A 288358-nucleotide genomic window follows, 5' to 3' on the forward strand; every position below is an offset into this window, starting at 1 on the left:
TTTCCAGTAAACCATTATCATATAAGAATATTTACAAATTAATGGTTTAAATTTCGTATATTTTGGTTTTTAGTAGAAGATTTGTACACTTTTTCCACAGAAAATATCATTACCATAATTAATTTTTTAAAAAAATTTCTCCGAGAAGAAATGCGATCAAATTTTTTTTACAGAAAACTCAATTGATATAATTTAAAATATGTTTTTTTGTTTATTTTTGTTTCGACATTAAAATATTTAATTAAATTAGTTTAAGCAATATATTTTGAAAACGTAAGATTCATCAACAAAAACGTACATGACTGAACAGGAGAAAATACTGTGCAACTCTGGTATGTAAGAATACTTTAGGCTCAGAGAAAATGGGTTTATTGACAGAATAATAAATGATTCTAGGCATTTGATTATTCTTAAATAGAGTTTCAAGTATAATTATACAAGATTTGTGTGAATTTATATAAGAAACTCTCTTGGAAGTATTATTTTTTATTAAAAAACAAAGGCTCTGGATGTTGTCAAAATCATGCGCATTTAAGTCTGTTAATATATTATCCATTATTTATAAAAACCACCAATGTCTCCAGGCTCTAATCTTATTGAGGAAGTATACGACGATTTTTTTGATTAAAAGAGAAAGAAAAATTCACCTTTAACAAGTAAAGTTTTCTCAGAAATAAAACTTTCACATTTGACGATTCAGCATTCTTTGAGCTTTATTTCATTAATTTTGTGATCATTAAGTCATTTAGTCATGAAATTATGTGATTTGTGACGAAATGTGAATTCTCAAATGTATGTTGAAAATGTTTCATCAACTCGAAACTTCATGGCAGTGCATCGTGGGTGATCGTTAACTAGAAAGAAAAAATTAGAATGAAGACTAGACGATTGAAATCAGAATGATGAAATTTTTTTTGACGAAATTCGTTTCTTCGAAGTAATGACGATAGTTAATTCGTCTTTTAGACGAAATGTTAGCTCAGGGCACATACCGGGAAATGGTTTCATCAAAAACGAAGAAAGTTTCGTGAAATTTGAGGATCCGTTTTTTGCAGTGTGTTGTCCCTTAGGAAAATTTGCCATAGGTTTGCCATAAAAAAATGCCATAGGATATTCCTATGAGGTTTTGCCTATGGCTACCATACACTTATGGCATTACCATAGGCATAGATTACCATAGGCTTCTCTATGGCAAATTTTCCTAAGGGGTCGCCATAGTGACCCTTAGGAAAATTTGCCATAGAGAAGCCTATGGTAATCTATGGCAACCTATGGCTACCATAGAAATTTGTATGGCAAGATACCATACGCCTATGGTTACCATAGAGATTTGTATGGCACAACACCATAAGCCTATGGCTACCATAGAGATTTGTATGGCACAACCCCATAAGCCTATGGCTACCATAGAAATTTATATGGCAAGATACCATACGCCTATGGTTATCATAGAGATTTGTATGGCAAAACCCCAAAAGCCTATGGCTACCATAAAGATTTGTATGGCAGTATACCATAGACTAATGGTAACCATAAGGATTTGTATGGCACGTCACCATTGGCCTATGGCAACCACAGAAATTTGTATGGCAGTATACCATAGGCCAATTGTAACCTTAAAGAATTGTATGGCAGTATACCATAGAGAAAAGCTGATCTAGATCTCCACCAACGAAACAACAACTTCTATGGAGTCCTCAAAAACATCTTCTAAAATAAATAAATATCCATTATTTCACCCTGAAGTTAATTAAATTCAACATGTAAACCCACAAGGCATTCCTGGTGAGTCTTTTCCGGCCTCCGGGTGGCCAATTTTTCCATTTTTGAGTGTTTAAAATCCGATGTTCCATTGATTTAGGCTTAGTGTATCAGACCGCCATATTAACGTGTCATCCACTACAAGTGGAATCATTCGCTAACTTTGGCTACTTATTTTAATATTTTTTCGATCTCATTCTTGGTCAAAAACATTTTATTGCAAACGCCTATGCAATTATCTATCTGAATTTATTAAGTTTTTTAATTTCCGGCTGTCTGGTACTTTTATCAGTGTTAACATTCTCATTAGTTTTTTATTTTAATTCCACTTAGGTTCTTGCAATGCTTTTTTACATTATCTTACATATGTTAGGGCTTTATATTTATATTTTGTGTTTAATTTTTGCTTGCCATTAAATTGTTTTTTTATCATGTCTTTGTGTTTTACTATTTTACAACTAATATTTCTTAAGTATCCACATATATTTGTACAATGTTCTGTTACATGTTTATACATAGCTTAGGGTCATCACTTAACTAGATTTGCTGGATTACTGGTTGACAATTGTTTTGCTTCAATATCATCAACTGGACAGTCCCTGGCCATATCATCTGCTGCTGTAACCAAAAATGCTTTTAATAATTTAATCTTTCCTTAAGTTTACAACTTTTTCGTCATAGTGATTCCCTATACCCAATTAATTTTTATTTACTATCCCTGACCAAGTGTAAATTTGTCAATAACAATTATTAATTTTACCAATTTTAATCATGTCTTAAACATGTTTTGTATTTACCAATGTTTCTATATTGTGTTCTCTTTTCTAAATGTGCTTATCACAACTCAACATAAGTTTTCTGAGTTTTTTTATCCCTCATTAGTAAGGGATCAATTAATTTAGCCTTTTTTCTATTCTTAGCTTTTCATAGTCTAATACCATCTTTTTTATAGATAAAATTTTGTTCACATGCCACCACTGGTTGCACCGTTACATATTCAGCTTTTGTCCCGTTTGATCTATTTTAAACTAATTTCGCTTCGACCACCGGCCCCACTCTTTATCTTTTGAGTTTTAATAGTATTTTATTGTTTTAGTAGTCTGCTTAATTTTTAGTTTAGTATCACTTATCGAAATTTAAAGAATTTTCATACTCGCTACGACCATCGGACCGTTATTTTGCTTCGCGTTCTTTTAGGTTCCTCTAATATCTGACGCTTATCTAACTAATTATGATACCAATCAATCAAATTAATGTTTTTTGTACTCGCTCCGACCTCCGGACCCACTTTCTATTTTCTTGTTTTTACAGCTTTAACAAATATTAGTTGCCTGTACTCAATATATTTTGTTCCTAATCAATATAACCACTATTTTCCCCACTCGCTCCGACCACCGGACCCATTTTCTAGCAGTTAGTACTAACTGTTTGAAATTTATTTGAATAAGAACCGCATACAAAAAGGATTCTGCAAGTAAAACAGGAGAAGTTTATCAAAGAAATTTAAAAAAAAGCTTTCTGGATATATATTTATTCCACAATTATTAAGTTTTGCATTTTTAATACTATCCATTGCGAAAGATTCTTGTAAGTAATTATTTTTTGACGTATGGTAAAATATCAACGAGAAATGTTGTCATAGCTGCATGGCAAAGGTGTACCATAACCTATGGAAAAATATTTCTTCATAAACTGTAGCACATCTTAGTTTTATGGCAAAAATCTGCCATATAAAAAAATGCCATAGGATATTCCTATGGGGTTTTGCCTATGGCAAAATTTTGCCATACACTTTTGCCATACACTTATGGCAAAACTTTGCCATACAAAAAAAATGCCATAGGATATTCCAATGGGGTTTTGCCTATGGCAAAATTTTGCCATTCAAAAAAATGCCATAGAATATTCCTTTGGGGTTTTGCCTATGGCAAAAATTTGCCATGCATGTATGGCAAAATTCTGCCATACGTATATGGCAAAATTTTTGCCATAGGCAAAACCCCATAGGAATATCCTATGGCATTTTTTTATGGCAAACCTATGGCAAATTTTCCTAAGGGGAATGAAATTAGTCCTATTATAGAGCAAATCAATTATACATCAACTTAAATAGATTTAAAGAAATCTTTAATAATAAAAGTTCTTCATAAAATTATTTATTTAAAAATAATACAATTGTTCTAAAACGAAAGTGTTATTAATGTACGAATAATTTTGTTCCACTAAAATGTGCAGCAAAAATATTAAAAGTTCCCATACACGATATTTTTTTCAAAACAAATTCAAATTTTTGCTTTTAGAATTGAACTTAGTTTAAAGCAAAAAGACATTCGGAGACGTAAAAAAACTTAATTTTTTGCAAAGATAAAAATTGCAATTTAATAAAATTTTAAGAGCAAAAATTCAAATATTAATTTTGATGAAAATATATTTAATATAATTCTAATGGCAAAAGCTTCATTCACTTCTGCAGCTTAATAACTTAAATTCTAATTTCTTTTTAAATCTAAAAATAATTAATTGTAACAAATTACAAAAAAAAAAAACAATAATTGGTAAAAAGAGATATGTAATCACTGTTACGCATTTGTAGTCTTAGTAAAGAAAAAAAAAAAAGTCATTAAGGGTATTCGCAAAGGTCATCAAGAGACTTTCTTAACTATTCCATTCGATCTTCGGAAATAATTAAAGGAAATAGTTTTGAAAACACCCTTTTAAAAGATTTAATTCCGATACGTATCTCCAAAAGTTAGTTTTAATTAAAGATAATAGTATCTGAGCTTTTGAACTTGAGTGCTTTTAGGTAAAATGGCGGAAGTAATTAAATGACTTCACTTTTTTTTACGCAATATTCAGTTTATTTTCAGTATAATATTGCAATTTAAAAATTTACGGAGCACTTATGAAAGAAAAAAAAAGCTTTTCGAAATTTCATAAACAAGTTTACTGTTTTATTTAAAACAAAGGCAACGACACAACGAATATTAAAAAAAATTTTTAAATCAGTTTCTTAAAAGTTTTTTCGTAAATGGCAGGCTTAACTTTTAAAAAGTACTGTAATAATAATGGAATATGTTGATTCAGGTTTCTATAAGCATGATGCAAAAATGATAGTTAACATTTGGAAACTTTTGTTACTAAAGTATTTCTTGATTAAAACATGCCGTATTTTCTGAATAATATTCTATATAAATTATTAATGTTTGGTAATGAAATTCTATGTGTGATCATTTTTTTTTCCTAAATCTAAAATGACCCTTTAATACAAGGACGTAATTAAAAATTTAAATACTTTGGAAAATTCTATCAAAAAGAAGTAATTGCAGTCTTATATTTTTAAAAATGCATTTCAGCCAAATAAAAGTATTAAACTAACAATTTCCTTTTTTATTTTTTATTTTTTTGTAAAAAAGAAAGAAATGTAATAAAATTTTCATTCGTTTGCAAAACATTCTAAGACAACAATCGTTGAAAATTATAAGACATTCGATTATCAATCTGAAGTTTACAAAATTTTAACAATGGTAATGATCATCTCAAATCTTATTTAATTTATCTAAATAATAAAATGAAGAGTTTGTTTGCGTTCGTGTTTGTCTCTCTTTGGCGGGTGAGGAGGCAAGCGGTAATAAAGAAGCATATATATGTCGCGAATTCCTACACTTTTGCGTTAGCATGAGCAGAGGTGATCTGCGCATGCTCATGGCAAAATATGGGAATCTGCATTTTGTTTGTCTCTTAGTTGCCTCTTGCCTCCTCGGTATGTGGGCTGCATTATGACCAAAGAACCGTTTGTGCTGGCGTTCGAAAATTTGGATAATGGGTAAAATGGGCACATTTAGCCCCCCAAATCATTAAATCCTTTCAATCAAATCGTTCGGGAGAAACGTTTGAAATTTAGAATTTTCTCATTGACTTATAACTTTTCATTGTTTAAAGCTGTAGATGATTCTGTTTGATCAAATATTAGATAATATCAGTGACGTTTGCTAGATTATAGCTCTCATTAATCAACAAGGCGATTTGTAGCATGTTTTTAAATATTTCATCATATTTTATCCGTTATTTATGATAAACTCAATGATCAACATAAACGTGAAGAGCATTGGGGAACTATGTCACCAAATTAGTATTTATATAGTTATCCGAATCCACATTTTTATTTTGTTTACTATTTATTAACAACGTGTTTCTATAAAATTAATTAATCAAAATTCAGAGGTAAATGTAATTTATTTAATAACCGTCGTTGAACAGTCGAACAAATTTTTTTCACGAGTGCCTACGTTCAATTCCGTCATTTGCGTTACATGGAACGGAAAACCACAAAAACCTCCACGGCTAGCCTCACGACAAAGGGACTCTAACCCACAATCCGTTTACCACTGAGGATATTTTACGTCAGCACTGTGGTTGGTGCGTGATGGTTACGGAATTCGAATCGACCAGCCATCGCTGGGATTCGAACCCGGTTCACCTCATTGAAAGGCTAGCTCTCTATCTCCCGAGCTACCACGGCTCATTTAGAGGTAATTGAAATGAAGAAAAAGTTATGTTCAGAAAAGCAAAATTTATTGAGTAATAGTACTAATCTTCTTAGGAGAAGCTTAAAAAATCGTCCATTCTTATTGACTTCAATAATTAATGATCAATAATTAATGATTAATAATGATTAATAATTAATGATTAATTTTCGTAATAGACATTGCTGTAATTGGTGCAGTTTTAATTAGAATCAAGTATGCTAATATAGGTGTAATGTGATGTATTAGTATATACAGTACTTATTAAAAGTGCACTTATACTGCTTAATTAATATAGAAACTGTGGAATAAGGTTTCTTACATTCCCTCAAAAGGGATTTTGCTTATCTTAAGTTGATCTACAGCATTGGTTCTCAACGGGGGCGATACCGCCCCCTTGGGGGCGGTGGGAGTATGCTGAGGGGCGGTGAACTTGTTTTGGGCGGTAGGGGGGCGTTGGGTATGTTTTGGGCGGTAAGGGGGCGATGAGCATATTTGTCATTCAAATTTAATTTTAAAACTTACAAATAAAATTATTAAATTAAGATTTATTTTATAAATAAAATTAATCTAAGATTAATATTAAAGAAAAAAAAAGATTAAATTAATATAATAAATAAAGATTATCCGATACACCATTTGTACCAGCAATAAAACTAACTTATACGACACCTATTCTTCGATCCGAACTAACACAGCTTAGTGCATGTGTCCGTAGTTTTTGTCTCTGACTCATTCAAGCCATTTGATGGAAATTGAAGTACACGCGCTTTCAGTATGAATGTTGGACCCAGTTGATTGGACCCGTGTTTCTTATAATGGTTTCGTTAACTTCCTTTCGGTTTTTTCCCCAGTTTCGATTAGATTTCATAATTAATTTGGCCAGGTACGTGCGCGAATTGGTTCTTTATACTAATTTTGAGAAATATTTGATTTTCTTTCATCGTTTGTATTTTGCTGACACCAACAATGTCGGTTGACAAAAAGAAGTGTCATCAATACAGTGCCACGTACGTGAAGTTGGGATTTGTTCACTCACTGTTAAATTCTCCATTACCCAAGTGTTTTCTTTGTAATAAAGGTAATGAAATCTTACCGTTAGCAGGAACATTTGCAAAAAACTCCTCCTGACAAACAAAATATAGATTGTCATTTTTCACGAACATCTTTTTTCACGTTTCTGAAGGTACCTTCGGTCTCAGGGTTACTAGCAACCTCATCACAAAAATGCGACGATGGTTTAATATTTTCTTATAACACATCAAGATTTATTGCTAAATATGGGAAAGCTCATACCATCGGAGTAGAGTTGATACTGCCGGTTGTCAAGAAAGTGAAACAGTTATACACGATCCAGCAGCATCCAATGCAATAAAAAAATATTCCATAAGCAACGATTCAGTGCGCGACGAAATGATGAGATGGCTGAAGACGTTAAAATTTCTTTATGCAAACTTCTGATATCCAACGAATTTTCCCTTCAATTTGATGAATCAACCTTGCCAGGTAATGTAAACTTTACTGTAGGCATATGTCCGGTTTATAAAGGTAGGAAAATTATTCAAGAGATGCTTTTTGCAAGAAGCTTGATTGTAGATATCAGAGGTTAAATCTATTTTTAATACTGTCAAAGGTTATTTTAAAGAGAAAAACATTCCTCTTGCTAATATTTTGTCCATTGCCACTGATAGGCTCCTGCAATGGTGGGTTTATCACCCTTATGTTAAGGGTGGTACCAGATATTTTAGCTGTTCACTGCGTGATTCACAGACAGCATTTAGTAGGAAAAAATCTCAGTGACCATTTGCATCAATCATTGCAATATGTCTCATCTGCTGTGAACAAAATTCACAGTAATGCTCTCAACGATTGATTATTCAGACAACTGTGTAAGAAAAACAATGAGGAATTCAATCGCTTGCTACTATACACCGAGATTCACTGGCTTTCCAAAAGCTTCTGTCTCAATAGGTATTGGAATCTTTTTGACTCTGTGCTTGAGTTCCTTGAAAACAGAAATGTAGCCAGAGCCGGATTAAGCGTGCGCGGGGCCTAGGCCATTCAAATTTTTGGGGCCCTTAGATTAAATTTTTTTTTTCTCGTATATTTTTTACTTATTCAAATATAAAAGTATTTATATATCTTTTCATTTAAGAAAGCACATTTAAAATAAAAATGAATAATAAATTAAATTTAATAAAATAAATTAAGTAATAAATAAATATCATTAACATTAAGTAAAAAAATTACCGCATTTTATTAATATATATTTGAAAGTGATTTTTTTTTAAAGAAAATCATTGTTTTTCTTAATTTTTTAAAATTTATTTTCAAAAAATCCATTTTAAGGGGCCCCTAATCATTGGGGGTCCTGGTATAGTCTGGCCTAATGGGCAATCCGGCTCTGAATGTAGGTCTGAGAGACAGATTGCTAGAATTTACGAAAGACTTTGGCTGATTTATCTGTAAAATCTAATGGAGTTAATTTACAACTTCAAGGCGACGAGCTCAATTTGATTCCTACAAAATCAGTTATTTTCTGCCTTTCTAAAAAAAACTCATTTTGTGGAGCAGAATTTTGGTTGGAATGAGTTCAGCCAAAAAGACAAAATTCTCTCTGATGATGCACGAAAATATTTTCAACACCTTGACTCTTTGCACATGTACTTTTCTGACCATTTTAAAGACGTTTTGCTCCTTGGAAATCCCTCAATGGGTTTATGGTTTATGAACCCTTTTGTGAACATTGAAACAGCAGATTTACGAGGAATCGGTCGAACTTTCAACTAATGAAACTTTGAAATGGTGATCGTCTCACAGAATATTTGCTATAAGGTAACATGAGTCATCTCTATCCTGGACGACTGTAGACTATCATAAATTTTTTTTTAATTGCCTTACCTGCCTCCTACCGTGTCGAACGTGGATTCAGTGCGGTTACGATCTTGTCACAAATGGGAGAAATCGACTCGAAATTGTGCAACGAGGGTATTTGAGTCTTAATCTCACTAAAAGTATTGAATCGAGCGTTAAGGAATTGCTGTCTGAACCATTAAGTATAATCATCTCATTAACATAGTTACTTGAATGTTTCATTGATACTACTTTTTAGTGTAAGAAAAATTATTTTAGGTGCTTTTTTAATTATATAATTAAGAATAAATTATTCTTTTTAAGAAGAGGTTTCTTTGTTATATTTTTTTTTCATTAAACGTATTTGTTTTTATCATAAAAAATAGACTGCGATTACTTGCCGTGAGAAAATTATCGAGTTAATTTATTCTTTTTCAAAAAACCAAACAAATTTAAAGAGTAAAAAAAATTTCTTAAAAATCTTGACTCCTCTAATTCAGCACACGTCCCTCCGTCCCCATACTCTAAATAACAAAGGGGGCGTTGAAATGTTTTTTGCTCCTCAAGGGGGCGGCAACGTTAAAAAGGTTGAGAACCTATGATCTACAGCAACGGCATCATGCAAAATGATACTGAATACATTTAATCATTATCTTGATTAAATAAACTATTCAAAACGCGTTTCGCTTAATCTATTAACGTGCAATCACGAAGAGCAAAGAATAATGGCAAATAAAAAAAATTATTATAGCTTAATTAATTTTGTTGGTATATGCTTTTTAGTTTTGTGCTTGATTTCATACCGTTTTTCAGTTCTGATTATTTTTTTACCTTCTCCCCCAGCTAGTTTAATGTAGGTATTAAAGAAAGATTACTCAAATAAATAATGGAGAAGATATTGTGATCCAATTAATGAATGCACCAAAAAAACTTGTTTAAAAATTTTAATGAATGGCATAATTAGTAACAAATTTTGATACAAGTAAGGAATGAAGAATTTACAAGTTGAAAGAAGAATTATATACCGATAATTAAAAGTTACCAAAAATAATGCTTAATTGAAAAAAAGAGTTTTCTAGCTAATAAGGAAAAATGATACAAATAAACAAGGAGGAATATAAAATTATATATCAATATCTGTAAAAAAATATTTATTCAAAACCTAAAAATGTATTATAAGTAACACTGAATGTTGATACAAATAAGTAATGAAGCACTTATTAGGTTTCTCCAAAGATAATGCTTTTCAAGAACTTAAATATGTTGTTATATTAAAATAATTTAATTTTAGTGAGCTTTTTATTACAAATAAAATTTATGAAACTTTTTGAAATCTATACGTTTTTTTTTGAACAAAAAAAATATGTCCACTCCAATATATGTTTTTTTTAACCTGAATGATTAAACGAACACAAATAGAACAAATTTATTCAGTGAGATGAGAAAAAAATATTAGAGAAATATTTCATATTAAAAAAAATAATTAAAAAAAGTCGCTATCAAAACTAAGAAAAGAAAATAAGAGTCAAAACGATTAAGAAAAGGAAATATGAGAGGATGCTTATTACTCGATCGTAACACACGTGGTATTTGACGCCGGAGCACGCAACCAATCAGAAGTGAGCGGAGCCAAACCATGTGCTCTTCGAAATAATTTCGGGAGTCACTGCCAGATCTTAGCTCCGTTTGTGAGAAGCGGTTTGCGCGGTGACAGGCAGCTCGTGATCATCTTTTTCTCCGGCGATCAATGTTGAATTCTAATCTGAACCGATTTTTTCAACCCTTCTATTTTTGTTGATTTTTTCTGTACATTAATTGCCTCTGTTCATAGTTGCAAACTGTTCGAAATTATCGTATGCTTAAAAAAAATGCTTCAGACGACATCTTGTAATTGTTTATTTTGAATCAGTTTGGATAATACACCATGGAAAATTGAACTTATTATAAACATGGAACTGAAAAACTGAAGTTAGCGAAATAGATTCATATTTTAAGGAAAATATTTAATTGCCAGGTATTTTTTTGCTATTAGATATTTCGGAAAAAAATTCTATATTTTTCAGTATAACAATTCTATTTAAGAAAAGTATATATATCAAAAGAATGAGTAAGAAACGTTAAAAATGTGATACCCTATAATTATTGCAAATGAATATGAAGCTTTGATCAAGGTGTTTGAAATATATGAATACGTTTCACGAGTTTTAAGCTCACCACCAGGTATCTTGAATTTTTTAAAGTTAATGCTCTAAAAATTCTATGCAAGTTATATTTCATGGAAATGCAATATGTTTTCCAAAATTTTTAATTTAACTTTTGTTATCAATCAAAATGGAATTTTTCGTCTAACTTGGAAATATCACAGATGATTCCAAATAAAATTTAAAAATTCTTTCATTTACAATATTGCAATATTATGTGCACATTAAATTTTCCCTCGGAAGAAAGAATATTTAATAAATATATGTTTATTTCAAGATTATAAAAGATTTTATCTTCGACTTGTGATAATTAGAACAAAATAAGGAGACAGAATACTGAAAATTGGACTATCAGTTTCAGTTGGATATTTCAAAATCTACTTTATGTTGAATTCTTAAAGTACATTAGAATTTTTAATTTGGCGTAGAATTCTTTATTCGATTTAGAATTTGTACTTTCGAGTAGATTTTTTTAAATTCAGTAGTTTAGAGTTTTTGTTTTCATTTGTAATTTATTGCACCTGTTAGTGAATTTTATGATGGGGCCGATACCAGAATCCCGTGTGAAAAAGAATGACGCGATTAGTGAATCGAATGACATACTCTGGTTGAGCCAAATCATGGAAAACTTATCTCTAGACAGTGGTGTAGTGGATTGCGAATCACCTGATTCCACTGGTTGCTTGCAGACGAATTTCAGTGTAACGTCGAATGACACAGAACTATTCGAAGATTGGAGAGACTACATGGGTGATAAACAAGATCCCCATGCCCTTCCCATGACTGTAGTGTACACCATCATTTTTCTGACTGGAATCATCGGCAACGTGTGCACTTGCATCGTCATTTCGCGGAATCGATATATGCACACTGCTACAAACTATTACCTTTTCAGCTTAGCAATAAGTGACTTATTACTTTTGCTGCTAGGGTTACCACAAGACATAAGTCAACTATGGTCAAAATACCCATACATGTTAGGGGAAATTTTCTGCATTGTGCGTGGTTGGACTTCAGAGGCATCAACAAATGCCTCTATTTTGACTATAACAGCTTTTACTGTTGAGAGATATTTAGCTATCTGTCATCCATTAAAAGCCCATACAATGTCCCGTCTTTCCAGAGCTATCAAATTTATAATAGCTATCTGGATACTCGCTGCTCTGTCTGCCATTGGAATCGGATATCAGCTTGGAATCATCTACGAAAGAGAGTATGATGGAAGCATAGCTCTGGAATCGGCTATGTGCAGTGTTAAAGACGAAAAGAAGCTTCAGCATTCCTTTGAGGTTACCACTCTCTTATTCTTCTTTTTTCCTGGTACTGTATTGATTATACTTTATGTCCTCATTGGTTTGCAATTGAAAAGATCCTCCGATATGGGAAGGAAACATGAAATAAGATCAAATGCAACCAACTTGAATGGTTCTTCTAAACTGCAGGGAAGAGTTTTGAACAATCAAGGAAAATCAGTTTGCCGGAAGACGTCCACGGCTTCTCGAAAGGATGTCATCAAGATGCTCTGTAAGTGTTACTTATTTTTAACTTTTCATGACTGAAATTTTATCATAATTGTTTAAAAATGAATGCAAAGTTTTTTAACATTTATTATGTTTCAATATATTCCATATTTGATAATTTTATACTAGCGACAAATTAATTTCAATTTCATTTTATATAAAGTGAAATATATAGGAAATCAATTTCACTTTGGTTTTCTGCAAAGTCAGTTTTAACGGGTTTGTATAGAAATGCAGTTTCAATTCTGCACTCAGAAATAAAAGCATGATCAAAACTTACCGAATATTGTAAAGTTTACAGTTTTTCTGGCTCTATGGGAACACCAGAAAGGTTGATAACTTTTACCGAAGCGTTGTAGTCACGATTTTGGTAAAAATAGTAACAAAATGAGGTTTTATATTATGTGATAAATTTGGTAAATGTTTCACTAAATATGTGGTAATTAGAAATACAATTTTGAAAACCAGATTTCCAGTAAACCTTTACTATTTGAACGGAAAAATTTCTAAATGAATTTTTCAAATGCCTTATATTTTGATTTTATTAATCAGAATTAAGTTTTTTTTTTAACCGGAAATGTCAATACCATACTGAACAGTTATTGTACCAGAATTTTTTCTCCGTGTGCTATAGACGCAATCAATTGCAATTCAAGGCAGTCAATTTCAATTTCACTATAGTGAAATTGATAGATTGATATAGCGAAATATGTGTACATATTTAAAATAGGTTGCTATCTATTATGTGAACAAATTAAACTTTGAGAACTTATTACCTTACTGCCTTTTTTGTTCACTCAAACTGGTCTTCGTTTTTATAATTTTTATAATATTGTTTATTTTATCTACTTATTACCCGATTTTTTTTATCGATACATATTAAGCAAATTTTAAAGCTGCACATTATCGTATGGTTTCAGAAAAATCTACTCCAAATTCAATTTATTTAGATTAATAATGATTTTAGCTAAATAGACAACTTAAGGATAATCTTGATGAAAGCATGAATAATAAAGATTCCATTTTCATTTGAGGGTAACCTATTAGCGTCACAGTTGCTACCTGCTATGCTACTTCAATTTTTCTTGAGAACGTGTAATTAGGGATCATTTACGATAAGAAAGTGTAAAATATTTATAATTTGAAGGTAAATTCAGGAACAAATAAAAGAAGAAATAAAAAAAGTAAATTTACTTTTTAACGATGACAACGATGCATTTATTTCATCTTATCAATCCCAATGGGGAAAGATTATTATATCTTGAATCAAAATTTTTATATTTTTAAATGTTTCAATATAAATGTTAAGATGTTATACATGGTGGTATCTGAATTATTTCTCGTATTCTTTTTGTCATTTTCCAAATAAATTCGATCAAGAGTACCGAGAGATTTAGATAATTTTCCGATGTAATGGTTGAACGGTATTTATTTTATGTAAAATCAGTAAGAAAAATTCGAAAAAAAACTGGAATTGGCATTCTAAGATAATAATAATAATAGTAATTTATAAATGATTTATAATCATTTATAATTCAGTAAAAATTCATGTGGGACTCCACCAAATAAACAAAATGTCGCAAGAAATATTAAAGTCCTTCCAACTTTAATTAAAAAAAACTAGTCTCTTGTTTATTTTAATTTGTTATAAAATGTTTATAATTTATAAATTAATAAAGAAGTAGTAGTATTTAATTTTATAGTTTTATAAGATTAAAGGTTATTTTAACAGAAGTTTAATCATTTAAAATGCATAAACGAGTACTATGAATCATTACATAATATAAGTATCTCGTTATATTTCAAATTAAATAGTAATAGGAGCCGAATTTTATTTAAATATTTAATTATGTTCAATACATAATACATATATTTTGTGCGTACATGTTTTTTGAGTTAATTTTAATTCTGCACAAAAAAATTAAATTATAGTTCTTCTGTTCAATAAAATATTAATTCAAAATTAAAGTTATTCAATATTATTTTATAGCAATTCAATTTTTTTTATTTAACCGTATGTCTTAACAGAAAGAAAACCAAGTATCTTTTAGTAATTTATTTGTCAGAAATAAAGTGTAACGAAGTTATAGCTTCTTTTCGATTCAATTGTTGACATTTTTTAATAAAGACAATTTAATTGCAGTGAGTGCTTTCGTGACTTCAAGCGCTAACCGTCATTTTTTATTCATGACTTTTAGCTTTTTAGAGCAGAAGAACAATTTACAGATCATATTTTAAGTAGGAAAGAATTGTTATTAATTATCTCACTATAATCTGTATTCTGTTCACGATCTTTCCTAATATTTCATGAAAAAAGGTGGTTTAAAAATATTATTTGACGAAAATTAAATTCTTCCAAATTATAATGCCTTCAACAGATATAATAATTTCAGTTTCAATGTTATAAATATTCTTTTCCACAATTACATGTTAGAATATGAGAAATGATAAGTGATAAAAGAAGAATTATATGAACAAAAAGTTTTGCTATGTAAATGATTTATGATTATGATGTTTGGGAAATGAATATTTTTTAGAAAATTGTGTGTGCTCCACATTTTGTTACGTTTTTAAATAAATCAATCTAATAAATCAATCTAATCACAATTGAGCAAACTTTTTTCGATTATTCATAAATTTAGATAAAGAAACTTTTTTGAACTATATGTCTTTCTGGAAAATCCATTAGCTATTGTCATAATAAACACGAACATTATTTATCGTGCTTCATTTAAACAATTTTCTATTAATTGTTGAAAATTTTGGGATCACCTTGTAAATCTTTATAGATATATATATTTTCAATGATATATATATTTCAATTACTTTTTTATATAAATCATATTAAAGAGTCTTAAAAAAGTCTAAAAAACCTATAAAACTGACAATAATTGTGTATATACTATTTCTCTACACTATAATGGTATACCATTCCTAAAAGAACTTTTTTTTTAAAAAAAATTGAAAAACTTGACAATTTGTTATTACAATATAAAAAAATTAAACTGTTTAATGTTAATAAATTATTAGTAAAAAACTTTTTTAAATTAAAATACTATAAAATTTGGTAAATAAATTTATTTTTATTTCAACTTTTAAACTGAGGTCTTTTATATAAAATGCTGCGAAAACAGGCATTTAAAATTATTTAAATAAAAATTTTTTTTTTACCTAATGTATAAAATTAAAAATGATTAGATTATTGAAGCAAATTTAATTCAATATGATAAGGTTAAAAAATTTTTTAATTTTCAAGCTTATTACGTTTGTAAATAAAATTTCTGTTTAGATTCTATTTTTTCTAACGAAGAAATTTATGAAAAGTAGACATGACCTGGTACTTAATAAAATCAATAAAATTTTTCTGAGCATTGCTCCATATCCCAATATTTATTACATGAAACAATTTTTTTGTTGTTGCTATAAAGTAATTTTTTGAACAACGAAATTGATAACAGAGAATTCAATGAAATTATGTTCACCAATTTAGTTTTATGATCACCAATCTTTACTGGAATATAAGGAGACATTAAAAAAAATGGATAACTAAGCATTAATTTACAGTTGAGTTTAGTAAATTGACAAAAATATTATGATCAAAAATTAGCTTTTCAACCTAGTCACAGCATGAAATACCCTGAATTCTTTTAATTTTCCAGAAGATGCGTGGTCAGGGGTTAGTTTATGCGTGGCGGCAGTGGTAGTTATTTTCGTGTAATGTTACAAAAATGTTAATTTTCAGGAAGAGTGTAAATATTAAAATCACACCGTAATTAACATGATATTAATAATTACGAAGCAAAATGACAAAGAAACAATGTAAACATCAAACAAAGTAACAATGTATTATTACCAAATTTTAATGAAATGATTTTTAAATAAAATAAATGAAATTGTCTAATTTTAGAGTGAGCTATAGACATTCACGATATTAAAGAGCAGAAAATAACAAGGAAGTAAAAAATAAATTAATAAAATGCATGTAGGGATAGAATAAACTTATAATTATTTCATTTTAGAATTGTAATAAGAGCGCATGTGTTAAAAAGTGCTACAAACATATGCCTTTTTAACAAAATTAACTAAAATAAACTCCAGATGATGGCTAAATGTAGATTAAGGAAAAGTGGATAGAAATAGCCAAAGACCGATCCCGTAACTAAAAGTTAGAATTATTCGTAAAAGAAATTTTCAAATGATGCAACCGCCATTGGTATTAAAAATACCGTCAGCAGAATTAAAACGTTTAACTCGAGTGTATTTCCCGCTTCTTTCATAATATTAATGCATATTTGGTGCCACCTATATTTTAAGAAAAAAACAAATAAATAAAAAAAGAAAACGATAACGAGTAATGACAAATTAAACGATAATTTATTTGCAAGGTCAAACAATTTACTCTCAAAACTTACTGATCTAGTTTGTCTTAAGATACATCTATTAAAAGGGAGTTTTTCACATTGGAATAATAGCCCTTTCAGCTTAGTGATAAGAAAACAGTTTTGTGTTTGTGTTTTGGAGTTGCCGCTGTGACTGAAAAAAGATTCTTCATAAGATTCTTCTTCTATCTTCCGCTTGGTCTTCAGTGCCAGACATAACTCCCTTATCTCGTTACTAGTTTCCTAGAAAAATAAGAACTGTACATATTTACACGCCAAAACTCTTTGGGTGGGTTACATCATAGAATTAGGACTTGTCATCTCTTCATTAACAGGAAATAAGCATTTGAACTTTCGTATTGGTATTGTAGTAACTTTATGACTCAAAGTAAATAAATATTTTTTTTCAATTCCGTTTACTATTATAGCTATTACGTTAAATTAATAAATGAAAATAATTCGAAAATTTTTTCAGCGTTGATTAATGTTATTTTACCAGTTAGAAATAATAATAAAATAGTACTATACTGTGAAACACTCTGTATCAATTTACGGTAAGAAGTACCGACAGTCAGGGTAGCATTACATTTTTATGTAAAATTTTAAGAAATGAAAATTCTAATATACTGTAGTTTTTACAGTACAGTTCGCTTTAAATCCACTGAATTCCTGTAATTAAGTAAATATTACTATACAAATTAAGGCATAAAATTTTACGGTAATGATAATAACAGAATACTCAGGCTGCCAGTACTTTATATAATTTATAATTAGATCCGGAATTTCTTACAGTGTTGCTAATAAAGTTACTTTTCAAGTATACATTGTATACAAGCTGCAGTAGAAATTAGATAAAATAATGCGTTAAGCAATCTTTTTGAAATATTTTTCTTTCTAGTTGTTTATTTATCCTTTAATAAATAAAAAAATAAAAAGTGAGAAAAAGAAATGTAATAATAATATAATTAGCAGATACAATAAACATGGGCAACGCGCAAAAGAATAGAAAAAAAATTTTTTTTTAGTTTTTTGTTGGCTACATATAATAGTTTAGTTAACGGCAGTGATCGTTAAACTTATGACATGTCTGTTCTACCTCCTCCGTGCTTTAAAATCAGATTGTAAGCCTCAACTAAAAAACTATCTTTTTTAATTTTACAAAAAAGTACAAGTATAATTTATCTGCTTAGTGCAGTTAAGATCAGCGGTTCCTAGATTGCGTTCGTTGGAACTCTAGAGTTACGCGAAACAATTAAAAGGGTACTGAGAGTTAGGATTTTTTTTTAACGATTTTTAAACTTACAATTATATTTAGGTCTAATCAATAATTTATTATCTATATTCGAGTTGCCATTTTGAAATTATTTAAAATAAAATGCCAATAAAAGAGAACTAATTTTTAAAAAAAAAATATATAATTCTTCGAATAAAATATGTTAAATAAATTGTGATAAGAACATGTTTTTACAAAAAAAAAATCCATGAATATTCTCCATCGCTCTTTTAAAATCGCGCAGCTGTTTTGTTTGATTTTTTAATTTAATTAGATATAATTAAGGGGTTTCATTTTCATTATGAGCATAAATATCATATTCAGTAAGTTGAAGTGGAAGAAATTATTAATTATTAATTTCTCGCCACACATTTATTAAATAGTTTTTTCCCCTTTCGGAGCTTGTAACTACTTCTAATTTAGTACAGTGGTCCGAAAACTATTACACTTAACTATTTTAATATTCAGGTCTATTCAATGTAATAGTAATGTACTTGATGATTAAAAACGTAAACGTTTCTTTTCAACTCAATTAGTCATCAGTAAGCACAGGTAACTGTATTTAGTATTCATTAATACATTAAAAAAATACTTCTTTTATTCAAATTTATGGTATATGAACTCAAAAGAGTTCAGGTGGGGTGTCTTACAAATTTCTGTCTGACAAACAGAGTGCGCTGTAATCACTCACATATAATTCTGCATGTAATCACTTGTGTGGCAAGCAACGAATCGGTATGGAAATCTTATTGGAAAGTCCTAAAAATACTGCACCATCATATTGTTTGTTTTTATTATTTTACGAATATTAAATTTGTCTGTTATCCAATGTGGCCTCTTTATTCGATGCACCCATTCACCACTGAATCATTCTGCAACATACACTTAAGATTTTTGTCAGAAAGCAGCTGATAAAGCGATTACTTCCTATAAATAATTTATTTCCGTTTTATTTGCTTTGTTATTTGACGCATTTCACATAAACACTTTGGCAACCTAAATTTTTATTAAAAATATCGATTGAATTGAACATTGAATTCTTTTCACACATTGAGAATTATATCTTTCTTTTGATCGAACAATTCTGTAGTTTGTAATATTTCTTTTCACGCATTAGGATTTCTATCTTTCTGTTCGGTAGCTCCAAGGTATTTTCCATCCCACATTGAGATTTATATCTTTCTTGCGATCCAATAATTATGCAGTTTTAATACATTTCGCTTCATACATTGAGCTTTATATCTCTCTTCCAATCTAATAATTCTCTAGTTTCTGAAACTTACAGAAATTTTGGTAATTTTTCACAATTTTAAGAGTTTTACCACCAGAAAGTTGGAACAAAGGGACTTTTCATATAAACTCGTGAATCATTTAAAAGTAGTGGCGAGGAAAATATACTTAAGTCAAATTTACAAAACATAAACTTAGCTATCACAGAAAGAAATTTTTCCCAAAGAGGGAAGAAATTTTCAGGATTTGTTTTAGTTAATTTCCCTTCTCATATAGAAGTAGAATTCAAAAAAATTGTATAGCTTTTATTAATTCTTCAATATTCATTCATGTCTCATACCGTAATTTGATTAAAACCGTGTTACTTGATTTCGATTCAATATTAAGCTTTCTCGTTTGTTTACGGAAATAATAACAATTGTAGAATCTTTTATACATATATTTATTGAATAAATTTGTTGTTTTTTTTTTATATTTAAATTCTCAAATAATTTTCGATTAATCTCTGGAGAACTAAAAATAATGAAGATAATAAGAGTTTCATCTAGAATTGAAACTACGGTGAATTGAATAAAAAAAATAATTCTAAAAGAATATTTGAATATTCCTCAAGTGAATTTTTCATTTTATTATCCCGAACTTACGCCTAATCCCATATAATTTTCTCTCTGTTTTACATATTTAAATTCCCTCTTTGCAACATCCCTTTTTTTCTTAAGACATATTTTTCAAACTGAAATTGAAAATAAACGTAATAGAGGTAAAAATATATCCTTTAGAAATTTGCAAATTACATCATCGAGCTTTGATAATTTAGTTGAGTTTTATATAAATGACAAAAACTAAAAGCTTTTAGATTTTTCCCGAATGTTTTAAACAAACATTAAGTATACGTATTTTATATTTAAAAAAATTGAAAATAAAATAAAATTTAGATTGATTATTTAGTCGAAAATTCGAAAATTGATATAGAAAATGGATAATTATATTCGAAAATTCAATATATACTGGAATAATGGTTATAAATATGTATATACATATAATAACTCCAGTAAGTCTTGAAAGCTGCAAAGAACTGCACGGGAAAAAAATTCTTTGGTATAAGATGCTCGCATGCTGTAAGAAAGTAATAGGCTATTAAGAAATATGCATGTTCAAGATGATTAAGTTTTTATTTCTGTAAAAAGAATGCGCAGCTGTTTTTTTAAAGGAACGTAAACTTTATTTTTTTAACTAAAATTTTAAACTCTATTTTTATAGAAAAACTTGAGTAAGAGAATTGAAAAATGGCTGCAATAAAATTTATCAACAGCATTTATTAGATAATAACAATTAATAACAGCATTAATTCCACTGCACTGCTGAACTATTGGGACCCCATTTTCTAAATTGTGGCTAACTTCCATAACTCTAGGGTCAAAAACTTAAATCAGCCGGAAAAATAAATATGCGTTCCTGTAGAGAAAGTACGTTTTGTGTCTGATTTCGTATCTTGAAATATCGTATACTATAATTCATTAGCATATTTAGTGTTAGGCCCTCAAACCATTAAGATTGAGTCTGAGTACGTGAAATTCGATCATAAGTTATTCAGTGTCCTAGCTTTTTTATTTTGTGCACTGAAATTGAAATGCTAATATCACTGATGTAACACGTCACTGTTGCTGTGACGAGCGATGATGGAAACAGTTATTGAACAAATTATTATTGAACACGAACCTGGATTATCGATATTGAGTAACCAAATGATGAATAACCAAACTGATGGGTTACCAAAGATGGGTTACCATTGACTATTTGTAATATAGACCAAGTATTTTATTATTGTATTTATCTTTCCTAGTATTCTCCACTCTGTTAGAAAGTTTTCAGAAAAAATTATTAAATAACAACTTATTTAAGTGTTATTTTACCATATTCTAAGAAAACAGTCGATTAACACAAATAACATGGTATTCAAACTGTTAGCCGAGAAAAACCGTTTATCTGCATTCACCTAATATAATTAATCAACCAGAATTTTATCACACCACTAGGACCATTCAGGAAACCATTTAATTCCTTGCAGATGTTTACAAATTATAACTGAGATGACAAATATGTCATTCTCATGACCGACAGAACGGGGTTCGAGTCTCAGCGTTGACACCACAATATTGCCTCCTTTCCCTGCAACACGTGAAGAGTTTCCAGTATCCTGCCCTCCCAACTCCAAGGCCAATGATCTAAAAAAAGCCCATTACCTATCATTAATGTCTACTTGAACTTCTTTTTTATTGTTTTGAAACCATGCTAGTAGTAAATAGTCGAAAATAAGCGTATAGTTTTGCATTTATGTTTTTTTTAACCATAATGGTTGTAAACGGTTTAAAAACCGGAAAGGTAAAAATGATATTTACCTTAAACTTTACGTTTAGTTGGATGGACTGACTGCTGCCGGTTATTTAACCATAATTTTAGAATAAAAATTCTAACAGTGTGTAAACTTATCGCGCAAACTTGTAAATGAAAATTGTCCTTTGAAACTGGATGAATTATTATTTAGGACAACCTTGTATTTTATTAATTAATTCGTTGTAATTTGTAGCTAGAAAGAATTGGGAAATATTAAAAATAGCGTAGTTTCTGTAAAATATAAACACTATAAAAAAGTACGTCATCACTTAAAGATAATGCTCAAATTTAAACATATTTTTTTTCTGTGTACTTGTATCAAAAGAAATTTTGAAATTACTTGCTGAATATCTACTTATAGATTTAATAAGACTTTTCAATTCATTTTGGAGCTTTTTTAAATCATATGCTTAAAAGCTTTCATTTCAAGTTAATTATCCACTAAAAGAATTTTTTTTATTCGAACTACACATCATATGCTATTCTTATTAACAAAGCCACTCAAAATGATAATTTCTACTCTCAATAACATGCTAATTCAAAATGTTTGTTGCTCGCAGTCAACAAATATATATTACTTAATTTGAATTATGATAATCGTCTGTAAAGCTATATTGCTTCATCACAATAAGAACTACACTTTACATGATTCATTTAAATCGTAACTGTTCGATTATTTTCGTTAACGTAAAGCTATTAACAAGAGATGAACGAAACAGTTATTAGATTTTCTATAAATTATGCCTGCTACTCAGACTTCATATAAACGTCAGTCTCTGGGTGACAAGAGACGGCGAAAATTAAGTTTCTTGTCGAGCACTAGAAGTAGCTTTATAATTCAAGTTCCCCAGTTGAGTTGAGTTGAGTTGTCCCTGAATTCAATGCGAGCAATTTTAGAAAAGTTATCTGTTTAAACTACGCAAATACCTTTGATGGAAGTATCATGCTTCTTTTTGAAGTTTATTGCTTTTAAATTCAAATGACATCGAAGTACACGGAACTTGAATTTCTTTTAAGTTAAATGACAGTCAAAAAAATTAAATAAGTTTCTGAACTTATTTGAGGAAAAAGAAATGTGAGGTGATTTAGAGTACTAAATAAATTCAAATATTCAAATTCCTTTTCTTTTTAGTTTAAGCAGCTAAAGTTCAGTAGTACGGGCAATATTTGCTTTGAAATTTTTGTTATTGATTAAAATAGTTTCCATTTTGAATGCTTAAAAAATGCAAATCTAAAGTAGATGTAAATAAAAAAAAACATCAAAGAAAAAATCTGCAAATAACTAGGGTAAACACAAAGTTTTGGATAAAATTCTTCTATCCTTATAGAACAAGGTTTTTATTCAATAGTAAGTACCCAGTATCTTAAAAATAATTTAAAACTTAAAAGTCAAGGAAATGAATAAATAAAAATGGAAGGAGATTAGATAACCGTGTGCATCTTTATAAGTCTTCCTTAGGAAATGAGATGTATTTTCTCAACGATTCGAAATTAACTGCTAAGTTTGCTAGCAGATGGTGCTGCAGACTGGAAAAAACTTCTACATCAAACTGTTCTGCTGTTTGACAGCCCATTTCAATTGAAAACATTTGCAAGAGCTTCTGTTTATTTGCGCCGGAGACTACGTACATTGTTTCCAGATTGAAAATGTTTCAAGTTTATCCGATTCCGATTAGATGGCAACATAGAACACTGATTTACCTTATTTCGCAATGAAACTTCTTATCGTGCTGTTTTTCACCAAAATCCTCTAAAAAGCATCCTAATGGGTAGTTTCAAACTGCAGGGTATTAGTTTATCTCTTTTAAGCCCAACGAGTTAATTTATTTTATGTAAAACATTAATATATCTGTAACTCATGCACTAAACGCTTTCTTCAAAAGTTATCGGTGTAAAACTTTACAAGTCTCTTAAGTTTTGCGAAAAACACCGGTGATGAAGTCGGGCATTCGTTGATCGTGAAATATAGTTGCATTATAAGCAAACAGAAAGGTATAAATAACTCTACATCATTTTACTTTTACAAATTATCCCCTTTAAAAGCTATTTTTAATGTGTTATAGGTAATTAAATTTTCATTTTTTCTCATCATATATTCCTTACATAGAAAGGTTTTTCTTAAACACAAAAATACTTTAAATTTCTTTCAGAATAAAATTGGAAGTAAGAAAATTTATTCAATTGTCTTTCAAAAAATGTAATACAATGAGAACTTGAAAAGAATACCATAAAGCTACAAATTTCAAAATCCCCAAATATCTGTGTCTGATCCATTAAGGCTAACAGTATTGTCATAAGGACCCCACTTACAATGGACCTACTTAATTTTTATCTGAGTTCAGAAAATTTCACCCCCATTCGAAGAATTTGAAATTCCACTTTTTTTAAAATACAGTCGGACTTCTGTTTAAGGAATTTCCATTTTGCTAATTTCGCTATTTTACGATATTTTTTCGAGGAACCAAGAACATTTTGGAAATTTTTTCGTAAAATAACTTCCAAATAGCGAAGTGAATTTTCGATTTAACGAACTTTTCTTTGTTATCCTCTTTCTCTATTTCCCAAAATATTTCAGAGCATTTCTAACTTGTTAACTCATTTTATGGGAGAAATGACCTTGAATTGATTTTCGAAGTTACTATTTAAGAAAGAGTTAAATCCCTTTCTCTTTTTGTTTGCATTTCAAACGAACAAAATTAGTGGATTTTATCAGTAGCAATTAAACTTAAAAACGCACGTGGTATGAAAGTATGTTTAAAATTACTTTTATAATAAATGCAGCTATAATTATATACACATATTTAGCATTTTTTAGCTGGAAATGTATGTAGCATGATAGTGTAACGCTGGATAATGTTTTGCTCTATTTTTGCTTTCCATTCAGATTTCTTTTATGGTTATGATTTATAAAATAAATATTAGATACTAGGTTACAAGATAAAGGCGTATCAATTGCTATTTTAATTATGTCTAGTGTTTATAAATTTAAAACCTGTTTTGTGTTGTTTAAATATTTCAAGCGATGATTTTCTATTTAACGAATTTTCCATATGAGGAACTTATTATCGAGATTTAGCGACTTCGTTAAATAGAGGTCCGACTGTATCTTACAAAAACATTTGAATCCACATTTCTAGTGATTACTTTTGCCACGCATCTAGGATCATTTGACTCATGGCGTGAATTGTAATAATAATCGACATAAGAGAAAATTGTATCGAAATTAGAAATAGGGGTAGAGTTATACACTGAAATATACATAATATGGATACATTTTATTTCTTCATTCAAATTATTAAAAACCCCAACATTAATTACATTGTTTTTCATTATAATAAGCATCAAGCAACATTGTTGCGATCCGTTAAAGCTTTGTAGTTTTCAATATTGATTATTTAAATGACTTTCTTAAAATAAGGGAGTTATGAGTAAAATCTTGGTACAAGATATACATCTAAAAGCGGCATTAAAGCGTTTCTCCTTTTGGGTGAAAAATTAATATTCACAAAGAGTTTCTTTGAAATTATGTGACTAGTAAATCTGAAAATTTACTACTCATATTACAAAGAGTTTCTTTGAAGATTAAGTAAATCTGAAAAAAGAACAGAACAATTGTTTATAAAAACTAATTAATTTAATTTTTCTCCTATCGTAAATTTTGAGAACTGAATCCAAATATTGAAAAATTTAATCCAAATATTGCCAAAAATGCTACAGACTTTTGTTAGTCATTTCGTCGATTTATAACAAATGTTACTTAAAATACAATATGTTAATCATTAATTCCTCAGTTTTATTGTTCTATATTAAGACTACTGACAATAGACTAATCTCTGTAATTTTGGAGAAAGAGTAGGTTATAATATATAGAAAAACTAAAGAGGCACGTTAATGTAGAATTGAGTAATATTTCTCATATGAGTGATAATTTCACAAAATGTCAGAAGCCAGAGCCGATTAAGTATAAAATGGAATAATAAACACTATCAGCATTCTAAGTTACTGCTTAAATGTTACTGTATTTAAAATGGCAACATTGTTTTTAAAGTTTGCGGGACAAAGTTGTTACCAAGGTTTACATGTTTCTTACTGTGTTAATATTACAACAAACAATTGAAATTTTTCAACTTAAATCGTTTTTGACAATTTCTTTCGAAATTAAAGTTATATTTATTGAAGGCAAATAAATAATTTAAACAATTGAAATAACTAATTATTTATATTTTTTGAAAAAATATTTTCTTTTATTTCACTTAAAAGTAAAAAATTACGTATACATTCTTTTCAAACCAATTTATAAAATGTAAGCTTGTGGGACAATTAAAGTTATCTTTTTTTCCTGAAAATTGCAAAAAATAGAAACAGAATCTCTAATCGACCAGCAACATTTGCTTATAGATCATTAAGAAACATCACATAAAATGTGTAACACAATTATTATTTTATGTTCTTTCAAATTGAATAATAATACAGAACTGAAGGAGAACATTTTTAGGTCTCAAAATAAGAGATCGATGTTGAAATTATCGATTCAAAAGTTTTATTTTACTATATTAACACACTGTTGAAAAATGTCTAAATTAAGCGATTTTCAATTGTTTTTCCGATAAAGTAAATCTCATTATAAGGAATATTTTACAATATTTTAATCGATGTATAATATTTTATATTTGAATATTTTATATTCTTTAAACATTTTAACTTAATTAAGGACTTAATTTTTTGCAGTTAATTTATGTAAATGATTTCATTTTTATTGATGCTTATTCGTAGGAATGTAATAATTATTTAAAGAATCTTTATAAACCTTAAGATATCAAGTGTAAAATAAATAGTTTTCGCCTCATAAATGAAACCCAAATGTGTTTTTCTTTGCTCTTTTATAGCATTTTTTGCAATTTCAAGGTATATTTTTTTATTCAATCGTATTTTTTTAAATTAGTTTATTTTTTAAGATCTTTGACAATATTAGGTCTAAAATTGAAGATTATAAATTTTAAAAATTATTAAAGTAAATAAACACAAGCTGTTTGTGAATTTTTTTAAACTTTCTTCCTCAAGTATTTTAGAAATACTAACAATTTTAAGAAATTCACTGCTTAATTTCTTTTAATATACATTTTTTAATGTAGGTGTACCAAAATTTTGGAAAGAAATGATGTCTCAGATTGAACTTCTGGTTTAGATAACTTTTCTGTTAATTTAAGGGAATTTTTTTATGTATTAAGGAGATTTTTTGCTGTTTTAAAAGGACTTTTAATTTATCAAAATCTGGGCACCAGTCATAAACAATTGATATAATTATTGTCCAAATTGTCTTATTTCAAAATGTGTTATTTTAATTAAAAATATACTGAGAAAAAAGTATGGTTAAAACTACTAGAATATGGGGAAATTTACCATGCTTCAGACTATGCGAACATGAAAACCCTCAGTAATTTTTACCGAATTGCTTTGGTAATGATTTCGGGAAATAAAAATGAAATATAATTTCACAATCTGTGATAAAATTTAGTACTTTTATCATGACACCTTAGATTAACCATTTTTTGGCTAAGTTTACTGTTTAGTTTTGTATTCTTTTACTTAGTGTATGGTAATAAGAACTATAATTTTGAAAATCAGAATTTCTGGTAAACGGTCATCATATGAATAAAACATTACCAAATAAATGGTTTAAATACCATATATTTTGGGAACCAGAACTAAAGTTTTTTTTTTACCAGAAATGTTATTATCTTAGAATACTTTTATTAAATTATTTTCTCTGTGTAAAATAAATTAATAAAAACCGTTAGCAGAATTAAACATTTAGAAATATTTTAAATCGCATTATTTTTTATCGATGCATTAAGCACGAAAGGTTGCGAAATATATTTGCATACATATTTAAAAGAATTAGAAGAAAGAACTGGATCAATGCGCATTCAATAAAGTAATCGAATTAGCAAATTTAAATTCCTTGTTCGTGTTCATATCAGTTATCTCATCTCATTACAAATGATGTTTGGCTCCACGCCAAATCTGTTCTCAGTCTTCTAATTACGCCAAATTGCTGATGACATTTTTAGTTTTGTTTTCACGACAATTCATAAAATAACGCCGGCGTAATTATTACCTATTAATTAAATCTCGCTGTTTTTCAATTATGAATATTAAGTTTATAAATATCACAAAAAATGTGTTTTGTCTAATCAATTTTCTTCAGTATGTAAAAAAAGGAAAGATTCTTTCTTTTTAGCAAAATTCTTTATCAATTTGATGGTACAGTTACTGATTAGAATCAATTCATATTATAATATGGTAGATATAATTTTGAGATTACAATAATGTATTGCTTAAAATATAAAAATAAATAGAAATAAATTCTCATAATTCATTCCGAATAAAAAAATAATTCTGATTCTAAAATAGAAATAAATTCCGATTTCTGTTATTTTTATATTAAAACGATTGAATATAGCGAGAATTTCCTCCAAAATTTGATTGAGAATCATATTATGCACTAGTTACGAACTTTTATGTTGCACTGATAACTTCTATTTGGAAATATAACTTTATAAAATATAAATTGATCAGCGTTTGTGTTTCTAGTGTAAACAAAGTACAAAACAAAATAAATAACACTTATTATTTTATTTATTTGTATTTTTTTCATATCAATTTTCATTATACTACTTAATAACAGTTTTAGAAACTTCTAAGAACAGTTTTAAACTAAAATATATTTTTGGAAAAGAGCTTCTATTTATTTTCAAAGATTTCGAAGATTATTTTCTTAAATTTACTAAATGGCAATCAGTTTTATCTGAAAAGCAATGCCTTGTTTGGGATAAGTGTATATCTACATCAACTGCATGGTTAAGAGCTATTTTTACCGTTTAAAAAATCTATTCAGCATTTAACCATAATATCGGTGTTTTGAAACATTACGGTGAACTTTTATAAGATATTAAAATGAATCAATTTTCATTTCAATTGATTCATATTATAGTATATTAAAAATTAACAAATGTTGATGACTCATGGAGGGAGGATGAAAATTGATTTTTGGGACAAAACTAGGAAAAATGAATTTATTTCTATAGTTAATTTTAACTTATTTTATTATTTTTTTGTAGTTAAATGTCCACGAAATACGGTAGCGAACTTTATTTTGCTATTAAATAAGTAATAAGTTCAATAAAGAGCAATAAATTGAACCTAGAGAAATGTTGGAATAAAGAGCTATGTGATATTTATATCAAAACTAAACAATTAAATATAAATGTTTTACTAATGACTTCGCATGCACAAATAAAAAAGATTTTGTAATAAATTTTATTACTATGTAACCATTTGAATGTTTAAATTTCAAGCATTAACTTTTAAAAAGACTACAATAAAAAAAACAGTTCTACATTACCACGGTTGAATGAAAGTAATTTACTTATCCTCGACGTTTGTAGAAAATAGAAAAATCAGCTGATAATACCGATTTTAAAAATTTATACCATTTTTTAAATTTTTTTTAATACTCACAAGATGTTGCAATTCTTTTTTAATCATCCGTTTTACTTTTTGTTACTTTAATAAAATTAGATTATAATATTACATATGCCTAAAATAATTTCAGCCTTTGTTTTATTCAATTATTAGTTCATTTTACTCAAGTAAGCATTACTAGATTTTCCAATATCTTTATTTGAATTTTATTACATTTATTATTTATTTAATTGCAAAATAAAGCTCACTAGTATTTCTAAAAACATTTTACTACTATTAGCACAACGATAGCACTAAAAAATGTTAAAAGTAACTTATGAAATACTGCATTTTCCCCATTTTTCACTGCAAAAATTGATTTTCGTCCATTTGTGCCTCCGGTCAAATTCGTGTAATGCCATTGGCGTCAACTTTTTCGCCCACTCATTACTTACCTCGTTTTGGATTATAAGGTGAATCAGTTCCTTTTTGGTTTGCATGGTGAATCAGCTTACTGTGGTTTAACGTTAATATTAACTTCGTTAGATGGTGATAAGTTTACTTTTATGATGACGTTTTAGGGTTCCAGGTAACCACAAAGAATATATATTATATCTTCTCATAATGTAACTTATTTCCTTAATGTTAATAAAATGACTGTCATTTGTTATTAATTTTCCTTGCTTGTCGACATTAATATTATAATTGTAAATCGTATCATATTCTGAGGCATAAAATCGTAAAAGTGTGATAATATTTCTCGAATTCACAACAAACTTAGATTGGCTAAATACTCTCCTAATTTTGCAAATGTTTACGTTTTGGATTCTATAGTGAATCAGTTCTTTTTCGGTTTGCATGGTGAATAAATTCATTGTGGTTTATCGTTATCATTAATTTCGTCTGATGGGGATACATTTTCTTCTTTGGGGACGTTACCGGGTTTATGGTAACCATATTTGTTGATATGTATTACCTCCACCCATGACATAACTTGCAATTTCCTTAATGTTAACGAAATAAACAGTTACTTGTTACTAATTATCGTTCTTTTTCGACATCAACATTTTGATTGCAAATTACATTTTATTTCGATACATGAAATCAAACAAGTTCGATAATATGCTTCCACTTCACAACATAATACGATTGTGGCAAATTTGAGCAATATTACGGTTTCACACTCCTAAATATTTCAACATCACATGCTTAAATGAATAATAATTTTTAAAATTAACTATGTTTTCTAATTCGAAAGAGCGAGTTTTATCGTTTGCTTTTATGAAAACGAAAATATCGTGCAGTTTATTTAAATATGTATCTTTTTCCATCCTCGTGCGTGTCAGTGAAAACTGACTTTAAGCTAGTGAATCTGAGTCGAAAATCAATAATTGTTCCATTTCGTTTTCAGATGAGATTTTTTTTTCTCGCCAAATACTTTCTAAGCTTGCTTCTATTTGTAAGAATAGTATGCCATTTATTTGATCTAGACGTGGTACCCTCAGAAACCCATCAATTCTCAGTTCACAAAGCACCACTGAAAGATTTAGGAGCATGATCGAAATGAATTGAAATTGAACTTGGCTCACACGCATTTCGGGAGGCGTTCTCACGTCTTCATTCTATTTAGAATGCATTTTAAGAGAAATAATAAAAATAGAACCTTATGCATCGTTTTATGCTTACGCTATAAATTGAATTTAAGTATATATACACAACAAGGAAATATTTAAATGCTAACTTATTTGTAAGGATTCGGAAAATATATTAAAGTCGTTCTTCGAAGGTTCCATGGCTTTTACACGAATAATAAGTACTGTTTTTTTATTGTTTAAAACTGAAAGTTATAATTTTTGATGGATGAAATCGTAAAATACAAACATTTTGAATTAAATGTTTATAAATCAAAATTTTCACAGGTTGCAAAGATTGCATATTTGTGAAATTTTATTTCAAAAATAGTACCATCACACGCAATAGCAAATAGCCTGTGATAAAGTTGCAAAACTAGACTAAAACAGACACTTCTAAAATGGATGCTCAAGTTTCACGAAACTTTCTTCGTTTTTGAGGAAACCGTTTTCTTCTTTGGATAAAACGGGATAGTCGGACAAAACGGGATACGTCGCCTAGGGACCAGACTATTGCAACTCTCTAGTGTACAACGACAGAAACGTGTTATTCGACCGTGATTATATCATTCTCGGTGCGTCCCGCCTCGAGATCACTATTTGATAGAAAGTTGTTGGTTTCAAAATTTTTTTATTCTATTTTCTTGCCATTTTCTACATTTAAGTGCGTTGCTTTTTACATTGTACTGCCTACATATATGGGAATAAAATTCCGGTGAGTATTAAATTTAACCATTTATTTACCAATATTTTTATTTGCAGTTTATCTAATTTTCTTTTCACATTTACGCAGCAACCATGTTTGTTTCAAAAAGTGACGGAGTCGGACAAAACGGGACACTTGTGAGTTGGATAAAACGGGATAGAGTTTTTCATGTCCCGTTTTATCCACCTAATTATTTATTGGATTATTACATTTTAAAATAGCCGTATATTAATGTAGGCCTAGGCTTTTTAAACAACTTATTTATATTAACTATATATATTTTTTGAATAATTTAGTCTCTTTATATAGTAATGCAAAATTTGTTTATTAACGTTCATTATTAAGCATTTTATTTTCGACTCTAGGATTTCACATCTTTCTTTAGAACTAATTGTAATGTATTTCTCTGATGAAGACTTTTTTATACATAAACAATTATTATACATAAACAATTATTAATATATTTGCATTATTTATTATTTTATCTTTATATATATGCAAAAATTAAACATTGTAAACCCTATCCCGTTTTATCCAACCCAGGTATGCTAAAACGGGATATGTAAGAGTTTGGAAATGAATTTTTTTTTCTATTTCTCTGTCATTAAAATTAGTTGAAAATATGTTTTTTGTGTGCTTCAATAAATGTTGTAGCTACAAAAAAATAATGTATTGTTTTCCTAAACAGATATTCCGTAGTAAATAAAAGCAATAATGGTATCCCGTTTTATCCAACTCTCCCCTATATGCTCCGAGCAAACAATTAGCTATCGTCATTTTTTAAAGGAAAAGAATTTCGTCAAAATTAAAGTTGCTTAATTAATAATTTATCGAAAATGAAAACCTCCTAGAATTATCATCTTATCGTGAGCACCATACAGGTGGAACATTGTCTCCCAAAAAACACAAGAAGACAGAAATTACACGCGTGCCAGAAGCGGAATTCGAACCTGGGATCTGCCTGGTATGAAGCCAACTCCATAGCTGATAGGCTTGTTTCGTCCTTTTATTTTCGATAGTCATTCTAGTTTCGTCATTCTAGGTAACAATCTCTCACATTGCATTGCGATGAGTTCCCAAATTGAGGAAACCTTTTTGTCATATATTTGAGGTTCGCATTTAGTCACAAATGTCGTGATTTCGTCGCGATTTCAATTTCACTTGTTTTAATTAATAACATATTTCAATTGTTTTAATAAATCTCAAAATTAGCAAAATGCAGCTCAAGAATTGCTGAATCATCAAAAGTGAGGTTTTATTTCTGAGATGCTCACGGAAATATATAATTTACGAGCGAAGTGTTTTATAATTATAATTATGCAACTTATTAACTTGATTAAATTTTAACTTGATATTATTTAACTTGAACTCTGCATACATTTTAAGTAGTTGATGTACAAATTATATACGTACGTAACTTTAAGTAAGCATTTATGCTCATAGCGGTATGCAATCATAATTATAAAGTATTAGATAAACTTTTAAACACATAGCAAACAAATGATTCTTTCATAGTATTATTTGCGGAGGAGCGTTCAAATAATGCATAGCTTAATATCAGCATTTAAATGTATAGCTTAAGGTAAGCGTTTCAAAACAGATCATAGACTTATAGAATTTCAGCTGTCACTGCTTCTGACGAGTTAAAAACATATTTATCTAGCTGTTGATAAGTTGATTGATCAACAACGCACTTATCAACAACTTCTATTTACAACAGAAAATACCTTATGCGAATGGAAAATATATGGAAATATATTTTTTGAGCTAAATATGCAGTTTTAGGTTTTAAAGTAAACAGCATATAGAAATTTGGCCTCAATATTTGAACGAAAAATAAGTTTTTTTTTGAAGCGTTCTTTTCTTGTCACTCAATGAAGAAAATGAAATATTTTTTTCCCTAGGAAAATAAAATAAATCCTTTTTAAAATTCCAAATAAAGAGTACTAAAGATATGAGCATGTTACCGTCCTCATAAATAAACTGTTTTGTACTTCTTGTCAAAAACTTTATAGAGGTGCATTGGAAGATATTTATAGATAACTGTTAAATAATATTTGCTTTGATGAATTTACCAAGATTAATCGAGACCAATATCTGGTATCATAGTTTATTTCTATATTTAATAAAAACAATAGAAGAATTTTCAGATTAAAAAAAACTTTCATTTTGACCAATCACAGAGCCTAGAGCAGTATTTCGTTGTTGTTGGAAAGTATATTATCACAAAATTAAAAAAAAAAAAAGAAACATAACGTCACTCAAAATTGCTTCCTCTTTTTTGAGTAATATAAGTGCATATTTGTAGTTTGGCATTCATTTGTCTTAATTTAAAAGTGTGCACCGTAAACAGGATTTGCGCATTCGCATAGCAAACAGATTTCTCTAGTTCATTTTTTTGTTACTTCTTTTACTTTACGTTGTATTTCCTTACAAATTATGAAAACGAAATATGTTAATTACGATGCACGGATTATATTTTAAGTAACAAAATCAGACACAAAAAATACTTTCTTTGGACAAATTTACCTTCTGTTTCGACAGATTCGAATTCGCTACCATGGAAATCTGATAGGTAATCGCAGTCTAGAAAAATACTAATAGTGTATACAAAATAGAGGTTCTAAGATTGGGCCCCTTCATTTTATTTTCACTTATTGTGCATTTATTAATTTCAAAGAAGTAATAGTTATTCTGGACATAAATTAATTTGCATATTTGAGGTCAGCCCCTTGAACCATAAAGATCAAGTCCTAGTACGTGAAAATGTGATAAGTTCATAAAAAGCTGCTTTTTGGATTGGGGGCACTGTATATTTAGACAAATGATTATAAGAAAATTCTTATCTGTAAACACATTACGGCATCCTTCAAAGCACAGAAAGTAACTATGGGAGTCCATTTGTATCAGTAAGCAATTGATTATCATGTAACAAATAATCCATGTATTAAACAGCTATATATTTCCTTTTTCAATAACATAGTATGGTGGAATGTGAGTATAGAGCATTATTTTGCTTCGTCAAGTCTTCTAACTAAAGCAGATATATATTTTGTAAACAGCAACATGTTTATTGCGCTTTGTGCTCCCATGGCACAGTCGGTTAAGTGGCCGTTCACACTGCTGGTGCAGATAGAAAGCTGCGATCGCGAGCTTGATTCTGGCAGCTGACAAAACAACACAACTCGTGCACATTCAATCTGTCATAACTGAACAACCTATCGTTGGTTGGGGTAAGAAGGTTAGGAGAGAGGGCGACCAGGTCAGGCGCTGTCCATGTCCCCAGCCTAGGGTTAAAATTGCTCAATGTTGCAGTTAGGATCAGTAAAAGATAGAGTGGGTGCTATGGCGATGTGGTTACTGTTAACCAGTGCTGAGCGATGTTAAAATTTTTTTATATATAAACAATCGTATCGGTATTTCTCAATGTATGGCAATATACTTCCTCAAAGATAGAAGAAAAAACTGAAGTCAAGCATCACTGGCTGCAGTCAATGAGCGGGTGGGTGTCTATTTTGATCAGCCTGCGAGGAGATTGAGGGTTAACGGTATCGTGGAATGTGAGTATAAGTTGTGTAAATTCAATAAACTGTTCTTCCGTAAATTACTTGATTTCACACGTCCTTCTTTGAACTACCAAATCGGGGGAGTCATCCCCTCGGCAGAGGATCAAAACTATGCTGCCATGCCTTCGGATCACCCTTAGGGAGTCTAAACCTCTAAACATTGCATATCTCTAATGCGACGTAAATAAAGTACTACCACTACAAAGATATGATATTATCACAAAGAGATGAATGTGGGAGAGCATTTAGTAAATGTTGAAGGAAGAGTGAAAACAGGTACAATATTCGAATACATTCCAATTTGATTCTCATTTGCGCGATACATCATTTAATATGGATCAGGACTCGAAGAATACAAAATATTTTGGACTCTCTGCCGAATATGATAGTCTACAAAATACATACCCGGAAGAAATTTCTTCATGCTTGAATATCTTTTTCGATTGCAAACTAATGGAAACATGTGAATTAACATATGGGTATTTTCTGGGAAAATTGGTTTTAACAGCAACAGCATATCTACATGAATAGTTTTATTTTAAGCAAAAATCAGAAGCGTTAACTACTATTACGAAATCATTATGCATTTGATTTATTTTTAACATTTAATCTTTATTATTTAACATTATTTAAGCTCGGAAGATGAGCCTTAAAAGAGTAACAGGTGAGCATTGTTATTTACGAAGAAGTGATATTATCCGAATAACTAAGAACTAGCAGCTAATATATGTTGATCAACATTTTTCTTGTTAAAATAATGTTTTAAACTCACTTAGTATTTATATTTTCTAATACTCAGCTATTAGTGTAAACTTTTTTTAATAATAATAACCATGACTAAATTAACAAAAACTGAGCTAAATTTGTTTACTTAATTAATAATATTTAGAAAAAAAATTAACTAATTAATAATATTTGCATCTTTAAAATATAATTCTTTCTTCTCTTTTCCTTGTCCAATTTGGCAGTTTCCAATCTAAAATACATGCCCTATCAGAATGTTACGAACATACCCGGCTATATAAATTTTGAGCCCAGATATGGTTATACCATATGCATAATTTACTTGAGGATCATAAATAAAAACCAAAACCTGAAAATATACATTTCATCATGTTCATACTAATAAAGCAAATTCAGTCATTCCGAAAAAAGATTGCATGGGAAAAAATAGTATTTCCGTAAAATAACACGCTGTGAGTTTCTACAGCTTCTGTTACGTGTTAAGACTTAACATATTTTCTTAGGAGCACTTAAAGGAACTTACTAACAAAGAGCATTATTTAATTACTTTCTTTACCATGTCTTATTGTATGCTTCATTTGAAGTGCCCCAAAACAAAGATATCACTTGTTTTATATGAAAAAAGGGAGCAACGAACATAAATGCTGATTGTTTCAGGTCTTACGCGTGGCGAGTAAATCAGGATAATAATCAAATAAGGATTTTTCTCACTATCCGTTTGCCGTCTGTTTGGCGTCTCTTGGCGGACAATAAACGAAATTCTCGCAGATTATTTTCATGGCTTTTTAATTCTCTCTTTCTTTTGAAAGGGATTAATTTAGATAACAGTTTTCTTTAGAAACTCTGAAATTCAAATGAAATTTAATATATCAGAGGGAAAATATTATTTTTCTTTTTCTTTGTTTCATCAGACATTTTTTTTAAAGAGGCTTAATTGAGATAAATAAGTGAAACGTTCTTTTTTTTCTTTTTGCAAAATGTTTTTTCAATGTTAATGATTTTTATATGCGTTCATTAACAAGAGAATTATGAAAATATATTGATTATTTTATGTCAGAAAACAATGGATAACAGTATTTGAATCAACAAATATTTTGTTCAATGTAAACTCAACAGAAAGAATCAGTTCAATGTTGAACTATTACATAAGTACTTCAACTATATTCCGCCTGAATTTGAATATTTTTTTAAAGAACTTATTCCTCTACTGAACGGTTAGCACAAAGGTAAAAGCACTCATTTGTCATTCAGTTGCACTGTAAAAAGAAAATCCGGATCAAATTACGATATAAAGTATCAGTACTTCAAATGCATCATCCGAGAAGTCCATCCGTAAAATCCATTTTTATAGTAAAATTTATTTAATTAGATTGATTCAGTGATTTTACGGTAATTACTTGAGTTAAAATTATGGTATATCAGGTTTTGTGTTCAGTAACATGTTCCACTAAAAATGGATTTTACGGCGAAAAGTACCTGCAATCTGTGTGCCGGTACTTTTTACTTTAATTTGATCTGGAAATTTTTTCAGTGGGTCCAGAACACGAATCCTGGTGATGACAGAACACTCATTGGTCAATAAGTCCTTTTTCTTATGTTGTATCGAAATAATTATGTTTATGTATACATACACATTAGTTCTAATTTATTTGATGAAATTGTGAAATTAGTATCTTCAAGCATTCGAAGTTGGTAATTTCAACAATTTGACGATATGTTTCCTCGAACTATTCAATTTAAGGATCAGATAATGATTAATAATAATAATGTTAAATATTTCAATTTTAATATGCAAAATATCATAACGGTTAATTAAAATGCATAAATAGTATTAAAACTAATATAATGGCCATATATTATAAATGTTGTAGTGTATAATGTGCTATTATAATTCGCAAGATATTATGGCTCAGCTGGCAAACAGTTCGCTCGGAGCATTTATCAGGAAATGGCTTCGTCAATAACGAAAAGAATAACGTTATTCTTAAGAATATACAGATTGCAGTGAACATCGTCTATTTGAACATTTTATTTAAGTTGCAGCGAATTTGCATGACATTAGGGTTTAGTTGACAAATTCTTAGCTCATGTTACTTTTAAGGAAACGTTTTCGTCAATGGGAAGAGAAATATCTTAAGTTTTAAGTATTCGATTCGTACATGGTTTAGTTTGACACCTTACCAACAACATGTATGTCCGCTATATAATTCAACGTTATTCCGTTGATACTTACGCTAATACTTACATGATGTATTGATACTCGCCACGTTGATACCAAAGGATACCATTGATACCAACTTGCATTGTTGCCAAGTGATATTTAAAAGAATGCTAAATATTTTTTGACAAAAATAATTTTTTATAGTGATTTCTTAGTAATCAATATTTAGCATGATTGTTTTGATATAGTTTAGCACAGTATTAATTCCTATTGATGTGTTCCCTAATTATTTTTTTGCCGAAATTCTTCTGAGACTCAACACATCTGTTCCTCGAAATCAATAAACCAGAAGTCCGATAATGTCAAAATAAACAGGTTTACTCTTATTAGAATATCTTTTTTTTCGGTAAAATGTTTTAAAATGTTTTGAAAGTGTATGATACGACTCCTTCTTCGAAATCTTTACATGAAAAGAAAGTGATTAATCACTCTTGCGTGCTCACAAAATCTTTCGAAACATGACAGATTTGATGGTTGCATATAAACTTTATAAGTCACTTATAGTTAATTAGACTCTAAAAATGCAATCGATAGAGAATATCTGTTAAAAAGTTTCAAGTAAACAAGTATTTTATTAGATAATTTTATTTTGTTTTTATTCCTAAGCTTTAAAATTAAATAAATCGGTTACTTGAATTTTCCATTACTTGAATTTCAATTAGCAATTTTGAATTTCTAAAAGCAATATTGCATTTCAATTAAGCAAGCAGTTAACAAAAATTTGTTATTATTTTTAAAATAAATTGTAGAAATTAAGTATAAATATAGAGAACTTCTTTTTTATAGACCTATTAACAGTAAAAAAGAATGAGTAGTTGAAAAATAACGAAAACATAATTGCAATAATTTTGCCAAAAACTGCTCAGACAGAAAACTACTTAGACTTGGAAAATTTTTCACTGATTTTTAAAATATTTTCTTACATTTAATTATTTTATATTAATAACGCAGTTGAATGTTTAAAATATATTCAGAAAATATTTAAAGATCTTCTCTGGGGGCATATTTTTCATGTTGTTAATAATTTGTTAAAGCGAAAAATTTGCTTTAAAAACATAATTCTATATCTCTTAAATCGTCTTTTCAAATAACTACAGTTGAATTTAGCAATAAATTAGATTTAATACCTAATTAGCAGCCAACAAAAATACATTCTATATAAATAAAAGGAAAATAAATTTCAAATAAATAACCCAACGCATTTGAGCGAATCGTAAACTCAATGTTAAAAAATTCATTTATCCAAAATTATTCCCATGAAAAATAATTTACAATTTTTTGTTATTAAATGCATTAATTGAAAAGTTTAATAGGAGCCTTTTAGGAGGTAAAGTACAAAATTTAAAAGAAGTTATGGCTGAAGATATATTAAATTACATAATTTCAAAAGTATCGTAATTCTTAAATTTTCTCTGCGCGCAAGAGCTATTTGATTACTTTCTCACATACTTTGTAAATTATTCCATTGCTTAAAATGAGGTAATAATATATCAAAATATTTTTTGACGGCTGTAATATAGGACGCCCGGTGGCTTAGTATTAGCGCTTCGCGCTCCCATGCAGCAGGTCCTGAGTTCGATACTCGGGCGTGGCAAGGTTCACTCAGCCTTTCATCCCTTCAGTGGGTCGATAAATGGGTACCGAGCATGCTTGGGAACTAAACACTCGGAGTTCCGCGTTAGGCTGACCACCTAAACCGGAACATCTGCTCCTGCACCCTGGAGCCCTAGGTTAAGAAAACTGAGATGGGCACAGTAGGCCTTGGCCCTCTATGGGCTGTCGTGCCCCTGAGTTTAGTTTAGTATAATATGGGAAAATACAAAGTAATGATTATTTTTTGTTACTTGGTCTTACTTTTGGATAAATGAGTTATAACCACGCGTAAAAGTTCTCGATTCCTTTAAAAGTTTCCAACTAATAGTGAACAACAATTAAAATTAACATTAAGTGACTAAACTTTCAACCACTCTTCCAGCCATTCTTCAAATTTCTATGATCAAAAACATGGTTATATCAGAAAGAAAATGCATATTTGTTCAGAGAGAGTTCGTTTCTGTATCGAATTACTCAAATAATATTTAGCACAATTTTTTTCACGAATTTAAAGAGTCATATGTCACAAAACTCGCAATAATATTTGAAAATTTAGCATTTAGAGCAAAGTATTAGTGCAGTATCTTTTTTTGGGTTTACAAGGAGAGATAAAAATAAGACTTATAACGAGAAAAAATGCTCTTAAAAAATTCATATTCCTTTTACAGATTATCTCTGTATATCTGACGGTTTAAAGCTATTTTCTCTGTTAAAATGTTTAAAGCTGTTAAAGGGTTTTCTCTGTTTTTCAACTCATTCATAAATGAACTATAACCGTCAGTGAAAATTCTTGTTTTTGTCATATACTTTTCTTTACCAAGCTATAACTCTACCCTTTTTTCAAATCTTTTTATGGTCATTTGCTCTTTTTTCTTTAATAATAATTTTAATTAGTAATAATAATTTTAATTAGTAATAATTAATAATTTAATTATTAATCTAATTATTAATAATAATCACAGTTTTGTGCATCGTATAAATGAAACTGAGATTTGATTCTATTGTCAAATCTGTACTCAACCTGATTATCATATATTTTTAGACACAGAAATTTTTGGTAAGTTAAGTTGCCAGATGTTTTTATACGGGTTTACACTGAAACGTTTTACACATTTAAACGTTAGTTTTAAACGGTTTTACACTTAAATATTATTGTAATAATTAAGACTTTAAAAAAAATTAAGATTTTTCTTCATACTGCCCCACTAAAGCTGCCATAGGACAAAGCACTTGCCTCCAAATAAGGTTCAACATGTTTATATCCCAGCAGCGACTGGTCGAACAACTGCTGTTCTCGGCCTGCATCAATCACAATGCTGACATTATTTTATAGAGTACTTTGTTAAAACAACCAAGTTTTTTTGTCGTTAAAATAACTTTACCAATCCTCTTGAGAAACAGGTGCCAAAATGGTAATAATAGTAATTCTATCCGAAATAAATGGTTTTATGCTCACACACAAACTGACTGATTCCCCCCCCCCCATAAAATTAGCAATTTTTCTTTTTCATAAAATTAAAAAATTTATAAAATGCATGTTCAAATTTTAAATTGTAAAGTTATTGTGTGTTTGTATAGTAGCTTAATTTAATTACAAATTTTAACTTTTCTAAAAATAGTCAGATAAAATAACTAGATAAAACATACAAGATACGGCATTATTTTTTACACCATTTTTATTCATTTATTTTACACCTCAGATTCGTAGAACTAAGTTTATCTCAAAGCAGTTTTTCTCTTTCTTTTGTTTCATAAAAAAGTTCCCCTGACTCTAGAACGTTGGAACAAATGATATTTTTGATAGATTAATTTTAACAAATGATAAAAGTAATTTCAAAAGCGTGTATACAGATACAGAAAGCAATGTTCCGCCTTTTTCAGAGGTTATTAGCTTTCCCACTTTCGAAATAAGCGGGAACACGAATGCAACCAAATATTTTATTCATGATGAAAATAAAATTAAATACAAGATTTTTTGAAAACGTAAGCGTTTCTTGTCACGTTTTCTTTCCCAAATGTTTTCAAAACACCTTTTGGTCACCAAAATAATCTTTTTCGAATTAGTGTAAGTTGCAATGGGAAAATAATTTATTAGGAAGCAAAGTCGCTTTTTCCCAATTTCCATAAATTGATAATTTTTCTAACTGCTTTGACTGATTTTTGAAAATAAAACTGCATTATGTTTCATTGAATTCAACACTAATATTTCTTACGCGTGTCCAATGATTATAATAAAATTACATTTTTTAAAAATTGTTTCGTATTAAACGTTTTTGGGTCGTTTATAGGGAAAAAAACGTGACAGTTGATCATTTAAAAGTATATTTTTCTATGCATTTATTATTTTTTTAACATTATTAATGCCCGTAAATTACTGATTTATCATTCAAATAACTAATACTGCATAGTATTGATTACAACAGAACGATAGAAGAGAACAACGTTCCCGATCCACTTATAAAAATAATTTAAATTTGGGGGCGGGATAATACAATTAAATTAATGTAACATATAATTAATATTGTATATATAATTAATATTGATAATTAATACAATAATTCACATATGAAATTAGTTTTCCTCCAAATAATACAGTGTTTTTTAAAATAGAATTTTTACTCTATTTTTTGTCTAAATGTATGCGTTTAAAAACGTTATATGTAACAGAGATATAACAGGGTGTCGGGTAAATCTTGTGACAAACTTCTAGGGGAGTTAGGGCACATCATCAAGATTAGAATTTTATGGGGTCTCAGGCACAGAAATGTCATCGTAGGTGACTAGGGATGCCTCCCCACTAGGACCTCTTCAGAAATACTCGAAAAAATTTTTAACAGGAAGGAAGCGTCCCTAGTGGCATATGATTACATTTCCGGTAAATGTTTTTAATCTTGTACAATTCGATAAAAATACAAAATGCCATTTAAAAAAAAGCTTAGTTTGGAGAACGAAACCGATTGCAGATTTGAAATCAGTGTTACAAAAGCCTCTCAGATCTGTTAAAGAATTTCATGCAACAGAATATAAAAAAAAGACGTTAGATAATTACCATGTTATTATCTCATTTTAGTAAGATGGTAAATTTATTTTTAGATATAAAACATGTTCTAAATAATAATTTTTAGTTATGTATAATATTTAGAAATTTGCATCTCGATTATGCAGTTTTTTTATTAAACCATTTTTACGAGATGCATAACTACATGCTTCAAAAGGTCACATTGAGTTAAATTTTACGGCTATATTTAACAAAAAAATTAGACATAAACACATAGCACTAAATCTGCATTTTGAGCAATGATAACAGCATTGAATATTAAATCTTATAACTAAACAAGATACTAGGTCACAACTTTATAAGAACAACACATGATGTTAATTCCATTAAATCTATACCCACTGTTTGTGAAGAACACATGATGAAAGGTACATTTCGTTTCAGACAGTATATTTCACTTCAGATTTCTGGTTCCATTTTGTGTATTTCATTAGCGAACTCTATTACAAAGAGTTTTATTCTTTTAATTATTGTTTGTTGTTCTGCAATAATTCATTTAACGAATATCTGTATGATCTACGAAAACTTTTGAATGACTTCTGTAAGACACATGATGAAAGGCACATTTCGTTTCAGACAGTATATTTCGGTTCAGATTTCTGTTTCCATTTTGTGTATTCCATTAACGAACTCTATTATAAAGAGTTTTATTCCTTTAATTATTGTTTGTTCTGCAATAATTCATATAAGGAATATCTGCATGATCTACGAAAACTTTTGATTGACTTCTGTAAGTACTGATTTATTTTATTGATTGTGGCTTTTTTTATATTCTTCTTCTTAGTCAGAAATTTGTCCCATGTATATATCCCGTCATATTCGAGTCTTAATTTCGAATATACAAGTATATTAAGTTTAAATGCAAAGAGAGAACTTAATAAAGTCTATTGAGTTATTTCGAAAATAGTTCATCTATATTTACAAGTATTCACTTACCTTATTAATAGTGTTTTAATTAACTAATTGTGAAGTTTTGCGATCTGTCATGTAAATACCGAATTCTGATTTAATTAATTTCTTTTCGTTTGCTTAAACTTTTAATTAAAGTGAGTAGATAAACAAGTGCGGAGAATTAAAGTAACTACTAATTAAATTTTATCTAATTAAATTTAAGCTAAAAATTATCTATTCCAAAGAATATATGTGAACAAGATGTGATGCAAAAATAAATTTCTTCATTTGATTTATAAGGCAGAAGTATGCTGCTTTCATCTCAAAGAACAAATAGGTAAATTAAATAGTTCATGTTAACTATTAATACGTATTATTAGTATCTGATTAATGTATAATTAGTAATAGTGCTTAATTCATGAAATACAATAATTTTCTAATTATCACTTTTAAGCTCCCATTCTTTGATAATCGTATACTATTTATGTTAAATTCCCTATTAATAGAATACGGTAAATGGCTTAAATAATCAAAAATGATACTCAATGCCTGATTTAAATGTACTAATGAAGTTTATTTTATTCAATTTGATAGTATCAAAATATAATTAAATAGGTTATAAAAAGCATTCAATATGAAAAGACGAAAAATTGAAAGCAAATTTTCTAAAAGATAATTAAAATTAAACTATATGTTATTTAAATAATTTATTTGACAAATTTTCCGTTTATATGTTAATGATTTACCAAAATTTCTGATTTTCAAAATTATTGCTCTTATTACTTTATCTTTAGTAAAAAATTCAAATTTGAAAAGTAAATTTAACCGAATAAATGGTCTTTATGCCATGAACTAAAGTATCGAAATAAAATTACCAACTTTTACCACATTTACCAAATTTTATTACTTATTCTAAAACCATATTTTATTTTTTATTTTACCAAAATCATTACCTTATCGCTTCGATGGAAATTACAGAGCTTTTTTTGTTGCTCCCTATAGAGTCAGAAACTCGATAATTTTACCTTATTCTGGTTGTTTTGACCATGCATTTTTCTCAGTGTAGAGTAAGTAAATAATATGCCCATTAAATAGATAAAAAGTTATTAGCATTAATAAATTTATTGTTGTCAATCTTTGTACTGAATAAACTACCAAAATATGTTTCCCTCAAACGAAAACATTGTTCACTGTAAAATGATGCTTTTTAAAAATTGGAGTATTTGTAAAATAGATAGCGATTTGAATGATGTGATAGAATGGAGTTGAAGACAGCTGACAGAAATTTCAACGTGCTACTATTACTAATTCCTTTTTATGTAAATTTATCATTTCTTATTTATTTTGGTACTTATTCTAATTCATTTTAACATAATAAGGAAATATTAACGCAATAAATATTTTATTTACAATATAGTTGACATAATAAATTACATACAAAAAAAAAATATAATTCCATAAATCGAAACAGTTTGAAATACAAACAGTTCTTGTTTATTCTGCATGGACTATTCTTACAATTCAAATCTTATGCAGAGTGTTCTATAACCACCACCCGTTGTATAAATTTTTGGCGTCATTGTCAAAATTAAGTTTAAAACAATAAACTCATTTGAGGCTACAAACTATGTTTAAGCTATGAAATATAAATATAAGAGTGATGTTAATAAACATTCAAAAAAATAATAAAATAAGCAGAAGAAAAGTGATTAAAGGCATCAAAACTTGTTTGATTGCATATGAAAACCGAGTGGAATGGAAGGATAGTTATGAGAAACATTCTCGAGTCTTCTCAGGCAATCAAATATATCACTTTTCTGAATTCCATTTTCTTCAATGCTGATTTATCAGACTCCGATAGCATTTTTACTTTTTCTTATCTAAAATATTAACGTATGAACCCTTATGTGCAGTCTGTGAAGTAAATGAGAGAACATCTTGAATAATTTGATTGGAGTACCACGTATTTAAATCCAATTTTATTAATTGCCTCACTTTAAATATGCTAACTAATTTGTGCAGATCATATTTTAATTTACAAAAACGTACTTTCATAGATAATAAAGAAAACCGTTCTTTCTCTTAAAAAACGTACCTTTCTCTTTACCAGTGAATTTGGATTTTTAACCTATAAAATATGGGAAGTTAGTCAGAATTTAAAAAGTATGATAAGAATCGTTTAACCAGGAGAGCAGGCGAAAGTTTGGGCTTAAATGTGTGCATATTACACTAGACCTCAAAAACTTCTTGTGCCAATGGAAAGTTTTTGCACATAATTACATAATTAACTTTACCGGAGGTAATTCGAAATAAAAAATATTTTTTAAAAATGGTTTTTATTATTTTACTCAATAACAGGAGAATAAATTAGAATTTTAAGGTTTCAAAATTTGCATATCATTTTAAAATATATAATTTATGATGGTCGAATAGTTTTTGAATTTTCAGATTTTAAAATGTCAGAGATTTAAAATGTAAGTTTTAGTACGTGTAAATCAGTTCTTTTAAATAAAATGCATTGTGATGTTTTTTTAATTTATGAATTGTCCTAAACTAGAAGCAATGCCGTGAAAATTAATATTTTTTTAAACATTTCTTCATTTATTAAATATATTTTGACATTACATGACAGTCCAGAAAATTTTCGAATACGCATCAAAACTTATAATAAGTAAATAAAAAAAATTCCTTCATTTCTTCAGAAATATATTTCGATGCCATCGTATGCCATTAATCATTACCATAGAAATATTTGTTGCTTCTTTTTCCTTACAAAAAGTAATTACTGTTCCCTTTAACAGTTATTCAGGAAGATTACAATAAAATTTCATTTTATGTCAGTTTTTCCCTCCCTTCCGAGGTAATTTGAAATGAAAATCTTTAAATAAAAAAATAAAATTATTTGAAAAAAGAGAAAGAGATTTCTGCCATTTTCAGTCTTTTTATTCATCAGAATATTGATTGCAGTTTCTGTACCTAGTACAGAGAATCAGAATAAAAGAAAGAGGAATTGATTGCGCCTCATTGATTGTGAAACATGCTTTTTAATTTAACTTTATAATTACGTTTTTTAAATGACAACAAAACTTAAAAACTTATAACGTGACAATTCCCACACGGAGAAAAAAATCATGGTAAAATGATCGTACTGTATGGTAATGACATTTCTGGTAAATAAACCATAAATCCTGTAATAAGACTATTCATTAAACCATTCAATTGATAAGTTTTCTGCTTATATGTTAATGGTTTACTGTAAATTTTGATTTTTAAAATTATAGTTCTTAGTATCACACATTCATTAAAAAATGCAAAACTGAAAATAAATTTAACTGAATAAATGGATTTTATGCCATGCTTTAAATGTCTGCTAAAAGTGGAATGTTAACACCTAAAAGAAAACACCTAAAACATAGTACAAATAAAAATTTAACACTTTCTTTTTCGCATCGCAAATAATTATGAGTATAATTATGAGCAAAAATATAGCATTTTATTCTAATTTTGTTATCTGTAAAAGCTACAGTAAAACTTGAAGAATAGTGTTTAATAAAGATTTAAAACCATCATTCAGAGAAATTTTATATGTTACTGTGTCATTTAACGGAAAATTAAATTTAACTAATTAGTTAATTTAATTACTTAATTTTTAAATTAAGACAAATAATTTTTGTTTAATAATTGGTCGTTACAACCGGGAATTTTTGTTTTTGCAATTATAGTTCTTATTTTCTCAAATGTAGTGCAAAATACAAAACTGAAAATAAATAGTTTTTATACCTCTTTCTAAGCATCATAATAAAATTACCGAATTTTACCACATTTACTAAACTTCACATATATTATAGAACCATATTTTACTGTTAAAATTATCGAAATCATTACCAAAGCGCAGCGATAAAAATCACTGAGCTCTTTGGTGTAGTCAGAAACTAGGTAAATTTTACCATAGATTTGACTATGTTTCGACGATACTGTCAGTATATTTGACCATACTTATTTTTAGAGTAAAATAAATAAATTTCAACGTAAAATGAATAAATTTCAGTGTTAAAATTGAATGTCTATATGCCATCTCCACAGAGACATCTTAATTTTTAGAACATTTATAAGGAACATATTCTATTCTATCTTATCTTTTTTTACTTAAATGATTCGACAATTTAATATGGCAATTCCTTTTTCTTTTAATTGATATATTCCCTTTTAATTAACGAAACAGCTGGTTTAATCATCTCTGTAGTTAAAAGTTTTAAAGATTCACTCAATGACTAATTTTATGGTTCGTCGAGCCGATGATTCCTTTATTAATCATTTAATTCATTCAGCAATTATTTCATTCTCTCATTTATAGATTTACAGATTTAACGAAAGATTCATTTTCCATGCATTTATTTATTCCCGAATTCGTTGATTCACTCATTCTTTAATCAATTATTAATGTACTGATTTGCTCACTTATTGATTCAATAATTCTTTGCTTATGAACTCATGGATTTTCTTATTCATGGATTTTTTGGGTCACCAATTAACTCATTTATTTGTTCTCAGCTAGATTAACTCACTCATACTATGACTCGATTTTCTGCTATTTCCAAATTATCATGCTTAAAATGCATGCTTCTTTTATTTTAACCTTATATGTATATGTTTTTAAATTAGCAATCATGTACTACTGTAAAAAAATTTTCTACTTGATTTTTCTTTATTCTTTGCGTAATTCACTGATCAGAAGACATACAAAGGATTAGTTTTTGCCGTTAATTTAATTATATACCGTTTACCGATTAATTTATATATAGAATAGCAGGGCAAGAATTTTCTTACCCTGTTTGAAACTTTACTTATAAAATCAATACTGTAAGAAAATAAAGGCTTTATTGTTTGAAATTTTTCATTTTAAAAAGTTAAACTATTCCTTCCTTTTTTTTAAAATTTCATCAACAAATGTAGTGATGTGAATGACCTTTAAGAATAAGAGTTTGTTTTTCTAAGCCAACTAGTTGGAAAGAAATGTCTACCTTTTCAATCAAGGAAAGACAGTGACAGTTTCGGAAGTAAAAGGAAAAGTTTATTTGCTTAAGAGAAGGAGAGGGAAATAAGTTATCAAAAATGTGGATCTACCTAATGCCTATTCTTTAGTCTTAAAATCTTCGTAACAGCGAAAACTAATGGATTTTATCGACAGGTTAGGCATAATGTCCTATTCTTATAAATTCATATTGCAGTACTAAATATCACGCAATAATAAATAAACAAAAAGTGATCGATTTGTAGACTTTATGAGACAATGATGGAGATTCCGTAATAATTACTGACTGCTAATTTAGTAAAGGCGTATAGAATTACAATTATTTTGCCTTCTTAATTAATTTTTTATGATAACTAACTTCGTATTTGTTTAGTTATTTTTTTATATATATCTTTAATTCCAAATTTCCTAAATTAAAAAAATAAGGATATTAATGTCTTATTAATGATCTCAAACGACGGCAATATTTCAAATTTAGGATTTATGAATACGTTGTTCATCTTATGAATTTATTTTGAAAAATATTATTGCGAGTTGATTCGGTAAGTCATGCATGTTAAGTGGAACCATAATAAAACTGAAACCATATTATTGGTGCATCAAATTTGCATGGTTTTACATATTAAAATACGGTGCTAGTTATATTGTTTTCTGTATAACTTGCTTACCTGAGCGTAAGAAAATAATTAATGAAAAAGTTGAAATCATAATGTGATAGTAAACAATAGAGTGACATCGTTTTTATGAAATGGTTTTCATAACATCATTTTATAATGTTTTTATAGCATCGTTTATCGAATATTGCTTTTATTGCATAACTTTTATAATATTATTTTTATAATATCGTTTTTATACCATTGTTTTTATAACATCATTTTCGTAACATTGATTTCATAACATCGTCTAAATATTGCTTGTTGAAGGTCATATTCTTTATACTACTATATAAATCCGATAATAATGCTTGTAAAAAATAATAATGCTTTGTATATTCCTATCAATAATTATCAATATCTTTTATTATCTAATTCTAGAAATAATAATTAATACTTTAATTATCTAATGCTTGTTAAAAATACTTTATAGTTCTAATTTATATTTAAAAAAAAGTTTAATATGGTTACCTTTTTGATACTATCTTTTTTCGATAGATAAATAAAGACCCACTTTCATATGTTTTTATTAATATGCACTCGAAACATTTGATAGGAAAAAAATTTCATTGCGGCACAAATTTAGCAAAATATTCATGTAAGGCAATTAAATACGTTTTTTCAAACATTTTTTTTTCTAATTATAAACATTTTCAAATCTGAGTAAGAGTGTGAAATATTAAGATCTAAATTTATTTTAAGAAATAATATTTGTCTCATTTTTATTCTAATAAAAAATTTTAAGAAGTTTTAAGAAACCGATTGCATATTTTAAGTTACATATTAACCACAAGAATATTAAAATATTTAATGGTTGTTAATGTATTTTTCTTATGCATTTAAAAACAATTTATTGATGACACGTTAATTTTAAATTTGAGAAATATTAAACAATTAATTTAAAAAAAGACTAATGAGAAATGCAAAATAATGAATAGATGAATCTTGCATAATTAATAATCCATGCATTCAAAATAATAATGAACCTTGTATATATTTGATTCCTATATTTATTTAGATGAAATAATTTAAAAATATACAAAAAGAAAATTAATTAAAATACTTATTTTATTTCTCCAAAAATGAATTTATAGTAATTGACTAACATAAAAAAAGGCAACGATTAAAATAATCCACGAAATAGTAATATAAAACAAAACTATAATAGCATAAAAAATATCACACATTCTTTTTATGCGTATTATATTTTTAATAAACATCCAATAGTAACATATATGAATTGATTGAAATAGTACTGATTTATGTATTTACTGATTCGAACCAATTAAAGGAAAAGCGGGAAAAAGATTTATTGTATAATAATCACTTTATTCTATAATAATCACATAATTTATAATATTCACAATCATTTTTCATGCATTAAATGCATTAAAAATTATACAATTTTGCAATATAAGTACTCTGTTTGATATAATGTTGCATAAAATAATTTTAATGCAACATTATATTAATTTTGATATAATGTTGCATATAGTAATCCTAATTAGTGTTACGCATAATTATGCAGAATTGATGTACAGTATATGATTATAACATACAGAAGAAAAGAAATTATGAACCAACACATTTACAAGCTTGATAAGGAGAACTCAATAGTTTAAAATCCAGTAAAGAAACTACAACCCTCCAGTGGTTGTCAAAATAGCGAAATTTATTACTTGAAAATGGAATTTTTGTCGTTATTCCTCCTCTCTGGATACTTTGTTCGGAAATAATGACCATTGTTTAAATAAAATGGGGCTCAAATGAGAATAATAAATTTGAGCCTTGAAAATTCTGTTCAAAGTTTGAAAATGTTGAAAACACATCCTCGTTAATAAGCAGATTTCATTATTTGACTAAATTTTATTTACAAGTGTCCGAAAACAAAGCCGAAATATTTATACGTTAATATTGTATCATTTCTCTTAATTAAATATGTCAAAAAAATGGAAATGGGTTATTTCTGTCTATTGATACATCTTTTTTTTTTTTTATAAAAATTGATAAATAATGTTTCAACAGATAAGAATTATATGCATGCGTAATGCATGACAATAAGTACAGCAAAATGGTAATTAATATGAATGAAATAAATTAGTATTGTTCTATACGGAAATAATTTTCTACTATTACATTAGCGTAAAAAATAATATGGGAATAACATACAATTATTTATATTGCATATAGTTATTAATGAGATAACTTATTTATTTTTAGTGTCATTTAAAATACTGGCTTGGTAAATTTCAAACCAATATTCCGAGTGATTTTGCATAGAAGTTATAAAATCATCCAGATTTTTTTTAAAACTGCCTATTTTATGAAGGCATAGTTTTACTTGAATTTAAGATGCTTAAAGTGATTTTTAAGCACACATTCTAAACTCTAACTCTAAACTCTAAAATCATCTTGAGAAATCCTTAATAATAAAGAAATTACACGGAGATAAAAATTCTGGTAAAAATTCTGTACACTGCGGTAATGGTATTTTTGATTAAAAAAACAACATATTTCTGCTAATGAAACCAAATTATACCGTGTTTAAACCATTCATTTGGTATTTTTTTGTTATATTCTAACTTCTTATCGGAAATTTTGGTTTTTAAAATTCCGGTTTTTAAAATTATAGTTCTTATTAAAGCTCATTTTGCAACAAATTCAAAGTTGAATATTTAGTTTAACCGATAGAAAGACTTTTATGCCATGCTCTAAGATATCATGATAATTACCAAATTTAGCCATATAAATCGAAATTTAACACGCAATTATATACTTCTGTATTGCAATAAAGTATTACAGTATATAACATATTATACGTAACACGCATTATAATATATTATGTATTAAAAATACGCTTTTAATGTGTATTGTTTATTTTACCAAAATCCTTATCAATGCGCTTTGTTAAAATGAACGAGCTTCATAGCGGTCCCATAGAGCCAGAAACATGATAAAGTTTACCATATTCTGGTAGTTTTGAACATTCTTTTTCCCCATGAGTGTATTAATTATTCATTCTAAAAATTCCTTTTTGTATAACTCGCAAATAAAATTTCGTAATACAAATTTAACAAATTTTAGAAACAATAGAATAATTAAAACCATTTGCCAAAAAACTAATATTGTGAACCAAACGGAATATTTGTTTAACTTTCATAAATATTAGAATGTTTATCGATGAAGAAAGGGAACTTTTTCTTTTCCGTGGAGTGCAAAAAGCTTATTTTACCTTTTTTAGTATATTAGTGATATGAATACTTATATAAGTGATATAATAATACATAAAATACCAATGGTTCCTATTACCAAAATCAATTATTACTGTGTCAATTTTTTTTCATAACCAGCGTTAAACAGCCGACCCAATTCTGAGCTTACGACTATAATTATTCAATTCCGTTGCCTTGCAGTTTCGAATTCAATCCAGAAGACAAAGGAACTTCTTGATCATGCATTCTGGCAAATAAGCCTTCATGTAAAAATGCGTGATAGAACTAACCTGCATTTGCGTTACATGAAGAGAAAAACCACGAAAACCATCCATAATTAGCTTGACGGGAAGGGGACTCTAACACTTGATCCGTAAAACACTGATATATTTTGGGTCAGCACAGTACTTGGTGTGAGCAGGGAGAAAAATTTGTATCTATCGGCCCTCGCTGGGAATCGAACCCGATCATCTCATTTGGAGTTGGGCGCTCTATCCCCTGAGTCACCATGGGTCCCGTCAAAAATATTTGGCAATTTTTTACTTCTTCCTGAATTTTTTTTTCCAGAAAAGAAAAATTCGATATGTATTGTTTGTTTTTTTTTTTTACCTCAAAGAATATTAACACGAATAATAATTTTTATTTTCGATATTAAACTATTGATTTTAATGAAATATTTATATGATAATAAAAATGTCACTTAAGTAGGAATAAATCAAAATGTGTAAATAATTAATAATAGTAATAAATAGTCATAATAAATACTCGTATTTTAAAAAAAAAGTGTTACTGTTTTCAAGATTTAAAACAATATTCTTTAACAAACACTTTCTTATTTCTTGAAAACATTAAATAACATTATTTATTTTCAAATTAAGAAAAATCCCATAGTTTAAGCTAAGCTTTGTCATTCATTTTAATTTTCGTAATTTTTTGTGCAATCTAAATCAATAAAAATTTAATTTACCTGCAGATTAACTTTTTTAATATCCTGTCTTAAACAGTGATGTAGCTCATTTATTAAGCTTCAAAAATTAGCATTCATACTTTACGTTCTTGTCAACTCAAAATTAATGATTGCGTGTTATAAAGCTAAATAACTGAAGTGCTTTCTTATATTTAGTCTCATCAATCAGACTTTTTACGGAAATAATATTTCTAAACATTAAAACATCGAAATAAAAATTTCCGAATTCCTATTTTTAGAGAGAAGCTCTTTTTAGAGAGGGAAGAAATGAAGTCTCGACATTGTTTATTCTGAAATATATTTTATGGAATCTCAGTTGTTTTTCTAAAATGAAGAAAAAAAACTTCTGAATGAAATTGCGTCATTATAGAGTTTAAAGTATAAAACTATTTTTGTTATTGCAAAATCGATTAATTTTTTAAAAAATCCAGCGCATTTATATTTACTTTTTTTATTTATCTGTAAGTGATTAAAACTAGTTAAAACTTCCTATGTATTTTTCATTTTAAAACCAGTATTTTCTTAAAGTGTTAAAATAAAATGTAATATTTTTTTAAATTAATTAATCTGAAATTAATTTTTCGAAAAATTAATTAATTTTAAAAGATTAATCTGTATAAAATTATTTTTTTTACTTTTCCCCAACATTTTTAAGAATAATTCTTTTAGTTTAAGTGGAGTACATTGTCTAAGATGTTATAAAGCAATTACTTGACAAATACTAATTCGAATACAGATTTCCAAAAATACCATCTTTTTCAAAACTTTAGCATTACAAAGATAATTTTAGTACATATAATTAAAATATATTATATTAAATAATATAATATGTATAATTAAAATATATGATATTAAATAATATAATATATATAATTAAAATATATAATATTAAAAAATATAATATGTATAATTAAAATATATAATATTAAAATTAATATTATTGAAAAATTATTATAATTAATAATTTATTCATATATAATAATCTTATAATATAAGTATGATGAAACATTAAAGTACTGAGAATAAAAAATGTCCAAAGTTAATATTCGAATCTTTGATATGGGTGAGTGTGAAATGTTGCTGTTAAATTTTCACGCGTCCCTGTGCGACTGTAACTCAATATGTAAAATTCAAAAATTAGACTTTCAATGTTTTGAAGCATTCCTTATTTCCTTTTAGTGCTTCTGTTGGATGCCCGTGTAGGTGAAAATTATAAAAGCATCCTTATTTTGCATTTTAATTATTTTTTTTCGAAAGTTTACCATTAAGTAAGCGATTAATCATATGTTAATTGCACATCAGCAAATTTTGACTTTAAAGTTCGTTATGTTGTATCTGAAGTTAATTGGATTCAATTAAATTTTTCAAACTTCGCCGTTGGTAAAATTTGTAAAAGTGGAATGTTGGAAAGAAAGCGCATAGAAGTTTCACACAAATAAAAAAAGAAACTTTCTTCCCCGCATCATAATTATGAGCAAAAATATAGTATTTTATTCTGAGAATGTTATCCATAAAAATTATTGTAAATTTGTGAAGAAAACTGTTCAGTAAGGACATAAAATCATTCAAAAATATTTAATATGTTACTGTTGAAAAAAATTTTTTTGTTAGTAATTGGGAGCTGCAGCAGGAGGCACTTAAAATAAATTTAAGGATATTAATTTTTATCTTTAAAGAAACTGTCGTTTTTTTCAATTTTCAACATTAGTAATTGTTAATAAGTTAATTCATTTAATTGATCTATTATAAATATTTTTTTCGCGTTTCATTGGAAGTCATGCCTTTTATGAGTTTGGAGTATGATTTGTGAAATACTTTAAAAAAAATGATATTATTAATCTACGATCTACAATTAATTGATAATATGATCTACATTAATCTACTCTGAATTAATAATCAAGAAGCAACTTGGGAAAAAACAGTTAATATATAATTAGAAAAGCAAATAATTGTAAAGCTTAATAAGACAAGACAAAATAATCGAAATATGTTTTTAGAAGACACAATAGTAATAGGGACAGAACTGTCAAATACAATTCTGCCAAAACATTGTTATGCCTGAAAAAACACTTTATGTATGTTTTTTTTTAAATTTTCCCTTGAAAGATTAGTAATGATGAGTTATTTAAAGAAAACAGACAAGGAAAACTGATTGGAACATGTTTTTAGAAGACACAATAGCGATATGGACAGAATTATCAAAGTACTGAAAAGTACGATTATGCCATTGCCTGGCTAGGCCTAAGAAATACTTTACGTATGTTTTTTTAACGAGGCCATTGAATACTTTTTAATAATAAGTTATCTATAAACCTCCAAAGAAAATATAAAAGAGAAAAAGAAACAGCAGATATGAGTAAGAAAAATATGCTTCCCTTTTAGCTGATGTAGATATAGCCTGGCTTATTTACTATATTTCACATATGTTACTAGTAGTAAATTCATTAATATTTTATAAAAAATAATGGTACTCTACAATATTCTCTTGATGAATTGTCAAAATATTAAAAATCTGATAAAAAATAAAATAGGCATTTCTACTTCTACTAACTTCTCTAACATTTCTACTAATAAACTAAATATTTAGATATAAAAAATGCATAATTTAAACTTAATATGCTCATCTACGTTTTGTAAGTTAAATTATTATATATCCGAATTTTAGTTTTGGAGCAAGGAACAGAAGTGAAAACTTGTTGTATACATATATATTTTTATATATATATATATATATATATATATATATATATATATATATATATATATATATATATATATATATATATATATATATATATATATATAAATATATATAAAAATATATATATATATATATATATATATATATATATATATATATATATATATATATATATATATATATATATATATATATATATATATATATATATATAAAATATATATATATATATATATATATATATATATATATATATATATATATATATATATATATATATATATATATATATATATATATATATATATATATATATATATATATATATATATATATATATATATATATATAAAATACAAGGTTTTAACTGTACGACTTTCATAATTAATGAAAAGTTTAAAGAAAATTCTGTTAAAGAAAATTAAGTTCGATAAAGAAAATGAACGCAAAAATGACTATTAAATAAGTTTCAACCTTCATTGTAAATTATATGCGCAGAAAAGAATTCTGGCCATCAAATTAACGTATTGATTGCTATTTACATTTCTGGTAAAAAAAAACATAAATCAAACTATACGGTAATTAAACTATTTGATAAATTTTTCGTTCATATGTTAATGGTTTACCGAAGATTCTTGTTTTCAAAATTATAATTCTTATTACCGCACATTTAGTTTCAAATTCGGAAAAGAAAAATAAATTTAATCAATAAACTGTTTTAATGCCATGCTCAAAGATATAATTATAAAAGAACCAAACTTTACCACATTTACCAGATTTTATAACATATTAGGAAATTACATTTTATTGTTAATGTTACCAAAATCATCACGAAAGCGCTACTATAATTACCAGCTTTTTGCTGCTTCTAAAGAGCCAGAAACACGATAAAATTTACAATATTCGAGTAGTTTTGATCATACTTTTTTTCTCAATGAAGCTTATCCAAATAATTTTTATTCACTCTTTTTTTTCCTCTTTTTTTTAGAAAACTGATCTTTAAATTTTTCCCCCCCAGTTACATTTTATATTGAGCGTTCTAAGGTGAACTAAGTTATGAAGTATAGTCTGATGGAAATAAATTTTTATTTTATTTTTAATATTTCAAAAAACCATTTCGATTTGCAAGAAAATCTGGCATCGATCCATAACTGTGATGGTCTTTTCTTTGAGGCTTCCATCTCCCACATTTTCTTCACCCCCTTACTGTGACGGATCATCTGTTATAATATCACCACCCTCTTTCCTTTTCTTTGGATTCACTCGCATTAAAGACTACAAAGATACAACTGATTGACTAAAAGAACGTAATAAATCAATTTCTGACTGTTCCATAGAATCATTCTCTTTGACTGACAATATGAAAAGTTGCACTATTATTATATGAGAAGAAATACTGAGGAAGACTTTTTCTCTCAAAACCGCATCTATTCAGCATATCAGTGCGAAACTACGCATATATAATTATTAACAATAACAATCGTTATATGCGCTAAAGAATACAAAAGAATAACAAGAGAAAAACGATACAAAAATAAATAAGGTTTTTGATGTATTAATAGCTATCTACTATTGGCTTTTATCTTGCCTTTTTTTCTCTTGAATACATTATTTACTTGGAATTGTTGTTATGTTTTGTACACGTAACAGAACAATGAGCCAAAAAGAATCAATAAGGTTAGAAAATCCATTTTATTGAAATTTGAAAGTCTTATAATATCCTGCGTACACAACGTAGAATCGCTCACGTTCTCAACTTTTTTTGTTTATCCTACTGTTTTTAACTTCTTTTTAATTTCTGCTACATCCTTGCATTTCTATCTTTCACTCTGTTTTACAACATATGAAAAGATGTGCTTCATCACATCACCGAAACTGGGGTAAGTCTAATCACGTATCACAATTTATGCAACTTTCGGAGTGCTTCAGTTTTAGCAATAAATCCAATTAATTATCAAATCTAATTAATCCAAATCTAATGCAATACAATTATCAAATCTTATTAATACAATTCAAATCTAATACAATTAATTATCCGGAATTCCAAATCCAAATAATTATTAATCAATTAATTAATTATCAAATTAATGATTTAGCCTAAATATAATTAATTATCAGTTAAAAATTACTACGATTTCATTAAATCCAAACTCACCGTTTTTTTTAAAAGAAATTCTATGCTGTTCATAATTGCATTTCACCGAATTATTACGACGGTGAAAGCATTTGGTTTCTGTAAGTGTTCTGAAGTATTTGGTTTCAGAATTATTCGAATTCATAACCCCTGAATAAGTAATTTTTCAGATATGTGGTGATTTTTTGGTTTATGAAGTTCAATAGAACAATAAAAATCGGACAATTATTTTATTAATTCCAAACTTACCGCTTTTTTAAAGGAAATTTTATGCTGCCATAATAATATTTCAGAAATTTATAGCGCAAATGAAAGCATTTAGTTTCAGTAAGTGTTCGAAAGTATTTGGTTTTTAGAATTTTTTAAATTCACAACCCTTGAATAAATAATTTTTCACGTACTATTGAATTTTTTTGGTTTATAAAGTGCAATTGAACAATAAAAATTAGAGAATGAATTGCCAAACTCACAGCTTTTTTAAAGGAAATTCTATTCTGTATATAATAACATTTCAGCAAATAATTACGTCGATGAAAGTATTTGATTTCAGTGAGTGTTCTAAACAATCAATCATTCTTTAAGTATCAAAGTGGGGTAAACATCATAAATCAAATTACTCTCATGGCGATTTCAGTTTTACAGAATAAAAGCATTACCGGTCAGTTCTAGCGAGAATATAAATTTACATTCACGAAAGCACTTTTTTATTAAAATCAAACACAAATGTTCCAAGTTTTAGAAAACCTGATAGAAGAAGTAAAAGAATATTACATAATTTTTGTTGTCCTGACTATATTATTAGAGCCAAATTCTGAAGATCCGTCTCATTTTGTGAGGGCAATAAAAAACAATTTTATTTCGATAAATGTGTTTTTCTGTCTTAGTTTCGAAACTTAAATTAATATGTGTACTAAATAATTAGTAAAGAAAATCAGGAATACCTTAATGTACCAATTATTTAAAAATGATTACAAAATAATTTAGTTTCTGTCTTCTATTTTTTATTACAAATTTGGATAATATCATTTACAGCTTTTAGAAATTCTCCAAGTAATATTTTAAAATAAATTATCTTCAAGTGTGCGGCTTTGAAAATTTGTAACAGGACATCAAAAAATCGTCATCAAGTAGCATCCGCATGTATACCCGTTATAATTTAATTCGAAAATTCAGACTTTGGAAAAAATCACAGAAACTGAACAAAACAATAGAAATTAGACAAAATGGAAGAATCTAAAAATGACCTCTACAATTGTTTAACAATAAGTTTTATCAGAATAACTTAAACTAAAATAAATTAAAGTTTTATAATGTCAAAACATTTTCCACATCAATTCTTTTAAAAATTATTTTCCTACATTTAATTTAGTTTTATGCAGAATTTTAAAATGCATGAATGATATTATTTAAGTGTCAGTAGGAATATTCATAGCTAACAGTGTTTTATTATAAAAATTAGCAAAGTGTTTGTAATTTTGATTTCAATATGTGATTTGTAAAAGTGTTGTTAATTTGGTTGCAATAGGAAAATGTGTTTATAGTAATTTAACAGCTCTTTAATTTTGAAATAAGGTTTCTTTCTGCTCATTTACAAAAAGTATTGAATGAATAAATTAATTTCAATCTTTTAAAAAGTTCTTTTTTCCGATTGGTGCTTTTTAGTTTCACATATTAAATACAATAGATTTAACACTTTTATATGAAAGGGATTCAAATTATATTCAGTTTAATTTTTTTTTTTTAAGATTTCGTATTTTTTTTAAACAAGAGTTTCTTTCACTCAGATTCGAATAACAAATAAACAGAAATAAATAAGTAGAAATAAAAACAATAAATAAAGTAAATAAATTTTAAAAAAAAGTTCATTAAATACTAATGATGTTTTCAATTTGTTTTAAAATCAGGAGTTAATAATAATAGTGATAGAAAAGAAAATCAAAGGAACTTATTTGCAGTGATCATGGAAGCATTCTACTAATTTGATTTTAAGGAATCAAAATTTAATAATTAATGATAAAATTGAATAATTAATCCATCATTATGATATTAATTAAAATGATGTGCTTTGCAATTCTATTGCTTTTTTAAGTCTTGACTTTAAAAGCACCGTTTAATTTTTGCAAATTCCTTACTAAATTGCAGCAGTTATCTGCTATAATTTATCTGTTACTCAAATTAGAAGAGTTTGCACTTAAAAAAAATTAATGTCTTTGAATTCAAAGAATTTATTTTCACAAATTAAATGCTATTTCGACCATTTTTATATTGTAGAATTTAATACATATATTTAATTCGGATATTTTCTGTATCGACACCTTATGACAATGAATGGTGACGATAAAATCCTTAAATATTCGAAATAAACTTCAACAATTTTTCAATCTGCATTTAGCTTTGGCATACTTATTATATTTCCTTAAAACATTTCTTTTCATACTTATAATTTCTTGAAAGAGATTGTTAATTTTAATGGCAAAGAAATATTCTCAACTCACAAAAATTATCTTTTTTTTAGCGTTCAAATTAAATTCAAGCTCTTAAAGTAATAGCCATTTCATTTTTAAAGAGTGTTAGTACTTATTTTTAATGATTTCCGCCATTTGGAAGTATCATTTAGTTTAATTGCTATATATGGTAATCATAAGTTATTGTTGTTGGGAATTTCATCGAGAACTGTGAACGTCGAACACATTTTAAAGATTTCAACAGCTTTTTATGAAAATACAATTAGCATTTTTTACATCATTAAATAGAGTTAAGATCTTTATTTCGATCCAGTTGTCCTATTCGAATAATACATGGTTTATTTTAAACTATCCACTATTTAACGCGTTTGTGTATACTCTAAATTATATCAAGCATTTGTGTAATATCTAACTAATTGCTCGGAATAATTTGGAATAACTTTAATGTGTCAAATTGTAAAGCTGTTTAAGGACATCTAATGTAATTCCTGTTAAATTAAACGCTGGTGAAATGTAATAAATTTTCCTTAAAAAATTTTTTTTCTCACTTAATGTTAAAACAATTAGAGACGTTGGATATTATTGCAAAATTTAGAAATGAACATGCAGATTGAGAAAATGATGATAATAATGATGATAATGAGCTGAGTTAATTGGAAAATTTAATAATATAGAATTTACCTTGTAAAATATAGGATTTACTTTTACTTTATACGAACGTTAAAACTCTATGTCATACATTTTTTTATAATTTAAAGGCTTTATTTTGTTAGATGATGCTTTTTTAAATAAATAAATTTTCTTTATTTTTTCATAAAAGAATATTGATAAGAAGAAGGGAGAAAACTCTGGTAAAATTACCATAATGTATGATAATGACAATTTTGATACTGGTAAAAATGTAATACCAAAATTTATAGTATTTAAACCATTCATTTGTTTATTTTTCCCTTCATTTATAAACCAAACATTTCGGTTCTCAAAATTATAGTTTATCACACATTCAATAAAAAGCAAAAAACAAAAATAAATCAATAAATAAACAAATGCAAAAATAAATTTTTAAAGAAAAATTTCATATTTAATATTTTTTAATTACTTTGTTTAATTTAAAATTAAAAAAAAATTGCAAGACGCTAAATAACTTTGTGTTATATATGTTTTCTCTAGCCTAAAATTTCGAATTGTACTTAAATTTAGTTAGAAATTGAAGCGTTTTGAAACGTTATGTGCCTTTCCTCTTCTATAAAGGTACCCTCTAAAGAGAATTCAACGCAAATTTACATCATTCTTAAGAAATCAAAAATTTACGTAACAAACCTTGATTTCAAAATTTATTTCTACGATATATATACTATTCTTTAACTGGTTTTTATAGTAGTTGTGTAATTTATTGTTTCATGCGTAGATATTATATTTCATACATATTATATTTCAAATGCTTCATTCTCTTAACCAAAAAACTAAATAAATATATTAAACACTTGTTTGTATGTATGAAAACATTAATTTTTTACTCAGATATTTTCATTAAAATGTTTTGTGTTTTCTATACAAATAACAACGTTTCTTTTCTACAATCGTATATTTTATTTTTATTTAAATATTTCAATTTTAAATATTTTAAATTTAAATATTGTAAATTTAAATATTTTAAATTTAAATATTCTAAATTTAAATACTTATATTAATTTTTTAAGTTATTATTTAAAAAATAGCGTTTTCAAAATTTAATATTTGTTTGTTTCTCAAATAACCAATTTCATTTAGTTTGCATTAAAAGAAGAAACTAGTGTAATAAGAAACATTTGAAGCAGATAGATAAAAATATAGTTTTTCAAAGAAGCTGCTATCGAATTTCGACTGTCTGTAAAATTTGTAACATGACCAAAAATATCAGAATAGCGTTTTTTTTAAAAAAAAAAATATTCGAAAGCTCTTCTACACTTTAAGTGATGAGATTTTAGATATTTTTTAACATTACTGCATACAATCTTTGATTTCTGAGAAGAAAACTTAATGTATATTCAAAGTATAGTTTTAATTTATAATAATGTAATATAAAATGCATAAATAATGATCTTGAAATTATAGATTTTGTTTAGTTTGGTGGAATATTTAAAAATTACAGAAGCAAAATTCACCGAAAGTGTTAGGTAAATAAAATATGATATCTAGATTGAACTGTTTGTACCTATTAAGCTCACTCGTACTTGTCTCGTAAATTTATTTTTCTGGAAAAAAACTTAACAAAAGCTAATGCATTGAAAGAAAACATGAAAAGCCATATTAGAATTAAAAAAATGCCCGAAAAATTCTATTTATCATTAAAAAATCAAAACTTTTTCGCAAGTTTTATAAATAGCATAACTTTTCTTTTTTCACTGTGTTTTTATGAACTTGATTCCGTATCTATGCGTTTGAAATCTAGTAGAAATCAAAATTGAAAATCAAAAAAAAAGGGGGGGAAGCGAGTTGCTAATTTAGAATTCAGCGACTTTTGACGACTCGCTCTCTCTTTTGGAGATTTTTCTTTTGGCTGTAGTTCATCGTTTTGGTTCTGGTCAAGTATTTTTTTTTTTTAAATTTGTTACCTGAACTAAAAAAAGTAAAGAATCTAGTTCTTGGTTACTTAAGAAATTGCCAAAAAGGAGAATGGATCGTTAAACCAGGGTGGCCACCCTCCTGGAAAACCTTGAAAACCTGGAATTATCATGGAATTTTTTTATACTGGAGAAAACCTGGAAAAATCAGGGAAATTTGGATAAAAACCTGGAAAAATCAAGGAATTTTAAAGAAAAGCTGGAAATTTTTCCTTCGATAATTTTTTTAATCTCACTAATTTAAATTATTTCATCCATTATGCCCACTTTTTTTTAGACGAAAATGTATCGCCAAACAGTTGAAATATCATCAACTTAGCGATACCTTGCTTGCTTAAAAATTTTCTCCTTTAGAGCTCTGTTAAACTAGAATGACACATAAAATTCTCGCACAGTTGCTAAACGAATGTAGAAACCTTTGACTGCTATGGGACTGTGCAATTTAGAAAAGATTGTGGTGGAGGTGGAAGAAGGGATTAGGATATTAGCTTTTGTTTTTAAATTCTGTCCTTGGGCTGAATCCATTTATGGCTCAGGTTTGTTCCGATGTTTTGGTGGTAATTTTTTTTCTATTTTAACAAAGTGTTTTTGTATTTTTAACTTTATAGAATTCTCCAAAAATTAGTTTTAATTCAATAATAATAGATTTTATATTGCACTCTTTTTCTAAAAGCTTTTGTACTCCCATTCAAAGAAATCTGTGAATTATTTTTTCTCAGCAAACCAGCCAATCACAAAAATTTTTTTACAATCGCTAACAGCAATGCTTGTCGACAAATTGTTACAATTTTTGCATTAAGGATAATTTTTTCAATTTCATTTTAACCTTTTATGACATATTTTAGTTTGAAAAAATAGGTTTTTTTAAGAACTAACTATTCATTAATATTTAATTTTACTCTTTTGTAAGTCAATATGTAATTTTTGATTCGAAATTTTGCGCAAAACATTAAAAAATAAATAAAAAATCTTGCCAAATTGTAAAAATAAATTATTTTTTTCGAAATGATATGTTAAAAAAAAGGACATTTTAACTTTTCTTGTATACATCCTACACTTCATGAGAAAAAAGAAAAAAAACACCTGGAAATTTTAAGATTTTTATCTGGAAAACCTGGAAAAATCAGGGAAATTTGAAATCTGATTTAAGTGGCCACCCTGGTAAACGCCCCTGAATTAGAAAATTGCCAAAAGGTTCATATTTATTTGTATCCACTAAAAGTTTCAAAACTAAACTTACATTGTCTAATGTTTAATGAAATGAAACTTAGAAATTGAGGTGGACTTTAACTTCTTTCCTCAAACTTCCTCACTAGCATTCTCGTCGCTTTTCTCACAATAATGTTCTTTGTGCTTTTTCTCCCCTCGCAATGAGGAACCGTTTTTTTCTAGCCTGTTCCATCTTCACTGCATAATAATTCTCGGGGAGAACCGATTTTTCCATGCTATTGATTTTTCAAAGCTCTGTAATTTTCAATATGAATCAAATAGTGATCAATCGTCATTTCAATGAGAAACGGACATAAACCATTCTTTCCTATTCATCTTCAATTTTATACCAGTTCCCGATTGCTTAGAGCACTTAAAAATCAGTTGTTTATCCTTGCTTGTTACAAAGCAAGTTTCTTGTCAATGTTTAGATCTTTTCGTGAGTGGCACAAGAAGAATTTATCATCATTTATCACCAATTAAAATTTCCTCTCAAAATTAATCACTCAATTTGAATTAATCCCTCGAAAGCTCAAGTTTTAACTTGTTTCTTGTTGAAAATATTATTTTAAATCAATTCCACATCGATACAAGACATAAAGTGTATCCCGCAACGGAATGTAACATCAATGGAAGTTGAGACTACTTTAAGTTTCAATTGAAAACTTCAAACTTCAATTGAAGCTCCATGCCTGTTCCCAATACATGTTATAATTGCTCTGTAAACATGTAATAAAAAATTATTTTCCTTTTATCTTCAATCACATTTTTGGCCCTTTACGACGAACCCGAGTACTGAAATATGTAGCTGAATTCCTGGTGAAAGTACTAGTTTCAATCAATTGCAGACCATTACAAGCCATACCGTCATTTTATTTCCAAGCGGAATTCAGCGCCAATCAAAGTCACAGAAGACTTTCCAACAATCTAGAGTAATTAAACTTCAATTGATGTTCGGTGCCTGTTGCTAATACAAATTATTATTATTCTCCGAACATGCTATCAAAATTTATGATCAATACAAGTTTTGGCCACTTCATGACTTGAACAAATTAATAGACACAAAACAAAAGTTATAAACAGTAAGAAATAAAGCATTTAAAACCTAGACTTTTCAAGTAGACCAAAAATAATAAAATAATTGTATTTTTTGATATCTAAATCGAAACACACGTGGTGCTTCCTATTCCCAGTAAACTTACATCACCACCGAAAATCCTTTTTACTCAAACATCTCAATAAAATAGATGATCCAATGCTTTTCAGTTTAGAAATGACAAAAATAAAATACTTTTTTTTCAGTCTCGGTCTACATACAAAGGTAGTTTTATTTATTTCATTTAATTATAGCGATATCCCGTCTAAAGTTAATCATTTCAGGACTGAACTTGATATGTTTTACTCTAGCAGTTTTCAGTTATTTCGTTCTTGTAACCATCAGGGTATAATATGGTCGAAGCATTCGTTGAACTATTTTATAACGATAAAATCATTTCGTCATGTCGCTATCGGATTTAATCGATGTTGTGTCATATAAATTGAAAGCATCCTGCCAACGACGCATCTCAATTTACCTTCCACCCCACTTATCACATCCCTCCCCCCCCCGTAGCATTAGTTATTGGTTTAAATGAGTAAAATATTCATGCTTTGATATACCCCGAGGAAAACAATATGGTCAAAACTACCTGAATATGGTAACATTAACCTTATTTTGGGTTCTATAAGAACACTGAAAAGCTCGAAATTTTTTACCGAAGCTCTTAACTAGTGATTTTGGTAAAATTAACAATTAAATATGGCTACATAATATGATAAAATTTGTTAATTTTGTCATAATACATTTACAGCATGGCATAAAACTCATGTATACGGTTTTTATTTCATTTAAACAATTTCAGTTCTTGAGCTTACAGCATTTTCTATGATATACTGTAGAAACTGTGGCGTAATTTCTCTCCGAATGTGTCATGGATCTCAAGCAATTATGTCAAAAAACACTTTATACTACGTTAATAACAATTCCAGCTTTCATATGCAATTTAAATGGTGTATTTGATGTACTTATAATGTCGTCGGTAGATTTGATATGAAATGGAGTGAGTTCGTTGTAGTCTTCTTCTATGCTCCGCTTCTATTGAAACATAAGTTCGTCATAAAATATGTATATAGATTTTTAGTTGCAAATAAAGGATAGTTTTAATCTAGTGTTAGAATATTTGTTTACTGTTTCAACTAATTTTATAATATATTATTTATAATCACTTCTGCTCAGTTAATTCTAATTCGAATTTTTCTTAATATTAACTCTGCGCTATGTTTAGGTTTGATTTACGAATATAATTTTGTTTTAAGAATTAATATAATGAACCTTAAACTAACTGTTCTTACTTTAATTTGTATTTTTAAAAAAAATTACTTAACTGACTCTTGTATTATAAATTATTGTTATTCTAAATTTAAATGTTTTGAACAAATAAAATGCTGTCAACTATTTCGCACCAAAAGTAATGAAAAGGTACCTTCCGGGTGTTTCCCTGCATACTCACGCAAAGGAATTATAGGTGATATTTATTGGCACTTCTTTTGGTGTAAAGTAGTTCGCACAGTTTTTGATGTTAAGATGCACTAAAAATATTAAAATTGGAACATTAACTAATTATCTCTTAAAATGAAAAAAAAAGTTTCTGGCAAATAAAAAAAAAGTAACGATACGTTAAACGACAAGGGCTCTGTTTATTTTCTGTAAGGAAATAAAAAAAAATCGAAAACTTCTCATTTCTGATGTTGGTTTTGATTTTGACAAGGCAGGGCCTGAACTGACGGCAGACAGACTTAACATTTGATAACATAGAAGTTGATCTTGACAACCAGGAAGTAAACTTGTTATCTTGACAATTCATTCTAGGATACTGATACAGTTAAGTTATTGATCTGTATAACTTTGGTCAGCTATAAAACTTTTAGTTTAATTCTGAGATTTTCCCTTTTACAAATGTTAATTCGAAACAACCCACCATTATATATTTATGGTAAAGACGCAATTGAAAATTGATTTTTTTTTCAGTTGAAAGTTTACTTTATAGTATAGTTACATTTTCTATAGCATTTTTCAGAAAGTCTCTTTTTATAACACTTTTAGTATTTCATTCAAAATTTAAACTCATGTTTGTGAAAATTGCAACACCATGAAGGACTTACGCGAGCGAGCTGAAATTTTCAGGAAATGCAAAGTAGAGCCTGATATGCAAATGATTAGAATTTCAGACCCGTAGCGCATGCGTATGCTGAGCAGCGCCCTCTGAACGGCGGATGGATCCGAATAAATAGACGGCTTTAGCCAAGCGAGTATGGTTATCGGTGGTTATCTGCTAGTGGTAAACGTTAGCTTAGTCATTACTTATGCCTATTCGACGAAAGAGAGCGAGATTTCAACAACTTACGGAGTTTAAACAGGGGAGAATCATTGACCTTCGTAGGGCTGGATTATCTTATCGTGCAGTAGCCGCTCGTGTGCAGCGTAACAGCAGCACAGTGATGCGTGTTTGAAAGCAGTGGATGGACGAGTGTCGGACAACTCGGAAATCCGGGAGTGGACCTCAAAATGTCACGTCAGCTCGCGATGATAGACACATGTTCGGCGTTGCCCTAACCGTCCGTACGGCTCCCTCTAGACAACTGGTAGCACGGTGGTCAATAGCTACTGGTCTTTCATTGTGTGCTTTATCAATTCGTAGACGTCTGCTGCAACGTGGACTGCGCGCAAGGACTCCTTTAAACAGGATCCACCCCACGCTAAACCTTCGCCGCCTGCGGCTGCAATGGGCCAACCAGCATAGGGACTGGTTTGCTGATTGGCAGCGCGTCGTGTATTCTGACGAATCTCGCTTCAATTTGTGGTACCATGATGGCAGTATTCGTGTCAGACGCTATGCCGGTGAACGCCATCCTCCGGAGTGCGTTATCGAACACCACAGTGGACGAACACTCGGAGTTATGGTCTGGGGTGCCATAGCATATCATGGACGATCTCAATTGCTACGAAATGTGTGTAATCTGAACAGCAACCGGTGCATCAGTGAAGTTCTACAGCCCCAGCTGTTCTCTTCCTTCAAGCCTTGACAGGTGCTGTATTTCAACAGACAATGCCCGCCCCCATATTGCTAGGACTGTTCAATCCTTCCTTGCATCGCGACAGGTACAACTTCTTCCTTAGCCGGCGTATTCCCCGGATATGTCACCGATTGAACATGGGCGAGATTTCGTTGGTCGGCGTCTCGCTCGAAATCCTCGTCATGTTGCTTCGACAGACGAACTTTGGGTACGTATACAAATAGTATGGAATTCTCTTCCTCAAACAGACATTTAAAGTTTGCTTGACTCCATGCCGCGTCGTGTAGCAGCACTTATTGTGGAGCGTGGTGGTTACACAAAATACTGATTTCGATCTCTTGTTATTGTTTGTTTTCTTTGAAAGTTTAATGATTTATTTGTACCACTACCACTCAACTGTGTATTAAATTTCAATCAATTATGACTATTCCTTCACGGTGTTGCAATTTTCACAAACAGGAGTTTAGATTATGAGTTTTTTGGATCATAAAAAATCAAAATAAAGTTTTTTTTTTTCATTTTAATTTAACTTTATATAATTAGTACCCCTGTCAATATTAGAACGAACTAGTTTGCTAAGAAAAGCTTCTTATTTACGTATAAAAATAATTATCCGATCTAATACGAATTTTCCTAGAAGCATATAAAAATAACCATTCAAACATTCGTAGAAAATATTAAAAAATTTATTTTCTATTTTATTTTAATAAAAAATATTATTAAAATCCCTCCCCAGTGAAATGAATATACCTTTCTCTATCAAAATGCATTGAGTTTATAAGCTCGAGCAAATCTCAGCATAATTTTATTGAAAAAAACAGTAGCTAATGAAAATAAAGCAGGCAACTTTAATTTAATCTCTCGATTTTTCTGCTACCGTTTTTATAGAAAATATCGACACTAATGGTTTTGATTTTGAATAAATAAATAAATTATTTTTCAATAATTAAATATTTTAGTTCTTTTTCCTTACTTACTAATAAGAAATAACGAGACACATAAATTGCGCTTGGAGAAAAATAATTAGATTTTTTAAGAAAAGGCAGGTACATATGAATATTTTCAATTAGCAATCTTATAACGGAATGTATAATAATTTTTTCTTTAAACATGATCGTTACTTTTTATTAAAGGCACATAAATTTTGAGTTTCTGTTTGGGGGATAAAGGATATTTTTAGAAAGTCAAATTTCTAAACTTTAAGATTTATAATTAATAAAACTGAAACATACTGGTATATTAGCATTGGTAATGCTGCAGATGTATCTATGTAATTAATAAATGTAAGTTGGAAACTATACCGATATTTTTAGGAAATTTAAATAAAATTGGTTTAATTTTATGGAACTTAGTTCCAAATTTATCTTAAGATAAAATGAAATCTTTGTATATTTGTATAGAAATGTTTATTCTTTAAATGTGAAAACAATATGGATTAATAACAAATGCATTACAAATTTAAAACCCTTTAAGCACCTTCAACGCTTTGTTTTTATTTTAAAAAGCAGAAACGAAGATATGTTTATTTGAGGGTGCATTGTTAAATAAATGTATACAAAGTTTGAGTTCGTAAACAGAATAGTGATTCGCTAATTAAAGTTTAAGTTCATTTTTGTCAAGAAATTTGGTACTAAAACAACATGTTTATTAAAAAGAAAAATTAAACTTAATTACTTTTAATCAAATCAATCAAACTTAGATTAGCTTCTGTATCGGAAATGCAAATCATAAAAGTTGTCACTTTCTGACTAAACTTTCTTACACAAAAACTTCTGTAAGAAATATATCATGAATATTTCAAATGTTTAATTATGTTCCAAATCATAGTTTTAAAACACAATACATTTATGCTTAGAAATGAAAGTCATCATAAATGAAGAAATTTTAATAACAGCCTTACAATTTGCATAATTGTGAAGTAATATACAACTTTTAGTTAATGGAATACATAATCAGTGACGTCGTAACGCAAAAAAAACTTCAAAACTGTAGAACATTTGTGAAAAATTTACTTTTAATCCATTGTTTTTCTTTCTTTTTTAAATATTCCGAATGGAAAATGAATAACTTGTAATATTTGTAACAATATTTTTAAAACTTTGAAATGCATCAAAGTAGTTCAGAAAGATTTTTTTATTCTAACTTTGCATTAGTATTTCGCATCAAAAATATAGATATACTGTGGAAACTAGGTATTTTTTTTAAATCATCTCCTCACGTTGCACTTTATGAAATCGCAAATTGAAGGTGATGCTTTTATGCAATCATTCTTAGCATTAACGTTCATTACCTGTTCAATGGTTAAGTTGACCCACGACAATTCGTGATCCGACAATTTGTGATTCGACATCGCGTGATTCGACAACGTGTGATTCGACTACTTATGTGACTTGTAATTCATATTCCGTTAACTCATATCTTTTTCAACATAAAAAAGCGACTTCGAAATTTCCATCTAAGTGATGCCATAAGCAACTTCATTCTGTAGTACCTAACTACTTTAAACTACATAGCCACATATTTCACATTATTGCAGCCGTTCTAAAATGTGTAATAAATAACTTTAAATTTTGAGTTTATCTTTTTCTTCATCTAATTAAGCTAAGTAATTTGACATTTTTTTATAAATTAGGAAATACTTTACAATTAAACTCAAATAATCTCCAAATTACTTTTTAGATAAATTCTTTCTTTCTTCTTTGTATTGCCTTTTAGAAGTATTAAATGTTCAACAAACCTTATCGTCATAAAATAAACACTTAACTCTCAGAACCGATAATTCAAACAAAGCCCCCGATTGCTTAAAACATTTGTGACTAACTTCAAAAATTTAAGGAAACATTTTATTCTCGTCGATTGAATGGCTTAATTACTCAGATTGAAGTAAATCCACTAGATATTTAAACTTATTTAAATATTTATCTCTAATATGCTTGTTCGAATTCAGTTCTCACTTCTGAAAGTGTTCATTACCGATAGACAATATGCTGTACTTAAATTGTTATTTTAATTGCAATATTGTATTTGTATGAAAGTTAATTTTAAGGAATAAGATTTGAAAAATTTTGATGACCTAATTGGAATAGTAGTAGGAAAATGTTCTTATTTGCTGTAAATTTCAATGTTTAAGAATTATCTGTCGTGAATTAAAATAAAGTACAAGCGATATTTTAGAAATTATGAATCTTGAAGTGTTACGAAAACATGAATTTCCTTTATCTAAATTGCAAAGTATAGTTTTATTACTTTTATTTTACTTATGATACACTAATTTATTTTGCATTTTGTCAATGTCCTAACTAAATACATCTTTCATTATCTATAGTTTTCTTTCTCCCTTTTTTAAGCAGTTCTAAACGAGCAAACTTTTAAAAAAATATTTTTTCTAAGAATTGTGTTTAATGTGCAAAATTAATTAAATATACCGCATTATATTCTAATTAAGACGTTAGATTAATGCTTAATTGCTGCCGTGTTGAATGCATGGAATTTTAGTTTTTTTCAGCATTAAATAACACAATTGCAGACTAATTCAATCAAAGACTAGCGTAAAGATGAGTTCCTTTTGATATTTAAATTAGAATATTTGTTTGATTTCTGAAAAATTACTTGCATAGTTTTAAATTTAGGAGTTTGTTAAACGCAATAGGAACTGAGCTTTCAGCATTTTTTTTTTTACAATAGTGTATATTGTTGTGTTTATTTAAATACACGATCTTCATATTTCTTTTGTAAATACACAATATACATAAATTCACAATCCTTCTATTTTTACGCCATAGTTTATATTTAGTATAATATAGATAAATGATTTTGATTTAAAATTACAAATTTAAAAACTAATATTTCGTACTCCTGCATATGAATTGCCTATAAGACACTAGCGGTAAAATAAAATTAAATATTATTAGTAATACAAAATATAATGACATAAAAGATATTTTATTTTTAATGCAACAATAATCTCTATTTAACGATTTGTCTTAATATGCTATTTCATAATTCATTAAAAGTTTAAAAGAAAGATTTTTAACACGTTACTCTTGAAATTTATTACTAAATAAAAATTCATGAATAGAATAAAGTTAGCAGATAATTGCTTCGATGTCCTCACACAATTTACCATTTCAGTTGCATTCTTCAGAGAAATATTTTCAAAAAATAGGATAAAGAAATCATATGCAATGCATCCGAGAGCGTAATATCGAAATTGAGCATGAAATAATGAAAAGAGACATCCTCTGAGAGTGAAAAGCTATTTTCAAAGTTACAGCAGTATGAAATTACATTCTTACATGTTACAAAGAGAATGTTATATAATGCATAGAAACTGAATATGACAACGATGCTATCATGTAATGTATAGGGTTTTACTACAGATTGATATTAATGTATGGAAAGACGTTTCAATGAATTTGATTTAGATTCTGAAGACTTATATACGTGCTTTATTTTATTTCATGTATCAAATAGTCGAAGTATATTTTTTTTCTATCAAAGCTACGAATAATTTCTGGAAGTATGTACTTTATTTTACAAGCTTTCGATGTTATGTTATATAATTTGCTTGGCAGATGGAGAAAAAAAGTTCTATTAGAATTATTGTACTTCATGGTAATGGCATTTCAAGTGAAGGAAAACATAATTGTGGTTAATAAAACCAAAATATATGGCATTTAAATCATTCATTTATTTTGGCAACGGCTTGCCGAAAATTCTGGCTTTTTAAACTTCTAGTTCTCTAAAAAATACAAAACATAAAATTAAATTTACCTGAATAAACGGTATTAATGTTATGTTCTTAGGTACCATGATAAAATTACCACATTTTACCTAATTAATCAAGTTTTATCACATATTAAAAGACCATATTTTAATTTAATTTTACGAAAATGATTACGAAAGCACAGCGGTAATTTTTCCGAGTTATTTGGTATTTCCTTAGAGCCAGAAAAAGGCAAATTTAACCATGTTCTTGTTCACTGTAGGATCTTTCAGGCCAAATAACGGTAAAAAAATACTAGCTCCCTGGGAGCATCATCCTTAAAATTTAGTTTTATCTTAAAATTTTGTACCGTAATTTTTACAGAAATATTTATTGAACTACAGAGATTTAGTGATTTTACAATAAATTACTGCGAAAATTATGGTATACGTTTTTTTTTGTTAAGTAAAATTTTACGATAAAAGTGGATTTTACGGTAAAATATTCTGGCTTCCTGAATTCCTCTACTTTTTACAGTAATTTGATCCAAAATTCCTTACGGTGCAGTTCTTGGCTACATTTTTTCGGGGAATTTTTAAAGTTACGGTATTCCCTTTTGAGTTGGAAATTTAATCTGAGAGGTTTTAAGAGCATTTTCATTGAAAAAATGTTTAATAAAAACAATAAAAATTAACAAATATGTTCGTAAGATGGTTTTAAAATTAACTGGTACTTGAAATATCACTGATATCACTGAAGAGAATGACAAGCGAAAACTGATAATTAAAAAAAGTGTAAAAGCGAAACTCTATATTCTGAGAGAATCCTCAGAATCCAGACAAAAATCCATCTAAATTATATTTAATTAGATATTAAATATTAAGATCAAAACTAAAACCCTGTAACTGTCAAATCTGAAATCAATATTTAACTCATATAAACTATGCTAAAAGATGGTGTTGCAAGCAGTTACTAAACTAAGCTAATGAATTGTCACAAATTTCATATAATAGGAACCGAAATCGATTACCACAAATAAATAAATAAATAAACAAACAACTAAACCAAAGCTTTTTAATGTAATCACTGCAGCGAATGACATTCAATTATTCTATAAATGATTGTGAAAATATTATTAATTTCGATGGAAAAAAATTATTTCAATATTATGTGGAAAAATTATATTTTTTCAATATTAAAAATGATCATAATTCAGATGTAATACTTTATTATTGTTCTGTGTGAAAACTTTGAGTAAAAGGGATAATACAATTAAGCAATAACTATTACATAGTCATTATTATCTGCATTAGTAAAAAAGAGAAAAACAATTATATTATATGCATTAATAGAAAGAGAGAAAAAAATTATAATATCTACATTAATAAAAAAAGAGAAAAACTTTTATGTTATCTGCATTAAAAAGAAAAGAGAAGAACTTAATAGTTTTGATTGCATAATTAAATCTGTATTTAATTTTTCCATGAGTATAGTTAACTTTTATTTATAATATAAATATAAATATCAAACACATATTAATCCTCAGACATAGATTTCCCATTCAATTTATATTTCGTTATTTAGTATAGTTTTCGTGATTTTTATTTCATCAATTTTCATATCGTTATCCATTCAATTTTTCTTACAAAGATTAAAAATCAAAATATTAGAGACAAAGAAAATATTAAATTCATTTTCAATAAAGTATTATTTTTAGTTCTTATATATAGTACGTAATTTCAGAATTGAACTAATAAAATTTAATCGTTTGAAATTGCATAAAGTTTCTTTGAGTTTCTAAAATAAATCTAAAATGCATTGGATAATTTTGTTTTGTTAGAAAAAACAAAAATAATGGACTTCAAAAGCAGTAGGCAGTTAGAAGCGTTTTATAAATTGCTTTTATCGGTCACTCTTGAAGAGTTGGAATAGTTCCAAACTAACTCCAAATCTTATCCGAAAGGAAATCTCTCCGATGTTTGAGTATAGAATTTTTAACTTTTGTTGTCCAGAATTCGGAAAGAATGATATATGAGAACTATATTTTTCCTAAAAGATATTTCCGGTTATTGAAATTGTCACGAAATTTAAATCTTTAAAGTTTTGAATTTTTATCCTACTTCCTTATAACTTATTGTACATTTTGCTGATGCGATTGTAACAATCTAGATGCTATAATTTATACCAAAATGCTAGCATCTACAGTATTTACATAGATGCTAATATTTTTATATGATGCGTATATTTTATATAAATATTAGATGTTAATATTTATACAAAATTATATTTGTAACGCATTTATTATATAATTTTTAATCAATGCTAGATTTTATCTAAAAAAGTACTTAAAACGACACGTTTTGGTCCCAGAAAACGCAGAAATATATTCTTTTCACAACCACAGTTAAATTCTTTCGTTTATAGTTTTGACAGGTATCCCTACAATGCTGTGATCCTTGTGGTCATAAGTTGTAACTAATAAATTTACTAACAACGAAGTGTTCTTATTTTATTTTATAAACGGTGTTGAACTACCAACTCAATTCTGAGTTTACGACAATCAGTGTTCAACTCCTTAACCTTGTAATTTTGAACCCAAGCTAAAAGACGAGAATCAGCATTTTTGCTCCTAGATCAAGCATTTTTGACAAACTAGACTTCGGTGTAGGCTTTTTGATAGAATTAACCCTCATTTGAGTTACAGGGAAAGGAAAACCATGAAAATTTCCCCCGGTTAGCCAAGCTGCGATGGGATGGGAAGTAAATATACAGCTATCACTGAGAATATGTTTCGTCAGCACTTCCAGGATGGCGCGAGCAGCGCCCAGAATTCTTATCAACCAACCAACGTTAGGATTGGAACCTGGGTCTCCTCATTGAGAGGCGAACACTCTATTTCTTGAACCACCACGGCTCTTTAAATTCATATTTGCAGATAATTCAATTTAATGTACAACCGTTGTGTACAATTTATGCAATCTATCTTCTGAGCCACAGCGGTTCATGATGAAGTGTTTAACTTTTCCTCTGACGATTCAATGCTATTGCTGCTAATGGGGTTTATTTTAAATTTAGATAATCATAGTTTTTTGATGAGAGTCTGTTAACGAAATTTATAACTAATTTTGAAACTTGGTAAGAATGACTTATTTGATTTCTTCAAAAGCAAATGTCAGTGTAATGCCGGTTATAAATTCTTTTATCATGTTATGTTAAACTAAGTTAAATGAATAGTAAATGTCTAACCTAAAATGAAGGGAAAAAACATAATCTGAAAGCTGAAAGAAATTTCTAGATAAAAAATAGTTCAGAGATTTCTTAGTCATTTGTGACACAATAAAATATATCATTTAGAACGATAACAACTTAAATTTCAATCGGTTTAATACGACGTTTAAAATAGAAGTCTTTGAGAATATCGGAAAGTCATTACAATCTAAAATAGGAATCATTTGGATTCTAAAACATCATTAACTAATGATGCTCATTTCTACGTTATTTTCTAATATAGAAACAGCTTGTGCAATAATGACTTTCTTTGAACAAAATACTGATATTTTAAGAAAAATTATATTGAATACTCCAGAAAAAAAATCAATATTAATAAGTAAAACATTCATTTTAGAAATCATTAAACCACAATGAAAAATTTATTTCAGAATTGTGTATTAGTTTAGCATATTTATTTAAATTTCTTGTATTTTTATGATTTTTTTTTAATGAGAAATAATTTTATAGGACCAAGTTTTAATTTGACTGTATGAATAATTATGAAAATCATGGTTTAGCCGAAAAGTAATGTAACTGAATTAGTTAAAAGAAACGTCAACTGGATTGGCAATCAGTAAGAAATCACAAAATAGTTTCCTACTGTATCTATAACTCACTTCCAGTGAAATTACCAGGCATCAAAGTAATCACATGAAGCCTTTTTTCCTGCTATGGAGAAAGCATTTACGTTTTGCCCCGTGTCTTTTGTGCCTTTTATAATGCCTTTTTGTGAAGTTTATTTTTTTTTAAATTTCGGAATAAAAAGAAATTAGGATTTTCAATGTCAGAATTTCAGGGTGGGTAGTGATCTGTTGGCATCTTTAAAGCGCTCAGTAAGCAAACCGGAAAGAAGTAAGTTTTTAAATATTAAAAAGATACACCACAAACGCTTTTCATTTTCTAAAACCTGTAGCTTTTCTCCATAGTGACGTTTTTCTCCATTTTCAGAATAAACGTAGAGTATGGTGGCTAAATATATTCTAAACTCGACTTAACTGCCATGAGCAACTGTTGCGAAATCACGAATTGCGAAGTTCGAAAAATTGCATATCGTTCATTAAAAAGTAAACTTCGAAAAATAACTTAGTTTAACAGCACTGTTCAAGGAACTAAGTCTCGGTAGTGGGAGCCTATTTTTTAAGTGCTTGAAACCTGTTGATTGTTATTTTCTATTTGTATATTGTTGAAGAGAATGAAGTTTTTAATCAGGCAAGTAAATAAGTATTTACGTGAAAAAAAGTTAAAATCAGTCTTTACATTTATTTACGTGTTTAATTAATAATTAAAATTGACTTTAACTTTCCAACTAGTTTTATGTAACTCAGAATATCCTCAGCGGCCATGTCGTATGATTATGCGGCATGTAAAAGATCCCTGGAGTGCCTTTTTGGCTCTTGGCATTTCCGGCAAAATTAAAATTCCTAGTGCACTTTAGCATCCAAATAGAGTCTCGGTGCTGCCATCTAGTGTGGCAGAAATTAGACGTCCAAATTAACATGTCCAACGGTATCTCACCCATTGTGGTGGTCCTGAAAGAGTGGATACCACTTCTGGAGAACGCACTAGGTCTGCTCATCGGGATGACTGATTATGCAGCTCATAGGAAATAAAAAAAAAGTTTTATGCAACTTTTTTTAAGCCTAGACGAAATATTTATGTTATAAAAAACTTTTCATTTCTTAATATCGAGACCCAGGAGTTAAAAATTAGCTGATTTAAGTCGGAAATACGTGCATTCAAATACATAATTTATGTACGTTTATGTACATCTATCCGCTGTTGGAACTCAACTTCTCATCTTCCACTAATCGGTTATAATGACCATGCGCTGGCGACTTCTTTTACTAGTTGCCAGCCTCACAAACATTAACACCCTTGACTAATGAGTGCAAATGCTAATATCACGATGCATTGCCCAAACTATATCACGATATTTTTCCAATTAATCTACTTTCTCTATTGTTGTCAGTTTTTTATTACCCAAACAAAATTTAGAAATAATATCATATAGTATTTAAAAATAATAGCGTATATACAATATCATAGTATTCAATAATTACAACTACATATAAGATCCAATATATTTTATTTTATAACCGTTGTTGAACAGCTTACCCAACAGCGACACCTAATTTTCAACTTCATAGCCTTGTAAATTTGAACCCCATCCAGAAAACACGGGAACTCCTGAATTAAGTATTGGGAGAAATTTGCCTTCGTGGAAGACTTTTTGATGGAACTAACCCACATTTGCGTTACATAGACTGAAATCCACGAAAACATCCCACGGTTAGCTTGAAAGGGACTCTAACCCATGATCCGCCCACCACTGAGGATATTTTGCCGCAGCACTGTGGTCAGTGCATGCCGAATGCGGAATTCGTATAAACCAGAATCACTAGGATTCGAATCCGTTTCACCTCATTGGAAAGCTCATGCTCTATCCCCTGAGCCATTACGACTCTGATCCAAGATATGCAATTATGAGCGTTGCTGGTGGCTGGTGACCTGTGTAAATCAGAACTCGGGGTTATTTTATTAGTGAACAGTGCCAAGTACGTTGTTCTATGTTGAACCGAGTTCTATGAGTGTATAAACCAAACAGTTTTTTTTAAATATTTTTTTTAAAATAAAGTTTATGATATTTTCATTTAAAGGTCGATATTATAAAATTTGACATTTTTAAATTCGTTACCAAAAAATATGTGAACAAATTATTATTATTATTAATAGTTTGCAGGGGAATGTTTTAGTATTATGATTTCATAGATTTAAAATTGAAATGAAAATGCCTTTGTATGAATTAGAATAAGCATATTTATATTTAACATTAATGCAATATTTCTTCAATTTGCGTTGTTAGCCTGCATATTTATTTCCGGAACGTTTTTCTTCTACACTTAAATTACGAATTTAGCGGATATTAAAAGGATATCTAAGTTTTTTTTGGGGTTTCGTTTGCTTCTATTTTCTTAAAAACATTTTGTAAAAATGCTCTTTTTATGACAACGCACATTTTAATCCTTAATAATGGTTCCAATTATTTGCATTTCTGGTATTGCACCCTAACCACATAATGCCGAAAAAAGGTGATAATTAAGAAATCTCCCCTTAAATATTTGAAAATGCTGAAAAAAACCTGTCTCATTATAAAAATTGTACCAATACGCTTAAATAGATTAGGAAAGAGATTGATAAATTTTATTTTTAAGGATCACACAATAAAATATGGCGGATGTCCTGCCTAACCGGCCCCAAATTTATTACTCGGTTACTTCTCCGACACATCAAAATAGTTTAACTGCCCTGTATTGGTCACTCGGACCCGATTTTTTATTTCAAAACTCGTTACTAGGACTCGATAGATTGCACCGATATCGAGTATTCTCCAGATTAATAGTAATTTTAAAACACTTAAAACAAATAATTGTAGTGTTGAAAATCTATTTATTCTATCAGTTTCTGAAGAATCAAGCTGAAATAACTGTTTTAGGTTTGGCAAATATTGCTTCTGTACAAAATTTTGTAACCTTTGAAGTATATGCTGATTTACGCTTATATTGAAAATAAGTGTGAATTAATAAACTAGGCCATCGGTAACTTTTAATTGAATTTTTTTTCTAAAAGTCGTATTTCCTACTCTTTAGTATAATTAAAAATAAATCCAAGCAGTCTGATTAACAGTTCTCGTAACAATCTCTTTGCGTCTGTCTAATAAAGAGAGATTTTCGTACTTTTTCCTTTTTGCGTAAATGCACTTTATTTTTGCAGATAAAAACTTGCCTCTTGTTTTTTTACTTAATTAAAGAGTTACTTTATATTTTGGGGGTTCAAAATTTCTTGGGTACCAAGATGGAATCGGCCAAGATTGGATTAGGAACAGAATTAAATCTTCTGTTCTGCACTGGTTGAAAGCTAAAATTTGTCTTCGGCATTGAAGAATGTAAGACATTGCGCACAAAACTACGTTTTCAGTTCCAAGATGATTAAAAATTGAACCCTGATATAGTTTAAACATTTTTCATTTAATACACTATCATTTAATAAAAAAAAAATTCAAATATCCCGCATTTATTAGAAACTATAGTATTAAATACGAGTAGAATAGAAAATTTTAGTAAATCAAATAAATATTAATTTATTATAAAGTTCACTATTAGCAGATGTTTTCACTTCATAACTAATTCATTCATTCATCCATCCATGTTTAATTTCTTCCTCCTTTTAAAAACTTTTTACAAATATCAAAAAATGAAAACATGTTTTATAGGTACGCAATACATTTTCTGTGAACAATATTTTGTGCAGTAGTTATTTCATAGAAAATTTTGTGATTTTATTTTGTTTTGCATGAGCGAGTAAGTGGTACCGGCCGGCTAATAAATTCAAATTTTACCGGATTCCCGGAACAGACCGAGTAAGAGATTCAGTTTTCAGAAATACCGGATACCGGACAAATTTCTTCAACGCGGTACATCTCTAATAAATACCGATAATGTTTTTAGTAAATTTTCGGAAATATATTTCATTGTGTACTTTTCCAACTTTTTTGGCTTAAAACAATAACATTCCCTTATTATAATAACAAAGTATAATATATAGTAATAAAATACAACATAGAATAAAATACAATGCATAATAAAACACAACGCATAATAAAATAATAGAATGATAAATAGTAGAATAATAAAATACAATGCATAATAAAATAATAGAACAATTAATAACAGAATAATAAAATACATTACATAAAATAATAGCATATTCAAAGGGAACATTCCAGATATTTTTTCAATTTTTTCCAAAACACTTTATTTTTATTTTTATATCATCAGATTATAATTGAGAGCTTATAAAAACAGGAATACTATCGATGTGTCAACGATAAATTTAATATATTTATAATAAATATAAATAGCAAATTTTATCAACGCAACAGTATGACTAGAATTTAGATCAAATACATAATACTCAATCACTTAGGCAACATTTCCGCTTTTAGGCAATTAATATTAGTTACCATTGAGGATGACATATCCTCATTATCCACTACTTTCAAAGATTACTTCAACAAAAAAATTAAATAAACATTGATTCGATCTATAGATGGCATAAGTAATTGCCAGTGACAAGCGATCGCTAAATAGACTATTTTCATTTTGATTACCAAGATGTGCATACATTTCTTTGACATTCATTTGTTGATATTTAATATCATTCATGCAATATTCGTAAATATATATTGAACCAAATGTTTATTTGAGAGAATGACTCATTCAGAACCTAGTTTAGTATCTCCTTTTTAGTCATAGTTATCAATCAGTTACAGGAAGGTAAGTTTACATTTTGTAATCTATAATAATATAATGAAGTGCTTGTCTCGCTCTTGGCCACTGGTTGAAAAAAGCAACTTAAGCACCCGGTCCTAAAAAATCATTCAAAACTTCTCATGCCAATAAGGTTTAATTATTTTTATTAATAGGTACTATAACAGGAATAGAAATAAAGTGTATACTGAAACGCGACATTTATGGAGAAATAGTTCGGGTAAGATAAAAGTAAAAATATCGCCTTATTATTTTTTTTTTTTTTGTCGAAATGACATTAATTCGTTTAGAAGAATAACAAAAACTCTCCATACTATTTCTTACTCCAATTATGATTAATTACTTTTTGAGATAGGTACTATAATTGAAATAAAAATAAACTGTATACCAAATAGCAACATTTATGTAGAAATGTTACTCATACGGGTAAGATAAAAGTAAGAAATCGCCGTATTTCGAATGAAGCCAATGGTACTCTATTCATTGTAGTAATAGGTACCAATTAAAATGTAACTATAAGCTGAGCACTAAAATGCAAAATCAATGCGGAAATGGTTCTACTTCATTAAGGTAAAACGTAAAAATTTGCTATGCTGTTATTGTCGCCAATAATGCTTAATTAATTTTATTAAAAGATACTAACTAAAATAAAAAATAAGATATGTACAGAAAAGCAGAATTAATGGAGACATGGTTTTATTTCGTTCAGGAGGAACATAAAAATAACCATATTTTAATCGACACCAACAGAGCGTTATTGATTTCGGTAATAGACACTTTTGGTAAAATGATAATTAGTGAGATTTTAATTAATACCAAATGTACTAATGCAGGTGTAATTAGTAAATTCAATATCTATTAAAACTGAATTAATGCTGAGCAGTTTTAATACAGTTAATGAGGAAAAAGGTGTGTTTTGCGAGAGGCTACGAAAGGGATAAATGCCAGAAGAAACCACTTAATTGTGGTAACTTTAGCACATAATGTTTTGACCTCGAGCAATAACATAATTCTAAAAGATACTGAATACAGTTAATCGTTATTTTGATGATGATGAACTGCAATGTAAATAAATCCGAATCAAATTACGTTAAAATGTACCTTTTTACCGTCAAATTTTAAGGGGCAAAAAGTCTCCTATACCATACTTTTTACAGTAATATTTATTATAAAATTACTGAATCATTATAGTTAAATAATTATTACCGTAAAATATACAGTATAAAAATTTACGGTAAAAATGAATTTTATGGTGAGATTAATTCTACAGATTATGCCCCCAGGGTACCAGTTACTTTTTACAGTAATTTTATCTAGAATTTCTTTTATTGCACTAAAAATGTGCTTCGTAATTACGTAATAATAAGTCTAATAATGTAAAGCCACGGCAGGGAAAAAAATAGTAATAAATAAAGGAAATTGGAATTATTTCGCTTCATTAATTATGTTGGTATATGTCTTTCAGAGTTCTGTATGGTTTCCTAATGTTATTCAGTACTGAAATATTGATAGCTTAATTTTCCTCCACGCAGGAAGAACAGGTGTTCAGCTAGCAGTAAATAACAGTAAATAAAATGTATGACATTTCTCAATATATATATATATAGGTATTTAATAATCAAATATATTTTAATTTTTAATCATAATTTAATATATTAATATTTCTTACTGAAATAGCATAGATTGATAATAGAAGCTCAAAATTAATTTGGAATAATTACTTTTGAAGCAATGAAAAGGAATAAGAAAAATTTCCCTGCAACGTTCAATATTTTAATATTGTTAAACATAAAAAAATTAAATTTATATTCTCTAAAATCGATTCTCTATTCTATACATCCCTTTTTTCTCATTTTACTATATTCTCTAAAGAAAAAACCTTTCGCATGAATACTTTTAATGTTTTTTTTTAAATTTCTTTACGTAATAAAATATAATATAATATAGTACAGTATAGTATAGTATAGTATATAGTATAGTATAGTATAATATAGTATAGTATAGTATAGTATAGTATAATATAGTATAGTATAGTATAGTATAGTATGATATGCAACAAAACTTTCCTTTGAATCTTTCTTTTATAAGTAATCGTCTTTAAACGTGATCTTTGCTCAACCATTGACCCCAACCTTGAATGTATTTCAATGGTTCCAACCTTGGATCCATTGACCACTTTGTTCAATGAATTTCGGATTCAATGTTACTTCAATTGTATTAAATCTCCTGTCGCTTATGAATTTTTTTTCAATATTTCTATCTCTGAAGCACTTTTCCAAATGTTTCAGTAAACATCATATAATGCAGTGATTAAAATTTTGCTCTAAAATTTTTCTATTAAAAATAATATTTTTACCCTTTTTCTTATTAATGTTTAATACAAAATTAATGGCAGAAATTTTACGATATTTATTTGATAATTACATTGAAGTAACAAATTTTGCTTGCTTCTACGAAAAAAAAAAGTTGAAATTTATGACGCATATTGAAATTAATGTATAGTTCAATTCTTTTCTTAAAACAACTTAATGTCATTCTCAAATGATGCATCTCAAGTTAATTTATGAAAAAAATGACGAAAAATGCATGCGTTGAGTTTGAAGTTTAATTTAGATTAGTACAAAGTATCTTGAAAGTGAGCAAGTTAAAGAAAATAGCAAAGAAAAAGTTAAAAAGCGCACTAATAAAATTTAAAAGATAAATAACTGAAGAAAAATTACTTGCGAAAAACCTCAAGAAAAAAATTGCGCGATAAGTTATCAGATCACGAATATCTAAGACAAATTTAATAGAATAAATAATATAAAAGAATCTCAAAGCATTTTCAAAATTTGTTTAAAAAAATTTTAAATCTTTGCCAAGAATTAAACAAAGCAAAATGATTTTAGTTTTAAAAAATTACGTTTATACTTCTAGCATCAAGAAAAACTACACCGTGATGACAATATGAAAATAAATACATAATTATTATTCCAAAGTGGTTACTAACAGAGCAATAAAAATTCTTCGTAACTTAAAAAAATGCCAACTTTTTCTAAAATACTTTGATACTTAATTTAATATGTCACGCGGCAGTTTTTCAAACTTCTGAAGGAGTGTTATTAATATGCTGCTTAGGTCTTCTAAAATAAATTATGTAAACAGACATTTTTTTAAAATAATGATTTTATCTTTATGAAAGTGTAAATTAAGCATTCTGAGTTTTTACATCGTTTACGCCAAAAAAGAAATAGATATATTTTTAATTTTGGTACCTTATATAATTATAAATAGCACGATTATTCATCACTGATCATGGGATCTTTTTTAATAAGCAGAAATTTCCATTTATTAGTAAAATAAACATTAAATTTTGAGTTCAGATCTATAATCTTTAATAAAGAAAAACTATTGTAGTTTTAAGCAATGACGTTTAATTAAGAGAAACACCAAGTTTCATTTAATGCGCATAAGCTGCAAGTAAACAGAACTCATTCGATAAGTTCAAAATGAAGATAAAACAAAGGAAAATTACAGACGTATGAAAAAAAAAGGGGGGGGGAGAACGAAAAATAATAATAAAAAAAATAACAAACAACTGGGAAAAAAAAAGAAAAAAAATGGATAAAATTTTTTAAAAAATCCGGAAAATAAAAGATATAATCTTTTCATCAGCGCACACGATTATATCCGCAAAAAAGAAATAATCGTATAATAATCGTAATAATAATAATTAAATAAAATAATCGTATATAATCGTAATATATCGTATATAATCGTAATATAATTGTAAAAATCGTATATAATCGTAATATAATAATAAAATAATCGTAGGTAATCTTTTTTGCGGATATAGTCGTATGGGCTGATGAAAAGATTATATCTTTTATTTTCCGGATTTTTTAAAAAAATTTATCATTTTTTTTTCCAGTTGTTTGTTATTTTTTTTAATATTATTTTTCTTTCCCCCCCCTTTTTCATATGTCTGTAATTTTCCTTTGTTTTATCTTCATTTTAAACTTATCTAATGAGTTCTGTTTACTTGCAGCTTATGCGCAATAAATGAAACTTATTGTTTCTCTTAATTTTCATCGTGTTTTTTTGTATTTATTCATTTTGTTACATATATATATATATATATATATATATATATATATATATATATATATATATATATATATATATATATATATATATATATATATATATATATATATATATATATATATATATATATATATATATATATATATATATATATATATATATAGAGAGAGAGAGAGAGAGAGAGAGAGAGAGAGAGAGAGAGAGAGAGAGGGAGACAGAGAAAGAGAGAGATTACATAAATATAGATTATATATTATTTATACATAATCTATATATATATAATTTTTTTTATATCTATGCAATTTTTTTTCTGAATATCAATATAAAGCTTGTGTCTAATAGAATAATGTAAAGTTGTCTAAATAATTAAATACTTTAGTGACAATTTGATTCAGATCACACTGAATACTGTTTCTGTTTTACATCTTTGCATTTTAAAATGCATTTTTATTATTTATTTTTTTGTTTTTTAGTTATCTATAGCTTAAGCATTTTTTTCATTTTTATATATTTTCCCTTTTCAGGCTAACTTTTATGCTCTAAATCTTCGTATTTATATTGCAGGGACAAATTTTCCCTTTAATGAAGCAAATTTTGTAAATATTATTAATTTAAGTCCCTTGTACTATTTAAGGGTATAATAAAATTTCCTCGGGTAATGGTAACTTATTCAACAATTTTTCGATATGTTCCAGACAGTTAAATATAGGGGAGTATATATTTTAGATATTTTACTGTATCCGAAGATTTGGAAATCTTTTTTGGAATTTTAAAGAGGCCCTGTTTATCTTATAATTGGCAAGAAGCACTAAGTGTTATGTTTCTTAATGTTGTCAGAAAAAAAGAAAGATGTAGATCAGTAATTTGTTTTTGTTAGTCTGCTTTCCTCTTATAAATTTAAACATTTTTTAATCAAAATTTTTTTACTTAAAATATTATAAGTTATGTTTTGCGTTGTTTTTTAAATTCTTTTAATTTCATATCCTTCTTTCTTTTTTTTTCTTCTACTACTTCTTCAGTTTTGAAATTATAATATTAATAAAGGGTTTTAAACAGTTTTTCAAAATTTTTAATAGTTATTATAAGAGATGAGATTCTATTTTTAGACCAAATTTCAGATTCCGTTAGAACTGAGACACATTCTGGAATATTAAAAAGGGAAGATTTTTATTATACAAATGTAGCCAATATATTTAGTCAGTATAGTTAAAACAATAATCTGATACAAAACCTAATTGTCAAAAGAAAGAGGATTACTCACTACTGATAGATAAATAATACATTAAAAAATGTGCAAGGTTTCAGGTTATACACTTTTTTTCTTCTACTCCGTTAATGTATGTTGGACACCCCAAACTTACTTATTTACTGTTAAAATAGTTTTATTATAAGTTTAAAATTAGGAGACAAATATTTTTTGTGTCATAACAGTTTCTTGAGCATTGCATCGATTGAATATTTTGTCAAACTATTTAATGGATGATTATTAACTTTATCAAAAGAAAAGGCTAAATGCTACAAGAATATCAATTAAAAATTAATTATGAAATGCAGAATAAAATAAAGGGATTATGGGGGAAGAAGTGTTCCTTTGCAGTCAAAAACACACTAACTATGCACTAAACCCTGCACCATCCCGTCATATAGTGAAATGTGCTTTAAAAATCTAGATAATAAACTTAATAATAGTTTACTCTCAGAATGCACATGTAAGACGCTTCAGTGAGTAAAAATTTCAAGTATTTCAGAGTTAGCGTTTTACCAAAAAATCATGCGATTTTAAGACAAAATTGTTTATAACAACCGATTTATTTTCGAGTTTACGATCAACAAAATTCAACTCCGTACCCTTGTAATATTGAACATAAACCAGTAAAGAAGGGCACTACTGAATCAAGCATTGGTAGAAACTAAACTTTCTGATGGAACTAACCTCATTTGCGTTGCACGGAGAAGAAAATTACGAAAACGTCAAACGCTACGGGCCTCTAACCGATAATACATCCACAACTGAGAATATTTAACGTCAACACTGTTATTGGTGCTAGCCGGGTTCAAAATTCGTAAAGACCAGCTATCGTTGGGGTTCGAACCTCATTGCGAGGAAAGCGCTTTATCCCCTGAGCCACCACGACATATACTAAACGATTCTAAAAATAACAAGCAAAGCTTAAGAATGGCAGATTTGACAAGACCGAAGTCCTTCCTTTTGAGAGTATACGCAAATATGTTAGCGCTTTAAATTTTCTTTTAATGTTCAAGCTGAGCATTACAAATTAAAAGAATTCATAGAATTAGTTTGTATCCAAAGCAAACTAAGGGATAAACTAATTTTAATTGTATTAATCTAATACAGAATAACTGCAGAATTCAATGACACTAAATATTTTCTGGTGAAATGAAATGTTTCAAAAAGTATTTCTCAGTTTTTAAATAAAATTTCTGATTGCTCATTAAAAAAAGGTTTTATTAGAGGAGTGCAGCTATAAATAGTTTATTAGTTAAGACTGTTTCTCGCATCGCTGCATTACATTTCATCGGTTCAGCTTTTTTTCCCATTTTTTATAAAAAAATATATTCGTAGTTCAAAATTCAGTTCGAACTCAAGAAGTACAAATTAATTAAGTTGAATAAGGCAAGCATAAAGTTAGGAAAAAGACATTATTTTTAACTCGAGAAAAATAATATTACTTTGGTTTTGCTGCTGAAAGAGTTTTTAATTTCTAAACTATACTTAAAAAGTGTTTAATTAAATATTTCATATATTAGTCTTATTAAGTTTGTACTTTTAATTACCATTAACATTTAGTTTTTTTAAATTATTTTTAAAACTAATTTTGTAATGAAATCATAGAAAAAACCTTAACATTAATATAATTTAATGCAAATAAAATCTAAGAAAATTTAATCCGAACCGTTACATAGGTTGTATATAATATATAAGCTATAGGCTATATATAATATAACCTATATAAATATATATATATATATATACTTAACCAGGTGGATTTCCGGATGAAATTCGATGTAGATTTCAATAGTCTAAGCGATTGAGATGGTTTTGTGTTTTCATCGCTTAAATATATATTCACAAACCTAAGTTTTTTTTCCAGGATTTTACCACACTTTTTCCTCGTTAGTGGTTTCGAAATGATGACTGCCTAGCTTCACGATTTCTTGCTATAAGGAATCGTTCCATATCCATTCTTAGTTTTTTTACTGATTCTATTAAAAAAAAATAGGTGTTGCCTTTCAAAAATATAAAAATTTAGTCACTGTAACTGTAGTAGCTAGAGCTGCTCAATCGTTTTTAACGATATTCTTGAACACATAGATCATAATATCTATGTATAAAATTTCGCCGACCTGGTGGCCGAGTGGTTAGCGTGCCTGACTGTGGAGTCGCTGGTCGCGGGTTCGAATCCTGCTCTGAGCAGTTTCTTTCTCTCTCTGTGTCTATGTCCTTTCTCCTTTGTGTTTGAATGTGACCCGCCCTATAAATGGGTTTGTGGTTGTGTGACGTGGGGGACGCTGCTCCACCTCCGTGGCTTCGCCACTGGTGCCCACTGGGTAACGAGAAGAGAGTAGCAGTTCTGGCATTTCTGTGGCCAATGGGGCAACTCCCAAGTACCCGCCATTAAAAAAAATGTATAAAATTTTATTTCGTTCACTCAAATGGTATAGTCTCCAGACGGTCATATGTCAGCCAAGTTAATTCATAATCACACTGCAAACAGTGTTAGAAATTTTCAGTAAAAATAGCAATTTATTTAATTGTTACTTTACCATATTCAAGCAAATAAGGCTAATAATCATACATAAGATTGTATTTAAACTGCTAACTGTGAGAAAAACCGTTTATTAACTGTTTTAACCTAATACGGTTAAGCAAACAGAATTTTATCACACCAAATAGGCCCACCTAATGAATCCACTTCCTTGCAGATGGCTAAATATTGTAGCCAAGAATGCTAATCTGTCAGTCTCGTGACCGACAGAACGGGGATTCGGTCTCAGCGTTGATGACACCGCTATGTTTTCTCCACTTCCTTCAACACATGAAGAGTTTCCAATTTCCTGTGTTCCCCTATTTGTGACCATGGACTATTAGAATACGATACTCCCATTCACGCATAAATAACAGCTCCATAAAACTGCTATACTATCTCCAATGTACCATTAATTTTCTTTTTCATGGTTTTGAAACCATGGTAGATGTAAATGGTTAAATAGCCGTATAGCTTCATTTTCATTTTTTTCAAAAGAAAATTATTTTTTGTAAACTTTACGGTTAATTGGAAGGACTGACTGTCGCCGGTTATTTTACAATAATAGTTCCCGTAATCGTCGCCTTTAATATAACAGTGTATTTAAAGGCAATGATTATGGGAACAACCTATATGAAATGTCACAAAAATTATATGAATAGATAAATAGTTACATAAATAGATAATTGAATCACTACTTCAGAGAAAGCAATTTTTAAAACAGTAAACTCGAACGGCACATTATTTAGTAATATTCATGGTAAGCTATTTAGCTGCAACATAGTGAACTTTTATTACCATCACTTATAATAAATCTTTGTTTTGGCATAACTCAGTTACTTCGCAGAATAAATTAATCATTATTATTTGAATAGTCAAAGAATAGGGAAGTGCTTTTAAATGTCCTTTTATCTAATTAAGGCAAAATATCATTAAGTTAACTCAGGATAACTAATTTCTTTAACTCTATATTTTCTGAAGGTCAATCATTCATGTAACTTTGAACTGTAAAAAAACAGTAAATAAAATAAGGCAATCAATAGAATAAAATATGGTGAATATATAAAATAAAGTATGATATGTTATATTTTGTTGAACGCGTTTCATTTGACTTTCCTATATCGAAGAGAGTGTTTTATTTTTAACCTAATTTTAAATTTTTATACTTGTTTAGGCAGAAATTAATAAATTACATTACTTAGAAATTTTGTGGGAAATATTTTATAGGTTTTTCTATTTATATAATTTTTTTAACTGAATTTGTAAATCCGAACTTCTGTACCGAACTTCTGAACTTCTGTGTATACTTTAGTTTTTTAAAAAAATAAACTTTGTCTAAGGTACAACATGGTGTTGTACAGTAAAAAAAATAATAAATGGACCAACCTGAATAACTTTTGATCTAGTGATCGGAACTTCAAGTAGTGGGGACTGGGTCGAAATGAGTCTAGGGGGTGGCTTTAAATACACTAATTAATTAGTGTGGACGATAATTTAAGCTACAAAATCACACTCTCTCTAAATAAACATACCTTTTTTTCGACGGATTTAGATCTGTAATCTCCAAAATATAGGGGCTAGTTCCAATGTGGGAAATGTAGTCCCCATAGTTTGGTAAGGAATGTGGTTCAACGTTTGTACTCCTTAATGCTAATTTTTCTTCTTCCTTATTTCGTCGTATCTCGAAAAGTTTATTAGCAAATAGTTATTAGCACCCAATTATAAAATTCGTTTATCCATGGATGATTCCTTACGTTAGCGTAGTTCAACTTAGTACAGTAAGGTTGCTGTTGATTTGCAATATATTAGGTATTATCGTTAGAAATTTCATCTCTTAAACGTAACAATCCATTTACTTAGATTTAATAAGAAGACAATCCTTTAATCAAACAGAAAAGCAAATAATTTAAATGGTAAATGGTTAATTAATGTGTATACAATTAAAAAAAACAGGAAAAGAGCTTGGGTAATGCAGATTATTTATTTAATATATACATCTCACTAAAATTGAGTGACTCACTAATTTATTACAATTCTATACCGTAAAAAAAGTATCTCGTAAAATTTATGGTTTTAAACTGGCAGGTTGATTGGTTCTGCATAATCGTAAATCGTATGAAATAAACCGTTGTCTCGCTGGTTTGTAACCCCACAAACACAAGATTTTCTATAAAAATTACAAATTAAATCTAAAGTTGCTGGGTTTTTTTACAAAACAGGAACAAGTTTTCTCCATAAAAATTACAATGAAAACCGTTGTCTCAACAGATTTTTATCGTGCGGGAACACGTATTCTCCGTGAAAGTTACAAAGTAAATCTGCACTCACACCAGATATGGATATTTTACTAGCTCTGCGGTCGGCGCGAATCGGGAGCAGAAATCGCCTCAGACAGCCATCTCTGGAATTTGGACCTGGGTCACCTCATTAGGAGGCGAGCGGTTTGATTTTTGAGTCACCGCTGCTCCAGTATTATAGTAGTTTGTTTTACAATCGGCGTTGAACAGCCCATTCTGAGTTTACGGCTATCAATGTTCAACTCCATTGCCTTTTAATTTTGAATCCAACCCAGAACACAATGGAATTTCTGGATCGAGTATTCGGACAAACTTGCCACTGCATTTTGATGGAACTAACCCATATTTGCGTTACACGTTGTCTGAAACCACGAAAATATTACGCGGTCAGCTGGACGATAAGGGGGTTCTTACTCAGTGTTCGTCAATCACTGAGGAGGACCAGTATTCGTCTACCACTACCAAAGTATTAAACTTGTTTTACTATAAAAGCTTTACACATTAAAATCATATTTAACTGTAATGCCGTTAAAAACTATACTGGCCTACCATGATAAAAAGAAAATCAAGGACAGAAATAATCGAAAATATGAATAATATGTGGTAAGCAAAACTTTATTGCAAAAACAAGATTTCAAACTAGCGGTTTTAAAAAGTTTATAATTTGGGTGAAAAACTATCTTGTCAATATAACGGTTTTAAACCGAAGTCCTGAAAAGAAGCTGGTATTTTTTGCAGTGCACTGGAAAAAAAACTATAGTTGAGAACTGATTTGTTTTGTCAAAAGAAAAAATGAATATACGATTTTTTTAAAAAAATTTATTGCATATTTTCTTGAACCATAATCTATTTGTTATTGTAAAATTGTACTGATATTTAGTACAATTTTAATAAATATTAATGTACATTATTTCAATAAATATTAGGAGGAACGGAAAGTAAAGTCGTTTCGGTGCATTTGATATTTGTTAACAAGATTTTATTTTTAATCAATTACGTATTCACCCACGTTAGCAACAACCTTTAAATGTCGGATCGAAAATTAATCGAAAAAAATGAATTGGTTTTAAGATTAACGAATATCTAATGCACCGAAACGACATTACTTTCCGGTCCTCTTAATACTATGAAAATATTTTAAAAAATTTCAGTTTTCTTCAATAGACTAATAGATATTTGAAGAAAACAATAATTCGAAATGAATCATGCTGCCATTGAATAAAATGTTTATCGGAATTTCATTCACCAAATTTTACAAACTTAAAAAGACACAGACTTTTCGAGTGTCTCTCTGCGTTTTGTTATCAAGTAAAGGGTTCCACGCATGCAATTCACGTTAACACCAATAGCCTCTCTTCTAGTATGGCTTCCAGAAATCTTCAAAGCAAGGGTGGACCCAATTTCCATCACAATAAATCAGTCGCCAGTCGCCATAAAACAGTCCCTTTCCACTCATATGAGAGCTAAATTCTGACACATCTCCAGTTTTGCGAGAGATAAAAGGACCGTAAGGGTAGAATCTAAATCAAAAATGTCTAAAGATCGTCATGCTGGCTAAGGTCTTAAAAACGATGCCACTTATTTTGAAGAGAACACGTGACCTAGGGGAGTTGTTTTTGTTTTGTGAGCGTCGCTTTGGGTAGCACTTAACGCGCTGGGGAATAGCTTTTGCGACGCGCTTTCTTTTTTTAAGACGTTTTCCGGAAGAGGAAATAAACAAGTAACAAAACAGGGTGTTGACTGCATAATTCTATGTTTGATTTCATGTGTTTTTTTATGCATATCAGTTAAGTGCATCAGCAGGCAGTCCAGTTTGCTATTTCGCGGTGCTGTTTGTACTTCGTTTTATTTATTTGCTTATTTTCTCTAATATCGATGAGAGAAATTGGAAACCTGAATTCAAATTTACACAGTTATCCAAAGAAATTATATTTATTCATCACATTTCCAGTAATTATTTTTGCCATATTTTTTTTATTTTTAAAACGCCTTTTCAATTTTCAGTAGGATTACCAAATTTATTTATTGATCGGATTTATCATTAAATCACGACGAATTAATATTTAATAGTCGAAAGAGGAGATAATAGTAAAAATTTAATTTTTGTATTTTAATGCGTATGAAAAAAAAAACTATTAAAATGCACGCTATGTTGTTGTAACAGGTTTTGTTTAATAATCTTTGAAAATAAAACTCATTTATGCAAGTTCACAAAATTGTAAAGAGTTTAAGCTCCAAAATTATTCAATGCGATACATTAAATCATGGTGGATTGAAATTTGATTATCCATTCAAATCAGAAAAGTATAGTATAACAACTATATTAATTAACATTTTAATGCTTATGAAAGAACCATACTTAAATTATAAGCTTTTTTTACACAATATGTATTTCCTTAACATGTTTTATTTAATAATTTTGAACATACAATTCTTTAATAGAAGGAAAATACGCGGAGTTTTAACCAATCCTTTGGTAATGTTTCCATTAATATGGTTAAGGTTTAAAGAAAATTCTGGTTTCAAAATTATAGTTCTTATTACCACACATTTAGTAAAAATACAAAACTGAAAAGTAAATTTAACCGAATAAATGGTTTTTATTCCAAGCTCTAAGGTATCATGATAAAATTATCAAATTTTACCTCATTTACAAAATTTTAACACATATTATACACCCATATTTCATTGTTAATTTTGCCAAAATCGTTACCAAACCGCTTCGGTAAAAATTAACGAGCTTTTGGCATACCGATAGAGTCAAAAACACGGAAAATTTTGCCTTATCCTGGTTGTTCTTACCATACCTTTTTTCTCAGCCTTAGTACATCTTCCAATCTAATTTTGCCATAAATACAGCCTTAAATTTTAATTGGCAGTTTGTGGTGTTTTAAGCTGTGCTTGAAAAATTACAATTTTAAATAGTATGTGACTGTAATAGATGATGAATGTCTTTTTTAATCTGCACGACAAAATTATTTAATAGGATTGAGATCCGGGTAAGGTTGGGGCCAAAACAAAAAGTTAAATTTTAGATAGGTTCTTTATATTCGATACTTTACAACTCAATCTGAATGGCAGATTCAGTATCCTATTAAACGTTTCTCTCATGACGTGGAAGTATTTTTAGGATGCATTCGATCATTAACGATGTTTAGTTAGGAAGTTTAAGTCTTATTAAAACTATTGTGCACATGAAATAAAGTCCCTAAATCATGCCAGTGTAACCATATGTCTCTAGTAGAGCAGCCTTGTTAAAAAAAATAGTATGTTTTCATGAAACTGTCATGGGGTCAAGAGGCTCGCAACGTAAATTTGCATTCAACGGAACGGATATTTCCCGCTGATAGTGACCACTTAAATTCTAAAAAATTGCATAATAAATTAGTCGTCCGTGATTTTAATGTTACTTGAAACGCAATAACTGAAATTTGTTTTTATTTAAAATATCCATTTACTCCTAAGATACTGAATCCGGGCGTTTTTTCTTTGTTTTTATTCAAATCATATTTTAAAAGTAAATCCTCGAATCCTCGAAACAATTAACGTCCGCCATTCGTGTGAGAGAATATGGAAATTAATCTACATTTGATTAATGCTCGTATATTTTGGGCTATGCGTGTGTGCTAAAACAACGAAAATAAGGGTTTTCCATCATTCTAATACAACAGGAAAAGATTTGACAGTCAACGGGATTTCGTAATGCACAGGATTATGTGGGCTGCCTGTTAAAATATTGATTGTTAATGAAGTCATTAGCCTCCTGCATAAATACTTATTTATTCCTATAATAAGAGATAACTCTATAAATAGACGAAGCACTTCGATAGAAAATAAAAATGGTATTTTTCTCATTTTAAAAAATTATATTTTCTTACTTTATTTAGAATTTGATGATTAATAAAATTTGTAGTTTGATACGTTTTTGCAATGATATTATTTACAACTTTTGTTGTTTTAGTAAAACTGTTTTCTCTTTCCCCTTTCATTGCTTGCAACTAAATTCGAGAGAAATACTTTGAATAAAAGTGTTTTTGAAAATTTAAAGCATAATGCGACATGAAATATTTCAAATTTGTTCGGGTGTGAAATTGCTTAAACAAAGAACGTAGCAAAACTAAAATAATTGCCTTTGCGTTAAAAATATAAATTTTGCACATTGATTTTGACACATTGCGAATAAATTTTCCAGAAATAAGACAGAACCATCTTTTCTGATTAAGTTTTTTTAAAAAATTAAAATTCATGCAACGTTGTTGACTTGACATGTATCATAAAAAGGATAATTTTAGGACAAAATTTTTTTCCTTTAATTCGACACTTAACATTATTTGATTGTAAAAACGGACCTTATAACTTATTTTATCCTTAAAATGGACCCTTCACGAAGCATTTTATCTAACCTGACACTGATTGTTTTAGATTAAAACCGTAGCCTTCAAATAATATTTAAGCTTCACGGAGACTTCACAATTTTTTTTATTTAAAACGTAGCCTTCACAAAATATTTTAACTTAAAAATGAACCCTTTACAATTTATTTTATATTAAAAATGCCCCCTTCTCACTATAGTTTTTCTAAAAAACAGACCTCTCATGATTTGTTGCCAGTAAAAACGCAATCTTTACAAAATATTTTATCTCTACGGATTCTTTAAAAATTTTATATTAACACAAAATATTGAAATCTTGAAAACTGACCTTTTCCAAATTATTTTACGCTAAAAATTCTCCTCGTAAACTATTTTGTGTACGTAAATGTATCTTTTACAAAATATTTTATGCAAATGTATCTTTGACAAAATATTTTATTTTAAAAACGGAAAATTTTCAAATTATTTCATATTAAAAATAGACCATTCACGAAACGGAAACTTCATAAATTATTTTATTTTAAGACGCACCCTTTATAAATTATTTTATCTTTAATAAAAATTGATCCTTCATAAATTATATCCTTTACAAAATGTTTCATCTTAGCTCGTTACTAAATATTTTATCTTTTATCACCTCAATCGGTAATCAAGACTTGATTTGAAATTTAATTAAAATTAAGATAATGTTTTTTTCAAAAATAAAATAGCTTTGTTTAGCCCAAAAATTATTTCTATGCTTTGATTATTTATTATGAAATAATTTTGTAAATTTCAATATTTAGAAAACTAAGCTTTGTCATCAAAAATATTTATACAATTACCTGTGCATTTCTGAAACAATAGATTCAATAGAACATCTTCTATAGAATTAAAACTTAAATTAAATTTAAATGAAGTAATTCTTGAATTTACACATAAAATACTTGTCAACCAAAGCTTAAATAATTCATTCTTCCAAATACTAATATAAAACTCTCATTTTAAGCTTAGTTTCATCACAAACTAATATTAAACCAAGACACATTGTGTAATGAGACGTAAACCTAATTACTTCTTCTCAACTGCATTTGAAAAAGGCTTCTTTAAGAAAGCTAAACATTTTCTCGATTTTTTTCGGTTGATTACTTAGTTTTATTAAAAAGTCTTTCTTATTGGCAGTGAGCCAAATTAATCTCTGATTAAGCAGCTCAAACTCGTAACAATGATTTTAATAAAGGATTTTAGAAAATTTGTCGCCAAGAAATAATACTTTTGACAGCTTAAGATCTAAAAAAATCATGAGATTGAATAAGAATAAGAAATTATGCAAATGCCAAAACAATATTTAGAAAGTTGAGATAGAGAGTATTCTGATCGTCATAAATTATTTTATTCAAATTATTATGTTTACCGAAAAATAATTTTGTTGAATGAGGTACCTAATCTAATCAAATGTCAAATAAACTACTAACACTATTATTTCAATGTTTTTCAGTCTTAATGAAGTCGTTATATTATAATATTATTAGGTTTATTTGACTTTTAAATAAAGGTAATTGCGGATATTTGAAAATTAATCATAAACAACAAAATGTGATATTCTTAAAAAATAAGAAGCTAGTGGAGATAAACAGTTTTACGTATCTTATTAACAACAAAAAAGGTACTGGTGAATATATATGAATCGATTAAACAAAGCGCTACTCTCAATGTTGTTGTTTGTTGAAGTATCAGCAGCCTACAACTCAATTCTACAATAGTTGCATATTTTGATTTAGATATGCTGATATTCGAATTTCATTAGGCTTCCAAAATTATTGTAAATATCGTAATTAAAGCGTTTTCCTTCTATAAAATTCCATAGTATTTATTTCGAATCTTTTAACAAGTGGTGTCCGTGACAGGACTGTGGAAAATTTGAAACGTGAGAGAACGCAACTTCGGCGATTATTAACAAGATCTTTGAAAGAAATGGAAGCCGTCTTGAAGACAGAAAAGGTAATTAAAAATGATTTGATATCTGTTTTCAATATTTTACAAGTTTCAATTTTCTTTTTTTATTTCTGGTACCAATCTGGTATAACATTACATTGCAAAGTTTATGTTCAGATTTCAAGGAAAACATTTCCGTTTTGGATAAAGAAAAAATTTGTGGTTATATTCCACGAGTACAAAAATTCTTATATATATCCTATTTTGAAAAGGAAAGATATTAATTTAAGTGATACGGGCGAAGATGTACCGGAAATAGGCTTACTAATAGGAACAGATTACATTGGCGCATTATTGATAGGAAAAATTGAGCCAATTGACAAGAACTTAGTAGCTATTAAAACAAAATTCAGATTCACTCCAAGGTAAACAAAGAAACTGCTCAAATTCTTCGCACAGGTACCAGGCTTCCTATTGCAATGCGAATTCAGTTTCCCCAAGTGCCAAGTTGTTCTCATATACCATTAAGGCGAAAAGGGTGAGCTTCTTCTTGTTTTCCAGTTGGGTCATCTATGGCCATGAATTCTACATCAGACGCACGCATACGTCACAGCCCGTATATATGGCGAACTCATTCATTGATTCATCCACAGATCGTAATTTTTAAACCAGCGAACGATCAATCTCTAAGTCAGTACTCCCAGAGGCATTATTGCTATGGAAACATTGAGGACTTTGTGACCCGACAAATTTAACGTACACCAGTAACCATTTGCTACACGAGGAGACTTCCGGCGAGGATCGAACTCATGACATTTTGGACATGGGCCCAACGACCTACCAACCAGGCTATCACTGTCTGCTATTCTCAATAAATTCTGGAAGGAAAAAAAAATTCAACAAAAATTAAGATTTTCAACACTAATGTTAATTCTGTCCTACTCTATAAATCCGAGACTTGACACTGCAATAAAAATAACACGAATAAAAATTATTAACAATATTTTTGAAAAGAATCTTACGTATCAAGTGGTTCCGTAAAATTTTAAATTCAGAAATCCTTGAAAAAGCAGAACAGAAACCAATTAAGCACAAAAAAATTAAGCACAAATGGATTGGTCATGTCCTATGAGGGCCTATGAAAGTTCAGATAAAGCAAATTTTTGATTGGACCCTCAGGGCAATTAAAGAAGAGGGAAATAGTGAATAGAAAATAATACGAAAAATATGGAGCGAGAGTAAAAATATCTGGCCACAAATGGAATGAGAAGGAGAGCTATGATAGAGAAGGGAAATGTATAGTACTTGAAATTACGAATACAAGGACATACCAATCACCATATGAGTTGTTGTTGTTGTTGTCGTGTCTATGCTAGTGCAAAGATTAGAGTCCTCCAAAAGTCTTGATAACAGGGTTTGTAAGTTCTGGAGCCTGATGGCTATGAAGAATTTCGATGGGAGGTGCTCCAAGTTGAAAGAGGGAGCCGATAATAACCTGACAGTCAAAAACATGGTCTGGAGTTAGTTGCAAATGAGGACAGTACTTGCACATGGGATAGAATTTTATATGGGTGAGTGAGATCTTCATGCCCTTGAAATGTCCAGTACGTAGCCTAGCTATTGTAGAGGAGAGGTTTCTTGGGCAGTTTAGATCGGGGATTGTTGCCTTGCTAAAATGCTTGTTGTATATCCTTCGTCTGGCGACAGCATTCGCAACCATATGAGTATAAATATTTTAAGTATTTAAACTACCCTGAATTTAAGAAACTAGTATTGGGGAAAGTGGGGTAATACCAATTAGCTAAGATTCAAGACTTGGTGGAGACATTTACACGGACAGCGTAACTTAATCAACTGCACGCCTTCTTATAGAGTAGTAAAGTTTGATTCAGAGTTTGTTCACTAAAAAACAGAACTAATTTCACTAAAACTATGGTACCCGGTTTTACCCTACTCTCCTTTATATATTTATTATAGGGTGATATAATACAATTAAGGCTGGTAAACCTGACTTTTAATTTTGATTGATTACACCTGAAAGCTAAACTCTTTTAAAATTTAACTAAAACAAGTTTTATCAACCAGCATGTAATTAATTTAAATCATAAATTTAAAATTTAATTTTATACTAAAATGAAAATAGTATGTATTGCATATTTCATTATTATATTTGGTCAACCAGCCCAGGATAGGCCGAAGCATTCTTATACAGCCCATTCTCCTTATTTTGAGCTAATCGGCCATCCCGATCATTTAAAAGTATGAGCAAAATAATTAACATGAATTTTCTCCGCATACTTAGAAAACAGTTTCCCCATCACGTTATCTTTGAAAACAATAATAATTGCATCATTCATACTGCAGATGAGAACATACTGCTCTCGTTTAAAATGAGGTATATGTTGCACTCAATGAGAACGTTTAAAACAAGTTGAAACAAGTCAATCGATTTTTCCTGAGCTAAACAAGCAATGACAGTTCACTTCTCTTAAAACTTAGGTGAAGATAGCCTTCAGTTCACATCAATCTGCAATTCGTGACATCATCTTTTTATGACTTTTAAGACTTTAAAGGACTTTTAACAACAAGGAAAATTGCGCCAACCTAGGTGGTGACTCTTGTTGACAAAGAAAGAAATTGCATTCTTTTCTTGCTCATAGCGAAACTTTCATGCGACCATCATTCATATAACATTATTTTATGACCGTCGTTGTACAGCCGAATCAACTTTGAATTTACCACTACCAATGTTCAACTATGTAGCATTATGATTTTAAAACCAATCCAGAAGATATTGAAACTTTTACATCAAGTATTGGGAGAAACTAGCCTTCGAAGAGGACTTTTTTGATGGAACCAACCAGTGCTTACGTTACATGGAGAACCCCGAAACCTCTCACGTTAGCCTGACGGCAGAAAGACTCTAACCCATTATCTGTCTATCATGAGGATGTTTCACATCAGCACTGTGGTCTGTGTTGGCCTGGTGTTGGCCAGCTGGCATTTGAATTGGGGTCACTAATTTAAAATGCAGTGGCCATTAACAACTCCATTTTTTTGGAGATTTTCTACTTGGTCGTAGTTGGTTGCAACTATAATGCAAGCTTTTACTTCTCTTAAAATTTGTTACCTGAACTAAAGGAATCAAGTTTTTCCTTATTTTAGGAAATGCTAAGCAGAAAAGGGGAATTGTTAAAAGCCCCTGGATTGGAAAATTGCATTGTATGCATTGCATATATATATATATATATATATATATATATATATATATATATATATATATATATATATATATATATATATATATATATATATATATATATATATATATATATATATATATATATATATATATATATATATATATATATATATATATATATATATATATATATATATATATATATATATATATATATATATATATATATATATATATATATATATATATATATATATATATATATATATATATATATATATATATATATATATATATATGTATACATATAAATATATATATATATATATATATATATATATATATATATGTATACATATAAATATATATACATATATTATATTATATATATATATATATATATATATATATATATATATATATATATATATATATATATATATATATATATATATATATATATATATATATATATATATATATATATATATATATATGTAACATAAAAAGCTTCAATTGATCTTTTTATGTTAGTTTCTTTGTCATAAAACTTCATCCTAATTAATTATTCTAATCGAAATACTTTCTCACTCTTTTAAAAGCCACTTCCTGTTCTTAAATCTATTTTCGGCACAAGTATGCATTTAATTAAAAGCAGGACACTTTTCCCTTTGCTCTGTGTGGGAAATGCTCGATCTATTTCATGAACCAATAACAACTACTAAGATTTCCCTCTTTCCCTAAATTAAGACATTTTATGGATTTTACTTTGCAAGATTTTCCCTAACATATAACTGAGGAGCGCAACTTTTCGTGCTCACTTTTACACACTCTCATGACTGCTGTTGTCTAATAATTAATAAATAAATTTTGTACCCTCCTTCCCGACTTAAGACCTGTTTTAATCCTTCCACTCGGCAAGATATATAAGAGACAAAAAATAGTAAAAGAAAAGAAAGATAGAAGATAGTTAATAATAAGTTTATAATAATATATTTTATTTACTGCGCATAAGCTGCAAGTATATATAACCCCTAAAAAAGTTCAAAAATACCAAGAAAACATAGAAAAAATACATACATTTTTGAAACTTTTTGATAAATAAAGTATTTTTGCAAAAATATTTAAAAAAATTAAATTTCTGGAAAGCAAAATAAGGAAAAGATATAATCTCTTTATCAGCCCACAAGATCATATTCTCAAAAAAATAATGCTTTCTAATATTATATTATAATATAGGCAAAGCAAAATATATCAATACAATAGTTTTAGGAGCACCAAGAAAATTATAACGAAAATAGAACATGTTAAGTTAAAAAAAAGAAGAAAAAAACTAAAGAAATCATTTGAAGTAAAAAATCGAAAGTAAAATTTCGCGAAAAATACATAATGAAACACAAAATGTAACATATAAAGTGAGTAGCGAATTCAAATATGCTTCCATTTTCCGACATCTTTCAAAAATGATTGAAATGATTTCCGTAATAAGTTTGCCAGATTACCAAATATGAAAATAAAAACGCAAATAGAGGATATTGGGATGCATTTTATATGCTTGTTTTTACTGAAGTACAAAAGCTTATTTGGTTTGTTAGAATTAAGTAAAAAGGAAAAAAAGTATAAGGAAAAAAAAATTATAATAATAATAGAAAATCTAGTAAGGCCTAATACATCTAACGTTTCTAATATTAATTTTATACTGGGAACCATATAGGTGGGCCAATGTCACCCTAGTAACGCAAGAAAGACAAATAGAACAGAGAGATAAATTACGCCCATGCCCTAACAAGAATTCGAACTCGGGATTTTCCTGGTATGAAACCAGCTCCTCATCCAACATATAGCTGGTCGGCTAATTTCGTTACTTTATTTTCGATCGTCTAGTCTTCATCCTAGTGTTGTCATTTCAGTAAACAAACTCCCCCAAAGCACTATGATGATTAGGTTACTAGTTGAGGATACACTTTCGTCAAGTATTTAAGAGTTCCCGCTTCGACACGAATCAAGTAATTTCACGACGAAATAATTCTCAAAATTTAAGAAATATGGCTCAAGGATTGCTGAATCGTCAAAAGTGAGAGTTTTATTTCTAAAAGTGCGTGTCTCAGTTTCTGTAAATACTTTTATTTTTGGACTTATATAGCGGCATAAAGAGATTTTATAGCTTTTTAAATTGAATTAACCCTCTTCTTCATACATGAAAGGTGCCATCTGTTCTATTACAGAATTCTTTTCATTATGGTCCCCCAATATAAGGTATGAACCAAGTTTCATCCGTGGTATTCAACCAGAACGACTTCTGAGCAGGTTAATTGAACCAGTTCTTCTAAGCAGGTTAATTGAAAACATAATATAACTTAAATAGTTGAACTGACACGATTAGTTAAATATTTATAGTAAATTAATGAAAAATAGTTGAATATAATTTTCATAAATGTATATTTAATATTTATGTAATCAAAGTTAAATTGATTAAAAGGAAAATGTCATTAAATGAATAATTTACACTTCTCATGCCCAAGATAGATTTATATCTGGCTTTTTTAACATTTAATGCCGATGACAACTAATTTGACTGCTAAGGATCAATTTTTTAATTAAGGATCATATCATACGAATGCTTTATCGTTTATTGGTCCGAAATTGGATATTCTCAGGGTAATAATATTATGTTGGGTAATTTAAATTTTTCTAATTGATAAGGTTGAATTTTAATTCTAAAATTTAACTTCTGCTTATTTTTAGAGAAATCATTAACATTTATTTTAAAAACAATTATTCGGAAAAAAATTATTCGAGAAATATTCTTTATTAATTATAAGAAGATTTTCAACCACGAATTTTTTCCATTTGGATTTGCACATGGTAAAAATATAAATTTAACAAACAAATTAATTTTTAATAAATTTATCAAAAATTATGACATACAATTAACCTTAATGTTTTTACATAAAATTTAATTACATTAGTTGAATATCCAATGTTTTTTATAAATTTTTTGAAAAGTTTGCATTTTTTTTTTGATAAATAAGCATTACCATAAATTCTATTAAATCTATTCATTTGAATAAAAATAATATTTAATTAAAATGTTTTTAGAAACATTAGAACGCCATGTAATTAATTTATGCATATTAATTTAAAAATTATTTCTTTGATCGTGTAAGTCAACAATGCAGATATTTTTTTCTTTTTTAGTGATTTTTTTTAGCGATCCACGTATGTGAATGAAAAAATGCTTTCCATTGTTAAGATAATTATTAAGACGGCAAATATTAGTCAGATTTTCCCTATAATCTAATTCGCATATAAGGATATTTTTATAATCGTAGTAATAACTCAAAAGAACATCTTTCAGTTTAGAAAAAGGAATGCTATTGATCACAAGTAATTGCTCTAAATCTAATAGGGATTACATGAAATGTTGAACTAATTAAGTATGGAAATTGTATATTATTAATTATAATTTTAAACCTTTTATTGAAAGCTAAAAAATTTTTAATTATAGTATTAATATTTAAATTACGAAGCTTAAAATTTTTTCTATTTTTTAATTCCTTATTTAAAAGTTCAACATAATTTTTTTACGGAAGATTGCATAGTTACTATTAGCTTTGTCTATAGGAGTAATTATGAAATTCTTTTGTAGTTCCTTAATTTATTGATCAATTTTAGAAAAACTTGTTGAATTGTTAATGCCTCTTTAAATTTTCCTTATTATTGAAAATAAAGTTTTTAAAGTAACAATAAACAGCCCATTTCTATTCTGCTAACACTCCTGAAAGTAAGGAAAATCTACTTGATATCTTTAAACAAAAATTTTTGAGATAATTAAGAAAGTATTTTAGAATTTTATTAATTTATGTTAGGTAAAAGGGTTTAAATGTTGTGCCATTTAACGTTAAATTTCTTAGTTAAAAACTATATTAAAGTTTTTATAGTATTTAAATTGCAAGTAATAATATGTTTATGATGTTTATCAGCGCATTCGAATTGCTTATTTTCTCATCGGCATTCATAATCGGATATATTAATTTTCCCTAATTTTCTGCCAATATCATTGTGATTAAAAATAGTGCTACTAAGAGTTTTATTATACAAGTATTTATAGCTTTTAATAATATTAAATCTTTTAATGGAATCAAACTTTTTAATGTTTCCAATATTTTATGAAATTTAAACGTATCTGTTGTTGTTGTTGTTGCTAATTCCGATCTGGTCTGACGGGGTCAGACCAGATCAATGAATCCGTTGATATTGAGAAAATCCGAAACCAGAATGGGAGAGGAATGAATATCGTTCCAGTCCAGCCCTAAACAGATCAAGATGTGCTCAGGTGATGCCTGGTTTTGTTGGCATTTAGGGCAAAGAGGAAAGATCTTTTGATTTGCAGAAAAAGTGAGACTTTTCAGGTGTCCACTGGCCAGTCGGGATAGGCAGGTGTTGGTTTGCCTGTCACCAGGGAGAGATAGAGAGAGTCCTGGTCTTTTTGCCTTATACCAATAGTTTTTGCCTTATACCTCAAACGTATCTAAAATAGGGTTTTGAAAAGTAATAGCAAAATATAAGTAATCTCATTTTTTACTTAGTGAAATTCTACTTATTTTGGCTTTTCCAAGATCGAAACAAAAAATTTTGAAGTATAAATTAGTAAAGGAAAAGTTGTTAATAAGATCTTGAGGCTCATAAATCTCATTATTTTTAAAGGCGAAAGTAAAATCTTTCATTGGTTCAATATCGTAATGTATATTTAAAGCTTTTTCCTTGTTAGGAACAAAATTTACATTTAGTTTGTCTGTATTAAGAGATCTTAACAGAATTGTCTGTATTAAGATTTGTCTGCATTAAGAGATTTTACATCCTGATCCTGTTTACCTCTATTTGAAAGCTTATCTTTAATGTGAAAAAGTGAGTGATTTGAGGAATTAAATCTGTGTATGTTGGAGGGTTCCAATGCACACAGATATTCTGTATTCCTTTTTTTCCTGAATATTCCGTATTTTTCATGAATTTTTATTCTTTATATTTTACTTGATAAGTTTTATTTTGTTATTTTTGTTTAATATGTTCTATTTTCGTTTTAATTCTTTTGATGATCCTCATACTATTGTGTTGATATATTTTACTTTCACATAATAATACGATATTAGAAAGAAATTTTTTTACGGTTATAATGGTGTAAGCTGAAGACGAGATTATATCTTTTCCTTATTTTGTTTTCCGACTTTTTAATTTTTTTTAAACTTTTTATTAAGTTTTAAATATATTTTATTTATCGATAGTTTTTCTCCTTAGAAATTTTCCATGTTCTTTTTTTGTATTCCTAACTTATATACATAATGTATATGCATAAAAATATTGTTATTTTGTTTGTCATTCTCAAGGGATAAAAGGTAATAAAGGATAAAAATGTTAATTTAATTAAATTCGAATAATTTAAATTTCAATATTAACTAGAGTTTCTAGAGTTATTTCAAAATTTAATCAGATTTAAATTAAATCTACCTGTATTTAACCACACTAAGAATTATTTTGAAATATAAATTTAAGTTTTTCTTTTTATCAAAGTATATACATATTTAATGGAAATATTTGTATGGAAAAGATATTTTCTGATTTCGAGACTTCATTAACTATCTTTAATAACTATTCCTTTCCGCATTTTCCAATTTTACTAGTTACGAACCTAATACTATAACTGTTAGCAATCGAATTGTGTTCATAACAATAAAAAAAAGAATTTTTTTACCATTAGTGAATTTTGTTTGGTTAGAAGTATATATTTACAGATCTTAATATAAAGTCTAGACTAAATTAAATACTTCCAATGAACTGCACATGTTATGAGTGCAAAGTTTGATACGGGAAATACATTTTCTTTAGAACATTGATTTAACTACGTTTAATACATTTTATTTAAATTTGATAAAAAGAACATTAAAAGTTGTAAACGATATTGCTGAAACCTTTTAGATATTCCCACACATTCTGCATTCTAGTTTTTTTTATTTCTAATCGAATAAAAATTAAAATTTAAAACCATTTTTTTCTGTAACATTAATTATTTCATTTTACATAGTTAAGAAAAATGTCTATAATCTTTAATGTGTACACAGGGTGCTAGTGTACATATTTAAAAAATACATATTTCAAAATTATTAACAATAAGTTCATTTTAGTTGTTGGTGACTCATTTCACATGGGCTAGACACATTCCAGGAGTCCAAGAAACTTTTAAAATTATAATAATGAGATGAGGAATATAGCCGCAATAAATTCGTAAAATGACAAATTATTATACTAAAACCTTTTTTGTTTTAAAATTATGCAAGTCTACCATGAGCAATTATGCAGAAATTCGCATAGTTTTCAGCGTTTTCGAAATTGTTTCTTTATATTATACTCTCAAATTTTCACCATATATTTGACATAAAAACAATATATATATATATATATATATATATATATATATATATATATATATATATATATATATATATATATATATATATATATATATATATATATATATATATATATATATATATATATATATATATATATATATATATATATATATATATATATATATATATATATAAAAGGTAAAAGGTATGAGTATAAAAATATAAGCCTCTCCGCAAATTTTTTCCCTTGAAATATGCTAACGTTATACTTGAATGAATGCATTATGTTAAAAATTATTTTCACTTCAGGCGTTGACGTTGTTTGAGACTCAGGCGATTTGTTTGTAAATCAATGAGAGACAAACTTGTGTAGTGCTGACATCTGCCATGGAGTAAAGAGAGTTGCGTGATCGTTGTTCCCAATGTGAAAGAGGAATGCAAGAAATACTTTCTTTTTCACCGACTGACATTGAACCTGGGACCTTTGTGTCCGTAGTCTGTTTCAATAAGTAATCACCTAGGGAGAAATATTCACTCTCCCTCATTGAGTTTAAAGCTTTATATTGCGGCTTTCGATATAGGAATTTTTTAAAGCCCGATTAGTAATAAATGTATTTCATTTTTACTAGAAAAAATAAATTTTTGATAATAAAATATTTAAAGGTTGATATTAATTAAAAAAAAACTAATTTCATAAAATTCTAGTTTTTTTAATAATATTTTTTAATGATAACTTTGTTTAGGAATAGTTTTCTTCTAGCCACAGATTAAAAAATAATACATCCCTAAAAATGCATGTAATTTGAATATTGATAAAATACAGGCTTATTTAACTAAGTAGTTTTTAGCATTACTTGAACTAATTAAAATAATTAAAAATACAACTCGAAAATTTTTTTTAAAGAAAATTAGTTCTACTTTCAAAGTCATTTTTTCCTAAAGAAAGGATGGCCACATAAATTGTCAGTCAAATCTGCAAATTATGCAAAGTTTTATAAGTGTTTTTAACATAAACCAAAATGTGTTGATAATAAAATATAAAGCATAAAATGAAACCCAGAATATGTAAAACGCATTATTTCTCAATATCTCAGATGCTTTTATCCCTTGGCATTCACAAAAACCTTCCAAGTTCTTTTCAATATACAGCATTTTCCAATCAGTGAAGAATAAATATAAAAATATTTATCCCTACAAACACTTTTATTCAACTGCAAAAAAAGAGGAAAAAAACCAGTTTGATAAGGGTCTTTCAGGTATTTGAAATATTTCTGATGAACTATAATTTAAAAACTCTCAATCCAAGAATGTTTCTTTATTAATCCAGAAAGATTCTTCCAATAGTTTAAACATGCTTTTTAAGATTTTCTGTATAAAGATATGGCATTTACTCCTCCTCTAGAAACTCTCTTCATTTTAAATTTTGAATAATATTTCCATATCATTAAGTCAAACAATGATGAAGGAAAAAGGTTTAGAAAATAATTTCATCAAAATTCTGTTATTAATATAAATACAATTTATTCAATCAAAATAACTAATATCATTTATATTATAATTTTAGTTCTTAAAAAACCTTATATAAAAACAAAGAAAAAAATAGTATTCATTAAAAATCACTCTATTTAAATTAATAAACAGGTTATTTTCCTTTAGTTTTTAGAAAACTCTTTAATAACAGTAAATATCTTTAATTGCAAATGAGGTTCGTGTACTAATATGTGATATTTTTCTATTGGTTGCAAACTGCATAACATTTAACATTCAAAATATTCTTGTGTTTGAATGTTAAATGTTAATAATTTTCATTGAACATTTCTTTTTTCAAATCGAACGAAAATCATGTCACATAGTATTTCATTTGTTCATTTTTTCAGTTGATAAAATAGAGTTTAATATTAATAAAAACATATTACTAAAAATTTGGTTTTTTATTTTTTTTCAAATCCAACGAAAACGTTTCAGATTGTATTTTTTCAGAGATTTTTTCGCTCCATAACACGGTTTTTAATATTATTACAGAAAATGCTTTGACATATTAAGATTTAATTTTTTTCGTGCATTTTTTTCACTTCAATAAATTTTTAATATTTGTAGAAAAAATTATTAAACATTTGTTTTTTCAATTTTTTTGGACCAAACACAAAACGTTTCATTCTGTAATTTTCAGAAATTTTTTAATTAATATCAAGGCGTTTAATATTGATCTAGACAATTCTGTAAAATATTTGGTTTTTCTAACTTTTCTAAATGAAAGAAAAACACTTCAGATAATAATTTTTATCTATTTTAGCAACTGATAACTTAGCATATATTATTAGTACCGAAAATAATGTTAAGCTTTTTGACTTTATGGATTACTTACATCAAAAAGCTGTAATGATAAAATTACATTAAAAGTTGTAATGACGCTGGAAAAAAAAGTATGATAAAAATAAATGATACTATTTACAGTGTTTCTGGTTATGAGAACACCAGGCAGCCCGGTATTTTTTACAAATGCGCTGTAGTATTATTTTAGGTAAATTTAACAATAAAATATAGCATGTGATAAAATTTGGTAAATGTCGTAAAATTTAATACCTTTATTATGGTATCTTAGATTATGGCAGAAAAAAAACATTTTAGCGGTTAAATTTGGCAAATGGTAAATTTGGTATTGGTAAAAATAAAAATTTGGCGAATGTCGTAAAATTTAATGCCTTTATTATGGTATCTTAGATTATGGCAGAAAAAAAAAACATTTTAGCGGTTAAATTTGGCAAATGGTAAATTTGGTATTGGTAAAAATAAAAATTTTGCGAATGTCGTAAAATTTAATACCTTTATTATGGTATCTTAGATTATGGCTGAAAAAAAAACATTTTAGCGGTTAAATTTGGCAAATGGTAAATTTGGTATTGGTAAAAATAAAAATTTGGCGAATGTCGTAAAATTTAATGCCTTTATTATGGTATCTTAGATTACTGCAGAAAAATAAACCATTTTATCAGTTAAATTTGCTTTTCAAAATTGTATTTTTTGTTAAATGTGAGGGAAGAAGAATAATGGTTTTGTAATAATCATGGAATAACGGTAAGTTCACTGTTTTATGTTTTTCTCCATGCGCAATTACTAAGAAGATTTCAAAATGTAATTAATAAATGACTCAAAAAAGATTATTTTTCCAGAATAAAAAATACCATAATCATATATATACATACATATATATGTGTGTGTAAAAACAAGATATGAAAACAGAAGCGCAAATTGAGGTAAAAGCGTAAATAGAGGAGTTTTGTTTTAAGGAAGAAAAACAAAAATAATAAAAAACTTTCTATAAAAGAAAACTCCTCTATTTACGCTTTTACCTCAATTTGAGCTTCTGTTTTCATATTTTGTAGTCTGGCAATCTTGTTACGAAAATATTTTATTTCATTATTAAAAAATTTCCCATTCATGTAAATTCATTTGAATTCGCTGCTCGCTTTATAGATTTCGTTTTACCTTTTGTTCTGTTTTTTCTTTATATTTTATTTTCTGTTTTTACGTGATATTTTTACTTAATGTGTTCCTTTTTATTTGTTTTAAATTTTTGTTTTAATATTTTTTTGAGTGCTCCTCACACTATTGTATTGATATATTTTGCTTTGGCTATATTGATACAATATTAGAAAGCACTCCTTTTTTTCGGATCTAATCGTGTGAGCTGATGAAAAGATTATATCTTTTATTTTCCGGAATTTTATTAATTTTTTTTCTCCTTTTTTCGGAATTTTTTTAAACATTTTTATTATTATTTTTCTTTTTCCCTTTTTTCATTGTTCTGTAATTTTTCCATGTTTTCTCTACATTTTGAACTTTACTTTTGCTTACCACTTAACAATTATTATAAAACTTTTAGTATTATTAGTTAGGAGTACTTTCTTCGTTTTATAAATAAATAGAAATTTAAGTTAATAAATGAAATCAAATTTGGTAAACTAATCATTATAGCATTCTAAATCGCAGCATTGACTTTTGAATACTTATTTTCCCATGTCTATTCTAAAAACTAAAATATAGGATGAAACAGAAACAAAAAATAACAAAACGACTTTTTATAAATGGTTTCTAAAGTTCAAACAACATTTGTAAAAGTTTTGTTTTCATACATAATGCAACAGAAGAAGTAGACAAAACAACTAGAGCCCATAATGAACTGCACGAAAAGTATAGTATTCAATAAAAACCTTTCTCGAAGTTGTTTAACCGATTCTGCAACGTAATAATTTAGCTTCTGGCTTACAGCGCAATATATCTTTAATATTAATCCCAAGTGTGTTATTAGTCTTTCCCGAAATTAACTGTCGTTTCTTCTTTCTTCGTGATTGCTCGCATCTGAAGCATCATTTCTGATTTCAAGAGTTTTCTAATTTCTTTCTTCTAGTTTCATGTAATGCGAGGAAAAGAAAAGTTGAATGACGTTGAATATTTCACTCAAAATACTTTAATTTACCTTATTTACAAACCTGGGGGCAATTAATGTATTTTTGTTTTCGTAATACTTAATAGTAATATATGTTTTTCTAGAAGAGTTGGGGTTTCCCCAACGACAAGTAGATTTTTTTTCATAGATTCAATTTAAAAAGTAATACGTTTAAATTAAATAATATAGTTTTGTATTTCATTAAGTTCGAGTAATTTTTTAAATTTTCTCAATGTATTAACAGTTGCCTTCTAATAGTATATGTAACAGTCATTTTAACCCTTATATAATGAAAACATTTCGGTCGATTTTAATAAAAAAATCGAATTGTGAAGAGTGATAAGTTTAGTTAATTTTTATAAATCTTTGAGCAGTTTTCTTGTTTTGCTGTACTATGTTTCCAGAAAACTTTATTTCATTTTCAACAAATACATGTGCTTAAAATTCTTAGAAAGAAACCAACAATTAAGTATTTTAGAATCTAACTAAATTAAATTTTAGTATTCCAAATATTATTGGTAAATTAAAAGGTTATATAAATTTTTGGGTACTCTTTTATTAATGCCTGTTTAATAATTTTTATTCAGTCTTTATAATGTCATTCAAAAATATTTAAAATACTTTACTTTTTTACTAGGGCAATTTTATGCGATAATAATTATTATATAGTATTATCATTTGTAAAAAGCAACTCTACTTAGAAAAAAGTTTATCCTAATGCAAATGTCATTTTTTAAATTTTACTTTTTGAATCCAACTCAGGACAAAAGAAGTTTTAAAACAAAAATTAAAATAAATACACAGTATTTAAGTAGTGTAACGTTGATTAGTTTTATTTCATATATACATCATCGTCATATATATATATATATATATATATATATATATATATATATATATATATATATATATATATATATATATATATATATATATATATATATATATATATATATATATATATATATATATATATATATATATATATATATATATATATATATATATATATATATATATATATATATATATATATATATATATATATATATATATATATATATATATATATATATATAAATATATATATATATATATATATATATATATATATATATATATATATATATATATATATATATATATATATATATATATATATATATATATATATATATATATATATATATATATATATATATATATATATATATATATATATATATATATATATATATATATATATATATATATATATATATATATATATAGTCTGTAATTACCCCTTAATCTATATTTTTAGAGCTCTTGTCAAGGGCAACTTTTTTAATTAAAGTGTGAATGTTAGGGGTTATAACAATAAGAAAACAAATACTTTATCAAAAATTTGATAATGTTTAATGTTATTTTCAAAACAAAAAAAAGGGGAATTACTTTAGAAGTTAGAGTAAAAGAGTTTTGATGAAATTTGAAATCTATCAATCTATTTCATAAACACTTCTAAAGTCAACTATAATGTCGGAAGATATCTGTGTTATTTTATTCATTCTAAATCCAAGTTGGCATCTGCGAAAAAAGATTGTCCTTTGACATATTTCTTTTCGACTGGGGAAAGAAACTATCCCATTTACCCAGCAGTAGTTGTGTGAGATATTTGCCATTTTTTCTGACATAAATGATCACACCCAAGCGGCGATAAATTCCTTGGCGATTTCAAATGAAGCGAGCTGATTGAGTCAATCAATCATCTACTGTCGCTGCCGTTTGCAACACATAAATGACTTTATACATGTTTATGACTATGGCTCCGTAACATAAGATGCTTTCGACCTTCTCGGTTACTTTACTTTTATTTAATCACGTGGAAAATGGCAATAAAAGAAACTTCCATCTTTTTTCTTTTGACTTGTTGCTGTTAATGTATGAAATAAGTTAATAAGAAGGATCTTGAAGTTGCTATGAGATTTCACCCTGAGAAAAAAAGTTGAGTTAAAACTACCAAAATATGATAATACTTACCGTGTTTCGGCAATTTTACCTAAGCACTTTGGGTAATGTTTTTGCTAAAGTTAACAGTAAAATAAAGTTTTATGATTTGTGTTAAAATCTGGAATTTTTCCGTAATTTTATCATGATACTTTGGAGCAAGACATGAAAGCCATTTATTCTGTTACATTTGCTTTTAATTTTTGTATTTTGTACTAAATGTGTGGTAATAAGAACCATAATTTTGAAAATCATATGTGGGAAAACATTTCCAAATGAATGGTTTGAATACCCTATATTTTGGTTTTATCGTCGGAATTTCGTTTTTTTAGTCATATATTAAGACATTAGATGTATTTTTTTTTTCAGACTGTTAATTAAATATACTTTATAAATAACGTATTTATCTGAAAATGATTTTTCATTTTCTAAGGTCCAATGTTTACGTATAAAAATACAATACAAAAAAACGAAGCAAAGTCGAAATCAAAAGCTGTTTCTAATATTTGATTAAGGATAATTCATATTCTCATGCAAATATTAAAAACTAATCATTGCTATTCAAAGATTTTAGGGAAAAAAATTCAAGTTTCTGTCTTTGACTTTGAGTCTTAAATTCATTTCTTACTGTGAATGTTTACTAAATTCGTTTTACTTATCCTTTCATTTGAAAAAAAGTTATTGGAAATCTTACAATTTGTGAAACTTCTAATTTCAAAGCTAAAAAGACACTCATCTCTTACAATTCATTGTATTTTACTGAAGAAACTTTAGCCTTCACGGTGAAAAGTTTCTGTAAAAACATAAAAAGCAAAACAGGAATCCCTTTTTATTATTCTACACTGTATAAAATGTACAGGTTTATGAAATTTGTGTATCCACTTTTTACAGTGCAATAAGAATGAATCCCATGACGTCTCCAGTAGCTGTGTTAAGGCTCCTGTACTACATTGTTAAAACTTTGGAGCCACGTTGCACCAAAAGTTGGCATTCATTTGCTGGGTACATAAAGTGGAGCTCAATTTTACCACAATTTGGTATTTTCATTAGCTCCAAATATCAACAGAAGATTGCACCAAAAGTAGGTGTTTGAAGAAACAAAACACCTATTTTCATTTTTTTTCTTTTACTAAAGTCGAAAAAGGTTGCACCATTATTACGTATTTTTAAAGCAATCAAATGCAAGCCCAGGTTTCTATTTACCGTAATAAAGCTATTTACCGGAATTAGGTTATTTCATGACAGACCTCTAACCACTTTATACCGCCAACTAAGTTTAAAAAGGTAACTTAAAAGAAATGAACTATAATTAAAGCAAATAAACATTTACCTACCTAAATAAGTTGATACTTGAAACAACATGGCATTAGTCGTTCCGATACACCGAGACAGAACTGTAAAGACAACATGGCGTAGTAAACAAATATAGTTCAGTTTACAATAACCGTCAAAGTTTTGCGTCTTTTACCAAATTTTGGTGCAGTCAGTTGCACCATGGAAGTATTTCTAGATCATCCTTCCCAATTTTTGGAGTAACTTAGATGAAATGATCTTTTGATTAAATAAACTTACCAAATTTTGGTGCAGTTAGTTGCACCATGGAAGTATTTCTTGATCATTCTTCCCAATTTTTGGAGTAACTAAGATAAAATGATCTTTCAATTAAATAAACTTACCAAATTTTGGTGCAGTTAGTTGCACCATGGAAGTATTTCTCGATCATCCTTCCCAATTTTTGGAGTAACTAAGATAAAATGATCTTTCAATTGACTAAACTTTAGGATAATAAGAAACTTTGCACTAAATACCGGTTAATGATTTTTTGCAGTGTAGTTCTTGATCAAGCTCACAGTAAACACACACTATTCACAGGATTGCTCCAAGAGCTGAGATAAAAACCGGTTTTCCCTGTGCAATTCTATAAAGTGGATTTTTTCAGATATTTTAATGTAATGTAATTTATTCCATAAGTAGTAATAAGCTTCCATTAGCTATAGAGATTAGAGTGTCCTCCACTACACAACTTCGTTTGGGGTTAGATTATCAGTGCTAAAAGTTTCTAATCGATTTGCACTTTTCCTTCTCCTGTATTAGTGGCTGGGATTTAACTGTAGTGTAATGTACCCGGTGGATTTAAAGCTAAAAATGGCTTAATGACTTACAGCCGAGAAATTATTTATAAAGTTTTACTAATTTAATTTCTGGGAAACTGAGGCAAATTCTTCCATTTATATCTTTCTGTATTTTTTTCTGAAACTCTGTAATTTTATATGAGATCCTTGATAAATGTTTTAAAGCAAATTCACATTGAAATTTTCTCCGCCTTCTGATGTTGTTTCTTCTCCGAACATAATGATAGGATATATAAGGTGTTACCACCCTTAATATAAAATTTTGAAATTCTTTTTAAAGAAATGAAGTGAAAATCGCAAAAAGAGTGGAAAATTAATCTTTTATTGAGAGGAAAAGAAAATCAAAAATTTTGCCAAAATCGTTAAATTTAATAACGAAGAAGGCAAGATTTAAAACACCAGAATATCTTTGATTGCTGATGGAAACGGAGAGGAGAAAAAAGATTAAAATGTTCCATCATCGGCCTTAGCGCGATTACAGTAATATTAATGTTTTAAATCCTGGCTTAATCAAAAGAATTTCTTTAGAATTTAATGTACTTTTTTTTTAATCTTAAATATTAGTTATCGACTTCCAATGTACAGTAAGCAAAACAAAAAACGAACCTCCCTAAATTACTTTTGATTTAACGATTAAATCTTCATGCTCTAGGACACATTTCTAACGACACGAGGGCGTGACCTCAAATATCCTAATTAATTAGTACAGTCGATATTTTAAGTTACTAAACTGGACACAAAAACGTACTTACTCTGTATAAACATACCTTATTTCCAGCAAATTCGAGTGCTTGATCTCTAAACCATAAGGAGTAGCCGTAATCTGAGAAATAGGATCCTCATATTTTGGTCACGAGAGCACTTCAAAGTTTAAATATCTTTAATGTGAATTTTATTTTTACGTATTTCACCATGTCACGATAAATTTTTAAACGAAATGAAAAAAATTTGCTCACTATTATAAAATTCGCTTATCCAAAGATAATTTCCATTCAAAATTTTTTTTTAAAATATTTATTATTTTTTATTATTTTGTTTAATAAGGGACGAAAAATTTTTGAATAGTAAGATAAAATTTTGTTTACATAATTTTAAAGTATTTAGTTATACATGGCATAATATAAAATTTGGGCGAAATCGGTTGAATAGTTTCTGTAAAATAGTATTTTATGCATACGACTTTTTTAAAATTTGCTTTCATAAAAACTATTCAACTAATTTCGCTCAAATTTTGTATTTTGCCATGTTGATTTACATACTTTAAAATTATGTAAAAAGTTGCATATCTTACAATTCAAAATTTTTTCGACAGCAATTAAATGAAACAATAAAAAAATTAAAAATTAGTGCGTGGAGTCCCTCCGCGCGGAAGAAGTTAAGCTTCGTAACCTGCGACGTTAATTGTAGAAGAATCCAGCAGTCGTAGAAGGATCACTAGTTCTATTCAACGACTCTTTTTCCTGCTCCGCTCGCTTCCGTGCTCTGTAATCACGGTAATATTGTGCATTTTTCCCTCGTGGACCTCTTCAACCAGTGAAAGTGCTTGTGGTTGCCTCATCGTCTCGCCATGGAAAATGTATTTGTATTAATAATGTGTGTGAATGCGTCGTAATGTAATTTCAAAAGAGAAAACCTAACAATCAATTGATATTCACAAGAGACGAACCTTGACATAACCTTAAATCCGTCGCATTGTCCGTGGGATTGTTTTCACTCATTTTTTGCAATTGTTATCCGCTAAATTTGAAAATAAAAAATACTATCCAATTAAATATATGTGTATCAAATCAAACTACACACATTTTGTACTTCATTTTTAAAAATAATTCTAAAAATACGTTCTTCTTCTTACGTTCTCTATTTAACTAATTCATAAGTAAAGTTATGTCTATAAAATAAGCGAACAATCAATAGCATACACATGCAAAGCAATTCGCTGTTTTAACCTTCAACCTTTTTTTTTTTCAAAATTTTACGAGAATTCGAACAAAAGGAATATATTCTAAAGATTCGAAAGACGTTAGTATAAATAATAGTTCCCATTCGGAATTGGCAGAAGAAATGTTGTTTTGTTTTCGGAGGAAAAAAAAGGAATGATTTGGACATTTTCAAGACCGCAACAAGAATTCGAGAACTGAATATAGCTTTTGGTGAAGAAAAAGTGTTTTTATCGATAAAAAAAATGCGACAGTATTTTTTTCCTTTAGATACACCATTCGATACTAAGCGTGAAGTGAAACGAAAGTCAGAGTTGTAGTCATTTCTTTAGCTGCTTTTTTTTTCGCAGTTTCTGAAAAGATCATTCCTCCTGTCAGATAAAAATCGATTTGTTAAGAGCCTTACACCTATATTTTTTTTAGTATTGACATGCGTATGATTGCATGTAAAATCCAAGAAATCCAAAAATCTTCTAGAAATATTCGTACAATTTTGAGAGTCGATGGCTAATTTGTACGATAAAGCCTTCTTATTCGTAAAAAGAAAAAAATGTTCAGTAACCATAACTGTACTGAATACTCTGATGGAACATACAAGTAATGAAACAGTTTCGTTAAATACTTGAAAATTCGCGTTAGGTTTGTTCCCGAATGTGGAAAAAGTATGAATATTATTTTAAAATTTTATTATCCTACTTAGAGTTAGAAGCAATAATAGGAAATACGGATATTGATATGTTTTATAAGTTTTTATTGTGTTTCTTATATTTTATAAAAATTGTTTTGGCAGTTAATAATAGTTCTGGAAGTAATCCAAAAATTTAATTACTGAGAGCTGTCATAATCTCTTCGAGAACAATATTTTTTTCCGAATCCTGCAATTTTGAGTAAAATTTTTTATTTATAACTTTTTTTTATCTTAGCAGCCGATTTATATTAGTTAAGATGAATATCCGATCGGATTACTCTTTCATTGATCATGTCGTAGTGATTCAGAATCAACTCTAATGCTACTACTCTAATCTAATGAATCTACTCTAATGTTGTTCCAGTGAGCGAAAATCCCAAACATACACACATACATTCTAGGCATAATAATACAGATGAAGCTACCACTATCTGCTTTACCAATGTAGATTTAGCATGCAGGCGTCAGCATTATCTTTAAATCATCCAAATCAATAAGTCAAATCTCCTATTAGGGTAGCTTAAATGTGTAATGTATCTCATTACAATATATTTTATTATATTGTATCTCTCAATATTTTTAGAAATGTTTTGAATTGAAATGAATTAAACAACTAGTTCCTATATTTTTTTTTGTCTTTTATTTTCAGTTGCTGTTGTCATCGCCTTTTTTCTGTGCTGGACACCATTCCATGCGCAACGGTTAATGGCCATCTACATATCGAATCCCACAGAATACGATTACACAATATTCAGCTTCTTAACCAACATCTCCGGAATATTATACTACGTCAGCGCCACCATCAACCCCATACTTTACAGCATACTCTCACTCAAGTTTAGACACGCTTTTAGAGACACTCTGGGACGCTGCTTGGGTAGAAGCGTGGGCCGAAAAAACCGATGCAGAAGTCGAACCATGAGCTACTTCAACAGTACCCTTAAGTCTGGAATGGAACTGACTGAGGATTTTACCATTGTTTCTGAAGCACCCGGAGGACACGAGCACATACACATGAATTTAAATGGTGGACATAATGGCAGGAAGGTATCCCGTCTGCTTACAACCACGAGTGGTAATGGCACTTCGATTTCTTCGGCGGAGGACAGTAGATTGCCCAAGAAGAAAACGAGTAGTACCATTAGTAATGCGTCACTGAGGATGGACGCCTTCGACGATGCCAGTGTTTCAGTTTTTATCGATCAAATGAAAGAGCCATATTAAGATGCATGTGACTCGCATGTAAAATAGCTTACATTTTTAATTATTTAAAGTTGCAAATACTCTTATTCCATGTGCCAGCTCGACAAGGTCTGTATGCAGTCTCCGACGAAATTATTAGACGCATTATAAGATTCTATGTAAAAACTTAATTATCAAGTGACACTATACAGCTTTATTTTTTGACACGACTGAAACCAGTTTGCACTTGTTTCCGTTCGTGTACCAATTGATTAAATTAGGCGATATATAATATAAATTCGACGATTGGATAAATTGGGCAATATATTATATAAATATAAAATATTCATTATACCAGGTATTATATTAGTACATTATAATAATTAGACCAAATTATTAGACGCACTGTAGTTCTTGTAATTAATTACATGTTTTGCACGAATTTATATGCAATACTTTTATATTTAAACATATATGTAATGGGTTTTTATTCAGGAGATTTTTTATATGCTTAATTTGTATTTATTTTCACCATATTGTATTACAATGTAACCGGACGTAAACAAGTGCAAACCGGTTTCGGCCACGTAAAAACAATAAAGATATATATTATCATCTGATAATTATGATTTTACATAGAGTCTTTTAGTGCGTCTAATAAGGTATTCAGGGACTGTAACTGAAAGAGCAAAAAAAAATTCTGCTCACGCAAAATTCTTGAGATGTTAAATACAACTTCAAATGTAACACCAGAGTGGGGTAACAAATCAGAAAACGACTGGCAATAACTGCTTATAGTTGCTTTTGGTAATACAGATTAAAAAGATTTTCTTAACAGCAAGGAATGAAATTCAACGAACTCAAAGATTAGAAACAAATACGACATATTAACGATAAAAATAAAATGATATAATAATAAAACTGCGATCGATATATTTCTAACACAGAGAAAGAAAGCGAGATTATTGAAAAACTTCACAAAGTATTTCAACCGAAAACACTTCTCTTTCAGACAATTTTGATGCTATTTGTCGCCTTTCTTTGTTAATAACACCTCTTTAACACTGGAAATCTAGTGTACAAAATTCGACAAATATCAATAAATGTCTTGAGTTTGCACTGGCGATATAAAATTTTATTTTTTTTAAAAAATAATGATTCTACACAGGGAAAAAATTCAAATAAAATTACTTAACTGTAACGACAATTTTAAGAATAAAAATAATAATAAAATACATAATTTTAAATATCAGAATCAAAATACACGGTATTTGAACCATTCATTTGGTAATTTTTTCTTTCATATGGTAACGGTTTACTGGAAATTCTGGTTTTCAAAATTTAAGTTCTTATAACCACATATTTACTAAAAATACAAAACTAAAAGGTAAATTTAGCCAATTAATGCAAAAGTAAACTTTTATTACATGCTCTAAGGTATCATGAGAAAATTGCTAAATTTTTTAAAATTTACCATATTACATCACATATTGTAAAACCACATTTTATTGTTAATTTTACCAAAAACATTACCCAGCACTTAGGTAAAAGCTACTGAGATTTTTAGGTGATCCCATAGAGGAAAACAATCAGAAACTTTTATCATATTCTGGTAGTTTTAATCAAACTGTTTTTTTTCTCAGTGTATTAAGATCATAAAGTTTAAGTATACAGAAAGTTATTCCCCTTAAATATCAACCGATTTTTGTCAAATTTAGCACATTCGATAACTAGTATTACTAAAAGCAACGTTCGGCAGCTGTTAAAAGTCGATCTAAAAACTTTTTCCTTTCCTTCTTACCCAACTTTCTATTCATGAAAGAGGCATTAAATTGATTATAGTTTAATGAAAATAAGCTAAAACTTACAGTTCACCTTGCTTTTTATCACATACGTTAAGTCTAAAGAAAAAATATTATACTTTGATACTGATCACAGTTTATTTCTCAATACATTATTCTATATTTAATAGAGATTTGAAATATATTGGAAAGTTCCAAGTTGTATGAAAATTATAGAAACGGTCAAATGTTTCGAACCAATTATTGTATTGCAGATTTGCATTTTCCATACAACATTGCTACTTTTTGTCCCACACACTTTTTTTTATTTGGTCTTGAATCGCTTGAACTCGGCGCAAATTGTTTGAAATAGAAAAGTCTGTGCAACTCATGCGAGATCGAAAGAAATAAAAATGGCCGTGTTTTTATTATAAAAAAACCTAAGTAGACCAAATTTGGCCTATGTCCACCCTTTGATAGGGCCAAATTTGGTATCATTGTCATTGAAATGAATTTTTATAATTTCGATTCGATGCTAAGTTTTTGAAATATGTAAGTACAGCAGACAACCTGTATCACATTCTATTCTCTAATTTAGTGACCATTTCATCATATAAAATAAATAAAATTGTGAAAGAATTCCCATCTTCCTTTATATCCTTATCAATAATCGCTATTTATGTACATGCTTCTCTCCTAGAGTTTTAAGTCTACACAAGTCTCTCCTAGAGTTACAAGATTTGCGCTACCGAGAGTAACTTTTATATTGCACAATACAAATATTCACCTTATGAAGGAACGTTTTACTTAATGCTTCAGAAATTTTCATTAAAAATCTTAAATAAATATCATTTTAAACACACTTAATGAAATGCCCTTCGAAGACATTTTCTCAAGAGTTCGCAAAGACTTAACCGTTTTCAATTTAAAAAAAGTAAAATTAAATAAAATATGAAGAAAACTCCATTTAAAATTATATTTTGTGGTTAAAATTCATGGATTGTTATTATTTTTTGAGTTAGCTCTATTAAATATAAAATACTGCATTAAAATACCTTTAAAATTTATAGGAATATAAGAGATATTTCGTTTAAATGGATTTATTGTAAGTGGTAAAAAGCAAGTTGGACGTCTAGACTATTAAAAATTTTCGAGGAATTCCGGACATTGCTCGAATAAAAAGTAAAATTTTGGTTTTATTGTCAAAGCGTTTTGTTTCAACATAAACGTTTCTACGTTTACGTTGATTGATTGCTATTTTAATCAGTTGAAAAAACCTCAAAAAGTCATAACAAGAAAACTAAAACATATGTAAAAAAAAAGTTCTTTTAACGTTTATTTCCGAAATTTATGAAATTAAAGTTATAAAATTTATAAAATACATTTATAAAATTATGAAATTAAAGTTATTTTCTGAATGTCTCGTGTGTAAGTATATTATATCGTGAATGTATTTCAGTAAATATTTAACAAAACTCTAAATATAAGACAGTTTTTTTCGCAGTATTTTCAGTGACAAAGGGACTGTAAATGACGCAAAGAAAACTCGTAAAGCTTCTTTACATTTATAAACCACTTTATATGGATAAAATGACATATTTTGCTGTTTATAGTTGCTGTAAAGGGATACGTACTTATGTATTTCACTGCATGCATCTTAGTATTAGTTGTTATTGTGAAGTGTTAGTAATTTTATATTTCTACGTTTATGAAGTGATATATTCAAATGATTTCAATTTGCAATTACTGGGCCAATCATTGAGCTTGTGATATTACTTGATTTTCGTTGATGATAATCAGAATTACACCAAAACCCTTTTTATTTATTATTATTTGGTTTTTTTATAACTCGAAAAATAGCTCCACATTTCTTACGCATTGAGCACTGTCATAACCAACCTTAACGGAATTGTTAAAAATTTAATGTCGTACGCATAAGAAGTTGCAAATAAGTATAAAAGGGAAGCAAAAATATATTAAAAAAACATATCAAAACCTGGCAATTAATTATTAATGAAGGCTGGATTAAAAACATCATTTGAAAGCAGTTAAACTGAAGTTTGAATGCATTTCTAATTATCCATCTTTCAACTCCTTTCTCAGTTTGCTTTATATCAATCAAAAAGATTTTTAACCTACTCACTAAAGGAATATTCTTGAAACATGATCTTAAATTTACTGTAAGAAGTAACGTATGTATTTTTTACAGTAAATTCAATACATTCAACCACGGATAGGGAAGGACTTTGTGCTATGTAGATTAAAGCAAAAAAGCAACGTGAATAAAGCACAACTCCAAATGAAGGTAGAGAAGGAAAGAGAACGTGAAAAGTGGTTTAACCGATAGGGACAGAGGAACAAGTTTGAACTAGGAAATAACAATGACCAGATACGAAACAGGTGTGAAGGGATTTGGCCAGAGTTACGGGGTGAAACAGATTATATTAAAATAGACTTACAAGTATCGGTAAACGGTGGGATATTCGAAAGATCATTAACTAAATTATTAGAATTTTTCAAAATATAGAATAAATCCCAAAAATCAAGTTCGGATGGTGAAGAGCAGTGTTGAATGATTTTAGTTGAAGAAAACATAAACCTGTATTTTGATTTTAAACTGCAGAGAGTGATGGAATATCGGTTAATATCCTGATTTTGGACGTATCTTTCGTGTCCTATAAATCGAGGTTTAAGGGTGCGTTTAGTTTGTTCACTGCTCTTGCCTTCTAAATTTTATTTTTGGGATTCTATATTTTGAAAAATTCTAATAATTTAGTTAACGATCCCACAGTTTACCAATATTTAGAAGTCTATTTTAATGTACTCTGTTGCACCCTGCGGTTATCTCGAAATCCCCTCATACGTGTTTCATATCTGCCTTTTTTTTATCTCTCTGTTCAAACTTACAATGATTTTCAAGATTCTGAAAACAAGAAAAAATTATTAAAAATAATGAATGTGAATGTATAATTATTTCAGAATTAAATACCTGAAAAAACAATGTATAACAAAAAGCCACATTCAGCATGAAGAAATGTTTAACCATTTTGTATGGATAAAACAATTATAGAAATTTGAATGCTGCTATAATGAATTATTGTATACCTTTTTTCATACTTTAATTGTCTAAAAAACATCAATGGTTATTATGAGCAATTTAGTTTTTGGGGTTTTTACCAGATTTTCTGAAGTTTCGCAAAATTGTGAACCATAGCGTATGAGAAGAAAGTTATCATAACCTTCTATTGACCCTAATCTAGATTATTTTTAATATACAATTTACTATAAAAAAATTATACCATAGATATCACATTTTACAGTAATATATTCTTCAAAAATAACTTGATATTTTTAAAATTTTAGTCCCTTTTGTTAAAGATTCGTCAAATTTTTGCTTTTTCTCACTTTTATATTGATTTGCAGCTCTAAATGTGTTTGATTTTTACTCCATTTTTTAAAACATCTGTTAAGGGAAGTAATTATGGAGCACCCGATATACAAAAAATATACAAGTAGTAAAACAACTTAAGCCCAATGATTTCATATATTTTTAAAGGAAATAAAAATACAATTGCGCACAAAGAAAATATTTTTAATAAATCAGACTGACGTATTTTTTGTAAAAGAAATATCTATCACCTGTTTTCTTATATTTCTTAAAATATTGGATATTAAACTCCATTATAGAACAGATGAATATTTCATATTAGTAATATAATTATAATGAGAAATAACGAAATGTTGCTTTTCGAAATTTGTTTATCGAAGCAATAATACGAATGTTGTTTGATGAATATTTCAAATCAACTAAGTTTAGAAGGATTTCTAAGTATTTAACCTTTTGCTAGTAAATTAATTAATTATTTAACTTTATTAATTATTAATTGAATTATTAAACAACTGCACAACTTTAGTCAAAGCATTAAGCATGCAAACAAAATGGTGCTATATAATTTTGTTTCGAACCTAAGGACTCTATAAGAAGATATTTTTATGTTGATATAGATAGAAAACGTAAAAATGTTCTTATTTTTTTCGTTTTCGTGCAATAATTATATTGACGATTTCGACTTTCAAAAATATTGTTGAGTAGTTGCTTCAGAAAAAAATTCACTTATTTAAATGCATTTGTCTCTACGTATTTGCATAACATTCTATACATTTCTGTTGTTAAATTATTGTAGATTCATCCACTATTTATTGTCAATCTATGTAATTGATGTTTTTTTGGAATAAATTGTACTTTCAGTGTTGCACAAATTACTATATTATTTTGAAGCATACAATGCAAAAATTTTAGTATATTTTAACTCCAAAAATTTTGGCAACTACTTTACATAAAACTTGTCGCAATGAAACAGAGATAGTTTTTGGTGTAATCAAACAGTGGATTCTTGGTTTTCTTGTGAAACAACAAAGTCTTCATTTCTTTAAGAACAAAATAGTTGCAATAATTTTTGATGGTTCAGTAACACTAAGATTTATACACTCTTAGAAATTTCTCGAAAAAATGGTTAAATAACAATTTATTAAATGGTTATTTTACCATATTCTATCAAAAGGGTCAAATAATTATAAATCAAATTGTAATCAAACTGTTAATTGTGAGAAAAACAGTTTTTTAACTGCTTTCACCCATTACGGTTAAACAACCAGAATTTTACTATTCCAATTAAGACCACCTAATGAAGCCAGTTAGTTCCTTGCAACTGCGTACACATCATAGCCGAGCGATCTAATCTGTCAATCCTATGACCGGCAGAACTGGGGTTCGAAACCCAGTATTGACACCACAATATTTCCTTCATTCCCTTCAACACACGAAGAATTTCCAGTGCCCGGCACTCTCCAACCTTACAAAAAGCTGAGCTCCTATGTCCAGTTAAATAATTTTTTTTACGTTTTTGTAAAATTCTAGCTGTAAATGGTTAAAAAACCGTATAGTCCTGCATTCATGGTTTTATAGCCATACTTTTCGTAAATAGTTACGAAACAATAAAGGTAAAAAAATGTTCTTCACCGTAAACTTTATGGTTAATCGGATGGACTGGCAGAAGCCAGTTATTTTACCATAATTTTAGAATGAAAATTCTAACGGTATATTAGGAATAAGATGTGATCCTCATACGAGACAGTAAAGTTATTTTTACGGTACATTTTAAAGTATAAATAAAATATTTTAGGATGCACATACAATAAAATTTGTTTTAATAAAAATTAGTTAACTGTCATTTACTTCGTCCCATAAGACACAGTCATAAACCCAAAATAGGCTTTTCTTCGATTCACCTGCTGCGTCTTTCGCGACCTCTTAGAGCCCTCTTGCTCTTCTGGATAGTATTTGTGACCATATATTTTAATTAGATTCTTGCTTGTTATTATGCTCTCAATTTACATGTAGACTTTTGAACAATAATTTAGAATCACTCTGTATAAAACAAAGACAATTATACATATCACATCACAGTTAATAACTGCACCACAAGAATAATTAATAAAAATGAACAAACTTTAAAAAATGAAGGAAAGAAATTATTTGTAATTTAATTAATTGTAATTTAATTGAATTAATTGTCTAATAGGAATGTTTGGTACCCTAATCTATAGAACAAATAAAAGTTCAGATTCGGGAGGTTTTAGCAACAAAAAAAATATCATTGCATCAGTTCCAAAATTTGTTAATAAAAGAATTTCTAAAAATTATAGTTATAAAAATAATAATTTTGCAAAATTTGCATTAATCATGAAAATTGTACCATTTTTTTTGGCACTATCATTGATTAAGTTAAATTTGAAGTTTCGTTGTGTAAGATCTGGATTTTGTTACACTGCACAAAATTCAAGACGAAAATAGAAGAATAACCAATATGATCTTACGTACTCTGCTCATAATACTAAATGAAGGTCAGTACTCTGTCAAAAACTAACTGAAAGAGAGAGAAGAGCTGAAATAGAATTCGTAATTAGGAAAGAAAAGGAAAAACAAAATTAAATCTAAACAAAATAGAAAAAAGAGGGATGAGATGGGAATAAGGAAATTCGTGTAAAATTAGTGCAAATTAGTGTAAAAGGATCAATCAGAGAATCAAATACATCTCAATTAAACAAAATCAATAAAAGAATAAAACAAAAATCAGTCAAATAAAACCATTCAAAGAATCATACAAAATCAATAAAAGAATAAAACAAAAATCAGTCAAATAAAATCAATCAACGAATCATACAAAAATCGATCAAACAAAATCCTTCAAACAAACTCAATCAAACGAAAAATGAGTAGAATACTAACATCCAAACTATAGTTTTTAAAATGCAGTTACAAGTCAGTTACTGCAGTTTTTACAATGCGGTTACGTGTCCATATGTCAGTTTTCAAAATGCGGTTACAAGTCCATACTGCAACTTTTACAATGTGGCTACAAGTCCGTATTTCAGTTTTTAAAATGCGACGGTGTTAAATATTTCATTAATGACGTTATTGCCCACATTTAAAATTAATGTATAGCAACAGCATTTCATAACTTTCAAATAAGTTTTAAGTAGTTGTCAAAAAATTTGTCTGCAGTTTTGAAAGCATACTTGGGCCAAAAATATTTTTCTTACCTTGAAATTTTGCATAAAATTGACACTAGTTTTATAGCTATGTATCATTTTAAAAACAATTGAATACGTTATGAATTTTTTTGATCCATAACTTCAGTAACTTATATCGAACTATAAGCTTTCGAAATACAGTTTTCCAATGACCGCAAAATATCCTGAACATATTAAATTAGTCTGTATTATGTTTTCAGTATATATGCAATGCATTTAATGCATTGGACCATTTTCAAAATAAAATCACCTCATAAATCATTAATACAGGGCTCGCAACATTTATCCAGGTATGGTATATCTTGCATATTCATTCGATTGAACTTGCATGTTCGACCAAATGGTAATAGTTTGTCAAGCAGTTATGAAGAACGGATCCATAAAACTAATGTATTCTAAATTAATACTCGATTAATAGATGGTGTGTGTTTGCTTTACACGAATAATCATTCCGCTCTTCAACAGTATTTTCTGAAATGGAAGGTATTGAAAATTTGTTGAATCAATTCATAAATGCAAAATGTCACTTTATCAACGCCTGAATGTAGTATGACACAAAGGAGGTATGATTAAATCGGTAAATTCATCCTATTGAATAATTCTTCTCAGGAATGTTTAAAACTTCATTTAGCATTTTCATCCAATAATTAATGTCAAAATGCATATAAATTATTATATAATATAAAAATGTATATATGAATTAACCAAAATATAAGATGCTCATTGCTTGTAAATATCCGAAACTCTATCGTGTCTACTTTAATTTTTTTCCTGTTCAATAAATTATGATTCAGGAATTATCAGTAGAATTTAAGTTAGTGTATCCAAGAGAATCCGTTATACTAATTGTATTCACTCGTATTTTTTTTCACTTGTGTTCACTTTTTTTTAATAATTAGAAAGTTTTTATTTCGTTGAATTCACCTGTGGCTACTTAAGATTAATTTCAAACCACTTATTATTTTCCTTAAAAAATGGCCATTATACAATCATTTCTTAAGGCTACAGTGGACTCTTAATAAGCTTTTCTTAAAAAATAATGTTACAGTGCTGTTACTTGAAGGGATTGTATATATTTAGACAGAAAACATAAAAAAATAATTTGATACATAATTCGTGAAAAATTAAAAAATTTTCAAAAGAATTGTCCATTTATTTTGAAGTTTAAATAAGCTCGTTGCACTACATTTTTCTTTAAAATTAAAGATTATTTGTTAATTTCAACTCTATTTACATTTATCTTTAAATTGTAGGAAATTTTTTTTTGCATTTTTCTACTAATTTCCATACAGAGTAGAAAAAGCAAGTCTCGTGAAAAAAAAAATTTAAAAATTTAAAAAAAAAAATAAAAAAAACATCAAACTCGATCCTCTATGAGCATTTTGGAAGATTGAAATGACTATAAAATATGTTGTGGCACCTTATTTTGTTATTTTTTTTCTGATCTAGAGAGTGTTTCAAAAAAGTTTCATGAAATAGTCATAAAATTATAGAGCATGGAACTATTTCAATTTCCAGCTCGATGCGAAATTTTCGTTTCCAGAAACACTGCACAAAACACTCACAAAAACAAGGTTTTGTAAAAAAAAAGCAAAATAACACTAATATTGTCAAATGTTTACAAATTCCTGTGATTTTAATAATTAATATGCTCTTTTATATCATTTAATTAATATAAAATGGTCAAAATTAGAAAAACGATTTTTCGAGTGATTTACACAATTTTGGGTGTCCACTGTAACCTTAACAAGGTATAATGATCTGAATGAAGAAATTAACTATCCCATAGATATACAAGGAGCTTACACTTACCTTTTTTAATTGAATTTCCAGCTTTATATATTTTATTTGATTTAGACCAATAATTTGAAATCTTGTTTCTTGAAGCATATTATTACGTAAATAATATTTTTTTCCTGTAAATTGTATTGAAGTACAAATTGAATTTTATTAGTTTACCATGCTAAGGAAAATTAAACTCTAACATATAAAGTTTTAGGAGCTATTTTAAAAATTGTACACTTTATAAAATATGGATAATGAAATTTCATGAAACTTTCTACTTTTACGGCGAAACCAGTTCCTGGTATATGTTCCGAGCGAGCATTTCGTGAAAACGAAGAAATAACTATCGTCATTTCTTCGGGAAAACAAATTTCGTCAGTAGCAAAGGAATATTTCGTCATTCTATTTTTTTTTCCAAATAATAATAATAAATCTAGTAGGGCTTGATACATCTAACTTTTCTAATAATCATTTTATAATGGAAACCATATTGGTGAGCCATAGTAACGCAAGAAGGACAAATAGAACAGAGAGATAAATTACGCCCATGCCCTAACAAGGATTCGAACTCGAGATTTTCCTGGTATGAAACCAGCTCCTCATCCAACATACAGCTGGTCGGCTAATTTCGTCACTTTATTTTCGATCGTCTAGTCTTCCTCCTAGTTTTATCATTCCAGTTAACAAACTCTCACAATGAAACTATCATGATGAGGTTTCCAGTTGAGAATACACTTTCGTCAAGTATTTAAGAGTTCCCGCTTCGCCCCGAACCATGTGATTTCATGATAAAATAATTCACAAAATTCAAGAAATATGGCTCAAGGATTGCTGAATCGTCAAAAGTGAGAGTTTTATTTCTAAAAGTGTGTGTCTCAGTTTCTGTAAATACGTTTATTTTTGGACTTATATAGCGGCATAAAAAGATTTTATAACTTTTTAAATTGAATTAACCCCTTCCTCACACACGAAGGGTGCCATCAATTGTATTACAGAATTCTTTTCATTATGGTCCCCCCCCCATATAAGGTGTGGACCAAGTTTCATCCGTGGTATTCAACTAGAGCCACTTCTGTGCAGATTTACTGAACCAGTTCTTCTAAGCAGGCTAACTGAAAACATAATATAACTTCAATAGTTAAACTGACACAATCAATTAAATATTAATAGTAAAGAAGTTAAAAAAAGTTTAATATAATTTCCATAAATGTATATTCAATATTTATGTAATCAAAGTTAAATTAATTAAAAGGAAAATGCTATTAAATGAATGAATAATTTACATTTGTCATACCCATGATACATGTATATCTGGCTTTTTTAACATTTCATGCTGATGACAACTAATTTGACGGGTAAGGAACAATTTTTTAACTAAGGATCATTTCATACGAATGCTTTGTCCAGTAGGAATGCAGAAACAACAACGAGAAACAGTTTTACTTAAGAGGATACCTGCAAGTGACGTAGTGTGGGTGTATCGGTTCTGATTGGTTGTTGAAACGAGTTGTTTGTTTATATTAGAAACTGTTCTTTCCATTCTTTTACGAGTCAGTCAAGTTTGTCAAGAATCAATTCTTTTAAGTGACACATTCTATATTCCTACAGAAAGACTCTTACACAAAAATTTCAATTGCTTCACCATTTATTTCGTACTTTACACAAAGACAGGTACGAAACCATGAAGAGCATAAACACAAACTAATTATGGATTGAAGTTACCAGACACGTGAAGCAAAAATATTCATTGTAGCGTTAAAATACAAACACAAATAATAAATAAAAGATAAATAAGCAAAAGGCGTTGCACAAATTTATGATTTTACAAATTAGATGCGTGATACGGCGTTGTATTTAATTAACTTTACGTAAAATAAAATTCTAGTTTATAAGTTGGACTTCAAGCCGTCTTGTTTATAAACGATCATCTGGTGCTGAGGTCATAGGTCATGTGTCTCTGTATCAGTGATCCTCTTCTTCTTGAGTTCCAAGTACCCAATTATACTTTTGTATCATATAGAATAACAAAACTTTGCCAAAGCAGATATTATTCCTCAAGGAACAGTCCAAACAGGTATTTTAAATCAAGTGAAACCAATTCACTCTAATTGTCTTTTATATTTAATTGTTACTGAATTGTGTTTTACATAAATAAGAATTATTTTTGAAAAACTTCAAAGAGTGAATCGTTTTCATTGAGTTTTACCGACTAGCATAGTTCTTAAGTAATAAAATGATAAAGTAAATGCTAACCTAATTTCTCCATCAACAAAGCGGACACTTTATGACAAAAGATTGCTTCCTAAAAGATGGATAACAAAAGTTGCTGACAGACACAGCTGTTTCTCAAACAGAACTATTTTATCATCAGCATGAAGAAAAAGTTTGATTAAATAGAAATAGAACAAGTGATTAATGAGTTTATATTTTTTGAAAACTGAAGCTTTTTTGTATCACTTGCTAGTTACTAAAAATATATAATTTTTGCACTTTTAAAAACATTTTACACGGAATTTGTATTTAGATACTTTGTTTCGATAAAATATTACTTGAAAAGAAATCAATAATTTTAGTATAGTGAGTGCTTCGTGAAAACATAGCTTAAATACGTTTTTAGGTCATTTATTTAAATTTAAGGGAATTTGCTTAATTGCTTAGAGAAATAAATGGTAGGAATTTTGTGCTGTTAAAGGTTTCATCGATATTTAAATCAATATGTTACTTCAAAGTTTAGAAAATTATAAAAGACAAATTATGCTAGTTAAAATTATGGAGAACAATAAAATGCTGACTGGAAAATTATATCCTCCCTTGTATTTTTTCTATTTATTTTAAATTTTAATTGAATCATTAAAATTGAAAATTAATTAAATTTCATAATTAAATTTTTGTACTTGAGTTTTTTTTAAAATTAAAATGCCGCGTGTGAAATGAATAATAAAACATAAAACTAAGCATTTTTTTGTAAAAAAAAAAAAAAATAAAAATAAAAAAAAATAAAAAAACCTAGCAATCGTTTTTTATATTTTTCATTTAAAGATTATAAATTATTAATAATTTAAGAACCCATAGAGACAAAATAAGACGTATACAAGGCTAGTAAATGCCAGCTAAATCTTTCAAATGTCAGTCATTGTTTAGTTGATGACATGATATTAAAATATTTTATATCATGCATACAAACAGATCATGGTTCAAACAACAAATTGTCATTGAGTAGCATTAAATTGACTTTTGAGTTGAAAATATATTGAGAAAAAGAATAAACCAGAATGTAAATTTTAACTATGAGTTAAGACGAAATCTGTACTGTGAGAACTATCAATCTAAAATTACGCAAAATCACAAGCAGCAGTCTGTGAATGTAATTTACCGCAGCGTTTAAGGTTTGGAGCAGATTTCTTTACCTTGAATGAGGGTTTAAAACCATTTACAACTGGGTTGGTTGAAAAACAGTGAATACACAACTATATGCTTTTCTTTTAACCATTTACAAATGGCATGCTTCCAAAAACGTAAAAAAGAAATTTAACTGGACATTGCAAGTGGCTTTTCGTTAGATAGTAAACATTGCAATTAAGATTTCTTTAGGTGATGAGGATTATTGTTAGGTTCTAGTTGAGTTGTGCTTCGTCAAATAAACTATGGAATGTGGCTCAATTAATTTACCTAGCCATGCCCTATTGTGAGAGTTGGGAAATACTAGACTTTTTTGAGTTAAGTAGCTCTTGGGTGCTGTGACCTATACGTGAATGAGAGTATAACATTCTGATAGTCCAGAATCACCAAAATGGAGAGTGCAGGATACTGGAAACTCTTTATCTGTTAAAGGAAAGGGAAAAAAACATTGTGGTATCAACATTGACTTTCGAATCCTCGTTCAGACTGTCATCAGATTTAGAAATTGGCCCTCTCGACTATGTACAGTCCGCAAAAAAAAAAGATATCACCCTGAATAACTTTCGTTCTAATCATCGGAATTTCACGAACTAAGTATCAATCTTAATGGTTTCTGGGGGTGACCTCAAATATGCTAATTAATTAGTGCTAACTATTAATTAAGTTACGAAATCAGACACAAAAACGTACTTTCTCTGAATAAACATATATTTTTTTTTACATATTTGGAATCTAGACACTTGAATTAGGGGGGGGGTAGACAAAATTTAAAAAAAAATTGGGTGGTAAATTGGGTAGCAATAAAGGTTTATATATTTGGCGATAGTCCAGAAAACCGCCAAAAAAAGTCGCCTGCGCAAATGAATATTTTAAGATAACCCATTGACTAATTCAAAAGAGGAATGCTTAATTTTACTAGGCTGCTAGGCAACCAAAATCTGACCGTAAAAAAATTGAAATAAAGTTCTGTGATTGCTTTAAGAGGTTTTATTAATTATTAATCGAAAATATCTCGAAGTTTCTAGGCAATAGACAATTTTTAAGCTGATTTCTGTCCAAAAAGCAAAAAAAAAAAATTTTTTTTAAATCCCCTTTGAAAAGAAATTTTGAATCGATTTATAAATTATTTATTACGTTCTGAGTTTTTAGTATTTAAACACATGAACTTTTCATCTGATATTATTTAGATTATGTTGTTTTTGCTATATTTATTCGAGGATTTCATACTAAAATCAAATTAACATAACTTATTATAGCTATATGCAAAATTTTAGGGATTATCATTTTTGAAGGGAAAAAAAGTGCTTGAAAAATAAAATGTAGATTGTATTGTTATTCTAATGCACATTCACAGAGTTTTCTATAACTTACGATATTTCTTTTTTCTATATTTCAAGGAATTGCTGAATGTTTAGTGGCATTTTAAAAACGTTGAAATATGTTATGTTTAAGAATAAGATATTGAAATAATATGTTGCATATTGTATGATTAATTGTTTAAAAAGTCACTTCATTCTGCTAGATATTTAGGTTACATGGTTTTCTTTGGATAAAGATGATTAGAAAATAGCATCCTCATGTTTCGATACATTCTGAAACTTACGTTCTCAAATTCACCATTAAGTGTCGCACTGCATATTCTTCAATTACGATAAGCTACATTTACCACCAAATACTGCTCCTATGATTATTTTTGTTTCCCTTATCTGATACTCTCTTTCTAAACAGAGCTTGTAAGATATTTAAGATACTGAAATAGGGGCACAAAAACTTAAAAGATAAAATATTTAATTTCATTAACTGAAAATATCTGGTCTCAAAATTTTAATTTTTAAGTTAAATATAACTTTTACAATATTGATGCGCTTACGTTTTTAAAGACCACATGAATCCTGTTAAAATATTAAAATGCATATGTTTACTTTAACGAGTGTAAAATCCTTATCAAAATAATGATCAAGACTCAACTGTAAAACAGTATAATTGACAATAAAAAGTCAACTGGCTTCAAAACATATGAAGAGGGTACTAAAAGTCGACAAGTTTCGAGCGTTCAAATATAATCGCCCATTCTCAAGACTTGTCAGGTTTGAATAACTTGTGACTTTTATTATTCTACGTTCAAAACATGTCTATTTTTACTATTATCTATTATTTTTTTAAATCAATGAAGTTTTTATATTTTCGATTCAGTTTCTTGGGATTATCCATTTAGTTACACAACATATTAAATTATTTCACTCGATATTAAAATAAGTTTTACATAAGTTAGAGGCACAGGCTCTTAGATTGAAAAAATTAATAATTCACTGCTTTGTGAAAAAATCAATGCAGTACAATTTTTTTTTGCTGCAAACCTTAACATTTTAATTCAAGGACATAAAAAAATTCCGTTTACAATTGAAATTTCAGAAGTCGAATGTGAAAATGGAATGTCCCCTAGCACCAGGAATCGAAATTAAATAGTTACAAGGACAACTTTTTTAAACAAGTTAGCGTTCCTGTCCTACTCGAAATTGTTTGAAAAGGTATTTTTTATATATCGATTTCAAAGTTTATTCTACATGAATTTTAGGGTATACATTCAGAATATTTCGATCGAGTTTATTTTTACACCTTTATTTGCTTAAAATTATTAAATAATTTGCTTGAAATAAATTATTCAAGCTACATGATTTAATGCATTTATAGTATAATAGTAAACGGGGCTTCCATCGCATATCCTTAACCTTAATACCGTTATAAATGGAATAAGCTTAGATAAATAATAAAAGTTAATTTTCAAGGAATAATATGTTTCGATCAAACAGATTTCATTCTGGAAATAGCGAAATTATTGAGTAGATCTCTTGGAGCAATATAAGTCTTTAAAAAAAACTTGACTATAATTTTGAAAGGAACTTTACTTTAAAGAAAACCTAAATTAAAGTACTAAAAAAATTGATTAGTATATTAATGAGGAAATAATAAACTTAAAAGGGTAAAGAATAAGATTTTTAAAAATGTTAAACTTTAATTAAATAGTTGGTAAAATAGTTCTGCGAAACACTTCCGGAAATTTCTTTTAAGATTAAGACGATATAGGGTAAACCAACAAGTGAAGGAACACACCCCAGTGAAGGAACATTTCATAGATATTTTTTAAAAATACGATTTTAATCGTTTTGATTTCGATTGATTGGTAACAATAGCTTACTACCTAACAATAGGAAGTCATCTAACAATGCACTGAGTTACCTGGTCTTAGAGTCTTCTCTGGAAAAAGTTTTGAATTTGTTAGTATCTGTTCAACGCCCTGTTTCTTTGACAAATTATAAGCTCAGGGTTTGTAGTTATCCGTTTAAAGTACAATTATTTGCATATAATAATGCTTTTTTTCTCATTGTGAAAAAGAGAATTCAAAATACGGTTATTGAAGTTACGTTTTATTTATTTTAAGCATCGTAACATAAGCAAGTACTGAGATTAGGGGGTGTTTATTAACTGGATTACCAAACGATGAATAAACAAGTGTTCCTTAACTGGGATTTTTTCAAGTTAATGAAAATAAAAGAAAAATTTTAATTTTCTTGTACCTTTAGTCATATTATACATCAAATTTATGTTAAAAATGCAAAAATCAACTTCTAACCAGTGAAGGAACAGACATGTTCCTTCACTGGGGATAGATTTCCCAGTGAATGAACAGTATGTGTGAAATATGATTTTACATGGATAATAAGTAGTTTTGACGTATAGAGGACATCCAAAATTCAGTTAAATGTTGTATGAATAGTTCCTATAACAATTTCATTTCAAAATGCAAATTTAATTACATTACATTAATTTAATTACATTATTTCAGATTGCGGCTACCTCCTATATTTCGAAAATAAAGAATCCAAATATGTAAAAAAAAAATATATGTTTATTCAGAGAAAGTACGTTTTTGAGTCTGATTTCGTAACTTAATTAATAGTTAGCACTAATTAATTAGCATATTTGAAGTCACCCCCAGGAACCATTAAGATTGACACTTAGTTCCTGAAAATCCGATCATTAGAACGAAAGTTATGTAGGGTGATTTCTTTTTTTTTTTTGCGGACTGTACTTAGCTGTAAGGAACTAAGTGGCTTCTTAAATAGGGCCTAGCTCGTGAGAATAGAATTCAGGTAGTTTAACCATTAATTGTAAAAACAGTCAATAAACGATTTTTCTTTCAGTTAAAAGTTTGAATACCATCTTTTTTACCATTATTTTACTGTTTTGATTCAATATGGTTATTTAACTATAATCAATCAAATATGTTACCAACGAATGTATTATTTAGCTATACTTTTTTATAAATTTCTAACAGCTATTCGCCTGTAAGAAAATAGGCAGATATCTGTCTGTCTACTTGATATTATGAAAAATCCACATTAACTGAAATTTAGTAATTCGAATTCAGTAAATTTTTTTTATCGAAATGCATTGGTTTGAAGTGACGAAAGGAAATAAAATGTTGTGAAGTGTGGCAATTATGACGCGTAATATCGTAAAACACAAGAAAAACTCATTAAATTTAAAACAATGATTTCGTGAAAAAAATGCAATTGTTTAGGATGCTTTTAGAAATTAAGAAACCTTTTTGTTTGTTCTATGCTGACAAGCATCCTATCTAGGATATTTTGAATAATTTCAAAAAATTCCAAAAGGTTTTAGTGTATTATCCGATATCCATTTTAACAGATTTTAATAAAAAAGGAAAACCACTTGTATTCATATAAGGCAGTTTAGTAAAAGAACCAAGAACTGATTGAATGCTCAGAAAATATTAAGATAGACCTATTTATCATAATGCTTAGGTAATAGAAAAAACTGTTTTGCACATTTCAGTTCATCAATTGTATAAGCAAGCCGTGGTATATCAGGGAGTGGAGCGCTCACCTCCAAATGAGGTGTCCCAGGTTCAAATCACAGCGATGGTATGTCGATACGAATTCCACTCCCAGCTCATACCGACCACAGTGATGACGTAAAATTATCCTCATTAGTAGATGGATCATGGGTAAGAATCTTCTTGCTGTTAGGCTAACCGGGGGAGGTTTACGTGGTTTTCCTATCTATCTTCCACAAATGCGAGTTAGCTTCATCCAACTTCCTCCTTTAAAGCAAATTTCTCCCACCCCTTACAAAAATTTAAGGTATTTTTGATATATATATTTGGTGCCAAGTTTGATTTGAGGTTTATTCGAAGTTGATTTCAAAAGCAACCTTAAAAGATCAACCTCCCAAGGTGTATAATCAAGGTGTATAAAGTTATTTTATTCAAATTGCTGTTGTTTTGAGGTTGAAGGAAATCTAATTTAGAGCAACCAGCTTAGGGAGCTTGTTTTTGAGGTGGACGGATTGTTTTTTTTTTCTACACTTCAAGCTAATACGTATATTTGAGGTGTGAATAATTTCTCCCGATCTGAACTAACATAATTTCTGAGTTATATGTGATGTTGGTATTGTGAGGTGTAAATGAAGTTGAAGTTGAGGTTTATTAATGAGAATATTTTTGGTTAAGCCTCATTTTGTACTTCAGGTGTATTTTAACACTTGTCAACCTCAAAACAATCTTGAAAACATCTTATTTTTTTTCTAAGGGAATGCTTGATCCAGGAGTTCCCTTCTCTTCCGGATACGGTTCAAAAATACAAGGCTATAGAATTGTACAGTTTAACTCATAACTAGTATAATACGTTTTGAGTTAAAATTTAAAATGTTAACGATTATAACAAAACATGGTCAAATCTACTGGAAAATATACTAAAGTAAAAGTTACTGTAACTATTAAAGTAATAATTTTGGTAAAACTAACAAAAAAATATATTGTTATAATGTGTGATAAAATTTGGTGAAGGTGGTAAAATTTGGCAATGTTGGATACCTTAGATCACGACATAAAAACCATTTATTCATTTTAATTTAATATTCCTTTTTGGTACGCTATTGGTTTACTAATTGTGTAGTTAAAGAAACTATAATTTTGAAAATCAGAATTTTCCATAAACCGTTACCATACGAAAGAAAAAAATACCAAATCAGTGGTTTAAATATAGTATGGTTTTGTTTTATTAACCAGAAATATGGTTCATTTTATCTTAAATATCATTACTATACAGTGATCTAATTTAACCAAAACTTTTTCTTCAGGTAAATAAAATTATCAAATGTGAGGCTAAAATTTCTTAACAGGTATTTCTGACTTTTTTCCACTTTTTTGTTATTTCTTTGATAAAATATAAATTATTGAAAAGGAAAGACTGTTAAAATACTGTGTTTAATTTTAAAATTTAAAGATTAAAATAGAAAATATTAATAAAAGCATTTTCTTTAATTATAATTAAAGAAAATTTGGAATGGACAATAATTTTGAGGAACACTATAACGTCGTAAGTAATAAACGAAAACTCATTTCCAAGTAATGATAATCTTTTAAAATTTTGCTTGAAAATAATAATCGAAAAAAAACTTAAATTAATTATAATTAAGACAATTTCTTCCCACGTCTAAATTGTCTAAGCTTGGATTACTTAAGTAAAATTATGGTTGTTCTATGCTCACCTTCTTTTTTTTAAAAAAAAATTAAGTCCTTGATTCTTTGTGATTCTTATTCATCTTTATTTTTAATTCATATTTAATTTAATTAATCAAATATCTTTCATAATAAAAATACTTTGTTTTAAAATGAGGTAATGAATTATTTAAATTTAGCTTAGTCATTCTTAATTGATGACAAATTTAAAAATATTTTCTCGTTATCAAGATGTTCAAGAAGAACTAATAAAATTCAAATCTTCAAAATAATATTAAATAATGAAAGTTCTTTTTCAATAGAATTTTTAAATTTTCCTCATTCATAGGTTGAAAAAGTCCATTAAAATTAATTTGAATGCGGTTAATTAACAGCCTATCCATGAATTGAAGTTAAGGATTGAGCCAAAACCCTTTTCCACTGCCACTATAAACATTAAATATGTATATGGTAAAAAGGAAAATAATACCAAACTGTTTGAAAATAAAATTCTTCTCTTTCATTTAGTACAATACATTAAAAAAAATTAACTACTCATTTAACACCTTTAAAATATGATGCTTATGTACTGACCCGAGAAAAAACAAATAAATATCTTTGAATATTTTTAGATAAAATGAGAGGATTTTTACGGACTCGGTGTTAATTGTTCCAGTGGCTGATTTCTAATAGGCTAATATATTTCTTCAGATGATATATTTTAAGTTACAAAATTAGACACAAAAGTGTACTATCTCTGAACAAACATACTTATTTTTCGCCGTATTTAGATTTCTAACTCTCAAAATAATAGGGTTAGCCGCAGTCTGGGAAATAGTCTCAATTGTTTGGTCAAGAGAGCGTTCTAAATTTGGGCCACCTAATGTAAATTTTACTTTTGACGTATGTCCCAATATCTCTCAAACTAATGAAGCTCATTAAAAGTAAATTTTGCACCTAATTATAAAGTCTACTAATCCAAAAATAATTGCATGCAAAGAATTATATTTAAAAATTGTTTTTTGGATTTGCTTAAAAATTTTGGAAACATGGAGTACGCACAAAAAAAGTCCAAAATTTAGACCGCTCTGCTGACTAAACAATTGCGACTATATTTCTCAGATTGTGGCTATACTTCCTATATTTTTTGGGTCAGAAATCCAAATCCATTGAAAAATGTTATGTTCATTCAGAGAAAGTTCGTTTTTGAGTCAAAATTCGTAACTTAAAATATCGTCTGAAAAAAATTGTGTATTTGAGGCCAACACCTCGAACTATTTAAATTGAGCCCTAGTACGTTGAAATTCGTTCTAGATCAAAAGTTATTCAGCAAGATTGTTTTTTATTTTTACCCACTGTGTACTCATTAGAATTATTCAATAAATTTTCAGTTTAGACTAATTAATCAATTTAAATTCAAAACAAGCATATGCGCCAGAGTTCTAAATTTATACAATATTTCTAAGTTTAATTTGATAGCCATATTTTAGATAAATTTGAAATTAACTGACTATTAAACAAATAGCAGCATATAAAACAAATATACGTTCGAAAGCTATTATAAGAAGGTTAACTGAAGCAAAGTTTTTGATGATTTATTTACATGAATCTAAAGTCTTGTATGAAGGCTTTATAGTAAATATTTAATCATCTTTCTCAAATTCCGAAATTCTATTCAAAAGTGCTCAAATTATATGTAAATCGTGATTTACTTTTAAGTGCAAAGGGAATATTATTATTTTAATTTCTATCTATCCTTAACTATTTCTTAGCAAATCATAGGTAAATATTTAAAATTTAAAAGTATTTTGCGTATTGGTATCACATTGTGCTGATAAAATAGTGAACATTTTTAACAATTTTAATGCTTAAAAGATATTTCAAATTTGTTTTCTAATTGTATACCCCTGCAAAATGATTTTGCTTCTTAACATACAACTGTATTTACCCTCGTTAAGTGGATATTTTAGTTATAATGAGGAATTACAAGAAACATGAAACATTAATTCAAGTAATAAACTTTTGGACAGTTTTATGGCAAATAAATATCTTATAATTTGAATCAACTTAATTTTGTTAGTTACTAAAATCTGTCTGTATAAACTAAAAAATATCCCAACAATATGCACAAAATACTAAGAATTAGAACATAGAATTATTTACGTAATAATTTAAAATAGCTAAAAATTTTATCAAGTTAACTAGTTTAATTTTTTCATAAAAATATTTAATAGCATTAATGAGTTCGCTTTCTTCTGAGCAGTAAAAATTTAGGTAAAAATTATGCATTATTTATTTAAAGCTCTAATCTTCGAAAGAAATGACATTGTTATTAATAATAACTGTATTAATACATAAAAACTATAGATAAAATTATGCATTTTTTATCTACAGCTCTGGCCTTCGGGGAAAAGGATATTGCGATAAATGCTGTATAATTATATAAAAATTGTACATTATTCATTTTAAGCCCGGGTCTTAAATTCACGGAGTTAATTGTACATAATACATTATTCATTTAAAGCTTGTGTCTTAAAAGAATATAACATTGTAATATATACTGCATTAATATATAAAAATTATACATTCCTTATTTAAAACTCGAGTATCAGGAGTATATAACATTGTAATATAAATATATTTGCTGTTGTAATATATAAAATTATGCATTGCTATGTATAAAAATTACATGTTTTATATTTGAAGCTCGGGTCGTAGGAGGATAAAACATTACAATATATACAGCAAAATTATACATTCTTTACATAAAGTTCGGGTCTTAGGAGGATATAATCTTATAATCTATACTTTTTAAATGAATAAAAAATATACAGAAATTATACATTGCAGTATTAAGAAATTATAAATTCTTTATTTAAAGCTCAGTTCTTAGGAGTATATAACATTGCAATATGTATTGTTTTAACGCATAAAAAATATGCAAATGTTATACATTGTAACATTTATAAAAAAATTTCTGTACTTTTGACAAACTGATTCCTAGGAAATACTCCAAGCGTCACAGCCCATAGTTTCAACAGCATGCGTAAATAAAGTTTTATAGAATTCTAAATGATGGACTTATCTGTCATTTTCTCTCACTCTAAATATTCTGTTTTCGTCTTCATTCTTAATGAAAAATTAAATCCAAATAATTTGACTCAAATTATTTTCGTTAAGGCAAAATTTATTGTTCAACAATCATCGTCACAGTTGAACAACTAATGGTTTGCATATTTTCAAACAGTTTCGTATAAAATTATAAAAGTAGTTTTATTTAGTAAAAAAAAGCGTTACTTATGGTTACTTTACCTAGTTTTAAATATGCAGTCAGCAATTCTTATTAATTTAAATTAGAAAATTAGTTAATTAGTATTAATTTAAGAGTGAGAAAATTAAATCGCTTCATTTATCATATTAACTATAATAATTAATCATAATAACTTTTAATAATTTAAACAAAAAGTAAAGTATTCTACTGATATTCAAATTATCAGTCAAATTTCAGTCATTTATAAAATATTTTGCTTATAAATAAAAATATATTTATTATAATAACTACTATTTTTAAAATTTGAATATTCTATTATATTATAATTGTAGTTTAAAACAAATCAAAATTAAATTTTTAAAGTCTTAGATATATAAATTTTATAGCAATTTTATTTTCGTAAAATTATTAATTTTTCCTTACATGAATATCGGATATTTATGATAAAAGTTATTTATATCGGATAAACAAAATTTCTCTCCTTCTCTAGAGCATAATTAAACCAAAGATATTGATATTTTCAGAACACAAAAGGTTTGGTTAATTATTTAAATCTACTTTATAATTGGCCCTTTTCCTCTTAGATTTGAAGTTACGAGACATTATACTATGACGAGGGGATATCATTTACTTCAGATGCCTCATGTTTAATTAATTACCCCCATGAGAATAAGGCATGTCATTGATTACATAACATCATATTAATCGCAGCGAATTACAAACCATCCTTCCTTAATATCTATGTTAATATGGGTTGCTATGCAGACCTATTACACTCTGTTAGAATTTTCCTTCTAAAATTACGTTAAATTAACCGGAAGCAGTCTGCCCATCCAATTAACGGTCAGTTTCAGAGAAAGGAAGACGTTTTTTCCCTTTGCGGTTTTGAAACCATGAATACCATGAATACGGTTTTTCACCATTTTTAAATAGCATGGTTTCAAAACTGTAAAATAAGAAATTTAACTGGACATTGCAGCTAGGCTTTTCTTTAAGTAATAGGCATTGGAGTTAGGTTATGGGTGAGCTGTGTTTTATCAAAGGAGCCGATGAATCTGGTTTAACTAGTTTGTCTGGTTGCTTCATATATCGTATATCATCATCGTATATCATGATCGTATATCTTTATCTATCGAATATATTAGACTTTTTGTGTGAAGCGGCTTTATGGTGTTGCCATCTATACGTGAATGAGAGTATCGTATTCCAATTGACCATTGTCCAAATTGTGGAGAGCAGGACACTAAAAACTCTTTATGTCTTGAAGGGAATGTAGGTAATATTCTAGTATCAACGCTGGAATCGAAATTACATTTTGTTAGTCATGAGATTGATAACAGACCTTTCGGCTATAATATGTACGCAGCTTTTAAAAACAAAATGGCTTCATTAGGTAGGCCTAGTTGGTGCAAAGAAATTCTACATGTTTCATCATATCAGGTGAAAGTAGTCAATAAGCGGTTTTTCACACAGTTAGCAGTTTGGATACACTTATGGTTATTTGACTTCTTTGATTACATATGGCAAAATAAAAATTAAATAAATTGTTACTTCCCCATTTTTTCCGAGAAATTCCTAACAGTGTACATCAGAATTCTCCATGATTTAAAGTATTAAATTCAAACATTTAATTCAAACTGTTATGGAATCCTATTAGTTTTGACACAATTTGTTTTAAAGGAAATTCTCATTTGGAACTTTAATTTCACGTTTGGCAAGCAGGGGTGCTGAAATTATAAATTTAAAGTTAAGTTTAAAAAATGCTTAAATATTTTTTTTCGAAATAAAACTAAATTTTAGTTTAAAACTTACAAATTTTTCATGTCATGCTCTACAACTCTACAACAAATTGTAATGTATAAATTTTAAAATAATTTTTTTCCTTAATCAAAAATATAAATACCTGTATTTTAAACTAAAATTTAAAAAAAAGAAATTAAATAAAACAATTAAATAAAACTAAATATATCGTTTAATCTTGAATTTAAAAAAATCGCACTTAGACCTTAGCTTTTAATTCAAAATATTGATAAAATCATAACAAAATATATATACAAAATTTCACAGTATTCTATTATAAACTGCAATGTCTGTTAGCATAATGAATTCTTCGCGAAATCAACGTTCTTCAAGAAATGCATTCACAATGTAAGAGAATCTTGAAATGTAAGAAACATTTTAGAAAAAAAAAATTGATGATTCGCGCTTAATGTCTGAAAATGAATTTCATTTGTCTTAAAAATGTAATGTATTAAAATTTAAAAAAAATTAAAATACAAAAAGCAAAATAAAAAACGTTTCGTTTTTAGAAGTTTACCTCCTGTTTCGGTTTTTCTGTCATTATATGAAAAAACTACACTATAACTTCATTTCGAAGAATCGGCAATAAAGTTTTTTTAAGGGTTTTGGAAAACTAATGAACAAAAGTTCAACTATGGATAATAAAAAATAATAAAAATTTTCCGTCCGAAATTGTCGATTCTCCCAAATTTCGTCTTATACAGGGCAACAAAAAAGGATCATCACAATAACTTTTGTTCTTATAATCAAATCTTCATGACCTAGGACTCAATCCCATTAATTCATGAGTCCAAGCATACACATGAAAATTAATTTGGGGATACTTATATTTTAAGTGAAGCTATAAGACACAAAAATAAATTCTTTTTAATAAACATTTCTTCGTTCAAATGAATTCGAGTTTTTGACCCTAATCTTGGACCACATCTTGAAAATATGTCGTAGTAGTTAAGATAGAAAAATAGTCAAAAGTTTAGAATTACTAATAATAAGTTCACTCTTTGCTTACTTCGCTATATCATAAAACTGAAATTAGCATTAAGGCGTACAAACTTTCAATCGCTCCTCTGTTTATCTATTGGAACCATATTTTCTAGGTTTTATTTAATTTTTATAATTGTCGTTGAACAGCAGACAGAAATTTGAGTTTACAACTACCAATGTTCAACTCCTTAGTCTTGTAATTTCGAACCAAATGCAGAAGACGAAGGATCAATAAGTGGGAGAAATTGGCCCTCATAGAGAATTTTTTGATGGAACTAACCCGCATTTGCATTACATGGAGAGGAAAACCACGAGAACCTCTTACGGTTAGCCAGATGGCATGATTCTAACCCATGGTTCATTCACCACTGGGGATATTTCACATCAGCACTGTGGTCAATCCGGGCCAGGTGGGGAATTCGAATCTACCAGCCATCGCTGGATTTCGAACCTGGTAACCTCATTGGGAGGAGAGTGCTCTATCTTCTGAGCCACCACGGCTCATATTTTCTAGTTTGTGGTTACCTTCTCTATTTCCGGGGTCAAGAATCTGATTTCGATGGGAAAAGTTGCATTCTTATTCGAAGATATTTCTAATTAGGCACTCTAGTCAGGTTAGGCACAAGAATGAGTATGATTCTCAGTGCATGAAAATTTGTTCCAAATTTATTACGATGTTCATTTTTTTCAAGCACTGTATTTCTTATTTTTTTATAAAAATGAATGTCTATTTTAAGAACTTCTAAACCATTAAACTAAGAGTGATGAAATTTGGCATAATGATAGTTCAAAGCACAGGGAGAGTCACTGTTGACATTAGAATATTCTAATGAGACCCGTTCAAGCTAGACGAGCAAAAGATGAATATTTTCTTAGGATTAACACTGCATATTGTTATAATTTAATTGCAAACATGCATTTTTATTTTGTCTTTTACAGTTCCAATAAATTGAGACAGAAATTTACATTTGACATTTTGACAGAAATTTTATAGCACATTTTTAATAATTATTTATTTTTTGTTATTTATGTCAGGTGAACACAAGTAAAATCAACGCCAATAGTTTTCATGGTTAAAAGTAGTTTCATTGAATTAGTACTTTGAGAACTAATATTTTCCTTCATAATATTTGTAAAAATACGTTTATTTTTTATATTCATAGATTATTTATTATTTAGAATAAAATGTGCATTTTTGGTTTAGCAAATATTATTATTTAGCTCTTATTGTTTAAAGTCCTTCGATAAAACGCGATATTTGATAGTTTAGTTATCAGTTTCACACAATACACAAAAACAACATAACAACACCATGCACAAATACAGAAAAATACCATGCGAAAACACTAAATAACAACATACACCAACGCTGCATAACACAATACAACACTTCATAGTCACATAAATTTTATTTTAATATTATTGTTGCAGTAGTATATCTCTACTACCACAACAAAAAAATCTAACAAGTAAAGGTAGAATATTTTCTTATCGTGAAGAAAATAATTCTTTCTATAGTCTTCTTATATGATTTACTATGATTTTGTATTATGTCGGCATCATTAAATTATTTTGATTAAAGCATTTTTTAACCTAATAAAAAATCTGATGAGTAGAACATTCTAAAAAAAGAGAAAAAAAAATAGAAGGTATTTATTTTTTTCTTTGCATTTATTTTCTTCAGTCAAACAAAGGATTGACAGTGAAAATCTCTTCTCCATTTTTTTTCCTGAAATTTTCTCTTTGATGCCAGAGATGCAGGGCCGTCTTTAAACTATTTGAGGCCCTGGGCACATTAGGATCATGGGGCCCCTATGACCTTGAGAAAACACTATTTAGTTACAATAGATAAAGAAAGACAAACAAGGTTCTAAATTTATTTTTATTTAGTTACTAGCTATAAAAAAATAGGAAATATAAAAAATAATCTACAAAAGTAACTCGCTTAACTTAAAATCCTTAGATTAATTCTATGTTGATTGCAAAGGTACCCTTCTAGATTTAAGATGAGCAAAATCGTTAATCACTTCTTCAAAATCTATGGTATTGAGAATATCACATTCTATGGACATCAGCGACAAACTATTTAATCTCTCTTGAAGCATTGTACTTCTTAATTCATTTTTTATTCGTTTCAATTTGGAGAAGGAGCGTTCTCCGCTGCAGTTAGTTACCATCATGCTTAAAAATATTCTCAATGCAATTTCTACGTTAGGAAATGTGTCTTCAATTTTGTTTTGCTTTAATAGATTATATACTTCCTGTACACTGTTAGATGCTTCATTTTCACTCTGAACATTTATTAAGTATTCTTTTAAATGTTGACATTCTATTTCTAACTCTTTTTCATTTACATCTTCGTGATAGATTTGAGAAAATTCTTTGCATCCTTGTCGTATCTCTTCGGAATTCAGAGTTTTTAAGTGAAAAAATAAACTAAAACGTTGACTGACGATCTCATATGAACTTTGTCGCTGTTTTAGATGAACACTCAAGGTATCGATTATTGGGAGAAAGGTTTCTACGTTGAATCGCTCTTTTCCATTCAATTGGACTGATGGCGCAGAGCCATCAAAAAAACTCTGCCGTGAGCTTCTACGTCTTGTTCTTTGAGATAGATCCTTGTAGTCAGATTCTGGGTTATTTTCTTTGGCAGATGATTCGAAGTTATCAAATTTATCCCTGAGGTTAGTAATAAAATCATAAAGTGAAGTCAACAAATTGGTTGCAACGTCCAGTGTTATTGTTTCTTTCTGAAGATAATTACTTGTTTTGTCTATTCTTTCCAATATAGTGCTCCAGATTTCCGTCAGTATAATAAATTCTAGATTTCCCATTTTTCTAGACAGACTAAGGGCTTCGTCTCTTGTTTCTCGTGCCTGTTCAGTATCGTTTGCGATGGTGATTAAAGCTTCTAATATTCTTTTATAACCCCCATGCAAAGCACTTACTGCATCAGCTCGGGCTGACCATCTGGTTTGTGAAAGACTCTTAACAACTTTTTTTGAACCTAAATGTTCTGTTAACATATTCCATCTGTGGGTAGAGCCCGAAAAAAAGTTGTACACTTTCTGAACTATTTCAAAAAACTGTGATGCCTCCGGTACACACCCAGCAGCATGGACACCTACCAAGTTTAGTGAATGTCCTGCACATGGTATAAAGGTGGCAAATTCACATTTTTCCTTGATTCTTGTTTGTAGACCACTATACTTTCCCGACATATTTGAAGCATTGTCGTAGCTTTGTCCTCTGCAATCTTTTATGGGAATATCATGTATCTCTAAGAAATTTAAGATGGTCTCCGCTAAATACTTAGATTTATGTTCTTTAATAGGTATAAATTTCAAAAACCTTTCAACAGGAACACAGTCTTTTACGTATCGAATGATGAAAGTTAGCTGGTCAATATGAGACAGATCGGGCGTACTGTCAACGCTTATGGAAAAATATTTTGCTGATTTAACTTCATTTATAATTTTTTTTAGAACCTGTTTTCCCATTACTTCAATAAACTCATTACAGATATTTGCTGATAAATAAGAAATGTTACCCTTTCCAGGATTCCCAAATTTTTTTAAGTGATCTGCAAGAAATGGATCAAATTCACTCAATAATTCCACACAACCCAAATAATTTCCATTGTTTGGAGATCCTAGGATTTCATTGTCGCCGCGAAATGGAAGCCCTCTCGATGCCAAAAATTTTACAACAGCTACAATCCGTTTAAGTACGTTTCTCCAGTAATCCACTTCCTTTTGATGTTGAGATAATAAGTCTATATCTACTCTACCAACCGCTTTACTTCGTGCCAGATAAGTCATCATAGATTGCTTATGCGCTGGGCTATTTTCATGTGTTAAAATTATGTGATTAATATGCTTCCAATCATTACATCCATTCCGAGAGCAAAGATTAACATCAGTTGGGTTAAATAAGCAGCATGAAAAACAAAATACAGAGCATTTGGAAGGCGAATACAGCAACCATTTTCTTTCGACGCTTTCATTGTTCTTTAATTTGCGAATAAATAATGCTTTGTTGAAATATCTCGTTACTAATTTATTACCATCTTTGTATGTTCTGGATGCCTCGGAAAAGTCAGAATCTTTATTTTGAAAATATACTGGTCCCTTACGAATTAAAATTTCGCGATTTATTTCAACAAACTTTTCGTGAAAATAATCGGCGGGATCGTGCGATATTAATTCTTCTGTGTTGGAAAACTGCTGTTCAATTGACACAGTTGGAGTTGTCGGTTTTAGTGAAGTCACTGAAGTCGTTGCACTTTCGTCGTAGGAATAGTCGCTTTCTGATTCAATCTCTTTTTCAAAATTGGAACATGAAGGTTTAGAAATTCCAGCAATTTGTAATTGAGCTGAGTCATCATGTGGAACATTTATGAGTTGATTGCTACTTACAGAAGTTTCTCCAGTAGTAGTAGTAAAATATGATGTTAATTTTGGTAACTTTTCAATTACTTCTTTCTGATGTAGAGCTTTTTTCCTTTTTTCAGATCCACTAGGATATGACCGTTTCGACATTTTATATTATAATTCACTATTTAATTAATTTTATAACGAAAATATTCGCTAACACAAAACAGACAAAACGACGATTTAATCAAACAATACTATTTTTTTTATCAGAGCTCGAGCACAGTCAGTAACAAACTAACAACTACAAACAAAACAAACGCCACAACATCGCAGACAAATACTTGAAGGGAATTCTCGTTCGTCAAGTCAAACGACGATCGGGAATCGGGAATTCCCCTTTTTTGTCTTTGGTATTACGAATGACGTTCGAATAGGTTTCTTTAAGACATAAACCACACCGCATCAAATAATTCTTTTTTTAATTTAATAATTTTTTTTAAAATTGTATTCTTATACTTACATATAGGTATTTAAATTAACCTAAACATACTAATATCGGAAAAACTCATTTTTGAGAGAGAGTGGAGTATTATACCCTGTTTATTTATTAGTTTGATCTTTCTTTTTGACAGATGTCAAATCTGAAATCGATATAACTTTGCAACGACGAACAATATCTTCTTATTTTAATAATATTAAAAATTGATAATAATCATAGGAATAGACACACAACATAAAAGTACCTGTTAAGGACTCAAGCATTTTCCGAAAGTCTTAAGTGGTTTTTATTGCTTCGAGGTAAAATTTAAATAGAAAAACTGAAAACAATGGTTTCTTACTTACCCAATGTTTTTATGTCTAGTGCAATAAAATTGATTGACGAATGAATTTATTTATTTTGAATAGTTTAAAACATACATACAGCCACATATTTAGCCAACACATTTTTTACACCAATAGATATTTTCTGTTTCCCATCACTGACCCATCTGTCAAAAAGTTCAAGCTATGTTGTACAAGGTATAGCTATCCGCATGCGGCAAACTAAAGCTAATATAATAAGCGTAGGTATTGTAGTAAGTCATTATCATCAGATTTTTCAAAATTAATGTTTTTCGGTAATAATGTATCGGTTATCATTTGGTAATCTGGCAGGAACTAGGGGGCCCCATTCGATCGCGGGGCCCTGGGCACGTGCCCATAGTGCCCAGTGGGGAAGAGGGGCCTGCAGAGATGCACTTCACTGATTCAAGGTTACAGGATTTAATTTGATGAATAAAGCTTCATCCCCTTTTCCAACGAATACAACTTTTCCTGAACAAACCATTATTTAAGTAACCTTTAAACGTTACAATTGTGTTTCAAACATTTCAAATGTAAAATACAATGAATTCAAATGCATACATTTGAATATAATTTCCCTGAATAATATATAAAATTTAAATATTTTTGTAGTGGGAATTCTATGTTGAGGAAATTTATAAAAACAAAGATAGCTTGCAAACAACTACATGACGAGTTTTGCATTTTAGTGTTCAAATTTATTTTTGCAAATTAAAAAAAAATAATATTGCAATGAATGTCGCAAGTGAATCAATTAGAAGAAAAGTATTTTAACATCGTTTTTTAATTAACAAAAATAATATAAAATTTAAAATGCAAATTCTTCTGTGTATACAGAGTGGCGTTTAAGTGTTCAAGTTCAACTCAATATAGTAATATCTATATCATACAGAAAACGATTTTTTTTTTGCAAATAAAATCATTTAATATAAGCAACGATTATGTAAACGTTCTTTTACCAATAAAAAAGCCCGACTCAACGGGCTCGGGCTCTTTTATTGGTAAAAGTTATCGGACTCGAGAGGGCTCGAACTCATGATGCAATTTTTAATTAATTTTAAACAAACGTTTGGTTCATTTATTAAGTATTAAAAATGCTAGAGATCTGCTACTTCTGTTCGGCAATTTTGTTCTGTGAGGATTAAGAATGAAATTTTTTTTCTAGTTTTCAATTATGCTATACCAGGCTGACTCGAGTTTTAAGTAATCCTATGTATATCGGGCTTGAGGACTCAGATTAATATTCTACGGGTTCGGACTTCCAAAAGTGAGTCCGAACTCCTCTCTATTGTGTAGTATATAACCCTCCTAAAAAGCCATAGATTTACTACATTTTTATAATTTTTTTTCCAGCAACAGAGGTCACTTCAATTTTATCAGACAATTTAATTAAATTTTGCGTGTAATTTATATTTGGCTTGGCCAAATCTATACTCAAAGGGGAGGAGGAGATATACAATTGTTCCAAGGGTCAGAGCTTTATCATGACTGATTGCAAAAAAATATAGAGTTAATTAGTTTTTTTTTAAAGAAAATTGCCGAGAATTTCTTCTTATCTATCTAAAATCTTTGTTATATACTAATTATAATCTTTTTATTATTAATTATACCTATATCAAATTTTGTATAAAGCTTCTTCAAAAACTCTACGTATATGAATATAAAGAATTTTTTGATTTGAGAAAGGGGGCTGGAATTAATTTTGTCCTGGAGACCGTAAAACCCTAACTCAGCCGTAGATGTATACCATTCTTCTTCATATGCATTGCAGCTTTCATGAGCCCTAAACAGACACCCATCAGGGTTAGAGGACAACACTTGATGCTACCCTGTCGTACCCCGAGGACAGAGGCTATCGAAACGAAACAGCATAGTGCTACTATTGGACTAAATCCTTGTTGTTCGTTCATGAATCTTTAGTAAACTACATTAAAATAATTTTTATAATTTTAATGACCAATAAGTAAGGACAGTTTAAAATAAAAAGTATATTATAGAGTTGATATAGCAACATAAACTCATCAACACAGGCACCGTGAATTGATGAGCAACAAAACACTAAATATGGTAGGTACTTTTTAACTAGCAAAGTGTAATTCAGAGTCTGTACAGTACTAATTTCAACACAATCAAAGTATCCGGCCTCACTACCCGGTACCTTACCCCATTCTTCCTTATGTGTTCAATCCAAGGGGAGAAATAAGTATTTGTTCAATCTAGAGAAAGAAATATTCGTGTAATCCAAAGAAAAAAAGAGATATAATCGTTCAATCCAATCCACGAATTTAACTTTTTCTCTAATTATCCCAGTGGAAGATAAAACGTATGCCTCTTGTTCATATAGGTGGATATATATAGGTGGATAAAAACTACTCTTTATAATGCAGCTATCAATTAAAAAATGAAATAATAATATGGTTTAAAATGAAAGAAGAAATAAAGAAACGTAAACTTATCAATATAAAGTAAAATAAAAAATATGTATTGAAAATAGATAGACTAATCTAAAAGTTAACAAAAGTGCTTTAGCTATCATCATATAATATAATTGGTAAAAATATTGAAATTTAAAATTCAGTTATGCATATGTATATAATACTTATATTCGATCAAAATGTTTACGGAATAAATAGTATTTGTAAATGAATGTTTATTAAAAATTATTTATTTCTTATGTAAGATATTTAATAAGTTAAGGATAGTTAAGTTGAATGAGCGTATCATATTACAACATAGTAGCCGAAAAAATAAACTTAGAAAACTGTATTTGTACATAAGATTAAAAGTTTTCAAATCCTTGGAGAGATAACAGTTATGTATTAATATCCCACACGCACACATAAACATCTTATTAGAAGAAGCTTTTTACTGAATATTCATGAATCCGAAAACTATTACAATTGATATTCTAAATTCATTTGCATATATTTTAATTAACTTCTCAACTTTGCTAAATAAACTTAGTTTCGAATTTTTTGGAATTAACTAAATTTTTCTGTATTGTTTTCCACAAATTTAATGAAAAATATAATCAAAACGTTCTAATGACATCAACTTTAAAAAAAACATCTTGTAGCAAAATTTCTTTTCAAGTATATTCTGAAACTAGGGAATGAGGCATAGAATTCATTTTATAACATTTTTAATTAATTTTTCAAATGAGCTAAATAACCTTCGTTTTGGAATTTATGTTTTTTTTCACAAGCTTAAAAATGTTTAAATCTGATTGCTTAAGTTTATGGTAAATTACAATTAAAATAGCACTGGAAATTGTTTTCTTGATGATATATTGATATTTCAAAAATTATTCTTCAAAGTTATATTTAATTAATTCTGATAATATTCTTCAGAGTAATATTTACATAATTCTGATAATATTCTTTAGAGTAATACTCAAATAATTCTGATAATATTCTTCAGAGTATTACTTAAATAATTCTGATAATGTTCTTCAGAGTAATATTTAAACAATTCTGATAACATTCATCAAAGTAACGTTTAAATAATTCTGATAATATTCTAATATAATTCTGATAAATTAATATTTAAATGATTCTGATAATATTCTTCAGAGTAATATTTTACTTCATTTTAATATAAATAGTTGTCTAAGTAACTTTCACAGTATCTAAAACTTCTTTTCCCTTTTTTAACATTCAGCAGCTAATTTTTTACTTTCTGCAAACAGAGTCAACCAAATTTTTCCGATTCCTGTACATTTTTCTTCAACTCTGACTCTGCAAAACTACTATACATATCTGCGGTCATAGTAGCTAATGTGTTCTTAATTCGAACATTCTTTTATCTAATTCAAACATTCTTAAAATAAAAATAGTAACAATATAATCTAAATTTCATTTAAAGCTCAAAAATACTTATTTGTTCATAATGTTGTAATTGCCCTTATACATTAAGATTTTTTACTATTGCATGTTAATTATGTTTTTGTTATATGACTTTATCTGATTTCATTCAAAATAAGCACACATCAAAGCACTATTATTGTTATCTTCAAACATATTATAAAGGACGTAGGGAACCTGAAACCTGCATACCAGAAAAACACGAACCTGAAATACTATCTACAACGAGATGCTTTAGTTCTAAATTGCAAGTATTTTGTATATTTGTGTAAAATAGCGTGACACGGCACAAAGATGTGGGGATATAGGAGTTGTGATACTTTGTGACAAAGGAAAATACAGAGGTCTGAAACATTGAAAAATATGTGACACCATTTACACAATCCAAAAGGAAAACAAATTGATGGAAATGTCGCAGCTGACATGTTTGGATTATCAGAAATTCGAATTTTTTATTTATTATTAATTTGAATATAATTATTATTAAATGTAATTGGAGATGAAAAAATCCACATTCGCAACAGAATCAGTAACATAAGTTAAAAATATGAGATTTTTGAACTTTTCCCACCAAGAACTCTTTGACGGATTTTGCTGCATATGATAAATGAGTTTCATAAGTGTGTGACAAATTTCTTTTGACCGGTTTTAATTATTCCAGAGAGGTGGCGAAAGGTACAAAAAGTGAAATTAATATTTAGGTGCTCAAAAGTTAAACTGAACTCATGACTAAACACTCAAGACCATATTTTCCAAATTGCGGTGTCACCCCTCCCCATATTTTGAGGCTAAAAATTTAAAGCCATAGAAAAAATGCTTTTTCTTGGAAAATGTGTTTTAGTGCTTAGTTTTGCAACTTTAAAAAACATGGTCTACGCAAATTAATGAGTATATTTAAAGTTAAACCCATGAACCATTACCATAACATGCTATTACGTGAAAATCCGTCGTTTTAACCGTCATTGAACCAGCCGACGCAATTTTGAGTTTTAGGACTACCAATGGTCAACGCCGTAGCCTTGTTATTTTGAACCCTATCCGGAAAACGACGGAATTCCTGGATCATGTATTGGTAGAAATTTAAACGCGGAGAACTTTTTGATTGTACTAACCCACGTCATATGGAGAGGAAAACCACGAAAACCTCCAATCGTTAGTCTGAAGGAAAGGGTACTCTAATCCATGATCCATCTACCATTGAGGTTATTTTACATCAGCACTGTGGTCGGTGCGATCCGGGCGTGGTGCGAAAGTTAGATTATAAGTATTTTAGGCATCCTTTAAAAGTGTTGCGCTCTGCACAGTAATTAGCAGAATTACTTTGTAAGTATAAAATGAAAAAAAGCGCATGAGAAAAATTCGTATTAGATCCTGAGTTCTGAACTCCATTAATAAGACATTTTAGAATTCATCTTACTTACCCTTTGAAAGAGATCACTTTATTCCATCTACTTCTTTTCTCGCAGAATCCTGGCATAAGTATTTTTGGTTCCTTGAAAATAACTTACGAATTAAGAGTTTAGTGGAACGATACAATAAGTGGATGTTAGTGAATCTGAGAAATATGGCTGACATAGAAAGACAAGAAAAAAAATTTGATTAACAACTTCCTCCGCCTTCAAAACAATCCTATTTACTAACATAGACGAATTTTAAAATATATTTCTATCACGTGGTACACAAATTGTGCTGTATTTCAAAATCATCGTTTGCAGCATTCATTAACTATTTTGAGACCAATCGAAAATTCATTAATTTTTTAATGGTGGACATTCTGAAATTGAAAGAATTTGATGAATAAAAAAAAACTATGTGTGTTATTATTTCATTTATGGAATCCATGACAAATTTATGTAAATTATGTACTAATGCATACGATAACACAGATTAAAAACAGTGAGATGTAATTATGTGTCTTAATGTTGCTTTAGAATTCAGGTAAAGTTAAGCTTACACCGCTTTCTTAGCGCAAGATTTGCGTTACACAAATAATGTTTGTTTTGACAATTTTTAAAAACAATCTGAAAATAAACTTGCTATTTGGCCACCTCAAAATGAGCTCTCAATAAAAGCTCATCTCGATCATCAGATAAAATCTCAGCTTTCGGTTAGGTCAGGGGCTCGCCCTGAAATTTCAGGACTGTTGGAATGATGTTTGAGCTTCTCAAAACAAAAGTAAGTTCCCGGCGTTACGTTCGGGATAATCCCATGGAATGGCCTGGAAAAGTAAAATATTACTCTAAGAGCCCGTTATGGGATATAATCATGGGCATCATTAAAAGTCACCCCCTATATATTTTAGAAGCGCCGGCCAGGTGTTGCCGAGAGGTTAGCTTTTCCTGACTGCGAAGCCAATGTATGCGGTTTCGAATCCCAGTCAGGGCATGGATGTTTCTCTCTATGTGTTGTCCTCTGTTATGTTTGTTTTTAAAATATTTATTTTCAGCATGTTCCATAACAAGAGTTATAATACATGCATTGAAGAATTAGAATAACAAATTTGGATCAAAAATACAAAATGAAATACAAATATGAAATATGAAAGTAGACAAGTAAAATCAAATAGAAAGAAAAGGAATATTATGAACAAACTTTTGAAAAATTGGTAGACAGTCAGTATTGATCAGAGTATGACAGTTTGGTGACCATTGTAGTCCACTAGTGATTGCATGCTTGAAAAGTTCACTACGATGAGAGTCTAATTCAGGGCAGAAGAATAAAATATGTTCAATATTTTGAATTTTATTTTGGTCACAGCTGCAGAGTGGAGATTCTACGTGCTTGAATCTATGTAGGTATTCTTTACAACGAGCGTGTCCGGATAAGATTTGTGCGAATTTAAAATTAGGAATGAATTTTTGGGTCATTCCTTCTTGCACTGATGGAAAAAACTTCTTTGTTACATTGCCGTTTTGTGTGGATTTCCACTCACCTTGCCACAAATCCCCGGTCTTTCGAAGAATATAATTTTTGATAAAAGATTTAGGGAATTTACTGAAGCTGATAGTGAGATCTGATTCGGCCGCCGATTTTGCAAGCTGATCAGCCTTATCATTTCCGATAACTCCAGAATGGCCCCTGACCCAATTAATGGTAATATTGATGTTTCGTGTAGAGAGTTCATCAAACCATACTGGTGCAGCATAAGTTAGCTGTGGCAAGATTGCTCCATCATATACAATTTTCAAGGCCTTTGAACCCATGCCCTAGGTCAACCTTGCCAATTTGGAGAGGGTATTGAGAGTGTAGCTAACTTTTTTGAACATATTTGTAATGTGTACATTCCAGCAAAGTTTCCTATCAAGAATCACGCCCAGATATCTCATCTAACTGACACTATTTAATATATTGCAGTTCATATATATTTTAATTTCTCTTCTAATCCGTTTTTTTGATAAGAGCAAGTTGTTAGATTTTTCTGAGTTAAATGTTATTTTATTTTTGCTTGTCCAATCCAAGATTTTTGACACGCAAAAATTACCGTCCGCTTCCAATTCAAGTTCAGACTTTGCAGTGATAAGCAGGAACAGATCATCGGCGAAAGCAACAATGTGAACATTTGGTGGGAAATCCAGCTTCAATAGGGAGTCATAGAAGATAGTCCAAAAGCCCGGGCCGCAGCAAGACCCCTGCGGGCAGCCCATTGTAACCTTTCTTCTGATGCAATTCGTCAAAGTACGTAAGTAAGCCGATAGTTCCGAAAAATAGCTCCTAGCAACCAAGTAAAGATTATTGGAACATTTAAAATCTCTCAATTGATTCAATATCGCCGGCCACCAAGCAGCATCAAATGCCCCTTTTACATCCAAAGAAACAGCTAAAACATGGAAATTTTTCCGTAAGTTTTCGTTTACAAAATTGGTAACATTCAAAACAGCATCAGTAGTTGACTTTCCCGGTGGGAATCCAAACTGATTTGAGCTTAATTTATCATTTGAGTACAAAAAGTGCATAATTCTTTCAATAAGTAATTTTTCGAGTATTTTTCCACTGACAGGAAGCAAATGAATTGGTCTAAATTTTGATGGGTTAAAGGATGTTTCCTTACCAGGTTTTGTGAAGTATCGAAGGCAAGAATGTTTCCACTGGCGCGGAAACTCTCCTCTAGATAAGCATTCAGTATAAATTGCTGTAATAAATTTAGGATAGTGTCTAAAAACTTCGGACACAATTCTACTAGAAATCCTATCTTCACCTGGAGTCTTCCTCGTTTTCATACTAGTAATAGCAAACTTAATTTCGTCTTCAGAGAAGTTCAAATCATCTTGAGTATTCATGGGAATATCAATTAATGTTCTTAAATTAGCGTGGTACGAATTGTTTAAACTGATATCAGCCAGAGGGACAAATTGATTGGCAAGAGTCTCCAAAGTTTCATCTAGATCCGAGGTATAAACACCAGCTGAAGTTAACAGTTGTTAATGTTGTTGGATTTTTAAGCTTATCTGGAGCGATCTTATGCAGAATAGTCCAAGGTCCTCTGTTGTGTGTGATGTATGAATGTGGCCCACCCTATGAACGGGCATTTGTGGCTTGGGTAGTGTTGCTCGCCCCCGTGACTTAGGTTTACAGGTGCCCACTGGGTAACGTTAAACGAGCAACACTTCCGGTATCTTCCGAGGTGAAGAACGAAAGTTCAGAACCTGCCGTTAGAGAAATGAGGATAAAATAGAAAAATATATATATTTTAGTAGCTCAAAGAAAATTTTTATGAATAATTACCTGAATTAATTCATCAACGATAAAAATAAAAAATAAATAAAAATAACACTGGTCAATAAATTTGTTTTCTGCTGCATGAGAATTTTTTAACGGGTCTCGGATATTTTCTCACGTCGTTGAAATTCAATCTGCTATTGGTTAGTCTCTCCAAGTAACAGTCATTCTTAGGGACCTTTTTATAATTTTTGTCGAATTTTACAAGCTAAAAATAGTTATGTATAACAAGGGGTGGTACAAATTTTGCGACATAGTTCTGGGAGAATTATGACACATCATCAGGATTGAAACTGCACAGGAACCCATGCCTAAAAGTGTCATGCAAATGGCAGGACCTTCTAGAGGCTCTTTCTTATCATGAACAGTTTCTTCGTGTGCTTTTAAACAAGTCACAACAGTACCTAGCCACGCATGACGACATTTCTGGGAGTGGGTTTCAATGCTATTTTAACTCTGATGATGTTTCCTAACTCCCTTAGAAGTTTGTGTCAACATTTACGCGACCCCTGTCATTTGTCAATGTCAATGTCATTTTGAAACAAAATCTGTAGCTTTAGGAATGAATATAATTTCGGTATGAATCAAGTATTTGTATAAATGCAAAAAATAATTTTCCCCTGATTCATTCTGCTCATACTTAGCAAATATACGAAATGTTTTCTTATGTCTGGAAACTATTGTAACTGTGTATTTTAATTTCGTCCCCTTCAAAAATTGGACCTCTGCAACTCCCATGGATAGGATGTCAAAGAGGTAATATGGTTACAGAATTATTATTTTGTCAGTCACAAATTGAAGTCTTTTTTCCCCTCCTAGTTATATCATCCAGAGTACAATCCAAGTGCCAAGTGCCAAGTTTTTTCCCCCTCCTAGTTATATCATTCAGCGTACAATCCAAGTGCCAAGTGCGAAGTCTTTTTTCCTCTCCTAGCTATATCATCCAGCGTACAATCCAAGCGCCAAGTGCGAAGTTTTTTTCCCCTCCTAGTTATATCATCCAGCTTACAATCCAAGTATCAAGTGCGAAGTCTTTTTCCCCCCTCCTAGTTATATCATTCAGCGTACAATCCAAGTGCCAAGTGCGAAGTCTTTTTTCCCCTCCTAGTTATATCATCCAGCGTACAAGCCAAGTGTGAAGTCTTTTTTCCCCCTCCTAGTTATATCATTCAGCGTACAATCCAAGTGCCAAGTGCGAAGTCTTTTTTCCCCTCCTAGTTATATCATCCAGTTTACAATCCAAGTGCGAAGTCTTTTTTCCCCTCCTAGTTCCAGCGTACAATCCAAGCGCCAAGTGCGAAGTTTTTTTTCCCCTCCTAGTTATATCATCTAGCTTACAATCCAAGTATCAAGTGCGAAGTCTTTTTCCCCCTCCTAGTTATATCATCCAGCGTACAATCCAAGTACGCAAGTGATATTGTGAAAGTGGTGCAAATAACCTGAAGAGGCAAAACTCACCAGTAGGTGCGTTTAGCCATTACGAATTGTTTGAGATGTAAGTAATTGGTTTATATCGTGCTTTTAACCCGTTAAACTCATTTTTGACGAGTATAAACGTCAAACCAAATTTCTATTGTGGTGTGTTTGGCGTAGCATAAGAAAGTACAACTGGCTATCAAACTTACATATTATTTGACGGTATGTTTCCTTTATATTACAGATGGAACAGCTAAATATTTTGTAATGCGAGGTGGAAGGGGCTCTTGGTCTAAGCCCGATTGCATACCAAAGCCATGACTTGGATGGCAAGTCTTGATTTTCGTAAACAATTAGCAAGGCCAATACTGACCCATTGTTCTACAAGGCAAAGCCCTATACATTCTTGAAAATACAAGAGTTCTGAGCTTTCGATCCAAAAGCTCTCTCTTCACCGCTTTTGAAGTAAGTCTGAAATTAAGCCGGGAGAAAATAAAAACTGGAAGTAAAACCATTTCCTTTGCAGCTGGTTCTTGTGATGAGTTAAAGAAGCTCTTAATGTGTTTAATTATAAAAATTCCCTCACTATTTACTTTTTCTTGGGTGAAAAACAAACAATACTACTATATTATAACTGCTAAAAAAATTCTTGTAGTAAGCATTGCGTAAAATTTAGAGTAGAATCATTTGTCCTGAGTTCTAAGTGTATATGTTACCGGTAAAGTACGAAACGCCGGCATTCTATAAAATGCCCAGGCATTGTATAAATGCCGGATGTTTTTAGGCAAGGTATGAAACATGAGAAGTATCAGATATTTTCCCTAGGCATTGTATATAATACCTAGGCATTCTATAGAATGACAAATGCTATTTAGGCAAAGTATGAAAAAAACTTCCTGATGAGGTTACCATGTAAATGATGCGCATTTCTCAAAAATAAAAATGCTATTCTGAAAAAATAATGAGAGTGCCATTAAAAAAAATTTATTCAAAATGCGTAAAGAAAAATGAAATTTGTACAAAACATAATTTATGCCTTTCTCATTTAAGAAAACAAAATTTTCGTATAAAAAGTTCACGTTTAAGTCACAATTATTTTCAGTTTTGAAACAAATATTGCACAAAATTTCCATTTCAACACCTTTACTAGCTTGGCCACAGAAGATTTTATACTTTGCCGGTTTCTCATTTGGCATTCTATAGAATGCCTGGGAAATGTGTGAAAGATAAATCATTTCATACATTGCCGGCTAGTTTTAGGCATTATATACAATGCCTAGGCATTCTACAGAATGCCGGATTTCAAACTTTGCCAGTAATATATACAATAGATATCATAACTTGATTTTAATTCCCCACGCTATGAGAGTTTTCTAAATTTAAAACCCTCTCTTAAATAAAACTTTATTTTTAAAACTAAAAATTATTTACTGAAAATTTTTTTTCGTTTTTATCAATAAAATTTCTTTTTTCAGAACCGAAGAGATTTTTAATAAAAATATGTTAAGAAATTGCTCTTAAAACTATCTATTCAAATCTTATTAGAACTTAGATCTTTATTCGACTGTTTAATGTATTCAACGAATCATTTTCAATAAAGTTTCAAAAAAATAAAATTTTCTAATAGGTTTTAGGTTTACCAATAGCAATATTATTCTTCTATAACTTTTTTTTAAAAAAAAGGACTACTTTCAATATTTTACATATCCTAGATATTTTGACTAAGATGGATAACACAGATCAAAAACGTAAAATTTTTCATCTGTAAAATTGTTTTACTTCTTCCTTCCAGCATCGGTACTCAAGGAATGTTAAAGAGAAGAAGAAAAAAAGAACGATTTCTTATAGAATCCTTTCTGTTTTTTGAGGAAAGATTTTTATACGGGACCGTTTCTGTTCTCTATCAATATATAAACTATTCATCTAAATTTCAAAATGTTCTTTGATATATCTATTTCGGACATTTTTGAATTTAAAGTCAATATACCTTGAATATTCAAAATTGAAAAAATAATAATCTTTGCATTTGTATGAAACATTAAAATTCAAAACCTTATGTTAGAGTTATTTTTCTTCAAGTTTCGCTAAAATCGACAATCATGAGACCTTTTGCCATAAATCTCTTAAAATAAACTTGGATTTAAGTAATCAAATTATAGTTGAGTGTTTGTTTAACGACGTTACGCTTAATGAAAGCCACTGAAGACAATATGCCGCGATGCTGACTGCAAGATTACAAAGAAAAAACAAGCATGCTGAGCTAGTCTTTTATTTCTAATCTGCATCCCTATTTACAGAAGATTATTATCTTTTGTAAATTAAGAAAGCTAGGAAATGCATTGTATTTCCAATGTTGATGTTATTTTCTTGTTAAGTGCCATTGTCTGGTATTCCCTGCATTTTAAGTAGGGGAGAGTGGGGTCAATTGTAACAGGGTACGATTGTAACAGAGCAAAAATTTCGAGTGTCGAGTTCTAGATTTGGTTCCTAGGTGGCGCACAAGGTGTGTTTAATAAATCTACATGTACACCCCTGCTGGCAACCATTTTTATGTACTTTTGAAAGAGTTACATCACAAAAGATATTTTCACGCTGCGTAAGTACTTTTTTTGGTATTAGAATATTATATTGTAACAAAGTAATTTTGTTTAAACAAATAAAAATTATTAATCGAATATGTAAGTAGAGACCTTAAGTAAAATTTCAGAAGAAAAAGATAAGTTTTGTTAAATAACTAGCATTGTTTTTAGCAAATGTAGCTTGGGGACGATTGTAACAATAAGTAAAGGGACGATTGTAACAGCTAAAAATAAATAATCTTATGTTTACAAACCATTACTTAACTCTTTAAGAACCACCAATAGTTTCATATATCATTTATATTATGTTGCATGTGCATTATTTTATTTGTCACCTTTCATAGCATAAATTAAAATTTTTAACCCTTTAAAGTTGAAAGTTTAACCCTTTAGATCTCTGCTCATTATTATTTTTACTCCTAAAATATCACTACTATTTTGATCAATAAGAAAATATATCACAACTATGATAATATGTATAATTAACTATGTTTTAGTTGAATTTATGAACTGTTACAATTGACCCCGTAAGTGGGGACAATTGTAACAAGTGCACGACTGTCAAAAATTGTTAATAACTAATATAATAACAGTTAAAATAAGGTATTTATTTTTTTCTAGTAGAGGATAGTTTACTTTACTCATCTATCAATTAATACTAATAATATATTGGATTTTTTTTTTAGTTAAAAATAGTTAAGTAAAAAATTTTACAATTGATCCCACTCTACCTTATTGCCTTTAGTAAATTAAGAAAGCTAAGAAATGCATTGTATTTCCAAGGCTGATGCTATTTTCTTGTTAAGTGCCATTGTCTGATACTCCCTGCATTGAAGTGATTTTTTCAGTACCATAACCCGATATTAATCACATCGATGATTTTTTAATGATTTTGCCATTGACCAGTCCTAGAACTGACATTTTTTTAAATTCTAAATCAGGTAAAATTCGTAACGATTCTGGGTGAAATAAATTACCCCTACTTCTGAAGAAATATTAATTTGTGGAATAATATAAAATGGAAACTGATATAAAGTGTGGTAAGTATGAAGCGTCGGAATACTTTAAAATGCGTTTTGTTATTAGAAATTCTAAAATGAAAAATAAATTTTGTCTGCTATTTCTGCTTTAAGAAAAATGCCTAACTTTCTAAATCTGCAGAAGAATGAAAATAATCTAATCCACGTAGAGAGGCAACTTAGAATTAAAAGACTGCCGCGGCACTTTTACTGTTTAGCAATCTTATGTACTGGCCATTACGTATTTAAAAAAATATATTTAATGACATTTGTATCTTTGTTTAAAAACAAAGTCTTTTAACTTGTATAAATTTTCTTCTTTCTTAATTTTTTCCTGTAATAATTTAGTTGAGAAAAACAGGGACGATTGGTTAAAGGATATCTTCAATTGTGGCGATGGTATTTTAGCAACTGATTTAAGTGATCCAATTTAAAGTTACGATGACGAGACGAAAGTGACGTCGATATATTATTGACACTGCCTTCTTATGGTTTTGATGTTTTAGGAAAATATATTATCGCGGCCAATAAGGAAGATAGTTTCGTTATTATTTTCTAAAACCTGGAAAAAAAGTTATTAAAATGAGCTCGCAATTCCTGTATTCAACGATTTTCGATAATCTTAATTATCAGTTACATTACTTCACTTTCGATATTCTATTTTGTTATTATATTGATATAATTTGTGTAATAAAAGTGAATTAATTTATTACAAATTAAATGGAAATGCTGAGTCTGCAAAAATGTAAATAAAAATTTTTTCCAAGCATCAATATTCTATAAGTTCTGCTGAAATACTATAAGAATGATTTTTCTCTGTCATTTCAAAGTAACCTATAATTATGATGGTTTTCGTATTATAATACTTATTCTGTTCTGATGAATACACTGAAACTTTAATATTATGAATCCGTGTCAGAATCCAGTTTCAAGTTAATGAATAATTAACAATTCAAAATAAAAATTATCGCTTAATTTAACATTGAAAGTATCCCGATTTTACTGTTACAAGAGCAGCAAGTAGAACATGCACGAGTACATGCACAACATGTTGGAAAGAAACTGGAACCAGTGTACTCTTTAAAAAATTTACTCATTGCAAGCACAACACAATCATGCATTAAAGATTTAAAAAAAACGTTAGTAAAACGCTGCAGTTAAGATAAAAAATAAACAAATATTAATCTAAAATAATCGAATGAATGTTAATTTTGCGAATTCTTTCTGCTCGCGCTCTCGTAGATTGTCCATCTCTTTTATTCCCTTATTTTGTCCTTTAAAACTCATATATGTTTAAATTCGTATTTAAAAATTACAAACTAAAATTAATTTATTAAGGCAAAGATCATTCGCCTTAAATGGGTTTAAAGTAGCTTTGTCTATTTCTTAGTTACTGTTTATTTATCCGTATAAGGCAGGATGACTTATACTTATGATATGGTGTATATAGTGGTTTAGTCATGGTAAAGACTATTATTGTGCAGATTAAAACTTTGCTTAATATTACTTTCAGAAATTGAAATAAAGAGCAACTTTTTATTTCAGAATTTAATCACACTTAAAGTTCAACAAGTTGTTTACATTTTTAAATTATGTTTAAAGGACTAAATTCTGATATAATTTTAACTCACATTTTTAAACAGCAATCAAACGTCGCTTCGTAATCTGTCAGTTCCTGTCGGTTATATTAATCAAACTTTCCAGAAAATGATTTTTAAAAAAAATTAAAAGGAAATTTTAGATACTAAAAATCGAAGAAAGTTTAATGAAAGCAAAATTTATGACTTTAAATATTCTTAGACCACTGTATTTTCTAAACAAGAAGTATTACAAACACTTTATGACACAATATTTTTGAATCTACAAACTTGTAACTATATAATCTGTATTGGAAAAGTAAAAATTAAAAGTAAGATAAAAAATGGTATTAATAAATATGCGATGTAAAAATTTCATGATATTTTTTTGTTTATTTACTTAACAAAATATTATATTATTTACAAAACATAGAACGGAATTTATGTAACACGAAACATGGAACATGGAACTTGAAGTTTATATTATACAAAGTTGTTCTCCACACAGTAGCAACATTAATCTTCTACCTGTGAAGTATCTGCAATCAGTGTCATGAGGAAAAGGTAACGAACACACGCATCTAGCCAAAGGTGACATCCGATCAGCGATTATGGATACTAAAATTTAAATTCATTACAGGTTTTCGTATTAAATTAAATTTCTTAGCAGATAATTGATTGACTGAACAACGATGAAGAAAAAATATTTTTTTAATAGCAAATTTATTATTGAAGTTTTAAATATGATAAACATTAATTAGATTTAAGAAGTAAATAATTGAGCATTCTTTAGATTTAAGAAGAAAAAAAATCTAAAACTGTTTGGAGGTAATAACGTTGCCTTTTTTAGTTAAAATTTTAAATATGTAATTAGATTTTTCTCTTCAATCATTATTTTTAAATTAAATCGGCTTTTTATTTTATCTTATCAACTCTTCTTTCCCAAGAGATCTAATTAATCGAGGAATTTTTCCCAATCATCCAAACACTTCTGCACGCCTCTGGCAATATTATAAACAATATTTTTTATTGCTGAAGTTTTCTCTTATGACTTCTTCTTATTATGGTGTATATTTAATTTGCATTGTAACTTGTTTAGCCTTTAAAATCTTTCGATAAAACTACATTTTTGAAATGCATTTATTTATCACAGAATTACATTTTATTTTGGAATCGGCGTTGAGCAACTGACCCATTTTGAGTTTACTACTATGAAAGTTCAACTTCATAAATGAACAGCATTTTCAGCATATAGAAAGGTATACCATGAAAATCTTCTACTGTTAACCAGATGGATAGAGAATTCTAACCCAAAATCGGTCAACCACTGAAGATACTTTGCGCAAGCACTGTATGGTTGCTGTGATTCCAGAGAAGAATTTGTATAAACTTCTACTCTTAGCCAGATGGAAAAAGAATTCTAACCCAAAATCCGTCAACCACTGAAGATACTTTGCGTAAGCACTGTATGGTTGCTGTGATTCCAGAGCAGAATTTGTATCACCTTCTACTGTTAGCCAGATGGAAAGAGAATTCTAACCCAAAATCCGTCAACCACTGAAGATACTTTGCGTAAGCACTATATGGTTGCTGTGATTCCAGAGCAGAATTTGTATAAACTTCTACTGTTAGCCAGATGGAAAGAGAATTCTAACCCAAAATCCGTCAACCACTGAAGATACTTTGAGTAAGCACTATATGGTTGCTGTGATTCCAGAGCAGAATTTGTATCAACTTCTACTCTTAGCCAGATGGAAAGAGAATTCTAACCCAAAATCCGTCAACCACTGAAGATACTTTGCGTAAGCACTGTATGGTTGCTGTGATTCCAGAGCAGAATTTGTATCGACTAGGCACTGTTAGGATTCGAACCCATATCGCCTCATAGAGAGGCGACCTCTCTTCTAACCCCTGAGCCACCACGGCTAATCATTGAATTATAATCAGTATTTCAATCATTCGCCAATTATTTAGTTTAAATAACGCATACGAGATGATGATTTAAAGCGCAATATAATTTCAGTAAAATTAAAAATTATTTTCCCAATTAATATTACATTTAACTAAAACAATACATTTGTGCAAATATTGAAATGAAAAGAAGCTCGGGAAAAATATAAAAAATTATTTTCGTCATTTCGTATTGACATTTTTAATAGTAGTTTCTTTTTGACTGATCTAAATGTGAAAAAAAAGTGCGAAAGAAATGGGACGAATTGAAGTTTGGGGTAACTTGTATGTCGTTTAAATTTTCAGAACGAACAAATTTTGCAGCAAGTAAATCAAATACTTTTAAAACAAGAGGAAGATGAAATGTTCTAAACGATAGCTAAGAAGTATAAAAATTTATTTTTGTTATTTGGTATTGACATTTTTATCAATAAAATAGTTTTATAGATATTAAAACAATTACAATCGCAATTTTGTGTTAATTTGCACAAAACTGAGATTTTTATGCTAATAAATTTTTACTTTTTTATTCTTCTATTTTGGTCTTCATGTCGCATAATTATATATATAGTTTTTTAATTTTCCACAACAATATCATTTCAGATATTTTCTTTTATAATAATCATTTTAAAAAAATATTAGTGTGAATTCGGGGCTTTAAAAAAATGGCTTAAAGTTATTTTTTAACTCTATTTTTTTAGATTACTGCATAATATCCCTATTATGCGTTTGTAGATTTAATGATTTTCTGAGGACTTGAGACGACAAGCAGAAATTCTACTTTTTTTAATACTTTTTCTTACATAACTTTGTAGGATTGATCACCAGAGAATCTTTCAAATTTTCATTTATTTCAAAACAAAAAATTTATAAACTTATATTTTATAAACACATCGAGCAATTTCATATCAGTTTAAATTTTAAAAAATCTGACATGTTCACTTTATGTTACCCGTAATAAATAAATGAAATCATAACAGTTTATTTTACTTCTTTTTCAATGCTTGGTGCAATGACCTTTAACCTTAGTAAATATTGTGAAAACATTTGCTAATAGTTCTATTTTTTAGATACTTTTTCTTACAATATTTTGTAGGATTGATCAACAAAGAATCTTTCAAATTTTCATCGATTTCAAAACAAATAATTTATGAACAAAAAAAAATCAAGCCACGTTAAATCAGTTTAAACTAAAAACAATTCTGAAATATTCACTTCATGTTTCCCGCATCTTCTTAAGGCCATCAAATAAATAAATGAAATCATAACAGTTTCTTTTACTTCTCCTTCAATGCTTGATGCATTGACCTTTAACATTAGTAAATATTGTGAAAACGTTTGCTAATTTTGTTTATTCTATGATATAAATGACTCTCAGTTTACTTATCCGTCAATGAATCGTGAGTCAATAAAAAGTTAACGGTAAACTCAGTGAACTCATTGCACTCAGTGAAGAATGAAATATGTTTTCTGAAGAGTGTTTTACGAACCAGAACGAAGAAATGTTTGGAAAAACTTCAAGCATTTGGGTAGAATAGGAATAAATAAAAAAGGCACTTTTTTAAAGGTAGAAACTGTTATGTTAAGAGCTTATAATTCTGAACTCTATTGAATTTTATGCTACAGGCACTAAATATTCACTACTTATGCAATATACCTTTCTAAATGAGTAAAATTCCCTCTGCAATAACTTTTTTCATCAAACATCAAATTGTCTTAAACAATAAATTTGTAGGAAAAATTATCAGCGTTTGGCATGTCACATAATTTCGACAATCCTATATTTCATGGGAACGGAAATGGCATTTTTTTACGCAAATATTTCATAAAAACAGAAAAAAAAGTGTTTGAATATTTGAAAAATTATTTTAAGAATGTATGAAGTTTAAATTACTTATTTTAATCTATTTTTTGTTTAAATAATTGCGTGGTTTCGTACGTTTTTTTATTTCCACCTAGATGAAAATTATCAAAATCACTGCCAGCTATATAAGTTCGTTCACCAGGAGTTGGCACTTGGCTCTACCTCCTCGGACGCAGAGGAGGTAGAGCCATCTCCGCGCTTGAAATTGAGACAATTCTTAATGCGCGCTAAATATTGACTGTGATTTACTTTTCAATCAAATACTTATCTTTATCATCTGCTATTATACCTCTCGTTTGTCTAGCTAATTAAATATATCTTTAATTTGAAAACTGCTGTTTTTCCAGCGAATTGTCTAAGAAAGAACAAACTATGTGACATTGAGTCACTCAATAATTTTTAGATCGGAAATATAGTCCCTGCAATCAATTTTGTATTTTTACACTTTCCCTTTTGAAGTGCTTTGGAATTTTTTCTCCCCTCTATTTCCCCTAGAAATGCAGGGGGTCGGCTTCCTTTGTAGTTTCCACGCGGGACCATATACTTCTACACATTTTCCAACTGTCAACTGATTCATGGGAGGGGTTATGCAGCTTCTGTTGTCCAAAGACCGGAGCACCGTGAGGTAGAAGACTGCCTTGGCTTCAATGGATCCTGTCCCACGTCGATATCCACGGCAACGAGTTGGCTGACACTCTCGCAAAGAAAAGAATAGACCATCCAGTCCCTTCCACCTCAGAGCTTACATACCTTGAACTTTTCGCAAGGCAAAAGACCCAGAACAAACAAAAGTGGCTGCTTCCACCTACTCATTACTGGTATGAAGCAAAAAGACCAGGACTCTCTCTATCTCTTCCTGGTGACAGGCAAACCAACACTTGCTTATCCCGACTGGCCAGTGGACACCTGAAAAGCCTCACATTTTCTGCTAATCAAAAGATTTTTCCTCTTTGCCCCAAATGCCAACAAAACCAGGCATCTCCTGAGCACATCTTGAACTGTTTAGGGCTGGACTGGAACGACATTCATTCCTCTCCCATTCTGGTTTCGGATTTTCTTTTCTTAATATTAACGGATTTGTTGATCTGGTCTGACCCCGTCAGACCAGATGGGAATTAGCAACAACAACAACACAATTTCCTATTTCATAACCGTAACTATCTTAAATTTTTTAAGCACTTCAACTTTTACTTTACCTTTTTACTCCTGTCCTAACCGTTACTTCTAAATTTTACTAACTGCTACTCTTCTTTAGCATTTTCCTATAAAATGACTTCATCTTTTTTAACTCGTGGCATTCGATTCTTGAATTAGCTTCGGCTACGTGTTCCTCCTTCTTGGGTGCTTGGGAGAACATAATGCAACCGCATCATATTTCACCATTTTTTTTCTTTTTTTTTTCTTTCTTTACTACAAAGGTTTCTTAACATCACTCCCACCAATTATGCTAATGGATACCATTTCTTACAATTTCTGATGCTACTGCAAAGTGTCATATAGACCATTTTTCCAAAATGATTTCTCAACATCACTCCCGCCAATCATGCTGAGGGATGCCATCGTTACAATTTATGAATGGCTTTTTGGAAGGCCTCATAGACGATGTCTCATCGAAATGATCCTGCTATGCTTCCTGGGTAGCTTTTTTTTCTCTTTCTCGGAACCCTGAACCAAAATGATTTTCTGGAGGTATGATTTTTTCATGCGTCGTACTGTCCATTCAACTACGGAATGCTTAAGCAGTGCGTACTAGAGATTTGCCACTTCCCGATCATCACTCTACCACCGTGAAAAAGTCACGGTGGTAGAGTGGTATTGTGCTTCATATGATGTTTTTTGGACACCAATAAATTAATTTTTCTGACATCATCACAAATGGCCTTTACTTTCATCAGACTCTATGTATTATGTATTTCATTCTTTTTTTTTATTGTGATGATTTCTTTGGGTTATTGTGGCACAAATACGTGTACTAATATACGATTAACTGGCAAAATTTACGTTTATTTATTTTTGAAAATAGTTCATTTTTTTCTTTTACCCAGCAGTATGACAAACAATTCACTCAAAGAAGAGAAATATCATGAATAATGTAACCAAATTTTGCGAAGATGAGGCCAGAGCGCGAGCGTTTCTAATTCCCCTTTCATAAGTTCAGAAACGTTCTGCTGTAGCTACTGGCTTTTCGCTTAGAATAATTATGCAAATTAAGAATGAAGATATCTCAAATGGACAGTTATCTTCATCATGAAAATATAGTAAGCCTTATGATTGTAAAACGCAATTAGAGACAACTTTGATATCTGTATTCTTCGAAACATAGAAAATGCGTTTCATGTGAACAAAAAAATTCTGTCTTTATCGTAATTGCTTCCTGAGATATAAGAAAGAATAAATTTACAATGGAAACGAGAAACTATGCCAAAATATCGCCATATTGCAGGTTTTGAGTATAAACATTGTAAATGGAACGATCACACATTGTAACCTGGAGATTTCGTTTTCTCAGCGAAATAAGAAAATCTCGAGAAGATATAAGGAACATTATTTATTTAGATAAACGTGGCTGGACAGCAATCTTTCTTTCGAAGAATTTTGGTGAGGATGAAAAAGTTGACGCTACTATCAAAGAGAGCGCAGGATAAAGCCTCATTATGATGCACACTGGCTTCAAATCTGGTTTCATCTCGATTATCGGCTTAATATTTAAAGCAGGATCTGCTTCTGGATATTGCAACGCACAGATGAACTTTGAAAATTTTTAAAAATGGATAATTGAGAAGCTGTTACCAAATATTCTTCTAAATTAGGTCATCGTTATGGATAATACAGCTTCCAATACGAAAGTACTGCATCCTGTACCAACAGAAAGTTCCAAGAACGATAAAATGTGTTTCTGGTAGGAGAAAAAGAAGATAAAACGCAATAAAAAAATACGAAAAGTTAAATTATTTGAATTAATTACTGTCAATGCCCCTGTCGAAAAAAATATTGCATTGATGAACTTTTAAAAGAACACGGGCATGATATGGTTTGAGACTCTCCCTTATCATTGTGACTTAAATCCCATAGAATTAATTTGGGCAGAAATTAAATGTTATGTCAGAGAAAGAAATGTAACTGCTAATATGAGCTTAAAACGTCTTCAAAATCTTGCTCCAATAGCTTAAGCAAGATATTGGAAAAGAAAGATAGATAAGGCATTGCACAGATATTGAAAACATTGAGAAAAAAAATATTGGAAAACTGACGGAATTGTCGATGAAGTTGAGGAAAATATTTATTTTTTCATCAATTCTGATTCTGACACTGAGAGCAATTCTAGTAGTGATAGTTTGGACGATGAAATTTATTTTAATCTTGAACCTCGTAGAAAAATCATACAGGGTTTCACCGTTCATTTTTAAACGCAAAGTATGTGCTGAGTATTTTTTTCATTTTTTTAAAATATAAATAAGCTATAACATAATCAAGCTGTTCACATTTGTTTTTAATTGATATTTACTTTTTTTACAATCGATGCAATGAAAAAATGAAATTCTTATTAAATAATATTTTTTATTAATGAAATAATTTAAACCAGATTTCTTCATTATTATGAAATATATATAATTTTTTTATGTATCGCATTTATTTTGCTGAAAAAAATCTTAATAATAATTTTTATAAGTAGTACGTAATGTTAATGATAGTTTTTATTTTTATAAAGCATTTCTAAGTTGTCAAATCTAATACTATTAAAAATATCTTTACAGAAGATTTTTTAATTGTTTTAGTTATTGTGTTTTACTATTTTCTTAAAGTTTTTTTGAAAACAGTACAAATTTTTTTGAAAATATAGTTATTAAATAGGGTACTATTAACAAGTGAATGAGATTTACGACGGGTACAGCTATAAACATACAGTCATTTTAATCAAGTTTCATTAATGAGTATTTTGTAAAACTCTATTTTTATTTTAAAAAAATTTCATAAAATAAAAAAAATCAGTACATTTGTTATTTGCAAACGTGCAATAATTTGCAATTTGTTATTATTAAAAGACATAAACGATTAGATAGTCAAAATTGTGTGAGTCATTTATTGCTATTCCAAAAAAATAAATGATAATTGTACACTTTTATTTCAGAATTTTCGATTTTAAATAATTTTCTCCTAAAACTTTGGCTTACAGCAAAATTTATTGGAATAGTAAACTTGCAATTAGACTAGAGAGAAGTTATTAAATAACAGATGTTCACGATCACATAAAATGAATTATTATGTACAGTCCGCAAAAAAAAAAAGATATCACCCTGAATAACTTTTGTTCTAATGATCGGATTTTCACGATCTAAGTGTCAATCTTAATGGTTCCCGGGGGTGACCTCAAATATGCTAATTAATTAGTGCTAACTATTAATTAAGTTACGAAATCAGACACAAAAACGTACTTTCTCTGAATAAACATGTATTTTTTTTTACATATTTGGAATTCTGACCCTTAAAATAGGGGGGGTAGACAAAATTTCGAAAAAAATGGGTTGTAAATTAGGTCGCAATAGGGATTTATATATCTGGCGATGGTTTAAAAATATGCCAAATTACCTCGCCATAGAAGGGGAAATAATTTATAACAACCATAAAGAAACTGAATGAATGACAAGATGGGAAAAGATAGTGCTTCTCGTTGCTAAGCAACCAAAAGAATTTTTCACGTTGCTTTCTGGGTTTTTTTTTTTTTTTTTAAATCTCCTTTAAAAAGGAAATTTAAATAAATTAATAAATTATTTTTGATTCTCCAAGATTATAGAATCTTTGAATTTTTATCTGACATTATTTATTTTTGTAAAGCTGTTTTAATGTAATTTGTATGACAGTTTTGAATTAAAACCAAATTTTCATAAGTTATCATAAATTTATGAAGAGTTGTAGGGTTAAATGCTTTTGCCCCGCACTTCGAGTTTCTTAGGAAAGGAAAAAAAAGTGATCAAGCAAAGGTGGACCTGAAAAAAGATAGCTATTCTGATGCATAATCGCAAAATTTTATAGAAATCACGGTATTTATTTTCGATAAAATTGTAAAACTTAATAAATGTTATAAGGCATTTTAAAAGCATTTTGATATATATATATATATATATATATATATATATATATATATATATATATATATATATATATATATATATATATATATATATATATATATATATATATATATGTATGTATGTATGTATGTATGTATGTATGTATGTATATATGTATCTATATATGTATATATATATATATATATATATATATATATATATATATATATATATATATATATATATATATATATATATATATATATATATATATATATATATATATATATATATATATATATATATATATATATATATATATAAACAAAAAAAACACGAAGAAAATTACGAAAAATAATAAGTTTTATTTATTGCGCATAATCTGCAAGTAAATAGAACTCATAAAATAAGTAAATAAGTTCAAAATGTAGAAAAAACTTGGGAAAAATTACGGAACAATAAAAAAGGGGGGAAGAAAAATAATAATAAAAAATAAAACAGCAAGAAACCGGGAAAAAAATTCTAAAAATATCCGGAAAATAAAAGATATAATCTTTTCATCAGCTTACACGATTATATCAGCAAAAAAATAGTACTTTCTATTATTGTATCAATATAGCCAAAGTAAAATATATCAATGCAATAGTTTGAGAAGCACTCAAAAAAATTTTACAAAAAAAATTACAAACATAATGGAACACAATAAGTAAAAATATCAAGCGAAATCAGAAAATTAAGTATAAAGAAGAAACAGAATAAAACATGAAACGAAATCTATAAAGCGAGCTGCGAATTCAAATGAACTTATTACATGAACGTGAAATTTTTAAAGAATTATTTAAAATATTTTCGAAAAAGATTGCCACATTACAAAATATGAAACCAAAAGCTTAAATAGAGGGGTTTTGTATTAAAGTGCGTTCTTACTGCAGTGTTTTGGTTATACCTATTTTATATAATGTGATTATAATGCTTTTTGAATTTATTATTCTGTTTTTATCGGAGAAAATAGTAACTTCGTTAAATCATGAAAATTCTTGGAATTAGACATGAAAAGTTATGAATTTGAAAATCTAAAATGTAACAGATACCCTGTATTAAGGAAAATAAAATATTTCATTTGAAATCTATTTTTTTATTCAACATTATTTCATTTTATGCTTTACAGAATATTAAAACGGTGCGGAGATCAAGGGGGTATGTAAATAGGAAAATATATTAAAATCCATATCTTAAGTTCAGAACCTTTTTTCATGGCGCTTGTTAACCAAAATGCTGTAATGATATTGTCAGCATTTCAATTAAAAGAACTAATTCGTTCTGTTTAAAACTATCTCTATCACACGACTTTTTTTTTCCGAATGTCGCATACCTCCCTTAACTATATCCGTACTTCTTCAACTACGATTAAAATAAAACTTTATTTTAAGGAGCAAGTCAAGAATTTGTACTTCTTAATATTTGCAAATGATATTAAGTAAACTTAGTTTGCAGTAAAAAGAGTTGATGTTATTTACACACTCCTTTCGTTAGTTCTTTAAAAAACATGATTAAACGAAAATTAGGTTTATAATACCCTTAATTAAACAAGAGTAACAATTGTTACAGTTTTTACAATAATTTTTCAACTCTGACAGTCTTTTCATGAGATAACTTCTTTTGCCAACGATTTTGTCCCTTTTTTTTTGTTAGTTGAAACCAGCTTACGCATTCTTGTAATTTTTACATTTTATCTTTGAAATTTCAATCTCGAAAGACATGCATGAAGTGACGCCTAGTCCAAAGAATCTAAGTTAAATAGTTGTAAGGCCGATTATTACGAAAACAATTAACTACTCTGGTTCAATGAAACAATTACAGTAAAACTTGGGTAAGTTGACCACTTCATGTGCATTGTTTTAATGGCCAACGTAGACAAGTGGTCAACTTATAGAAGGGGTGGGACATTGTTTACTTTTTCGTTTCCTACATGTTGCTATACATTAAAATTTTTTTTTTTACTTGACTTAAAAATTTGATTTAGCAAATGGCCAAATGAATATCTCAAGAAATGTGTTTAAACCTAAACGAACTTCAATTTGTTACACAGAAATAATTTTAATATTTAACTAACTTTAAAAAAAAAATTATTTTGTTAATTATGCATGTGAAGTGTTTAATAAAAATAATTTCTTAAAATATCAGAACACGAAAACATTGAAAACTTTAACAAAACAAAATTATTTTAATACTTTAAAATTTATTCTGTTATTACTACGCATACAAGCCTATTTGCTCACTATTGCAACTGGAAGAGCAACTTTTCAACTAACACACCTGTTTTCAATGAATGAATGAAAGAAATGGTCAAAAGCTGACTCCCTACAGTTTCCCCAGATGGTCAACTCACAAAAAGGTTTAGATTAGCTTTTTACACTATTTCACCAAACAAGTGAAATATTAACATACATTGCGAAATGACAGAAAATTTTCTGAATTTTTTTTTTCTGGTCAATTTATGAGGGTTTTAGAATAGAATTTCATAATACTCCTAGACAAAATTAACTTATTTCAGTGGTAAACATACAAGATAGACAGGTGGTCAAGTTACAAAGGTTTTGCTTCTTTATTATGTAGGAAAATTTCCGTTCTTGATAATTGAGGTCAACTTATTCAGGTGTAAAACTTACAAGTGTGGTCAACTTGGCAGGTTTCACTGTATAAGGGGCCGTTCAAAAAGTACGTACAAAAAAATGGAGAAATTTTAAACCCCTCCCCCCCTTCGTACATTACCGTACATAAGGTCTTACTCCCCCCCCCCTTAGAGTACGTACATTTTATTAGTCTACCCCCCTTTTTCATAAAAATTAAAATAATTCTATTTTAAATAAAATTAAATATTCATTTAAGGAGTGTGTAGGAAAAAGTCAAATTTTAATTTGGTGTATGCTTATAGTGTACGTACTTTGTATAATACCACCCCCCCTCCCCATCGTACAAAACCGTACAAAATAGCGAATCCCCTCCCCCCCCCTTCGGGATGTACGTACTTTTTGAACGGCCCCTAAATAAATCATTAATATTCTTGTTTTTTTATTACGAAATATTAGGAGAAATTTGTATACATAATTTCTTCAAAACGTGTGTTAAAACTATGATTATAAGTTATTTAAGAAGAAAAAAGTCAAATGGAGTAAAAGAACAATTTTTGAGATGATGATTCTAAAAATAGCACATTTTTCAAATCTTTTTGCAATTTTTTATTTTAGTAGTTGTTTAACAAAACAAGGCATATCGAACATTTTCCTGATATAGCAATATTTTTTTGAACTGTGCAAAAGTTGAGAAATTATACAAACAACTTTTAAAGAAAATATTTTCAACTTTTTAAGACAAAAGGGTAACTTAAAAGGGTTAGCGCACAAGATTAACTTTGAATGTTGAATTAAAATTGCATGCCCATAGTTTTTTGTTCATTTAAAAAACAAAACAATCTGTTAAATTTTTCCCCTGTGCGCACATACGCATTTACTTTTCATTACTCGAATAAATAAGAAGTAATAAAAAAAAATAAAATTAATAATTTATCTTCATTTTTCGTAAACAATAGTATTTTTAGTAAATAGTCAGCTGTTCTGCTTCGAATGATATTGAGTGTGATCAGTTGAATATTTTTAATTTCTTAACAAGATTTAATTCTCAGATAGCTGGCAATAATTTTAAGTTTTCTTTCAATAAGAACTTAGCAATAATTTAAAAAGTAATTTTATTTTAAAGAAAAACATAAATTAACGTACTTAAACAATTGATTAGTATATTATTGGAAAAAAATATACATAATAGAATTTAAAAAAAAATTGCATTAAAATTCAATAAAAAAGTTAGAAAAATAATTCTGCGAAACACGCATAGACAGGTAATTTACAAATTTATTTTAAGATTAAGGCGATATATAAGATGTAAAGAAGTTTTAAAAAACTCTACTCTAAACTCAGCTGCACGACAGCCCATGGAGGGCCAAGGCCTACTATGCCCATCTCAGTTTTCTGGACCTAGGGCTCTTGGGTGCAGGAGCAGATGTTCCGGTCAGGTGGTCAGCCGAACGCGGAACCCCCAGTGTTTAGTTCCCAATCATGCTTGGTACTTATTTATCGACCCACTGAAGGGATGAAAGGCTGAGTCAGCCTTGCCCGGCCGAAGCGCTACCGCTCAGCCACCGGGGGAAGTTTTAAGATGATTAAAAATGTTGACTACGCATTCGTATTAATAATTATAAAATATATATTCAAGAAATTGATAAATATATTATTCCAAATCTATGCATACGTGTGTATATTATTGAAATTGTATCAGTTACTGAAAAAGAAAATCAAAAATTAAAAAATTAATCACATTAAGTAAGCACAATCTGGTGCATAATCATATTCTATCAGAAGCACGCCTTTATAAAAGTAGACATTCGTTGAATAAAGTGTTTTTTATTCAAAATGTTTTATTCATAATTTCTTTACTAAATTACAAATACATTATTAAATGACTAAAAAGAAACATTGTATTTTATAGCTTGAAAGAAATAAAAATAAAAAGATTAGCAAACGATTATTAACGAAAAAAATATGAATGAAATTTTACACTACGCGCGCGAAGTCAAGTTCCTCGCAAGTTTATCACATTTTAATATTAATCGCCCCATTTAATCATTTTTTTATTGTCGCCAAATTATTTTTTTAAAAATAATTAATTTTAATTTTTTTCAGCTTCTAATAAATAAAAACAGTTGAAACTTTAGATTTTTCTATTGAAAAATATGTAGATTATTATGGTATAAAAAAATTCATACCTTATAATTCAAAATTTTTTCATCCTCAATTTAATTAAATAATAAAAAATAATTAATAATTATTAAAAATTATTTTTTTCATGAAATTATCTTTGGGTAAATGAGTTTTATGAGTGGGTGCAATTTTTTTTGAATTGCTTCATTAGTTTTGAAAATATGACTGAAAACGCAAAAAGCGAAATTAACATTAAGGGGTACGAACTTTGGATCGCTCTCCTGACCAAACTATGGGGACCACATTTCCCAGATTGCGGCTACCCCCTATATTTTGAAGGTTAGGAATCCAAATATGTAAAAAAAAATACATGTTTATTCAGAGAAAGTACGTTTTTGTGTCAGATTTCGTAACTTAATTAATAGTTAGCACTAATTAATTAGCATATTTGAGGTCACCCCCGGGAACCATTAAGATTGACACTTAGATCGTGAAAATCCGATCATTATAACAAAAGTTATTCAGGGTGATATCTTTTTTTTTTTGCTGACTGTACACTATTGATGCTGCAGTAAGATCCTAAATACTACTAGAGATACCTCTAATAATAACTCGAAATATATCGGCATTTAAGAAATGTTAAGTAGTATTTAGAAATCAAATTTATGAAATATTTAATGATTAAAAATTGTACATAAAGATTGCGAAGTTGATATTTTTGTCATACGATCGCCAACTAGCATTCTCGTTCAGGATTGTTCACATCCTTCTCCCAAAACTAGCAAAATTGTATCATCGTATACCACGCGATGAAGGAAGAGTCAAGTGCCAACTCCTGGTGAACGAACACTAATGCAACATTGGAATAAGTTTTTGAATATTTAAAAAATTAAACCACAAACACTTTTCCTTTTCCTAAAACTGTGGCTTTTCTCCATATTGACGTTCTGCGCCATTTTCAAAGTCAGCGTAGACAGCGCTGGCTTCAGATAGGCTAAACTTGACCTGACAGTCATAAGTAACAGTTGCAGACTCACAACAGTTATAAAAATAGCATATTATTCGCAAAAGAGTATAATTTCATATTACGACATAGCCTTCGAAAAACAGCTTTAAGGCATTGAACTGTCATTGGCATTGAACTGTCATTGTGAAGTGCCTAGAGTTCTACCACCAATAACGCATTGAAGTCCATCAAGCTTGAGATCAATGGGAATCAGTATGTATGGGAAGTAAAGGTGACACATGAGCGCGATGCTGACTACATTCGTATCGTCAGACCACTGGTCACAAAATTGTGGAATCTCAATCTCCATAATCCCCTTGGCTGACATCAGCTTACTCTGGGATTCCTTTTACTTTTGACTTTTTACAGAAATCCACGATTACAGTGAGAATTGAATCAGCTACCTTTAATATTTACACTTTTAATTAAAGAACTAGGAGGCTTCGCCCCCTCCTCGCTGGCGCTCGCCAATCCCCGGAACTGCTTTCGCAGTTCATTTCGGATTGCTTCGGAATCCGATGCTCGCTTTGTTCGCTCATTGGATACGTTCTTAACGTCTAGCTTTTGTATACTTTTTTGAACACTGAATTTCCGAAAACTTTTCGCTGTAGAAAATTCTAAACCTGTGCATTTCAATATTAATTTGAAATTGCAAACAGTTCACATATTTTTCTTAATCACACTATTCTAAATTTCAGTTGTTGAGAAAAGTAACTGTTGTAAGTTTTGTTTTAAAGTCTTTCCCACCAGAGGGCTAAAACCATGAGTTGTAAAACAATATGAAATAGTACTGAACGACGGATGTAAAGCATCGGCTTCGATGAAGATAATTTTGTGAGAATTTTTTTTTATAATTCGGTGAGAATTCTCCCGATTAGACATATGATGCTCACTACGTGCTCTTGCGCGCCGAAGCCAATCAATTAAACGTATTAGCGTTTTATCTAATATAGATTAGCCATATGATGCTCACTACGTGCTCTTGCGCGCCGAAGCCTATCAATTAAAAATGAAAACTGTTGCCAACGCGAGAAAAGAAATATCATCGGTTTTATTGATACATACGTATTAGCGTTTTATATAATATAGATAGATTGCTTTTTTGGTTATTGGTTATTTAGTAAAAATAGGCAATCAGTCCCGTCCCGCTAATTCCTACAATGCTAGTTCCTACAATGCTTCATGCGCGAAATATTATCGAAATCAAAGAGAAAAATGCACAGAACATTCAGTTTTTATTTTAAAATAAATTACTTAAGTCATTATGGCATTTGATATTTTGAGTGTTTGTTGATTGTCTCTATTAAAATTCTTTTTCTAAGGTTTTAATATTATTTCTAATCAGAAAAAAAGTCAAATAAGAGTTTAGAAAACATTAATAGTAGGTATTGATTTAGTAATTGGCATTGACGCCAATGAGGAAAATATTAAGAAAATGCTATGTTGTTTTGATTTTCTTTATTTTTATCATCAATTTTATTATTTAGCTATTTCTGTTCAGTTTTTATCATCAATTTTATTTCTTCGAAAATTAGGAGAATGATTCGGGATACAACTTTTTATTAACTTTTACAAACCGTCTGGCACTGAAATATTTTCAGTCATTCAATATTTTCTATTTTAATTTTGGAGTACTAACTGAAATGCTAAGCGAAATAAAAAGTAATCATGTTTCAAACATTTAGGCTTTTGTTTGTAAAATTCCATCCCATTTGAAAATTAAATATTAAATGTTTCAACAACAAAAAAATTGACACGAATCTTGAAAATGCTTTAATTTTGCTGTTGCTATTGCTCTGAGGTAACTGATACAAATCATATCGGTTCCATCAGATTGATGACTTTGATGAAATGAATTGTAGCCATGGGATCTGTCAAATATCCCTTTGTGAGTTCAAGACAATACAGATCGTGTTCCGGTGGTCATTGGTGCAGTCTGGTGGCGCAGATGGCACCTTTCTATGACACCTGTTTGAGGTCAGAATTATGTAGTATTCCTAAAATGGTTTCAAAAACTAGAATTCTGAAGATATAAGTGTTTAGGTGATGCTTGATGCTTATGCATCGAGGCTGCAACGCAACATTTTAAAAAATCTTTTAAAAAAAAACTTTTTTAAAATACACAATAAACGGTTGCCAATAGCTAATCAATGAGTATGCGAATTTCTGGCAAAATTATCTCAGGTAAATAAATTTAGAATAATTTTTAATGGTCAGGTAAAAATAATAGTATATTGTAAGGCATTGATGGAATTTTTCGATTAAAGAAGTGCTCATTAACATCGAAACTCACGATAGCTAGAGACGAGAAACTTTAGTTATTTACAATATTGGTGTCCCAGCCATGGAGGCTCAAGGGGTAGAGCGTTCTCTTTCTAATGAGATGAACCGGGTTCAAATCTCAGCGATGGCTGGTCGATACGAATTCCGCACTCGACATGAACCGACAGCAGTTCCAACGCAGAATATCTTCAGAGGAAGACGAATCATGGCTTAGAGTCCCCTTCCTTCAGGCTAAACATTGGAGGTTTTCGTGGTTTTCTTTTCCGGTTAACGCGGGTTAGTACAATTAAAAAGCTTTCCATCAAGGTAATTTTCTCCCAATACTTGATCCATGAGTTTCCCGTTCTACTAAATTGGGTTTAAAATTACAAGGCTACGGAATTGAACATTAGTAGTCGTAAACCCGAAATTGGGCTGGTTGTTCAACGACGGTTATAAAATATTGGTGTCCAAAACTAAGAGTACTTTGACCTTTAATTTTCAGAACTACTGGAATGAAAGTCAGTGTCAACATTTGTTGATCTAAGAAAGGAAAAAAATACTAATAAATACATATTTTATAGAGAGATCTGATGGTCCTCTTTCTCCCCTGTATAAAATATGAACCATTTGTTTTACGATTTAAATTGGCCAACCAGAATTTTATCCTAAGATTGATCAATGTTGTGTCATAAGTAAATATTAACAATAAAAGTTAGTTGCAGAAAAAGTTATCCATCATTTCTCTGTGAATGTTTGCAGTATTTCATTTTTAATCAAAATAAAACATTAAAACACAACAATGCATAAATAAAAATCCCACATTATATTTTAAAATCTAGTTTCCCCTTGGCATTCGAAGCATTCAGAATTCCGAGTAGAATAGTCTCACGAGTGCATTATTTAAATGAATTCGAAGTTTCACAACAAAACTTTTATCCTGTCATTTTGCTTCCCTCCTATATGTATTTGGAATAAATAAATAAATAAAAACTTTTCAAAAGCAATCATCTTGTTTCCAAACAGCTTACCTGTTGCCACAAAATGGCAAAAAGATTGCAGCCATTTCCCGGACATTTGCTTACGATGACATTCCTTTTCCGATCTGTTGCCAAATCCCCGAAGATAAAATAAAATAAATGGTTGACGTTCCATTATAACTTTAACTCTTACTTTAGACCCAACTTCATGAATCTAAAAAATAAATATTTTTATTTTAAGTTTCGAAGAATAAGTATCCAATGAAAAAGCATAAACACAACATGAGCGATTTTTCATTATTATTATTTTGAAATATTTCACGCAAAATTAGCTTATTTAATTTACTACACAAATTCAAATAAAAATGGTGAAAAATTCTAAATTTAAAATTGGTACTTAGATTCAGAAGAGAATGTTTATTGGTTTAACTAAAAATATATTAAGGTTATATATTTAAGGTTTGATATGCTTGTAGAAAAGCAAAGAAATTACTTCTTTTTTAAAAATTCAAAGCCTTGTTGCATAATTTTGTCTTTACTAATTCAACAACCAATAACATAATTTCATTTTAAAAATTAATGCATTCATAATTACAATAAGTTCAAAATGTAGAGAAAGCATGGAAGAAATCACAGAACAATGAAAAAAGGAGGGAAATGAAAAATAATAATAAAAATAAAAATGACAAGAAACCGGGGGGAAAAATTAGAAAGAAAGGAAAAAAAGAAAAAAAATTTTTGAAACTCCGGAATATAAAGGATATAATCCTTTGATCAGCTCACACGATTATGTCAGCAAAAAGGAGTACGGATATAATCGTGTGAGTCGATGAAAAAATTATATCTTTTATTTTCCGGATTTTTATTTATTTCTTCCTTTTTTTCGAACTTTTTTTCCGGTTTCTTATTATTTTTCTTAATTTTCATCGTGTTTTTTATTTTACATCGTTTTTTCCCTTTTGTATATATATATATATATATATATATATATATATATATATATATATATATATATATATATATATATATATATATATATATATATATATATATATATATATATATATATATATATATATATATATATATATATATATATATATATATATATACATATATATATATACATATCTGATTCGAAGTTAGAAATCCGAGTCCGTCAAAAAAAATTACGTTTATTCAGAGAAGTACGTTAGCATATTTATAGTCACCCCTTCAAACAATTAAGAGAGAGTGACGTGAAGATCCGATCGTTAGATCAATAGGGTTCGATGTTCAGGGTGGTCCGTTTTTTATTTTGCGCACTCTTCATGGATGGATGCTGGTATAACATTTGCATGCGAAAACTGACCACTGTTCTTTTAAATTGTACAGGTCATTGAAAATAAATTGTTAATATGTGAACTAAGTTGAAAAGTGATTTTTTATGCATTGAACATGGTAAGAAATTTGTATGAAAAATAAAGCAAGATATATAATTGAAAATGAATGATTTTTTTTTCTTCCTAAAAGGAATATGAAAATTGCTTTGGGGGGCGACGAGGAGAATTCCCTCTTATTTTCAGAATCTCAGATAATTAAGAACATATTTTAACCTATCAAAGTTGTGTGAAACAATAATGCTATGAAATTGCAGAACGAAATAAATTTGCATACATAATAACTAAATAAACACTTGGAGAATACAAAGTTATTAATTTCATTATAATTCAGCAAAATTGAGTTGCACAATAAGACTGTGAAAATATGAAAGGAATTCAAATTGCGAACTCCCGAACTGAAACCAATTAGTCATCGCGATCTAAATTTGAATTGTTTATTTTTACCAGCTCATTTATTTGTAATTTCATGCAAAACTGTTTCAGAAAAGAATTTCTCAATAAATAATTCATGAGACGTTATCTGTTTTTAAAAATTACAAATAGATCTGCATTTTGGAAACTTACCTACGTCATTGATTATCACAAAGGATGCCTACTTTATAAAATATTGAATTTTCCTTTCCTTCACAAAGCTGATAGATTTTGTCATTGAATAAATTTAAAGATTAGCTGAATTATTTGATTCAAAATTTGTCTTTACTCAATAGGCATATCATATTAAAATATTAGAAACAAATTATTAATTCTACTTTTGTAAATTTTAGCTTTTATCCTCAAAAGTCAAAAAATTTATATTTTTACAAAATTCATTCTAATTATCGTATTTAAATTTCTGACTGATAAATTTAAAATAGTTTATTTTGAGCTTAAGTTTTACCTATACATCCTTTTTAATCTTCTTTGTAATTCTCCAGTTTTGACAAGAACGGATTAAAAATATATAGCGCAATGCACACAAAAAAATTAAACATTTTAAATAACTTTTGATTTAATGGTGGGATTTTCACGTGCAGGGACTCAACCATAATGGTTCGAAGGGGGGTAAGGGTCACCTCAGATATAATAACTAGTAGTGTTAATAACGGATTGTTATTAGTTATGTATTAGCGAATTTTAAGTATCTGAATTTCTTATAGTTGGATTTCTTAAGAACTACTCGGCAGATTTTGCTGAAATTTTATATTTTGTAATATAAAATCACACTCTTTAAAATGATGCAAAAATATATATTTATATATATATATATACCATATATATATACCATTAAATTGTTTTTCTACTACTATTAAATAATATATTAAAAATTGGTAGATAATTACTTGAGGTTCTTTTTTGTGGGAAATAATAGCTGAAAAAAACTAATTTTATAATTTTATGCAAAAAAGTTTTAAAGCGCTAAAGAAATCCTCGAGATAGGACAAAATACGCAGAAAGTAAAATTACATTAAGATTCTAAATTTCGATCAACTCTCATGAATAAATGTGACTACCCCATACATATTGGGGGTCAAAAATCATAATCATTTAATGAATGTTTATTGAGAGAAGGCACGTTCTTACGTCTGTTTTTATGATTTAAATTTTCATCTGTACTAACTAATTAGCATATTTGAGGTGTCCTCCTCAAACCATTTAGATTGAATCATTTTAGTGAATGAAAATTCAATCATTAGATCAAAAGTTATTTAGGGTGTTTCATTTAATGTGCACTGCACAATAGCTACTGAAATAGAGATGCTATTTTCAATTCAAATAATTTTTTTTTAATTTTCCATTTACTGTTTTCTTGAAAACTCTATTAATTATAACTTATTTAACAAGTTATGCTTGATTAGATAAATTGAAATAACGTCTATGTTTAAGAACTCGAAACATTGCTTAGTGAATTATGTAATCGCCTTAATTAACTGAGCAAATAACATCATTACGTACAAAAGCATTCAATTGGAGATTCACGCTCTACTCCTAATGTAGTTTGGAAGATAAAAGATTAGAATATTTGGTCTTCATTAAATGCTTTAAATTAAATGTTTGCAATAATGCATACTAATGGGCATAAATAAAATTATTCTCATGCAAGAATACTAGTACATTTGTATAATGTGCATTTTGATATCGATTTCATGTAATTTACGTAAACATGAATTTTCTTAACTTTCTAAATATAGTTTGGTAACACTACGGTAAAATAATGCATTACTGTGTCTTGAAGTAATATAATAACTAATAACAGGCAGTATGCTTCTTAATAGTTTCGGTTCTTTTAATAAAATGTTTGAATTGTTAAAGTTAACTTTTTCAGAACTATTTACTGTCTTCTTTTTTACGCATATTACTTTGGACATTCTGAAAACAACATTTGTTGCATACCTGGTAATGTAAATACTTTATTTCTTCATAAATTACTAGTTCAAAAGTAAGCGCCATTTTCAAGACTTGGGAGACGTGAATGATGAAAACTAAACAGATTGGAAAAATAAAACTGAAAGTTGCCAACGAAAAAATATCGAAAACTAAGTAAAGGTAAAAAAAAAAAAAGAACACGGTAGCCGAAAGGCATCCTGTTTTATTCATACGAATGAAACAAGACCAGCTGAATAGACAGGGTGGAAAGAAATGTGATGCTTTCAAATTTAAATGTATGTCCAAGATTCCGAAAATATTTAAAATTTAACATTTTAACATGTTTTTATGTGTGACTTTAAAATATATACAGATGACACTTGGTGCAGGCCCTAAAACCCCTTTGACGTTGTTATACTCTATGTAAATAATAAAAAAAAATGGTTTAAGGTTACGCTATATCCCCAACTCTAAACACTTACCCCCTCTCTCTTACCAGGATGTCAGCATATGTTTCTTTTTGCCCAAGTCAGTATATACAGACTACTTACTAAAACGTACTGTCTTAGAGGAAAAAGCAAAATTCATTGTAACCATGGTAACGTTAAGTGAAATATATGGAGAAAATGAAAATCACTAAAAATTGAGACGCGTATAATATTTATTTACAAAGTGTTTAACCATGGATTAGAACAAAAAACTTACTCACTGAAAATAGCATTGTGCATACATTTTCACCACAAGGCACGTAGACGTAGGCCATGAGGAATAAAAATGAAAAGCTTTCATTTGAAAAACTTTTCAAATCAAAGATAATATTCAGAAAATATTATGAAAATAGTATATTATGAAAATATTATATTATGAAAATATTATATTATGAAAATATTATATTACGCATTATATTATGAAAATTTTAAAATCCCTTGAGTCATCCCTGAGAAAAAAAATCAGATTTATGATTTTTTTTTTAAATTGACATTGACGTAAAATGACCGAATATTTAAACAGAATATTTTAATTCGAAACATTATCACGAAACTTCCTGGCAAAAATTTCCGCTCTTTTATTAAGGATTAAGGATGAATCAAAATATTGAAAAATACAAATTTACAGAAAATGATTTTGAAAATTTACTTAAATACATTTAAACTTGCTGTATAGATGCATTTTAGAGTGTATTTAAGTGATAAGAATATTTTCATAACAATTTAAGTCGAATAAAGGAAATTAAAAGCTTATAACCTCTTCGTTCACATTCAATTTTGAAATTTTACTGTACTTTTGGTGTTTCAAATTGTCACTTCCCGTTTTCGGATTAACTATAGCTGTGCTGAGCCACCGCAGCTCAAAATAGGTTTATTGCAAAAAAACAAAACAAAAAAAATGGGAGTTGGTGAGCGAAGCAAGGAGGGGGCAAGCCTGCTAGTGGTTTATAATAATGTTAAAAGACGAAACCAGTTTTGATTACTTTACTAAAAATTAGAAGAAAAAATTTGGGTAAAAACTGAAACAGACCTTTAATTTAAATATGTTAACTATAATAAATATTCTAATTCCATTTTTTTAAAAATAAAAATGAATAATGAATACTATAATAACAACATTTGTTAAAACACACTAGTTTAAAATGGTTTATGCCAGGGTGGAAAAAAGTAACTCTGGACTAGTAAAGAGATGGCTGCTCTAAGTACCTTAAAACTTATTTAAATAGTAAAAACGAAACTTGAGAAAATTATCTCTTAACTTTGAAAAATGTTCTTCATAATACATAATGCAAAAACATTTTGAAAAAAAGGGGAAATAAAACCTTTAAAAATTGTTTGAATAAACTATCATCCTAAATAAAATTTGTACTCTGTAAAACTAAATTCCTTTCTTACAGTAAAAAAAAACTATATGAAAGTGCTTGAAATTTTTTTTCTCCAAATTTAATATTTCAATGTAGTTTTTTACACAATCTTTTTTGGAAGAAAATTAGCTTACGACATTATTTTAAAAATATTCATTCTTATCACAAAACACGTGAATAATGCTTTAGATCCAAAAACATGATGTATCGTAAAGGAAATATGTTCTCCTTGAGTTAACAAATTTATTATTAAATCGAGTTGGCTTACATTTATTTTCAGAATTCACTGCCAAGCAAGAAAGAATAGCTGAGTAAATATTAACGCCAAGTCAGTGCTTTCAACTTTCTACCAGACTGTGTTAAACTCTGAATTTTTTATTTCAAGTAAGTCATTGGGGTATTTCAAGTAAATCATGGTGGCATGTAATCATTCAAGTTAATCATGGCAAAACTACTATGTGTGGCAACATTAAAGATACTTCTGAGTGTAAAAAGGACCACTTTTACGCCATAAAACCAACCACAAAGACTGCTCCCTAAAGACCGCGGGATTAGTTATTTAACTATTCAGCACAAGGTAAAAAGTTAGAAAACAGTGAATGGATCAACCTCTTTCCAAAAATACTTAATGTTAAAAATTTTTTTGTTTTTTTTAGATTTTATTATTGTAAGAGCTGATGTCTGAAAATTTTTTGCTGATATACGATTTTGGAAACTACGATTTGGGACCAATGAGCATCGATGGCTCAGTAGATAAGGTACTGGGAGGCCATTGTTAAGAACAGAGGTTCGATCCCCATTGGCGTCTTGAAGCCCATCCAGCTTCAGATCGATGAGAACCAACTTTTCAGGGAAGTGTCCCAGTGAGGGCCTGGCACAGTGAGGACTACATTGACATAATCATGCCATTGGTCACGAAATTGTGAAGCCTTATTTTCCGTGACCCCCTATCCTACAACGGGCTGTTGCGGGAATGCTTTTTATTGGAAAATTTGGGAAATGATGAGAACTCATAAAAAAGATGAATTTATGTTTAAAAAATTCTTGAAGTAAATAAAGCTAAATCCACGAGTTAAGAATGAAAAGCAGTAGCTTTTGCAAAGTTAATTTTCTTGCAATATCTGAAGCTATGGAGGTTAGAAAAAGAGGAGTAGGACGTAACGTCTCCAGTGAATAGATGGCATTGAAGCTGTTGAAAAGCTAAGTGGAGAAGCATTTTGCAGGCGTATTTTCTCTTTCTTAAGAGTTACACTGTTAGAATTTTCATTAAATTGCGGTAAAATAACAGTAAAAAGAAGAAAAATAATAATAATTTTAAACATTTCTAAACATTTGTTAAGCATTTCTAAAATTTGAAGTTTACTATTATTACAGATATTTAAATATGAGAGCATGATTTAATCAAGATTTTTTGGAGCTATTGAGGCTACTTCAGTTTGACTAAATTTTCTTTAAAAAAGAAACACATTTTCTAAATTATTTATCTTTTATGTAACAAGTTCTGTTAAAAAAATCCATAGATATCTACTATTATTACTAAAAGTCGGAAGTAATAAATAATAAGTCAGGATTAATTGTTGGAGGAAACAGAAAAGAGTTGAAAGACGACTACTATACCCTTACCCTTAGGTACCCCTTATTAGATACCCTTTCAAGTTTCAACCTGCAATTAAACCTGTTTTGATGCTTATAACATCCTCTATTGTAATTGACCAGATTTCGATAGCGTTATTGTTTTTTTCTTGGATTTAATATTTGTTTGCAACCCTCAAAAAGTACGCTTTTTTTTTCTTCCTTTTTCTTGTTAAGCATTCTAAAAATGCATGCAAATGACAGTCTTAACGGGACATACTGAATTATAAAACGTACATAAGAACAAGACCCTTACATATTAAAAAGAAAAAGAAATTTCGGCAAATAGAGGAATCTGCCATATGCTTAATTAATAATTAATGTAATAAAGAGAATAATTAAAACTTCTTGGAAACAATTATGAAAAAGAAATATTCCCATTTTTTCCACCCAAAATAAAGAAAATTAAAAAAGGTTGTATTTTTTTTTCTCTTTTCTTAAGTTTAAAAAAATGCTATAGTTATGGCGGTGCAAAAGTTTCTTTTACGTCAATATCAAACAGGGAGTTGCTGAAATACCTTTGTTTTACCTTACAATATAAACATAAAGAAAAAAAATTAACCACAATAATTAGCACTGAATAATCATTTCAAAGAACAAAAAAACATCTAAGCACTTCTATTAAATTCTTGTTTAACAAAACTTTCTTTCTTTTGCTTTTTTTTTTTTTTTTTTTTTTTTTTTGCTTCTTTTTTTTCTGTTGCAAGGTGGAGAAAAAAGTAAAAGAGAAAAAAATGGTTTTCTAAACGCTTCATTTTTTTTCCACAATCAACACAAAAATTTCAAGTTAACTTATTTTAACTTAACTCTCAAGATACGTTGATTTATTAAAATTATCATAATATATGGTGACAAATATATTATATAGAGGAATATTTTTAAAGCTAGTGGTTTGCGCCCCCTGCTCACTGACGCTCGCCAACCCCCGAAAATTGCTACGCAATCTTATATGGTTTGTTTCGCAAACCAAGCTCGCTTCACTCGCTACTAACTTAGGTATATTGCAAATGCACAAAATTATAAGAATTCAAAACAATCATTCAAATCCATATAAAAACTTTTTTTTAAAAAAAAATTACATCTTTTTAGTAAGTACTAAGTCATTAAAATAAATTTGAATTCAAATAAATGACATGTAATTCGTTAAACCTATTGGAAATGTGCTATAGTATAATTCGTGATATGAATCAAAAATCGTCAAATAAATTCGTAATATACAAATTCGTGAAAAAAAGCGCTTTCGACAAAATACTAAAATAGAAATCTATCTACAAAGACTACTCACTTCCGCCTAGCTTAATAGTATGAGATTGCCGCAGCTGATGCTCTCTGGTCATTTCAGTTTCCGTTTTTAAAGGCGCTATATGTTGAGCCACCTCAGCTAGATTTGGCATGTGACATTTTTAGCGGCAATCATTGGTCAATTCGCCGTGTAAGGGAAATAGTAACGTAAACAAAACAAAGCAAACGTTGCTACCGGCGGAAAATAAATACAGCCAAAATTTGGGAGCCACGTAAGAGAATTATATATATTAGATTATTACAAATTATTTTTTTTTACAAATATTATTTTTCAAAACTTTTAACTCTGATACAAAGAGAGTGTCGTGGTAACAAGTTATGGTGGTATAAAAGTATTATGTTGAAAAACTCTGTATCCATATAACATTAAAAAATGGAATGATTAATAATTTTAGGTATGAAAATGGGAGAAAACAAAAAAGTAACTGTTTCTAGTAAAGATACGAAAGTTAAAAAAAAAAAAGTGAAACTAATTATTATTGCAAAATTCTATTCACAATTTTAATTTTAAGTAATTTAAGCAAAGTCATGCAATTTTAATCTGGATTCACATTTCAGAATAGTTTTGACTGACATTTTTAAACACTAGTTCTTTTTTTTTTTTTTTTTTTAATTGAACATGAACATTATCAGGTTAAATCTCGGAGCTTGGAGCTACACACATGTAAATTTTCGGAGCCTATTTTGTGACTTTTAAGAAAAATAATTCACGCAACATTAATATAATAACACTATTATAAATTTATAGGATCCGTAAAAATTGTTTTAAAATGAATTGTATACAAATTTATGAAAGTAAAAATATTCAAGTAAAATAAAAAATTTTAAAATTAATACTGTTTAATACTTCCATTATAATCTATACTATTTAATAAGCAAAATGGAACTTAACATTTTCCACTATCGAAATAAATTTATTTCATTTTTAGTTAGGCTTCAAAAGACTTCCTAATGCAGCAGCCACTATATAATGCTTCCAATTTGATTCGAGGTGCACACCTTTTTTTTATGGTCATTGCAGCATCAGATTACGGGTAAAAAAGTTTTGAGTTCAAACCCAGTCGGTATAAAGAATATCTCTTTCTGACACCCCCTCAACACTGATGACCACAGATAATGAACACACAACTACTTCACAATTCGACAGATGGCAGCACTAAATTACGTTACCTTGTCCAAATCTTCTGGATTCCAAACAATATCAAGTCCCGAGCATAAAAAAAACTTCCACGAGTGTAATATATAAATTTATTTTTACCCTCTGTGATTGGAACGCTTTTAGCCGGTACTAACCGCAATTTAGCAAATGAAATTTTTAGGGGAAAACAGATAAGAAAGGATTAAAGCTAGACATTAAATCATAGACACCTGAATGATGAGACTAGGTTCATTCCACCACACCCATGAACGGAACATCGGACTTCACTTAATTCCAATATTTTACAAAAGATAAAAACATCATATAAAATAAGTGTCTTAAAGATTTGTTAAATAACTTGAATTTATTTAAACGAAAACTTTATGTTGAAATATATTAAACCTTACACACTAAGAAACGGTAATAGCATAAATTAATCACGTCTAGATCGAGAGTGCGGGAAATTGCATTTTATGATATAAATGGAATCTATATGCAAATGTGATGACAACATTTGTATAGTCTGTACATAAAATTATATTATGAATCGTGTCTAAATTAGGCGTAGTTATTAAATTTGTATTAAAATTAGATGGATCGATATATTGTGTCGCAGAATACATGGGCATTATTTGATGTAGTCAAGTTATCTCATTCAAATACTAGCATTCCAAATTATTGGGCCATCAAATATTAACTTAAAATATAGGTATTATTCGGAGAAAAAAATCTGGTAAAATTACCGTAATTTATGGTAATAACCCTTCAGCTAAAAAATTATATAAAACATAGGTAAAATATAGGTTAAAATATAGGTATTATTCGGAGAAAAAAAATCTGGTAAAATTACCGTAATTTATGGTAATAACCCTTCAGCTAAAAAATTATATAAAACATAATACTTGTATTAAAAACCAAACCACACGGTATTTATATGGTAATTTTTCCGTTCATATGCAACGGTTCACCGAAATTTCAGGTTTTCTAAAATATGGTTCGTATTACCACACATTAAGTAAAGAAATACAATCTTGAGTTTAATATTTGATCTTTAGTTTAAAACATATTTAGTATAGTCTGTTTTACGATTTGTTCAAAAGTATTTTAGTTCGAGACTTTTACTAGTCTCAGATTCTAAATAAATTTATTTAGTTTTAACAGAATTTGTAACAATTTATTTAAAATAGTCGTGAAACACTTTAGAAAAAACACTCTGAAACACTTTAGACTCAATCTCTCTCTATCAAGTAACGAAATATACCTGGTTATTTTAATCTCTGTCAAAAACGAGTTATTTATCGTTTTTCAAACTGTAATTGCATTGTTAAAATTACAATATTTGCTATAGAAAATTTGCCTCTCATAACGATTTGATATTAATAGCGTAAAAATTATAAATCTAAACATTATCTGGACTTATATCTGCAAACATTAACAAATGTGTTTGTTTATACAATGAATTTTAGATATACAAACTATATTTAATTTTGGTAATAACTAAAAATAAAGCATTTTGATTTTTAAAAAAGAACAAAATATGTTTTTCAACAGCGGATTAATATCGTTCAAATTATATATTAATATTAGTTTAAAAAGAAGGAAAAAATGAATTTTACATTTAGTAGTAAGTATCAAAAATTAAATTAATAGAAAATATAATATATAATATCTTAAATATAATTAGAAGCCGTTTAGTTAATGTATTCATACAATCTCTTGGTTAGATTCTAATGCGTTCATGTTGAGACTTGCGATTGGAGTACTTCGGTATTTCAAATCAAATGCTTTTGAAGATCTCGTTACTAAGTTGCCGCTCTGTTGCAGTTGCGTCATGTATATACAGATAGCACTAGAGACATGTCTATCCTTCGATAGTTAAGCAACCATTTAATTACTAAAAGTTTTGTTGCTATGATTGGTTAATCTTGAAAATGACATTATCTAGTTTAGTAGTTAATCAAGTTTAATACTTCAAAATGATAATATTTAGTCAGAATTGTAAAATTTAATTTATTTGTTTACATTTTAAATAAACAAAATTCATGTAGTTATAATGCCCTATTTAATGTCCTTTCAATTTCAATATATTATGGAATATATTATTTAATTTCACTCTAACCGATATTCTCTTCTGGTGACTTATAAAATAAAAATATATCTCGAAAGTATTGAACATCTGTCTGAAATTTATTTTGTCATTTAACTCAATTTTTCTTTACTAAAATAAAATAATAATAAAAAATTTAACGGTAGCTCTCAGTCAAAACGGTATATATTTCCGTGAGCCTGTAATAAGAAAATGTAAGAAGTTGAAAATTTTAAAATGCATTTTAAGTGAATTGTGAAGTTTTATTTATATATGCCATTTAATTTTTAATTCAGTCATAATGTTACTTGGTATGCAGCTTCAACATTATGCCACAATTCATCGACCGTAGTCACTGATGAGTAGTTGCGTGCCAGTCGTTCGGCAACCAATTGGTGAGAGGTCAAGAAAACTTGCAGGCCAGGGCAACAAACCTGTTCTGTGTCAAGGAAGATCGGGACAGTGTGGGCAACATGCGGTCGTGCATTGTCCTGCTGAACGTAGTGTTGTGGAGGCCTCAAAGAGAAGGCAGAGCAACTTGCCCTTAGACATCAAAAATGCAACGGTTGCTGTTCAAAGTGCCGGCAATGCGAACAAGAGGTGATCGAGACGTGTATCCACTGGCAACCCCATACCATTACTCCAGGTGATGGGCCAGTATGACAATGCAAGCTGCCAGTGGGCATTCTCCACGATGTTACCAAACACGGATGCGGCCACCATGATGCTGTATACAGAACCTGGATTCGCCTGAAAAGACGACGTCGTGCCATTCCTGCGTCCAGGTTCGTCGTTGCTCATACCATTGGAGGGGCTTCTGCCTGTGAGGCAGCATCAAGGGTAGCCGAAGACATGGTCGCCGTACTGACAGTTGATGATGCTGCATGGGCTGTCAGAACGGCGACGAACTGTTCGTGCAGACACTTGTTGTCTTGCAAATGATCTCATTTGTACTCAGGGTTCGTGACTCTTAAAGCCATGTGGATAACATATCTGTTTCCTCGGCTGTTAGTGATGTGGATATGACTATGTGGTCATGCATATGACCGCATAGTGCATATGACCGTCATGAACCATCGATTCCATATTCTGCTAACATTCATGGGATCTCAACCAACTCGAGCAGCAATACTTCGGTATGATAAACCGCAATCCCGGTAGGCCACAATTCGACCTCGATCAAACTCAGACACATGCTAGTAGGTATTTCTCCTTCTTACACGTGGCATAACAAAGACTTTTTTACTCAAGAACAACGCTCAAATTCAATTTCTGTATGAAAAACTTACTGTCAAATCTCTTCTTTTGTACACATTGTAGATGCCGGTACAGCCGCATGCTTTGCATGAATGCGCTGATTAGCTAATCATTTGCATACCAAAACATGCTTTATCCGTCCTGTAAATTTCACGTCCATGGTGCGTCGCCTTCCTGGTGTATCAATTTTAATGGCCAATCGTGTAATTCGATATTATTCATTACAAAACAATGAAACAATTTTATTCCTCTTAGTAAATATTTTTATATAAATTAGTCCTTTATAAGTTAATTCGTTCATAATTGTCTTGCTATAATTTGCAATATAATTTGTTCACAAGTCTCGTGGTACCACCTAAAGAAAATCGATCTCATTCAGGGTATAAAAGCTGAAAAAAATTGGGAAGCATTGCTCTAGCACATGCTTGGAAAACCTGAATGGGTTCATAATAAAGCAGAATTTACCTAGATATTAACAACATACATACTGGATACAGAAATTCATCGCAAATATTTACGTTGAGATTTCTTCCACAAAAATTTACTTTGACATCGCAAATATTTACTTTGGTCCAAAATAAATGGAAAAAAATTCTGTAAAAATTACTATACTGTATGGTGATGAGATTTCTGATTAAAAAAACATACTTCTGGTTAATAAAACCGAAATATACGGTATTTAAACCATTCATTTCATTTGTAAATAATTTGATAATCCTTTTCGTTAACGTGGTAACCTGTTAGCGGTTTCAAAATTATAGTTCTTATTACCATACATTTAGTTAAAAAACATAAAACTAAAAAGTAAATTATACGGAATAAATAATTTTTATACCATGCTCCAAAGTATCATGATAAAATAACCATGTTTTACCACATTTGCCAAATTTTATCACATGTTTTCAAAACATATTTATTGTAAATTTTACCAAATTCATCACCAAAGCGTGATGGTCTCATAGAGCCAGATAAGTGGTCTCACAGAGCTAAAAACTCCGTAAATAGTACTATATTTAAGTAGTTTTGCCCATACATTTTTCTCAATATAGCATATATTCCCCAATTGATAATTGTTTAACAGAAACTACTCACGACAAAAAATATATATGATAACTGTAAAATATACCGGCTAATGAAGTTACACACACATTTAACACAATTTAAATCAAAATCTTTCACAAAATATCTAAAAACTGCATTTCAAATTGAAAATTAAACTTGCTATCTTTGAAAAAAATGTCTAAGTACGCTCTTTTCTAATCCATCACACGTTCAATTAAATAATGTCGTTTCCATTCCCTAACGCGATTATATATCGTTCCCACAGCTTATGTATCGTCTAAATTCTTTCACAAAAGTCAAATGTATCTAATACATTTGCGTGACACTGTCTTGATAACAATTAAATTACACATTATTTTCATCCATTTATCCATCGTTACATTATTTTTTTTAAAGAAATGCAAATAATTTAATTTTAGATTCATCTTTGCTGTACTTGCATTGCAAAATTACTCATTTTAATTATTTTTGGTCTTAAATACATTAAAAAAAATATTTTTATTTGCGATAAGAGAAGAGTTGTTTTACGTGATCATTATCTTTATTATTTCCTGAATTTAAGTAAAGAAAATAAAGTAAGTGGGCTTTTAAAGGCATTAAATTGCAATAAATGGCGCAAATTGAGTAATCAACAAGGATGAAGTTTAAGGCGAATTATAGAAGGGTAATTAAATATATTGTCTCTAAGAGATAAAATTTCTTAACTGTCGTAGCATAATATATTATTACTAATAAATAACTGAATCTAACATTAGTAGGTTTAGGCATACTTTTTTGTTAGAAATGAAATTATTTTAAAAACTGCTGAGACATCAAACTTTTAAGATTTCATTTAATTTAAATCCGATACTAATTTTATTGAAGTAATTTATTTCAGCAGAGAGAGAGAGAGAAAGATTGGCTTTTATTTTTCTCAGTTATAAAAGTTATTTATTTTTGCAGAGATTTCTTAATTTATTTAATGATCTCTAAGAAAAAAAAACTTAATCAGCATCATAACAGAAATGTTTGAGAGTGCTTACTAAGTATAAGATTGTCTGTTGCTTATTGCGTGTTTGCTTATAGCATATACTGCTTGTTTGTTGTAATGTGTAGCTCATTAAGTTAAAGAGTATGTATTAAATGTAAATCTTTTATGAACTATTTTTTAATAGTCAATAATCAATGATACGTATAATTAAAAATTTTTATTCCCTCATTTTACACTGGGCTTAAAAAATATATTTTTCGTTATTTTAAAATAACATGACGCAAAAAAGTTTAAAAAAAATATAATAATAAATAAAATGGAAAGCAAAATCTAAGAATTTATCAAGGAATAATTAAAGACACTCACTGTTAAAAATTTCTGAGAAAAAAAGGGTTAAATAACAATTTATTTAATTTTTGTTTTATCATATTTGAACAAAATAGTCAAAAACCCATAAATAAGAGGGTATGCAGTTAATAAACTGTGAGAAAAACAGTTTATTAACTGCTTTTATTGAATACTGCTAAACACCCAAACTTTGATAGCAACAATTAGGCCCATCTAATGAAGCCACTTAATTGCCTGCAGATGGATGCATATTGAGACGAGAGGGCAAATCTGTCAATCTCGTGTCCGACGGAACGGGGGTTCGGGTCTCGGTGTTAATATCACAAAATGTTATACATTCCGTTTAAAACATGAAGAGTTTCCAGTATCCTGCAATCCCCAACTTGTGACCCTGAACTATTAGAATACGATTCTCTCATTCAAAGATGACAGCCCCATAAAGCAGCTGAACTATCTCCAATGTCCAGTTAAATTTTTTATCTATGGTTTTGAAACCATGTTAGTTGTAAATGGAAAAAAAACATGTATTCATGGTTTTTTTAACCACACTTATTATAAATGGTTTCAAAAACGTAAATGTTAAAAAATGTTCTTTTCCGTAAACTTTACGGTTAATTTAATGGACAGACTGCTGCCAGTCATTTTACCATAATTTAAGAATGAAAATTCCAACAGTGTACTAGTACTGCACGGAAACGAGTTCCATTAAAACTTTTTGTATTTAATTTAAACTTAAGAAAGTTGACGATCTCAGTTCTAGTTTCAAAATATTAGCGACAACTTCACTTATTTTTCATTTAGTTGGAAAGCGTTGGCAACCGGATTCTGGAAAACATTGAACTACAATAGTGTAAAAAAATTTATTTGCAACCTTACACTGTAAAAAATTCTAGATCAAATTATAATATAAAGTACTGGTACTTTGTTTACATTATCAGTAAAATCTATTTTTACAGAAAGGCATCCTACTGTACAGCAATATTTATTTAACTTGAGTGATTCAGTGATTTTAAGATAATTATTACTGTATTATTTATGGAATATCAGATTTTTTGTTCCGTAGCATGTTCCGATGAAAACAGATTTTACAGTAAAAAGAGCTGGCACCCTGAGTGAGGGTACTTTTTACCATAATTTGATCTGGAATTTTTACAGCGTAATAGGGAACCAGTTTTGACCCTATTATCTATCAGAATATACTATCTTAAGCTTGATTATACGATACTTCAGTTTGTATTGTACGGAAGCAAGCACTGTAAAAAATTCCAGATCAAATTACGATGAAAAGTATAAGCACCCTGAGTGCTGTATTCGCTAAATCCATTTTCCTGTAAAATCAATTTTCACTGTAAAATTTTATACTGTTATTTTCGCTGCAATATTTATTTAATTTCAATGATTTAGTGATTTTACAGTTAATATTTCAGTAAAAGTTACGGTATATCAGATTTTTCTTTCCGTGGAGTTTTAAGGTAAAAAGAATTGGTACTCAGGGTACCAGTACTTTTTACCATAACTTGATCCGGAATTTTTCATAGTGTGGTATGATTTACCACTTTATTAAAGTTTCAGCAATTTGCGATATTATGGTTTAACACCTCAGGATTTTGATATAAATTTTATCGAAAATATTTTTAAAGATTATAAGCCGATTGCTTCTGATTTCAGCTAACAATATTTTTTCAAATCACAAATTTTTCGTGGATTATCGCTCGTCAGGACAAATTTTTAAACCGAGACCTAATGGGTTTAGCCAATTGTAGATTATGAATGTAGAGTCACAAACACTGTTAACAAACCAAGCAGTTAAATTTTCAAAAACAAACTAAGTTTATTGACGACGATACCTGCATTTTTTCTACTAATGATTTAGTTTGAAGAAATATACTGCATGATCTTGCACATAAACATCCCTCGTACCATTACAAGGATTCCACTTCCTTGAAAGTCTAAACTTCCATGACTAAGTTTTAAGAAAACGAAGTAAGTACAAAGATTTCAGGGAGAAATGTACGATCATGCAAATGAAGACTTCTATTGAAGTCTGAACTTACGAGACTGTAAGTTTCAAGCGGAACAAGGGCAATGATTTAGGGATAGTCTCAGACTTTAAGCATAAGACTTAATGTCATCGATCAATCGTAACCTATTGAGAATTGTGGTTGAGGTGATTTTTTTTCTCTCCCCGTGTGGAAAACATTATCCTATGAGGGGTGGTATTATGATCGATTTCGATTAACTCAAAACATGAAAACTTTTATGATATTATTACGTAACATAATTAGATCTTTAATAAGAGCTTAAATTCTGCTGATTTGGAACGAATATCCATCGTCTTTCCGACAAGATCTAATAGACATAGATTCATATTGCTAAAAAATCTAAATGTAAATTAAGATAACTATGCTATAATTTATACTAATTTGTATAAAAAAGGGGAAAAGAAGTTTAACTTCGAACCATTATATCGGTTCTTATAACCGTAATATTATTTTCCGAATGTGCTGCAACTTTAATAAGGTGTTAAACTGTGCCATGTCTCTGTTCAAGTTGAGTCATATTATCCTAAAATTAAATATAAGAAGTGCAATAATGTGGTTCGGCTGAACACCATATTAAGGTTTCATCAAATTCAGACCGACACTACAATTAACACGCTCGAAAATATCTATTGATGTAAAGTTAAATTACTTAAGTAAAATTTGAACATTATATAGAAAAACATTTTTTTCGTTTGAAGGAATCAGCAGTTGGAATAACATTGTGAAACTTAAAGAAAATGTATATTTTGGATATCTTCCAAATAACTTTCCTTAATTTAATCTTTCTCGAAACTCTAACTTAGTTAAATGTCCAAAACAACTAAACACGGCATTTGTTATCAAACTGTATAAAAGAAATGCAAAAGCTTTTGATAAAACAAATTTTAAATAGAAAAGTAAACGTATTTGATAACTGTAAAAATAGAGCAATAAGTAATGATACAACGTATAATAGATTATAAATATTATATTCTTGTAAGTACTGCTTTTAATTTAAATTATATGTTTCCAGGTACTTTTGGCAACTTTTTTTTTAAAATATGAAGCTTGTAATAATTCAATTTTTAATCGTTTTGATGCTTTGTAGTATAAAATGCTAAACTTGCAGTAATTTTGATTAAATGTTTTCTTTCTTTTTTAGATTTTTAAATTAAAAAATTGCTGAAAAATAAAGTTTTTTTTAAATACTTCACACTATGAAAAGTTTAGAAAATGTATTTACTGAGAAAAATTTTCACCATTATATTTGTAGCTACTAAATCTTAAAAATAGCCTAAAAGCTTGGCTAGCTCTAAATTAAAATAACTATAATTTATGGCAATTTTATCAGCATTATATCAATATTTTGAAAAACGTACGCTTCATCTTGACGAAAGAAGGAAAAAAGGTACATACACATGATACACATTTCAGTCTACCTTAAAAATTAATTTTTTGCTATCACTATACCCTTTGTTTTGTGTATAACTGTACACAGTCAAGATATATATTTAAAATCATGAACACGAATTTGTAAAGGTCTGGTTTCTTAGGACAAGCGCCTTATCTGGACGTCGGCGGGACGTCAACGTCCCGCTGACGCCAACAAAATACTGGTTTGTTAGCTCAAGGCCTGGTTTCTTAGAACTAGCGCCTTATCTGGGAGTCAGCGGAAAGTTGACGTAGAGCTGACGCCAAAAAAAGACTTTTTCGCTAGCTCAGCGTGAGCAGTCGGTCCAACGCAGACATTATCTCTCATTGCGCATGCGTTAATAACGTAAACAAATATTTATTTTGAATTTGTATTGATTTTGTTATTGTCGACCAGTGTTTTAGAGAACAAATAATGACTTTGTCCAAGAAAAAACACATTATAGCTGAGCTAAATGAAGAGTGCTACATTTAATAAAGAAGCTATGTTTAATGTCAAAATCAAAATCTTGGCTGATTTCTATGTGCTGTTGGATGTTGTCCGCCATTGCTTCTGTGGTTAACGTCACGTTGTAATCCAACTGCAGTTGAGTTGGACGGCAATTGTAGTTCAAGATGAGCGCTCGATGACGTATACTATCAAACTCACAAATGGACCAATCAGAGGTTAGCGCTGATTTCCAGCTGACGGCGTCCTGTCCTAAGAAACCAGGCCTTAAGACATAATTATGAATTAACCTTTCATGCTATTGCTATGCAATCTTTTCGGACGAAAAACATTTAACATGTCTTATGGCTACCAAACCTCACAGGAATTTAAAAAGATGTGGCATAAAGTTACAAAGTAACTGGGTATGCCTTTGCGGAGGTGAGTTTGCTTTTTTATTGAGTTAGCTTTTTTTTAAAAGTGACATTGTTACCTTGATCTGCCTGCTATTTCAGGGTTCTTCATCATCCAGTGAATGGTCTTTTCAAGCCCGAGGCTCCTTAAATCGATTCTTGATCATATAAAAGAGCAAATTACTATATTATTAACAAGACCAATTCAAAACCCCTTTTGAGACGTGGTGGCTCAAGGGTCGAGCATTCACCTTCCAATGAATTGGACCGGGCTCGAATCCCAGCGATAGCTGGTCGTTACTAATTCCCCATCCAGCTCGCACCGACCACAGTATTGAAGTAAAAATATCGTCGTTGGTAGATGGGTCATGGATTAGAGTCCCCTTGCCATTGGGCTAACCGTGAGAGGTTTTCGTGGTTTTCCTCTCCATGTAACGCAAATGCGGGTTAGTTCCATCAAAAAGACCTCCACAAAGGTATATTTCTCCCAATACTTGATCCAGGAGTTCCCTTATCTTCTGTATCAGGGTCAAAATTACAAGGCCACAGAGTTGAACATTAGCTGTCGTATACCCTAAATTGGGTCGGCTGTTCAACGATGGTTATAAAATTAAGTAAAATAAAAATCCCTTTAAATTTATATATTAAAAAGTCATTCATATAAAGAAATATATTTATTTTTTATGTAAATACTCATTGTTAACGTGTATTTTATTCAGATAATCTCAGCTCGTTTTTTTTTTCAATATCTTTTAGGTTTTTTATCTGAATTTTATTGCACTTATTTGATAGCAATAAATGGAGTTCACTATCATGTTTCTCAGAACATTTTACTTCAAGAAAAGAAAATTGTTTTAAAAATATCTCTTGAAAATACTTTTTTTCCCATTTCAGTAAGCGAAAATCAATTTTTTTCCTACTGTGTGTCGTGTCAAAAACAGGTTAAGGTTAGAGTGACTCGTTTACTCGAAAGTAATTAAATTTTATTATTAATATTATCATGCAATTTTTTATTAAATTTGAAGAGGTAGATATCAACAAATTAGGGACTAAAATAACGCGATTCCGAGCAAAAAATTATTTTCTTTTATTCCCAAATGGATAGGTTTTTGATAATTTCAGATCTTCCGCAGCTTTCCCGATCTCAAACTTTTTAATTATAGTTAAGATTATTTTTTTCTAACATAAATGCCACTCTCATATTTTTATTGCGTGTGTATGTTGAGTATTACAAGGAATTCTTATATGAAAAAGAGCAGCTTGAACAAAAAAACTCTCAGTGTAGCAAACATAATTTAGAAAAAAAAACTTGTTAAAAGTATAAATATTAAATAATAAATGCATTCCGAAATGTAACGAGAGATCAAGAATCAGTGAATCTTAATTAGATCTTACCTGATTGAAAACTTCCTACCCTTCAAAAATATACAAAAAAGAAATGACAGTCAACATATTTCAAGCGCTTTAAAAATAGACACCCATTTCTTAGACTTGACAGACGTGAATGTAACGAAACAAAAATTATTTGGAAAAAAAATAATAACGTTTCCAATGAAAAATGTAAAAATAAAGGTGAGAAACAAAACAAGAAAAACCACAGAAGCCGAGAAGGGTTTTTTTTCCATTCTCGACTTCTGTGGTTAAACTAGTTTTCTTTTTCACCTTTATTTTTACATTTTTCATTGGCAATTTCACGTTTTCTTAAAATCATTTTTGTTTCGTTACATTCCCGTCTGTCAAGTCTTGAAAATGGTGGCCTATTTTTTATGCGCTTGAAACATATCGACTGTCACTTCATTTTTATATACTTGTGTTGTTGTTGTTTTTAATTTACATCGCACTAAAGCTGCACAATGGGCTATTGGCGACGGCCTGGGAAACATCCCGGAGGATGATCCGAAGACATGTCATCACAATTTTGATCCTCTGCTGAGGGGATGGCACCTCCGCTTTGGTAGCCCGACGACCTGCGCGCGAAGTCGAGCACTTTACGGTAGCACAGTTTAACGAGGACCAATACCGCACACCCTCGGTCCCTGCGCAGACTAATGCAAGTGGTAACCAATCCTCACACTGCCCGCAGCCAGAGATGCTTGACTTCGGTGATCTGCTGGCAGCCGTGTCTTAGCGATCAGTGCACTGCGGGACTTATATACTTTCGATGCGTATGAAGTTTTCAATACCGTAGCGCTTCATGTACCGTACAGCTTCAGTTTCTAGGGATTCATTATATCTTGTTCATTATATCTTGTTGATTATTTAAGTCATTATATCTTGTTTTGCAACCATTGTTTTGAGCAAGATAATTTGTAAAAGTCGCAATTATCTAAGTCATATTTTTACTTAAACGAAAAATTTTTAATAAAACCGGTTCTTATATTTTTCTCAGAAAAAATCTTTAAAGTTACAGTGAAAACTTCAGTCTTATGTACTCATTTTTTTATTTTTACAATTTAAAAAAATATTTTTAATGATGATTTATTTACCTCATATTTTCTGCTCCTTCAATTTAAATTTTTTGAACCCAACGTTCTAACCCAAATAAATTTAGATGCATTCTGCTGTTTATTTTAATACAGAAAACGAGTCTTTAAAATCTTTCTTTTTAAAAATACATAACGCTTATAGCATTTTATATTTTTGTTTGTATTTTACTTCCCAAATGCTGTATCCTGTTCAGACATATGATACTTAGATAGTAGCATAAAAAAAACTGTCTTAAAACTAATTCATGCCTCTTAATGCTAATTTGTCAAACAAAACGCTTACAAACATTACGTTTAAATTAAAGAAGCATATTTAAGGCATTTATTCTTAAGATTTTCAACAAGAAAAATTTCTTCCAACAAAATGTCACATTTTTTCTTTATAACACACATAAAAAAACAAATCTTGCATCTTTAAAAGTGAAATTTTAAAAAAAAATTTAAGTTCTTTAACATAAAAATAAAACTGCTTAAGACAATAGCACTTATTTTAAGAGGTTTCGGATTTTCATAATTATACTTTTAAAATAAAATAAATTACCACATCAAATGTTAGAAAAAAATTTATAAAAAACAAGTTACTTATTATGCAGTTAAATGAAAATGTCAAAGAATGTCAATTTAAAAGATTTAAAAAAATCGTCCAAGAAAAAAGTGATGCGTTCTAGAAGTATAGTTATTCTGAAATTAAAAAAACTTTGTTTATATTCTAGTCTAAAACTTATTTCCATTTATATTTTAAATAAAAAATCGAAAAATCATTTTTTTTAGAAAGAAATTATAAAATGAGCACGATAAAGATCTCAATTGAGTATATATTTCAGAATTCTGGATGTTCAAAAAAGAAGAGAAATGGTCACATATCTCAAGAAATACATATTTGGTAAAATCTTTGAAAAAAAAACCATGGTGAAAATTTGAAAACAACTCTGAAATTTTTTCTGAAGATGGTACCTTATCCCCACCTAAGACCTTACCCTTTTTAGGTAGGGTATAGGGTAACTACAAAACTTTAAATATGAACCATTTTTCCATTGCAGATTTTGATTTTTCCGAAAAAAAAACAACTTTGCATTGCAGTTTTTGATATTTCGGTTCCTACTTGACAATGTAATCGCAAAGTGAAGAGAGATACAAGTGATTTATAATGAAGATAGTTTGAGAAATGCATAATAAATCAAAAACATTGAAATGCATGTATTTGTGTCAAAAAAAGTTATCTAAAGCAGCACTTGACCACCATCCCGGTAAACCACCTCTGTTTAAAAAGTAGAACAAGAATAGAGTTTTGTACAATTAGATAAAATTTTACACTGTTAAAACGCAGATACATTGTAAACATCAAAAATACTCTTAAAACTTTTCGTGTATCTGAGCACCAGAAATGGTGGCAACTATTTCACGCCTAACTGTTTTACTAAATGCACCAGAAGATCAAAACCAAAAATAGTTCTTAATGCAATGCAACACCCAGAATGTTCCTCTACACCATTTGGTGTAATGTAACCGCAATCATGCTTGTCATTAAGTAACACTAAAATTTATTTTCACAATACGCATAAGAATCAGTCAAGTTACTTTTACGAGGCAAGATAAAACGAGATTTGTAAATTTATAATGCATGCTTACAAACAACTTCTTTTTAAAATAAAATTAGCTTGTTAACCAGCACATATAGCACAGAAAGAATATTAATACTATATATATTATAAAAATATTTTATGTAACTAACAAATTTATGTAAATCTTTTTATGAAAACATAAATATCATTATTATACAACCAAAAACACAAATACTTTTAATAACAATTTATACGAGGGTTGTAAATTAAATAGTGGCAACTTAACCTTGAAACTAACAGAAGGGCGGGCATGCGTAAATAGGGTATGGGAGCGGTGAGATGGCGCTGTTGTCGATGTGTAGAGCGCAAAAAACAGTCGATTTGCTTAGAAGGGTAGTTGTTGCGTGGCGTTAAAGTGAGGAGTTTCGTTTCCTTCGCTCTAAAGCATGTTGTGAAAAGGCTTAATGACGAAAAAAGACGAGATGCTTGAACCCATCGTGCTACTGTCCTATACTGTAAAACATTTGCTCCACAGGCTTCCACTAATCCTCGATAGCATTCTGTTGCATTTTTGCCATGGGCTACCTCGATTTTAAGCCACGACAGCTGATCACCTTTTGAGAACATGCTTTTAGAGCGATGGAAACGAAACTTTAGAACTTTAACGCCACACAACAACTACCCTTCTAAGCAAATCGACTGTTTTTTGCACTCTACACATCGACAACAGCGCCACCTCACCGCTCCCATACCCTATTTACGCATGCCCGCCCTTCTGTTAGTTTCAAGGTTAAGTTGCCACTATTTAATTTACAACCCTCGTATAAATGATGAACAAACAATAACGATGGGCTGTACTGGTGAAACTTTTCCACAGCATAAAATAGTGAAAAACATCTGCGGCTTTGTGTAAATTTAAAGCCCTCCCACCATTATCAAATGATTCAATAACTATAACTTTGAATGACTTGTTCCCTTGCCACCAGGCTAATCGTGGGCGATTCTCGTGGTCTTCCTCTCCATGTAATGCAAATACGGGTTAGTTCCATCAAAAAGTCCTCCATGAAGGCAAATTTCTCCCAATACTTGATCCAGGAGTTCCCCTGTCTTCCGGATTGGGTTCAAAACTACAAGGCTACGTAGTTGAACATTAGTAGTCGTAAACCCAAAAATAGGGTAGGCAGAAAATAGCTCCCCCCCCTGCATATTTTAATTAAGAGAAATAACCTCGTAAAAGTGGATTAAACTGCAGCTGTTGGATGATAAAGTGAAAAAAGAAATCAATCAATCAATTTACTTAGATATAAAAAAAGGAAGTAGAATGATTCAACTTTTTCCTGTGGACTCGAATTGATGGAAGTAAATATATGCACCTCTCAACTCAAATCAAGAAGATAAATAAGCTATATCTGACGGTGGAAAAAGATTTAAGACATTGACTAGCGTGTTTGCCGTATGCCAAAGGAAGAAAGCCTGTACGACATCTTGAATCCCCGATACAGGGTGGGACAATAATTTCGATTTTTGATAGCTACGGAATCCATCTGTGATTAAAAATTACCACCCCAATTGAGTTGCGTGCTTATGGAAATTCGATTATTACAACTCAAATTTGCTGAAAATGACACCCTGAATAATAAAGAAAAATAGGACGATGTTTTCCGATTAATGTGCGTTGCGATATATGAAGGGGATTCACCTCTCTGAACTCAATTGTAAAATGTGTGAAAATATGTTTTTCAAGAAAAAACGATTTAAGAAATTGTGATACGTATTTTATCATGCGTCAAAAATAACTGTTGGAGATGTGGAGAACTATTAAAATTCTAAGTGCGTTCATTCAATAAGTTTCGATTTTACAAGTTCGAGTCCTTCATTTATTAAAATGTGATATAAATTTTCAAGAATCAAAAACAAACAACTAATGCAGGTTGTTTTGCATAATATATGCGTGGTTGTAAAGAAATTAAGTCGATTTGAATTTATTTTGATTATGTTCAGTTGATATGTTTTGTTCTACTATTAACGAAATATACATAGAATTTATTCTATGTTATTGAAATTTTCTATAATAGTCAAAATTTAAAAATTGAATACTTCTAATTTATATTCACGGCAATATTTCACGTAATTTGAAACAGAATAGAATATTTATGATTACAAATATTAACAGTTTTATTTTAAAAGTTAAGTAACTAACTTTTTATTTTTTACATCCAAAATTTTCATTTTTTTGGTAAAAGTAGTTTGGTGAAAAGCAATATTTATGTTTATGTATTAAATTATGTTTCTTCATACTGATATTATTCAATATTTAACAATTTTATAGATTTGTAAATGCTGATAATATTTTAAAACTTATTTCAAGTTAAAAAAAAGGTTTTTCTCATCTCTCTGTACTAAGAGTGTATTATAATTTTTACGAAAAATATTTTAACTAATAATATGGTGCAAAATATTTTTGCGAATAACGTCTATTTTATTGTTGTTACTTACATTGTACTTGATTAGGGATTGGCAAATATTCATAATGAATAAAATTACTTTTTCTTAAATAGTGTTCTTAGTGCTAAAGCAGTATAGCAATTAAATTTTTTGAATTATTTTACTCTTGTTTTTAATGTTCAACAATTGGATTTTTTTTCTAAATTTTAAATGTCCTTAAGAAATGGTAAAAAATGCAAATTAATTTGAATGATGTTGTAAAGAACTTAACCAATATAAAGAAAATATCCTCCAATAATACTTCGTCAAATAGTGTAATAACTAATATTGGAAATTGTTAAAATGATTCAAATACTAAATGTGCCATAATAAAAGTTTAACTAGTACATGTTACATTAAAAATATTAAATTTAGGTAAAGAAAAAGGAATTAAAGAAATAGGGTAGTAGTGGTTCTTTTACTAAATGAAACATAAAATAGAAAAAGGCTAGTGTAAAATGAAAGTACAATTGTATTGTTTTTTCGCAAAAACGTGTCTGTTATAAAAACATCTATTTTTCTAGAACGCATTATCAGAACTTATGAATTTCAAAATAACCTGCAATAACCTGTAAGATACAATTTGCACTTAAACTGTCATTGTAGTTTGGTTCTTTGGATTGATTGCTTACGCAAGCATGAGTGTAGAAAACTACGCAGAGAAAAGAACATCTTTTTAAAATAGTTCCTTTATTAGAGCTTGCTCAAGACATAATCATTCAACATGTAGAGAGTAGTCTGTAAGCTTCAGGTGGCACCGCAGAAAAAATTATTTGGCTCAACAACATCACAATCTGACTACTAGTACAATGGCGTGTAAGGCAAAGTGTAACTGCTGCTGCAGATTCAAAAAAAATTAGGAGGAGAATCCTCCTTGTCATTTTAAATAGGGTATCTTTATACGAGAACTTTTTTACTTTAAAAAACACGAACGAAAATTTTAAAATTTAAATTAAAATTTAAATAAAAATTTTAATTTTAAAATTAAAATTGAAATTACTAAAGCATTGTCGATTTGTGAGAATGTGCGAAGCCCATTTGTGATGAACGTCTTGGTATTTGTTGAGAGAGAAGTTTTTTTTTCTTCTCTTCAGTGGTCAACACCACAAACAGCCATATTTTTTATAATATATATCTAGCATACTACTAGAAACTAGGATCTTACAACACAGCAATGCTGAGAATCGAGACTATTTCTCTTCTTTTCTAGATGACAGCCCCTTATCCAGTAAATGTGACCCTAAATATACTGAAGTCCTAAACATCAGAATAGAGACTATTGTGTAATTTTTTTTTACAACTATAAAATAAACAATGCTGAAGTGTTTAATATCCGATTAAAACTTTTACCTATAGGTAAAATTTTAAAGCTGAACAGAACGTTTCAAGAGTTGTTTTTTTTTCATGTCTCATGCTTCTGCCCATATACATTTCTTTAAGCAGGTATGAAAATTCACCATTTTAAATAAAGAAATTTATTTGAAATGCATAAATAAGAAAGATTATCTTGCTAAAACTAAGAATTGAAAACAGTTCTAAGAACTCTTAAAAAAATGGCTTCGAACTGACTGAAAAATTCATAAAAAAATTAAAGTTAAAAATTTTAATTAAAAGAAGATCTACAAGCATTTATCTAGAACATTTCCATTGCACTAAATCTTAATTAATTTTTCAAAAATGTTGTTTATGCATTTCACATATCTCTTCGATATTTCTTGCTTGTTAATATTAAAAGTGTTTGGTCTTTTACCGTTAATTGTGCTTCTCGCAGGTGGGTAGTATTTCAAGTAAATTAAAAAAAAATTTTATATATTATATAGCCACACGCGTTTCGAGGAGGGGTCTGTTATATAACAAGCTTTAACAAATCTTTTTTTAATATTTTTTTGTTTAAATTCTTTCTCAAAATTCAGTATTTGGATGGAAGTTTAACAATTCTGACCTTCTTCTATAACTGGATTAAAAAATACAACAAATATCACTTTAAGTTTTTCTTTTAAAAACCTGAGAATTCACTCGTCCTATTTAATGAACAAATTACAATTAAGAATGTTTTTTTTTCTTTTTTTTCACAGAAGCGATGGAAGAATACTTGTGCAGCTTTCTTATGTGATACAATAAAATTTATAGATATACACATTATTTTTTTTAAAAAAATGCTGGTATTAAAGCTTATGCTATTAACATATGGGAAATTTGCTCTCCCATGTTGCTGTTGTATGAAAAAAGTGTATCGCATATTTCTCAAGAAACTTACGTTCAAAAAATATCTTAACAATTTTTTTATATACATTTTTATACCAATTTTCAAACTTAGGGTTTTTACATAAATAAACGCTTGATGATTTTCATATGACTGAAATTAATACTGCGAAAGTAATTAAAGATTTTAAAGCAACTTTACTTTTAGAGCTGTAAAGCAATAATTTGCAGATTCATTTCAAATTAAATATATATGGTTAGGCCTTGTTTCACAGATACTTCAAGTTCATCGTACTTTAATAGTGAAAATGTGCATGCAATTTTTTTAAATCAATCAAATGCAATTGAAAGTCAGTTTTAATTGTAAATTTTATTCTTATTACTTATTTTTTGAAAAAATAATTTTTTTAATATAAAAATTTAGAGCAGACTTTTAAGGTAAATAGATCGTTAATAGTTGTGAATTTATTATAGAGTTTAAATGCTGATTTATGAATGTTTATCATAAAAATAAGGTAATACTATGTTAATATTTTTTTTAAAAAAAAAACACCACTTTTTGTTTTACCTTGAATGTAGAATAATAATCGAAATTAGAAACATAATAACAACAAAGTATTATGCCCTTAAATTAGAACTAAAAATTATTGCACAGCTAAATTACCTAAATATTTATTAACTTTAGGCTAGTGACCCTAAACAACTTGATCTTCTTGTGAAAAAAGCTGGATCATATCATATGATTTATCTGTCTAGTAAAAATGTACGGACGAATAATATTTTCCTTGATTTGCATGCATATACATACACTAATATATAAAAACATATTCATTTTATGCCAAACAAATAAGAAATATATTAATCCAAAACCAACATGAATTACGAAAGAAAAAATTTAAAATATTACTTTTTTTTTTTTACTTTTTTTTCTTCAATAAATATTTTCAATTTGTCATATCAGCTTATGTTTGTTCATTTTTCTCAATATAAAAAGAAAAAGAGACGAATTCCTTGAATAAAATTATTTCTGAAATTACTTTTTAAAACATTTTGGAAATAGTTTGGGTAAACAAATCAAAAAATGCTTGCATTCAAGAGTTATATTTGAAAAGAAAATCCCTTCAAGTTTTTTTCAAAGCAAAGTTAATTCCGAACATATCAATTTTCTTAAGTAAATAAAAATATTTGCTACCTTATTTCTCCCGAAAGAATGATATGAATTTCGCAAAAGGAGATAAAATATTAAGTTTGAACTTAAAGAAAATATTATATACAATGTTTTTTTTTACTTGACTTACATAAAATTTCAGTGTTCTCCGAAGTTATTATTCCTAAGAAAATACATATAGCCACAGTTTGCCTCTCATTTCAGGCTGGTTATAATTTTTAAAATATGTATAAATATTTGCTTATCAGTATATATATAATTATCTGTAAGGGATTTTCTAGGCTTTGGAAAAGGCCATTAGCTTTAATAAACTACTTATAAAACTGTATCGATGAAAAGTATCAAAATCAATGAATTGGAGAAAATTTTAAAATGCTATAACTTTAGATCAAAAATACTTTTTCTTTCCACCTATCTGGAACCTTTCTTCATACTAATGTTACATGCCATTTTCAGAATTAGCAAAGAATTAGATGATTAATGATAAGCTAAACTTGGATTAGCAGTCATGTATAACTGTTTCAAAGATTAATAATGAGCAAAGAATAACTGATTAAGGATAAGTTAAATTTGGATTAACAGTCATAAATAACTGTTCTGCAAAGATTAATGATAAATTAATATAGTAATAATGTTAGTTTATGATGTTAAGATAATAAGGTTCTTTCATTAATCAGTTACTCAACGGATTAATGATAAGCTAAACTTGACATAACAGACATGAATAACTGTTGCAAACTTACAGCAGCTATTAAAATTACATATTATCTGTGCATAACGAAATCGGTAAAATAATTTTTGCAAAATCCAAATTTTAAATACCTGACTTTTTTAAAATTCTATTTCAATCAGTTTATGTATATTACGATTTAGCTTATATGCATGTCAATAAGACTTGAAAATTAAATTCGAAACAAATAATAACATACTAATGAATTTCAGTGCAAAGATACACCACAGTGTTAAGACCTTTATTTTATCATAAGCACGTAAAATGTTTATAAAAAAGTTTCGAGAACGAAAAAAAACACATTTGGCAGCTCTTCTCTGATAAAATGCATCTACTTAATCCTGCTTAAATTAAAACAAAATCTAATATATATAATTCCCTCACTTGGCTTCCAAATTTTGGCTGTATTTCTTTTCCGCCGGTGGCAACGTTTGCTTTGTTTTGTTTACGTTACTATTTCTCTTACACGGCGAATCGACCAATGATTGCCGCTAAAAATGTCACATGCCAAATCTAGTTGAGGTGGCTCAACATATAGCGCTTTTAAAAACGGAAACTGAAATAACCAGAGAGCATCAGCTGCAGCAATCTCATACTATTAAGCTAGGCAGAAGTGATTAGTCTTTGTCGATAGATCTCTATTTTAGTATTTTGTAGAAAGCGCTTTTTTTTACGAATTTATAGATTACGAATTCATTTGACGATTTTTGATTTATATCACGAATTATACTATAGCACATTTCTAATAGGTTTAACGAATTACATGTTATTTATTTCAATTCAAATTTATTGTAATGACTTAGTATTGACTAAAAAGATGTAATTTTTTTTTTAAAAAGTTTTAATATGGATTTGAATGATTGTTTTGAATTCTTAGAATTTTGTGCATTTGCAATGTACCTAAGTTAGTAGCGAACGCAGCGAGCTTGGTTTGCGAAGCAAATCATAGAAGATTACGTAGCAATTTTCGGGGGTTCGGGCGTTAGCGAGCAGGGGGCGCAGCCCACTAGTATTAAATAATCTAAGAAATAAAATTGCAGTTCAATCTAAAAAGTGTTATGAACTGTTTTGTTTTACCTTTCATTGCTATCCAACTTATAGCTCAGTTTGCTTCAGCTCTTCATTGCTCACGCTCGAAAAAAATTTCTTTCAAAAATATTCAAAGACATTTATTAAGCATTTATACTTATTCCATTCAATTGTTGCTCATTTGTTATTTGTTGCCAAAGCGAAAAATAAATTTAATTGACTTCTGTCCATATTTCGTGGGTCAAGAATCTGTACTCAACGGAAAAAGAGATTTGCTTATTCAGAGTAAGTCCGGATATGTCTGATTTCTGCTTCAATTAATTATCATGTTAAGGATAGGTCCTCGAACCATTAAGATAGAATCCTAGCACGGAAAACTGATGATTAGAACAAAAGCTATTTTATTTTCATAATGCACATTTGAAAGTAGGATTTCGTTCATATTTTTCTTTGAGGTATTACCTCAAAGGAAAAGTACGGCAACCGAAGGTAAAAAGGCTCCTATTAGCTTGTATACTTCTATCGAAATAAAGTTAATTAGTTCATGTTTATGTTTATTTCATTTAATTGATGCTGAGTTGCTATTTGTCGCCAACGCCAAAAAGAAATTCAACTGACTGTTCTCCGTATTTTGAGGGTCTTCAATTAATTGGAATATTAAGGATAGGTCCTCAAACCAATAAGATAAGAGTGTTAACACGGAGAAAGCCCGATGATTAGTACAAAAGCTATTTAATTTTCAAAATGTGCATTTGAAATTAGGATTTCTTTCATATTTTTCTTTGATGTATTGCTTTAAAAGAAAAACAGTACAGCCGACGGTAAAAAGACTTCTGTTAACTTGTATACTTTTAACAAAACAAAGGAGATTAATTTTTAAATGAAAATAACGAACACCTGAAAACTTCTTCTATAACAAAATGTTTATAGAAATGTTTAAGCTCAATTTACTATGCTTTAAAGCTTATTCTAACATGTTTATAGAAAATGTAATAGCAAATTAATATACATAAGTTTAACAAAACAGTTTATGTTACACTTAAAGTTTCATAAAAAGACAATTGTTTGCTATGCATTTAAGCAGAAAGAAAACTTTTTACTATTAAAAAATATTCTAGAAAATTATAAGTTTAAATAGAACGCTTGAAACAATCTATATTTCAAAAGGAACTTATTTAAATTGGATTTTGTTTGAAACTATCGATACATATGGTTTTGTTTGTTTGTTTTCTTTGTGGAAACTATAGAAGTACTACACAATTCATTTGATTCGATTTCGAAGAGAAGAAAAATTTAATCTCAGAGATCTAAAATTTGCATATTTCTGTACATGTTTGTGCAAAAGGTGGAAGAGTATATCTCTTATTGGATGCTTTCTTTTTAAACTAAATTTTAAAAAAAAGGAATTTTTTATTTAAATTTCAAAAAACTCACTGTTTTCTGAAATAAAAGCAAAACGCATTTAAACATAGAAGAATCTTAAATTTCCGAGTTGCTTACCTAAAGGTATCAGCTTTTTAAATCGAAAATTAGTAAACATTTTAGATACCATGAACTACGACATCACAGAAAAAAAAATTGTCGCACTTGAACAGTGTGCAAAAAGTTATTGCACCTTAATAACTTTTTATCTAATTATTAGATTTCAAGTACTAGGACTAAATCTAATTTATTCGAGGTCTTATCCTTAAATATGCTAATTAATAACTATACTAGTTATAATTGCTGATTAAAACTTAAGGAAAAAAGGAACAGCTGAACATACTTAAAACTAATAAAGCTAGAGTAAATGAAATAGTTTAATATAGCTATGTACACAAATTTGTATTATTAGGCATATTAACTAGAAAAAAGTTCAGAAAAGTTATTTTTTAGTTTCATCGAAGAAACATATTTTATTTTCGTTAGAATTCCAAATGAATTATCAAAAATAGATAACAATTGAATTTTTTTTATACTTATAAGCTTTTAAATTTTGAAACTATTTGTCTAAAAAAATGCGAAAATAAAAAGTTTGTTCTTGAAAAAGTAATAGGAAAAGTATATAATTTATATCTGAAAGATGATTATATTTATTCAGTCGCAAGAAAAGTATAAAAAAAAAAAGAATTTTCTACATGTAGTTATAATGTTATAAAAAGAGTTCTACTGAAATTGTCAGTATATTTAAATTTTGCTTCGAATAGAATGATTGATGAAGTGTCAATAATTTTAATTGTAATGCCTGTCAAACTAGTAATTTATTTTCTTAAAATAAGTTTAAACCTTTAAGTTATAAAAATCTAAACCATTCAAAATCATATACTCAATTTATAATATTAGTATTTTTGTAACCTTTTGACGCAGAATTGTTATACATTTTTTCATATTTTTTTCAGTATTTTGTATTAATTCATGTCAAAATAAGTGAAAAATATTATATTTGGCTTTCTAATAATTTACGGTTATAAAACGCAGCATGAAACATCGATGTCTTTTTCTGAGTTAAAGGTAAAATTTTCCAAACATGTCTCACTTCTAAACAATAATTTTTCAAATTTGCACTTATTTGCATTTATTTAGATGCAAGAGGAACGATTTATTTATAATTGAAATTTCTTTATTTTAAAATCAATAACAGATAAATTTTTGAATATGAGTGAAAAAAAAATTTCAAACTACTTTTCTTGATTTTATATTTTAGCATAAATATAATTCCGATAATCTGATTAATTTTCTTCGCAACTTTCAGACTGTTTTTTATTTTAAAAAAATACCAAAATATATTTCTACTTTTAATTAGAGCGTCAGAAATATAAAGGAGACACCAGTGTTCCATCTGCGTCAAAAGTAGTAAATGAATAACAGGAAAAATGTTATCAAATGGAGTTACATTTTAGATGAGTTATTGCCAGACATCGATGAGCGTTGCCTAAATTGCATCACTTCTCACATTTAAATTTTCTCTGTCACAATTCATTGATACTTAAATTTGAAATATTTTACTGATATATTTCCTTAACTTTGTTTTGAAAGTAATATTTAATAGTAGGTAATAAAATATAATAGTTTTCACTCCGCTTGTAAGTGTTAATATTTGGGAAAATGAATGCTTAAATCATACCATCTACAATTTAAATAAAACCAAATTGAAAGATATTGAGTTATTATTAACAATGTAAATTAATAATTAATAGCAAGCAAACAAAAATAAATATTTAATATTAGAAAAAGAAGTATAGTGCGTGCATAACTGGTAGAATTAAATGCCCAATATTATAATAATCCTAACTTTAGCGACCAGTTTGGTCACTTTTCAAAATTATGTAATACAACATATAAATTTTAAAGGTAATCAAGCCGAATATATTGCGCAACTGTATTCAAATATTTTAACACGAAACCGAAAAATGTATAATGTTTCACTTTCAATTAGACAATGAAATAGGGTGCGTACTAGCTAGATCGGCCGGGATAGCCTGATTGATAGGGTGCTGGACTCACTCTCATAAGAACGGGAGTTCGAATCCAGTCGTCCTAAGACTCCCCATGTAGTATATGGTAATGCAAGTTAAATCTCTCTGGTCACAAAGTCCTCCATGTTCCATAACAAATTATACCTTTGGGGGTACTGAATTGGAGATAGATCGGTCTCTGGTTCATGTCAAAATTACGATCTGTGGATGAATGAATGGATGTAAAAATGAGTCCGCCCTATGAACGAGTGCGAGGCGAGGCATGGGTGCGACAGAAATCAAATTCTTGGCCACAGATGTCGCCACTGGAAAACAAGAACAATCGCATTCCATGCCTTAATGGCCTACGGCAACAAAAAATAGCTAGATTGGTAAGAAAAGAGGGTTGGTTCACATTTTTGACTAGATTGTCACCATCATGTTATTATTTAAGAAATTGTGGTGGCTGAATCTTCGTATTCCTCTAGCTCGCAAAAGCATGCTGTGAAAATACTTACTGCTACCTTTTTGCGTAAATTACTTTTGATTTTATAGTCGAATTTTTGCTTTAGAATTCAATAAACGATTAATGGAATAGTTTTATAGTTCGCGACTTTTCTTGGAAATGGTTCCAGAAATTTTATTGATTCATAAGATTTATGCGACATATTTTAATTATAGATGATTTTTTAAACTACATAATTTGGTTCAGTTGGCAAAACTTATTAATCCCTTAGATAACTCAATGAAAGGAAATTATATGTGCTTATTATTTTTTAATAATTTTTATTAAATATAGTCAAAAAAGTTCTGCTTTCTAAGGCTAACACATATTTAAATATTTCTAAATGATTTAATCTTAGCTAACAAAATCTAAAATTTGAACGAAATAGGTTGAATAATTCCAGAAAGTGAAAATTTAAAATTGCAACTTTTTGAAATTTTATCACTCAGAAACTATTTTATCTTTTCGTTAAAATTTTTAAATATGTTGTATAAAATTCAAAAATGATGTAAAAATTTGTATACCTTGCAATTTTTCGACTGTTGTAAGTAAAATAATTAAAAAATTATATTTTGCAGAAAAATATCTTTGAATCAACAAGTTTTACAATAATGCGCAATAACATTTTGAATCCCTTACATAGTTTTAACCTTCTGAATCCCGAGCTATCAATAATGGTAGAAAATACGATTTTAGCTTAGAATTATGTAGCTAAAAAGGTAAGTAAATGCATAAATTTGAATAAATACTTTTTTAAAAAATTGAATTACTTACACTTATTTTATAACAGTCCTTGAACAGCTGAGTTTTACGACTACTAAATTTTAACTCGGTAGCCTTTCAGGTTTGAACCTAGTCCAGAAGACAAGGGAACTCCTGGATCAAGTATTGACAGAAATTTGCTTTCGCATTAGCGTTACATAGAAAGGAAAACAACGGAAACCTCCCACTATTGGTCTGCGGGCAGGGGATCTAACCCGTAACCCGCCTGCCACTGAGGTGGATGCTAGCCAGGTGCTGAATTCGTATCGGCCAGCCAACGCTGTTATCAAACCTGGTTCATACATCATTAGAAAGCGAACAATTTGTCCCATGAGCTGCCATGGTCTAAACTCGGATTTAACATCTCTTTTAGCTTGGTCTGGTTTCATTTCCTACAACAATAATGTAATTTAAAAAAAATTTAAAAATAAAATTTCAAAAAATTAATGAAAACTCGCTATTTAGACAGTCTTTTAATGCTATTTCCTGACATACTGACATTCCAAGTCATCTTTTACTTAACTGTTTATTGAAACTTTTAGCGTAATATCAAACTGCCCTACACGAGTTACGGTGTCTGAGGAAATAGAGCATTTTCCTCTCAATGAAGTGACCCAGGCAAAGAATATAATAACCCAGGTTCGAATACCAGCGATAGCACCGACCACAGTGCTGACATAAAATATCCTCAGTGGTAATCGGATAATGGGTTATAATATATAAATAGGTTTTCGCGGTTTTCCTCTCCATGTATCGAAATTGTGGTTTAGTTCTCACAAAAAGGTTAGTTTGTCCAACTATAGGATATTTTAATTGTGCATTTTCTTATATTTTGTCGAGAAAAGAGATCCACGTTGCACCTCAAGCTGCCATTGGTGGTCGAACCAGAGTCAAAAAGTCAATCGGTGGTCAAAAAGATATAAACCAATGCATGTCAAAAAGAAAAACTCGTGAAAACATTTACTATAATTGAAATATTGATAAAGCTTGAAAAACGAGTGATTTTCCATTGTTCCACTGATTTTCCACTGTTTCCACTGAAGTCACAACGTAGACTGACCGTACGACATGCCTTTTAGATCACCGAAGTCAAGCATCACTGACAGAGGTCAATAAGCGTGTGAATGTCCACTTTGATTGGTCAGCAAGGAGACGGAGTGCATGCAGTATCAGTCCTCATTAAACTATACTATCTTAAAGTGCTTAACTTCACGCTGGTCTTCGGCCTACCAAAGCAGAAGACCCATCCCCCTCTGTAAAGGATCAAAATTGTGATGGCATATCTTCTGATCCTACAGAAATGTTCCCAAGCGTCGCCAATAGCCCATAGTTCAGCTCTAGTCTGACGTAAATAACGTACTACTATGTTACTATAGTTACACTTAGCACATTACACTTAATAAAGCACATTACACTTACCGTAATATAGTGTTTATAACTAAAGAAATGCGACACAGATTTCGAAAAAGAAAGAAGCATGCGATTTAAAAGATAATATAATCGTAAAATAAATATTAGAAGCGAAGAGTTATCAAGCAATTATTATCTTAACATGAATATATTTTCTTCATAAATTAATTCTAATATTTTTTTCCGAATGGCAGGCACTGAACTTTATTCGTTTCGCCTTAGAAGATGGCGAAGTTGTTACTCATTTCGCGTTACCCAGTGAGCACCTGTGAACCAAAGACACGGAGGCGAGTAACATTGCCCACGCTACACTGCCACAAACCCGTTCATAGGGTGGGCCACATTCACTCATCACACACAACAGAGGACAACACAAGAGAGAGATACATCCATGCCCAGAGCGGGATTCGAACCCGCAGCCATTGGCTTCGCAGGCCGGCTAACTCTAATATAATTAATTTACAAAAATAAGGCCAGTTCAGAGTTACTCATCAAAACAAAGTATGCATGCTTTACATTACACAATAAACGCGTCAAAAAGCGTAAAATTAGGAATTTCAAATGAATGATTTATTTCCAATTATCACAATTATGCATCTAAACAACATAACAATGTATATCATATTTGTAATCTTTTTAACAATGCATCTGAACAACAATGCATTTCAAATCACCAGAATTAATCAATATCACTAATATCTTAGGGAACGGAAAAGATTTGAACTCGTGCATTTATTTCTATAGTTGAAAACAAAATTAGCTGTTTGAAAATATAACCTAGAGCAATAAGATGTAGTAAGCAGTTGTCAACTTCCTAACGGTAAAATAAGAAGGGAGGTGAAAGCTAGAGGTTTGTAAATATTTACATTTGTATTAAAAATACCATATCACGCACACACACACACACTATTGAGTTTTTTCTATTATTTCATTTTTTCCCCATTAAACTCTAAGGTTTTTAAAGGGAAAATGAGTCATAAACAGCTTTCTGCGGTTGCAATATTTTCAAACTCTATTTCTAAATTCGCTTAGTTTTCCACTCAGATCTATATAAAAAAAGAATGAAAGTAATCATATAAGAATTCTAGGGGCTATTTGATATTATTAGAAGACTTTAAAACTCTCTTTTGTCAGTAATATTTTCCTATAGAAATTATGTTTCCATATAGAAAATAATAAGAGGAAATATAATTCCGCAAAAAAAAATGAAAATAGTCATTGAATCACTGAAAGATGTTTTATATCTGGGTATTAGTGAATAAAATATTTTTACGAACAATGTATATTAGAATTCAAAAGAAAAAAATCTATCAGGAATTATGGTGTTAATGGTAACAAATCTTGGAGTGCTCATCTGTTTTAATTACAATTTCGTAAATAGTTCTTCAATTAACGAATTTGAAAGTATGCAGATAATAATGAATATATGACAATACTCGTATGATAATGGTCGTATAAATGACTTGTATAATAATAATTGTATAATAATGAGTCTTAGTTTGACATTAAATCATTAAAATGTTTTTTGTATATTTAAAAACATATTAGTACATACATTTTTTTAAGAACAAAGTATAGTGTTGTAATGATGAAAGCTTGCTGCTTCCTTCATTAGCCGTATTTGATAGTGGTATATATGAATGTTCATTTAGGCCAATATTGAATGAATAAAAGAATAACAGTTGAGTTTCCAGGAAATGATGTACAAATCGTTGAATGTAAATTTAGATTTTATTAAGCATAATTTGTAAATTATAAAATGGCCATTTCTTCAAAAAAATAAGAAATCCCTTAAAGGGATGAAATAAGAATACTCTCTATTGAGAGATCATAAAGGCAGAACAACATTTCTGACCGTTAGAAAATTAAGACCGGGAGTCCCCCGAAGGGGTCCCAGCCTTTCCAATTTAGAAATTCAAAGTGAATATATTTATTCTCAACGGACAGAGAAAGAGTATGGGTAGGAGATCCAAAATTTGGCGATTTATCATAATATATCATAGCCAAAAACAAAGCCAACTAGCATATCCACATGGGTTAAAAAGAACACCTTGGCGATCACGAGTCGCCAACAAATTTATGTGAATTATTATAACCATGCAACCGAAACATTTAGCCGTTGGAAAATTAGAATAAAAAGTTATAAATATATTTTTGTTTTCGATTAGAGGCGACAGTGAATTAATATGTCTGCATAATAATGAAATAAAAAGAAAGTATCCGTTACATTGATCTGGAAGAGAAGAAATAAATATTTTATGTTCGTTTAAAAAGATTAAGTTTTTGATTTATTTTAAAAGTAATTCTATTAATAAAAATAAGCTTAAGTAATGAAGGATATTTTAAAAGATAGAAAATAAATATGTGTATGCCAATTCTGGCATCACAAGTGTAATTATAAAGAAAAAAATATGTCAGGAATTATGGTGTTAAATTTACAGAGCTTTCAGCATTTGTCAGCTTAATTACAGTTCATAAATAGTATTCCAAGCTACAAATTTTGTAAGTAAAAAAAGGGGTAAATGGCCTATATGATAATGCTCGCATGATAATGTTTATATAATAATGGTAGTGTAAATGACCTGTATAATAATGAGCCTTAGTTTGGCATTGAGTAATTAAAATGTGTTTTGTATATTTAATCCGATATGAATGCAAAGAATACTTTTACAAACAAAGCATATTTGATTTCTAACAAAAAATTGAATAAACAAAAAAAAACCTAACCCTAGGTGTTAAAAATGTCAAAGCCTACAGAGTTTGTTTGTTTACTACAAGTTGATAAATAATTTTTAAGAAACGAATTTTACAAGTATACAGATCGTATTACGTATATAATATTTTAAAAAAACTCACAGAAATACAGTGTATAATATATATATATATATATATATATATATATATATATATATATATATATATATATATATATATATATATATATATATATATATATATATATATATATATATATATATATATATATATATATATATATATATATATATATATATATATATATATATATATATATATATATAATAGGGGGCTAAGCCCCCTGATCGCTGCCGATCACCAACCCCGATAATTACTTTGCAATAATTGTCGTTTCTTGCCAGAAAATAGTTTTTCCACTAAAGTTAAAATTATGCACTTAACATATATGTACTAAAAGGAGTTCTGTTAGCTTAATCTTGTGCCTCCTCTTCACACCTCCAAATATTATTATCTATTAGTATTATCAATTTTTATTTTATTACCGTCGTTGAACAGCCGACCTAATTTCGGATTTACGACTACTAATTTTCACCTTCGTAGACTTGTAATTTTGAACCAATCCGGAATCCAAGGAAACTCCTGGATCAGTACCCCTAGAGGTATGATTTGTTATGGGAACATGGAGGGCTTTGTTACTCGACAGATTTAACGTACGTCAGTCACCATTTACTACACGGACAGTCTGCGGGCGGCGGGAATAGAGCCCACCTCTTGGACATGGACGCAGTGTCCTATCAACCAGGCTATCCCGGCCCTAGTGCTCTCAATTAGTATAATAAATAATTAGATCTATTGGTGTCAAACAAATTTAATGAGTTCACAACCATAATTTAATATTTTCGCTCACCAAACAGACGGATATATTAAATACTATTTGTGTTTGCATCGTATTGTGCATGAAGATGATCATTAAGCTCTAAATCATTTAACAGATCTCGTTAAATGTAATTTATAACTATATATTAATGTTATCTGCACAAAAATTATAATTGTAAAAAGGTAAATAAGATTAGACCACCTTTCTAAGTAACTTTATCTTTTAAGATAAAGTTGCATAGAAAGCACAGAATTATATAAAGAATAGAACAGTTTAAAGGAGACTGTTTGGAACATCTGACTTTGGAAACTTCTAGTATAAATAATTTTTTGACTTCCTTTAGTCTGCAAGGAATCTAAAATTATCTATTAAGGGGAGAGATTATCAAGTCTCCAATGCATTCTGACATGAAAACAATCTGCATAAAATGTAAAATTAACTTACGTTTTTTTAATTGAGTCGAAAGGCTATAACGCTACTGATTAAATTGCTACTTATTATAATATCTAATTGATTATCGATATTGCTATTATAGGTTTGTTGTTTTTATTAAGCATGCGAATTTCTAGAAAAGTTTAAAATACACTAAGATAAAGTTACACAAGGTTTTTGAAACTATTCTTTTAAAATTAATTCTGATCTAGAGAAGTAAAAGAGCTATGTATTTTGGCAGTCCATGGTGCATTTGGCATTTTTCAAGATCAATTTTTAGTCGAAGTGGAAACTGTGATACGTATTTTGTTATTGTAGACTGATGTTTTCTTTTCCAGCTGCCTTCATGACTTAAAGTGCAAATAAGTTATATACTTTGATAAAAGCACTTGAAATAACTCTTCTCCACTGAAGATGAAGCTACAATTTATCAACCTTTGGACGTCCTTTAGGTAAGCACACACTGGATTTGATACTACTTCGTTTTTCTTTGTCCTTCTCAATGTTTTCGAATTCTATAAACTTACTGATAAATAGTTGCTCAGAAATATACTATTCGTATTATAAAGCTTTCTACGTCAGATATTTTTTTAATAATAAAATGAAAAGAAAAAAGCACATGTGTCGGAATTTATTAGCTCTACAATAAACAAGTTTACTGATAAATTTAATAATTACTCAATGAAGCTAGTGATTGTAGTGAAATTGATTATAAACTTCACTGGCTTCAGCGAATAAAAAAATGGTAAAAAAGTGATTGTGGTGGTCCATAAAGAAACTGAAATATCACGTTGCATGCTCTGAATTTGATCTCCCTTTTCTTTCCATCTGTATCCTTCTTAAATTTTTCGAGTTCATCAAAATTACAGCTAAATCGTCTTCTTAAAAAAAGTCGTAAACAACACCTCCATTGCTGCTTTGGATGCTCAACTTTGCACTACATTTTGTTTTGCTGTGTACAAACTATCAGACTCCTAAACTATTAGAATTAACAACCAAATAAACTTGAAATTACGAAGAGGTGTAGAAAAATGTAATTCGATAGTTTGTTTCAGTTTTCATTAAACAATAGATTATATTTAGTTAAAAATAAGGGGAAGAGCTAGAAGTACTGCGTATTTAAAAATGGTTTTCATGACCTGCTCATAGGTATCATGATAAAATTACCAAATTTTATCATGCATTATACAATCATATTTTGTTACGCATTTTATCAAAATCGGAACCATAGCGCTTTGGTAAAAATTACCGAGTCTTTTGGTGATCCAATAGAGTGAGAAACACAGTATATTTTATCATAATTTGGTGGTTTTATAGGATCAAACCATAGTTTTGTAGAATCGGTAGTTTTGTAGGATAGGTAGTTTTGTATGATCAAAATAGGATCAAACCATCTAGTACGTGCTTTGCCTTTCTTCCCTTCTTTTGTGGAAAGTTAATTTTTTTTGGCTGGCTTATTGCTGTCATATTTATAGATACGTCAAAATAATTAAACAGATACAATTACTAAATTTGGTTCTCCAAAGGTGCTGCATCTGATTTAAGTTTTCTATGTATACTGTAACATACATAATAATCTGCAGATATCTGTACATTATAATCTATGTTTTGTTTCTTTTGATTCTCACAGATAAACATGAATATTAATTACTTATTTTTATATCTCATTAAATGCAGATTTCGATAATCTTTATGCATTGCTTGATAGCACTGTCATATATATTTAGTCGAATGACTTTATTTATTTGTTTATTAGCTATATTAAACTGCATAGAAAGCAGCTTATACTATAAAATTGTTATTTATTTACTTTTTTAGAAATTTAGATATAGATGGCGCACAAAACAAGCATAGCATAACAAAGAGATTTGTTGAATTAATTTGTTTTGTTTGTTAAAGGATAATTATTTTTTTGGGTCTAACTAAGAATTCTTTTGAAAACAGTGGAAATTACCATAAAAGGTTTCGTAACTTCATAGTATGATAATTTAATCTTTGTATTAAAATATAAAAATATTCAGCTTTGCATATTATGATAATTTTGTGATGATTAATATCAAGGGAATAATTTTTTTCAATTTGTGGAGACTTTTTATTTAAGTATTATTTTCATTTTGGTAAATTAAATAGCATATTAATTCTTTAATAATGAAAAAGTCATATTGATTTTCTATAAAATTGCATTTTCAATACGTTATTTTTTATCAAAAGAAAAAAAAGTTATTGTACAATATATGATATCTCTAAAATATTAATTTCGCATATATTGGAGCATATTATTTACTTTCAATATATATTCTGTATGATACATATTATGTGTATTTTATATATTGTGTATTCTTTTTTTTACTTTCTGAGTATTTCCATACTAATATGGGTAGAATTAAGACAAAAGATGCATATTCCAATCTTTTTGATTTTCAATGGGTATTAATTTTTTGTGAATAAAACTTTAAGTATTCCTTAAGTATTGAATTCCTATGAATACCTTTTCAGTCTCATCTTGTAAAACCTAAAGTAAGAAAACCATTTTTATCTTAAGTTTTGAATGATGAAAACCGAATTTAAAATTTACTTACAATAAAGTCAAACCTGCGTATTACTTCCACAGTAATGAATTTTAAATTTCTTGTCGGTGGATTTAATCTGAATCTCAGTGGCATCACAGGAAAAGTACTCGAAGTATTACTAGTCAAAAGCAAAATTAGTTTTCCCACTATATTAAAAAAAATCGTGAGTAGTGGTTGAATCTCTGCTTGCGATGATGCGCAAAAACAATGTGACTAAGAAATTTGAATTCTAATGCCCAGTAGCAGAGTTTCCAGAGCCTATCTGTAACGTAATGTTCATAAATCGAAATTTATGTGTGACTCGAACGCTATCAAATGGAAACTGATATTGTAAGCATATTAATATGGTAAAAATTATACTAGACTAATATATATATATATATATATATATATATATATATATATATATATATATATATATATATATATATATATATATATATATATATATATATATATATATATATATATATATATATATATATAGTATAATATATTAATAAAATATTTATAATATGATAGACTAATATAATATACACCGAAGAGCCATTACATTATGACCACCCTCCATCTATAACAATGGGCTCGCCCAGGTTTTCATGGTTTCTCGCCCAGGAACAATGTTTTCATGGGACACATTAGGACCCATAATCCTCATAGAACAATCCCTGACGTCTGTAAGCTACTTGAACATAGTTGCAAACCAGGTTCACCCATTCATGGCAACAATTATTCCTGCGGGGGAGGGTGTTTACCAACAGGATAATGCGCCATGTCATAAGGGTCGAAAGTTTGAGACAGAAATATATTTCATGTTTTAAGACGCAAGCCATGTGAGGTGGAAAGTATAATGTATTACTAAATGTGTTAACTTCAATCCTGTGAAATGGATAAATTGCTATGAAGAAGATATTTTCTTTTATCGAAGATTTCTTTTGAATATTATATTTTAAAATGCCACAGCTTTGAATGTCTTGACAGCTTAAGAATACCACAGCGTCGACAATTTTTAATTAACAGATTTGGCAAATTTCTCCCAATACTTGATCCAGGAGTCCCCTTGTCTTCTGAATTGGGTTCAAAATTACAGGGCTATGGAGTTGAACATTGGAAGTCATAAGCCTAAAAATTGGGTTGGCTGTTCAACGACGGTTATAAAATAAAATGAAATTAAGGGATTTGATTTATAACTGTTAACAAATTTAAGCTAAAACTTTATAGTGTGAGATAAACATAAACTTAATATTAACTTAACTTAAACTTAATATTGTAAAAATTATACTAAACTAATATAATATAGATAATATAATAGACTAGTATAATATACAGAATATAATAGACTAATATACAGAATATAATAGACTAATATACAGAATATAATAGACTAATATACAGAATATAATAGACTAATATAATATACGGAATATAATAGACTAATGTAATAGACTAATATAATATACAGAACATAATAGACTAATATTGTAAATACCAAGATAACTAAGTTAACAAATTTAAATGGCTTTTAAATTTAAAGCTTGAAACTACATTCCTTAAATAAGTATTTTAAATCAAATTTAAGAAAGTTTGAAACTGAAATAGATTTCAGGTTTTAAGAGATAAGTCAAATGAGGTGGAAAGTATTATATATTACTAAATACTTTAACTTCAAGCCTCTGAATACTGAATATTTTTTTGTCGATGATTTCTTTTGAATATTACTTTTAAAATTTTAAATCCGTTTAAGTTGAGAATGCCACAGTTTTGACAATTTTAAATTAGCAGATTTGGTTATAATTGATTACAAATTTAGGCTAAAACTTTATAGTGAAAGGCTATTTTAAACCACTGATATAAAGAATCTATAATGTTATAAAGAGCTTAAATTGTAATAACTATTTCTGCAATAGTGGAAAACATTAGTTATCAGCCTGTAATGCATTATTCCGTTTCTCCCATTATCGTATTCTATAACTCCTTTAAATTTCCAATAACTGCTAATATCCATTATGATCATGTGACTCAGTGGTCAGCTTTCAAATGACCAATATTGTGTGCATCAAAATCCAGCAGTAGTAGAAATGAACAGCAAATAACTGTTTTGGATTAATGTCTTTTACTGAAATTTTTTTGCCGAATTATTAATGTCACTAATTGTCATGATTATACAACAAAATTAGAAATAATAAAATAACAAGCTTTTTCTACACTTATTTTTTGAGTATAAACACGCATTAGTGCTCATGCATCTTTTTTGTGACGAAAATAAAAACCTTTAATTTATCACGCAATGGATGTATTCTTAAGCATTATTTTTTATACATTATATCACATATGAAGTATTTTAATCAAACCTATTCATTGATAACGAGTGTACGAAAAATGACCATCGAGTCAAAAACTCAATTAAAAAGAGAGTTCAATTAGCTGCGTTCTCTTTAAGAAACAAGCGAATTTCTTCTCGTCAAACTTTTTAATAAAATAATTAATAATAAAATAGTTAAATTTTAATTAAATAATGCCTCAAAAGATTGCTTGGTTCATATGAAAAAAATATAAAGCGATAATTTCGGTTGCATGAAAAGCATCAGGAGAGGCATGAGGCGTGTAGAAAAGTGTATCATTTTTTGACAAGACTTTGTTACATAACAAGCTATTTCGTAATAACCCTGTATCATTTATTGATTTTATTGATCTATCGATATTGATGTACATAAAAAACGCTTTTAAATTTTTATCTAGCATAGATATTACAATACTAGTGGATCTTGCTTAATCTGGAATATTTTTTCAAGTAATTGGATTGTTTGAAAACATTTACAAGAAATGATATTAGGCAAGTAAAAGAGCCGAAAATGAAATAAAAATTTGAAATTAAAATAGAGCTGCATCACTTTAAAAGTATTTTAAAAAATCTGCTTTACTCCATCAAACTTTACATCTCTGTTGATGAGGTTAACCATCTTTAACATTTAATAATACATAAAGTAATCAGAAATATTTTGATGCATTATTACAGTTAATAAAGAGAATATGATTTCAAATTAAAAATTATTTACGATTTCATCAAAAAACGCGTAATTGTGAAAAATAATTTTTTTTTATTTATCGAGTAGTTTTGTAAGAATCCTTGCTGCATAATCTCTCCTCCCTCTGAGCAATTGTATTTCCTGAACTATATTAATTCAAAGCAAAGTTTTTAGAATTAAAAAAAATATTAAAGCATATATTCTTTTAAAAGCGTGAAAAGGGTAAGAGTAAAAAATACAACGTAAATAAACTAAGATGAGAAAAGAAGCATTGTCGCCAAAACTTCGCCTACTAAGTTTTGGCAATAAAATTAAAAAAGAAAAAAAAAATGATGCATTAATACAGATTCTATCTAATCATTACATTATGGTTAAGTTGCGTATTTGGTCATTTACATTTGCTTGTAAGATGGATTTAAAAGCATAAATTTCGATTTTAGAATGAATAAAATGGAATTATCTGTATAAATATAATGTTTTTAGGAAAAGAAAAACATTCCTAAATTTCATTGATATCTATACATAATAATAAACACGGCTGTGTGTGTGTCTGTTTGTCTGTCTGTAATCACAATATATAGCCCCAGAATAAGCCTCGCCCAGGCACGAAACAAACTCGTCACATAATTGTGTTTTGACATAATGAAGAAGTATTTTTTTTCTTTTTCAAAAATTTGGTTTAGTTTTTTAGTTATCAGTCATTTTGTAAGAAAATCTATGTTTTTTCGTCTTCAAAGAGCCATATTCAAAAAACTATTAAAAAATGCATATACTTTTCTCCACTCTTATAAAAGTATGCTAATGCGAACCTTACAATTGAAATAATAATTTCCGACAACTTAAACCAATAATATGCGAAGGAATTTATAATTTAATTGTAAGGTTTGCATTAGTTTACATTTATCAAAGTGGAGAAAAGTTTAACTTTTGTACTAAAAATGTGGCAACATATTCGATACGTAAATAGAACGCTTCGCTTTGATATATTTGTCGCTGTTCATAATTGTTCTAATAAGTTTTTCTTCTTCTTTCCACGCTCTATTTTTTTTTCTTAAGCGAAGATGATAATTTTTGTAGCAATATAGAAATAGAAATTGATACCATAAAAAATTATATAGAAATAGAAATTGATAGCGTGGCGGACAGCTGACCGCCTTAGGTGGCTAGTATTAAATAAAACAATTGTAATTTCAAAAAGGGATAAACTAACTTACCTATGATAACTTACCATATTTGTTTGCCCTTTTGCATTTCGTATGGCCTTTAAAATGACTTTATGCACTACAGTAGCCATCTGTGCAGCAAGTTGAATCAGGGAGTAAACAGCTAAACTTATCAACCTTATAAATTGATGAATTTGTGTAATCAAATCTCCAACGAATTGTATTTTTAGACGCTTTTTCACCAAGGAGAATGAAAAAGCCACAGAATAAAACTAATTTTTCTTTATTAAGATTCAAGCGTTGTTGTATACTTGACATTTTTAATTCTGTTGAAATTTTCAGGATACGTCCTTCATGTAAAGCTATTCAAAGCTTTATTTTTCATTTTTGAAGCTTAAGAAAAAATATTCTCATTGTTGTGTTGTGGGGATATAAGTTAAGGATTTTCTGGATTTTCGTATAAAACACAGGAGACAATACTTTTTTCGAAATGCATTAACCACGTCACTGACCATTTTGCGTTCTACTACTTACACGCTAACTATTAAGGCATAAATCATTTAAGATTCTTAGAAAATCGATGGTCATTCAAAAATATTTGAAATATTAAGGCTGTTTTCTTACACTTTGTCCTTCTAAATATACTTGTGCCAACAGTGAACCACAAAGGAATATTTTTGTGAATGCATACTAATGAGTAGCACCAAAAAAAAAATCAACATCTGTTTTGTGTACATTTGGCGTGACCTTAAAGTAGCAAAGTTATTCATACACAAATCTTTTAACCTAAATAGTAGCGGGTCCCTTCCTCTGAGTAAATTCTAGATAGAGACACTAAAGATAGAAACTGAGTAAATTCTAGATAGCTCACAACGATACAGGTATTAATTTCAGTTATTCACATTTTGCCTAAATCACATGTTTTAAATCTATTTACAGCTTCTCCTTATCCAAAAAGGTAGAATAAACTTTGTGCTGCATAGACAAAAGTGAAAATCAAGTAAAGTAAGGAAAATGAACATACTATAATATCAGTTCTCTAAACAAAAATTTTCGTCAGTGTCTAAACACCAAATGACATTAGCAAAGTAACGAGATACTGGAAAAGTCGCTTAACCTATCAGGACAAAGGAACAAGTTTGAACAAGATAATTTAAAGAAGGGTGAGAAGAAACAAATTTGAGGGACTTTAGTGAGACCTCCTCTGGGCAATATTAGAAATTTTTTAGTAGCTGGGGTATTTATAAGATTTCTTGTCAGTATGATCTATCGTATATTACTCAAACAGCTGTGATGGCTAAGGGGATGGAAGACTCGCCTTCCAATGGGGCGAACCAGTTTCGAATCCCAGCGATGACTGGTCTATTCGAAATCCGCCTACGGCTTGCATTGAGCACAGTGCTGACATAAAATATCCTCAGTGGGAGACGGATCATGGATTAGAGTTCTCTTCCCGTCAGGCTAACGGTGAGTGGTTTTCAGGGTTTTTTATTCCATGTAATGGAAAATTTGGGTTAGTGCCATCGAAAACTCCTCCACTAAAGCAATATTTGATTCTAGAGTTCCCTTGTCTCCTGGATTGGTTTCAAAATTACAAGGCTACGGAGTTGAACATTGGTAGTCGTAAACCCAAAATTGGGCCGACCGTTCAACGATGGTTATATAATATAAAAAATATATCAGTCAAACTACGTGCCCCCATTAACTTCAATTTAAAGATATGTCCAAAATCAGGAGCAGAAATGGAAGTCTAGAAACGGAATTGTTCCCTATTAAATTATGTTCTTTTTGATTTTTCTAGGAGGACAAATTCCTTTTTTTATGAAAGCTTAAATTTTAGTTTTAAATAATTTCCCACAAATCATTTTTAAGTATGAGTACAACGTTTTTTCAAGATTCTAAATAAATTTCAAAAATAAGTATTCTCTATTTCTCTTGTTTTCTTTGAATGGAAATTAGCAATGGGGCATACAACAAACAGTCATGATGTAAAAAACCGTCGGTGAGTTTTTAACCTTGGACACTACCTGTATGTGTTTGCGAAAAGTAACACAACTCAAAATGCGTTGTTACGGAAGTGGAAACAGCTCAAAATACGTGTTTTAAGAAAATGGCCCCGGCTCAGAATGTGTGTTTAAGAAAACAAGCATAGCTGTTTAAGAAAATGGGCATTGCATTTTATTCCATTTTTCAAATTTTTATGTGACTATAGCTCTTTTCTTAAAGAAAGAACTAACAAACTTGAAATGGAATGTGATCCATTTGTATAAAACACTTGATAAATCTTATTAAATTTGTCTTTTTTAAAAACACTTTAAAAGTCAAAAGTTGTTCTTTCAAGCTTACTAATGATGCTGCAAATTTATAATCGAAGCATAATAAATTTTCGTTGTCGGAATTAGGAGTTTTCAAACACACTTTAGCGTTCAGAATTCTGAATACGAAGACATTGCCGAAGCAGTAATATCTGTAATAGATCTAGCCACCCCGTCCCCGAAGTTCGGGACTTGACTCCTTAATAATTATGCATGGTGTTACAATAAGTAAGGAAAAGTAAGGGCTTAATACCACGTTTAGTAAATTTGGGTTGAACACTTTTTTTTGTAAACAAGTATATGATACCACAATGGACATTACACATTTCCTAGTTTTTAAAATTTCTTTAATTACTTAAACTTATTTTTTTAATCAACATTAGTCGAATTATATTCAAATTAAATCAATTAGTTAATTTTTATAAAAAGCGAACATAAAATATTTTATTCTTTTCTTATCAATCAATGTAACGGCTAACTTTTTAATTCAATTCTATTGTGGACTCATTAATTCACTGTCGCGTCTAATCGAAAACAAAAATCTATTTATATAACTCTTTATAATTAATTTCTTATCACAAATATGTTTCAGTTACACGGTTATACTAATTCTCACTGTCTTGTTGGCGATTCGCAATCACCCAAGTATTTTCAAACCTAATATTGATTATAGAGGGTTAGCTTTATTTTGGCTATGTTATTTTTCGATACTTCGCCAACCCTATGCTCCTATTTATTCGTTGGGGAAAAATTCATTCACTTTCAATTTCTAATTTTTGATGACTGGGTGCCCTACACTGGGCCTCTCAGTCCCGACCGTTGAATATCAATCTCAACTGAAGATCTCGATGTAAGAGAATGTTTTATCTTGATATCTTTAAGGGATTTCTTTTCTTTATTATTTTTGAATTATGGCCTTCTTCAATATTTAATAAATTGAATACGGCAGGGATAGCCTGGTCGGTAGGGAGCTGGACCCATGTCCGAAAGTTCGTGAGTTCGAACCCCGCCGGCCGAAGACTCCCCGTGTAGTAAAGTGACTGATGCACGTTAAATCTGTCGCAAAAGTTCTCCGTGTTCCAATAACAAATCAGTACTTCTGGGGGTACTGGATTGGAGATCGATCGTTCTCTGATTCAGGTCAAAATTACGATCTGTGGATGAATGAATGAATGTATGATTGGATTCACCCTATAAACGGGTGTGACGTATGGTGTGGCAAAAATCGAATTCTTGGCCATAGATGGCGCCACTGAAAAGCAAGAACAATTGCATCCCCTCTGGCATACGTCAACAGCATAAATCAAATTTTCTTAAACGATTTTATTTATTTTTCCTGAGATAATTATCATTTTATTACAAATTAAGATGTACATGTAACAGCCAAAGTCTATGAAGATACTTTAACTACCACTAAAATATTAGTAATGGCTATCAGCGAGATCATAAAACATTTTGATCTATGACTATTTTCGTAAACTCACTTTTTAAGCTGTGTCCAAAATCTCAACGACGAAATGCTTTTTTATAAAGCCCAACTCGCTATTACTAAAGTCAAGCGTGAACAAGTCAAATCGTTCTTCAAAGGCATTTTTATTCATTTAGAACCATGGCATGGTTTATTTCATCCAGTATGAGTGGTAAAAATTATTATCATCCCATTCTTTTGTGACAGATATTATGATGCATGACGTAATATCTCATGACTATATTTAATGAATAGAGCAATTAAGTACCATTCATTATATTATTAGTTCTTATATTACAATTTTTTATACTGATGAATAATTAAGAAAAAATTGTGGTAAAAGTCATAATGAGAGTAGAATTGGAAATATTGTTGTCCCCCTATCTAATATATAATATTTGAATATATAAAACATACTTTATGTACATATTTCAAAACATACTTTATATACTATATTTCTTATATTTTTATATTATATTCTATAGTTTAGACGCAATGATTCTCAACCTTTTTTCTGCTTCGGCACCCTTTTAACGATTTCGAAATTTGACGGCACACAATGAAAAAAATTAGATTAAAAGTTGTTTAATCACATATCTTACACTGTGTTAAATAGTTTGTGATAATAATTTTGAATGTGAAATAAAATGATATGTACTACAAAAGCACATTTATTAAGGGATTAATTATTTCTTTCAACCAATTTTTTATTAGTTAGTAACAGCTATTTACTTTCTTGCCAGTTATTAATTGTCAGCTTGTTCTCTATAGTTATTAACTGTTACTTTTTTTGTGATTTCTTGTTAACTGGTTTTTTTTTGCTAATTATTAATTGTTAGCTTAATTTTTGTTAGTTATCCTTTGTTAATTTGTTTTTTACATATTTGTTTCTTTAGTTATCCTTTGTTAATTTGTATTAATTGCATAGCTTACTTTAATGATTAGTTCTTGCTACATTTTTTAAAATTGTGTGTCATATACAATTTAAACACTTCCATCTTATTTTAAGATTGTCAGAGACAATACAATTGCCGACAAAGATGTTCACGCTGTCAAAGAGTGGAAAAATTATAAAAAGTACATGTATATATATATATATATTATAGGCATTTAAATATATATATATATATGTATTTAAATGCCTATGAACAAAATATTTGGGTAAAAATGTAATTAAAAACATTAAAATTTGTTCGCAAGGAACTTTTTAATTACCGACAATTAAAAATTATACTTTTAGCTATAACTTTAAAACTAATAATTATTATTTTTTTTAAAACTTTGTTCACAAACTTTTATTAATGCTACCCATAATCTGTTACTTTTTTCTGTTGAACGTAATGTGTGCTCTTAAGTATCATAAAAGTCCTCTGTCCCTTAAATTTCTTTATTTTAGAAGCAAAAAAATTGTGTCATAGATACATTTTCTTAAGACACGTTAAGGTGAAAAAATGAGTATCCCGACTAACTTTGACACAAAGATAAAACGAAACCAAAAGTGCACTTTCTTTGCATGTCATAAATTTTTATCATAAGAGCTTCAAATATATTTTGTTTATCAATAAAAAATAAGATAAAGTTGTTTTATATTGGCTAAATTGATTTCATTTTAATATTGATTTTATTCATCAAATCCGAATTTCTTTATTTCATACTGTCGAAAATTTTAAAAAAAAACATTTTGAAGTAGAATAAAAAAAGTTTTTGCTATAAATTTGATCTAAATATATTAGAAAATATTCTTTTAAAGTGAAATATTAGAATGGAAATAATTCATAATTATTATTCAATATTAAAGCCATAAATCAACGTTTTCTCAATTTGATAGAGTTTAGACATTAAAGTTTATAGCATTCTGTTTTATTCTTTCTGATTTTCCATTATAGAAAGAAAGATACATTTAGACTGCTTAATTTAGCAATAGTGTAGGATGATTAAATGCCATAACTAAATTTTTTTTAAAGTTAATTGAAAATGATGTTTCAGTAACATTTGGCTTAAGAGAGTTAAATTAAGTTTATAATATCATCTTATATCCAATTATTTTCAGTTTTTTGTAATATTTTTAACCAGTTGCTGATTATTCAAAATCATTAAAAAAATATTTAAAAAAAAGATTTTTGTTAGTTAAAGAAACTACTAACTGGCTTACTAATTTAAAATCTGGCGTCAAAACGTATTGAATTTCTTAATTTAAAAACTGACGTCAAAAAATGCATGATATTTTTCATTCAAATTTAAAACAGATTTTATGTTTTCAGAGCTTATTTTTTTCAAAGTATTTTTTTAAAGTGCACGCTGTTAAGTTTACGCTGTTGAAAATTCATCAAAATTTTGAAGCAGAATAAAATATTTTAATCGAAGAAAAGTTCAGACTTTTAAGTTTCTTTATTTAAATAATAGATAATAGATAAAGTTTGATGCTTCATATTTTATTTATTGTGAATTTCTTTGACCCTTATGCAATTTAATTAAATGACATAACAGATGTTAAAACATAAGTTGCAAAAAAATCAAATCAAATTTTTTTCATGATATTTCCTCTGTGCTGCAGATATGATAAAAACTATTTTAAAAATATTTTTATAAAGAAATCTATTTAAATAAAAAAATGAGTCACATTAAATTTAAAAATTTGAGTCTAATAATTTTTCTGTTTAATATAGATACTATCTATTATTTCCAAGATTTATGTTTATTCTGTTAAAAACTCATAAACATTTTGAAACGGAATAAAAGTATTTTGATAGAAGAAATGTCCATAACTTAATTTCTTGATTTTAAAAATATAAATAGTAAAGTTTGATACATTAAATTTAATTTTTTGCAATTTTCTGTTTGAAGGAATAATATGAAATTATACAGTGCTGTAAAATAACGCGGTTTCCTTCTTTGGCACCTATGCACTTTAATTCAATGCCATAACAGTTGCTCAAACATAAATTGCAAAAGAAGCAAATGAACTTTTTTCGTGATATTTCCTTTCCTGCTGCGGATGTAATAAAAATAATTTCAAAAAGCATTTTTTATAAGTAAATCTCAATAAATAAATTTAAAAATTGGCATCTAATATTTTTTTCAGTTTAATATGGATATTATCTATTAGATCCAAAGACTTGTGTTTATCCTATTTAAAACTCATAAGCATTTTGAAACAGAATAAAAGTATTTTGACAGAAGAAATGTTCATAGCTTAATTTTCAGATTTTAAAACTTTAGATAATAAAGTTTGATGCATTATATTTCATTTTTTGTGATTTTCTGTTACAAGAAAAAATATAAAATTATGCAGTGCTATAAAAGACCGTGGCTTCCTTCTTTGGCACCTATGCACTTTAATTCAATGCCATAACAGTTGCTCAAACATGAATTACAAAAGAAGCAAATCAAAATTTTTCGTAATATTACCTTTCTGCTGCATATATGATAAAAATAATTTCTAAAAATATTTTTTATAATAAAATCTCAATAAATAAAAAATTAGTCACATTAAATTTAAAAATTAGCCTCTAATATTTTTTTCAGTTTAATATAGATATTATCTATTACATCCAAAGACTTATTTTTATCCTATTTAAAACTCATAAGCATTTTGAAACAGAATAAAAGTATTTTGACAGAAGAAATGTTCATAGTTTAATTTTCAGATTTTAAAACTTTAGATAATAAAGTTTGATGCATTATATTTCATTTTTTGTGATTTTCTGTTACAAGAAAAAATATAAAATTATGCAGTGCTATAAAAGACCGTGGCTTCCTTCTTTGGCACCTATGCACTTTAATTCAATGCCATAACAGTTGCTCAAACATGAATTACAAAGGAAGCAAATCAAAATTTTTCGTAATATTACCTTTCTGCTGCATATATGATAAAAATAATTTCTAAAAATATTTTTTATAATAAAATCTCAATAAATAAAAAATGAGTCACATTAAATTTAAAAATTAGCCTCTAATATTTTTTTCAGTTTAATATAGATATTATCTATTACATCCAAAGACTTATTTTTATCCTATTTGAAACTCATAAGCATTTTGAAACAGAATAAAAGTATTTTGACAGAAGAAATGTTCATAGTTTAATTTTCAGATTTTAAAACTTTAGATAATAAAGTTTGATGCATTATATTTCATTTTTTGTGATTTTCTGTTACAAGAAAAAATATAAAATTATGCAGTGCTATAAAAGACCGTGGCTTCCTTCTTTGGCACCTATGCACTTTAATTCAATGCCATAACAGTTGCTCAAACATGAATTACAAAAGAAGCAAATCAAAATTTTTCGTAATATTACCTTTCTGCTGCATATATGATAAAAATAATTTCTAAAAATATTTTTTATAATAAAATCTCAATAAATAAAAAATGAGTCACATTAAATTTAAAAATTAGCCTCTAATATTTTTTTCAGTTTAATATAGATATTATCTATTACATCCAAAGACTTATTTTTATCCTATTTAAAACTCATAAGCATTTTGAAACAGAATAAAAGTATTTTGACAGAAGAAATGTTCAGATTTTAAAACTTTAGATAATAAAGTTTGATGCATTATATTTCATTTTTTGTGATTTTCTGTTACAAGAAAAAATATAAAATTATGCAGTGCTATAAAAGACCGTGGCTTCCTTCTTTGGCACCTATGCACTTTAATTCAATGCCATAACAGTCGCTCAAACATGAATTACAAAAGAAGCAAATCAAAATTCTTCGTAATATTACCTTTCTGCTGCATATATGATAAAAATAATTTCTAAAAATATTTTTTATAATAAAATCTCAATAAATAAAAAATGAGTCACATTAAATTTAAAAATTAACCTCTAATATTTTTTTCAGTTTAATATAGATATTATCTATTACATCCAAAGACTTATTTTTATCCTATTTAAAACTCATAAGCATTTTGAAACAGAATAAAAGTATTTTGACAGAAGAAATGTTCAGATTTTAAAACTTTAAATAATAAAGCTTGATGCATTATATTTCATTTTTTGTGATTTTCTGTTACAAGAAAAAATATAAAATTATGCAGTGCTATAAAAGAACGTGGCTTCCTTCTTTGGCACCTATGCACTTTAATTCAATGCCATAACATTTGCTCAAACATAAATTGCAAAAGAAGCAAATGAAATTTTTTCGTGATATTTCCTCTCCAGCTGCGGATATGATAAAAACCATTTCAAAAAATATTTTTATAAAGAAATCTCATTAAATAAAAAATGAGTCACATTATATTTTATAGACTGACAACTAAAAAATGAATATTTTCTTTCAGTTTAATATGGATCCTAACGTTCTACATCTTGAGCATTTCTGAAAAGATATTATCTTAAACTCAGTTATTCTCTTTAAACTCATTGATTCGCTCCAGCTTCTAGAATTTTCTGATGACTTTTTTGAGCAGAATTTATTCGTTTCCCTCAAACTATTAAACTAAGAATTCGCTAAATGCTGAGTAATATTTCATTGCTCTATTTCAGAAATGGGACTATCATCATTTCGTCTCTGCTTGATTTTTTTTCTTTTATTCCTCCCTCATTTAAATGGCTAATATTGTTACAAAAAGAATACTTAGATTTCTGAAATTTGTTCCTATGAGATTGCAGGATTTGCTAAAGATTTTTACATGTATGAGATTAACTTTTGAAATTTCGCTTATATCCTTTACTTAAATCACTTGAATTAATTTAACGAAACTAAGGCTTCGAGATATAAGACAAAATCAAAATAGGCTAAAAGTAATTCAAGCAAGCGAATAAAAATATGTATTATTTTGGAATGCTGTTGTAAAATAAAATTGTAGAATATAGAGTATTACCATACAAACGAATAAAAATATGCATTTTTTAGGAATGTTTTTAAGCAAATAAAGTAGTTATTTTTCATAGATATTTTAAAAACGGACCTTCTACAATTATAAAAAGTAAACAAAAACGAAAAGAAAAAGAGTTGTACTAGAAACTTCTCGAGATTTCGTCCATGAAATACTGGCAATAAGGATGACATCAATCTTTACTGTAAATTCAACATTTACCGAAAATGTCACGTGAGAAAAAATAGGAATAAAAAATGAGCAAGCAACGTATTTGTCATCACCAAAATCAATCTCTAACAATTTTATCTTGTCTGGGACTTACTTTAGGACGTGGTTCAAGCTCCACTGTTGGTGCAGTGAACGAGTTCATGGACCCGATCTAGCTCTGCTGGTCATGGGGATGAGAACAACAACATCTCTAACAATGCCAGCGTTTGAACTTTTGTCCCACTTCATCACACATTTCGAGGGTTTAAAAATTAATAAAAATCAGTTGGAAAAGTGGCCGTAACACCATAGTTAGGAAGAGGGAAATATAACAGCTTTAATGCGTTCTAATGACTTTAACCAATAATAAGGCATTATCATAAAATTTAATATACCAGTTAAATAGTAATGAAATAATAACATTTTAATTAGTAATACTTACATTTTACATAGTAAAATTTCCTAGATTTACGTAATATTTTTAGCATACTTATAAAAATACCATTTAATAAATTACAATTTTTTAATGCTTGTTGAAAATGAAGTTTATTTAATTAAATCCGGCTATTAATCATAATGAATATCTGACATTCAAAAAGTCGTAAAACCAACCTCTCAGAGTGCCCTGAAATTTGACCTGAGTATTTACGAAAACAGAAAAAGAGGTCAAAGTAAAATTGTTCAAATTTTTTCGATAGGCTGCGCTGTTGCTTATGTTTTAGACGACATTAACAACTACTGTAAAGTACACAAAAGTGTAAAAGTATAACTAAACATTTAAGATAAAAATTATAAAGTTAGCAGTTATCCTTTTCAAACGGCATGGTCACCAAGAACCCTTGATCTTAACCAAATCAGCCTCTGGCTGTGAGGTGATTTGCGAAGTTTTTGTTCAGTGATCTAACATCAGACTTATATAAGATATAAGTCTGATGTCACCAAACACTTGTTGCAAGCTTTTATAAAATCATTGCTGTGTGCTACCGTTTGAAAAAGGAAAACAGGACTAACTGTTCTATTAAAGTAATGAAAATGGATCTCCAACTAATCATCTATGAATCGATTAGAATTTATTAGATCCAATAATCGATAGATTAGAAAACAGTTTTGATCTTAAGTTTAGAAATTTATTTATTAATATTTTTTTTAAAAACATATATCACATAAAATAGCAAAATAGATTTGTTTTATTTAATAGGCAGCTGAATGTAATTAAAATTACCGAAATTATATTTTTCCATGACTTTTGTTTCTAAACAATAACAGTTTTTTTTTAATTTTTAAGCGAAAAAACGATGTCCAAAAATATTCTTTAAAAGTCAGTCAATTTAAAAAAAAAATAAAAAAAAATAATTAATAAAGAATAAAAAGAAAAATTACTAAAGATGATAAGTAAATTGAATGATTAAAAATCTTATCAATATTCCAAGAAATTTCTTTTTAAAAGCACATTGATCATAACCTTACAGAAAAATTAAGGTTACGATCAATGTATTTTAAAAAAATAATTAACTGTTCTAAACATTTAAAGTTCTATTCATAATAAAAGGCATAAATGTAGGTTCTAAAATTTACCTATGAATTGAATAGGATAATAATTTTAAAAGAGTAAAAAGGTATAAATAAAAGAACTAGTTTCCGATGTTTCATATGAATTTCAACAAAATTTTCTTTTATTTTATTCAGTTAATATTTAGAAAAGAAGAATCACTAATGGATTTTCAACCGAAGTATGTGAATGAAAAATTAACCGGATTTAACTTTTAAAGTGGATTTTGTTTTTAAAGCTGAAGTCAAATCTTCCATAACCTTAATATAATTTAAATTCTTTTAAGACGTTCATTACTTTAAAGATCTTTCAAGTTTTAATTACTTTTAAAACAACTCTGTCATAAGTGAGCATTTCTTTTGAAAGTTTATTTAGAAAACTTCTATTTAAATATTCCATCAAAGGAATAGCAAATATATGAATAGAGAATCGAAAAATATTTATCCGCGGATATGAACTGACAGCTAAATGTAATTAAGGTACATTTAAAGTTTATTGGTTTTCTCAATTATAAATATTTTAAAGACTGTTATTTTTTCGCCTGAGAACACATCCTTGTAGAAATTTCTTGCTACTAGTAGGTTTGGAATTTTCATCTAAAATTATAGTAAAATAACTGGCAGCAGTCTGTCCATCCAATTAACCCTAAAGTTCATGGTAAAAAACATTTTTTTTTTACCTTTATGGATTTTTAACCATTTACAACTAGCATGGTTTCAAAACCGTAGAAAAGAAATTTTACTGGATATTAGAGATAGTTCAGCAGCTTTATGGTGCTGCCATCTATGCGTGAATAAGAGGAGAATATTGTATTCTAATAGTTCAGGGTCACTAATTCGGGATAGCAGGACACTGAAAACTCTTCAAGTGATGAGGGAAATGGTGGAAATATTATGATGACAATGCTGGGGTTCGAACTCCTGTTCCTTCACGAGATTGACAGATTTGCCCTCTCGGCTATGATAAGTAACTATATGCAAGGAACAAAGTGGCTTCATTAAGTGGGCCTAGTTCCTGTGATGAAATTTTGGTTGTTTAACCGTATTAGGCGAAACCAGCTAATAAACGGTTTTCTTCAACTTTAACAGTTTGAATACCATGTTATTTATGGTCATTTGACTGTTTTATTTGAATATGGTAAAATAAAAATTAAATAAATTGTCATTTAACCATTTTTTGTGCAATTTACGTAACTCAAGAGTAATAAGAGAGCCGAGATGGCTCAATGGCTTAAAGTAGTGAGCTGTAATTTTTGAGAACTGGGGTTTGATCCTCAATAGCGGATTGAAGATCACTTAGCTTTCAGATCGGTGAGTACCAAATTGAATTAGAAATAAATGCGATTTGTGTGCAATGCTTTCCACATTACCACAATCGCATGTCTTTGTTCATGAAATTGTGGTATTTAAACTTTATGATTCTCCTATCCCACAACGAACGGGCTTTTGTGTCAGTGCTTCACTTTACTTTTTAGGCAATCCAGAAATAACTTGCACAAAGTTTATTCAATTCCGCAATGCATCGCAAAATATCGATTATTTTAGAAACTTTTAGGCTTCTAGGGTCACAAAAGTTAATTAAAAGACCAAAAATGAATATTTCTAATCAAATTCAGCTTTTGCACATATGCCAGTAGGCTCATTAAAGGCTGCAAAACCTTTTTTCATGACTTTCTATTAGCACAAGAATTGGCATTTTACTCACAAGAATTGAATACAAGGGGTTTTTCCAATTGTATTATCTTGGAAATAAGGATTTGAGCAAAACATTTCTAACCCTTCCCTAAAAATATCTTTGTGTGCAGAATGGGACTAGATATCAGTTGGTGAGTTGCGGTTCAAAAAGTAGAAAATTTTCACACGTTTACAGCTCTGCTTTAAAATTTTCAGAATTTATAGTAACAAATTTACAAAGTTAGTCCCTTTGAAATGTCTGTGCTATAGATGCAAAGTTCTCTAATTCAATTGAAAGTTTGGTTGCATTATTTTTGCAAGCAATAAAAAAATTTATGAATCTATTCTATGTCTTTAACACTGCAGCACTATGTTTCGCGTATACAACACTTAAAAGTTTCAATTTCCGATTCTTTTTAAGTTATTTATCAAGTTATAAAGCATGCTCAAAATAAAAGCGATTCACAATCTAAAAAATTTCTCCATTAGATTAAAGTCAGCGACCGACAAAAAGTGTTGCAGTCACTGAGCTTAAACTAATATTCGCTTATAATCCTAATGTGACCATACAAATACAATTCAGGCCGAAAAAATATTTTTTCGTAAAATATCCAGCCACTGACAGTAAATCAGCATTATGCTCCTAGAAGTTATCTTCAGCTTGGACCTTCGCGTTATTTAGGACTCTGATGATTTGTTTGTCGAATCATAGGTGACCCGTGGAGGTTTGTTACAATTACTGGTACTGGATTTCTTTTTCTCAAACAAGGAAGTTGGACGAATAAAGTGACGAAGAGTAAAAATTCATGAGCAGAAAACATTTAAAGAACCATAAACTATGAGCATAAAAACAAACATATAAACAACTGTGCAAATGGAAGCAACAGTTTCATTAAATTCGTTTAGTAATTCGCGTTTTTGTTAGCTATGAATATATATAACGAAAATCATTTCTAAACGTGAATATACGAAGTTATTTATGACATTTTAGCAGATGACACTGCTGACAGCAATACTATAATTTTTCTACATGACATTGTATTGTACTTAAACTTAGCAACTAATTTTGAAACAGCGTAGGAAGAAGTAATTAAATAATTTTGTTTTCCAAAAAGAAAGCAGCGAACCATACTTTTAAATCTCTTTCCATTATTAAGTGATTTTTCACAAAATTTATATTTTTATTTCAATCAACTGATTAAATGTTTGTTATCCTGATTTAATTTTTTAGGTATCGTTAAGTACTTATTGAATAATTTTTATTTTGTAATCACGCGACTTACTGATTTTCTTCATATAGATAATCTATATCTAACTAACTGTCTGAAACAATGATCGTTAAGATAAACTCATTAAATAGTTGCGGAACATCTTCTTAAATATAAACGTGTCTTTAAGCCATACAAGAACTTATAACGATGACAACCTTTTTCTCATTAAAAACAAAATAAACCAAAGCAATTTTCATAATAGCTTAAGGATAGTAATTAGAATCGATATTAAAAGCGTATTTGGGATAATTGAGCGCAATAAATATGCGAGGCGAACAAATTATCCGGGCGAAATTCAATAACACAAAAAAATGGTTTGAGAGAGATATCTTTTTACGCAAGAAGACGACTTAATTACAAACATCGATTTGCTAGAAGCCGAAGGTTATAATCTTTACTTATTTATTGCACGATAGATACATGAATTAAGAATCAATCTTTTTTGTTTCTAACTTTTGATTGAAGTTTTCTTCCTCACAAATGTTGTAAATTTAGTTGTCATTGAGTTGTGAAAAATAGCAGGTACAGACCTGAAGAAATAAAACCTCGTAAATTGTCATGTAATAAAGGCAATTTAAAATACGTCAACATTAAATAAAATTAAATAACAAAATTAAGTGCTGCGTCTTGTATAGTTTAGCTATTAATGATAATAAAATGTTAATAAATAAAAATTGCAATCGATGGCATTTGTGTCGTAAGTTAAAGGCATGAACCACGTATGAAAATATAATTTCATCTCGTATGCTATAGGGCAATAAATAAGCAACGTTTTATTTTTTTTCAAACGCTTCAAAAAAGCAAAGATTTGTAATTGGTTAGAAAATATTATGTTTCTACATAAATGCACACTGTGATTGAAGTTTTCTTCCTCACAAATGTTGTAAATTTAGTTGTCATTGAGTTGTGAAAAATAGCAGGTACAGACCTGAAGAAATAAAACCTCGTAAATTGTCATGTAATAAAGGCAATTTAAAATACGTTAACATTAAATAAAATTAAATAACAAAATTAAGTGCTGCGTCTTGTATAGTTTAGCTATTAATGATAATAAAATATTAATAAATAAAAATTGCAATCGATGGCATTTGTGTCGTAAGTTAAAGGCATGAACCACGTATGAAAATATAATTTCATCTGGTATGCTATAGGGCAATAAATAAGCAACGTTTTTTTTTTTTCAAACGCTTCAAAAAAGCAAAGATTTGTAATTGGTTAGAAAATATTATGTTTCTACATAAATGCACACTGTGGAAAAAAATTTAAAAGAATAAAGTAAATTTGCGCATCATATATTCATTTAAAAATTTTAATTTCTAATAAAGAAAAAAAAACTCAACAGCAAAATTACAAATCCCTACTCTCTTAAAATGAAAGAGTTATTTCCCCTACTCAAAAAAGAGTTAAATTTTTTTAACTCAACTTGAGCGAAATACATTCTTATTTGAGCGAAATTCTTGCTTTGCATTAACTCAAACTTGAGTGCTATTTATTAAGCAATATTTGAGTGCTTTTAGCTGAAACTTGAGTGATTTATTTATTATTTAATTGTGTGCGAGATATAAGCTGGAATTTCTATCGTTTAATTTTAAAAAGCAAACGATAATAAATCAAAAAAAAATTTTTATGTTCTGTGATCTAAATAGATTATGTCTTCGTTTTTATTTTACGTTTTATTTTTTTTTCTGGAGAATATGACATTTAATATTTTGAATTAAGAAGAATTAAAACAACTTTTAGTTCACAGCGGTATTTCAGAAGAAGACGCTGTTTTACTTTTCAGTAAGTAGATATACTTTGTTGTTTTTATTTTGAAAATACTTTTATTTTGAATGTGGTATATACACATTCCATTTAAATTAGCTGTTTTTCAGCGTTTTTTAATAAAATATACTATTCTTTTAAATTATTTGTCAAAAAAAATTATTAAAATTAAAAGTGTTAAATGTGGATGATAATGAAATATTAAAAAAATTTGATTCCCTGCTAGAATCTTTGTCAAAGCATGTGGGAATATATTATATCTGATAAGAGTTTTAGAATTTTTTCAGATTTCATATTAAAGTTTTAACATTTTATTTTAATATAATAAATTTATATCCATGTTTTAATTTTTTTGATGTATAATTTTGGTACAAAACATTTCTGAATAATTAATTTCATATCATTCTATACTTCTTTTATAAAAGATATTTACGAAATTATTGTTCATACAGTCTATAATTGCTGTTATTTAAATTGCTTTCTATTAATAAAGTTGACTGTCTTTAATTTATGAAAGTTCACATCTGCAACATCCATTCATTCAAATCAGAATCTTCAGATGTTCAATGTATTTTATTATAAATATATCATTCAAAAAAAAGTGGAAAATATTATATATATAAAAATTAAGCAGCATTTTGAATTTTTCTGTTTTTATCCTGTTTTTAGCTTTTATTTAATTGGAATTCAGAATTAATACTATCTTCTTATTTCATAAAGTATTTATCACATTATACAAACTATTTTCCCTTTGTTGCTAGCATAAAAGTTCTTACCACTTTTCTTCAAATTCAATTTTCGAGGCAAAACTGAAAATGCAGAATTAATATTTAATTAAAAGTGCAATGCTAATTAAAGTATTTAAAAATGCAAATAAATTAGAATTTTACAATAGTTATAGATTAATAGTAAAAAATAGGAGCAAAATCAAAAGTAATATTTATTATGAGACATAGTTCAATTTGAATTTATATACCTATATCCCTGCTGAAAATAAGCTATAGTTATTCTACAGAACTGAAGTAATTTCGTAGTTTTTCTAGAGTTAACTGCAAATTTTCTGTAGTGCAATCTTAACTGTAAAAACACTGCAGTTATTTTGCAGCTAATGCGAAGTAATTTCTCAGTAATTTATTTCGAAAAATTTTAGCTATTGTCTACAAAATTACTGTAGTTTAAATGAGGTCACTTTAAAATCATAAATTTAGAAAAAACTGAAATTTTGAATCCGTGGTCATTCTGCAGTAAATTTGAAGTAATTATGCAGTCATTGTTTCAGAAGTATACTTTCTGATGAATCTGCAGAAAAACTGCAGTTACTTTGCATTGTTGTAAAATTGAAAGAGTTTGATGTCTTCAATCTTGCTTTCCTGGCTGGTATATTAAATTTTTATAATGTTTTTTCTTTTTGATTATATATTAATTTCTTACAATTAGGTAAAAATTCTAAACATATATATTGATAACGGAAATAACGTACACTATCTATATTCATAACAGTTAAAATTCATAAAATACATACTTGATTTAATTGTAATTATTTATAATTCAGAAGTAATACAATTTAATTAGTTTAAAATATGCCTATAATTAGGTATTTAAATATTTCTGTATTTTAGTAATTTTATTAAAAATGTCGTTTTCATTAATTTTTATTATTTATTTCTTTTTGACTTAAGAAAACTATGTTTGAGCAAAGTTTATGGTAAAAACAATATTAAAGTAAAGTCAAGTAGTTAATGTAAATTAGTTAATTTTTTTATTCGAATTCATACTAAGCTGGGATTATTGCAGAACAAGAATTATACTTATTTTTTTCTAATCAAAACAAATATATAGTTTGAATTTTAAACAAATTTATATCAAAAGAGTTTACAAAACTGAGCTTGAAAAAGGGTATTTAATCCAGATTTTTTAGCTTTTAACGTCTTCTTCAAAAATTTATTAATTTCACTTAGTTTCAGAAATTTGTCTTAAAAAAATTTAGGCAATTTAAAACTATATACCTTTTTTATTGCCTGAAAATAAAGCTTTATAAATTAAACGAATAAATTTGTTCGAAAAAAAATGACTCATAGTATTTTCAATTGAACCTAAATGAGCATAATATTTATAAAACTGCTTACTTTAAAAATTCGTTTAGAGCTCCTTACTTTTAAAAATTAAACTTCAAAGAAAAATGACGAAACTTAGGGGAATGAAAAAAAAAGTCATATCTACAGTGGTTAGGAATTATTCATAAAAAAAACCTCTTAAGTAATAATTCATTTAATTGTTGTTTTACCGTATACAATCAAAATAATTGGATAACCACAAAATGCTGCTATTCAAACTGTTAACTCTGACAATTTTTTTTAACTGTGTTTTCACCTTATTTGATTTAACAAATAAAAACTTTATTCTCGCCAACAAGACCCAGCTCATGAAACTAATTAGTTCTTTGTAGCCGTCTTGACACAGGACTGTAGCCGAGATGGTTAATCGGTCAATCTCACGACAGACGGGAAGCCAGTTCGAATCCCAGCCAGTGTCGATATGCTCACAGTGAAAACTTTCACTATAGTCCATTCCACCTTAAGTTGGCACTGGAGAGAAAGGTAGGTAGACCGGATTACATGGAAACTGGGTTGCTCTTTAAGTCAGTACGGGGATGAGGTAGCAACAAAGGGAGAGAAAGTGGCCAGTATTGGCGTTTAAAAAAGCAAAACGCCGATTTTTTTTTTAAAAACCAAGAATCGTACTAAAATTTTGTACAGAATACGGAAAAGAGCACGATTTTTTAGAGCATTTCTCATAATTATTATTTTAAGATACTAGTTGTAAGCTGATTTCTTAATTAGTATTTAAAAAGCAGATTTTCTTACTATGATTTTTTAACTAAACGAAACTAATTTTAAACAGAAAAATATATATATATATATTTAAAAATATTCTTTTTTGTTGAAATCTAAGTAAAAAAAAAAGAAATGCATGCAAAAATACTTTGCTTTAAATATTTATTTTTATATTCTTATTTTTTGTTGATTAATGTACATTATTTTATCCCACATTGGTGATTTGTTGGGGAAGGAAAAGTCATCATAGGCTGGAAATTATTGATCATGAAAAAGATCATACTTATGTTTTATAATACTTACTGTTTTTTTTTTCTTATTATAATTTTTTAATTATACGAAACTAATTTTAAACAAAAAAAAATGTATTTAAAAAGATTCTTTTTTGCTGAAATCTAAGTAAAAAAAAACGAAATGCATAGATGCGCATAAATACTTTGTTTTAAATATTTATTTTTATATGCTTATTTTTTGTAGATTAATGTACATTAATTGTTGTTAATGTACATTAGTTGTCATTGGTGTTTTGTTGGGGAAGAAAAAGTCAACATAGGCAGGAAATCATTGATCATGAAAAATATCATACCTATGTTTTTTTAATATTTACCGTTCTTATTTTTTATAAATAAAAAATTTTAAAAAAAATTTTCAGAAAAGTTTTTTTTTTTATTATAAAATTTTTTTTTATCTGAAATATATTTGCTTCTAAGAGACAAAAGAACTTACCTGAAAAAAATAATTAGTATTATCCATATGGGGGGGCGTACTGTTTGCCCCCCCCCCCCCATGTTTTCAGCTGCCATATCCCACCCTCTTAGACTCAACAGGAACTCTTTGAATAACATGATAACCACCTATCCTGGTGGTTATCATGTTATTCATTTAATATTTTAACAGTTGACAGTTCCTTCTGCAAACTCTATGTGGGGTAGCCCTGAATTGAATTCAATCCACAATTTCTCATCAGGCGAAATTCTACTTGGATGGGTGGGCGCATTTCTTCAAAAGAAAATACATATTTTGAAATATCAGAACTTTCCTTTACTATTCAGGATCTTTGCAGGTGAAAGGAGGCTTAAGAGAAAAATCCGTATAATTTGTTATTTAAGTACAGTGGAATTAGTCAGCCTCGAAATATTTTGTCAGATACTGAAATATTTTAATATTTTCTACATAAGGGAAAGGATTTCTCAGCTTTTTGGGCTTTGTATTTCAAAAATAATTATTAAAATATTGATTGGTCTAAATTAACCTTTCGATGTTTAAAAAAAATTAATGATTCAAATTTTGCGTCTTTTTTTAAATTATTTCAATTCCTATACATTACATTAGTTTATAAGTAACGGATTAACACTTCTATTATGGAAATTGTATTTCAGATAATATTTAAAAATCCCTTAAATTGAACAAACTAAAAATCTTAAATTTTTACATTATTTAAGTTCCTATGAAAAGCGAATTGTACTTCAGAACTAAACATGGCGCAAAAGACGCAAAATTTGAATCTTTACAGAGATCGATCAAAGCGAAAACAATTTTTTCTTTTGTCGTAAAAAAATAAAAATAAAATCACATGTTGAATTAGCTACACAGCAAATATGCTCAACTGTCATCACTTTAATAATATTCACCTGTCTATTGGGGTGTTTTTTTTTTTTTTTTTTTTTTTTTTCATTTAATCAGAGGGGAAAAAACTTTTCATTAAATATTGTACAGATGAGGTTAATATTTAGAAAATTAAATCATCAAATAAAATAAAAAATTAAAAAAAAAAAAACGAAATAAGAACTGCACAAGAGATAGGACACTTAAGCAAAGCCAAGGCGAATGGAAAAGCTGACTGACCAGTGTAGAAACATAGCCAATGAGCCAATTCCTTGGCCTTGAAAACTAATTCAGCGCCAAACTAAAACACCTCCTTCTTCTTTGTACATTCGCTTTACTGAGAAGGTATTTATAAGTTAAATACATTTAAACATGAAAAACTTCTAATGAATGTTTCAAGATATACTTTTCTTACTATGCAACATTTATTTATATTTGTACGCGCATTTAAACTGCAATTAATTCCAAAATAGCGAAGAACTACTTTTCAAAGGCGGAGTATTACATTTCCTACCTTTCTCTCCAGTGCCAACTTAAGGTGGAATGGACTATAGTATAGCTCGTTCACCAGGAGTTGGCACTTGGCTCCGCCTTCATCACGTGGTATACGACGATACTATTTCGCTATTTTTGGGAGAAGGTTGTGAGCAATCCTGAACAATGTTGCTATTTGGCGATCGTTTGGCAAAAATATTTATTTCGCAAACTTTATGTGCATTTTTTTAACAATAAATATTTCATAAATTTGATGATATTTTGCACCCTTTTTTTAGGATATTTCTTTCTTTTGAGTGAATAGTTTGTCCTTTATGAGACATTTCGCTGGGAGAACAGTTAAATTTAAACTATATTTAATTAGCAAGTGTAACAAAAGGTATAATAACAGATGATAAAGCAAAGTAAGTGACTGGAAAAGAATTCACTTTTTGTGTTTGGCGCAAATTAAGGGTTGTCTCAATTTCAACAACGGAGATGTTTCTCTTCTAACTCCCGCGCTGAATGAACTCTGCGTCCCAGGAGGTGGAGCCAAGTCTCAACTTCTCGTGAACGAACTATACTATATTATCTAATTCGATATTTAAATTCAACAAACGTTAAGATAAAAAAAAATCCTATCGAAGGCTTTCTCTATCAAAAGGAATTTTTTTGAAATGAAAACTATAGTATTTTTTATCGCTTACGATAGATGGCACCACTAAATACAAAAATTTCGAATATTAACAGTAAAAATTTTGACTGCAATTTACAAACTGAAATACTGAAAATCGCTCAAACACGAGTTAAATTCTCACTCAAACTTGAGTGAAAATAACTCAAGTTTGAGTGAAATTTTTTTCACTCAAATTGAGCTATTTCCATATAACTCTTTCACTTGAGTGATTTCAACTCAAGATGAGAAGGCCGGTTTTTTCTAGATGAAAGAGTTAAATAGCACTCAAGTTGAGTTATTTTCACTCGTTCATTCTAAGAGAGTAAGAAGTGTTATTCATATAACAAATACAATCATACAGAAGTGAAAAAATTTAACAGAGATACTAAAATATAATTCGTAGAGTGTCAACTGTTCAAACATACAGAACCAACTAAAGATTTCCTTTTAGTTTTGCTAAAGGCTAGTGTTGCTTGTTGAGCTTTTAAGAAACTTTATGAAAAACGTCGTGATAACGTCAGAATTGAGTGTTAGTAAGTATTATCTTTAGAGTCAAAAAAATTAAAAAGTGTCATTGCAAAATAATATTGGCAAACGAGAAATTAGAATATTCTTTTAAATAAATCGTAATTTAATTACGACACTGTTCTTTTGTCTTTAACACACGACATCCTTAACAACTATGAAATTACCCTTTCTTCAAAACTAAAATAAACAAACTAATGATTCTGTAAACTTCCTGAATTCAATAAAAAATCTTAAAAGAAAACGAAACTCACAAGTAATTAATTAACTCTTGTAATTAAGATTTTCGCTGTAGAGTAGCGCTGAAGCCATTTAGGTAGAGTTTTGTCTAAGATTAATTAGCACCAATTTATTGATTATTTAATTTTTTTATTCTATACAAGAAGCAAACATTGAAGTAGTAAACAATGTGAATTGAAAATTTTCTTATCAGTAATAGCTGGTAGTGACAGAAGCACATTTGAACAAGTTTCTTGTAGTACTCTGTATATATATGTAAGTTACCGGCAAAGTTTGAAATCCGGCATTCTATAGAATGCCTAAACATTGTATATAAGGCCTAAAACTAGCAGGCAATGTATGAAATGATTTATATTTTACACATTTCCTAAGCATTCTATAGAATGCCAAATGAGAAACAGGCGAAGTATAAAATTTTCTGTGGCAATGCTAGTAAAGGTGATGACATGGATATTTTGTGCAATATTTCTTTCTAAACTGAAAATAATTGTGACTTAAATGTGCATTTTTATATGAAAATTTTGTTTCCCTTAATAAGAAAGGCATCAATTATGTTTTGTACAACTTTCATTTTTTTACACACTTTGAATAAATTTTTTTAATGGTACTCTCATTATTTTTTCAGAATAACATTTTTATTTTTGAGAAATGCGCATCATTTACATAATAACCTCATCAGGACGTTTTTTTCATACTTTGCCTGAATAACATTTGTCATTCTATAGAATACCTAGGTATTATATACAATGCCTAGGCATTTTATAGAATGCCGGCGTTTCATACTTTGCCGGTAATATATATATATATATATATATATATATATATATATATATATATATATATATATATATATATATATATATATATATATATATATATATATATATATATATATATATATATATATATATATATATATATATATATATATATATATATATATATATATAATAACAGGCTCGTTGTTGTATTCAGCTTTAATAATGCAGTCGTCAGGCAGAATACTTTATCAATAGGTTTATTTAAAGGTATGATGGTGGTTATAACAGTTCACATCCGCACTCCACAAGGGAGGGGGTAGACAAGACTTCTGACAATTCCGGAACAACTTATGAGGATCACAACATTATGAAAAGGACACGCAAAAACTAGTGCTCCTACGTTTTATAAAAGCACAGTTTGGTGTAAAAAGGCACTGTCTTGTAACCTTACGCATCACTGAAAATCATTTAATGCTTCTTAATATGGAAGTGAAAGAGAGAACGATTCTAAAAATAACTCCTCCTTTGAAATATAAATCTAATTATAATCCAATGGTATAATTTCAGCCTTGAATTCCCAAAATAGAATATCTCTACGTTTACTCTTTAACAAAGACATTTTATGAAACCGAAAGAGTTTTAATTCTTTTATTAATACGAAAGTATTTATAATTTTTGTATTATATATATATATATATATATATATATATATATATATATATATATATATATATATATATATATATATATATATATATATATATATATATATATATATATATATATATATATATATATATATATATATATATATATATATATATATATACATTATAATTTGTCACCCTTTCTGGTGAAAAATGCGTCAAAGCAAAATACCTTTCTAGAAGTTCACAATATCAAAATGAAGTGAAGTTTAACTATACTCACTATCATTGGGAACCGAAAATGATGCTATTGATCACGACTTTTTTGAATAATGAATATTTTCCAAAATCGAACAATTTTTTTCTTCCTTTAATTTTGCTTTTATTTGTGTAGAACTTATTTTATTTTAATTTTTATGACCATTGATCTTAAGTAATTTAATTTTATAGAAACACGAATCAAAAGCGAAACTATAAACAAAATAAGCAAGTAATTTCAGATAACTTTAGAAACATTAGCTTGATACCCCTGCCCTTGTTAAGGGTAATCTTTACCCAAGGATAAACTTAAAGTAACCTTAACAAGGGTAACCTTAACCCACGGTACCCTTCACATTACGAACAAAAATAATGTACTGTTGTAAAGCGTTTGATTTTAAAATATTTCTTTAAGAAAATCGTCTATCGTTCAATTTATATCAGCGCCTAAATATAAACCTATGAGAACAAACTATTTTTACAAGTTCCTTCAATGCAAACTAATTAAAAAATTTTAATGATTTATAGCGTCGGGTGCTAAAATTTTCTCTTGAAACTTACTGCCCAAATTTCAAGGCCATAGCATTATTGATTTTGGAATAAAAAGTGAGACAGACACGCAAACTCTCTTTTTATCATTAAAAATTCAACCTAGATTCGATACTTCTAATCATTTTTTCATAAAAACATAGCTGAAGAAACAAAAAAAGTTCAAAATAGTACGCAGATTGAATTCATACACTTCTTTGAATACATTTTTAAAAAAAACGTAGTTAGAACTTACTTTTTTCATTCGTGTCACAAAATTCCATCCACAAAAAAAAAATAGAGTTCAAAACGGAGCTTTCATAAGAAGCACTTTTAAATTGCGTTCGATCGCAAAAATAGATATTCTGATAAGGAAGATATTTTCGACGTGCTCAAGAATATTTCAAAAGTTAATGAAGTAATTTGCATTTATAATTTCTTTTGCATATTACACGCTGTTTTGAAAGCAATTTTTTTGAAGAAAAAACAAGAAGATTTCATGAAGCACCAGAAAAAACATTAATGCAACTTTAGCTTCCTTATTCTAAAATAAGTGCCATATAATTTCGTTGCTCAAAAGCAATGTTTTATTTCAAAATACCAGTAAAATATCTTGGCATGTAAAATTTGAAAAATATTTTAATAAATGCAAAAAAAAAACAATATTCAGTTCACTTTTGAAGTAAATAAAAAGGATTACAGAAATCAATTGTAAACCTGGTGTTTTTAATGTTTTCTAATGAAAAAAATGCATATAGATTGATAAAAAAGAGTGTGCGAGTGCAATAATTACACTCTTCTTCCTTCATTTTCGTTGCAAACCTAACATATATAGTACTGTAACATGCAGTTAAATAAAGAACCGCATTTTAGATATCAATTTAAACGTAGAAATGCCACTGCGGTTAAAAAAAAAACTAAAATAGCTGAACTAAATTTTCCTTGCGAACGATAAATAACAAAATTGAATTAAACCAGTTAAAGTAAATAAAAAACAATTCGCACAAATTCCTTTGATAAGAACAGTTGTAATTACAAAACATATTTAATCAGAAAGAACCGAAAAATCCTTTAAATTGATATTATGGTAAAGAAACTTTGAATATACGAGTTTATGGAAAAGAGAGGAAAAACCATCCTTGGCGAACCTATTAGCGTTTGATAGTTTATTCTTGCTGTTTAAAACTTAATCGCAAGCTATTTTTGGTTCAGTTTTAATTTTCAAAACTAGGAACTACTGACTGAGTGCAACATTCTTTTTTTTTTATTTTTTGTACTTGATGCTTATTATATGGATAATAATTGTAGCTTAGATTTCCAAGACACTTAGATAATTTTCAAGTCGGAAAAGCACTAAGAAAATTTTTTCTTAAATAAAATAAGGATAAATTTTTGAATAACTATTTTTGAAAATTTCTAATGCGATTAGAATGTTTCTAATACATAGAGTTTAAAGTAGCAGAGCTTCTTTTGGTTTGAAACATAAAATAAAAAATAAAAAACGTGAACTTGAGAATCTGTATTATGTTCCCCCCCTGTTACCAATGTTCAAAAATGTTAGAATGAAAAAATAAATTACCAAAAACAGTAAACATATTACGTTTATGAACCGCATTACTGTTACCAACAATTATTTTTCCATATTAATATTTTTATCAACATTAAAAGCAAAAAATTGTCTCACTTGAGGAAAAATAGTAATCTTTTATAAAATCCGTTAATTATTGTTTCAAATTAATATTTAAAATCAATGTTATGTAACGTACACTCTACTCAAATTTACGCCATAATTCATTAAAGTTGACTTTTGTTAAATTATATGGTGAATTAAAGCTTAGTAAACGGATAACTCAAATTGGAAAAAAGTAATAGAACGGAATGCCATTAAAGCAAAATTTTAAATTTAATTTCATTCCAAATTACTGAATTTTAGTCATACAAATGTTAATACCTACCAACATTTCTTTTCATAAACCTAATATATAATGAAATACTAAATTAAAAGTCAATAAATTAAATTAAAGCAAAATCTGCCCACTATCTAACACTAACCTTTAAAGGAAAAAACATGAAAAAAACTTGTTTAATATTATTTCTCATTTTCACAATTTAAACTTAATCGGAAAAACTAGCAGTAGTACAATTATAAAACAAAAATTCATAATTCTAATTTTTAACTAAAAACAATTTATATTAACAACTAAGCGGATTTTCTGGGCATAATTAAAAAAAAAAAATTTATTACATACATCATGCTATGGAATATATTTTAGCGAAAGCGTTTTGCCTGGAAACTATTTGATATAGTTGAAAACCTTAAGCATCGGGCCTGCTGTTTCATGTCATCCGGGGCTAACAGACAGAGCAGGATACAATCAAGCCTGTAAGCTAACACCTTCCACGTGACAATTTATTCGAAAGATGTGTTTTTCCTCGAACAATAGAATGTAGAATTGCTAAGTTCGCTTATTTGGACGTGTTCTTCACAACATATTTATGCCAGTAAAAGATGCGGCCGAAATTGTTAATTATTTGGCTACGGTGAACTTCAACAACGTTGCGATTTTTTTTTTTTTTTTTGTCGTATGCCTTTTTAGGTAGTGGGGGTGAGATTGTTCCTGTTTTTCAGTGCCGCCATCTTTGGCCCGTAATTCGACTTCTGCCACGCCATTCACACAACCACAACCGTTTATAGGCGGGTCACATTAACACACATTCACACACAAAGGAGAAAGTACATAGAACACACAGGGAGAGAAAGACACATAAATGCCTTTCCCGGGCCAATTGATAGCAAATCCCAAAAAACATTCTGAACAGGAACATTCTAAAAACTTTAAATGCCCTTTACCGAAAATTATGGGGTTTTTTTTCTTCTTTTTATTGAGTGTTTGGAATGAGAAATAAAATTCTCAATACATTTTAATGTCACTTTTTGTAGATAAGTGTGGATGTGGTTAAAACCAACAAAATCTTAACATTTTCCAAAATTACGATTTTTTTTATGCAGATTTAAATACCAAATAAAAAAGTTTTGCGAACTTTTTTTCAAATGACTCTTATATTGAGGGGGAAAAAATTAAATTTTTTCAGAATTTTTTGTTTTTTACCAAAGCTACACACATACATAATCGCCAATTTTTGGTCTTGTCTGTTTCAGACTATACACTATGGAGATCGAGCTATGATCATCTATTGGTGCTTGGTGTACACTGCCATCTCTATCATCATTTTTATATGCAATTTATTAGGATTTCGAGCTATAAACAATTTAAACCGTAGCTGAAAAGTGACAAAATAAACCATGAAATTATTATATTACTTATTCTTTTATTTCAAGAAAAACAAAACTTTAAAAATCAGGTTTAATTCAGACATTTAGACCAGAAAACCACCTTAACTACCATGATCATGGTAACAGAGTGAAAGAGTAAGAGAGAGAAGAAAAAGAATCTGCAAGTCAGTTTCCTTGTATATGTTCCATTGAAAAGAAGTAGTATTTATACAAAAGAATAACTAGATCTAACCATTAAAATGTTAAACAAATATTAAAACTACAAATTTAAAACAATTATACTAGTAAAAGGTGAGAAAGTTAATAAAACTTCCATACCTAGTTAAAGATTTATTTTCGTAAAATACAGCTGATCTAATAACAATTTTTAAAATGGTCACCTATTTGAACACAGTACACAGAGAAAGCCATGGCACACGCTTTTCCCAACTCATCAGAAATAATTTAATACAGGTAACAGAGTAGAAAAAATCCTGGGGCAACATTAAACTGTCAAATTTTAACTCAGAAATAAATTTTAAAATTGTATATTAGGTAAACGGTGCTATATATTATAATTAATACAATTTTCGCCATTCAAAAAAAAAAAAATGAAAATTATTTTCGATTGATTTAATTGCAGTTAAATTCGAGACAAGGAAAGTTGGGAAATAGCTATTTAGTTGTATCGGACGTATCAAAAAGGTATTAGGACGACATTATTTTTAAAATACTAATTTAAATGTATAGTTACATTTACTAAAAGGTTGTAGTTATAAATTATTTTGAATGCTTAAAATGTTATTTAGATTTTTATTTCTGTTACTAATATTACTTAAAATCCCGGCCGGATAGATTCGTTGGTAGAGCGTTGGTCCCACGTGCAAGAGGTCGTGAGTTCGATCCCTGTCTTCCGGAGACTCCCCGTGTAGTAAATGGTGATTACTGCCCATTAAATCTATCGGGCTACAAAATCCTTCATGTTCCCATAATGAATCATTCCTCAGTGGGTACTAAATTGGAGATGGTCCTTTGGTTTCGGTCAAATTACGATCTGTGGAGGAATGAATAGATTTATGACGATTTTGGACGTGATCAACACTCCTCGTTTGAAACTAGACCCATAAGAGATAAACAGCATACTTTGTGGGTCCCTCGTTTCTGAAATACTGCGACACCATATTCGACCCTATGGAACAATTGGTCTTACCATGGTCTTACCTATGGAACAATTGGTTACCATGTAACTTTTCCTTCTATAGAAACTACTCAGGCGCCAAGGCTGTCCAAGATAGTTACTTTCCTCCACTGTTGTCCACGCTCTCAATTAGAACATTGAAAAGGACGGATGCTGTATTCTACCGTTTATCTGTTGTCAGTGCTATCGCTACCTGTCATCCATGCATTCCACGTAGTTCAACGCCCTCTAACTTCACTTGTTTTATCTGTGCATCGAATATAGTTTAATTGTGAGGTGAGAACTGTTGCGTCAATTGTTTCTGTTCGTCCTTAGTATAAGCGGCAAGTTTTAGTAGAGAGTCAATAACACTTCATTCCACACTAATAATTTATTAGCATTATTATTAATATCAATTAGAACAATGCCTCCCAATGTGATGAACCGGGTCCGAATTCCAGCGATGACTGGCCAATCCGAAATCCGCACTCGGCTTGAACCGACCACTGTACTGACGTAAAATATCCGCAGCGGTGAATGGATCATGGGTTAGAGTCCCTTTGTCGCCAAGCAAACCATGAAAGGCTCTCCTCTCCATGCAAGGCAAATGCGGGCTAGTTCCATCAAAAAATTCCTCCACTGAGGCAAATTTCTCCTAATACTTGATTCAGGAGTTCTCTTGTCTTCTGGATTGGGTTCAAATTTACAAGGCTACGGAGTTGGGTAAGCTGTTCAACGAGAGTTATAAAGTGAAATAAAATTAAAACAAAGAACAAAAAAAGCGTTTTTATTTTTCATTTCTAACTGGAGACAGACCGTAAGATAAGGTTCCCAATAGATTACCGAAGTCAAGAATCACTGGAAGTGGTCATTGAGCGAGTAGATGACAATTTTAGCTATAGTGCGTATGCAGTATGGACGCACATTAAACTGTTCTACTATAAATTGCTAGATATCCTGTGCAAGCCGTGGAACTACTTAAGCTGGAAACCAAACCCTTTGCAGAGGGTAAAAATTGCGCTAGCATGTCTTCAGATTTTTCTCAGGGCTATTTCCCAGACCATCACCAATAGCTCATTGTGCAGTTCTAGTACGACGTAAATAAAGTACAACTACTGTTTTAGTTATTTTCTAGATCATTCGCTATCTATCCGCATAGTTTTCAATAACCGCATCTTTGTCGCATAATTTATATGGCCCATATTCATAGAAGTCTTATATACTCGTGAAAACCATTGAGAATTTCGAAAAATGTACTATAATAATTATAGGAAGAACACAAAAGAAAATAATTTGAAACCAGTCATTATTTTATAATTACAGTTCTTTTAAATATCTTTCCTCACACTAACATTAAATTTAGTTTAAAATAAAGTTAAGCATTTCGCTGTGAAAATCAAAATATTTAAGCTTGGATATAATGATAAAAAATATTCATTGTTTCTTTTTAAATTATTTTAAATGTCCTTCTATGGTTTTTTAAACAGAAATTTTAAAAAAAAAATTATCCATGAAATTTAATTATAGGTAAACGGAGGCATCAACTAGGGGGGGGGTATTTGTCAGGGGGTAATGTTTAGAAAATAATCATAAGCAGTTTCTAGTTATAATTCTTTTAAAAATCCTCCTATAAAATAAATGCGAAATCTAAAACTCATCATCATACTAAAAAAAAATCATAGCTAGCTTTATTTAATCTAAAAAAAACCTGATTGTTTCTGATGATATTTATAATTATTTTACACATTCTCTCTTTGAGCAACTATAATAGATTACTTGTTTTATAATACTAGTATTCAATTCACAGTAAAAATTTTGAAACTTTGGAACACATATTCTAAGAAAAAGTTCTGTTTCAGCTCATTTTTTTTATTGCAGATGTGCTTTTGTTTCCAAAATTCAATTTTCTAAAGTAAATAGAGACAAACTTTTATAAATATTTCAAACAATGTTCGATATTTTATGCTTGTGTATTTTTAAAAAGAATTTGAATCCGTTCTATTTAAAAAACAGTTCCAAACATTTTTAAAAAGAATTTGTATCCATTCGGTATTGTTTTTGGCAATGTAATGCTTCGGTTTTAAATTAAATCTTTGTAGAATGCAACAAGAAACGGAATTTTAAATAAATTCAAGGAGAAAAAAGGGCCCTAGATTCATGAATGCATTCGTATAGCTTTGTTATTATATACTTAAATTTACAATGATTGTTTTTATTTCATAAGTTTCAATTTTTTTTTAAATTCTGAGACCTGTTTTGTTATGTTTATAAATATTGAAAGGTAAAATATGAAGAGACACTTCTGTAATTATCATCGTTGTTTCCTTATTTTGTTTTAGAATAATGAGTAATAATAAGGTAAGAATAATAGCATGGTTAAAAATGTCCTCAAGTTACCAGACCGTCAGTCAATTACCATTTTTTGTAAATTGGGGTCATTCTTCACTCTTGCAACAATACGGAAATCCTGATAAAACCCTCTAAGTGTTTTGAAAAATTGGTGAAATAATTGAAGAAGACAAAAACCAAATTTCGTTTTCGTTCGAAAACATTTTATCTCATACTTGCACTGTAAGAATTTTCATTTTAAAGTCGCGGTTAAAATAATCGGCAACAATCTTTCCTTTCAAATTACTCTACAGTTCACGGTAAAGAGCATTTTTTACCTCTATGGTTTTTAAACCGTTTATAACAATAGCATGGTTAAAAAACTATACGGTTTTCTAATCATCTACAACTAGCATGATTTCAAATTTGTAAAAATAAAATAAATATAACTGGGCATTGGATTTAGAATGTGGTTGAGTTGTGTTTTGTTGAAAGAACACTGGCATGAACTTTAATTAGTTTATCTGGGTTTTTTTCACCTACCTTAAGCCATATGAAATACCAGACAATTTTGTGTTAAACAACAGCTTTATGATGCTGCCATCTCTGGCTGAATGAGTATATCGTAATCTAATAGTCCAGGGTCACAAATTGTGAAATGCAGGACACTCTTTATGTGTTGAAAGGAATGGAGAAATTATTGTAATATCACCACTGGGACTCGAAATTGTCGTTCATGAGATTGACCTCTCGGCTATAATATGTACCCAGCTGCAAGGAACTAAGTGGCTTCATTAGGTGGGCCTAGGGTGCGATTTAACCCTAACTGGTTATTTAACCATATTATGTGAAAACAATTAATGAACGCTTTTTTCACAGTTCTCAGTTTAAATACCATCTTATTTATAGTTATTTGATTGTTTTGTTTCAATATGGTAAAATAACAATTAAAAAAAATTTTATTAATTGTTTTTTAGAGAAATTTCAAAAAGTGTATTAAATAACATAACTAAGAAATTCTGACGAATAATATAAGTTTTCAGAAAAATGGCATGATAGCTAAAGACATAACAAATTTCATTTTCGTACGAAAACATTTCACTCAATACGTATTGAATAACTAAGAAATTTTAATAAAATTATCTCAGTTTGTGGATAGATTGGTAAAATAATTGAAGTAGACAACAACCGAATTTCGTTTTTTTACGCGAGAACATTTTTACTTTTTACCAGGAAGCAGAAGAATCTTCCGAGACCATCGGAATTTTTATTAGATTCCTTTAAGTGCCCAGGGATTAAGCATTTCTAGCTGTTTTCAAAGAAAAGCCTTTTTGTTCTTCTTGGTTACCACAAAGCTCTTAAATGTAATCAAATTGAATACTTCCTTTTTGAAATAGCAATTAAATTGAAAAAAAAAGTTATAAACTCTTTCTAGTTCACTTATTTTATTTAAAAATAAATTAAAAAAATACACCAGCAAAAAAAAATTTTGCTTAGTTCAATATAAAAACATAACCGCTTCAGCCTGTTGTGATCCAGAAAACGCGTGGAGTTTAAGGCTTGTGGCGTAACTACCACTACAAATATTAAAAACCAAATCACTAGTATATAAGACATGTTAACTTTATTCCATCAAGAGGTATATTTTGAAGGATGAAGATTGACATAGTCTATAATTGAAATCCCCTCAATGGTGACCCGGACGTGATATGAACTTGCCAACAAAAATGGATGGTCCACATTAAACAGTTGATTTGCTTAAAAAAAATACTGCTCAAAGGGAGAAAAAAATAATAAATCCGGGGAAATAAATAAAGTTTCCCCGTCAATAAACAATATTGAAAAAAAAAATAATGAGCGCAATGCTATAAAAATGAAGAAAAAAATAATGAGCGAATTGCTATAAAAAGAAAAAAAATGAGCGAAATGTTATAAATAAAAATAAAAAAAATATGAAAAAATATAATCAGCAAAAATGATATAAATAAATAAAATAAAAAAACAGCATGAATGCTGTTAGCAGCTAGTGGAATCTGTTCATCGAATTCTATCACAGATAAAATTCTGGAAGGGAGGTAATGTGGTGTAACTACCACTACAAATATTAAATACCAAATCACTAGTATATAAGACATGTTAACTTGATTCTATCTTAGGGTACCTTTTGATAGATGAAGGTTGACATAGTCTATAATTAAAATCCCCTCAGGCTCTACAATATTTTTTTGCGACTAACGGCATGATGGTGACAGTGTGATCAGCATCTCGCACCAGCTGTTTTTACATCCCGGACATGGTGGTGCCTATCTGATCTGAAGTTGGGTGTTCTTGAAGTCACCACCTGGGGTATCTAATTCCATATACTATCACCTATAAATTGAAAGGTAAATCCGCATCAGTATACGAAGCAAATATGTCCAGTGGAACTGGACGGTAGACCTGTTGAACTAAAATGAGACATCCAGTATCACTAAACAGATGCCACAAAAAAGTTTAATTATGTCAAGAATCGTAATAGTTAAGTTTCAGCTATGCGAGGTAGAAAAAATATTAAAGCTAAGATTTATGTTTTTTAGAGTTTAGAGTGAAAGTTTTATGGTAAAATTTGTGTTTTAAATTATAAACCCTAGCCCATATTTATATTATTCATTATAAACCCATTATACATTTATATTATTCATCATATTATTCATTATAAACCTTAGCACATATAGTCCGAAAACTGAAACTTTTAGTCTAGCATGTCCTAATTATGTTTCTGAAATATATTTCTCATATTTTTATTTTTTAAGCTCCTATTTGATTTGTTGATTAGGGTAAAAAAATTCTTTAATTGTTTTTCACTTAAGATATTAGGGAGATTTCGCACTTCTACGTTAGCTTACGTACACTCCCGTAAAAAAAGTAACCGCGCATACTCGCGTATATTTTAGATGCTACGTATCTATACGTTATGTTGGCGTGATTTACGCTACAAATACAAAGTTACAAGCACGCTGTTTATGACTTTCAAATGTTGTTTTTTTGTTTAAGCCTACCTTCGAATTAAAAACTTAGAAATGGACTGCGAATTTGAAGAAATGTATTGATAAAATTTAGAAATAAATCGTGTGATCTTACAATCAATAGCTCATTCAATTTAAAAATAATTTTATTGGTTTTTGTTTTACATTATGGTTGTTTAATTGCACTAGTTCCATTGGAAACTAGACATATTTTCTGTATTTTAAAATTGCAAATTATATTTATTTTAACTAGACAATTTAGTTAAAAGAAATTTAATCAATAGGAGTTCAATAATATTTTTTTTAATATAATAATAATAATAATAAGCAGGATTCTTTATCTCGCTGAGTACATCAAAATCCATAATCTTCCAGATTTTCCTTCTCACAGATCCGTAGCTTTGCGTAACGCAAAACATCTTGAATCGTATGCCACAGTTTTGAAGAAATAGTCTACATCCAATGTGAATGTTTGTTTTGATTTTGAGGTCAAAGTAAAAATGATATTCTATTACGTTAGTATTTTTAACTTACGGATTTTTGCACAATCTCTTATTTATACTTATGTAAATTGTTTGAAATTTTTTCATATGCGCTTGCGCATTTCGCCAGAACAGCCGCACTAGAAGTGCACATGTGAAACTACTTGACATCTTATGCTTACAGAAGTTAACGTAAATTTGTGAAATCTCCCTACTATTTATTAAGATACTGTAACGTTAATTTCTAAAAACGTTTCACAGTTTTTAATTTAATATTTTAGTTGCATAATTTAACTGGATATAATTTTGCATAAAAAACTTAAAGTAAATATACCTTAATTAATGTCTAACAGTTGTAAAACGGTTGATACTTCACATACCGTTAAAAAAATATTAATAATATAACGTCTTAATAATAATTAAGCAACAGTTATTTTATTTTCAAGTCTTAAACGTGGAATAATAATTAAAATCAAAAATACAATAATAGCGAATAATAATAGTAATATGACGTACAACACTCGTTCCTCAGTCTCACTCTAGATCTGCATATTTTTGACAAAATAGTGTATTAGCCTTATACAGACTCTCATATGTGCTCCAATCACTGTATTTTAACGGGTGTCGCAAACATAACTCGCAATTAGAAAAAGTAGTTCAAGAAAAATGAAGTAACATAAATGTGAAAAATTCTCCTTGTTCTGTTCAGAAAACTTAATTATTTATTCTTAACAACTTTCAAAAGTATATAAAAAAATTTTGTAAATGTTGCGACTATCTGAAAAAGTTATAAAATAATTTTTTCAATTTAACTTTTATTCGCAACAAAATATTGTGTTATCTCAGTGCAAAGCTAACATACACCATCGCAAATATTCGAGTTCAAGTGGTCGGACATTCAACAGAAAACATTGTTTATAGTATTCCATTCAGTGGCATAGTGTGTTGATAAAATGTGTAAATAATTTTCAAATATGGGGGGAATAAACCCTCTAGTTTCCCAAGCAGAACACAGCAAACTACGTGTTCTATTTTCCTTCTGTTATTCTTTAATTGATTTTTTAAAATGTGGATCTTTTTTGGAACACCTGATTTTAGCCGTAATACCTGAGTAATTCGTAAAATGTATAACCCAGAAAACACAAACACAATGAAAACTTATTCAGATTTGCTTTTTAATGACTGGATTTACATAAACTAAGTCCGCAGGATTTAAAGGCACTAAAGTTTCCTTGATTAAGTAGTTCTATCACCAAATTAAAAACAATGAATTTCCTGATGTACTTTTGCAATGTACAGTTCTGAGTTTTGCATCTCTTTATATATATATACAGTGGTGGCCAAAAGTGTGGACATTTATTGAAAGTTTCATGTTTTTCAACTTTGTGTGCTTGTAGAATATATCGATTTTCTTTTAAATACAAACGTTTATATATCAAATTGAAGGTAATTTAATCTAAAATTTAATAACAAAAACAGTATTACAATATCTGTATTACAAAAAAAGTTATGCTCATTTAGTAGCTCATTTTATGCTCATTTAGTTTAGTAGTAGAACAAACAAACACAAGTCGTTTTGAATAAGGACGTGTTTTGCAATAAAAATGTACTAGCCAATCACAAACACCGTTCTTAGGACCAATCAAATGTCTGTAACTATAGTTTAGGATGGTTAAAAGAGTTATTGTTGTGGAAATATTTTGCGGAATGATGCATACAAGTACAATTAAATAGAGTATTGCAGTTTTTGAATATTTAAAGTCCTTTTTTTTAATTAAACTAATTTTAAGCAATGTCATCAACAAGAGGAACTAATTGGACATCTACAAAAAGAAGCCGTATTGTCATATTGAGAGAAAATGGCCTCTCTTATGCTGAAATTGCAAGACAAGTTGGTGTTTCAGTGACTTGTTCTGGTGTACGAAAGTTCTTCTTACGTTATGAAAAAACGAAATCAGTGGAAAATAAAGCCAAATCTGGCCGAAAAGAATGCACAAGTGGTACTGCCGATAGAAAAATTAAACGGCTATGCCTTCAAGATAGAAAAATTTCTTCAGATGCCATTAGATGTGAAATGAATGCAGCGGGTATTGCAGTAAGTTCAAGAACAATAAGAAGAAGATTATAAGGATTTGGACTATAAGCTAGAATTCCAAGGAAAAAAACCATATTTTAATCAAAAGCAACGCGAAAAATGAGTTAAGTGGGCAAAAGAACACATTAAATGGTCAGAAAATCAATGAAAGCTAGTAATCTGGAGCGATAAGAGTAAAATATCGCTCCTTGGTAGTGATGGTAGAAAATATGTGAGACGTAGAGTAGGTGAAGCACTTCATCCTGATTGTATTGAAGCTACTACAAAAAACCCAACAAATGTCATGATTTGGGCATGTAAGTCTGCAGATGATGTGGGCCGAATTGAAGTGATTGATGGCATCCTGAATGCCAAAAAATGCATCGAAACTGTCTTGAAACCAAAATTGATACCTTCCATCAGGAATCCCTTCCCCAACAACGCACCATTTATTTTTCAGCAGGATTCAGCTCCATGCCGCACAGCAAAAGTATGCAAAGCATGGTTTCAAAATAAAGGCATAGATATATTACCATGGCCAGGAAACAGCCCTGATCTCAATCCAATTGAAAATTTGTGGCGACGTTTGAAAATTCTTGTACGAAAAAAACGTCCATCCAATAAAAGACAACTTATTAAAGCTATAATTGATTCTTGACACCATGTGATTACGAAAGATGAACTCCAAACACTCGTTCACTCGATGAAAAGACGCTGAGAAGCTGTCTTAAAAAATAAGGATTATCCTACTAAGTATTGATTGTGTAAGTATTACTTTAAAAAAATGCAAATCTAAGATAGATCTTACTATTAGTTGCATAACTTTTTTGTAATGCAGATATTGTAATACTGTATTTATTATTAATTTCTACATTAAATTACCTTCAATTTGATATGTAAACGCTTGTATTTAAGTGAAAATTAATATATTCTACAAGCATACAAAGTTGAAAAACATGAAACTTTAAAAATTGTCCACACTTTTGGCCACCACTGTATATATATATATATATATATATATATATATATATATATATATATATATATATATATATATATATATATATATATATATATATATATATATATATATATATATATATATATATATATATATATATATATATATATATATATATATATATATATATATATATATATATATATATATATATATATATATATATATATATATATATATATATATATATATATATATATATATATATATATAAGATACAAAATTAACTAAAAAAACATATTTCTTTATTAATTAGTTTCTATTCGAAAATAACTTTTTCCAACAGAACGAACCCTCTCTAATAACATAATCCCCATCAGATATATTTGAAACTTCAAGCAAAGGATATTTTAAATAGAAAAGTAAATGAATATATCGAGATGGCTATCGAAAATCATTATGCCAAAGTAATTTGAAATACTCTACAAATACAATTTACGAAGCTAGAAAAGAAATGAAGTCAATGAATCCTGTAATCAACTCACATCTTACTGCAGATCTTTAGAGCTTATATCGAATACTTTGCTTCGATTGAGGAATAAATTATTCCTACGAGAAATGTTAGAGAAAGTGATACTTTTGTTTGCCTCTGCGTAATTTAATTAAGAAAAATCTCTTTAAGAACTTCGTTTACCATTTACTCTGTTTTTAAGTGTATAAAAATGAAAACATAACTTAAATCAAATAATCGAATCCGAATTTAAATTTTGGGTTTACTAGCTAAGTTACTGTTCTTTTCGCAGGGAGAAGAAAAGTAAAATATTCAATAAATCAGTACTAAATAAAACTTAAATCATCCAATAAATCGAAAGACATATGCAAACACAATTAATAATGCTAAAACAATTCCAATTCCATTTATTTATTATTATTTGTTGCTCTTCCCTGAGGAATTGCGCCATTAAATTGAACGAAATACATTTTCAGTTGCTCATCCTATCAAAATAAAGAATAACTGCATTCTTAACCATCTAGCATGCAATGGGTCGACGCCTACTTATCATAGTCAAAATTTATTACAATCAAGCAATTTTCTATGGTGCCTATTATTTTTAAAGGACAGTAAAGTATATCTTCCCACATTATCTATCATTAAACTGATCAAAATTGATGCAGTTTTAATAGGTATCAGATACTCTAACATAATAAATTGTTGCTATATTAATATATTTGCTACTTATTGAAACTACAACAATTAACATAATACTAGTAATGCAATGGAAATATTTTACATTTCTCCATAACGGGACTAATACCATTTCTCTATTAATTTCGCTTTTTAGTACATAGCTTTTTTTTAAATACAATTTGTACCCATTACCAAAGTTAATTAAGCATCGTTAAGGTCAATTATACTATGAAGAATTTTTACATTCCTTTTAACCAAATTAGACCTATTTCTCCATTAATTTTTCTTCTTTTCGGTTTATAATTTTTTTCTCTTTCAAATTTCCACTCGAATATCAATTACCATTGATTTAAAATTATATAGTTCCGTATAAACACATTTAAAAATCATAACTACAAAACAACACGTGACTCCAGATAACTTTAGAATATTAATTTGGTGACGCAGTTTATTCATGCTATTGCATTCACTTTGACCATCTAGTTTATATTACATAAAGAATAATAAATAATTAATTATTAACTGCTTTAATTGCTATGTTCCTTCAATAACTTACCATCGGTCAACTCTCTGATTTATTTTAAATCGTAGTAAAAGAAAAGACATATCATCAAACATAATCGCTACCCAATCAGAATTTGTGTTATAAAACATTCGGTATTTTAGACTCTTTTTTAATTTTTTTTATGGATAAATTTTACCAATACAATTAATCAGCTGTTGTTTAATAGCTTATAAACAGTGTAAAATCGTATGTTTTTAGATCTTCGATAAATATCTTTGTTTTTAGGTAATTTACGTTTCAAGAATTTTTAACATCATCTAACTGAACAATAAAACAGTAATAAAACAAATTTTAAAATTCTAAGAACTGGCAAACAAATACTTAGAAATTACGGATTGAAAACTGTAAATCGCGAGTTTTTATTGCTTTAAAACTTTGCGGAAACTTCCTTAGAAAATCTAAAAATTATCAAGCGCCAATTCTCTTAATCTTATATAGCAACTCCTTTATTTTCCACCTTTGTTGATAGGTATTAAACGGTCAAATAACATTCCAAAGTTTGTTAATGTATACTATTTCCTATTTTGGTTACAGGCATTGCTCTCCGTTGGTTTTTAATTATTTTTAATAGCTGTTTTTGAGAGGAACACTTGGCAGACACTTTAATGATTTTTTTTCTAATTTTTTGGTGCAAAAGAAAATATTGATATTAATACAAAGTTAAGGGATAGGTATCAAAATTGCTAAATACATATGCACACGCTAAAAATATTTATAAAACATTTTTTTTTTAATTATTTCTCCCTTGCCTTCATTATAGTTAGTACAGATTTCGGTAAAAACCATGGTCATAAAAATATCATGTGAGGAGGGTAAAAAAATTCTTTGTAGCCTACATTTACTGTCTACTATTGTCTGTTTTCGTTATAGGCATTGCCTTCGTTTGAATTCTAATTATAATTAATAATTGCGCTTAAAGAGGACTTTTGGCAGGCACTTTCATGTTTTTTTTTAGATATTTTCTTGTTAAAAGGAGAACCTTACGTATATCAAGTCAAAAAATAAATGTAAAAGTTTCTAAAAGCATATACATATGATAAAAAATATTTATTAAACAAATTTAAAAAATGATTGTTTAATCCTAGTCGCTTTATATAGCTAACACAGCTGTCGCTAAAATCGATGATGATGCAAATAAGTTATGTGGTGGGTAATTAAATTCTGTGTAGCCTACATTTTATAAATACTATCGCCAATTTCGCTCGTAGACATTGCTCTCTTTTGCATTTATTTGTTATTTTTCGCCGTGTTTGAGGGTGCCATTTGGAGAGCTTTTTATTCGTATTTCCTAATTTGATGAAAAATGAATAAAAAAGGAACATTGATCTTAATATCAAGTCAAATACTTTATGCCAAAATTACAGAAAAAATATAAATATACTAAAAAATACTTATGAAACATTTTTAAAAAAATTATATTATACTTCTCCTTGATTTAATAAGCACAAGTGTCACTAAAACGATGTGATATGAAGCAAATATAATATGGGATTCAAAGGTTTCTGTATAGCTTACATTTAATGTTTACTATAGTCTTTTTCGGCTATAGTCACGTTTCTCCTTTGTTAATGAATTGATATTAATAGCTAAGTTTGAGAGGGCCATTTGGCAGACACTTAAGTGACTTCTTATTATTTTTTGGTTCAAAATAGATCTTTGATATTAATATCAAGTCAAAGGATATGCGTCAAAATTTCTAAAAATATATACAAATGCTGAAAAATATTTATAACAGATTCGTAAAAAATATTTTATTTTGCCGTTGTCCTCTATATAGTGCACAGGTGTCTCTAAAATCGATGATGATGCAAATATAATATAAGACTGATTAAGATTCTGTGTGGCCATATTTAATGTATAATATTGTCAATTTCAGTTATATGAATTGTTATCCTTTGTTTTCTAGTTATCATGAATAGCTAAGTTTGAGAGGGCCACTTGGCGGATATTTTAATGATTTTTTATAGTTTTTTGGTTCGAAATAGAACTTTGATGTTAATATCAAGTCAAAGGATATGTGTCAAAATTTCTAAACACATATAAAAATGCTAAAAAATATTTATAACACATTCGTAAAATAATTTATTTTATACTTCTTCTCTGTTTAATTAGTACAAATGTCGCTAAAACGATGATGATACAAACATAGTATTAGGCTGGTTAAAAGGATTCTGCGTAGTCCACATTTAGTGTATACTATTGTCTATTTTGGTTATAGGCATTGCTCACCATTGAACAATTATTATAAACAGCTAAGTTTGAGAGGGCCATTTGGTGGACAATTTAATGATTTTTTGTAATTTTTTGGTTCAAAAGAGAACTTTGATATTAATATCAGGTCAACTGATGGGTGTCAAAAATTCTAAAAAACATGCATATGCTAAAATATAACTACAAAACATTTTATTTCTTTTTTCTATTTTGTCCTTGTTCGCTAAATAGTTAGCACAGATATCGCTAAAATCATGGATGATGTTAATATATAAGTCCGTTGATATTATAATATACGTAAAATGTGATATGAAGCAAATATAATATGATATTCAAAAGTTTCTGTGTAGTCTACATTTAATGTTTACTATAGTCCATTTTGACAATAGACATTGTTCTCTTTTTTTATAGCTATTAATAGCTGCATTTGAGAGGGAGAATTTGCACCCATTTTAATGAGGTCTTAATCTTAATGATTTGAGGGGCTGACCTCAACTCTGCTAAATAGTTTGCACTGACGATATTCTAAGTTACAAAATCAGACTCAAAAAGTACTTTCTCTGAATAAACTCTTTCTTTCGACAAATTATGAATTCTGATCCCCAAAATATTGGAAGTAGATCAATCAGGTTGATTGGATCCCTCGATTTTATTTTTTCCGTGTTTCACAATTCATTAAGTCAATCGAAAAAAATTTGCACATAATGATACAATACTTTTGCGTAGATACAATCATGCAAAAAGCAATTTTTGATAATCATTTATTATTGTTTATTATTTTATTTAAAAATAGTCGGGGAAAATTTTGATTTGTAAGGTATATTTTTTTAATCAATTAAAAGGAAGTAATTTTATATGGTAAATTACAAAAGCTGAATTATATCGGTAGAATATTTTATGAGTTATTAACTTTTAAAAAGTTCTTTTGTATGAAATTTGTTTTCTAAAAAGACTGTTACTATCAAACAATGTGACACATAAAAAATAACACCAATCTAGTAAAAAATGTACGTTTCTATAACAGCAATCCTTTTTCGATACTATTAACTATCTGTCGGATTTTCATATTGAAAGATCTTTCTACATCTACAAAAAAGTTTATTTTTTCAGTAGAAAAATAATTGTTCAATCGGACACTTTGCTTTAAATTATTGGTGCAAAAATCTATAAAATTCGCAATCTGAAAAATAATCAACTTTAGCCTTTGTTTCTCGCCTTTATAGCAACCTATTTTGCAATCTTAAAGTGTCAACAAATATCATTCAAGTAATATTTCAAAAGTTAACCGCTACTTACGAATGAATTTTTATCCAATACTAATTTTAGTTTTAAAGCACTCTGAAAAACATGAGCCAAGTACTCAGTTTCTAATATAATTTAAACAAAAAATTTAGAAACAGAAATGAAATTCTGGTGGCTTTATTTGTTGTTGTTGCCGTCGGCCATTAAGGCAGAGGGTGTGCGATTGTTCCTGTTTTCCAGGTGCCATCTTTAGCTAAGAATTCGACATCTGCCACTCCCATACCTCACACCTATTTACAAGGCAGACGCATTCATACATCCATTTATTCATCCACAGATCATAATTTTGACCTGAACCAGAAAGTGATCAATCTCCAACTCAGCACCGCCAGGTGCATAAATTTTTTATAGAAACATGGAGGACTTTATGATAAGACAGATTTAACGTGCACCAGTCACCATTTACTAAACGGGGAGTCTTCGGCAGGCTGGATTTGAACTCCGGTTGTCACAAACGTGAGTCCAGTGCCCCGGCAACCAAGCTATCCCGGTCAATGCATTATTTAAAAATTATTAATAATTTATTATTTTTTATATTTTATTGCTTAGTAATATAGAAAGAAATTATTAATAAACAGCAACATAATTCGTCATTTACACAACTGCTCATTTGCTTGCAAGGTTAATAAAAGAATGATCTAGCGTTTACATTTTAATCCCTATGAATAAGACTCTTTTAAATCACATAATCAGTTCGATGCTCTGTAATAATAACTGTGGTGTAATGCCTAACCGAATTTGGTTTTGAAAAACTTCGAACTTGATGTGAATGATTACTTTAGTTCAAATTAATGCCAAGTCGAGCGGTTCTTACCCACTTCAAAGGGTGTTATTAAATCTTAACACCAATAATTGGTAAAAAATCCACCCATCTGCAGTTTATTGGTGAAGAAGGTTGCACTTTTCGGAGCTCGGGTAAATTTGGGTAATATTTAAGTTTATTTAAATTATTTAGCTGAATTCTTTTGTGAAATGATTGTAGAGCATGTTTTAAACGTATATGTATGCTTTTGGACCATTAGTTGAAGTTTAAAGGTGAATAATTATACAATTTCCAGGATAATGACAAGATGGTGGTTTGTTTAAATGAAGTGTGTTGTTGAAATTTGAGTTCTTGTTGGATTTAATTGGCAAACTGTTCATAACTTATACCAAGTAAGTCGCAATTATCTTTACGGATTGAGAAAGAAATATTGATCGTGGTCGATTATTTGCCAAATAATCTTCTTTCGGATAGATTTGGCAAACTTCTCCTATAAACTGTTATAAAATGCATTGATGTTTCTAGTTGCAAAATAAAGATAAATATATTCTAATAAAATTTGCACATATCTACTGATCGTATAAAATAATTTTATATTATTTAACTTTTATTAACTTCGATTATGTACGATTTCATATCGATATTCTGCCTGAATGACAGATTTTAGCGTCACATGGAGAGATAAACCACGAAAACCTATTACGGTTAACCAGACGGCAAGGGGACTCTAACCCATGATCTATCTACCACTGAGGATTTTTTTACATCAGTACTGGGGTCAGTAAGAGCCGGGTGAGAGATTCATACCGACCAGCCATCGCTGGATTTTGAACCCGGGTCACCTCATTGGGAAGCAAGTGCGCTATAGTGAGACGGGATTGAAAACATTATAACCATGGTCGAATAGTATATCGAATAGAGAAGCGAGTTGAAAATCAATTATTAGGTTGGGATGTTTTAAATTACATTTTTTTCATGGCTAATTTATTACATTCAGTCATTTCTTTTGCTTTTACTCGCTGAAATATTTATATATCCCCTTTATGAGTTTACTTCCCTGAAACCGCTGTTTAACAACGCATTTCAAAGTGTGTATTAAGGGTGATGATACGGAGCACTCAACATTTTACAATTATGTATTTGTCGTTTAAAATTCCAAATACTGATTTAAGTTTGAGTATAATAATTGTTTAAAGAAAACATTTTTACTTTGTGAAACTTACTTACTTAGCTCTTACTTAGTTAACTATTTCATTAGTTTGAGTCTATTATATTAAGTATGTTATATATGAACGCGTTTGTTTAAGTATGTTTATATTTTGACTCATTTTATTCCAAAATGAGATTATTAGAAATTCAAACACAAAAATAACTAATGTTGTCTTAAACAACAGTCGAATCTCTTCACACAAACAATTCAAATTACTTGGAGTAAGCAATGGACAGTATTTGTATTAAATATTTTCGCAAACTGAACAAATATAACTTTAAGGAACATTTATTCTTTATTCATTTTTATTCTTTAAAACTGTTCAAAGCAGCTGTTTGCTAATGGCCTGTTTTACTTGGAGATTTTAATTAACTCGATATTAAAAACTACAATAAAATAAACTCCTTACTATAGAAATATTTATCTTTAGATATAGAAAGTGAAATTGATTAGCGAAATTCTTCTTTGGTAAATTATGGAATATAAATAAAATGAGAAGTTTGTTTTTTTTTATAAAAAAATTAAATATAACTAAAAATATTTTTGGGAAATAAATTAAGTTCAATTTCATTAAATCAAATAAATTTTTTTTACGCTCTTTTAAAAAATTATCTCTATAATTACATTATTTAAATAATAATTGTTAAATCAAACACCAAATAGTTTTAAAAGAAAATTGTCTCAGGATTATATAGGTCATTTTTATATTCGGTATCTTTTTAACTAAAGAAAAAAAGAAATGTCTTATACGAGAATTTTTAAGTTTTAAAATTAGTTAAGCACATATTACACATAATTCTTCAATTTAAATACATAATTATTTTTAATTATTACCTTTGTTTAATTATTTTTAGTTTATACTTTCTTTGACCAAATATGATATAAATTTTATGTCTATTACCATAAATCCTAATGCTTTTCATATGCTACACTGTAAAAAATTTAGTGACATCAGTGGTAAGTTGATAACAAAAGTGATAAGTTGATAACATTTAGTGATAAGTTGATAACATTTACTGATAAGTTGATAACAATAGTGTTATTAACTACTTTACACCTAAGTGATGTAGTTAAATACTTGAGATAACTCTTTGATTTGGTATCACCAAGATGGTGACACCAAGGGTCCAAGTTGTTGACTGCACTAGAATCTATTCTTGGATCTTTACTACACCAAGATCTAAAGATTGATTCTAGTATTGTGAAACACTACTTGGCGTAACCATTTTATGTGTTCAGTAACACTAAAATTTATGATTGCAGTAAAAAAATGATACTCACATGAGTCTGAAAGTTTTTACGATAAGTTATAAAGTAGCATAGTTTTTACGATAGTAGTCGTAAGTTTTTACGATAAGTTATAAAGTAGCATTTTATAATTTAGGATGCATAAATACACTGAATATTAAATAAAATTAGTTCGTTAATCAAACATAGGAGTGACACAGAGAGAATATTACGATGAATACTAACTAGACTTAACACAGCAGGAACCGGATAGAAATTCAATATTATGTGAATATTTAATACTATTGAGAGGACTGTGATAGCCTGGTTGGTAAGGCGTTGAACTCCTGTTCGAGAGAAGCAAAATCCAACCCAGCGTGTATTAAATGGTGGCTGGTACACGTTAAATCTATCAGGGTCACAAAGTCCTCCAAGTTCCCATAACAGATTAATAGCTCTGGGGGTACAGATCCGAGAGTTCCCTTGTCTTTTGGATTGGGTTCAAAATTGCAAGGCTACGGAGTTCAACATTGGTAGCCGTAAACTCAAATTTGAGCCGGCTGTCCAACGACAGTTGTAAAACTAAAATACTATTGAGAGAGTCATAGTGGCTCAAGGGACTAAAATTTATGATTGATATGATGATAGACAGATCATGGGCAAGAGTCCCCTTGCCGTCAGGCTAACCGTGAGAGGTCACAGTGGGTCGGCTGTTCAATGACGTTTATAAAATAAAATACTATTAAGTGAACAGTGGTGGCTCAGAATAATATGATTTCTCACGAGAGAGTCTTTCTCTATTTAACTCATTTCCTCTCACACAATAGGGAAAGCACGCTTCTTGCATCCCTCACCCACTGACCTTCATATGCATGGGAGTAGAATCAGAATCCTGACACAGTTTGAAACGGTAACGCTTTGTTTTTAGAGTAGCGTAGAAGACAACAACAAATTCACCCCATCTCGTAATTGAACATCGATATTAATCCTTATTTACCAGGTTTTTGGAAGAGACAATAATTCACGAATGGTGTAAATGCACACGAGTTTGGTTTACGATTTCTCCATTATTTATATTTTTTTATTAACTTCTCTCTTTATAGAGTATATGAACGTTTAATTTGATTTTAACTTAAACAAAAGTGTTATTTTACACAATTCCAAATTCAAAGAAATATTACTCCACAGCTTTTACATTGTAGTCATAATTACTTCCCGTAACAATGCGAGAGGGGTTTTCCCCTTTTCGCTCCACTCACTAATTCCCAAAATTGATAAACAAATTGTTACTTCTAAATTGAAGAATAATTCATCTAAAATGAGCGAAACTTTTTATTATCTAACAACTGAGCTCCCGATTCAATTGGAATAAAAGTAAAGTATAATCGATTTCCTCGGTTATTTATTATTTAAAATGCATGTATTCACTGGACACATTTATCATATATATTTTTAAACTCATTATCATAGTAAATATAACTTATTAACTAAAGCTATACTGCTCATAAGTTGGAAATCATTTCAAATATAACTAGCATGACATAATCAAATACTTTTATTTTTAAAATGTTTCTCTTTTAAAATGTTTTTATTTTTTAAATATGGAAATTTGTAAACACTCTTAGCTTCCAAGTCAGTTTAGTTTTTAAATATGTTTTTCGCAAAACTGACCAGTTTAGCTGGGGTTCATGTTCTTATGCGAGTAATATCTTGCAATAATCGAAAATTTCAAAAAGTTTTATTTAAGAACAAAGTTAGTCATGAAAATTTACGATTGCGTCTTTTCCTATTAGCTATTTTTTGCAGAGTTAACAGTTAATAGTTAGTGGTGTCAATGGCCAGTTGTGATTTTTAACTTTTGCGCATTTTTTTTCATTGTAAGATTTTCATTTCCATTCATTTCTTTATTAGTGGTACATAGCGTTATGAAAAATTTAGAAGAAGTACACAAAAGTTATAAGTTTGGGCAACACTGGTTTGGAAGCTGAGTGATTGCTACCACCATCTGATATCGTACCTGTGTATGCACCAATTTTGCTTTTGTTAACAGATTATCACACTCTCAGAAACGAAATTCTCGCTTGTGACAAATCAGCAACGGTTCATTGAGTTCCATTTCGTCAATTTTGAGAATCATTTCGTCGCAAAATTATGTGATTTGTGACAAAACGCGAACTCTCAGACACATAACGAAAATGTTACCTCAACTCAAAACCTCATCATAGTGTATTGGGCGAGATTGTTAACTAGAAAAACGAAACTAGAATGAAATTAGTCGATCGAAAATATAGTAAATGGAACAAGTTACCAGGATTGATAGGTGTTCAAAGAGTTGGCCGCATATTAACTTCAAAAGGTCAACTTATTCTCACGCTTAAAATAAAAATTATGTAAAATTTTCTAACATCTTTAAAATAAAATATTATTCACTCTGACAACCAAGGATTTGCATTTAAGAAACCAATCTTGTTACTTACTTTTGAAAGAACCAAATTTTTTATTACTTACTACAACGTTTATATTTGCAATATTATTATACAAATACTAAATTAACACAATTGTTCCAAAATAGCATATGTTATTTATATTACTACAAAATTTGCGAAAAATTCACCGAAACGTTTTAGACTTTTTTTAAATATTTTTTTCAAATCTTTGTTTAGCATAGTTTAAGTAGTACGTTAAAGGAATAAAATACATTTCCTATATTCAAATTCGTTTAATAATCTGGAAGTTTAAGTCAAGTTGGTAAAAGCAAATATTCAAAAAGCTAGCATATTTGAAGATTGTTTTAACAAAAAAATCTATTACAGACGAAACTAATTTCATTAACTGATGTCAATAAAACTTTACAGTTTATCTTAGGGCTTTACAAGGTATAATCACAAATAGTTTCTTATATTTGCTAAATGAGTAATACTAGAAAAAAAATCCTCAAGATGTTCAAAATGTTTTACTTCCGAACTTCAAAGAAAAATGAATCAAAAGAATTTATTTAAACATTTCTTCACCGTCAATTAGAAAATAGTTATGTTTTTTTTTCCAAAAAGATGTGGAAATTTTGCAAATGTAATGGTTCGAAAGAATATAAAAAAGAAAGCTAAAATATTTTTTTGGTACAATGATTATTGAGAAATAAGTTACACGTTTCATCCTTTTTAATAATATTGTTAATAAAAAGAACCAGAAAGATTTATACATATAAAATAACAGCTTATATGTAAAATTTGTTACTCTAATGCAATCATTTATTATTAACATGTAATAATAGTTTTTCAAAATTGTTTTTCATTCTACGAATAAATAATAGTGTATTTTATTGATCTCTTGTCTGCTCTCATCTAAATTTAATAAATGAAATTTAGTTTAGTTCCATTTCTACTATCACTCACTTAAATTGGTGTAATAATACAAGTATATATTTCTAATGTAAAGTTATATAGCATTCTTAAAAATCTCAACTCCCCCTCTTCTACATTTCTACCCGACTAATTATTTTTAAGGAACAACATTAATCATAAAAAAGAACTTCAGCTAAGAAATTTCTGAATAATTTATCGACCTCATATTTCAGAAAGATTTTTCCCATCTTGAATAAAAGTATTTCAGTAAAAAAAAGAGTAGCGTTTGTTAAAAAAATAAATAAATAAATTGCAGAGTTAAAAATAACGTCATTAAGCTTCTCCCAGTAAACGAATTATACGAAATAAAATACTGGCGAACTATAAATTATAAGAAATTGCACAAATTTTGTTTTTTTTCAGCAAAAATTATTTATGTGTCAAAGATAGCGTAAATTTGTTTTTTAAATAGAATTGTAAACAGTAAAAAAATATAAGTTATTTTTATGTGATAAAAACAATATTATCGTGATACTAATATGCACTTTTATTTTCTCAAAAAATATATACAACTTTGAAGTCTTTAGAAGTGAATAAAATTGTTCAAAGATCAAATTAAACTAATAATCTACTTTCTGTTTAACTATTTAGTGAGGATCCCAAAAATTACCGATGCCTTAGAACAGGGGTGTCAAACTCAAAAGCAAACTTGGGCCAAATAAACAATGCTTAACTTTAGGTGGGCCTCAAAAAAAGTGAAGAAAAAAATCAGTGTTTACAGAAACAAATATTTTTAATTTGAATAGTACATTGTAATAAGCATATATAAAGTAAAATTATTGTTTGACATCTCTTCTCTGCTACTGTCTTTTCTATTTCGGGAGAAATTTTATTTGCCGAGACTACTTTCAAAATTGACCCAACGAGAGCTATTAATATGGTTTCGGACAGGAGATTTATTTTCATTCATAACAGAAAAAAAAAATTGCTCGCACTGATAAGTACTTCCAAACATGGAAATAATTTCATATGCGAATTTTCGAGTATTTTCAAACCTTGCCGGTAAATATTTGTAAAATTCAGGCAGACACACTTCAATGAATTTTGTCTTCAAATTTGAGTCGCACTGTATCTCAATCACTTTCATTTGCATATTACTGGGTACTGAGTCTATATTTATTGAGAAAATCGAAGAAAACAAACAAAATTTGTCTTCCAAAGAATTGAAATCTTTAATCCTTATTTCAAATTCTGTTCTAAGATTTGAAATTTTTTCGGCGTATTTTTGATACGATGCAGTATCCCTGGAATGGCAGGTGCCGCAAGCCAACTAGAATTTTACATTTTCGCGCGTGCAATTTAAAATGATCCGTATAGTTTATAAATAAAGTATACTATAATTTTATATGCTAGTTTCCTTTCTAATTCACATTTCTATTTTATTTTTACTTTGCGTTGGATATATTGACTGGGCCGCAAAAATGTTCATCTCGGGCAGCATGCGGCCCGCGTGCCGCGGGTGTGTCATCCCTGCCTTGGAAGGTAGGTACCCGAAGTATAACTCGAAAATCCATATATTTTCGGTTATGAAACAATATACATAAATTTTGGTCTGTTTTGTTTTGATTGAAGGCAAGAACAACTACTAAGGAGGCTTGTTAACTGTTAAGGAGGCTTCGACAAGTGAGCAGTAACGAATGTAGTAGTTGGAAGAGTCATGATAAATAATAAATTTCAAACGATTTCTTGCTAGAGTTTAATTTTGCAAACAAATAGCCATTTTAAAGAGCCTTGTAAAATGCAGGATTATGCAAAAACGTTATGATATATAGATTAAAGCAATCGAGCCTTCATCTTAATTTTTATTCTTTTTTCATTTACTTAGTTAGTTTTCGGCTTTAAATCGCAATTAAAAAATTTTCTGATGGGGCAAAGTCTTAAAGTAAAAGTTTGTCTGCGGAATGAATAGACGTTGGCGAAGTATTCCAGGTAAAAAACTGTAGTTTTCGATACTAATTTATAACTTTTTTGAATTTATTTCGAAGTAGGCAAAATGAATTTTATGCATGATTTTTAATCCCAATAAACTATCTGTATCGAGTGACACTTTGATTACGTTCCTCGTTAATGGTTAAAAATCCACTCGAATGAAAAAATGCACAAAACCCTTGCCTTCTGAACAAAAAAATACGCACATCTCTCTCATAGAACTAAAAAGTCAAACTATGCAACTTTTCTTGACCTCAAATAAATCTAGAATCCATTTTGTAACTTAAACCGTTTTTGAGATATCACTATTTATTTTTTTAATGCTGTTATGAACATACTAAAAATAAGTGTACTCCACTTTTCTAGAATAAATATTTGTTCTAAAATACAAAAATATAAATATAAAATATTAACGAATAAATAATTCAATAGTAAATGATCCTAATTTAATAAAACTCTGCCATTTCACTAGGTGGGAATTTTAACATTGATTGTATCAGATAACTGATACCAGATATATACAGGTAACTGATGCCTGATGTAACTGATGTCCGGTTGCAGGATTAAGATGCCATTAAAACATGAAAAACATCACCGTTTGTTACTATTCTCGCAGGAAACATAACCTTACATAATACAATAGGTAATGCTCCGCCACTCTAGAATATTTCGCATTAATAATGTTTATAATATTGTCAAAAGAATAGGCAACAAATAATTTATAGGAATAGTAGTAATTAAGACGAATTCAGTCAGAAAGGTTATAAAATATGAGACCGTTAAATTTTTATTTTGAAAAACTAAAGAAATATGTGCTCTGATTTAAAGAAATGGAAAAACCAGTTCAGCGTATTTATTGTCATAAGTTAGTTCCGGTCATTTTTTAAGTAAACCATAAAATTTCAACTTCGTTTATTTGCCCAGTTCACATTTTTGTCTTTTTAAATACCAAGGATATACAAAAATATATTGATATATTTGAAAACTGCGGAAAATTTTATCACAGTATGATATCTCGCTCATAAATATTCGATAATTATTTTTTGAAACATAAGAAGAATATAAATTTTTTCTTTTATAAATTTTTCGGAGGCAGATAATGAACGAACAATAATTTTCATTATAGTTTTATGTATTGTAAATGTTCGTATGGTTTTCAAGTAAACGCTTTTTTAAAGGAATGTGTTTTCTCTTACGATTTAAAACTTTGACTCAAGCAATTTTCAGCCCTCATCACTTTCAGTACTTTTTTTAGAATTAAATACAAATGAATCACCTTGATACATATTTTTTTATTATTTTTGGTTATACTACTGATGATAATTAAAATTACTTACACTCATCATTTATCCTAACAAACTATAAGAAGTACAAATTCCACAGAATCGAAATAAATTTAAGTAGTAAATATTGGTTTATGTTTGACAATTATTTACTAAAAGTGTTACATTTCAATTAAGTATATTTACTATGAATTACTTTTAGAATTAAAAGGTCGCTAAGCTTAGCGATAAAAAGCATTATTTGGTGATTTCAGTAAAAAAGATTCAAACAGACTGACATAATCTTAGTAATGTTTAAAGATTAGCTTTGCCGCGAGTACAGTTGGGTGTACTTCTGCTTTTACTAGGTCGTATAATATTTTTACAAAGAGATTTTTTGAAAAAATGTTAAGGTGGTTGAAACTTAAAAACTAAAAGCATGCTGTTGAAATTCGGCGTTGCTGCATGTGAGAAAAGTAATACTAAACTAGCTTTACTAAATCACTAGTAGTGATAGGTTTGTTTCAATATTAGAAATCAGAAAGAACTTTCCATGAAAAATATCAGCTGCAAATATTTGCACATTTAATAGCCATAACTTATATATAGAGAGAGAGCAATTTTTGACGATTTTCTTTCTTTATTTCTCTTGTCGAATTCTTAACTTTTATCTCCAGTTGATGCTACCAATCGGAAGAAAAGAACAGTAATTGCAAATTGTTTCACTATTTCCTGTAAGTTAGCCAATAAAGAACATCCAATAAAAATTACACCGTTAACTATTCAATTAATGAGCAAATGAAATTTAATGATTTTTTCACATTACACCGCTTGTTACTCATTTCACGCAATTTATGTTAACGTTTGTGAAAAATACAATACTCTGGGTGTTTGTTAATCAACTAAAAGTCTAATTCAAGTAAAAACAAGATTTTAATTTGGTTTTTTCCCCACTGCTGTAAAACCGTGGGAGAATGGCTTCAGAGCCTGGGAAGTCCATGTGCAATTGGGTGGTTAGGAAGTGAGGTGTAGAGCTTAGTGAGGTGCAAACCACCATCTACAATCTGATTTACTTATTTATTTATTAATAACCATCGTTGAGCAGCCGACTCAATTATTGGGTTTACGACAACTAATGTTCAACTCCATAGCCTTGTAATTTCGAACCCAATCCAGAAGACAAGGGAACTCCTGGATCGAGTATTGGGAGAAATTAGCCTTCGTGGAGGACTTTTTGATGGAGCTAACCCGCATTTGCGTTATATGGAGAGGAAGACCACGAGAACCTCCCACGGTTAGCCTGACGGCAAGGGGACTCTAACCCATGATCCGTCTACCACTGCAGAGATGCCAACTGCTCCGGACACGCTAAAATAATTAAAATAACGGTAAATAACTACAAAGTAAATATTGCAAATATTTGACTATTTTGGCTTACTTTTTGAAAGGTATAGCATGACATAGGTACTATAAAAAGGTGAATTATATAAGCCTACGAATTATTTAGAAATAGTGGTGGATCAAAATCTACTAAATTGAATTTATTAAATCAAGAATCACAATTGATAAACTACCACTTTAAAATATATAGTTGCTGTCCGGAGCAAGTTGGCATCTCTGCCACTGAGGATATTTCACGTCAGCACTGTGGTTGGTGCAAGCCGGATGCGGAATTCGTATCGACTAAGATTCGAACCCGGTTCGCCGCATTGGAAGGCGAACGCTCTATCCCCTGAGCCATCGCGGCTCAATACACTAGTATTGTCTCGAATCGTTTGAATACGTGGTAGTGTGGGGTTTGAATACACTAGTATTGTATAGAATCTCGAGCAGTCACCGGCCGCCCATTAATATAGACCTAGTGCGACATTAAAAAACAAATAAATTATATAAAACTAGTCTTTTAAGTTAGAAGACTTAAATTTTGTACCG

General features: G+C 28.9%; 1 protein-coding gene and 1 long non-coding RNA gene across 2 annotated transcripts; one reads left to right on the plus strand and one right to left on the minus strand.

The window, feature by feature from the left end:
- Nucleotides 1-10723: 10723 nt before the first annotated feature.
- Nucleotides 10724-124201, plus strand: LOC107452765 (pyrokinin-1 receptor-like). Its single transcript, XM_016069341.4, has 2 exons — nt 10724-12862; nt 120284-124201. Exons 1-2 carry the CDS (start codon nt 11875-11877, stop codon nt 120856-120858), a joined length of 1563 nt encoding a protein of 520 aa, XP_015924827.1. The 5' UTR covers nt 10724-11874; the 3' UTR covers nt 120859-124201.
- LOC139425511 (uncharacterized) lies at nt 16918-205292 on the minus strand. The gene is made up of 3 exons (XR_015432750.1): nt 204975-205292; nt 185282-185444; nt 16918-17480 (listed from the first exon to the last, which is right to left on the minus strand). It is a non-coding gene; the product is annotated as an uncharacterized LOC139425511 (long non-coding RNA).
- Nucleotides 205293-288358: the final 83066 nt, after the last annotated feature.

Source organism: Parasteatoda tepidariorum, chromosome 1, assembly GCF_982258835.1.
Source record: "Parasteatoda tepidariorum strain Cologne lab strain chromosome 1, Ptep-v5.0, whole genome shotgun sequence".
NCBI lineage: Eukaryota > Metazoa > Arthropoda > Arachnida > Araneae > Theridiidae > Parasteatoda > Parasteatoda tepidariorum.

What these genes read in the sequence shown, in the direction of transcription:
- LOC107452765 (XM_016069341.4), top strand. Translation starts at nt 11,875, where the DNA reads ATGATGGGGCCGATACCAGAATCCCGTGTGAAAAAGAATGACGCGATT. An exon ending in GGATGTCATCAAGATGCTCT is followed by an intron (nt 12,863 to 120,283) that starts GTAAGTGTTACT and finishes TTTTATTTTCAG; the next exon opens with TTGCTGTTGTCATCGCCTTT.